The sequence below is a fragment of the Pelobates fuscus genome, chromosome 9 (assembly GCF_036172605.1).
Source record: "Pelobates fuscus isolate aPelFus1 chromosome 9, aPelFus1.pri, whole genome shotgun sequence".
Classification (NCBI taxonomy): Eukaryota; Metazoa; Chordata; class Amphibia; order Anura; family Pelobatidae; genus Pelobates; species Pelobates fuscus.
Window position 1 is genome coordinate 109,265,243 of NC_086325.1, and position 288,358 is coordinate 109,553,600.

The following is a 288,358-nucleotide window of genomic DNA, read 5'->3' on the forward strand; positions in this document are numbered from 1 at the left end:
GTGTCAGTGTGTGTATCTTTGTGTTTGTGTAACTGCATGGGTATCAAGTTGTGTATCTGTGTGTATGTATCTGTGTCAGTGTGTGTCTGTATATCTGCATTTGTATCAGTGTGTGTGTATTACAGTTTATGTGTATACATCTCAGCATTCAAATAACAACACTACACACAAATACACCCCTGCATTCAGACTTCAACACTACATACAAACAGACTCCTGCATTGAAATGTTAACACTGCATACAAACACACAAAATTAAATGTAAACACACCCCTGCATTAACCCCTTAACGACGAGTGACGGACGAGGTCCGTCACTCAGGGGAATGCGTTAATGACGAGTGACGGACCTCGTCCGTCACCCGTTAAAATTAACCCCAGATCGCCGCAATCGCGGCGATCGTGGGGTTAATGGTGCTCCGGTCTGCCTCTGCATTAGAGGCAGACCGGGAGCACCGGATCGGGCTGTCAGAGTACATGTGCCCGCTCTGACAGCATGTCTGAGCGGGCACATGTGCTCTCTATACTCACCTCTGCCTCCCTGCACTTCCTGGTTCTGTGTGAAGTGCAGGGGGACGGATCTTCAGTGATCCTGCCCCCTGGTGGAAAAAAAACATAGTAAAATTAAAATCCCACCCCCCTTTACCCCCCCTTTACCCATTTTAATAAAAAATTAACCCCTTCCCTGCCAATTGATCACTGACTACAGTGATCAATTGGCAGGGATTACATTTTACTAAGATCTGATTTTTTTTTTAACCCCTGAGGGTTAATTCTTTTTTTTTTTAACCCTCAGGGGTTCAATTTATTTTATTAATTAATTTAAATATTCTAAAATTATAAATTTAGCTAGCTGGGGAGGGTGGAAGTTAGTGGGGAATTGGGGGATTTAGTATTACGCTAACTAGGGGTTAACGTTAAAAAAAGTTTAAAAATAAGCTTTAAAAAGTTAAAAAATTAAGTTAAAAAAAAAGTTTTAATAACATTTAAGTAAAAAATTTAAAAAAATAAACCCTTTACCCAGTCCAAATAAAAATTAACCCCTTCCCTGCCAGTCGATCACTGCCTACAGTGATCAAAATACAGATCACAGTATTATACTGTTCTAATTTTTTTTTTTAACCCCTGACGATTAACTTTTATTTATTTTTTAACCCTCAGGGGTTAAATGTATTTAATTAACTAATTTAAATATTGTATAATTAAATATTTTGCTAGCTGGGGTGGGTGGGAGTTATGGGAAAATGGGGAATTTACTGTTAGTGCTGCTTACTGCTAGTTAGGGGTTAACGTAAAAAAAAAAGCTTAGAAAAATGTTAAATCTGTAAAAAAAAGTTTTACGAAAGTTTAGAAAACTTTAAAAAAATGAATAATCAAAACAAAAGTTTAAAAAATAGTTTTAAAAAGTAAAAAAAGGTTTAAAAAGTAAAAAAAGACATTTAATAACGCTCATTACCACTACACCTGGTACAAGCTAGCGGAAAAATGATCCCATGCTAAGGTTCAAAATATGCTTTTTGAAATACCCTGGGATGTCTTCTTTAAGAAATGGTATGGCTTTATGGGGTATTTGGTTTATATAGCCTGGTAAAATACTCTAAAATGGGACATGGGCACAGCGTAAAAATTCAAAATTTGAAAAAAAATGGAATGGCTGTGTCCCAAATGTGCCCCTCCGATGTCCACATATACCTGGCAAAGGTACATACGGGGGTATTTTTGTACTCAGCAGACATAGCTGAGCAACATATGAAGTATTATACAGTGGTAGTACACATAAGGTTTGCAAAATATACTGTGCAAACTCACTTTGTGTGCCAAAAAGGCAGAAAAAACGCTTATTACCACTACACCTGGTACAAGCTAGCAGAAAAATGATCCCACGCTAAGGTTCAAAATATGCCTTTTGAAATACCCTGGGATGTCTTCTTTAAGAAATGGTATGGCTTTATGGGGTATTTGGATTATATAGCCTGGTAAAATACTCTAAAATGGGACATGGGCACAGCGTAAAAATTCAAAATTTGAAAAAAAATGGAATGGCTGTGTCCCAAATGTGCCCCTCCGATGTCCACATATACCTGGCAAAGGTACATACGGGGGTATTTTTGTACTCAGCAGACATAGCTGAGCAAAATATGAAGTATTATACAGTGGTAGTACACATATGGTTTGCAAAATATACTGTGCAAACTCACTTTGTGTGTCAAAAAGGCAGAAAAAAACGCTTATAACCGCTACACCTGGTACACGCTAGCGGAAAAATGATCCCACGCTAAGGTTCAAAATATGCCTTTTGAAATACCCTGGGGTGTCTACTTTAAGAAATGGTAGGCCTTTGTGGGGTAGTTTGAATTTAAAACCTGCAAAGATGCTTGGAAATTGCACATAGGCCCGGCGTCAAAATTCAAAGTTCGGTCAAAACTGATATGGCTTGGTCTCCTATATGGCACTGTAGCTTCACAAAATAGTGCCATAGACATACAATGGGGGTGTCCTTTTACTCAGAAGACTTAGCTGAGCATAATTTGGGGGGTTTGAACTTAGTGGCACACATGAAATATACAAAATGCCCAGCAAAAATGCAATCCGTATGTAAAATATGCACAAAATTATTTTTTACCACATACTTTGGCATGTAATGGTAAAAAAATGGGGGCATGTTAAGGCACAATATGCACCTTATGAGATACCCTGGAGTGTCTACTTTTACAAATGGTAGGCCTTTGTGGTTTTTTTTTGTACAGTCAAACTACTATAATACCCCAAATGGAAGCATAGGCTCATTAAATCCGTCTCTCAGAATTCTACTGTGAATACTGAAAAGGACAGGTCTTCTATATGGCACTGTAGCTTCACAAAATAGGGCCAAAGACATACAATGGGGGTACCGTTGTACTCAGCAGAAGTAAATGAACACATAATAAAACTTTGTACAGGAATAGCACACACCAACTTTACAAAATACACATGAGAAGTTCTTTGTTATAAGTTTGTGTGCGAAAACCACCAAAAAACACAATTTTACTCCAATATTTAGCAGAGGTTGGCGGTAAAATGGCTACGTAGAAAGTGTCAAAACAACCTTAGGTAAATAGCCTGTGGTGTCTACTTTATATAAATATATACTTTTGTGTGGCAATTTTGTTTTCTTTTATGGCTATTAGGCTTACAAGACAAACATACCAAATTCTAAATTCGCTCCACATAAAAAGTTTATTTTACTCCTTGTGCTTTGTGACCTGTAACTACCAAAAAAAACTTAAAATCCCAGACACATTATATATTCTGTAATTCAGAACAACTAAATGAATTTATTTTTAATTACTTTCCTTAACCTGCACTAATTATGTACACATTATTATTGCAAAAACTGTAAAAAAAAACACACAAAAATTTTTTTTTTTTGCATATTTCTGTATTTTTTTTATAATAAATAAGCATTTATATATATATGTGTTACATCAAATTAAAGCCCTTTCTGTCCTTTAAAAAACGGTATATAATATGTGTCGGTGCAATAAATTAGTAAAATGCAAATTGCAGTTGAACGCAAATAGCAAAAAATGCAAAAAATGCCGTTGTCATTAAGTGAAAGACAAGCTTCTGAAGCTCTGTCCTTAAGGGGTTAAAAACTGAACAGTACACATAAATGCATACTTGCATTCAAACGCCAACACCACATACAAACACACCCCTACATTCACACAAACATACTCCATACAAAAACATTCTTACATTCTGTAACGGCCACACTGAGTATCAGAGGGGTGTATGCCGTTGGAGACGTCCTCTTCCCTTGAGAGGAGCTGTGCTGCAGATTCTACAGATGTCAGCTCAGCCGAACCAGCAGTTGAAGGTGTAGTAGAGCTCTTACAAAAGCTAGTGATTAGCTGTGAAGCAGGTTCCCTACAAGCACGAGACAAGGCTACGTGTTGAGGGTTAAGCAGAACTGATTTTTAATGGGGCCAGGCTGGATTTTTATGCAATTATTCCCAAAAGGTTACCACCCAGTTGAGCCTAGTTGGGCACAGGGAAACAGTGTACAACCAATAAACAGTAAGTCACATAATGAAACACTTCCATTCATTACATTTAATTCCTCCCTTCTGCTTAGGAGATAATTGAGTTAATTACTGTAACTCAATTATCTCCAAACGAAAAAATTCAAATTTTTACACATTTTCAGAAATACCTCAAAATCACATCCAAACCCCATATATATATATATATATATATATATATATATATATATATATATGTATATATATATATATATTTCTAGTAGTACATAGTTAGGGGAACATCATATCGAAAAATAATGTGAATCGGTTCAGGGGTTCGGGAGTTAGCTTAAAGTCCCATTTCTGCCTGGCCACACACGAGGCTCCTGCCCAGAATAGTACCATGAACTTAGCTAGTGCGGCCGGTCTCTTTCGTGCATTATAAAATGTCGAACAACAGTTCACATAATCGTTTGTGCGTTTGATGGTCGCGTGCCGCTTCATTCATATATAGTTTCTACTGAATGCCGCCTTCTTTGGATGGATTATCATGAATCTAAGTGGTCCTGGAAGTCTCAGCAGTGTTCAGGAGATCAAGTGTCCGAAATTAGTTCCAGACACTCGACGACCAAATCCCGCTGGACTGTTCGACAAAACAAGATAACTGCCGCCACATGTTCGTGCATACAAATTGACTGCCACCCAGTGAACCACTTAGAATGTTGAAGTTGCGGTTTGGCACAGAGTCAAATAAGTCAATTGACGGCTGTGTGGTCGAACGTTCAGTAAAATGTTCGGTAAACGAACCAATTGAGTACAGTTTGTTCGTTTGAATTTGTATGCCGGTTTAGGTGAAGGGTATTGTAACAAATAGTACAGAGCAGCAACAAAATTGTAAATCCAGCAAACAGGGCATCTGTTACATATTCAAACACACAAACACTGCTCAGTGCTAAATACAACCTTGCAAGCTTGGGGAAATGGTAGAGCCCCTGCTGTCACAGCATTATTGGGATCCATTACCATATGTCACAAAATGGCTGAGCACACATCGCCATACCATTTCCCCATGCTTGCAAGGATGTATTAAGCACTGAGCAGTGTTTGTGTGTTTGAATATGTAACAGATGCCCTGTTTGCTGGATCTCAAAAGGTTGATAATCCTGCATGGCAAGGGCAACTTTTTTCCAGTTTATGGGATATTTTCTAATGGGCTGAGTGTTTAGTTTTTGGTTTTTTTTACACACAATTTGTTTTAGAAATTCCCTGCGAGGGGAAGATCATCACACGTTGTGGTGATTATTCTGTTAGTAAGACAAACAAGTTAACTTATTTTGTTGTTACAACTGTTCTATATTTATTTGTTTATTGCATGTGAATTTTGGAGATGTCTTTGTAAACTGGCAATTTACAATAATTGTTGCACTGTATTTTCTGAGAAATATATATGCATACGAGCATATATTTTTTTTGTGGGGGAGGTGGGATCTTGGGTGAGCTCCTACACTTTTTTCCCCCAGGACTTGACCCTTAGTGTGTCTTCCCTCTACTTTAAACACTTCTTTCTTTCTTCGGCGAAAACAGATCAAAGAAAAAAGAAGTATGATGCAATATTGATAAAGCAAGCAATCGAAAAAGGGTTAAATCTTCACACACATTTGTGTTACGGAACCTTGGCCAACTGGCTCACTTAAATATCCTTGGTGCCCATTTGCTAGGTGGTAACCCCCTTTTCCAACTGTGGTTAAATAAAGCATTGCCAATGCAATGGAACTATATCAAGCATTGCCAATGCAATGGAACTATATCAAGTCTTGATTGCACCAATAATCAAATAAACCTTCACCTTCAACCACACAGTCTCACTATTCTCTCTGTACTCACCTTAAATATACAGCGCTTTCATGTTTGATGCATGGTTCACACCTCAATATCATTCATGGTTTAAATGCCCATGCGTTCCACACTTCTTTGCTGTACGTTATAACATGCTGACGGCTTGTGAACGTCTTCCTTCACCTCCATCATGGCCGTACGTTCCACAGCATCATTCTTACCCTTTATTTCGGGTCCGATTCCCGAATAGTTCAACATACTGTTAATAAAGTCACTTGTTTCAAATTTTTTTACCCAAGCCTCATCGTCTATTCAAACTTATAAAGTATAATATATTAGTCCTTATTAAAACCAATAACATTATAACAAAAAGATTAAAGAAACTAAATATTCCTAAATCATTTAATTTCAACATGTGGTATGGCATATTTATGAAACATGACATTTCTAAATCATTCAGCTGCGATAAGCAATTCAGAGTATTTCTTAAATAAATCAAAAGGGTAAATATAAACAAAAATAACATGTAATTTAAAAAAAAATATTATTTAATATAATATATAAAATAATGTAAAATTGCTTTCATAAAAAGTGGCACAATTTAGCCAATTAATAGATCTAATTCATCGCCTCATTTCATATTTTTTCTCATAAAATCCCCTCCCCTCCAACCTTTAGAAAATATTTTTATTTTTTATTTTTTTGTCAATCTTTCTTTTATTGAGGCAGGAGTTAAATGGGGTACAGAATAAAGAAGAGGGGATGCATGGCATTTGTACAGGATAGGATCACGTTAACACAGTAGTACATCTCCTACGAATGGCGGCCTCGATTTATATTAAGCAAGCTTTCCAGAAAATTAACAAAACGTATAGTGTAGTAGTTATGAAGGTAGCCTTGCAGAAACCATACGATAAATCTTAAAACGTGAGTAACATACAGGTTTAGTTAACAAGTTAATTACAGGTTAGTCTGCAAGTTACTTAGGTGGGTGCTCGAAACTGCAGCTAGGTGTGACCCTAGTCGCGTAAATTAAAAGAGTGGGCACAAGCATATAAAGATGGATATATGTCCACCTAGCCTGCTGGATTTCCTAGCCAGCTTAGTTTCAGCCTGGATGCAGTAGCAATCCAAAATATTTGCCCCCATTAATATGCCTATTGGAGTAAGTCAGAGATGCAACTTATACAATTACGGCGGCAAGACACTTGAAAATGCCACCTGGTGGCTGCATGGTCTAATTACACATCTTAGAGATGGCATGGCTGGCTTAGCTAATGCCCCTAGAGAATACAGAAATAACTAATAAAACTTAAGTGCAGTAATTGGTAACACAAAACATGAGGATAATCATATCTCTTAGGTAGGTTGCTTGGGTAATATTGCGCCAGGTTGTAAGTGTCCGTCAGCTTGTGGTCTGGCCTTTTATGTCTGTGGTCTTGGTTTCAGAGGGATAGTCGGTTGTTCAGCAGCGTAGGTGTCAGGTGGGTCAACGTGGAGGAGGACTGAGTGCGGCGCGAAGCTTCTCCCCAGCTCCAGGCTTTATATTGGGCCCACACCTTGTGTCCACAGACTCGGGTACCTCTCGGGGCCGGGTCTTTCCCGTTGTGGGTGCTGTGGATGGCCCTGATGGTTCTCCGCCGTCGGTGTTTTGGAGAGAGTCTCCTGTTGGGCCCCTGCCTAGAAGGGCACTCCGCCAGTAAGTGTAAGGCGGCTTTGCCCGGGGTCTGCCCTCTCCGTCTCGCGGCCTCCAGCTGCCCCACTACCTCATGTCGGTTGGGGATTCGTTGTGCCTTCCGCTGCTCCAGTTTCTCCCAAAAACTTTGCAACAGAGCATCTAGGCGTTCGTGAAGGGGCTGAGGGGATGCAGGCTCGGCTTTAAGGTTTGTGGTCGCCATTTTGTGATACTCAGCTTGCTGGTTCAGAACATGCTGTGGAGTATCGTCAGCGTTTGCGGGCCGATAATACATGCCGGGATAACCCCCGCCGGTTCTGGGGGGGGGAGGGAGGTCCGATACTGCGGGTGCTTCATGGTTTGGTGAGCGGGGAGAGCGGCCGTCTCTCTCCAGCTCTGTGAGATGTAGGCCTCGGTCCTCCGGTTCAGCATCACAGCAGGCATTTAGGCTTGCAAGGTGTCCCACGGTACCCCTGCCCTTGTGTGACAAGGCAAGGTGAACTGGGGTGCAGGATTTGTCGATTTCGCGCTGATTTCCGCCGAAAACCGGGTTCAGGCTCCGGAGCTCACAGTAAGTGTGTCTGTTTAGCTCTCCAGTCAGGCTCCGCCCCCCTAGAAAATAATTTTAACTGCCAGGAACAGAATACCTATAGAGTCCATGTTATGCTTAATTTTATAATGTAGGGAAATAGTATACTGTACTACGCCTTTTTGGATATTCTGATATGTTCCTCAATCTGTATATGTAATGGTCTTGTGGTTGTCCTAACCTAGAGGAGACCACAAAATCAAATTAATAAATATAACACATTTTCAGTGTGGCATATAGTCAGTGCATTTATTTTACATCTTCTTTTTTCTATCTTTTGATTCAAAATCCCTTACATGTATTCTTTTCTTACCAGTCTTTTTACATCCTAGACACACTGGTTGAATAAATGCTCCCTACATGAATATTTAAGATAACTTTTCACTAAATTCCTTTTAGGTTCCTTGTTCCTCTACATATTCTAGGGCATGGGTCCTCAAACTCCGGCCCCCCAGAAGTTGCTGAACTACAACTCCCATGATTCTTTGAATTACATAAATAGCCAGAGAATCATGCGAGTTGGGGTAAGATTTCATTAAATACAGGATCACCACGTACTATCAACTAATACTTTATATTGATACTCTTTGCTTTATTGTTACTACTATTATAATTGCAAATGAAATGGATTTACATCTTATACCAGTCTCTTTCTTTTTCTATCTCATAAGTTCTTTCTGATATTGAGACAATATCATCTATTGCCAACAAATGATTTTCTTTAAAACCCCCCTTTTTTTTTTTTAAACTTCTGACCCTTAAAAATTTACTCCTTATAACTCCTTTAAGACAAGCTTCAGGATGGCAGCTAGACATGTCAATAAAACTATTTGTGTTCTTTAACAAAAAAAAAAAGTATTTGTCTTAATTGTTATTTTTTCAATATAAACGGTCAGATCCAGAAAATGTGTGCCTCCTCTTTGCTCTAGATTTTAATCAGTGTTACCATCCAAGGTGTTATCAATTAAATATTTTAGAAACTATCCACACTTTTAGCTCCACCCTTACAAACAAAGAAAATACCATCTATAAACTGTTCATAGTGGTTGAATGGAATGATACTACAACTGTTTATTTGTATGCTCCCAATTCAGCTCAAATAAGCTTTTTTTGAAAGTTTTATGAAAAGCTTCTCAAATCCAGTTGGGGCAATTGTTTATGTGTATCTTGATTATGGATATCTTGAGTCCCATTTAGATATCCAGACATCTGCTGAAACATCTCCACGGCACAGTTCTACTGCTCTTTATACCCATAGGAGGATACTCATACTTGTCTGCACATATGACCTACTCTCTCATAGATATGTGTCTGGTAAATACAATTACCTCCGAACACGTCATGGACATTACATAAGAGCTATAAGATGGTCTGACCATCTTATGTACCCTCTGCTCTGTAAGTGGACGAGGAACACTGTTATGAACCACACTATTCCAAACATGCCCGCGACTTGGTTCCGGGGGTTAAAGGATTAAAAATAACTATTTGTTTGCACCAGACCAAAATAATTATTTTAAACAATCTCTCTTAACACAACCCACACTTAATTCTAGTATCAAAAGCTGCCACCAAGGCAATATATAAATGGAGTGCCTTAGGCTGTCCTAAACAAATCAGATTTTAAAAACCCCAAAACATAAGCTAGCAAAATATCTATGCAATCAAAAATACTGTCAGAACTAAATATACTTAATATTTGTCGTGAAAAAAGTCACACTGCATGCATAAAAATAGATGCCAAGAAAAACTGGAGTAATTAACAGAAAACCCAAATGACTCATTTTGATAGTAGAGTGATTATATATTCCCATTAGGGAAAATGGCAACTCACTCAAATTAGATTTGACTCCCAGAAAGCATTTGGCTCATTTATATGTCATATATTTTATACCCATCTTATGTTTCCAAGCCACCCGAAAGGAGGTACAGGGCAAAGAGGTTGACATGACTGAAGGAATTCTAGGTGGTTTCCATGGATTTTTATTGGTCATTGGTGTTTTATTTTATATGTATTCTTTTTCACAAGAGGGGTAACTAGGGACTTGGGGACCCTAGTCAACAGCGAAGTATGACTTGGGGCTTGGGGATGCCTAGTCAAGGGAGGACATTAATTTTATTATTAGCACCCACCCAATGACAACAGTGGGGTCTGGAGAGGACAAAATGTCCCTGCCCACTATGTTCTTTAGGGCCCCAACCTCTTGCCATAGGTTCCTCCTTAGTATTTACTGAGAAAAACATTTCTCTAAAATGTCTGCCATCCTGATTTCAGTGGGAGGGAGGGGGAGTTGTTTTTTCTCTATTTGGGTATCATCTTCTAATTTTCTTGTTTAACCTATCTAATCACTTTTTGTGCAGGTATAATTATGGGTTTCCTTAGATATTATATAGGATGCCTCTTATTTGGCTGATTTTAATGCTTTAAATGCTCTTTTCTTATTTTACATTTGTTTGTTTACCTTCCTACTAAGCCACATTTTCAGTTTGATTTTAATGTGTTTCTTTTATATTTATTACCCTAATATGTGTTTGAAGATATTCCATGTATCTTCCCTTTTTTTTTACTAAAGTATTTATGCCAGTCCACTGGGTATAACACTGCCCATATATTTCCACTGTTTCACTGCAGTCCCCACCAGGTCCTCACAATATTTTATAGTTTTTTTTATCACTTCTTTATGTAACACCTCGTACTGTATAAATATACTGTCTGTTGTCTATAAATATTGGTACACACTTTTAATAGCCAGTAGTTTTCCTGGAAGTGCAAAAAGCAAACATTATTGTCAGCAGCGCAAACTGTATAAACAGTGGTATAGAGAAAGTTTGAAGGGTACACTTACAAACTTGGATGGAATTGTCCCGACATCCATACTAATTATATCCTTGAATATTCTGTTTTTTAAAAAGCATCCTGATCTTTAAAAAAAAAAAAAAAAAAAATATATATATATATATATATATATATATATGGTATCTAAAATTTCCACAGTTTTACTACTATTACTTTAAAGGACCCTTTCCTCTGCTGTCAGCAAAACGCCTTTCTTCCAGTTTGAATGGGTGACCTCTTCTCTGTTGTATATTCCTAATAATGAAGAGGTTAGCACATCGTAGTTTGAACTGATCCTGTATATATTTGTATAGTGCTATCATATCCCGTTTTAGGCACCTTCATTCTAAAGTAAACAATTGCAGTTTTAGTAGCCTTGCTTCATAACTCCACTCCCTTATTACTTTTGTAGCTCACCTCTACACTTTTTCTAGTTTTGCGATCGCATTCTTTAAACCTGGTGTCAAAAATTACACTGTATATTTAAGTGAATCAATATCCCTTCTTATACATGAACGCACCTCACTAGTCTGCAACTGCAGACCATCATTGCATACTATTTTCTGGGTAGTTTCTATAATTCTTCCTGAGTCCTTTTCATTTTATGTTATCCCTAGGGCAACCAAAAAGTGGTGCTGAGATTACTAATAATTTGCAGTGCAAACTAAAACATGCAAACCCTGATGATGTCACTGCACTCGCAGGGAGTGAAGCATGCAAGACCATAAAGACTTTATAGAGGTTTTCACTGACTGGCCCAAGGTGCGTGTATTCGGCTGAAGGATCCTGTCATATACTAAAGGTAGGGATGAGTTTTTCTAATTTTATTTTTACATATACCTCATTTAACACAGAGTCTATTTCCTTTCAAAACGTAATAACAGGGTCATTATACTGGATGGCCGTTAATCTCATAAGCGCACTCATCAGGTTAAGACGTGAAAAAAATGGGGTGCCTATGTACAGGGATACTCAAGGGAAAGGTCAAGCCATGTGTTAAGAGGCTGGGAATTTTATAGCTTGTGAAAAAAACATACATCAGAGCAGATTATGTTGAGTACAGAAGACCCTTTGAGATATGAGTTGTCTAACTGGTTATGATAGCTTGAAATGGTTTCCCGAGGCCTGGATAAATGCTGTCTGTAATCGCTCTGCATTGTGGAGTTACATAATGGATCAGGAAACAGAAAAATAATTGTTTTAGAGGAGTATGTGTTAAGACGACCATATTGTGTGGGCAGACCCACCTGTGAAGAGGATTATAGAAGCAGTAACAAACATATTCAAGCGTCAATTCTTTACTTGACAAATGATTGACAGGGCCGAAGCCACCATTGAATCTGGCCCTACATACAAATTAGTACTGTAAGGCACATTCTGGAGTCCCACTTATTTCCAAAATATGGAACATACAGTTCATACTCTTCTGTCAGACAAATAATCTGTGTATGTACCCTTCAGTGCTTAAGGACCTCTTTGCCCTAGCATGGAAGCATTGCACTTGGTGACTTTGCGACCTTTTAATCCTAATAGGGTGTAAGAAAGGGTTGATTATATTCACCAGGATTCTGCCTGGGTTAGAATATTATCTTCTATTTCTTGAGCATTCCCTCCCTGTTAACGGAGCTCTCTGAGGACCTCCATTAATTATTTTGGGAGTAAAGGCTATTCTTTGCCTGGAATTGGTTACCTTAATTTTTTTCCTAGCTATTATATACACATTTGTAGAGTCAGGAATACAAATATGTATTCCTGATCCTATAGTGTTAAAAACTCATGTTAGGTGCCCAATCCTACTTAGCCCCATTACTCCCCTAAAATAGGGTTAAAAACTCACCTTTATTAGAGTGCCATGTGGGTCTGCCAGCTGTGATCCATCCCCTACTCCACCTCCTTAACTGAGATCATCAGGGAAAGCATTGGAAGGCTAATACACATGCGTGATAAAACTCTGCGTTGCGCCAATCAGCATCTCCTCATAGAGCTGTATTGAATCAATGCATCTCTATGGGGAAATTTCAGCACCTCCATGTAGAGTCCAAAAAAGTAATTATGTTGAATTAAATATTACCCAGATCTGTTTTGAATACGTTTTATATTACTTTCTGTGTTGCTCTTTTGTTTGCATTGCCTGGTGTGTATTCCACTAATACAGTACTATTTAATATCTTCAATTAAATTTAAAAAAATATGCCATATATCACCAAATCCCTTTATTAAAGGGATACTATAAGCACCAAAACATCTTTGGATTAATGAATCAGTTTTGGTGTATAGATTTAATTCCTAAATTGAGTATAATTTAGCAGTAAGAGTATGAGTACAGAGCCATGATCTATACTTCGCTAAGCTAAAGTTGGTTTGCCTATAGTATGCTTTTAAGGCTATTTGCCAAACTCCAAATTGTAGCAAATTAAAATATATATGTCAAAATTGAGGCTAAAATAGCCAAGCTGTGACTATAGCTGATTATGAAAATTTCTCAAAATCAACTTTCTTTGCCTCAGTTTTGCCATTTGGATTTTCCACAATTCAGAGTTAATATAATTAACATTTGTAAGTAAAAAAAAAATATATATATAATTTGTTAAAAATAAATGTAAACACATTTTAATAAGCATACATAAGGTTACAAACAACGATAACGTAAAATGGAAATATAATAATTTAAGTTCTTGTTATTTCAAACAATTGTTATCCAATGTATGTGTTATTTTTGCATTTTGTCAATCATTTTCATAAACCATGACTATGGTTTTTCATCTGAGATCCCACTTCTGGTGGGAGCTGATGACAATGATATATTACATTTGGCTGCAAAGACACAATAAATTCAGTTTACAGGAGGAGAACATTGTAAAATAATGCGTCATCCAAGATATGTTAAAGCCCAAACATTATGCTCTTTCTTCTCCCTTAAAATGTCTATCATTTACTTCTAGCCACAAATTTATTTTAATAAAAAGCTGACAGAATAGAAGTTACATTATAATTTCAGTGCCTTTTTATTACAAATGTATGCTAACAGGGTGGCAATCTGCTGTTATAAATAAAATAAACTTTGGTAGTGAGTGTTGATACAGGATACCCTCAACAAAACTATAATTTATGCTTAGGCCTGTGGTCTATGTCATGCTGCTAAGTGAGGACTAACTAATAGTCCGTTTTATCTATTTATTTTTTAGATTAATTATAAGATTGATATCAATTATGGATAAAAAGGGTGAAATTTACTTCTGTTTGATTATGTTTTTATTTGGATTCGATTATAATTAATTTTATTAGATTCTAAAAAATGAATTGTTCGTTTAAAATTGGAATTAATAATATTTACTGATGTGTTAATATTACGAATTATAATTCATGGGATACAACGTTATAGATCAGAATAAACGATATATCTGCAATGATAAGACAATTGATATTGCCTTTTTTGTTTTATTCTCTCTTTTATATGTGGACATCACCTTACGATAATATATGTGGACATTAAGTAAAAGATTACACTGAACTATAGAACGACGAGCTCCCAACGAATTCGCTGCTGAATTGGATTTTATACACATGCAGCCCACTACACGGAGGAATGAACATAGCCGAAAAAGACAAGGAAGGACTTAACCATCTCGGCTCCTCTGCGATACCCGACATGGAAAAGAGGCATGGACCGCACACGTCGTACTTGTGGGTGGTACCGACGTGTGTGACGATTAGTGTGCACGAACTGTTTGCCCGCCGTTTTTGGCTATTTAAACTTGTACAGGGAACTTCAGGACATTCATCAATTATACCCGGTTTGAAGAAGCCACGCTTGTAGTGGCGAAACGCGTCCCGGCTTTTTTCAGCTCCTTGAAGCTATTTTATTTTATGTATTATATTGTATTATTAAATTAATTAGTTTTTACTGATCCTGGTTCCCAGCATCATTATATCCAACAGGGACTGCAGTCCCAAATCTGCACAACGCTGCAAAAGTGAGTCAGTATACCCTGACTCCACACTTGTGAGTACCCACTTGGGATAAGTGCATTATATGTTTAGAAATATTTTCAAACAATACTGCGCAATTGGGTGTATCTTTACTGTTTTACAGACCTCCAAATTACATCACAAATAGGGGTGGGTCGCCTGTACGGACCCAGAAATTATCCACACCAGAGCTGGGTTTATAGCTCTCTGTTTGCTACTACCTGTTGATTTGACAGTGAAATTCTGCTCTTAGCAACTCCAAAAGGTGAATAATTTTTTGACACATAAGCGCTACATTCTTAATTTGTTGTTACTTTGTACATGTATTGAAAGGAAATTATTCGAATGTTTAGCAGCTATACTAATTGATAACAGAGGTATTGTCATTTTGATTTCTTATTATTATATTTCATAAGCACTGGTTCCATCATATACTCTATCTCTAGTGTCAGTTGGCCAGAGCATTTTATTGATGTAAATACTGAAGATGGTTTCAGTGTTGTGAGTGATGTTAAGATAAGCAGCTCTTGGCACAATGAGCTCTCATGGAACTATGACCATTCTCTTACAAACAATGAGGCTGGATAGCGCAAAGAAAGTTAAACTAGAAAAACTAAATTTGATGATGAATGGAGATAAGGTCAGTGATACTGCTAGGGCCTGGAAGAGTAGATCCCGTCCATCCAAGTGATGAGCTGATCCTAAGCTGTGTGCATGAAATCCAAAGCACATTCCAGTGTTCTGGGTCTAGGGATCCATTCCAAGGCTGTTCTCATCTACAATGATCAGCCATAACATTAAAACATAATATCATGTAAGTTCCCCCTTTTGCTGTCAAAACAGCTCTGATGCATCGAGGCATTGACTCCACAAGACCTCTGAATGTGTTCTGTGGTATCTGGCATACTAGCAGCAGATCCTTGAAGTCCTGCAATTTGCGATTTGGTCGTCCATGCATTGGATTTGTTGTTCCAGCACATTCCATAGATGCTCAATCAAATTGAGATGTGAGCAAGTTGGAACCCTAGGTAACCTTGAACCGGTGGCAAGACCACATCTTGAATATGCTGTGCAATTTTGGGCACCTGTTCTAAAGAAGGATATTATGGCACTAGAAAGAGTGCAGAGACAGGCTACAAAATTAATAAAAGGAATGGAACATTTTAGCTATGAAGAAAGGTTAACAAATGTAAACCTCTTTAGTTTAGACAAACATCGCCTCAGATGGGATATGATAACATTATACTAATATATCCAGGGGCAATACAAACCATTGTGTGGAAATCTATTCACAAACTGGACTTTACATAGGACACGAGGTCATGCATTTAGCCTGGAAGATAGAATATTTAGTCTAAGGTAAAGGAAAGGTTTTTTTTACCGTAAGAAGAATAAGCATGTGGAATTCTCTGCCTGAAGAAGTTGTTTTATCAGAGTCCGTACAGATGTTTAAACAGCAACTAGATGCATACTTGCAAAAACAAAATATTCAGTGATATAATTTTTCAACTTGTAATAGCTTCTTGATCCAAGGATAAATCTGACTGCCATCCTGGGGTCAAGAAGGAAGTTTTTTCCTAGTTTGTTGAAAAATTGGCATGCTTCAAACTGTTTTTTTTTTTGCCTTCTTTTGGATCAACAGCAAAAAACAAAAAACAAATGTGATGAGGGCTGAACTTGCAGCATGTCTCTATTCAGCCTATGTAACTATGTCTCTTTTCAGCCTATGTAACTAGTAACCATTTACTTTATTCCATTTCTACCCAAGTGTGCCCAGGGTTATTTTGTTTCCTGATAAAAGGGAATTCATTTGTGAGACTTGGATGTCGATAAATATGGTGACAAAATATAAAATTCAGACAGATATTACATATTTTATAAAAAGTAGAAAAAGTATTTATTGCAAAACCTACAAAAATAAATATGTAAAAAAATAAGTGGACAACATTTCTTTTGGATGAACACACTGAGTGGGCTACTAATACCTGTCTAGCTCTTGGTGTTTTAGAAAATAGAATAATTTGATGCTTGATTTAACCGTGGATATGTGGCAAATAAAATAACTACACTTATCCTGCCTTTTTCATCAAGCCCTAGAAATATTTCAGTTGAGCTCCTGACATTCAATAAGAATTTAACAAGCAAAATTATTGCTCATGTGTCATACATCTCCCTTTCTATTCTATAGGTTCCGAGCACTTCCTCAGAATAATTATAGACATTATTCATGGTGCATCAAAACCCTACCGTTATGCATATTTCTCATATCAAGCTTAATTTGCCATGCCAAAGTTGTACATTTGCCTGTGGACATCTGAATGGCTGAAATGCAATTGAGGGATTTACATAAAACCATTTCTGCTTTTATTTTAGTTTAAGTCTCTAAATCTCTTTTCCTGGAACACCACACAAGGGGACATATTGGACATATTGACCGAAGATGCGGATTTCAGGAAATATGATTTTGTAAAGTTTCACATATAATTGCATTGGCGAGCATTTAGTAATAAGCAAAGTTATGATCATTAATAACTTGACAAATATAAGATATTCAGAATTCCTAGAATTGCTAAAGGAGTATGCTTATTTTATAGCAAATTACCCCCTCCCCGCCACCTGCTACACAGATTTTGTTTCAGACAATGAGATTGGCAATACATTTCTGTTTAATTTATTACTGAATTCACTGGTGTTAAAGACATTTACTTCATCTCTAAGTATTTTAAAATTAATTTCACATCTTCTCTTCATCAGTATCTATCCAAGGAATTGACGGTGGATTATTGCTCCTGGACTGAAAAGGTCATGTTCGGTTTTTCGTTCAAACTTTGGGAGTAGATCTTTCTAAGGCTTGCTATTCCTATTAACTAATGATTGATTTGTTTAATGTCTGTGATGTCCCCTTTTCGAGAAGAAGAAAAATTAGATACATTTTTACAATAGACTATTAATTTGATTTGTTATGTAGCCTGCATCACTGTAAAAAAATGAAACATCGTGGAATATTGGTTTGGTAGGCTCCAAATGCCATCAGGTTCTACCGTTCAGATGAACTACATATAGCAATTCTACAGAAGAATAAAGCATTGTTGGAAGAGGATGTATCTTTTTATAATACATACAATAATATTGTTTAATACATTGCTTTCTTAAATCCATGAGTTTTTTTATTTCTTGTTTTCATGGTTTTGTTTTAACATATAGACTGTTTCACCATAGCTTTGCTTCATGGGTGAAGATGCATTTGGCCGCCCGCCTCCCACCCCACATCCACCCCCCATTTTTTTTCAATGCATCTTCACCTCTGTGTCTAGTAACCCACCTTTTGAATTTCTTATCCCCTTTAGTGTTTCCCCACTCTTGAATAACTTACCATTGTGTCCTCCCTCCCTTTAGTGTATTTAATCCCCCTTTAGTGTTTCTTACAACCACCCTTTGTGTGTCTCTTACTCCCTCTCAGACCTTTTCTTTGTTTCTTCCATTTAGACATAGATGTACAGACAAAAATACATACATGTTCAAAGACACAAACATACAGACACACAATCATACAGGCACACAGACATCGTTATTCAGGTACACAGTTACAAATATAAACAGACACATAGTCATAAAAGGCAAACAATCAAACAAATACAATCATGCAGGCACACAATCACACATGCATGTATACATACATGTACACTGTCATACATGCACAGACATACAGTCATACAGAGACACACATACACAGGCAGAGACATACTATACAGACATACAGTCTTATAGAGATATAAAGACAGTAATGCAGACATACAGACACATACATACAGACACAGACAGTCATACATGCAATCACAATTACATACCTATATCTTAGCACTGTGTAATCAGATCCCTGGGAAGCATGCTATCTGGCTCTGATCTCTGATTGAATGCAGCACCCCAGCCCCATCACTATTTATTATTTGAGCAGAGGAACATGCAAGGGATAAGGATTGCATTGTGGGAGTTATGACTAATGTGGAAAAATTGGGGCTGGGATGGGGTTTGGGACTGTGATTGGATGATAGGGACTGTGATGGGGTATGGGGCAGTAGTGGGGGATAGGAACTGTAGAGGGCGTTACGGGGGAAATAGGGGTTGTGATAGGGGCTATGATAGTGGAGATAGGGGCTGTAATGGGGGTTATGGGGAGATAGAGGCTGTGATAGTAGGGGCCAATATGGGGGATGTAGGCACTGAGATGGGGGAGGTAGGGGTTGCGATAAGAGAGATTTGGGCTGAGATAGGGGAGCTAGGGGCTGATATGGGTGAGATAGGGGCTGAGATGGGGGAGGTGAGGATGTAGGGGCTGAGATTGGGGAGGTAGGGGCTGAGATTGGGGAGGTAGGGGCTGAGATGGGTGAGATAGGGTTTGTAATGTGGGATATATGTGGAGGGAAAAAAATTATTAAAAGTGTAATCCACCCCTCCCTGAGGACTCCATCCTATCTTACCTCAGGCCAGGGACGGGGGAACACTGTTCTCTGGTGGTCCGATGGGAGACGTCCTACAGCTCCTTCCGCCGCCACCAACGGGGATCATATTAGAGAATTGCCATGGTAATGTGCGACAATGCTGTGATGGTAGGAGTGAGAACTCCCTCCTCATCCTCCTTATGGTTGATGTGGATTATCACCCTCCCTTGATCTCCTCTGTACTCGGTCATGCCAGATAAAGTGACCGGCAGGAGAGGAGATCATTGTGCTCCCCTTCTGCTGGTCACCCGGACATTTGCATCCCTGGGCTGATGAGTCCTGAGGCAGCTGTCTGTGCTGTCTTATGGTAGCGCCAGCCCTGAATATAGCTTTTCTTTCCGGTGGCAATCTCTTAGAATATCAAAATGTTTATTATGTACTGTTATTTAATTTATTTAATTCCTCCTATTTTGTTTGTCCAATCTATTGTGTCTGACTTAATTTTGATATTTGTTGATTTAAAAAAATATAAAATCTATTTTATATATATATATATATATATATATATAAAATAGATTTTATATTTTTTCACGATAATAAATAATAAATAAATAAATGTCACCCTATATAATACATTTATTTATCTATTGTTTTTTTTTTTAAAGTTTATCCAAACATATTAAAACATTTGAAACGCTCATCCAAAAATATTGAATCAAGGCCTAAATTAAATTGAGGCCAGAGTCAGATTTGTAGCTGCACAAATAAAAGGTAGACAAAAAGGCATATTACCAGACGATACAACAGCCAGGCCCAACTGAAAAGCAGAACCATTCTAAAAGGTGGTATTTAAATCTGAAAAACAGCAATATCAGAATCTCAGAAACGTAATAGCCAAATGCCAAGGTCTGTTCAGACAGAAAACAAAGGCAAACAGGATAAAGCTGTGAAAAGCACAGAAAACAATGGCAGTAAAAACTGGTGCTATGTATAGCACTTGCACTGGTGCATCAAATGATTGCTGGTAAAAGATCAACAAAGATTGAAGCATGCATTAAAGACTAGGGCTCATGTCAAAGTGGGCAGAATTTAGCACTGCGTCGTCTGAGGTCATATCAATAAAAGATGCAAACGTGAAGCGATAAGCACAAAACTTGCTGGGAGGGTGTGCAGATGATGCATTGATCTGGGGTGCATGTACACAGATGGCCAAAGCCTAACCGTTAAATCATGTATTGAGTTCTATAATACAGGAAATAATTGGAATTCTGAGTGCTGCCATGATGAGAAGTTCATAAGGAAAAGTAGATCCTATATTAAAATTAAAACACCGCAGTTTAGAAGTATTGTATAGGGTGACAGACCCACAGGCAGAGTGGTAGGTAGGTAGAAATGGGAGACGTTTATTGTAGCTACATAAGGCATAGAATTCCAGAAAGATTAATAAAAAATAACAGAGCAAGATTTTCAATGTTCCTAATGAATAGCTCCAGGCAATTTCTATCCAACTAGAAGGGTTTATGAATGCTAAGTTTGAAATTAATATTTTGAATATGTGAATGCTTTTAATATGTTAAAATTATTTAAAAAAAAAATTAACAAAAAATTATTTATTTAAAAAACTTTTATAAAATGATTTATAATTAAATATTGCTATCCGTTGCTAAAATGGTCATATGCTATAATTTCTGAACTCATTACTATTTAATTATTCTAGCATAGTATTTATTGCAGAGTAATTTGTGTGTGGTAAATAAATACTACCAACATATTATATTTTCTACTAAACATTTACACTACTTTTATCAAACTATGGTGTTGTTCTTCCTACTTTCTACTGAACTATTTTAGATATTTTATGAGCTTCTTTTTCTTAACTTGTTTTCTATGCTCTCATCATCCTTATCCTGTATGTTTTCCCAATTAAATGTTTCCTCTTATTTCTCATTGTTTCTCTTTCACTTATTTACTATTACTCCCTTTATGTAATTTCCATGTTCTCACTATCCATCTGCCCTTTTCTGTGCAATCATTTTCAATTACTCTTCTCTTATCTTTTACTGCCTGTATATGTTACCATTATTGTCTAAATGTCTATCTTCATTTTGTTACCACAGTCTTCCTATCCATCTTGCTTACCCTACTTCGATAGTCTCCTTACCTATCTTTTAGATCTCTTTAGTGACTACCATCTTTGTTTCCTTCTATTTCATTATCCTCTTCCTTCTTTTACTTTATTCTCCACAGCTCTATTGCTCTTTGTATATCTACACTATTCATTTGTTTCCACTGTTATCTACTCACTCCACTGTTTACTACTCACTACTCCTTATTTCTATTTGTCTCTTGGTCTCCTTCTCTTTCACAATGCTCTTACCTCCTCTGTTCATTTTCTCTTCAAATATATCCATTATTTGTTTCCCTTATGCATTGTTCTCCATTTTTGTCTCCTCTCCTCGTCTTTCTTTTCTTGTTCCATATTTTCCCTTTCTCTTGTTTTTCTCCATATTTTCTGTCGCCCACTCTTTTTCCATTAGTCTTGGATGTGGGCAAGCTGTAGATCCCCAGATGTTTTAGATCCACAACTTCAATGATATTTTGCCATCCCCAACATTTGTAGTTTTGGAACATGTGAATACCTACCTTTTGCACAGCCTTAGATTGGCAGCTACTTAGGAATGGGGAAACAGATTTCTCATTGTTTGCTCAATTAAACACTCCTTCCAGTACAAACTAGTCCATGCTGCACTACCTCTACTGGAGAGAAAATGATTGTGATCCAAGAGACCTCTCCTGACAACTCTGCTTTGTGTAGGAAGGATTAAATGGTAATGCAGAGGCCTGTCTGCTACTGAGCGGAGAAAAAAGTAGCTGCAGAATCACAGTGCAGAATAAGCCATCAAGAAGGCTGCTTATGAAATTTTATCTTTTGTCAGTGGCATTACGAGGGGGCACAGTGGGAAGTAAACTGCACCGTTTGACACTATCAGAGAGGGTGACACTGGCAGCAGGACTACCAGTATTGCAGCTGGTTTGGCCACACTTGATACCACAAGCTGGAGGATCTTGTAGGGTGGCCTTAAGTGCATATCTGATCAGACATGTCATTTGGCAGTGGTCCTGGTAGGAAGTGTGCACATGTCACGTTCTATCAGATTATCAGAGAGCAGCGTGGGGAGGTAAAGAAGGATGCACAGAGAGAAGGGGAGAGAAAGCCTGAGTCAGCCACAAACTCCCATCAGTCTGACACATCTCCTGCTGCAGGCAGTTGATCCCAACACAGTCACTATCCTGCACAAAAAAAGATATGGAAACAGGAGGGTGACTCAAAATAGGAAAAGGATGATATGTATGTGTGTGTGTGTGCAAGTGTGCATCTGTGTGTGTCTCAGTGTTTATGTGCATCTATGTGTTGTAATAAGATAAAATAATAAAGTATAGCAAAGGGTCATCGGCGTACCTACCTCTTCTCTGTGTCATTTGCTGTCTCATACTGATGGCAGACTTGTATATATAGCCAAAATGACGCAAGTATGGTGTCATTTCAGGTTCAACTACTTATGACATTTTGGCGCTGTTCTGATGAAGCCAGGTGCCAGGCCTATATAAACTCAGATCACTAGGTGACGTGCCCTATTATGGTCTGCTATAGCCCAGGACTGTGTTCCTCATTATTATATAATATTCTGGTATTTGAGGTATGTCTCTTCTTGACTATTGTGAACTTTTCAATCCTAATTTTGGCTTGTCATTCTCTTATTGTCACTTTTCGCTAATCCCTTGACCACAGCATGTGCTTTGACACTCTATTAGAACCTGTACTATCCTGACAAAAGAGTTGGATATGCCTCTGTTTACCCTCAAAGAAAACTACCCAGGGCTCACTCCATAATAATTGCAGGCTGGCTAGGTTTCCCAACCTCATAGTCATCCCCCAACTAAATAAAAATTATTTAAAAATGACAAAAAAAATAAGAAAAGTTTCTCAACAAAAACAAACTCCTCATGTGAGCGCTGTAAGAGCCCCATGGAGACTATGGAGCTAAAAAGCCACAATCCTTGCATGCTCTGTTACCCCCTTCTTTGGCCATATGGGGGTTGGCTGACCAATGGTCCAAATTTCTTCTGAGTTGTTTGTTTGTCTTCACTATAGGACATCTCTGACGGTGGACCAAGCTCTAGCTTCTTCACCTGTAAAGTGAGGTCTTCTAGGGCTGCCTATTTGCCAACTTTTGAGCATGACTAAAATGACTCATTATGTCATAAACAAATTTAGTTCCCATGAGGAGCACATTATAGCAGACAAATCTAAATCACTTAGGCTGGAGATCATGGAGTTTCATACTGTGGCACCACTCTGGAGGAGTGAGGAGATGAAGGAGGTTTAGACAGAGGTCACTTTTGTCCATTTTGTTTTCTTAGTCCTATTTTTTGGCACTCCTTGGTGCTGCACTGCTTGAGGTGTGCACCGTCACCGTCACTTATTGTCATGCACAGCTGCAAAAAATAAACAAACAGAAAATATGATGTTATTCATCACATTCATGACCCACTTAGCCTCAATACAAACGTTTCCACTTTCCTACTGTTACTTATTGGACATAGAGATGATGTGCGAGTCAATGAGGGCTATTAAGGGATAATATTCAGGAATTCATTGGGAAGAACTTTGTTATTAGCAATAATCAGCACGGTTTTATGAAACATAGGTCATGTCAAACTAACCTAATTGCATTCTACGAAGAAGTAAGTAGAAGTATAGATCAGGGTGTTGCAGTGGATGTGATCTACTTAGATTTTGCCAAGGCATTTGATACGGTTCCTCACAATAGGTTACTCTTCAAACTAAAAGAAATTGGTCTAGATGAATATTCTTGTTCTTGGGTAGAACATTGGCTTAAGGATAGAGTACAACGAGTTGTCATTAATGGTAAATTTTCAGGCTGGACAAAAGTGGTGTCCCTCAGGGTTTTGTTTTGGGACCGCTTCTATTTAACATATTTATAAATGATCTTGAAATAGGCATTGAAAGCCATGTATCAGTATTTGCAGATGACACAAAACGTTGTAAAGTAATCAAATATGAGCAGGATATTGCTTTGCTGCAGAGGGATTTGGATAGATTGGGGGACTGGGCACTAAAATGGCAGATGAAATTTGACATAGAGAAATGCAAAGTTATGCACTTCGGGGTTAAGAATGCACAAGCAATCTACACCCTAAATGGTAATGAACTAGGGATAACCACACACGAGAAGGGTTTGGGAATTGTTATAGACAACAAATTAGGCAGCAATATGCAATGTCAATCTGCAGTTGTTAAGGCCAGTAAGGTTTTGTCATGTATAAATAGGGGCATAAATTCTCAGGATGAAAATGTAATTTTGCCTCTTTATAAAGACCACACCTTGAATATGCTGTGCAATTTTGGGCACTTGTTTTAAAGAAAGATATCATGGCACTAGAAAAAATGCAGAGACGAGCTACAAATTGATAAAAGGAATGGAGCATTTTAGTTATGAAGAAAGTTAAAAAATTTAAATCTGAGAGGGGTTATAATAACATTATACAAATACATTCGGGGCCAGTACAAACCTTTATCTGGAACTCTATACATAAAGAGGGCTATACATAGGACACAAGGTCACACATTTAGGCTGGAAGAAAGGAGATTTCATTTAAGGCAAAGAAAAGGTTTTTTTTTACAAGGATATGGAATTCTCTGCCTGAAGAGGTGGTTTTGTCAGAGTCTATACAGATGTTTAAACTGCAATTGGATAAATTCTTGCAAAAACATAGCATTCTAATTAGTGGGGGTAATAGCTGCTTGATCCAAGGAGACATCTGACTGCTATTTTGGGGTCAAGAAGGATTTTTTTCCTAGTCTGTTGCAAAATTGGAAGCGCTTCAGACTGGGTTTTTTGCCTTCTTTTGGATCAACAGCAAAAACATATGTGAGGAAGGCTGAACTTGATGGACGCAGGTCTCTTTTCAGCTATGTTACTATGTAACTATGTATATAATGCACCCCACAACCAGTTGACACCCTGATCATTACCATGGTTATTTATTTGCCTGCTTCACAAACTCATAATTTAGTACATTGTGAGCAATGTACACAATAAAATATTGTGGGTTTCATCCTTTTAAAAAGATAGTGGTTAATTAATGAGGATGAGAAGTTCGTTATATTTTGTTTTCACTGGCAACTTTAATAAAGATGCAATGCAGTCTGTTTGTTTGCTGAAACAATTTAGCCAATTCTCTGCACTTTCAGCAAATATGTGCCAGTTTAGTAAAGATTGTAATATGTACAAATAGTACAGTCAACAGTTAAAGCTTATAACAAGCTTAGTGTATCAAAAATATCCTTTTTAAGCAATGTGTCTCACATCAATTATCTGGCCTTTCAGAATAAGAAAACAATGTCACATTATGGATAAATTGCCTGAGACATTCAATGGCTGGGATAAACTGTGTGAAGTGTAGCTTACATATGAAATAACATTTAAAAGCATTTTAAAGCTGTGCTAATTGTTACACCAAAAATATCTCCTTCGAAGGTTAATGCCTATAAATATAATACCTGCTGACAGGGTTCTCATGGTTATACAGCCTCCTCTTCACTGCTTCTCCAATGACAGACAAATTGCATCTCACTCACTCCCAACCGATTTACTTTTCAACGATCACTCCCTGCCAATTAATGGTCTTAATTTGCTGCGTTACGGCCCCGTAAATTGCTGCCACAGAAATGATAATTGGAAATGACTTAATCTGTTATGTGAGACTAGATAGAAGCCTTGACCTGTATAGGGTTTCATCATAGCTGTCAATAGGTACAGTTTTCTTCTTGCCAACGTACATTACTTTTATGATTCTGGCTAGGTAAAAAGTAAGGTATTCACATATTGATACATGTATAAATCCAGATCTTTACAAATGTCTCCACAAAAACACATGTACTCATGTTTCATAGCTGTCTATCTATCTATCTATCTATCTATCTATCTATCTATCTATCTATCTATCTCAATGGGATTAGGAAATATATTACAAGATCTCTTTGGCTTTGAAAGTGTGAGTGGCCTATTATAATTCACATTGCCATAGTGTTATACAGTTATACACTATGTTTGTTTTGTTTGTTTTTTGTTTAGTTTTTTTCCCTGTATGTATTGTTTATTATTGAGACAGAAGGATAGTCTTGGGGTCTGTATTTCCTTTTTAGGCAATAGAGGCAGGTCTGTATGGGCAAAATACATACATAAAACCTATTGTAAGGACTACTGTTAACTGTTTGCTAGGAAAAACATGTGTCTGGCATGGTTATAGTTGCAGTTTATATTATCTACTTTATTGATGACTGGAGATGCAGCTGGTTTTGAACAAGCCTAGGCATCTCATGAGGTAGAGTGCAACAAGTCGGGGTGGGGAGCAGCACCTAAACACCTTTAAACTTCACCAGATACCAGTGCATTTAAGGAAGTGTATATATTTGCATGTTGCATATATTTTTCATGTTTTTGTAAATATGAATTACTTGAAACATATATTTATTTATTCATTCTGTATCTATTCTTAGAACAAGCGTGTTGTGGTTTTAGATATTTACACTTTATTATACAGGACAGCCTATCAGATAGTAAGGGAGTAGCCAGACAATTATTCTTGAGGATGAAAGAAAGTGACTGATATGTCTCCTTAAAAAGATGGGATTCACAAAGTATTTCTTGTAAAGGTTGGTACAAACACTGGTGAAGACTCTCACAGACAGGATGAAAGATTGGAATTCAGAGTGGTCTAAAGATAATGTTGGTGTATGTGTGTGTGTGAAGGGGGGTGGGGGGTGGGGGTTATGTACCTATCTGTCTTCTTTCATATAGCAAAACACAAAACTGGAAATCAGTCACTGCCTAACACGTCTTAAGGACCATGCTTGACCTCACATTTTACTGACCATTTTGTAAATCTGACATGTGCCACTATGATCAAACCCCCAATTTATGCTCAACTAACTCATCGTACTAAAGCAATACCCCCAATTTATGCTTTTGCCACTATCTTGTAAAGTTACAGTGAAGTTACAGTGTCTTATATGAGTTCTGACTAGTTCTGTTTTTACAGTTAGCATTTTGATAAATGGATTTGATGGTCTTATGTCTCATTTTAGGACATTGTAGCAGTTTGACAATTTAAATTACCCCATAAATAGTTATAGCATCCCCACCCTCCCACTATCAATGCCCTATCCATGTTCCTTACCACCACAACAACAAAGCCAAGACAATAGGGATGCTACTTTGGTACTCTGCTCTACCTCTTCAGCAAAGACTGGCTTTGATGACACATTCAAAGTCTTGGCTCAGCTCTCCCTTAGTTGTTTATTGGGGAGGGAGATGCAGTGACATTGTAAACAGCAGCACAAGTTATTACAACATAAAAAGCCAGAGAGAATCCATTTGCCTCCTGAAAGGTGAATCAGACTTGACCAACATGCTGCTATTCTGACTACCCCTACACTGAATTCTACTCACAGTGGTCGTGGCTTTGGTGGTAGAAGTGGAGGTAGCAGTGGGGAAGGCCTCAGCAGTCCTCATGGACTGGGGAACATGTTCCTTTCCCCTACAATTCACTAAATTATTTTTGGGATTAGGAGACACCATTGATGATTGTGGGATTGTTTTTCTTATTTAAATACATTTGGGATATGATTGATTGTATATTGTGTAAACTAATGCAACTTTATTCATCAAAAACAGTTGTTTGTCTAGCAAATTGGTTGGTGCTTAGTGAACTTACTACTGTGACATTATTGTGTCTGACTTTAAGAAACACTACACTGCACACAATACACAATGCACTGCTTGGTGCTTGCACACACGGGACTGAACAGACTCAGAAAAAAAATATTTATTTTTTACAAACACTTAACAAAAAAAAAACTGTGAAACTATAAATGAATTATTGTAATTAACTGTTAAGTTGAAGTGACTAGCAGCAGCACACAAAGTAGTAACATAAACACCAGTCTCGCAATCAAAGCTTGTGTGAGCGCCACTTGATAGGCAAGAGGAGCTTTCTTTTTTCTTTTTTTTCTTTTCTTTTTTTCCTGAACAATACACACCCCAAAAAAGCATTTCTTTCTACAAACACTGAACAGAAAAAAAATAACCTTTTAAAAACTGTAAATTGGAAGCCTTGTCTCACACTAAGATCAGTGACACAATGGCAATTTCCTATCTCCCACTCAAAGCTGTTTCATTGCCAATGGCAGTAGCTAGCTTGGTAGATACAATAGTAAGCTAAACCTAGTCTCACACTAAAATCAATGCACAGGCTATCTCTACTCCCACATAGGCAGAGTAAAGGTAAAATACACGGTATCACTGCTGGTCTGTATTCCAAAATAGCTGCAGTCAATATGTATGGAAGAATCCTGCTTGGAAGTGTACTGCTCCTCATTTCCCTCTATTGTTTAGTTGTCACTTGATCTGTGTCTACAATCAACATTTACTGGCTGTCCCCTAACCATCAATCATATTTTTTTTCCACTTCTTGATTGGACAGCAGCTACAGCCCACACGCTTGGACAGACCTTTTATCCATCATGGTGAACTAAGCTGCTTATATGTTTAAACCCTAAAGTCGATCCTTCTCTATTCCATCTGCCTTTTTATTTGACCAGGAATGGCACTCCAAATCACAAATCAAAATGAAAATGTTCATGTGCGAGTCGTTAGTGCCGAACTTTTGCTGCAATGTTTTTTAGAAATCAGAATTCCAAAAGATCACCCGATCAACTCAAATTCGGAAGAGTTTCAGTAGAGAGCAAAATGAATCTCAAAAAGTCTACTGACTTTAAACATGTTTTTTTATTATTATTATTATTATTATTATTATTATTATTATTATTATTATTATTATTATTATTATTATTATCAGCATTTATATAGCACCAACATGTTCTAAAGTGCTTTACATTTGTACATTGGGAATATAAAACCACAACTATCAACATACAAAGTATTGTTGACAGAAATGAGAGGTGAAGAAGGCCCTGCTCAAATGAGCTCACATTGCCAGTCATTGTAAGCTCCTATGGCAAGTGGCACTACATAAGAAATACAAATAAATATAAACAAATCTATTATGTCTTGGTAATCATGTTGTAAGAATGAGATACAAAGAGCGCTGAAGCTGACTTATTTGTGACTCGTTTTTTTGTGACAGGGTAGTTTTCTCTCTTAATTAATAGAATAATTTTTTGGGGGGGATATTTACATTGATTAGAAAGGACATAATTGTAAAAGTCAGTAGACAGTATTATAAATTTAGTTAACACTGATATGCTACTCTTTAGTTTAAACAATATACATGCATCTGTAATATAATAGATAACAGGATTTGTTGGTGCATTGTAAATGGATTTTAAACAGCTGACCTATTTAAACTTATGCAATACTGCCACCATATGGTGTAAAATATTAATTCCATATTCTGGGAAGCAAATAAAGCTTTTTAATTATTAGTACAATTGTTTTATGTTAAAATATCGTGCATAGTGTGCTTTGATCATTATTACATATTGTGTACAGCTATTTTATAATATATAAAATGTAAATTAAAATAAATAAATAAAAAAAAAATAGGCATAATGGACAAGAGTAAAATACAAGCTCCCACAAAAAAAAGACAAGCTCCCACAAAATTACAGTGAAATGGCTTACATGCAATGTATTTACTTAGACTTTCCCTAATGGGGGAAAGCCTAAGTAAATGTTAGCATAGGGTTCCAGATGTGAACCCGTGCTCTCTCTGCCTTGAAGGATATTGGCTGATGAGACCCAAAGAAGATTGGAACAATTGTCTGGAGTTGATGTACCTCTCATGCAATGGGAAATAGCCAGCATTTAGGATCTCTACTGCCCTTGTGAGCAGGAACAGTCTGATATGTAAATGTTATAGGTTCTCTGTGTAATGGCACAAGTGAGCAAAAATGTTTTTGAGACCTGAATGGGACTAACCGAAGGGCAAACTATGAAGGTTTTGCTGAGCTTTGCCCATTATCAGAGTTCTCATATTCTCTGTTTTTGATGTAATTTGTTACAGTTTTACATTTAGATACTTCTTCCTTCTAGATTTTTTTGTAAATTAGTTTGTACAACAGTAAAATAATAGCTAGATCTCTATTACCACCTGCTGGCACTTTAAGATATTACAAGTGTGTTGCCAATTCATATATGTTATTACAAATGAAACGTCTTGCACCATTTTCAACATCAAGTTTAAACGTAACAACGGAAATGCAACTAATGAAATTTTACTGAAAGAAGGTCCGTAAGATTATATTACATTTGGCACTGTATAGGTGCTATTTTGTGAGACTGAGTAGCAGCATGCTAGCTGTCAAGATAACTGGGGGAAAGAAAGTTATTTTCTGTAATGATTATATGAGGGTCTAAGGCACATATATCAAGGACTATGTGGATCAGTGGTGGATTATGACAGCCGGTTGTCCTTCTTACGTGGTGCCTACTTGCATGCCTCTTTGGAATAAAATATTTAATCTCTTCCTAATGAACATATGATCATGTAAAACAGTGCTACATCACAGCCTTAATAAACATTCGCATTGTCTTTATAAGCATGGTACATGCTTTATGTTATTTTTTAACATTTGTAACTGCCATTCACTGTCTCCCCCTCTGCATGGAGACACTGAACGTTCCTCATAGAGATGCATTGATTATTGTCCCATTGATTCAATGCATCTCTTTGAGGAGATGCTGATTGGCCAAGGTCTGTGCTGGCTCTGCCTCTGATCTGCCTCCCTGACAATCTCAGTCAATCCTATGGGAAAGCATTGTGATTGGCTCAGAGAATCACGTATGATGATGTCAGCCAAGCAGGCAGATCAGGAGCAGCAGCTGCAGACTTGAATACAAGTAAGATTTTTCAAAATTTAGGGCAGTCAGGGGGGCTAGATGGTGGTTTTAACAGTGTGTGCATACAAGTGGTGTTGTGTGTGTGAGGGTGTTCTTATCTACGGTCACATTCTTTGTTTCTAATTTTCTTTGTCTATTAACTCACTGAGGGTTATTTTATATATTATACATACATGTGTGTGTGTGTGTGTGTGTGTGTGTGTGCTGTATATGTGTGAGAGTGTGTTGTGTGTGTCTGAGGGTGCTGTGTGAGTGAGGGTGCTGTGTGAGTGAGGGTGCTGTGCGGGTGAGGGTGCTGTGTGTGCCTGAGGGTGCTGTCTGAGGGGCTATCTGTGTCTGAGGGTGCTGTGTGTGCGTGAGGGTGCTGTGTGAGTGGGGGTGCTCTGTGTGAGTGGAGGAGCTCTGTGTGAGTGAGGGTGCTGTGTGTGTCTGAAGGTGCTGTGTGAGTGTGAGGGTGCTGTGTGTGTCTGAGGGTGCTGTCTGTGTCTCAGGGTGCTGTGTGTGTCTGAGGGTGCTGTCTGTGTCTGAGGGTACTGTGTGTTTCTGATGCTGCTGTGTAAGTGAAGGTGCTGTGTGTGTCTGAGGGTGTTGTGTGAGTGAGGGTGCTGTGTGTCTCTGAGGGTGCTGTCTGTGTCTGAGGGTGCTATCTGTGTCTGAGGGTGCTGTGTGTGTCTGAGGGTGCGGTGTGAGTGAGGGTGCTGTCTCTGTCTGTGGGTTATGTGTGTGTCTGAGGGTTCTGTGTGAGTGAGGGTGCTGTGTGTGTCTGAGGGTGCTGTGTGAGTGAGGGTGCTGTGTGTGTTTGAGGGTGCTGTCTGTGTCTGAGGGTGCTGTGTGTGTTTGAGGGTGCTGCTTGAATGAAGGTACTGTCTGTGTCTGAGGGTGCTGAGGGTGTCTGAGGGTGCTGTCTGAGGGTGCTGTGTGTGTCTGAGGGTGCTGTGTGAGTGAGGATGCTGTGTGTGTCTGAGGGTGCTGTGTGTGAGTGTGCTGTGTGTGTCTGAGGGTGCTGTTAGTATGAGTGTGTGATTATGCTGTGTGTGGGAGAGTGCTGTGTGTGAGTGCTCTTAGTGTGAGTGTAAATATGTTTATTTAAATATGTATTTTTTGTATTAAATGCTGCTATTTATATTTTTGTTATATATGCTGCTTCCCTGGTGGTCTTAGTGGTGAGATTGAACTCTAGCCTGCAGAGCTAGAGTTCACTCTCACAAGATCTGAGCATTGCTGTGGTAACCGCGGCAACACTCAGAATCCCGCGAGAGGAACCCAGCGGAGCTGCTGGCTAGAGCTTCCCGGATCCTCTCCTCCCTCCAGCCGCATGTCAGTGCCTGTGGGCCAGTGAGGGACATCTTTGATCTCCCCACCTGCCCATGAAGGCACACAGCAGGGCCGGCGCTCTGATAGCGCGGGCCCTGCATAGACCGGCCGGGGAGATCCTGTGTTGATCCCGGTATGCCGATGGCCAATCCGGGCCTGGCCAGGATTGCCACCACAACCACGTACACATCTATAAGGCTCACGGTGCCAGGACTGCCAACACAACTTACACATCTGTAGCGTTCCCAACTACTTACACATCTCTAGGGCTCCCAGTGCCCAGACTGCCACCACAACCGCTTACACATCTATAGGGCTCCCGCCTCCAAGGGCCAGGACTGTCACCACAACCATTTACACCTCTGTAGGGCTCCCAGTGCCCGGACTGCCACTACAACCACTTACACATCTATAGGGCTCCCACCTTCCAGTGCCAGGACTGCCACCACAACCACTTACACATCTATAGGGCTCCTGCCTCCCAGTGCCAGGACTGCCACCACAACCACTTACACATCTGTAGGGCTCCTAGTGCCAGGATTGCCACCACAACCACTTACACATCTATAGGGCTCCAGCCTCTCAGTGCCAGAACTTCCACCACAACCACTTACACATCTGTAGGGCTCCCAGTGCCAGGATTGACCCCACAACCACTTACACATCTATAGGGCTCCAGCCTCCCAGTGCCATAACTGCCACCACAACCACTTACACATCTATAGGGCTCTCTGTGCCAGGATTGCCACCACAACCACTTACATATCTAAAGGGCTTCCAGTGCTCAGACTGCCACCACAACCAAATACTAGACATGTGCAATTCGTTTCATGCAATTCAGACATTCAGATGCTTACGCAGTTCCGAAGTTCCGGATTACCAAAAGTTCTGAATTGCTGAAGTTCGGTAGTTGGGAAATATCAAACCGAACCGAATGCCGAAGCAGACACATTTTTTTACTAACCCGAATTTCCGAACCAAACCAAATTTGCACATCCCTAATAGATTCTATGTCCCAAAAATCACATGTACTGTAAATACAAATAGACTGCATACACAGAATACAATAAAAACTGCACATAGAGAAAATTGCATTGAAAAAGTAACACTGAAGAAAATAACAATGAAAAAAAACAAAAAACAAATAATAAACATAGAGGGAGTAAACAAAACGACAGAATAATGGTACATTAGTGTAATGGTGGCTCTATACTTTGCGTGGCCTTAGGTGAAACTCAAGCATGAGGCCCCTGTCACGAACACACCCTACTTCAAAAGTGTGCGTGACGTAGTTGTAGTGATGGAAGGATAAAAGTTCACTATTTGTCTGCACTAGATAATGACAAAACCCACCTTAACACCAACCACACTTAAACATAATAATATAACTATTACTATTGTAACGCTGCCACCACCAAGACAATTTATAAATGGGGTGCCTTGGTCCCCCAGGTAAATCAATAATAAAAACCCACCAAATACAACTTAGCACAATATTTAAGGAATTGCAAAAATACTAATTAGTCTCTTCAGGTAGCGTGATTCTTTACCAGACAAAAGCAGAACTTAATAAAGGAATATTTAATATGAATAAAACAATAGTCACAGTGTATACAAATATATAAATGACAATCAAAATTATTTACACCAACAACAGATAGAAACAAAAGGAAAAAAAAATAACAGAAGTCCCTACCACTTACTCAGCTTTTCAAAGTTACATTTCTGCCCCAGGGGGTTTTTGGTAGAAAAGATGACGACTCACTTAGTACTTCTAAGACATTTCAGTATCATTGGATATATAGCCTGTGGATTACCCCGCCTGGTCTGGAGGAGGAGTTAAGGCATATCTATAGAGATAATGAGTGACCACCCCCTTGTGTTCCAGACCAACATCAATCCAAATGGAAATATTTGGTTCTATCTTCTCTTATGTACCTGCCACAGAAATAATAATTGCATCTACAAATTTGTTATTATTGTCCCATTCTATACATATGTCGTCTCCCTTACTTGCGACCCAATATGGCGGACATCACAATTCCTTCCCCTATGGTTAAGTTATGCCAATCATCTTTGGGCTTGTTTAGAAGATGGAGCTTGGCACATTCCAAATATAACAAAAATGAGGCTTAATTATTATTCTGTGGGTAAATATCAATGATTGACTCTTTAATTAAGAGGTACAGGACATATGGCTGAAGTCAGACATTCAGGCTTTCCAAGTGTAGAATCTCACACCTTGCAGCTTTCACATTCTTCTGCAATTTATATTACCTCTTCTGTCATCTAACCTCTGTGGGGGTCCCAGCTTCAAAAGGAATTAAGGCCATAAACCTTCCATACAATCAAATTTTATGGCAGGACAGGAGGCTTCATATTTGCTTTACCTTCTTTACTGATACCTCCAGCAGCAAAGAAACAGTTAACAGAACTTTTCAAAACAACCAATCAGAACAAAGCAACAGTAGTATAAAACTACTAAGCAGGCTCTTCCACTTCCTCTTTCTTTGCTGCTGCCTCCAGGTAAGCACTCACCAACTCAGAGTTGTCTCTGCTCTGGGTTGTTTTTTATCCTACATGCTGCTTGTTTATTTAAACAGTCTATTTAACCCCTTAAGGACCAAACCTCTGGAATAAAAGGGAATCATGACATGTCACACATGTCATGTGTCCTTAAGGGGTTAATCAGTCTAATTACTAGGTTTGTTTAGGCAGCTTAATTGCTGGATTTATTTAGGGAGGGTTCTTGCTGGATTTGTTTTAACAGTTTATCTGCTGTGTTTATCTAGGCAGTCTATTGCTGGGTTTAGCTAGGCAGTTTATTCTGTGTTATTTCCTATACCACTTCATGCTATGTACAATTACAAGAAAAAGTATGTGAACCCTTTGGAATGATATGGATTTCTGCACGAATTGGTCATAAAATGTGAACTGATCATCATCTAAGTCACAACAATAGACAATCACAGTCTGCTTAAACTAATAACACACAAAGAATGAAATGTTGCCATGTTTTTATTGAACACACCATGTAAACATTCACAGTGCAGGTGGAAAAAGTATGTGAACCCTTGGATTTAATAACTGGTTGAACCTCCTTTGGCAGCATTAACTTCAACCAAACATTTCCTGTAGTTGCAGATCAGACGTGCACAACGGTCAGGAGTAATTCTTGACCATTCGTCTTGACAGAACTGTTTCAGTTCAGCAATATTCTTGGGATGTCTGGTGTGAATCGCTTTCTTGAGGTCTTGCCACAGCATCTCAATCGGGTTGAGGTCAGGACCCTGACTGGGCCATTTCAGAAGGCGTATTTTCTTCTGTTTAAGCCATTCTGTTGTTGATTTACTTCTATGCTTTGGGTCATTGTCCTGTTGCAACACCCATCTTCTGTTGAGCTTCAGCTGGTAGACATATGGCCTTAAGTTCAAGAAAAAAGTGAGGAGTAGGTTAGCGCTAATAATATACAAAGGAGGCAGCAACCTTACAGAGGGTCACCCTCTAACCCTCTGGGATAAGGATGTACAGGAAAAGGGAGAAAAAGGCTGCGCCAAAAGAGACCTAAAAAATACAATAAAATAAGTCCCAATAAAAATATAAAAATAAATATAAAAATAAAAGAAGGATAAATGTCAATGTTGCACTGGTAGGATGTTCTCTCTTCTTATGATGCTTTAGATCCTCCCGTGATATGTAAAATATAAAAGGGAAAAGGACCAATGGTGCAGGTTGTGGGGTACGTGGCAGATGAAGAATAAAAATGTAATGAACTCACATTTGCATGAGCTATGACCAGCTCAGGGGGAATAGGCGTTCTGCAGTATAATCCCTGCTAGTAGGATATCACGAAATTCTGATCCACTTTGGGTCTGGTGCTGTCCAATTCTCAGGAGAAGGGAGAAAAATATATAGACAACAGATAGTGCTCTCCGAAGATAAGATGTGGTATATATACAAAATAAAATAAATATACTCACAGTATAAAGTGCAGATGACACTGCACTTGAGATATTGCGTGGGCGGTATAATCCCCACCTTAGGATATATAAAATGCCAGGAAAAGATAATATAAAATTGGAGTGATAAAAATATATAATAAAAGTATGAATGGCACAAAGATAAAGCCAAACGTTATTTATTATTAAAAGTATATAATAAAATCCATTAACGCGTTTCACCACTAGGGTTTTATCAAAATGGAATAACATTAAAACCTGGCAAGAATAAAATATATATAGGTGCACTGTTACTTTAAAAACGGCGCCAAACATAGCATCAATTAACATAAGCCAATCACAGTTAGGCATAATACATATGAAAGATAAAACTTATAATACTGTTAGGAATAGGTATATTCTAAAAGTCTGGTGTGTACCAGACATAATAGGCAAAAGAAAAATGAAAAACTAAGCTATATAGCTTGAATAATATTAGATTGTTTTTATATTGTTTTTATACATTAGCGCGTCACGTGACCCGCGCGGGATTGTGGGAAATGTAGTGCGCGGGCCACGTGATCGCACTAGTCCACATCCAATGAGCATCCTGGACGGTGCTTGCGCGCGTCACATGGTCCGCATCACACAAGAGCAGTGTGACACAGGAGTCCTGTGATCGGCGCTCAGGAGCTTGGGAGATGTAGTCAGAAAACCCGAAATGGGTTTTAAATAAAAATAGCTAGCATAGGCATATATAATATCAGTAAAAGAATTAGTATGCATGTTAAAGTGCTGGATAGCAGTAAGTAGCCATATATAAAGTTAGTAAGAGAATAACATATAGAAATTAACTTGTTATTGGCAGGCATAAACAGTATATATAGTGATAATCATATTAATGTTAGATATGTATACTATAGCAGCATAGATAGTATTCATCACATTAGTGCAAAGTGAACTAGCAGCATAATGTTGTTTTTTAGGATATAAGATAGATATAAAATGTCTTAAAGGGCAACACTTGCTTATATAAAACCATATGTAAAAACATATGTAAAAACATATATATATACAGACAAGTATAAGGGTATCAAGATAAAAAATAAAAAATATCACAATAAAGATAAAATATCTTTCTGCTTGGTGGTCATATTGGGGGTATCCTAGACCATAATGCCGTAGGTGACAACTATGCATAGGATAACCCCCAAATGACCACAATAGGAGAATTAAACCACATATTAATTAAAAGTTGTTAAAAATTATAAAAAATTAAATAAATCAAAGTCTGCATTTAAACCTTTGGGGGCTAAGGTCTGTAGGTTGAATACCCATTCCATCTCGTTTCTGCCTAAGATATTTTTAAGATTTCCCCCTCTCCAGGGAACTTTAAATTTTTTTATACCTATGCAATTAAGAAGTTTAGGGTCCCGATTATGTTTTTCAAAATGTTTTGATACGGAATGATTAGCATATCCATTTTTTATATTGCGGCAGTGTTCTGCTAATCTTGTTTTCAGGCATCTGGTTGTCATACCAACGTATTGGAGGCCACATGGGCACTCCAATAGGTAAATAACATTGGTGGTATGACATGTAATAAAATCTTTAATAGTATAACTCTTATTGGTTGTATTTGATTTAAAACTAGTGATTTTGGACTGGATAGTGGGATTAGTACTCTTACATACAACACAGCGTTTGCACTTATAAAAACCCGTCATCCCGTTTAAAAAAGTAGATTGTGTTTCTTTTACTTCTCTGGTGTAATTATTGGTTAAAATTGATCTAAAATTTGGTGCACCTCTAAAAACAATTTTAGGCTGTGTTGGTAATATTTCTTTAAGGAGGTCATCTTGTTTTAAAAGATGCCAGTGTTTCTTAATCGTTTTTTTGATAAAGCCACTTTTATTGTTAAAATTAAAAATTATGGGAAGAATAGGGGCTTCAGAGGAGTCTTTATCTTTATAGGTTAAGAGATTTTCTCTAGGTTTACTTTTTACTGTTGCTATAATGTTCTCCAGTTTTGTGGGTGAGTAGTTTTTCTCAATGAATTGATTTTTTAAAAGCAGTGATTGTTCATTAAAATCATTGATATGAGAGCAATTCCTTCGCATTCTTAAAAATTGGCTTTTAGGGGCGCTCTCAAGCCATGGTTTATAGTGACAGCTCAACTGGTCGATTGCTGTGTTGGTACATACTTTTTTAAAAAATGTTTTCGTATGTACTACCCCTTGTTTAATAAAAATACTTAGGTCTAAAAAATTGATTAAATCTCTACAATATTCGTGTGTTAAAACAATCCCTCTATTATTTGAGTTGAGGTGTGAAATAAAAGCATTGAGTGAGTCCTCTGAACCTCTCCATATAAAAAACAAGTCATCAATATATCTAAAATAGGTGACCAGGTTCTGCTCCCACGCATGCTGCCCCCAAATGGCACTGGATTCCCAGTCCGCCATGAAGAGGTTGGCATAGCTGGGAGCGAACCTGGTCCCCATAGCTGTCCCTCTCTTTTGGAGGTAAAATTAGTTAAAAAACCAGAAATAGTTATTGTTTAAAATGATATCAATGCCTTCTATAATAAAATCAATCTGAGTGTCTGGAACTCTTTTTTCGTTAGAGAGCATGGATCTAACAGCATTACAACCTAATTCATGCGGGATAATAGTGTATAAGGAGGTAACGTCACATGTCACGAGTATAAAATCTTGTTCCCAATAAAATCCATTAAAAAAATTAAGTAATGTCATAGAGTCCTTCAGATAAGACTTCATAAGTTTCACAGTTGGTTGGAGTAAAGTGTCGATGTACTGAGATAAGTTGCATAAGGGGGATCTTATCCCTGACACTATGGGTCTACCTGGGGGGTTTTGGGCATCTTTGTGTATCTTAGGCAGAAAGTAAATTACGGGAATTCGGGGATTTTTGATGGATATATAGTCAAACTCTTTTTTGTTTAGAATGTTTTTATCTAGCCCCTTTTGTAAAAAGGTATTACGTTTTTGTTGTATACAGGGCGTTGGGTCTTCAGATAATTTCTTATATACATCAGTGTCATTTAGTTGCCTATAGGCTTCTTGAATATACATGACACTTGATTGAATGACCAGACCCCCACCCTTATCTGCAGGTTTAATAACAATGTCTAAATCTTCTTGTAGTTCTTTCATAGCTGTTATCTCTACTTTAGTCAAATTTTGGGTATCATATTTGCTGTATTTAATTTTTTCAAAATCTCTTAATACGGATTTTTCAAACATTATAAGAGGAGCTGATTTAAAATTGTAGGGATAAAAAGTAGATTGTGGTTTAAGATCTGTGCTGATAACTGTAGGTTGGTCTGTAGGCAGCGGAAGGGAAGGGGAAGGGGGATTAGTGGTAATATTTTGTGACTTATAAAATCTTTTTAGTGTAGCTTTGCATGTGAATTTGTTTACGTCTAAAAATGCCTGAAATGGCTTAAAAGAATTAGTCGGGCATATTTTAGCCCTTTGCTTAAAACAGAGATTTGTGCTGCACTTAAAATTTTTTGTGATAGATTAAAAATACCAGTATCTGACTCTTTGGGGGTAGTTATTGTCTTTCTAATCTCTCTAGTCTCTCTTTTTTGTTGTCTTCTGCCACTTCGTTTGCCTCTGGACTTAGGGGTCTTTTTTTGGTCCTTGTTGGATACGGTGTGTTGATGAAAGTGTGTGGATGTGTTTGAATCTCTAAAAAATGATCGTCGTTGTCTATTTCGGAATCGATGGATAACAGTTGGTACCTATTGGTGTGTGCAATGGGAGTCTCAGAGTGATTTTTGTAGTAGTGGTTAGGTTTGTGGGTTTTGTGTGAGTGATTGTGGGCATCTGGGCTACGTGCATTGTAGTAGTTGTGACGAGAGGCATAGTGTGTAGAGGTGTTGTTGGTAACTCTACGTGGTTGGTAGGGTGCTGGTTGGTGATATGAGGATGCAGGTGCATAGCCAGAGTTGTAATTTCTATAGTAGGGTCTTGGCTTATTAGGAGAAAAATTTGTAGGTTTGTGTGACACAGAGTAGTGATTTTTTGGGGCATATGGGGACGTATGTCGTGTGTTGGATGTAGTTGGTCTTTTGTACTGGTGTGGTTCTGTCCTCATATTTTTTTTTTGAAACTTGAAGTTTATTGAGTTTTCCACAAGTCATGGTAGCGGGGGAGGGATACAGAAGAGAAGAGGGGGGGGGGGGGGAGGCATACGTTCACTTTACATTGTACATTTTACATTTTACAGTTAGAGGTTACATTCCCAGCATAATATTTCAAACCGTTTGCCCTGGTATGTTGTGGCACCTTGCGGTCGATTACGTACCCATTGGGAGTACGGTGAATCAATTGCTATCTGCTGATTCCGCATTGTCTGTCTCATTGCTACCTGGTGCGTTTAGTTATATAATTATTGGATAGCTTTCTAGTGTCCAACCTATGTCTACTGAACGTCTTTGTCTATTATGTGTCCTTGCAAAAGGAATATTAACTCGAGGTGGATCGTGTGTCCGTCCTCCATGACCTCCACATTTCCCATGCATCTGTGTGTTTATGTTGGTTCATTTGTGTCACAGAGTAGTGGGTTTCATATATGAGTTGCTTGTCTATGTCTTGTATTAGCTGAAGGGTTTTCGGTGTTGCAGGAGATTTCCAGGATCTCGCTATAACCCTCTGTGCTGTCAGTAAGATGTGATATATCAGTTTTTTAACTGCGGTAGGTAGGTCGGTTGGTATGTCTAGTAGCAAAAAGGTCAATGGGTCTAAGGCTAATTCGATCTTGGTGGATTGCTTTATGATTTGTTTTATTTCCGCCCAGTACCTTTCCAGTTTAGGGCATCGCCACCAGATATGAAGGACTGAACCTACGTCTCTGGTGCATCTCCAGCAAGTCGGGGATGTATTGGGGAACAGTCTGTGCAAGCGGGTTGGCACCATATACCACCTATACATTGTTTTTAAATATTGTTCAATCAGTGGGGCTGACTTCACCAGCTTCTTTACCGATGTCACTAAATGTGACCATGTATCTTCTGTAATGTTATTGTTCGTGTCTGCAGCCCATTGTTGTGCCTGAGTGGAGCTATGGAACGGCTGGTAGGGCTGAATACTTCTGTAACATTCAGATAGTGGTTTGAGGTTTTGAGGGAGTACCCCTGTGATTCCCGTGTGTTCCCAGGTCGTTAATTTCCCTTTTGGAGTTTGCTTATGTGGTTGTTCCTTAGTTTGTTTATGGAGAAAGGATTGTAGTTGGATATATGAGTAGTGGGATGTGGGAGGTATCTCGTATTTGCTGCATAGTTTCGAGAATGGCAATAGTTTACCACCTTTGCATAAGTGCGTCAGGTGAGTGGCTCCCCTGTCTCTTCATGGTGTTGCGTGGAATGTAGGGATGCAGTACGGGATTGCATCAATAGGGGTAGCTAACGATAGTGGGTGGTGCGATTCAAAGTGTATTCTATGTTTGTCCCAGGTTTTAAGAGCTAAACTGAGTTGTGTTGGCATGGACGGGATTACTGGTCTGAGAGGCTTTGGTAGCCATAATACTCTAGATACCCGGAAGGGGGTCATGGTTTGGTTCTCCATATGTACCTATTGGGGCTGGTCTGTCCCCTTAAGGTGCGTTAATAGCGATGCCAATATTGCTGCTTGGTAATACGATTTAATGTAGGGGAACGCCATCCCCCCTTTTTTTGCGGGTGCCATTAGTATTTTTTGGGATATTCTCGCCCGTCCCGCTCCCCACACAAATTGTATCAACTTGGTTTGCACATTTTTAAAATATGAGTTTGGCACCTGCCATGGGAGGTTCCTGAACAGGTACTGGAGCTTGGGCAATATCGTCATTTTAATTGCTATGATTCGCTCTGTCCAGGACAGAAAAAGATTTCCCCAGCCCTTCAGTGTTTCGGTGCAGTCCCTCCAGACCCTAATGTAATTTGAGGGGAGCATATCTTGTGGGTTTTTGGTAAATGTCAGGCCCAAATATTTTATGTTGTCTGTCCTCCATTCAAATATGTATTCCCTCTTAAGTCTCGCTTGTACTTTTGGGTCCAGTCTCAAGCCTAGTGCTTGTGTTTTAGCAGTATTGAGGGAGTAGTATGACAGCGCCCCATATTCTGTAATGAGTTGCATAACGTGGGGTAGTGATTTTATTGGATTTGTAATGTACAGCAAGATATCGTCTGCAAATGCACTGATTTTAATCGTCCGTCCGTGCCAGTCCACGCCCTCTATCTCTTGGTGGGTTCTAATTGCAGTAAGTAGTGGCTCTAAGGCGAGCACGTAAAGCAGGGGTGACAGAGGGCACCCCTGTCTCGTGCCGTTGGTAATATCAAATGGTGCGGACATGAAGCCAGCCTGTAGGACTTGGGCTGTGGGGCGGGAGTACAGGGCAAATATTTGCTTGATGAATTGTTGCGGGAACCCAAACCTTTCCAATACCCGGCGGAGGAAGAGCCAGCCCAGGCGGTCAAATGCTTTTTCGGCATCTAGAGCTAGGAGTAGACCGCCGGGACCAGCCCCCCTCATCCTTTCCAGAATTAGGGACAGTTTTCTGTTGTTGTCTGTCCCTTGTCTCCCCAGTACGAACCCAGTTTGGTCGTCATTTAGCAGTGTTGGGAGTAGTTTGTTCATCCTGGTGGCCAGTATCTTAGCATAGATCTTAGCATCAGAATTCAACAGTGATATGGGCCTGAAGTTTTTGCATTGGTCTGGGGGTTTTCCTGGCTTAGGTAGGGTCACTATTGTGGCTAGAAGCATCTCAGGGGGGAGTTGACCCGTGTCCGTTGCTGTCCTAAACGTCCGCTCCAGCCACGGAGCTAGTATGTCTGCGAATGTTTTGTAATACGAATTAGATAGGCCATCCGCCCCGGGGGATTTCCCCACTGGCAGCTGTCGGATTGTGTTTAGTATTTCATTTACGGTGATTGGTTCAAGTAATGTCGAAAGTTGTGAATGGTCTAGCTGTGGTAAAGGGAGTTTTGCCAGGTATGTTTTAATCAAATTATCATCTAAAGGGGCTGTTCCGGGACGGTGTCCTAAGTTATAAAGATCTGCATAGTATTTTGCAAACTCTTGAGAGATATCTAGGGGATTTGGGATCTTTTTATGGTCTGTGGTGTGTAAGTAGGGTATCTTGGAGTGTGCTAGCTTCGCTTTTAGCCGATTGGCTAGGTATTTAGTTGCTTTCCCACTATGGTGGTAAGATGTTGCCCTCAGTTTTTGCAAACAGTATGCAGTTTTCGCTGCATTCAGTTCTATGAGTTGGTTATTTAGTGTTTGTATTTGTTCCAGTAGGGCTGGGGACGGGTTAAGTTTATTTTGGGTCGTCGCTATCGCCAGCAGCTTTTGGCATTCTAGTAGGGTTTTCTGTCTATTCTTTTTGAGGTAAGAGGAGCGCCTAATGAAAAGTCCTCTTACGACAGCTTTGTGTGCTAGCCATACATGTTGGTCCGATACCTCCCCATTAGAGTTCTCTTTAAAGTAATTCGCCAATTCTTTGTGTACTTGCGACGTGAATGTGCGGTCGTGCAAAAGCGACTCATTCATCCGCCAAGTTCCTCTCCCCTTAAATTGGAAAGAGTCGAACAGGGTTAGGTAAACTGGGCTATGGTCCGACCAAGTTATTTCCCCAATGTTACAGCTAGAGACTTGTGCTAATGTTTGTTGGTCCACGTAGAAGGTGTCGATCCTTGTGTAAGTGTTGTGAACTTTCGAGTGAAACGTATAGTCACGCTCCCCTGCATGAAGAACCCTCCAACTGTCGTACATATTGTGTAGTATGATTTTTTTAGAGAGTGTTTTACATATGGAGACCATCTGCCCTCGCCTTACACCTTGTGGGAGCGCTGTCGTGTCTTCCTCTGGCGATGTAATAAAATTGAAGTCGCCGCAGAGGATCAGCCCCCCTAATTTGATCGGTTCAATTTTTTGCATGAGACGGTGAAGGAAGGTCTCTGCCCCTTTATTGGGGAAGTACGCCGAGACCAGGCTGTACTGAATGTTATTGAAGAGTCCCACCAACACGATGAACCTGCCCTGTGGGTCTATTAGTGTCCTTTGCTCAATAAATGCTACATCCTTGTGTATTAAGATGGATGTCCCCTTCGTTTTGTTCGCGGACAGCGCATGGTATTGATTGGGGAAGTATTTGGTGTATAATTCGGGTGTCTTAGTGTTTTGGAGATGCGTCTCCTGGATACAAGCGATGTCTATCTCGCAATAAAAGGCGTCTCTTGCCTGGTGTGTTTAACCCTTTTACGTTATAGGTGACCAGTTTCATGTTGGGGTAGAGGTGTTTCTGTGCTAATTTTGTGCCTCCATGGCTTCTTTAAGTGTACTATGTGTTTTGCGGCATTTTTGAGTGCCCAACTTTGATTTTGGATAGAGGAATGCGTTTTCTTGGGGTGTAACAAGTTACTAGTATGTCGAGAGTGAGGGGTGTAGGGAGGGGTCAGAACAATCAATGGGTGGTGTACCCAGACGGGCTCCCATATTCGGGGCCGCGGTCCGCCACCTAACCAGTAGGTGCGGGTAGTGGGGGGGGGTGCAGGTGATGCCTATTAACATGTCAGTCAATTACCTAGGGGCCTCAGAGCAGTTTTAACAGTAGATTATACAGTTTAACCAAACAGTTATTACTCAAAACAAATACTGAGTTTAAAGGCAAAAGAGCCAACACATTTTGACACCGTTACTGAGATAAGTGACAAGGTCCCTGTGCACAGTTCATGCCCTTATGCGAAATCCATTTTGTGTAGGGCAGAGTCAAAGTCTAACCAGCTGTGTTAGCTGCCAATGTTCCGGGCTTTACGTCTATACGACTATAAACAGTTCGAACTTGTGTTGTGCATTAAGGGTAATAAGTTCTGTTGAAGTTTAGCAGGATCTAAGGGTTGTCATGTTGATTAAGTGTGTGTGTGCTTGTGTAATATATTTACGTATATCTCGAGCTCTTCATTGAGAGGACCATTCTGGCGACATTCTTGGAACTTTCGCCGATTTTTCAGGTCCACCGGGTGGCAGCGGCAGTCCCCAGTCCTTCAGCTTACGGATGCCTTGTGGTAAATCTGCAACCATGTGGACCGCACCTTGGTGCGAGATGAGGAGTTTAGCAGGATATCCCCAGCGATAGCTTACATTTTGTTCTCTCAGGGTCGTGGTGATGGGCGACATCGATTTCCTGAAGTGCAGGGTTTCTGCTGATTAGTCCGCAAAGATTTTAATAAATTTATATTCTTCAGGCATGCCTGCAGTTCTGCTGGCTTTCATGAGTTTGTCTTTGGCGTGAAAGAAGTGAATTCTAGCGACCACATCCCTTGCTGCTGTAGGCGGTAGATGTTTAGGCCTGTGCAGTCTGTGCGCTCTATCGATTATAAGTTGATCAGGGTGGATTTCTGGGGTAAGAGCTTGGAACATGTCGGACAGATAGTTATGGAGGTCAGCCGTCTGGACAGATTCTGGGATGCCCCGGAACCGGAGGTTGTTCCTCCTCGCTCTGTCTTCCATATCTGCTAGTTTGAGTCTGTGTGCTTCCACAATGTTGTCCAGTTCTTGGATTTTGTCCGCCAGGCTGTTATGGGCCACAGCATGTTCGTCCAGTTTTGTTTTGATTAATGCGGTGCGGCTACCTATCTCCTGCACCTCTTTATGTAATTCAGCTTTCAGCTCCTGAAGTTGCTTCTTCATATTCTTTTGTATATTGGCTGTGAACTCTTCCATCATCTCCCTTATGCCTCCCATCGTCAGGGGCTGTTCGTCTGGTGCGCGAGAAGGTGATGCGTGCGGTGAGGGGGAAGTTTCCCGCCTTTCTTGGGCGTCGCCAACTTGTGCAGGCTCCTGATTCTCCCTCAATCTGGAGGCCGCAGTTTTCGTCAAGAAGAATGAAGCTCTGTCGGGTTTTCCCGCTTTGTTTTTCTGTCTGTGCGACATGGTGGTTGCTTCCCCCGGTTAGTATATGTGTTTGTAGCAGGTTTTGCGCTCAGCGTGCCGTTTATTTTTGCTCTTTTGGTCTCTATAAGTCGGAGCTGATCTTACATGCGTCCGCTCAGCTCCAGCAGCAGGCCACGCCCCCCTGTCCTCATATTTGAGGATGGGTTATCTGACGTATATCTTTTCTTTAGGTGATAAGTCCTAACTTGTCTGTTGGCATAATCTTGTTTGTCCCTTATGTATTTTTTGACTTTGATATGTTTAGTATCAATTTTACTTTGGATTAAAACTGAATTTTGTTGATATACATTGCTCTCTGTGAAGGGCAAGAGTTTTTCTTTGAGATCATTAATTTCCCTATCTAGGTTGGACAGTTTTTTGCTCTTTTTCTTAATTAGGGTGTCCATGAGGCCAAATGTGCAAGTTTCCAATTTGCTATTTCATTCCTCCATAAATTCTAGATCATCTTGATCTGAGGTAGGTAGTTTCATAAGTCTTAGGCCTCGGGGTGTAATATGTTCGTCAATATATTTTTTAAACGTAGCAATCTCCCATTTGAGTTTAATTTCTACTGTAAGGGCTCTTTCTAGTTTGATAAAAAGTTCTTGTTGAGAGAAGATAGGGGTCCTAACATAAATAGGACTATTAGGTTGGGTAGAAAATACATGGTCTATATCAATAGTGTGGTTGGTCCTATAATCAAAGATAGACATATTAAATCAGCTAAAACCAGAGGGATATAGGCAAATACAAGAAAAAAGTGAGGAGTAGGTTAGCGCTAATAATATACAAAGGAGGCAGCAACCTTACAGAGGGTCACCCTCTAACCCTCTGGGATAAGGATGTACAGGAAAAGGGAGAAAAAGGCTGCGCCAAAAGAGACCTAAAAATACAATAAAATAAGTCCCAATAAAAATATAAAAATAAATATAAAAATAAAAGAAGGATAAATGTCAATGTTGCACTGGTAGGATGTTCTCTCTTCTTATGATGCTTTAGATCCTCCCGTGATATGTAAAATATAAAAGGGAAAAGGACCAATGGTGCAGGTTGTGGGGTACGTGGCAGATGAAGAATAAAAATGTAATGAACTCACATTTGCATGAGCTATGACCAGCTCAGGGGGAATAGGCGTTCTGCAGTATAATCCCTGCTAGTAGGATATCACGAAATTCTGATCCACTTTGGGTCTGGTGCTGTCCAATTCTCAGGAGAAGGGAGACAAATATATAGACAACAGATAGTGCTCTCCGAAGATAAGATGTGGTATATATACAAAATAAAATAAATATACTCACAGTATAAAGTGCAGATGACACTGCACTTGAGATATTGCGTGGGCGGTATAATCCCCACCTTAGGATATATAAAATGCCAGGAAAAGATAATATAAAATTGGAGTGATAAAAATATATAATAAAAGTATGAATGGCACAAAGATAAAGCCAAACGTTATTTATTATTAAAAGTATATAATAAAATCCATTAACGTGTTTCACCACTAGGGTTTTATCAAATATCTAACATTAATATGACTATCACTATATATACTGTTTATGCCTGCCAATAACAAGTTAATTTCTATATGTTATTCTCTTACTAACTTTATATATGGCTACTTACTGCTATCCAGCACTTTAACATGCATACTAATTCTTTTACTGATATTATATATGCCTATGCTAGCAATTTTTATTTAAAACCCATTTCGGGTTTTCTGACTACATCTCCCAAGCTCCTGAGCGCCGATCACAGGACTCCTGTGTCACACTGCTCTTGTGTGATGCGGACCATGTGACGCGCGCAAGCACCGCCCAGGATGCTCATTGGATGTGGACTAGTGCGATCACGTGGCCCGCGCACTACATTTCCCACAACCCCGCGCGGGTCACGTGACGCCCTAATGTATAAAAACAATATAAAAACAATCTAATATTATTCAAGCTATATAGCTTAGTTTTTCATTTTTCTTTTGCCTATTATGTCTGGTACACACAGGGCCGGTGCAAGGATTTTTGGGTACATAGGCGAAGATGTATTTTTCCGCCCCCCCCCCATTCAAAAATAACATCTTCACCTATGTGCCTCTTAACCAGCCCCTCTCCCCGTCCATTATTGGTCCCCTCCCTTCCCTGCCCTTAGTGTTCTTCTGACAGTCACACACACTCAATGACAAACACAGAGACTCACTGATCTGACACACACACACTGATTGACACTCATTGACAGACACACTGATAGTCACACACAGACTCAATGACAAAGGTACTCTCACTGATTTGACAGACACTCACAAACACACACTGACAGACACACACATACACTGACACACTCACATGCAACACTCATACAATCACTCACAGACACACATACACTCACTCACGCACACACTCACACACACACATACACTCACTCACGCACACACTCACAGTCACTCACAGACACACATACACTCACTCACGCACACACTCACAGTCACTCACAGACACACATACACTCACTCACGCACACACTCACAGTCACTCACAGACACACATACACTCACTCACACACTCACACACAGTCACTCACAGACACACAGTCACTCACTAACGCACACACTCACTCACACAGAGACACATACTCACAGACACTCACACACACTCACTCACACTCACTCACACACACACTCACACAGACACTCACACACAGACACACACTCACAGACACTCACTCACACAGAGACACATACACACTCACAGACACACAGACTCTCACTCACACAGAGACACATACACATTCACAGACACACAGACACTCACTCACACACACTCACACACAGACTCACACACACACACACAAACACACACTCACTCACAGACACACACTCACTCACAGACACACATACACACACTCACACAGACACTCTCACACAGAGACACACAGACACTCTCACACAGAGACACATACTCACTCACAGACACATACACATACACACACACATACACACACACTCACTCACAGACACACACACACTCTAACACAGACACTCACACACACACAGACAGACATTCTCACATACAGACACATCACATACATTCACAAATTATTTTAATACATAAATAATATCCACCCAGCCTCCCTACCTGGAGAGCTGGTGTGGATCATTCCCTGGGGTCCAGTGGGGCTGCTGGGCGGCGTGCGGCAGTGCTGCGATCAGGCGCGGCGAGGGAGCTCTAACCTCTCTGCTCTGCTCCCTCGCGGGCTGTCTGCTGATGCCGCGGGAGCCGGAATATGACGTCATATTCCGGCTCCCGCAGCATCACTAGACAGCGCGCGAGGGAGCAGAGCAGAGAGGTTAGAGCTACCTCGCCGCGCCTGATCGCAGCACTGCCGCGCCGGGGGCGGAGATGGTGGCCGGCAGGAGGGAGAGCTTCCCTCCTGCCGGTCACTGAAATCTTGCGCCCCCGGAGCCGGTGCGCCCTAAGGCGGCCGCCTGTGCCGCCTTATGGACGCGCCGGCCCTGTCTACACGCCAGACTTTTAGAATATACCTATTCCTAACAGTATTATACGTTTTATATTTCATATGTATTATGCCTAACTGTGATTGGCTTATGTTAATTGATGCTATGTTTGGCGCCGTTTTTAAAGTAACAGTGCACCTATATATATTTTATTCTTGCCAGGTTTTAATGTTATTCCATTTTGATAAAACCCTAGTGGTGAAACGCGTTAATGGATTTTATTATATACTTTTAATAATAAATAACGTTTGGCTTTATCTTTGTGCCATTCATACTTTTATTATATATTTTTATCACTCCAATTTTATATTATCTTTTCCTGGCATTTTATATATCCTAAGGTGGGGATTATACCGCCCACGCAATATCTCAAGTGCAGTGTCATCTGCACTTTATACTGTGAGTATATTTATTTTATTTTGTATATATACCACATCTTATCTTCGGAGAGCACTATCTGTTGTCTATATATTTTTCTCCCTACTCCTGAGAATTGGACAGCACCAGACCCAAAGTGGATCAGAATTTTGTGATATCCTACTAGCAGGGATTATACTGCAGAACGCCTATTCCCCCTGAGCTGGTCATAGCTCATGCAAATGTGAGTTCATTAAATTTTTATTCTTCATCTGCCACGTACCCCACAACCTGCACCATTGGTCCTTTTCCCTTTTATATTTTACATATCACGGGAGGATCTAAAGCATCATAAGAAGAGAGAACATCCTACCAGTGCAACATTGACATTTATCCTTCTTTTATTTTTATATTTATTTTTATATTTTTATTGGGACTTATTTTATTGTATTTTTTAGGTCTCTTTTGGCGCAGCCTTTTTCTCCCTTTTCCTGTATGGCCTTAAGTTCGCCTGCAAATTGTCTTGATAAACTTGGGAATTAATTTTTCCTTCGATGATAGCAATCCGTCCAGGCCCTGACGCAGCAAAGCAGCCCCAAACCATGATGCCACCACCACCATACTTCACAGTTGGGATGAGGTTTTGATGTTGGTGTGCTGTGCCTCTTTTTCGCCACACATAGTGTTGTGTGTTTCTTCTAAACAACTCAACTTTGGTTTCATCTGTCCACAGAATATTTTGCCAGTACTGCTGTGGAACATCCATGTGCTCTTGTGCAAACTGTAAACATGCAGCAATGTTTTGTTTGGACAGCAGGTGCTTCCTCTGTGGAATCCTCCCATGAAATCCATTCTTGTTTAGTGTTTTATGTATTGTAGATTCGCTAACAGGGATGTTAGCATTTCCCAGTGACTTTTGTAAGTCTTTAGCTGACCGTCTAGGATTATTCTTCACCTCATTGAGCAGTCTCAGCTGTGCTCTTGCAGGACGGCCACTCCTAGGGAGAGTAGCAGCAGTGCTGAACTTTCTCCATTTATAGACAATTAGTCTTACCATGGACTGATGAACAGCAAGGCTTTTGGAGATACTTTTATAACCCTTTCCAGCTTTATGCAAGTCAACAATTCTCAATCGTAGGTCTTCTGAGAGCTCTTTTGTGTGAGGCATTATTCACATCAGGCAATGCTTCTTGTGAAAAGCAAACCCAGAACTGGTGTGTATTTTTTATAGGGCAGGGCAGCTGTAACCAACACCTCCAATCTCATCTCATTGATTGGACTCCAGTTGGCTGACATCTCACTCCAATTAGCTCTTGGAGATGTCATTAGTCTAGGGGTTCACATACTTTTTCGACCTGCACAGTGAATGTTTATATGGTGTGTTCAATAAAAACATGGCAACATTTAATTCTTTGTGTGTTATTAGTTTAAGCAGACTGTGATTGTCTATTGTTGTGACTTAGATGATGATCAGATCACATTTTATGACCAATTTGTGCAGAAATCCATATCATTCCACAGGGTTCACATCCTTTTTCTTGCAACTGTAGCTGCTGTATCACTTGTTAACATCTGTTGCTGTATTTAGGCTATTTATCTGATAGATTCTGGATACTGCTCATTGATTTATTGTTATTCTGGGTTACTTTATGCAGTTTTTCTCACTCTGCTGTATGGGTCTGGGTGTCCCTGCTATGATACTTTGGCTCTGCCTGTAATCTCTGTCGCCCATACCCGTTCTCCCTTATTCCCCACCTGCTCCCCGCGGCCCCTGGCCGCTTGCTGAGCAGCTTTTTCAACCATGGCAGTGCTGCGCGATCACCACGCGGTAGGCCGCGCTCGTTTTTTGCGGCCGCAGTGGCCATTTTGTTGGAGCCGCGGCTTGCATTTTTGCATGGGCTCTGTGCGTTAGGAACACCCTGGTCTCACCCACTGAGCTGCCATGTGGCCAGCCTCCCCTCTATCAGGGGAGATAGCCCAGTTTTTCAGCTATCCCCCTATTTACTGTGCCTGTCTCACATGCTGCATATATAACAGATCCTGGATAGCAGGATCTGTCCCAGGCACTCTCACAGCTCACAACTGCAGCTTACTATGATGTCTGATGCAATGTGACTATGTTCTCTATCTTAGCAGTAGACTTGTCACGTTTTTTTTTTTTTGCTAATTAAATGTGAATCTCAGATTTAAAGGGGCATGTTACTGCTCAAATAAAAATCATTGTTTAAAAAAATCATTGTTTAACAAGACTATGCCACATGTGATGTATGCTAATCAAGTATTTCTCTTAAGGTTCAGTCTTTTCTCATAAAAATGAAATGGCCTGTTTTTCAGCACCTAGCTCCCCTGCCTAGGATTTGCTGCCCTTCCTGCAAGGGACTTCAGTTTTTCCACTATACATACACTTTGAAAGTGTATCCTAATATAATACCTGAGTGGTCTGTGGATGTGAGTCAGCTTCTAACTATATGGACCCTTCTACCCCTCAGGGGGGCTAACTGGCCCCAAACACAGCCCTGTAATTATGGGGGGTGACCCCCACGTCCATATTTCTGGGGCTCTACACGCTACTGGACCATAATAATGGATGTGTGACACCATTGTGGGCTGGGTGTCCCCCTCCCTCTGGAAACATGGCTACCAATGAGTATCCTGCTGGCTCTACGGTGTCCTGTAGGATTAATGCTGAGGGTGACCCCCTCCTGCTTCCTACACTAATGCTCCGGCAATGTCCTGTTATTATCATACCGAGGGGGAACCCCTACTACAGTCTGCACTGCTGGACCTACAGCGTCCGGGTATACCCCTAAAAGAGGGTACCCCTCCCACTGATTGAGCTACTGTTCTTACGGATACGCAGATACTGAGGGTGACCCCCTCCTCTGGACTATTCTGCTGGACCTACAGGGTCCCGTTATAACCATAATGAGGGTGACCCCCTCTCGCTGACTGCACTACTGGGTATACAGACCTCTATGATACCACACTGAGGGTGACCCCCTCTTACCTACAGCACTGCTGGATCTGCAATGCCCGGTTATGGTTATATGAGGGTGACCCCCTTCTGCCGTCTGCACTGCTGGACCGGCAATGTCTGGTTACTTTATTATACAGCTATCCACTATGGCACTACTGTACCTACAGTGTCCGATTATGTTCAGACTGAGGGCCTTGCTGGCCTATACTGCATGGTATGCTTGTGCTTGTTGGGTGACCCCCTCCTGCACGCTGGGTGACCCCCAGCTGGCCGCACCAGGTATCACTCCGACAGTGTTACCTCTATGGCAGTTATGCAATCACGATCGAAGGACAAATCTCCCGTACCCAGAAAGTCACTTGGCCTGTTCTCATGCCGCCCCGCTGACCTGACTGCCAGAAACCATCGGTACCCTACAGGGGACACTCCACCGGCTATCCTAGACGCTGCACCAAGCACCCCTGGTACGTGTTGGCTAATGGATGGATTCATCAAGAGGATCAGTGTTCATGACGGAGTCCGGAAAGGAACCCGCAAACACCTGTTACAGGGTTTGCACTCTATCTGGGACTAACCACTGGATGTCGATGACACGTGGACACAGATGTTTCCTCGGGACAAACGGCGCCTTGCAGCTTGGAAAGCGGAGAAGACTAAATTCCCTTTGGGAATGGACCGATATGACTTATAGGTATCGCCTAGTTGGTTTCTACCCCTGAGAACCGCAAAACAGCCCCTGTCCAAGCTGGACATCAAACTGACAGATTTGGCATCCAAGTGCTGGGTCTGCTCTCCGGAGTAACCCTCACGTACAAATTGAGCTGACACGTCTCTATTCATAGGGTTCCCCTTAACTAGCCCCAGAGGTCTCTCAGACCGTGCCCGGACTCAGAATCAAGGTTGCGGAACCTTGGACCGTTCCATGAGCGATACGCATGACCAAAGAGGCGTCCATTCCAACTCATTCTGAAGTTGCCATGCTGGGCGAAAGGTGCGGTGGAGTTAATTCCCACCCCATCCCCACGCTACATGCTCCCAATGCACATGTCGCCTGTGGACACTTCAAGACGGAGGACACTCATCCCCTCAGAGAGCTGCTCGGCGTGGACGATTGGTTCACTCCCTCAACTAGACATGAGAGAAACCCGCATGGATTTCGCCATCAACATGGACATATTGAATCTGACTCACTCCCAGGCAACCCAGTTTCTGGTCTTTCATAGAATATTCGGTCCAGGCGGTGCTCCACCTCCCGAGGACCAAGATGTCCGTCTTCAAGGAAAATACCAGGCATATGCTCTGCAACCCGCGCGTCACACATAGGGGCCCAACCCAGTCGATTGATTGGTTGTTATTCGCCATCGAGGCCATACCTCCAGGATCCGGTACTATCAGCCGCTCCAACATGACACTTTCTCGGGTCTTCGGCCTGGTACGACCGAATCATGTGACCTCGGACAAAGCTCATCTAAAACTTAATTGATGACTCCGACATAGGGGGACCTGGCCAACCTAGGAGTTTCGGACCCCAACCAACTTCGGCCTGGACTCTGTAGTCCGGAGGAGGGACCTCTTCGCGCCAACTGCATGGAACTACCTGCAGGTTTGTTCACCATTCACAGCTTTCACAGGGGAAGTAGTACTGCTTGCTACCTTCCGGCGTGGACTTATCACTGGTTGCCCACTATGGACTGCAGTCGGATCTCACGTAGGATCGCTATCTATAGCGTCTGGACAAGTATTCGTCATTTGTGACAGAATGTCTGCGGGACGAGACACTCATGTGGCGGACGGCTTCACCAGACCATGGAGAGACCCCCAATGATTGGTTGCCTCACCCTCCAGGGTCTTGAGTACTGGCATGATTAAATTCGGGGCCAACCACCATACGGAGCGGTTCTCCAGCTTGCTGCCGAACCGGACGCGTTTTCCAAGCTTGGTCTCCTTCAGGGTGTATGCATCCCGTTTACCTCCGGGATACTTCGGGCTTTGCTTCAGACCGAATTCCTGGGAGTGTCGTTTCGCCTGGCCACATCACTTCGGAGGAGTCCTCCGTGCTTTCCCCTTTTTGCTGGAGTTTGCCATGGGAAGGCAATCTACGACTCCCTGTCTCTTAATGTCCTGTGTGGGTTCCACAAGGGTAGCCTGCCACGACTGGTGTCTGGAGAGATGTTTGGGTCCCTATGGCGGTCCTTATCATGGCTGTCCCCATTGTCTGGCTGAGTTGCCCTCTCAGGGTAGGATCGTATGGGGTTATTCACGTCCTATGTCAGCTAGTGGACGACTCATGTGCGTTTTCTCAAGATTCTGGCATTGGTAAGGATCTCTTGGTCTGCAGTCTACCAAGAGGAGTATACCTTACGGGAGCCCTATCTCTCGCTATTCCTCAATTCTAGTGGTATCGTGTGTTCTGCATTTCCTTGAGGAATGACCTGATGACAAGGATTTGCCTTGCGCCAGTTTTTCCGCTTACGGTTTTCCCCAGTACATCTTGTATTTCATGGCGTTCTGACGTCATGGTATCGACGAAGTGTCTGCTTCCTTCTTGCCGTTCAGTACATTGGCTTCTGCTCCACACATATATTATTTCTATTCGTCCTCTGTGTTGTACCCTTATTCTTCGGATAGGCCACGGCTCTGACAGGTTGTACACGACCATGTAGATCCAGGATCTGGTTCTTTCGTCTGTCTACTCACGGACAGCTGTTGATTTCTTCGTACGGCCGTTTTGGACTGTTTCTGCATCTTCGCTCGCCCGTTGGATTTGGTGGATCCTCTCATTGGCTGACCTTGAGAGTTCCTCTGGGACACTTTTAGTTCGGGGTGCTGTCACCTCAACAACTTTGGAAGCCGTTGGGTCCCTTCTGCATTTTTTCTACAACGCTGCTTGGTTTAGGGAATGGGTTTTTCCATTTTCTTTTTATTTCAGTCCTCTATCTCATATTGCTTCTGGTTCTACTATTTGGGCGTTAAAATTGAAAATATGAAGCCTCCTGTCCTGCCATAAAATTAGGGATTATTCTAGCCTCAGTGAGGGAATAATCTAAATTTTATTAAAGACAGGAGGCGATTATTTCCCCCCCCCCCCCGTCCTTTCCGTTCCCTCCCTGGATTTGGGTCTTATTCTATTATAATTAATTGGGGATATTGTTCTGTTTTGTGAATGCATGGTTTTACATAATAAAGGTTATTTCTATTATTCAGTGATGATTGTTCATGTGCATTTTATTCATCATGTTTGTGTTGTAATTATGTTTCGTCAATGCCTTTTAGTTTAGGTACATACTAGATACTAGGTCTTCATAAGATCTGTAGACTTTGTTTATCCATCAGGTATTATGATGTGCAAGTGATATTGTATGGATATGACATCTTGCCTTGACAGTTTACTTTCACGATGTTTTCCTTTTTCTTGCAGTGTAATCTGTTTTCTCTCTGGGCTTGACGATTGTTTCTCTGGATGTGACTGCTACAAGGTGGGTTCATTGGTTTCCTTGCTCTCCTGCTCAACCTCATCAAAGAAAGAGGAAGTGGAAGAGCCTGCTTTGGGGTTTTATACTACTGTTGCTTTGTTCTGATTGGGTGTTTTGAAAAGTTATGTTAACTGTTTCTTTGCTGCTGGAGGTTTCAGTAAAGAAGGTAAAGCAAATATTCGCCTCCTGTCTTTAATAAAATTTAGATTATTCCCTCACCGAGGCTAGAATAATCCCTAATTAACCCCTTTTGACATTGACAATACCACCTCTACCAGGCAAGCGGATTATCTATGCACTACACAAATTACATTGATGGACAATATTCCATAGTGCAGTAATGAATTATGCACCCTTGCCGTGACAGCCCCCACTAACACCATCAGTGAACAAAAAAATAGGGGTTGCCTTGTGTGTGCATAAAGAGCTGTAGATATATTGAAGGGCGGCCTTGCAGCATTGGATACAGAGAGCTAGTTTCTGTATTCATTGTTCAGAGGCTTGCATTTTTTGTGGCTTCCTATGCTGCTGCTGCATTGTAAGCTCTCTGACTGTAGTTATTGCATAACTTGCAATACACAAATGTAATTTGCAGCTATGCCAATTGTTTACACATGATTGCAGGGTATAGTTCTATAGCCTGGCAGTCATTTATACAGAAGTGCCAGTGTGAAGGGGTGATTGAAAACAAAAATGAAAACTTTGGTTGGGCTTTTAAAACAATAATTTACCAAATAATAAAGTTACAGATAAGAAAACAGTGTCATGGAAAATTCCCCCACATATTCTATAATCCTTTACATATCATATCATATCATATTATCAAAATGTGTTTCCTCATGTATTGTATAAGTATGTATATAATATACTGTAACGGATCGAGGGGCACCCCAACTGGGTACCTCCATTGAAGGATGCTCTTAGCGCTTCCTGAGGACTCCAAGCACTGCAGCAGACACCACAACCACCGAACCGGAAAAGCATACGAATGCTCTCAAGCATATGAATGCTGTAAACAGCTGAACAGGAAAAGCATTCAATCAGCTTACACTCCTGGCAATCAGCATACAATCCAATTCCCCCAATAATGAGACGACACTTCGGTTTGAGGGTTAAGCAGAATCTGGCTGTACTGACACATACAGTCTCTTTTATTCACAATCCACAAACATAGTACAGCCCACAGAGTTTTACAGAACAACCAATCAATCTGTACAATACACACAGACACTCCCACACAAATTCCTCCCCTCTGCCTGTGATATGATTACTGAACACAATGGGTAATCTCATTATCACAGGCAGAGGAATACAGTTTTTACACATTATTCATAACTTTGAAAGTATGCATCACATTCACATAAAACATTTTCCGAATCAGCATACTCCAAATACAAACATATGTCAAAATCATCCAAATTGGTTCATTGGTTCAAAAGATAGATCAAAGTCCTTTGTGACCAAATGAAGCATGGCTTTTCTCCCCAAAACCAGTTCCACAGAGTCTTCTATCCTGGAGATAATTGAGAAGTAATCCAATTATCTCCAAAGACAGAGGCAAAACTCCATTAAGCACATGGCTGTAAAAAGACCGTAAAATACAATAAAATACACAAGGTTACATTTATTACATAAAATACAGACATTCTACCTATCCCCGGATAGCTTAGATCTGAGCGCACATTATTACTGGATGGTGCTCAGATCACATACATACAGTTCAATTGCCATGGAGCCAAAGTCTTTCATACAGTCTTTCAGAATACGGCTTGGCTCCATGGCATAGCTATCTGGGGTAGCATTGCTTTAACAGTCCACAGAAAGGTACAAACCAGCCTTTCTGCAGGGAAAAAGAACAGGGGCCATAATCTAAAGGCAAGAGGTGGGCAAGCAGCCCCCTCCAAGGACACGTGGCGAGGTCGGTTTCGCCACATATATCATGTCACTTTCACTTTACCTTTGCATTGCCCATACCATACCACCCTCACATTGCACACATATACACACTGATACATGCACATTCACACACACACACACACACATACACACACACTTACTGATGCACAGAGACACAAATATTGACTAATACCGACACACAGTCACAATATGTATTTATCTGGCTGTGTGTATTTCTGAGTGTACCTTGCATTGTCTACCTGTGTACCAAGTTTGCAACCAGCTATGCCAATATTACTGAAAAGAGGCAAAAATAGGGTGAGTGTGTCAGACTGCTTAAGTAAACTGGGGGGTAACCCCTACTGAATAAAGATTCAAAAAAATGGAATACAAGTGAAACTGGAGAGTGCACTCACAATTGTAATATTGCACCTGCAGGTTCCTAGTATCTAGAGCAGCAGTCCCTAGATTAAAATATAACTTTTAATAATTAATAATAAAATAGTAAAGTGTCAAAAGAAAAAAAGAAAATATAACCAAATCAGGATAGAACTCCCACGTGTATGCAAACAGGTACTAGATTAACTAGGATAATGTAAAGAAGCTAATCACACTATAATAGTGGCATAGTAAACGAGCACAGGAGGGAAGGGGTTAATCAGGAAAATCTATACCCCAAAGAGAAACCCAGCGTTCCCTCAGCCTCCCCAAATATTGTAAATATTGGCACTATCAAAATTGTTAGCTACTGAATACTATGCTATAACAATAGAGAAAGTTCTTATCGTAGAGATCTTTTCCCTGTTCTGAGAGATTCTATGCTGACTAAAATCAAGCGGTCAATCGTCTCTAGGAGGGTGAAAATATATAAAGGCTTTTTAAATCAAAGATAGGAGCGTCCTCCCTGGCTGTCAAAACCACCCTCCCCTCAGTTCTTCCCGATGCGCGTTTCGCCGACTAGCGGCTTATCAAGGCTTATCTCCTTTGATAAGCCGCTAGTCGGCGAAACGCGCGTCGGGAAGAACTGAGGGGAGGGTGGTTTTGACAGCCAGGGAGGACGCTCCTATCTTTGATTTAAAAAGCCTTTATATATTTTCACCCTCCTAGAGACGATTGACCGCTTGATTTTAGTCAGCATAGAATCTCTCAGAACAGGGAAAAGATCTCTACGATAAGAACTTTCTCTATTGTTATAGCATAGTATTCAGTAGCTAACAATTTTGATAGTCCCAATATTTACAATATTTGGGGAGGCTGAGGGAACGCTGGGTTTCTCTTTGGGGTATAGATTTTCCTGATTAACCCCTTCCCTCCTGTGCTTGTTTACTATGCCACTATTATAGTGTGATTAGCTTCTTTACATTATCCTAGTTAATCTAGTACCTGTTTGCATACACGTGGGAGTTCTATCCTGATTTGGTTATATTTTCTTTTTTTCTTTTGACACTTTACTATTTTATTATTAATTATTAAAAGTTATATTTTAATCTAGGGACTGCTGCTCTAGATACTAGGAACCTGCAGGTGCACTATTACAATTGTGAGTGCACTCTCCAGTTTCACTTGTATTCCATTTTTTTGAACAGCTATGCCAATATCTACATGAGGAGATGGGAAGACCTCTGGTCATGGCTGGGAAGCAAGCCTGGTCCTGTGGCAGAGATACATTGATGATTTTTGATTATTTGGGGAGGTTCCAGGGATTAATTTGAAGATTTTGTACACCTTAATTGCAATAATGTTAATCTTAAATTCATTCCAGAATGGGACAAAAAAAAATAATTTCTTTGACCTAACTTTGTTTTATGAAGGAAATAATATAAGATCTAAATGTTTTTTCAAGAAGACCGATGGGAACAGCTATGTTCATAAAGAGAGCTGCGATCATCAGCCATGGTAAGAGGTATAGCAAGAAGTCAATTAACTAGAATTTGTAGAAATTACTCTAATATAAAATACTTTAATACACAAGCTGAATGTATTAAAGAAAAATGCAATAAAAAAGGATATAACAAAAACAGTATTGATAAAGATCAAACTAATTGTCGCAAGATAAATTCCTGATTGACTATCCAAAAAAAACCTACAGTTGAAGGAATCCGATAGTCCTTAATTAAAACGTTTTTGATATTACTTCAAGATCCTGTATTGGGTGGAGTATTACCAAATTATATTCCAATTATTTTTAAAAAGAAACAGAATTTGAAAAGCTTAATGGCTCCTAGTTATCGAAAAATAAATATACCTAGGAATAAAAATAAAAAGAATCTTAAAAATAATCAAATGGATGAAAGCTCTAGTAAAGGTCCAAGAGGATGTCACATGTGTAAGGCTTGTTTTAAGATAGATTTACGCCACAATGTGCACTTTACTAGCACTACTACAGGCGAACGTTTTTCCATTCAGTCGAGTATTGGTTGCCGCACAAACTTTGTAGTTTATTTACTGCAGTGCCTGTGCGGCAAGAAGTATGTGGGTAAGACCAAGAGGTTTTTAAAAGTAAGAATTATAGACATAGGCTTGCGCAGCCTATTGCATTAGGGTGTGCACCCTAAAGCACAAGCACACGCCGCGTGTATATGTATGTATGTATATAAATATATATATATATATATATATATACACATATATATACACACACACACATACATACGCTGCTGTGTGTGTGCGCGCTGTGTGAGGGTGGTGTGAGGGTGCTGGTAGTGTGCTATGTGGGTGAGGGCGTTTGTGTGTGTGTGTTTATGAGGGTGCTGTTAGTGTACTGTGTGTGAGGGTGCTGTTTGTGTGTGATGGTGCTGTTTGTGTGCTGTGTGTGAGGGTACTGGTAGTGTGATGTGTGAAGGTGATGTGTGTGTTCTGTGTGTGGGTGTCGTGTGCTGTGTGAGGGTGCTGTATGTGTGTGAGGGTGCTGTTTGTGTGCTCTGTGTGAGTGTGCTGTTTGTGTGTTTGTGAGGGTGCTGTTAGTGTGCTGTGTGTGTGAGGATGCTGTGTGTGTGAGGGGGCTGTGTGTGTGAGGGTGCTGTATGTGTGTAGGTGCTGTGTGTGGGGGGTGCTGTATATGTGTGGGTGCTGTATGTGTGTGGGTGCTGTGTGTGTGTGCTGTATGTTTGGGTGATTTGTGGGGGTGGAGGTGGGGGCATATTAGTTAATAAATATCCCCCCTCCCTTCTTACCTTTTGTAGGGAGGGGGGACGGTGCTGCTGCCTTCCCTGGTAGTCCAGTGGAGGTGGGGGCAGATTACTTAATATCCCCCCTCCCTTCTTACCTTATGTAGGGAGGGGGGATCCTTGTTGCTGCTGCCATCCCTGGTGGTCCAGTGGAAAGTGAACTCTAACCTGCGGGGCTAGGGTTCACTCTTGCGAGATCTGAGCGTTGCCGCGGCAACCTCAGATCTCGTGAGAGGAACCCTGTGGAGCTGTTGGCTTTAGCTCACCGGGTCCTCTCCTGCCTCCCTCCCTGCATGTGGGCCGGTGAGGTAGATCTTTGATCTCCCCAACGGCCCATGGAGGCTTAGAGCAGAGCCGGCGATCGGATAGCGCCGGCTCTGCAGGAGCCAACAGGGGAGATCCTGAGATCTCCCTTGCCGGTCTCACTCCATAGGCGTGCCGCAGGGATTAGGGTGTGCCCAGGCACACCCGGCACACCCTGTGTGCACGCCTATGATTGTAGAACACATCAATAACATCAGGAGTACAATAACTTCACACTCGGTTCAAGTTAGTTGTAACTCCTGTCCCCATTTTAATTAGAAGAATTTCAAATGTATGGGCATTGAACAAGTAATAACCCATTGGAGGGAACTGAATAGAGATTTAAAATTATCCCAATGTAAGATCTATTGGGTTCACAAACTCGATACACTGTAACCGAGGGGAATGCATGTAGACATAGATCTGGCGTGTTTTCTATAAAACCAGGACCCACTGGGGAGGTGAATGTGGTATTGTGAGAAAAGGTGTGTGTAATAGGATTAGAGGGGTTAATGTACTAGGGTGAGTGTGGCAGAATGAGTGAATGTGAGTGCGGCATTGTTGGAGGGGGTGAGTGTGTGTAGAGGTGGTGACACTGTGTGTGGAGTGGGTGTAGGGCTGACAAAGGTTGCATAGGGTGACTGTGTGGAGGTGGTGACTGTGAGTGTTGGGGGATGACAGTGTGTGCAGAGGGGGTGACGGAGTGTGGGGGGTGATGTAGTGAGGTTGAGTGTGGGGGGGGTGAAATTGTCTGTGTGAGGGTTGCCAGTGTATGTAGGGGATGACCGAGTGTGTGGGGGGAAACTGAGTGTGAGGGGTGACTTAGTGGGGGTTGGTGGCAGCGTGTTTTGTCGGGTGACTGTGTGGAGGGTGTGACAAAGTGTGGAGGTGGTGACAGTATGTGTGGAGAGGGGTGACAGAGTGTATTGAGGGGTAACAGTGTGTGGAGGGGGTGACAGGGTGTTGAGGAGGTAACAATGTGTGTGGAGAGGGGTGAAATAGTGTACTGGGGATACAGTGTGTAGAGGGGGATGACAGTGTGTAGAGGGGGTAACTGTGTGTGGAGGGGTGACAGTGTGCATTAGAGGGTGAAGATGTGTGGAGGGGGGTGACAGTGTGTATTGGGGACATGCTGTGGAGGGAGTTGAACTGTCCAAAATACCTTTTTTTTGTTAATCAATTCCCTTGTGGTCCGGTGGGTTGGCTCTCTGGTCTGCAGCTGTTATTGAACAGGTCCTATCCCAATTTGATGGGGCATTTCTAGAGACTGGGCAGCTTCTGTCTGCTCACTATTTAGCAGATATTGGTGAGGCGTGAGGGTGGTCTACACTCAGGGCCGGTGCAAGGATTTTTGGGTACATAGGCGAAGATGTATTTTTCCGCCCCCCCCCCATTCAAAAATAACATCTTCACCTATGTGCCTCTTAACCAGCCCCTCTCCCCGTCCATTATTGGTCCCCTCCCTTCCCTGCCCTTAGTGTTCTTCTGACAGTCACACACACTCAATGACAAACACAGAGACTCACTGATCTGACACACACACACTGATTGACACTCATTGACAGACACACTGATAGTCACACACAGACTCAATGACAAAGGTACTCTCACTGATTTGACAGACACTCACAAACACACACTGACAGACACACACATACACTGACACACTCACATGCAACACTCATACAATCACTCACAGACACACATACACTCACTCACGCACACACTCATACACACATACACTCACTCACACACTCACAGTCACTCACAGACACACATACACTCACTCACGCACACACTCACAGTCACTCACAGACACACATACACTCACTCACGCACACACTCACAGTCACTCACAGACACACATACACTCACTCACACACACAGTCACTCACAGACACACAGTCACTCACTCACGCACACACTCACTCACACAGAGACACATACTCACAGACACTCACACACACTCACTCACACTCACTCACACACACACTCACACAGACACTCACACACAGACACACACTCACAGACACTCACTCACACAGAGACACATACACACTCACAGACACACAGACACTCACTCACACAGAGACACATACACACTCACAAACACACAGACACTCACTCACACACACTCACACACAGACTCACACACACACACACAAACACACACTCACTCACAGACACACACTCACTCACAGACACACATACACACACTCACACAGACACTCTCACACAGAGACACACAGACACTCTCACACAGAGACACATACTCACTCACAGACACATACACATACACACACACATACACACACACTCACTCACAGACACACACACACTCTAACACAGACACTCACACACACACAGACAGACATTCTCACATACAGACACATCACATACATTCACAAATTATTTTAATACATAAATAATATCCACCCAGCCTCCCTACCTGGAGAGCTGGTGTGGATCATTCCCTGGGGTCCAGTGGGGCTGCTGGGCGGCGTGCGGCAGTGCTGCGATCAGGCGCGGCAAGGGAGCTCTAACCTCTCTGCTCTGCTCCCTCGCGGGCTGTCTGCTGATGCCGCGGGAGCCGGAATATGACGTCATATTCCGGCTCCCGCGGCATCACTAGACAGCGCGCGAGGGAGCAGAGCAGAGAGGTTAGAGCTACCTCGCCGCGCCTGATCGCAGCACTGCCGCGCCGGGGGCGGAGATGGTGGCCGGCAGGAGGGAGAGCTTCCCTCCTGCCGGTCACTGAAATCTTGCGCCCCCGGAGCCGGTGCGCCCTAAGGCGGCCGCCTGTGCCGCCTTATGGACGCGCCGGCCCTGTCTACACGCCTTTATTATCTTCGTGGCAACTGGCTGGCAAGTGCTGGTCAGCTGACACATGGCTAACCCTCACGTCACCTAGAGTTATTTTGGCTGTTAGTGCTAGTATTGGACAAATAATATTTCAAATTATTGTTCACTCACAAAAAACAAATTAACAATAATTTGGGCATCTTGCTGCATGCATTTAATACAATTTTTTGTATTATAAATCAATGCCTTGAGAATGTATGTCCATCTGGTCAAAATCCAGTGTTCAGTGAATAACCCTGTTAATATTTGTATATTTTGCATAATATTTGTATTATGTATATGATCAGTCTATTTTAATGCCTGTTTGGTTTTTTGATTAGTTTTCCAAAATCGTTTTACTTTAATAAAACTTGGATAAGCTGAATCGTCATATAGCTGAAATTCACCATCCCAAATTATTTTTTTATTATTTTCAGATGTACTTTAACTGAACAAAATTTTTCACCATGCACAAGTCTATTATTTAGTGTGTTATTTAAACATCTACACAATAACACATTCTCATGATGCTTAAGTTACATTTTTAATGCTCTACATGGGCATGTCTTTTTTTCAGCAACGGGTTTTTTGTGGTTCTTTTTTCTTTTTCTTTTCAACTGGATACAGATAGCAATTAATAACTAAACCCTTTTGCTGTCCTGAACTTGGTGTGTTGTAAATAATATTAATATAGCTTGGTTGCTTCATATAAGTGTTGCTTCTAAGTGTGTGTGGTTGGAGATATTCTGGAGAGTTTTACAGAAGCTTCAACTGTCCAAGATTTGTGCTAAGAGTTTTCTTTTTTACTGTTACAGGTAAGATTCATCTGTAGGAAAAGGTTACTGATTGCACAAGGTTTGATTTCCTGTTGGTAATTGTAAGGCATTTGATTTGATTAGTTAGCTACTTGCTATTGATTGCTGTTTAAATTAGCTATTGTTTGCAAATATGCAGAGGCCTACCCAGGTGTTAAACATTCCTAGTGGGTGGTGATTTTAGGAGTATATAAGGGTTGTTGTCATTAACTTGGCTAATTTAGCTTGGTTGCTTCATATAAGTGTTGCTTCTAAGTGTGTGTGGTTGGAGATAAACTGGAGGCAATCTGAGGTATTCAGGAGGATAAATAAAAAGTTAAGATCCGTTTGATTTAAATTATTCACCTCATTGGAATGGCAGACTTAGTTCAGTGTAATAGTTGCTATGCATTTGTTTCACGTTCCACTTTTTGGAGGTTTGGTTGTTGTCTAATCTGTAGACAGTTCTCTATCTTGCGGCAGGAGATTGTATTTTTGAAGTCTGAGATTTGTAAATTATCTGGTAAACAAACTCAGGCTGGAACTGCTTCAAAGCCACTGCCGCAGAGACATAATAGGAATGGCAGATGGATCACTGTAGGATCTGGTAGACTTAGAGTTGTGGATAAAAGGCATATTGCACAGTCTGTTGCTCTGCATAATTCATTTTCTGCACTTTCAGAGTGTAATGGTGTTATGGAGACAGGCACTGAGGGTAGTGGTGTTGTGGAGACAGGCACTGAGGGTAGTGGTGTTGTGGAGAGAGGCACTGAGGCTAGTGGTGTTGTGGAGAGAGGCACTGAGGCTAGTGGTGTTGTGGAGAGAGGCACTGAGGCTAGTGGTGTTGTGGAGAGAGGCACTGAGGCTAGTGGTGTTGTGGAGAGAAGCACTGAGGCTAGTGGTGTTGTGGAGAGAGGCTTGGAGACTATGGTGAGGCCTAATAGAAAGCAGTTGTTGTTGGGGGATTCCATCATAAGAGGTGTGGAGATGGACAATGGTGGTCTTGTGAGGTGTCTTCCCTGAGCTACTGCTCACCGAGACAGGAGACGTATCTGTAATATTGTTAAGCGAGCAAAGAAGGAAGGGGAATTGGATGTACTTGTCCATCTAGGGACAAATGACTTGGCTTGCAATGAGGTTTCAGAGGTTAAGGAAGTTTTTAGTGTTTTTTCCAATGATATACGGCAGGTTGCTTCCACACTGTCATTCTCTGAAGTTCTGCCTGTGCATAACACTCAGAACGACAGGCGGATGCGTATTAGGGACTTTAACTTGTGGCTTGGTGAATGGTGTCGGGAGCAAGGATTTGGCTTTATTTCTCATGGTAGCTCTGTTTGGAATGGAAATAAACTGTACAAAAAAGATGGTTTGCATCTTTCTCAAAAGGGAACAAATATTCTCAGTGAGCAGTTCAGAGGTTTTGCTAGGATGTATTTAAAGGGAAACTCCAGTGCCAGGAAAACAATCCGTTTTCCTGGCACTGGAGGGTCCCTCTCCCTCCCACCCCCCAATCCCCGGTTACTGAAGGGGTGAAAACCCCTTCAGTCACTTACCTGAGGCAGCGGCGATGTCCCTCGTCGCTGTCTCCGCCTCCGCGACACTCCTCCTCTTCATTGCGTCGGCCGGTGGGTGAGACTGATCTCGCCCACCGGCCGAGGGGACCTAATGCACATGCGCGGCAATGTCGCGCATGCGCATTACGTCTCCCCATAGGAAAGCATTGAAAAATCATTTCAATGCTTTCCTATGGGGTTTTGAGCGACGCTGGAGGTCCTCACACAGCGTGAGGACAACCAGCGATGCTCTAGCACAGGTTTCCTGTGCTAGAACCCAGGAAGTTCCCTCTAGTGGCTTTCTAATAGACAGCCACTAGAGGTGGAGTTAACCCTGCAAGGTAATTATTGCAGTTTATAAAAAACTGCAATAGTTACACTTGCAGGGTTAAGAGTAGTGGGAGTTGGCACCCAGACCATTCCAATGGGCAGAAGTGGTCTGGGTGCCTAGAGTGTCCCTTTAAACTAGGAGGGGGGGCAAAAGGGTGATAAAACATCAATCCAATTGTCCCCCAAAACAAGGACAGAAGGTGCCTGTAGCAAGTGTGTTAAAAAATGATAAGCTTAGAGTCATGTCTACAAATGATCGCAGTTTAGGGAATAAGATCCATGAACTTGTGGCAATAATGGCAACTGATAGTGTAAATTTAGTCGCTGTTACTGAGACATGGTATAATGAGAAAAATGACTGGGACATAGCAATACCAGGGTACTCTTTATATAGAAAAGACAGGGAAGGCAGGAAAGGGGGAGGGGTGGCCCTATATGTGAAGGATAGCATAAAATCTAGCCTAATAAAAGTTAATGAGGTGAACATAGAGTCCGTTTGGGTTACGTTAGAATTTGGTAATCACACAGTAATTCGTGTAGGTGTGATTTATAGGCCCCCAGGACAAATTGAAGAGTTAGATAATCTACTAGTTGAGGAAATAGCTAAAATGACAATGAAGGGGGAAGTTATCATCATGGGTGACTTTAATCTTCCTGATGTGAATTGGAAAACAAAAATAGCTGCTTGTGCCAGGAGCACACATATTCTAAACTCCCTACTGGGATTGTCTCTAAAACAAGTCGTTGAGGAGCCAACTCGTAAAGAAGCCATACTAGATTTAGTGTTAACAAATGGAGATTTGGTATCCGATATTACTGTAGGTGAAAGTTTAGGATCCAGTGATCATCAATCATTGTGGTTTAATATAAGAACAGTGACTGAGTCACACCACACTAAAACAAAAGTTTTAGACTTTAGAAAAATAGACTTTTCTAAAATTAGAATATGTGTAAAGGAGTCATTATCAGACTGGAGCAATTTAAATGGCATCCAAGAGAAATGGGATTATTTAAAAGTTGCACTAGTGAAGGCAACAGAAAATTGCATTAGGCTTGTCAGTAATAGCAAAAAATTCAAGAAACCACTGTGGTACTCCGCCGATGTGGCCAAAATAGTAAAAAACAAAAAGTTAGCATTTAGTAATTATAAAAAACCCAGAGTGAGGAAGACAGAATGATCTATAAGATTAGGCAGAAAGATGCTAAGCAAGTTATAAGAGCTTCCAAATCACACACAGAAGAGAAAATAGCACAGTCAGTAAAAAAGGGGGACAAAACTTTTTTTAGATACATAAATGAGAAAAGAAAAGTAAAACAAGGATTAGTTAGATTAATAACAAAAGAAGGAAGGTATGTAGAAGAGGATAAAGGTCTAGCTGACTGCCTCAATGAATATTTTTGTTCAGTGTTTACAGATGAAAATGAAGGAGAGGGACCTCAGTTAAGAAAAAGGATAAATTAGTTATTTATTACACGTGAGTTTACAGAGGAAGAGGTTCTATTTCAACTGCCAAAAGTAAAGACAAATAAGTCAATGGGACCTGATGGAATACACCCAAAGCTATTAAAAGAACTTAGTGGTGTACTAGCAAAACCATTAACAGATTTATTTAACCAATCATTGATAGCAGGAGTAGTCCCAGAAGATTGGAAGTTGCCGAATGCTGTGCCCATTCACAAGAAAGGTAATAGGGAGGAGTCGGGCAACTATAGGCCAGTAAGCCTTACTTCAGTAGTGGGGAAAGTGATGGAAACCATGTTAAAGGATAGGATTGTTGAACATCTAACAACACATGGATTTCAAGATCAGAGACAACATGGATTTACTTCAGGGAGATCATGCCAAACTAATCTTATTGATTTTTTTGATTTGGGTAACTAAAATTATAGATCAGGGTGGTGCAGTAGACATTGCTTACCTAGATTTCAGTAAGGCTTTTGACACTGTTGCACATAGAAGGCTTATCAATAAACTGCAATCTTTAAGTTTGGATTCCAATATTGTTGAATGGGTGAGGCAGTGGCTGAGTGAAAGGCAACAGAGGGTTGTAGTCAATGGATTATATTCGAAGCTCGGGCTTGTCACCAGTGGGGTACCTCAGGGATCTGTACTTGGACCCATTCTCTTTAATATTTTTATTAGTGATATTGCAGAAGGTCTTGATGGTAAGGTATGTCTTTTTGATGATGACACTAAGATATGTAACAGGGTTGATGTTCCAGGAGGGATACGCCAAATGGCTAATGATTTAGGTAAACTAGAAAAATGGTCAGAGTTGTGGCAACTGACATTTAATGTGGATAAGTGCAAGATAATGCATCTTGGACGTAAAAACCCAAGGGCAGAGTACAGAATATTTGATAGAGTCCTAACCTCAACATCTGAGGAAAGGGATTTAGGGGTGATTATTTCTGATGACTTAAAGGTAGGCAGACCATGTAATAGAGCAGCAGGAAATGCTAGCAGAATGCTTGGTTGTATAGGGAGAGGTATTAGCAGTAGAAAGAGGGAAGTGCTCATGCCATTGTACAGAACACTGGTGAGACCTCACTTGGAGTATTGTACACAGTACTGGAGGCCGTATCTTCAGAAGGATATTGATACTTTAGAGAGAGTTCAGAGAAGGGCTACTAAACTGGTTCATGGATTGCAGGATAAAACTTACCAGGAAAGGTTAAACGATCTTAACATGTATAGCTTGGAGGAAAGACGAGACAGGGGGGATATGATAGAAACATTTAAATACATAAGGGGAATCAACACAGTAAAGGAGGAGACTATATTTAAAAGAAGAAAAACTACCACAACAAGAGGACATAGTCTTAAATTAGAGGGACAAAGGTTTAAAAATAATATCAGGAAGTATTACTTTACTGAGAGGGTAGTGGATGCATGGAATAGCCTTCCAGCTGAAGTGGTAGAGGTTAACACAGTAAAGGAGTTTAAGTATGCGTGGGATAGGCATAAAGCTATCCTAACTATAAGATAAGGCCAGAGACTAATGAAAGTATTTAGAAAATTGGGCAGACTAGATGGGCCGAATGGTTCGTATCTGCCGTCACATTCTATGTTTCTATGTTTCTATAATATAATACCTTAAAAATAACAATAATTGTTTTGGGTCTATACGTTCCCTTCTAGCAGTATGATCACTGCCCACCCACCTTGCTCTGTAAAAGCAAAGTTAAATTAAATGTATTCACCTCGTTTCAAGCTAATTTCCTCCTCACAGCTGCCCGCTCTGCCTCATGGTGACGTTGGCATGCCTGTTGACGTCTTCTGTGATCTTGTCCAATCCAATGCTTCTCCTAGAGAAACATTAGGGACAAGAACATATATGCAGCAATATGCCATGCTCCTCTAATCAAATGCTGCATTTTATTGTAAACAGAGTTTAACTTGGCTCTTGAGGTGATCTTCCAGACTAGAGGTGTATTTAACCCTTCAATGGTATAATTTACATTAACGGGTTAAAACTACAGGAACACTGAACCGAGATCTCTTCATTGAGATGAAGTGGTCTGGGTTACTTTTTTGGTCCTTTAATCCCTTAAGAACACATGATTCCCTTTTATGCCAGAAGTTTGGTCCTTAAGGTGTTAAGCAAGGCCACACAAAGGTTTGGTTATATATACACATTACTGTTCTTGTTTACTTATGCTACCCTTCATAGTGAGTAGGTGGTAAATCCTGATGTGAAAAGGTATGGCTTGGGACATGATTTGCAACACAAAGGAACTTTCTAATTAAGAAAATCGATAAAAAAAAAAAATTGTTTAACCCCTTAAGGACCAAACTTCTGGAATAAAATGGAATCATGACGTGTCAGACATGTCATGTGTCCTTAAGGGGTTAAAGGGATTCTATAGTGCCAGGAAAACAAACTCATTTTCCTGTCACTATAGATTTTCCTTTTGTCAAGGCCCCCTCCCCCGACACTGAAGGGGTTAATAACCCATTCAGTCACCGTCACTTGGCACTGGCTCAGCTCCGCCCATGCTACTTCCCCGCCAACATCCGCTCTCGGGGGAGACCTAATGCGCTTGCACGGCAGTGGCTGTGCTCGCATTAGGATCTCAATGCTTTCCTATGGGGAAAATATGACGCTGGAAGTCCTCATGCAGAGCGTAAGGACGTCCAGTGTCAGATAACGGACTAAAAGTCCATTTCAATTCCTGAAGTCCCTGGTAGACAGCCACTAGAGGAGGAGTTAACCCTCCGAGGTAATTATTGCAGTTTATAAAAACTGCAATAATTACACTTGCAGGGTTAAGGGTGATTGGAGTTTGCACCCAGACTACTTCAATGAGCTAATGTGGTCTGGGTGCATAAAGTGTCCCTTTAAAGCAAGATTTGTTACAGAGACATATACATATCTCTAGCTGTGGATGGAAAAATGATGCTCCATCTATTTTCTTCTCATCTTTATATTTTCTAAAATTTTAAATGCATGTATTGCATGTAACATGCTTTTGATTTAAACTTTTATATAATGTTCACCTTTTAGTATTATGATTATTTTTATATTATTATTTGTTACAATAGTGTTACATTAAACAATGTTTCATTCAATCTTGCATAGTGATATGTAAAATGTTGACAATAATTAAATGTAGACAGCTGAGCAGTGAGAAAGTCCATATTGCAAATATTCTTTAGTGTTATGATTCAAATGGATACCAGTTATTTCTTGTGATGTCAGACTGCCAAACTGTGATGTCATACTTTTCCTTTTCTTGAGCAGCATGTTTAGTTCAGCTCACTCACTTAAGATGAATTTTAAAGACTGGACTTCTATCACAGAACTGGGATCAACTATGGAGCAATCATATACAAAAATATATTTTTTAACAATTTTTTGAGATTCTTGCATCCTCCTTAGTGGTTTTTCAGTTATCTGTTTTCACTTGACTTGTTTTGTGTTTATTTTCATTTCTAGTAGAAACGACTACCAATTTGACTATGATTGTCTGATTACAATTGCCCTTCCCTGCTCCTCCTTGAATGTGTTCTGGTAAGTCCATGAGAATTTAGGTTTAAATCTTTAAACTTAAAATTAGTCATAACTGTACATTAGTACATTAATGCTGCATTAAATAATATCTCATTCAATTGTATATCATGAACAACATACTCCAAATATTTACAAGTGGTACAGAGTTAGTAACACATTATAAAACACAAGGCAGCAAAACTTAAGGGTTACTCCAACCACCATGGCCACTTCAGTGATGTACAGAGATCGTGGTAGTAGGAGTCTATATGTGCAGTATTTCTGCTTGAAACACTGGACATCCTGAGTGATTTGAAGTGGTCATGGTGGTAGTAGTCTGTTAGTTGAATGTTTCTGCTTGAAACACTGTACACACTTAGAAACTAATCCCAGAACTAATGCCTAATGTCAATTCTGTGCATATTTGATGCCTGTCATCAGCATGCACAGCAGGCTGGCGACAGGTGTAATAATTTTCCCCCTTGCAGGCACAGCGCGTAGAAGTAGAATATAGCATTTTCCTTCCTCTCTCCTGTTGGCACTCCCTCTGCTAACTAAACAGCCATTTAAAAATAAATAAATATATCCCTTCCACTCTCCCCTTGCCAGTTTAGATTGTGCGCGTCTGCTCTGAGCTGGAAAAATGGTCCAATAACAGGTTTATCTATGAGACGCCTATAATTGGACCTCACAAGGCTCCCTGTCGGGAGGGGAGGGGGGGAGTGGAGGGGGGAGGGGCGGAGGGGGGGAGTCAGCACTGAGAGTCTTTTCTGGCACTTGATTCCAGGCAAGTAAGTGTCTTTTTTATGCAGGTTTTATTGCAAATGGATACGGCGGATCCTATTCAGTGCCTTGTAGGGCATATTACACAGAAAAGCCCAACCATGGGCGTAGGAACCGGGGGGGATGGGGGGGACGCATCCCCCCCAGCAAATCATGCGGGGGGGACAGGTAATGGGGAAATCCCCCCCAGCTCCGCCGGCCCCCCTTTTGCTGCAGCCGCCCGAGCGCTCTGCAGAGAGCCTCAGGCGGCTGCAGCTCTGCCCGGGCGCAGCCAGAGGAGAGGGGCTGACAGGAGGGAAGCGCTCAGCGCTCCCTCCTGTCACTCCCTCAATGTAGCGTGGCCGAGCCCTGCATAGTCCGCCGGTACAGGGAGCATCTGTCTCCTGTACCCGGCCGGACTAAAAGGAAGTGAACACTGAGTGTGCACTTCCTGTTAGTCCGCCGGATACAGGAAACAAAAGCTCCCTGTACCCGCGGACAGTACACAACTCGGCCACGCTACAACACAGGTAGGGGAGGGGGGAAGAAAGAAACAGGGAGGGAGGGGGGAAGAAAGAAACAGGGAGGGAGGGGGGAAGAAAGAAACAGGGAGGGAGGGGGGATAAAGAAACAGGGAGGGAGGGGGGATAAAGAAACAGGGAGGGAGGGGGATAAAGAAACAGGGAGGGAGGGGGATAAAGAAACAGGGAGGGAGGGGGGGGATAAAGAAACAGGGAGGGAGGGGGGATAAAGAAACAGGGAGGGGGGGATAAAGAAACAGGGAGGGAGGGGGGATAAAGAAACAGGGAGGGAGGGGGGATAAAGAAACAGGGAGGGGGATAAAGAAACAGGGGGGGATAAAGAAACAGGGAGGGGGGATAAAGAAACAGGGGGGGGATAAAGAAACAGGGAGGGGGGATAAAGAAACAGGGAGGGAGTAGGGGGGATAAAGAAACAGGGAGGGAGTAGGGGGGAGAAAGAAACAGGGAGGGAGTAGGGGGGAGAAAGAAACAGGGAGGGAGGGGGGGAGAAAGAAACAGGGAGGGGGGATAAAGAAACAGGGAGGGAGGGGGATAAAGAAACAGGGAGGGAGGGGGGATAAAGAAACAGGGAGGGGGGATAAAGAAACAGGGAGGGGGGATAAAGAAACAGGGGGGGATAAAGAAACAGGGAGGGGGATAAAGAAACAGGGAGGGAGTAGGGGGGAGAAAGAAACAGGGAGGGAGTAGGGGGGAGAAAGAAACAGGGAGGGAGTAGGGGGGGAGAAAGAAACAGGGAGGGAGTAGGGGGGAGAAAGAAACAGGGAGGGGGGAGACAGAAACAGGGAGGGGGGAGAAAGAAACAAGGAGGGGGGAGAAAGAAACAGGGAGGGGGAGAAAGAAACAGGGAGGGGGAGAAAGAAACAGGGAGGGGGGAGAAAGAAACAGGGAGGGGGGGAAAGAAACAGGGAGGGGGGAAAGAAACAGGGAGGGAGGGGGGAGAAAGAAACAGGGAGGGAGGGGGAGAGAAACAGGGAGGGGGGACAGGGAGGGAGGGGGAAGAAAGAAACGGGGGAGAGAAAGTGAGTGACAAGGGGGGGACAGAGGGAGAGAGGGGGAGAAAGAAACAGGGAGGGAGAGGGGGGAGAAAGAAACAGGGAGGGAGAGGGGGGAGAAAGAAACAGGGAGGGAGAGGAGGGAGAAAGAAACAGGGAGGGAGAGGGGGGAGAAAGAAACAGGGAGGGAGAGGGGGAGAAAGAAACAGGGAGGGAGAGGGGGAGAAAGAAACAGGGAGGGAGAGGGGGAGAAAGAAACAGGGAGGGAGAGGGGGGAGAAAGAAACAGGGAGGGAGAGGGGGGAGAAAGAAACAGGGAGGGAGAGGGGGGAGAAAGAAACGGAGGGAGGGGGGGAAAGAAACAGGGAGGGAGGGGCGGAGAAAGAAACAGGGAGGGAGTAGGGGGGAGAAAGAAACAGGGAGGGAGTAGGGGGAGAAAGAAACAGGGAGGGAGTAAGGGGAGAAAGAAACAGGGAGGGAGTAGGGGGGAGAAAGAAACAGGGAGGGAGTAGGGGGGAGAAAGAAACAGGGGGGAGACAGAAACAGGGAGGGGGGAGAAAGAAACAGGGAGGGGGGGAGAAAGAAACAGGGAGGGGGGAGAAAGAAACAGGGAGGGAGGGGGAGAAAGAAACAGGGAGGGAGGGGGAGAAAGAAACAGGGAGGGAGGGGGGAGACAGAAACAGGGAGGGAGGGGGGAGACAGAAACAGGGAGGGGGAGACAGAAACAGGGAGGGGGAGAAAGAAACAGGGAGGGGGGCAGAAAGAAACAGGGAGGGAGGGGGAGAGAAACAGGGAGGGGGACAGGGAGGGAGGGGGGGAGAAAGAAAGAAACGGGGGGGAGAAAGTGAGTGACAAGGGGGGGACGGAGGGAGAGAGGGGGAGAAAGAGTGACAAGGGAGGGGGAGAGAGAGTGACAAGGGAGGGGGAGAGAGAGTGACAAGGGAGGGGGAGAGAGAGTGACAAGGGAGGGGGTGAGAGAGTGACAAGGGAGGGGGAGAGAGAGTGACAAGGGAGGGGGAGAGAGAGTGACAAGGGAGGGGGAGAGAGAGTGACAAGGGAGGGGGACAGAGAGTGACAAGGGAGGGGGAGAGAGAGTGACAAGGGAGGGGGAGAGAGTGACAAGGGAGGGGGAGAGAGTGACAAGGGAGGGGGAGAGAGAGTGACAAGGGAGGGGGAGAGAGTGACAAGGGAGGGGGAGAGAGAGACAAGGGAGGGGGAGAGAGAGAGAGTGACAAGGGAGGGGGGGGAAGAAAGAGAGTGACGAGGGAGAGAGATTGACATCCATCACACACACACACACACAATCACACAATCATGCCACCCTTACACACACAGAAACACACAATTCATCCTTACACACACTCAATGCACCCCGTGCACACACACACAATCATGCAATCCTTACACACACAGAAACACACAATGCATTCCTTACACACACTCAATGCACCCCGTACACACACTCAATGCACCCCTTACAGACGCACACACTGCATCCCGTACATACACAGAATCACACCTTGCAGCCCTTACACATACAAACACAGATTCACACAATGCATTCCTTACACACATATCAGGACATCCCCTACACACTCCACCCCCTGTGAACAAACTCATTGGTGGAACGTGAAGGTGGACCCTGGGACCCAGACCTTGAGCTGTGTAAAGGGCCCCCAAAAAATTGAGCTGATTCCCGTTCTCACAGAACATTGATTTTTGGGACCACAGTTACAAACAGCCTCCAGAGAGCCTGTTCTACACCAGACCAGTGGAGCCAGACTGCAGCTAGAGCCCATCATCATCCTCATCTGGTTGTAAGTAGGAAATCTAGCATATTATTCGTGGCACTAATCTCTAATTTACCTCACATTAAAGAAACACTATAGTTCCCAGAAGCACTGCAGCTTAATGTAGTGGTTCTGGTGTCTATAGCCTGTCCCTGCAGACCTTTTAATGTAAACACGGCGGCACTCCAGCACTGGCGTTAGTTAACATGGCAGAAAAATAATTGGAAAGGGTTAGGGGGGCTACTAATAAGGATAGGGGGAGAGGGGTAGGTAGAAAAATAATTGGAAGGGTTTAGGGGGGGCTACTAATATGGATGGGAGGAGGGGGGAGGTAGAAAAATTATTGGAAGGGGTTAGGGGAGTACTAATATGAATGGAAGAGGTAGGGTGGGTTATAATATGCATGGAAGGGGTTAGGGGGTACTAATATGCATGGAAGTGGTTAGGGGGTACTAATATGCATGGAAGAGGTAGGGGGTTAAAATGCGTGGAAGGGGTAGGTGGGGTTCTTTTGTGCATGGAAGGGGTATGGGTGGTTCTAATATTCATGGGAAGGGTAGGGGTGGTTCTAATCAGGAGGATCCCGGCGCTGTATACGGGTAAGTAAAACCCCTTCCTTGTAGTGACCCTTTAATGTTATTATTTAATCATTTATATAGCGACTGCAAATTCCGTAGCGCTGTACAATGGGATAAACAACTCCTAGTTTACGGAATAAGAATATACCCGGCGAGTAAAAATGCTATCCCCCCCAGATTTTTTGGGGTTCCTACGCCCATGAGCCCAACCCCTCCAAACGGTTGGAGTAAACCTTTAAGAACTGTGATAACTCTTAAGCACAGCTAAAATAGCAAAAAAAAAAAAAAAAAGTTGAGCCAAATTATGTAAAAAAATGTAAAAAAAAAAAAAAATGGTTATTTGGGGGAAAAATATGTTTTTTGCAGTATATTAAAAAAAAAATTTCAGTATAGATAAGGTGTTAGTAGTAATTTAAATAAAAAAAAAATCAATATTTAATATATGCAAAGTATGTATATTTCAAAAGGGCAATAAATGTAGTCACCACTGGGTGGTGGTATTTTTTACTTAAATAATAGGCAGATTAGTACAGTATTACCTAATGATTTAGGGCAGTAGTAATAAAAATAACTTTATATATAAATGTAGTATATATATTTTCCACAAGATGGCAGTGCATCAGCAGGAGTAAAACAGAAGTCTGGATGTATAATCTTATATTTAAAGCGGCACTGTCATGCCGAATTCCGTTTTTTTTTTTTAACCCCCCTCCCGCCTCAACTACATCCAATCGACCCCCTAGTCACCCCCAAATGCCCCTATGCCCCCCACATTACCTATTTTTTATTCTTTATTTTCTGCCCCGATCTATATTCAGGGCGCCGCCATCTTTGTGTGGGTAGGTGAAGTCCCTGTGGGACACGTCATCTGCCCACACTAGATAGCCCTGAGATTCCCGCACATGCCCAGTGAAACACCTGGACATGCGAACGGGAATTTCACCTATTCATTCATTCATCAGACAGACGAATGAATAGAAAAAATCAGACGAACAAACTAACACTGTGTATCAGTGTTCGTTTGTTTGTTCGGTTTATTACAAGGAGGGAGCTACCGGCTTGCAGCTCCCTCCTTGTAATATGTAACTATAGAAGCGGCAGGGAGCAGTGCTCCCCACCACTTCATAAGCCCCCCAGGTCCCCTCCTCACTCTATGGGGGTCAATATGACCCCCATAATAGCACAAGGGAGATTAACACAAGGGCCTGTGGCTGCTCAGTGTAAAAAAAAAAAAAAAGGGGTAATAAGGGGGGGACGGGGGACCTACTGTCCTCCCCCGCCGGCCCCCACCCCTGGACGGCGGGTGGGGGCCATAATGGGAATGAGGGGGGACCTACTGTCCTCCCCTCAGGCCCCCACCCCTGGGCGGCGGGTGGGGGCCATAATAGTAATAAGGGGGGGGTGGATCTACTGTCCTCCCCCCCTCCCGGCCCCCACCCCTGGGCGGCGGGTGGGGGCCATAACGATAATGGGGGGGGATCTACTGTCCTCCCCCCGCCCCCACCCCTGGACGGCGGGTGGGGGCACTAAGTAAATTCCCCCCCCCCATCAAGGTGACTAGGGGTGCCCAAGCCCCTAGTCACCCACCCCCCACCCAAATAAAAATGCCCCTACCTACCCCCCTCACCCTAAAAAATAGTGAGGGGGGAATAAAATTGCTAACCTGTAAAGTAAAATTAAACTTACCATTCGACGTCTTCTTTTTTCTAAAATCTTCATTTTTCAGCCCCAAAAAAGGCCAAATAAAAAACCATCATAGCCGTCGAACGAAAAATAAAATAAAAAACCCGAGCGCCAAAAAAAAACCCGACGAAAAAGAAAAAACCCGAGCGCACAAAAAAATAATCCATCTTCACCCATGGAGGGCTCCGCGCAGACTGAGCTCTGCAGGGCGGGGCAAGGCTTATAAAGCCTTGCCCCGCCCTGCAATTAGCCTAAGAACACTCTGGTTGGTGGGTTTAAGCCAATCAGAGTGCTCTTTGTCATTTTACAAGCGTGGGAAAGTTCTTTGGAATTTTCCCACGCCTGTAAAATGACACAGAGCACTGTGATTGGATGGATTTCAAGCCATCCAATCACAGTGCTCTGTGTCATTTTACAAGCGTGGGAAAGTTCTTTGGAATTTATGTATTTTTATGGAATTTATGGAATTTATGTACTTTGGAATTGGTATCATGTCACCTGTGGGCTGCGCCTAACAGGTTAAAGTACTGCTAACAGTTAGTACCTTATACTGTAAATATTCTTGCTGCACAGCCTTTTTTTTTTCTTTTTCTCCCTCCCTTTTCCCTCCAGTTAAACAGTGTTCCCCTTTCCCCCCTGCTTTCCTTCCCCCTCTAAATAAAATAAAATTGTTCCCTTGCGTGTGTTCATCTGTCCCTTTGGATGGCGGTCCTTCAGCTGTTCACCTCAGGCTAATACCGGCCCTCCAGTGGGGCATTCCAGTCCAGTCCACCTGACCCCCCACCAAGAGTCCATGCACCACCTGTTTCTTGCACTTCCCCAGCATCACTCACGCTGCCATGAAGCACCGAGCCCATGTTGTACTACACATTTTGGCACAACTTTTTTTTTTTTATATACAACACATATTCTTCGGTTTTACCCAAGAGAGCAAATTATAGTTATCTTTTGTGATAGCATACTGCTAAAATGTTGATGTCATAATATCCCTTTCTTTGTGATATACATTGAGATCACTCACTAGTCACTAGTCTACCAGAAGAATGTCTAAAAACTAGACTCCCCATATTCATAATTTAAGAAAAATAACTCCAAGTTGATAATCTCAGAGATATTACCTGTGCCACGTGTTACAGTGGAAAGGCAGAACAAGTTAGAATGCATGTCTGAAGTCTTGGTGCAGGAAGGAGGGTTTGGGGTTTTTAGAGCACTGATCCAGGTTTGCACTTGGGTACAATCTTTATAGCCGTGATGGATTGCAAACGGGAGAGGGACTGCAGTGCTGGGGAACAAGATGGCTAGAAGGTTAGAGGAGATTTTAAACTAGTGATATGGACATAGTAATCTACAAAATGGAGATAGGAAATGGAAATAGAAAAATATGATGGGCTTTAGCTCAGTTCAAGGGGGGTGGATATAGGGGTAGGGGCAAGATCAGAACAGAGGAGGTACGTAATAGTAATACAATTTCACATAAAGTACAAGTGACTCATGATAATATTACATGTATGATTACTAATGCCTAAATAACAAAAGGAGGGAACTAGGGGCAATACCATACACTAAGCAATATAACATAATAGGCGTAACAGGCACATGGTGGGATGAAACACATGACTTGACAGTTAACTTAAGAGGTACACACTATTTAGGAAGGATAGAAAATACAGGAAAGGTGGTGGGGTATGTTTGCATGTCAACCATTAATTAAAGCCAAATCTCAAGCAAGTGGAATGTGATGAGGAAATTTGGAAGTTTTATGGGTAAATATCTGCTTGAGGCAAAAGAAGGGAAATCAACTATTGGTTGGGATATGTTATAAACCACCTAACATTAATATTGATGAGGAAGAACAGCTGTTTGAGCCAATTGGAAAAGCTACAAATCTGGGTAACACATTAATTATTTTAGATTTGAATTACCCGGACATAAATTAGGACAGAGGGACTAGTAGTTCACCAAAGGGAATTAGGTTTTTGAACTTTCATGTCACAACTTGTGCAAACACCAACTAGAAAGGATGCATGTCTGGACCTGGTTCTAAGAAGCAATCTTGATCTTTTGACCAACATTCAAGTAGGTGAGCACTTGGAAAATAGCGATTACAATATAGTGCCATTTGAAATAAACTCAAAAAAACAAAAGCACGTGAGGTATACTAAAACATATTTTAAAAAGGACAATTTCAATAAGGTAAGGGCAGCTTTACAATATATTTTTTGTAAATCTTTCTTTTATTAAGGCATATATGAGGGATACAAAATAAAGAAAGGGAAATGCATAGGTAGTACATATCTTTGGCGTGAATACATTGAAACTGTAGCGGATTGGTACCGGGCTGTCCCACGACATGTATGAGAATAAGTGTATTTGGTCATATGGCTGGTTTAATGTGTATGTACATGTATAGAAAGCATGGTATCCGGGTATAATCACAGTTAAATGTATGTAAAGAATTGTATTCCTCTAGTTGTTCGGTAGAATCATTCAAATAAAACAAGGGAATGAAACTACCGAACAACCAGACCACCCAGGAATGAGTGTGCCTCCAATTACCGTTTGCAACAATGTTGCAAACAGGTAATTGGCAATCAGTGCAGTGTGGTCTTTGTCCTCTGGGTGGCCGCCATTCGGGAAACAAACACGTGGCGGCGGCCATCTTAAACTACCGAACAGCGGTGTTTTGCCGTCGAGTGTCTGGAACTAAAATCGGACACTTGACTAGGCAAACACCGCTGAGACCTCCATACTTCCAGAAATTCGTATGGAAACTACCGAATGACCCGCCGTTCGGTAGAAAGAGCCCCATAAACAAGGGAATTCATTCAAACCCTCTCCAGGCTCTATAACACAGGCAATTCGCCTGTTTTCATTCCCTTGTTTGTGACCGACCGCAGGGCCAAAATGCATGGAACTGTTTTCGGATACTTTACCCATGCGGTCGGTCAAATCTTTGGAACCCCATATCTCACGAACCATTCATCCGAATGGGCTAATTTTTAAGTATGTTGGTCCCCCAGAATAGAGCTATCTGGGGATGTTGGATTTGTGGATGTACCCCAAGTATTTAGGGTACATCCAAAACTCGGGGAAAACTGTGTACACAATAAGGGGATTATGATGCTAGAGGAGGGGAGGAGATCTGTGGGAGGTTACTACTTAGAGATTGGATAATGTCTTAAGTGATAGAACCTCCTCCCTTGCATGGGAGAGGGCTTTATAAGGAACTGTGGAATAAAGCTTGTCAGTCTACTCCTGAAACTGTGTGTCGTCCAGTTATTGGGATTGCGATGGGGATACTGCTGTATTACTTTACCTGCTGGAAACCTTGCCTATGGACTTAACATCACCTTGTTCCTGAGCCTCACTGGAATCTCTAGTGGAGAATAGCTGTGCAAGATCGGCTCTCCGCTACAGAAACATTGTTAGTTACATTTCTAGGAAGGTAATGCCTTGTTTTTATATTTTGTGAGTCGTTTAGTGGAGACGAGTTTTAAGCAAGCTAGAAAAAGATGCAATACAGCGAGTAAAAGCTTTCCATTAGAGATTATTATCATGTGGGGCATCGTTAGGTTAAGTAATTTGAGCTAAGACTGAGCCAATATAGCAGCGCGTTAAACTGATTCAGCAGTATTAAGACATTTATATTGTTTAGTTATGCTAACAGATGACAGGTAGGTCAGTACAGTGTACAGTACACAACTTAGTGTCTCGTGTAGCTAAGTCATGGTATGTCATTCAACGACAGCCTATGTCAGCCAGACCGGGATTAAAGGCATATATAGGTATCAGCAGTCAATTAACAAGCTGGTTCGCCAGCAAGGGTGCAGCTCGAGTGGCCTATGGTTATGTTAACACATGGTGGTATTTAGCACTAGGATGCATGTGGGCTATGGGCCTAACAAAAAACACAAGTACAGTTGCGCTAGTGAAAACAGTAAGCAACATTAAGATACCGCTGGTCAGGACTGGCTAAGGGGTATTCATGAGTGATTGGACACATTGAGGAGACATATGTTAAGTCGCTGAAGTATAAGACAGTGTGCATGGTAACTACTTAGATTAAAAATGTCCCGTCTGTTACTACATGTTGTCCAGTGGAATATGCCTGCTGTGCTCCGGTGTGTACAGGCTCTGCCCGCTGAACCTTGGATCGAGTGTGGCCAGGCAGTCAGGCAGTCCAAAGCAGCCCACAGACATGTACCTGTAGGCGGTATCAGGGTTGTGTGGCCCAAGACATGGGTAAGCATTTGGGAAGTCCGTTGGTAGTGGTCGGTGTGTCCGGTCATATTCTCATTGCTCGTCCACATCCCCCACCGGGTGTGCTGTAGTGCCTCAGTTGCTTGGTCTTAGGATTTCCCGGCGTTGTGGCAGTACCAACACCATGGGTCACCAGCCTGAGGCCTGAGGCCTTCGCAGGCGCTCGTGCCCTTGCGCCATTGATCTCATCAACAGGATCGTGGGCCCCGGGTTCCGCCGAGCTTTACAATATATTGATTGGCATAAACTATTTAGTGAAAGAAACACTGAGGATAAATGGAATCTCTTCAATGTACCATTGGGTAATAAATATTAAATAAACAAATTGAAACCAATGTGGCTTAGAGGGAAAGTGAATCAAGAAATTAAAAATAAGAAAAGGAAATTCAAAGCCTTTAAATCAGACAAATCAGAGGCATACTATAAAAGATATTATGAAGCCAATAATGAGTGCAAAAAGGCAATGCGATTCTACAAAATGAGAAAGTGATAGCCAAAGAGAGCAACCCCCCCAAAAGCATTTTTTAAGTACATAAGCTCTAGATAACAGAAAATGAAAGTGGAGGTACACTGAAAATCGGGATGGGTGTTAGTTAATGAAGACCAGGAAAAGGCAGAAATGTTAAATCATTATTTATATTTAGTATATATTAAGGAAGAACCCATGGCTATAGATATTTAAATGCCTGTTCCAAAAAATTTGCAGAAAAATTGTCATTAGATGACTTACGACTAGTGATGTCCCGAACGGTTCGCTGGCGAATAGTTCCTGGTGAACATAGCTTGTTCGCGTTCGCCACGGATGGCGAACATATGCGATGTTCGGTCCGCCCCCTATTCGTCATCATTGAGTAAACTTTGACCTTGTACCTCACAGTCAGCAGACACATTCCAGCCAATCAGCAGCAGACCCTCCCTCCCAGACCCTCCCACCTCCTGGACAGCATCCATTTTAGATTTATTCTGAAGCTGCATTCTTAGTGAGAGGAGGGACAGTGTGCTGCTGCTGATTTAATAGGGAAATTGATAGCAAGGCTAGTGTATTCAGTGTCCACTACAGTCCTGAAGGACTCATCTGATCTCTGCTGTAAGGACAGCACCCCAAAAAGCCCTTTTTAGGGCTAGAACATCAGTCTGCTTTTTTTTTTCCTGTGTAATCTAATTGCAGTTGCCTGCCTGCCAATGTTTGTGTCAGGCTCACAGCGTATACTGTGCCCACTTGCCCAGTGACACCATATCTGGTGTCACAATAGCTTGCATTTAAAAAAAACCAAAACTTTTTGGACTGTAATATAATAGCAGTCAGTTTCCTTCACACGTGTGCGTTTCAGGGCCTGCCAGGGCACAGTGTCACACCAGTGAAACTCATATCTGGTGTAACAGTAGTGTACATTTAAAAAAAACAAAACACTTTTTTGACTGTGAAATAATAGCAGTCAGTTTCCTTCACGCGTGTGCGTTTCAAAGCCTGCCAGGGCACAGTGTCACACCAGTGCAACTCATATCTGGTGTAACAATAGTGTACAGTTAAAAAAAAAAAAAAAAAAAAAAACTTTTTTGACTGTGAAATAATAGCAGTCAGTTTCCTTCACGCGTGTGCGTTTCAGGGCCTGCCAGGGCACGGTGTCACACCAGTGCAACTCATATCTGGTGTAACAGTAGTGTACATTTAAAAAATTAATAAAATTTTGACTGTAATAGATTGAATAGCAGTTAGTTGTCTGCAAGCAAGTGTGTGTCAGGCCTACAGCGTCTACTCTGCCAACTTCTGCCAGTGCACAGTGTCACTCATATCTGTTGTCACAGTAGCTTGCATGCATAGTACCAATAATTGAAAAAAAAAATGACAGGCAGAGGCAGGCCACCCCGCAGGAGCCTTCATGGTCGTGATGCTGTGATTACCTTTGGCCCTAGAATAATGCCCAGTGTTCAGTGGCCACGTACCCTGAACTCGAAAAGTTCTGAGGACATAGTTGACTGGCTAACACAGGACACCCAATCTTCTACAGCTTTCGCTCAGAACCTTGACGCACCATCCTCCTCCCACTTAGCTTCGGGCACCTCTCAAGTTACCACTCGCCCGCCTGCCACCACCACCAACACTAGCACCACAGCCGCCTCACTTGATATGTCAGAGGAGCTATTTACACATCAGTTGGTAGAAATGAGTGATGCGCAAGCATTATTGCCAGAGGATGTAGGTAACAGGGATATGTCTCAGTCAGGCAGCATTACACACATGGACGTACGGTGTGATGATGATGATGTTGTACCCACTGCTGCTTCCTTTGCTGAGTTGTCAGATACAAGTGAAGCGGTTGATGATGACGATGCGTCCGTGGATGTCACGTGGGTGCCCGCTAGAAGAGAAGAAGAACAGGGAAAGTTCAGATGGGGAGACAGAGAGGAGGAGGAGACGAGTTGGTAGCAGGGGGAGGTCGTCGTAAGGAGCAAGTGGCACAGTCAGACAGCATGCATCAGCACCCGGGGTCAGCCATACAGCACGCCAATCAACGCATGCTGTTGCCACCACCAGAATGCCGCCATTGCAGAGCTCAGCAGTGTGGCATTTTTTTGTGTGTCTGCCTCTGACAACAGCGATGCCATTTGCAACCTGTACCAAAAGAAACTGAGTCGTGGGAAGTGCAACACCCACCTAGGTACAACTGCTTTGCGAAGGCACATGATCGCACATCACAAACGCCTATGGATCAACACATGAGTACAAGCAGCACACAAACTCAAAGCCGCCATCATCCTCCTGGTCCAAGATCTTCAGCCACATCAACCACTGCTGTCCTTGCCCCCTATCAACCATCCGCCACTCCGTCTCTCAGCTTGAGCAGTTCCTGCTCATCTGCCCACAGTCAGGTGTCTGTCAAGGACATGTTTGAGTGTAAGAAGCCAATGTCACAAAGTCAACCCCTTGCCCAGCATCTGACAGCTGGCTTGTCTGAACTCTTAGCCCGCCAGCTTTTACCATACAAGCTGGTGGAGTCTGAGGCGTTCCAAAAATTTGTAGCTATTGGGACACCGCAGTGGAAGGTACCCAGACAAAATTTATTTGCACAAAAAGCAATCCCCAACCTGTACTCAATTGTGCAAAAGGAAGTAATGGCATGTCTGGCACACAGTGTTGGGGCAAGGGTCCATCTGACCACTGTTACCTTGTCTGCAAAGCATGGTCAGGGCAGGTATATCACCTACACTGCGCATTGGGTAAACCTGCTGATTGCTGCCAAGCATGGAATGCGTGGCTCTGCAGAGGAGTTGGTGACACCGCCACGACTTGCAGGCAGGCCTGCTGCCACCTCCTCTACTCCTCCTACTCCATCCTCTTCCATAACCTCCTTGTCTGAGTCCTCTTCTGCTGCTGCGTCTTGCTCCACATCAACGGCACCCCCCCAGCTCCCCAGGTACTATTCCACATCCCGGACACGGCAGTGTCACGCCGTCTTGGGGTTGACTTGCCTGAAAGCAGAGAGTCACACCGGACCAGCACTCCTGTCCGCCCTGAATGCACAGGTGGATCAGTGGCTGACTCCGCACAAACTGGAGATCGGCAAAGTGGTTTGTGACAACGGAAGAAATTTGTTGGCGGCATTGAATTTGGGCAAGTTGACACGTGCCGTGCATGCACATGTGTGTAATCTGAACGTACAACGCTTTGTGCATAAGTACCCAGGCTTACAGGACGTCCTGAAGCAGGCCAGGAAGGTGTGTGGCCATTTCAGGCGTTCCTACACGGCCATGGCGCACTTTTCAGATATCCAGCGGCGAAAAAACATGCCAGTGAGGCGCTTGATTTGCGACAGCCCGACACGTTGGAATTCAACACTCCTAATGTTCGACCGCCTGCTCCAACAAGAAAAAGCCGTTAACGAGTATTTGTATGACCGGGGTGCTAAGGCAGACTCTGCGGAGCTGGGATTTTTTTTGCCACGTTACTGTACGCTCATGCGCAATGCCTGTAGGCTCATGCGTCCTTTTGAGGAGATGACAAACCTAGTCAGTCGCACCGAAGGCACCATCAGCGACATCAAACCATTTGTTTTCTTCCTGGAGCGAGCCCTGCGAAGAGTACTGGATCAGGCTGTAGATGAGCGTGAATAGGAAGAGTTGTGGTTACCATCACCACCAGAAACAGCCTTATCAGCATCGCTTGCTGGACCTGCGGCAATGCTGGAAGAGGATTGTGAGGAAGAGGAGTCAGAGGAGGAATGTGGCTTTGAGGAGGAGGAGGAAGACCAACCACAACAGGCATCCCAGGGTGCTCGTTGTCACCTATCTGGTACCCGTGGTGTTGTATGTGGCTGGGGGGAAGAACATACCTTCAGTGAGATCACTGAGGACAAGGAATGGGACATGAGTAGCTCGGCATCCAACCTTGTGCAAATGGGGTCTTTCATGCTGCCGTGCCTGTTGAGGGACCCTCGTATAAAAAGGCTGAAGGAGAAAGACCTGTACTGGGTGTCCATGCTACTAGACCCCCGGTATAAGCAGAAAGTGCCTGAAATGTTACCGAATTACCGCAAGTTGGAAAGGATGCAGCAGTTCCAAAATCAATTAAAAAGTATGCTTTACACAGCGTATAAGGGTGATGTCACAGCACAACGGGAATCTAACAGGGGAAGAGGTGAAAGTGTGGCGAAAGTGACCTCGCCACTGTTTTTTGGAGGGGCCTGTTTGCCAGCCTCCTGCCCTGAGACTATGGCCCTGGGATGTATTGCCCTTTTAGGAACTGATTTGGGCATATTGTATTTTATTATGCTGCTGCTGGCCCTTTAAGAACCATCTGGGGACATACTGTGGAGTTACTGGGTGGCCACCATTTCATGTATCAGAGGAACATGGTGAGAACAATGGATGAAGAACATGGTGAGAACAATGGATGGCAGCCATTTTAACTCACAGACACTGTTTGGACTTTTTTACACGGTGCCATCTCGCCGGTATTTGGTGCACAAAGACATCGTGCAGTATTTTTAAACTATACAACAGGGGACACATTATACAGTCATTATTTTTCATATAGCCTGTATATGTTCTGCGGAATCTGCATTAAACTGTATCTTCCAAACTACTGAACGGATCTGGGTGAATTTTGGATATGTGGTTCACCCAGATCCCCCGGTTCCGATGATATACTTTATGGGGTTGTTGCATGTTTTGGGGTCCCTGTGATATGTTTTATAATACTGTATTTCTCTGCCTGTGATAATTATATTAACCATTGTGTTCAGTAATCATATCACAGGCAGAGGGGAGGATTTTGTGTGGGAATGTCTGTGTGTATTGTACGGATTTATCAGTTGTTCTGTAAAACCCTGTGGGCAGTACTATGTGTGTAGATTGTGAATAAAAGAGGCTGTATGTGCCAGTACAGTCAGTTCTGCTTGACCCTCAAACGAAGTGTCGTCTTGTCATTGGGGGAATTGGATTGTAGGCTGATTGCCAGGAGTGTAAGCTGATTGTATGCTTTTCCTGTTCAGCTGTTTACAGCATTCATATGCTTGAGGACATTCGAATGCTTCTCCGGTTCGGTGGTTGTGGTGTCTGCTGCAGTGCTTGGAGTCCTCAGGAAGCGCCAGGAGCATCCTTCAACTGAGGTACCCAGTTGGGGTGCCCGTCGATCCGTTACAGAAAGTAATCCTCCTCCTCCCACGACCACGCCGGCAAGGACAGGACACTTTACAGACGTGTTGTTGATGGAGGACATGCGGAGCTTTTTAAGTCCTACGCATCGCCACAGCCCTTCGGGGTCCACCCTCAGAGAACGACTCGACCGACAGGTAGCAGACTACCTCGCCTTAACTGCAGATATCGACACTCTGAGGAGCGATGAACCCCTTGACTACTGGGTGTGCAGGCTTGACCTGTGGCCTGAGCTATCCCAATTTGCGATAGAACTTCTGGCCTGCCCCGCTTCAAGTGTCCTGTCAGAAAAGACCTTCAGTGCAGCAGGAGGTATTGTCACTAGGTCAAAAGTCGCCTAGGTCAAAAAAGTCTAGATTACCTCACCTTTATTAAGATGAATGAAGGGTGGATCCCGAAGGGACTGACAGTGGGCAATACATTCAACTAAAAAAGGCCTGATGAGGGGGAATACTTAACACACCACTCCTATCTGGTTGCACATTAGATTACACGCGCAGTGCCCCAAATTTGAAGTAGGAGGACCAACCAAGCATCTTTTTCCATCTCCCAGTTCCTAAAATCGATGCCATATACACGTCCTCTGATAGGGAACGTAACAGGGATTAAACTGATAAGAATAGTACTACTTAACACACCACTCCTATCTGGTGGTACATTAGATTGCACGCGCAGTGCCCCAAATTTGAAATAGGAGGACCGACCAAGCATCTTTTTCCATCTCCCGGTTCCTAAAAGCGATGCCATATTTACGTCCCCTGATAGGGGACGTAACAGGGATTAAACTGATAGGAATAGTACTACTTAACACACCTTATAATAACGCAGAGAGAGGCAAGGCAGAGAGATGAGTCTGAAGAAGAGGAGTCAGAGGAGGAAGGTGGCTTTGAGGAGGTGGAAGACCAAACACAGCAGGCATCCCAAGGGGCTTGTTGTCACCTTTCGGGGACCCTTGGTGTTGTACGTGGCTGGGTGGAGGAAGAGACCTTCAATGACATCAGTGAGGACAAGGAACGGGGCATGGCTAGCTTGGTATCCAACCTTGTGCAAATGGACTGTTTGCGGTTGTTTGCGGTGCGTTAAACGGGGAGTTTGGTCTGTCACTGTGAAGCGGGCGTAACCCTTACACTACCTGATCGATACAACATCATACCTGATGTTTTAAAGCACGTTATTCCAAACAATTTAGGAATGTTAGGTGATTTATGCCCTTTATGGATTAAAACCAGACTCTGCATCAACTATGTAATTTTCCATGGGAGTTTTGCCATGGATCCCCCTCCGGCATGCCACAGTCCAGGTGTTAGTCCCCTTGAAAAGACTTTTCCATCACTATTGTGGCCAGAAAGAGTCCCTGTGGGTTTTAAAATTCGCCTGCCCATTGAAGTCTATGGCGGTTCGCCTGGTTCGCCCGTTCGCAAACATGCGCTGGAGAAAGGTAAGTGCTTAAGACACACACACACACTCTCATGTACAGACGCACACATTTACTGACAGACACACACTCAGTGACAGACATACATACACACTCACTAACAGACGCACACAGACATACTCAGTAACAGACACACACACTAACACACTCACACACATTAACATACACACACACACTAAGACTAACACACACACACACACTACACACACTCTAACACTAACACACTCACACACTAACATACACTCACACTCACAAACACACACTAACATGCACTCACACACACTAACACATTTTTTTTAATCCCCCCAGCCTCCTTACCTGTGGGAGAGCTGAGGGGATTCCCTGGGGTACAGTGGTGTTGCTGGCCCAGCTGTCACCCGGCTGGCTGGTCCTGCGGGTGCGCGAGGGAGCACTGTCTCCTGGGTGCTTCCTCTTCAGCTCCCTCGCGCACCGCGTACTGATGCCAGAGCCGGAAGATGACGTAATCTTCTGGCTCCGGTATCAGTGCGGTGCGCGAGGGAGCTGAAGAGGAAGCACCCAGGAGACCGTGCTCCCTCGCGCGCCCGCAGGACCGGTCAGCCGGGTGACAGCAGGGCCAGCCTCGGGGGGCCCTGAGGTGGCCGGCTCCTGGGCCCGGTCGCAGCCGCAACCCTTGCGACCCCGGTATGTACGCCACTGCGTCCATGTGTCTCATTAGCCCCCTTAGCCCCTCCATGAGTCTCATAAGTCCCTCAGCCCTCTATGTGTCTAATTTGCCCGTTATGTGTCTTATTAGCCCCACCAGCACCTCCAAGTGTCTAATTAACCTTAGCCCCTCCATGTGTCTAATGTTTCCCTATATGTTACATTACCTCCCTCCCAGTCCTTCATGTGTCCCTAAAGCCCCTCTCTCAGTTCTTCATGCATCACATTAGCCTTTTCCTTTAAAGTCCTCCATGTGTCCCATTAGCCCCCAACCAGCCCTCCATGTGTCCATATAGCCCCACTCCCAGACCTCAATTGGTCCTATTAGCCCACCCAGCCCTCCATGTGTCCCTATAACCCTACATCCAGCTCTCCACAAGGCTCTATGGCCCCTTATTGAGCCCTCCATGTGTCCCACTAGGACCCCTCCTAGTCCTCCATGTGTCACATTAGCCCTCTCTTACAGTCATCCATGTGTCCCATTAGCCTCCTCCCAGACCTCCATGTGTCCCTAAAGCCCCCTCCCAGCCCTCAATGTGCCCATTTGTCTACTCAGACCTCCATGCGTCCCATTATCACACCCAGTCCTCCATATGTCATCTAGAACAAGCCAAACACAGCACTGGCCAATCAGCATCTCCTCATAGAGATGCATTGAATCAATGCATCTCTATTAGGAAAGTTCAGCGTCTCCATTCAGTGGGTGGAGACACTGAACCTCTAGTCGCCATCTGATGAATGGCCAGCTGCGGTATCCCTAGGCTGTAATGTAAACACTGCATTTTCTATGAAAAGATAGTGCTTACTGCAAAAAGCTTGCAGGGACCTACTATACTCACCAGAACAACTACATTAAGCTGTAGTTGTTCTGGTGACTATAGTTTCCCTTTAAGAAATTTAGCCACTGGAAATCTTCAGCATACTGTCACTATATTCCCCAACCGAAAATATAACTCACAACTACAGCTTAGTGTAGTTGCTCTGGTGAGTATAATCATTCCTTTTAGGCATTTTCATGTCAACACAGTCTTTTCAGGAACACGTGTAATCCTGACCCTGTAGTGCTAAAAACACTATCTAGACACTCTAGCCCTCCTTGCGCCCCTAAATACAGTAAAATATTACATTTATTCCAGTCTGCAGGTGCTGGCTCTGTCCCTGATCTGCCTCCTTGGCTTACATCATCAAAAGTGGTGATGTCAGCCAATCACAATGATTTTTAATAGGAAAAGCACTTCCTATCAGAAAATACAGAAAATCCTCTATTGAGGACCGTTCAGCCATGCTACATGTAGTTACTGTGGCTGTGCACCTCCCTCCTGCTGGTCACCACTAGGGGGCCGTGTACTGCCCTTGAAGATATACCAGCTCACCAGAAAATGTTCTGGTATCCCGGTGGGCCAGTCCAGCCTGACTCTTCATGAAAGCCATGTGTTAGTGTTTGCAGATTAAAGAAACCTTTGTAAAGTAATAAAATGTGAGCAGGATATTGCTTTGCTGCAGAGGGATTTGGATAGATTGGGGGACTGGGCGCTAAAATGGCAGATGAAATTTAACGTAGAGAAATGCAAAGTTAAGCACTTCGGGGTGAAGAATGCACAAGCAACTTACACACTAAAGGGTAGTGAATTAGGGATAACCACACACGGAAGGATTTGGGAATTGTTATAGAAAACAAAATAGGCAGCAATATGCAATGTCAATCTGCAGTTGCTAAGGCCAGTAAGGTTTTGGCATGTATAAATAGGGGCATAAATTCCCGGGATGAAAATATAATTTTGCTGCTGTGCAATTTTATGCGCCTGTTCTAAAGAAAGATATCATGGCACTAGAAAAAGTCCAGAGACGAGCTACAAAATTGATAAAAGGAATGGAGCATTTTAGTTATGAAGAAAGTTTAATGTTTGGAAAAAACTGCGTCTGAGAGGGGATATGATAACTTTAAACAAATATATTCGGGGCCAGTACAAACCTTTATCTGGAAATCTATTTATAAACAGGGCTATATATAGGACACAAGGTCACACATTTAGGCTGGAAGAAAGGAGATTTCATCTAAGGCAAAGAAAAGTTTTTTTATAGTAAGAGCAATAAGGATACGAAATTCTCTGCCTGAAGATGTGGTTTTGTCAGAGTCACTACAGATGTTTAAACTGCAATTGGATACATACTTACAAAAACATAACATACAGGGATATAATTTCTAATTAGTGGGGTAATACAGGGTTCAAGTCCTGGGGAATAAAGTGTGGGAACTCACTCGAGTTCCACCCTCACCCCACCACCAGAAAAAAAAAAACTTGCATGCATATATAAACACGTACACACACTCACAGACACACACACAGACTCACAGACAGACACACATACTCACAGACACACACGTACACACACACAAACATACATACACTCACACACACTCCCAGACACATATACACACACACACTCCCAGACACATACACTCACACACACACACACACACACACTCCCAGACACATACACACACACACTCCCAGTCACACACATTCCCAGACACACACACACACACACATCCACTCACAGACACACACACTCCCAGACACATACACACTCACACACACACATCCACTCACAGACGCACACACACATACACACATACACTCACAGACACATACACACACACTTCCAGACATACACACATACAAACATGCACAGACACACACACAGACACATACACACACTCACGACACACACACTCCCAGACACATACACACTCCCAGACACACACACATAAACTCACAGACACACACATACTCACAGACACATACACACACACACACACTCACAGACACAAACACTCACAGACATACACACACACATACACACACACTCACGACACACACATACACTCACAGACACACACATACACTCACAGACACACACACACTCTCACAGACACACACACACTCAAAAATTATTTGTATATATTTTTTTTAATTAAAAAATGTCCACCCAGCCTCCCTACCTGGAGAGCTGGCGTGGACCTGTCCCAGTGGGGCTTCAGTGCGGCCGGCTCTTGTCTTGCTGTCAGACGCGGCGAGGGAGCTGTGTTCTCTCTGCTCCCTCTCGCCGCGCGGGCTGTCTGCTGATGCCGGGAGCAGGAAATGACGTCATATTCCGGCTCCCAGCATCAGCAAACGGCGCGCGGCGAGAGGGAGCAGAGAGAACACAGCTCCCTCGCCGCGTCTGACAGCAAGACAAGAGCCGGCCGGGGTGGGTCCTTCAGGTGGCCATTAGGCCACCTCTTGGGCCCCCCATGACAGGGGGAACACGGGGACATTTGGGGGCGGCATTTTTTGCCGCCCCCCCGAGTGCCTGCAGGACCATAAACGGGAACGGCGTTCCTGCACTAAAAAAAAGTGCAGGGACGCCGTTCCCACGCGTTCCTGCAGGACTCGAGCCCTGGGGTATAGCTGCTTGATCCAAGGAGACATCTGACTGCTATTTTGGGGTCAAGAAGGATTTTTTTCCTAGTTTGTGGCAAAATTGGAAGCGATTCAGACTAGGTTTTTTGCCTTCTTTTGGATCAATAGCAACAACATATGTGAGGAAGGCTGAACTTGATGGACGCAAGTCTCTATTCAGCTATGTAACTATGTAACTATGATCTTAGGTAGTTGAGGCCTATGCAGAACAGTATTGACGATGGCGCATCACCTAGGTATATGCCACATTTGATGTTTACTTGTGTGATTCTACTAGAATTTACTAGTATTGTTCTCCACTTGCCTATTTCTTGCTGAAGGCTTTTAGTAGCTTCTTGACCTTGTATAGAGCCAAGCTTTCCAGTATCCATGCATTGCATCATAGCCTTTCTTGTAGTCAATCCAGACTGTGCAGAGATTGATCTGTCTGGTCCTGAAATCTTGTGTGAATGCTTGGTCTACCAGCAACTGTATCTGGCTGACTTTAGATTATAACTACCCTGACTCTTTTGTCAGTGGTTTTAATTACACAAATTATAAAATCATGTTTAAGAAACACTGCAAGCTCCATGATCACTGTAGTGTTTATGGTGTTTGGAGTGTTTCATTCATTTTATAGTTAAATGTAATGCATGCCTTGATTTTCTTTTCATGAATACAGACCGCAAAATGCACTAATCTGGCTAGCAACATGTAAAAATGCTTGAAAGAAAGTCTGACAAAGCATCAAGTCAGTGTGCTCATAGAGATCAAGAACTGTAATAGTAAATGCCATTTCTTGCTTGGAGCAATATGAAAGCATCCGTTGCATTTCTGTTATGGGCAGCTGTCCAAAATCCCAAAACAAAAAGGCCAATTTTGTTTTTGAACTTGTTAAGGGAAGATTTGTCTCAGACTCAGCCCTGCTCTAAGAATATGTGCATACTTATTCAGTTTCTATTCTATCTTCCTATTACCAGTATTATTTCCCATCATTTATAGTGTGGGCACAAAATGTATTGAGTACATATTCTTGAAAATTATCATTTGCTTTGATATTAGCTCAGAGTAATATGGAGCAAATGTATCTAAATTGCAAAACAATGTTTGTGGCTAATCAATTAATGTCATCTATACACTGTGACTTTTAAAATGACTCGTTACGCAGCTTGCAAAGTTTAGACAAAAATAATGAAAAATATGCAAATTATTAATCTAATGACACGTGATTCTTTTGTAGTGGAGATTATTGCCAATTCAGCTATTTTGGTCAACGTCTTAAAGGTCAGTGTTCAGCTGGATAAAACTCGGGGTTTAGTGTATACATCTCTGTTATAGTCTTTCACTAGATAGCATGTAACTGCTCAGAACCATTAACCCCTTAAGGACACATGACATGTGTGACATGTCATGATTCCCTTTTATTCCAGAAGTTTGGTCCTTAAGGGGTTAAGGGCTCATTTTCAAAGTTGTTGCTACTTTTCACTTGTTAGCAAATACATTTGCTAATATTTCACTAGTAGGGCAATGGATATCAGAAGCTGCTATTTTAAACCAGTCACTAACTAACAATTCATGGATCTCGTATTCTCCATGGAAGCCATCAACTTTTTCAGACTTCTTGTCAACCATGTGGCTTCTGTTTAATTTTTAAGCCTGCCTGGTGCAATGAAGCTTGATATAAAGATTTCAACTTACCAAACAATAATTTTCTATGTAAGTATTATTATTATTATTGCCATTCATATAGTGCCAACTTATTCTGCAGCACTTTAAAATATTTTACAAAGGGGGACATTTAACAATACATGAGACAATTACAAATTGTTACAGGAACAATAGATTGATGACGACCCTGCTCAAGTGAGCTTACATTCTACAGGAGGTGGGATATACAAACACAAACTGAAAAAAAGTGTTCATAACTAATGAAGTTACAGATAGACACTGTTGTAAATGTATATATGATCACTGCTGGTCTGTCAGCACACTCACTACTCTTTCCTGCTAACTCCCCATCAGCCACTCTCAAATTATCTTACCCTGTGGGGAAGAGGGTGATAGTTTCTCTAACCAGCAGGTCCAGCAAGCTCCCACACAGTCTTTTTACTGAGAGCATGGGAGGATCATGTCACATCCTCTCAGTGCTCTCAGTAAATACAGGATAAAGGAGCCATACTCCCCCTCCCCATTCCTCCCTTCCTCTCCCCTAAACTACTCGGCACAAGGACATAGGGAGCACTGAATACAAAGAGTTAGTACCTCTGTATCCAGCACTCAGATGCTCACATTGTCACATCTCCTGGTGCTACCGTGTCAAGCAACTGCACTGTATTTGTGGCATAATTTGCAAATTAAATGTTTTGCAATAAACAAATTTTATATGCAGTTATGGAAACCCTATATACATGTTTTTTTTAATAATATGAGATTCAGAAAACATGCAGTTATCAACTCAAAGATGGATAAGGGCGCATAGGAACAGCCTTGTAGAAAGAGCATTGGGACAGACAAGATAATAACCATGAAAGAACAGAATTCTGTAGACTAGGGTTTAAAATAATCATTGCATATGATTCTGTATAAGGCTTTGTAGGTCATACTTTATATGCAGCAGTGAAATAAAAACTGGTAGCTTTGTAGATGTATTTACATTGATGCTCTTAATTTGCAGTATTCCTGTTTCTATCTTTCACATCGACAGGTGACAGGTGATGTGTTTGGAACTCTTGGTTCTTCCTTGCTCAATGATAGTGCCTTGACCTTCAGTCCATGTTCTGATATTTCTGATGCATTGTCTGTGTAATAAGCTCCTAACCTGTATCCAACATTACAAGTTGCTCTTTGGATATATTTATTACAGCTTGTGTTATTGATGGTTATAGTATTTTCCTTCTTGTTTTTGTTATCAAGCAGTGGACACACATTTGTTTGCCGTGCAATCACCCATTTCCTTTCTCCTCTATAATGCTCAGAGGTGTTAAATGTGGTCATTGCTGCCTTTTGTCTTGTTTGCCTTGATTGGTTTTGTGATGGCAACTTTGGAAGGTTTACATTAAATATTTCAAAGATGTCTTCTACATTAGTATCTGTTATAATATGTTCTGCATTACTTTCTTCATTCCTAAAGAAAAGTCAAAGAAGAGAAAGATATTCAAATATGGAGCTTAATTTACTAATCGACACTGAGGAGCACTTATTAACCCCTTAAGGACTGGACTGTTTTTGCGATGTTGTACATTTGCGACCAGGCATCTTTTTACACTTTTGTGATGTTTGTGTTTAGCTGTAATTTTCTGCCTTCTCGTTTGCTGTTCCCATACAAATTATATATTGTTTTTTCAGGACAAAAAGGACTTTCATTACATACCATTATTTATATAATCTCATGTAATTTAATGTTAAAAAAATTTAAAAATATGATGAAAAATGTAAAATACATGTTTTGTGACTTTTACTTTAAAAATCTTTTACTAATCTACAAAAGCGAATGAAAAAACCTGCTAAATAGATTAAAAATGTTGTACCGAGTTTAAAAATACCCAGTGTTTACATGCTTTTCTGCAATTTTCTTGCTTGTTATAGGGCTATAAGTACAAGTAGGACATACATTTTTAAAATGTATCAATAGTGACATTGTAACACTATTATCTGTCATAAATCTCTGAATAACACCCCACATGTACATCTTTCTTTTTTTTTTTTTTAAGTAGACAACCCAGGGTATTCAATATGGGGTATGTCCAGACTTTTTTAGTAGCCACTTAGTCGCAAACACTGGCCAAAGTTAGCGTTCATATTTGTTTGTGTGTGAAAAAAGTAAAAAACTAAATTGAACGCTAATTTTGGCCAGTGTTTGTGACTAAGTGGTTACTAAAAAAGACTGGACATACCCCATTTGCAATACCTTGGGTTGTCTTCTTTTGCAAATGGTATGCCATCATGTGGTAATACTTATTCCTGGGCTACCATACGCCCTCAAAGGCAATGTAACCAACCTGTCCATTTTCAATGTAAAAATATTTGACCCATATATTTGACCCTGTAACTTTCAAAAACGCCATAAAACCTGTACATGGGTGGTACTGTTATACTCAGTAAACTTTGCTGAACACAAATATTAGTGTTTCAAAACAGGAACACGTATCACAACAACTATATCATCAGTAAAAGAGCTGTTTGTGTGTGAAAAATTCAAAAAAGTCACTTTCACTGACAATATCATCGCTGTGCTATGTTTTACTGTTTTGAATCACTAATATTTGTGTTCAGCGAAGTCTCCCGAGTAAAACAGTACCCCCATGTACAGGCTTTAGGGTGTCATAGAACGTTAAAGGGTAAAATACAGTGCTAACAAATTAAATTCTCTGGACTTTTGGCCTGGGTTGGCAGGCAGGTCCCTCAAATTGCAATCAATAAAATTACTTAATTATGTAAAAATATTACAGTCTACGTGTATATTTATATAATTATTTATGTAATTTTGTATATGGACATATGTATATTTCGTATTATTTTATTTATTTATATATACAATTTCATTTTAAGTGTATTTTGATCTTAATATATATATATATATATATATATATATACATATATATATATATATATATATATTTCAAAATACAGTTAAAATAACATTTCATATAGATATATAATTTAAAAAAAAGATACCGTATATACTCGAGTATAAGCCGACCCGAATATAAGCCGAGGCCCCTAATTTTACCCCCAAAAAGTGGGAAAACTTATTGACTCGAGTATAAGACTAGGGCGATAAATGCAGCAGCTACTGGTAAATTTCTAAATAAAATTAGATCCTAAAAAAAATATATTAATTGAATATTTATTTACAGTGTGTGTGTATGAGTGCAGTGTGTGTGTATGAGTGCAGTGTGTGTGTGTGTGTGTGTGTGTGTGTGTGTTGCAGAGCCTTGGTGGGGGTGGGCAATTTTTTTAAATTTTTTTATTATTTTACATTTTGTTTTTTATTATTATTTATTATTTTTTATTTAATTTCATTATTATTATTTTTGTATTATTATTTCTTATTTAATTTTTTTTTTTTATTATTAATTATTTTTTATTTTTTCGTCCCCCCTCCCTGCTTGATACATAGCAGGGAGGGGGGCTCCTTCCCTGGTGGTCCAGCATTGGCAGTTCAGTGGGGGGAGAGGGGGGCTGGCAGAGCTGTAGCTTACCTGTCCTGCAGCTCCTGTCAGCTCTCTCCTCCTCCGCGCCGTCCGTGCAGCTCCCTCTGTCAGCTCACACTGTAAGTCTTGCGAGAGCCGCGGCTCTCGCGAGACTTGCACTGGGAGCTGACCGAACGGCGCGGAGGAGGAGAGAGCTGACAGGAGCTGCAGGAGAGGTAAGTAAGATCTCTGCAGCCCCCACAGCCCCAGTCTGTATTATGGCAATGCAAATTGCCATAATACAGACTATTGACTCGAGTATAAGCCGAGTTGGGGTTTTTTAGCACAAAAAATGTGCTGAAAAACTCGGCTTATACTCGAGTATATACGGTACATCATACCGTTAGGACGGTTCAGGACCGTCAGCGGTCGGCAACGCAAAAATGCCGATGACGGTACTGAACCGTCCTCGGTGCTTAAGGGGTTAAACAGTGAGTTGTTGACAATTTATAAACAGCTTCAAAATTTAGGACACAATATGCAAAAAAAAAAAAAAGCTGAGACGGGCGGTGCCACCAGCCGCATCTGGCCATCCGGCCCCCGCACAACCAGGGCACAACTATTCTACCTGGATTTACCTACCCGACATCGATTCCACCGGTTCAGGGGATCGGGTCGTGGCCGTGGCGGCCGAGGATGCTCCCGGGAGAGATTCTCCAACGGTAAGTCACCATTCTACCCTACCTCTAACCTCTTGCCATATCGCAGGTCGTGTTTCCCTCTTTTTCCAGAATTGGGCAGACCTATCCTCAGACACATGGATACTCCTGATGGTGCGGGGCTATCAAATAGAATTCGACAGGCTCCACCACGCCCGATCCAACTTACACAGGCGGACGCCTGTTCAATAGACTCGGAACTGCAAGACTTACATTCCAAGGGTGCCATCCAACCAGCTCCGGACTCAGCCGGGTTCTACAGCAATATCTTCCTGGTCAGGAAGAAAACCGCAGAATTCCGCCCCGTCATCAACTTCAGGGAGCACAATTCCCACGTGGTGCACCGCCATTTCAAAATGGAGGGTATCCACCTTCTCCGGGACCTGCTTCGAGACAACGACTGGTTCACACGTCTAGACCTCATGGACCGGTGCACGAAAGGAGCCGCTCCTATCTCCATTTCCTATCTCCATTTCTACTGGCACGGGACACCCTGGCAATCCTATCTCCATTTCTACTGGCACGGGACACCCTGGCAATTCACCTGCCTCCCGTTTGGCCTCAGTTTGGCCCCGTGGTGTTTCACCAAGATGATGAAGTCAGTAATGGCGAAACTCAGGGCCCACTGCATAAGATGCATCATTTACCTCAACGACATTTTGATCTTCGACGAGGATGCAAGGACCCTAAGGAGTAACACAGACTACATGGTACACCTACTCGAGTCACTGGGCTTCGTTATCAACTGCCCCAAGTCTTCAATGATCCCGGCTCAATCGGTCCAATTTCTTGGATTCGAGATAGACTCCACATCGTGCACTCTACGCCTCCCGGCTGCAAAGACTGCCGCCATCTGCAGAGAAATTCGGAAAGTCCTTTGACTGACATCCATACCCCTACGACTACTGGCACGGAGCGTGGGCCTTCTCTCATCATCCATCCAGGCCATTTTTCCCGGACTCTGCATTACAGAGCCATGAAACACCTCAAGGCCAAATTCCTTCGCAGAAACCCAACCTATGTCGGCCGAGGTTCGGGAGAAACTGCACTGGTGGCTGAACTGCATGCAGGCCTGGAACGGCCGCGCCATAGTCGTAAACCAGCCAGACTTCGTGCTGGAATCAGACACCCGACGCTCAGGCTGGGGAGCAACAGATGGAACCTTCTCTACGGGAGGAGTATGGACCCCCTAAGAACTTTTGATGCACATCAACTGTCTGGAGCTCCTGGCAGGACCGTTCGCCATACGCAGCCTGGCGAAGGAACGATCCAACTGCTGCATCTTGCTCCGGAATGGACAATGTCTCGACGGTAAGATACATCAACCGCCTTGGGGGCACGCGTTCCCAAGCACTAGTAGAACTCACGAAGGAAATCTTCGATTATTGCCTACCACGCAACATCACGCTGTTAGCGGAACATCTACCGGGAGAATCCAACATGACAGCAGATTGGTACTCACGTCACTGGCGAGATGCCAGCGACTGGCAAATAGATCCTCATATTTTCGCAATACTGGATGCACAGAGGGGTCCCTTCTCCCTAGACTTATTCGCTTCCTGCAACAACCGACAGACAAAGGACTTCTTCAGCTGGCTCCCAGACCCGGAGAGCCTAGCAACGGACGCCTTTCTGCAACAATGGCCACAATACGGAGCTTACGCATTCCCACCGTTCTCAATGATTACGAGAGTCCTTCACCGGATGCGCATACAGAGGGTGATGCTGACCCTCATCACGCCACTATGGCAGAGCCAACCATGGTTCACGGACCTTCTGGAACTGTCGAACAGAGATCCCCTCCTCCTACCAGATACTCCGACCATCCTCAGGAACCCGATGGGACTACCCCACCTGCTCGTCAGGGAGGAACGGCTTCCTCTGGTGGCCTGGACTCTTTCCGGGGTTCCTGGCGAACCAAGGACTTATCGCAGGAAACTAGGGATCTCCTATGGGATTCATGGGTGCCAGGAACAAGGAGGTGCTACTTATCAGCATGGCACTGCTGGACCACTTGGTGTCTGGGACGGGATCTCAATCCCTTTACTGCACCCTTTCCCTCCATCATGAATTTCCTCACCTCCCTATTCACAGACGGAAAATCATACCGATCTATCAACGTGATACATTCAGCCATTTCAGCGGCCCATACGCCGACTCAAGGGACACCTGTTGGTCAGGACCCACTCATCTGTAGACTCCTCTGTGGCATGCGCCTTCGGCGCCCCCGGAACCCAAATACTCAAGACTTTGGGACGTTGGCATTGTCTTACAGTTTTTACGGGACTGGCCTCCTAACGAGAAATTATCACTCCGCAGGCTTACGGCGAAATTCACCTTCCTGCTCTGCCTGGTCTCCTTTCGTCGGGTGTCCGATGTACGCGCTTTTGACGCCGACGCATTTACCTTTTGCCCAGCGGGTGTAACCTTCCAGGTCTCTAGACGCACAAAGTCCGACTCTTCCTCTGTCTTTTACCCCTTTTTTCCCCTCAGACCATCAGCTCTGCGTGGTCTCTAATCTCCGTCAATATGTGGAAGCTACCGCGACGTTTCGGCCTACTTCCAATCGTCAACTTCTCATCTCTTACGTCCACACCTACGGTCCAGTCTTGATCACTACCTTGGCCAGATGGGTTAGATGGCTCTTAGCCCTTGCCGGTATTGACCAAGCTTTGGGAGCACACTCCGTTTGCAGGGCCGCGGCCTCTTCCGCTTACGCGGCAGGTGCCTCCCTTCCAGATATCTTGCGAGCGGCGAACTGGACTAGAGAATCCACCTTTAGGACATTCTACTTCTGTCCTCCATCTAATCCAGCTTTTGCTCTACTTTCTCAGCACTGAAATTGCAAAATACGAAGCCTCCTGTCATGTGGTAAAATTGAAGATTAACCCCTTAAGGACCAAACTTCTGGAATAAAAGGGAATCATGATATGTCACACATGTCATGTGTCCTTAAGGGGTTAAAGGGACTCTATAGTCTACATATAAAAGCAAGAAAGACAGGTCCCCCAGCCTTCCTTCTTGCTTTTATATGAACTTACATTTAATAAAAAAAAAATTTGAGGTGTTTTTATATTAAAAACTTACCTCCGTTCCAGCGCCGAGCTCCCAGCCATGCCGCGCCCCCTTTTTCGTCAAAATGACGAAATCGCGGGGCCCAATAGGACGCTTCTCTGAGAGAAGCGTCAGGGCGACGTGGTGCGCATGCGCGGCTTCGCGCTGCACCAATCGCGTTCTTCATAGAGCGGCATTGACAGCCGCCCTATGAAGAACCTGAGCGCTTTACCGCGCATGTGCGCGGAATGCGCGTTCGCGAGCTGAGCTGTCTGACTGACAGCTCAGCTCGCTTTCTAAAACTATATCAATAAGGGGGGACCTACTGTCCCCCCCCCCCCGGCCCCCACCCCTGAGCGGCGGGTGGGGGCCCTAAAATTATCCAAAAAAAATTGTCCCCCCCCGGCCCCCACCCCTGAGCGGTGGGTGGGGGCCCTAAAATTCACAATAGGGGGGGACCTACTGTCCCCCCCCCGGCCCCCACCCCTGTGCGGCAGGTGGGGGCCCTAAAATAAAAAATAAGGGGGGGACCTACTGTCCCCCCCGGCCCCCACCCCTGTGCGGCGGGTGGGGGCCCTAAAATTCACAATAAGGGGGGACCTACTGCCCCCCCCCCCGGCCCCCACCCCTGAGCGGTGGGTGGGGGCCCTAAAATTATCAATAGGGGGGGGACCTATTGTCCCCCCCGGCCCCCACCCCTGTGCGGCGGGTGGGGGCCCTAAAATTCACAATAAGGGGGGGGACCTACTGCCCCCCCCCCGGCCCCCACCCCTGAGCGGTGGGTGGGGGCCCTAAAATTATCAATAGGGGGGGGACCTATTGTCCCCCCCCGGCCCCCACCCCTGAGCGGTGGGTGGGGGCCCTAAATACAAAGGGGGTGGGGACCCTAGTTAACCCTCCCCCCCCCAAAAAAAAATATCTCCCTACCTACCCCCCTCACCCTAAAAATAATGAGTGGGGACCCTTTAACTAAAAACCTGTAAAGAAAAAAAATAAGATAAAAACAACTTACCATTCGACGTTTTCTTTCTTCTAAAATCTTCTTTCTGGAGCCCCAAAAAAGGCCAAATAAAAAGCCATAATAACCGACGCAATAAAAAAAAAAAAAAAACCCGAGCGCAAAAAAAATAATCCATCTTCACCCATGGAGGGCTCCGCGCAGACTGAGCTCCGCAGGGCGGGGGAAGGCTTATAAAGCCTTGCCCCGCCCTGCAATTAGGCTAAGAACACTCTGATTGGTGGGTTTAAGCCAATCAGAGTGCTCTTTGTCATTTTACAAGCGTGGGAAAATTCCAAAGAACTTTCCCACGCTTGTAAAATGACAAAGAGCAATGTGATTGGATGGCTTGAAATCCATCCAATCACAGTGCTCTTTGTCATTTTACAAGCGTGGGAAAGTTCTTTGGAATTTTCCCACGCTTGTAAAATGACACAGCGCACTGTGATTGGATGGATTTCAAGCCATCCAATCACATTGCTCTGTGTCATTTTACAAGCGTGGGAAAATTCCAAAGAACTTTCCCACGCTTGTAAAATGACAAAGAGCACTGTGATTGGATGGCTTGAAATCCATCCAATCACAGTGCTCTGTGTCATTTTACAAGCGTGGGAAAATTCCAAAGAACTTTCCCACGCTTGTAAAATGACAAAGAGCACTCTGATTGGCTTAAACCCACCAATCAGAGTGTTCTTAGCCTAATTGCAGGGCGGGGCAAGGCTTTATAAGCCTTCCCCCGCCCTGCGGAGCTCAGTCTGCGCGGAGCCCTCCATGGGTGAAGATGGATTATTTTTTTTGCGCTCGGGTTTTTTTTTTTTTTTTTTTTTATTGCGTCGGTTATTATGGCTTTTTATTTGGCCTTTTTTGGGGCTGAAGAAAGAAGATTTTATTATTTTTAGGGTGAGGGGGGTAGGTAGGGAGATAAGTTTTTTTTGGGGGGGGAGGGTTAACAAGGGTCCCCCCACCCACCGCTCAGGGGTGGGGGCCGGGGGGGACAATAGGTCCCCCCCTTATTGATAATTTTAGGGCCCCCACCCGCCGCTCAGGGGTGGGGACCGGGGGGGACAATAGGTCCCCCCTTATTGATAATTTTAGGGCCCCCACCCGCCGCACAGGGGTGGGGGCCGGGGGGGGGGGGGCAGTATGTCCGTCCCTCCCTTATTTATTATTTTAGGGCCCCCACCCGCCACACAGGGGTGGGGGCCCTAAATTGATAATTTTAGGGCCCCCACCCGCCGCACAGGGGTGGGGGCCGGGGGGGCAGTATGTGCCCCCCTTATTTTTAATTTTAGGGCCCCCACCCACCGCTCAGGGGTGGGGGCCGGTGGGGGGAGGAGAGTAGGTGTCCCCCCCCCCCCTTCAACCACTATTGTGGCCAGACAGCATCCCTGTGGGTTCGGGCTTCAGCTGTCAGCTGAAGCCACGCCCACAGCAGTGCTGACAGGCTGTCAGCACACAAAGCGCGTTCACAGTGCTTTGTGTGCTGATAGCCCGTCTGATGCATTCACCCAGAATGCATCGGACGAGAGGCCTTTTTAGGGCCTCTGAACTCGGAAGTCCCTCTGGTGGCCGTCTGATTGACTGCAACAAGAGGTGTTCCAAGCTTCCAATGTAAACACTGCATTTTCTCAGAAAATACAGTGCTTACAAGAAAAAGGCTCCGGGTAGCTGTAGCACTCACCTAAACAACCTCATTAAGCTGAAGTTGTTCAGGTGACTATAGTGTCCCTTTAAGTTAGCTTTAGTGTACTAATAATCTTAATTTTAATAATGACAGGAGGCGAGTATTTTCCCTCCCTACTCTCTTTCGTTCTTCCCTCCCTCTGTTTTTCTTATATACCTATAGCATTTGTTTCTTCTTTTACTGTATTAGTGTCTAACTTTTGCCCATCAAGGACTTAATGCATATATTCATTTATGTGGGTGGGCTATTTAATTAGTACTGTTAGACGGGAGGACGTTATTGTTTTATTCATTAATCTTAAGGGATAGATATTCATTGCTTTTACACAACCATTTTTGGAATCTAATACCTTTTATATTCTCTTTTCAGTTTAATAGGAAATGCCACGTTCACATATAGTAAGATGGAGCTCAACTGCAGATTTCAGACTGAATAGATGTGAATGTAATATATTGAGGAAATAAAGAGATGACAGTTCACCAGAGAATTCACTTATACTGTGTCTTTAATATTTTGATTGGAGGAACATAGGTGCTGTATCTTTAAATATTTCAGAATTGGTAAGCAATCCTTAAATTGTCTTATACAATTGAATTGCAGCAATAATTCAATGAAGGAAGGTAGTTGATATTAACTTGCAGAGAATTGATTTAGATTAATTGGTAGAAAACATATCAGCTGGAGACTGAGGGGTTAATGAATAGGAATTACTCCTATAACGATAGGAGAACGTGCGAGCAGGCTAAAGCTTGAGTGCTCAGAAGTCAGAGGAAAAGTTTGTATAAACAAGTGAGGTAACTTAGCTTCCAGAGGCTTTAAGTTGGTCCCAGAGTCCCCTCCGGGGAGGTTCCGTTGGAGAGAGGTCGAGAGGAGTCAAAGTGTTAGCCGTGATCGAGGGAAGGAGAAGGAGGTCAGTCGAGTGCGAGTCCGGTTCGGTACACAGGAAAATTGTAGAGAGGAGTTGCAGCCGGTTTAAGTCCGCGGTACGCTTTTCATTAATCCAGCGTCTGTTGTCTGGCGCGGTCGCATTATGTAGCGCAGCGAGACCGCGTCAGAGAGGGGGAGTGGCAACAGTCCGTCAACCCGGAAGAGACAGGAATTACTGGTAACGGCCATGACAGTACCCCCCTGTAAGGAGCACTCACCGGGTGCTATCCACGTGGTTTGGATGGATAACGTTTGTGGAACGCTGTAAGCAATTTGTCGGCATGAATCTCAGAGGAATCTTCCCATGAATCTTCATCAACTCCATAACCCTTCCATCTAATGAGGTACTGTAAAGAGCCACGATGGATCCTTGAATCAAGAATCTTTTGGACCTCGTATTCTTCACTACCATGTACCAAGATAGGATCAGGAGAAGTGATTACATCTCTTTGGAAAGGGTCAGGATGATGGGGCTTGAGCAAGGATACATGAAAGACGGGGTGGAGTTTAAAAGTAGGTGGAAGCTTCAATTTCACAACGTTAGGGTTTATGATAGACAATATTTGAAAAGGACCAAGAAACAGGGAAATCAGTTTCTTTGAAGGACAGTTGGTGGAGATGTTTTTTGAGGAGAGCCAGACAAAATCGCCAACTTTATAAGTGGGGGAAGGTTGTCTCTTAGCATCAAAAAACTTCTTCTGGTTAGAGGATGCCACCTCAAGATTTTCATGTAACTGTCGAAATAAGGAGGACATATGAGAAATTTGATCCGAGACAGCGGGGTTAGATGAAGGAATTATTTGAGAAGGAAATGAGGAGGGATGAAATCCATAATTGGAGAAGAAAGGAGTCATCTTGCTACTTGTATGAACTGAGTTGTTATAAGCAAATTCGGCCATGGGTAACCACGTCATCCAATCATCCTGTAAGTGGGAACAATAGCAACGTAATTATTGTTCTAGGCATTGGTTAACTCTTTCTGTTTGCCCGTTGGTTTGAGGATGATAAGCGGAAGATAGTTTACGTTGAATACGAAGAGAAGTACATAATGCATTCCAGAATTTAGAGGTAAACTGGGTTCCGCGGTCTGATATGATTTCATTTGGGAGTCCATGAAGTTTCATAATATTATCGAGAAATGTTTTCGAAAGTTCTGATGATGAAGGTAATTTCTTCAAAGGAATGAAATGGGACATCTTTGTGAATCGGTCCACTACTACTAAAATGGTAGAATGGTGTTGAGAAGGGGGAAGTTCTACCAGGAAGTCCATGGAAATGGATTGCCAAGGTCTTTCTGGAACCGGTAGATTCATCAACTGACCAAAGGGTTGATGATGGTCAGATTTGGATCTTTGGCAGGTTGAACAGTTTTTCACGTAGTATTCGATGGTGATGTCCTGGCGCGGCCACCAATAATATCTTTTGGATAATTCGAGGGTCTTTTTTATACCTGGATGACTTGCCAGAGGAGAGTCATGAATGAATTCAAGTATTTTATTTCTAAATGGAGGAGGAATGTAAATTCTATCATGAAAATAATAGAGACCGTCCTTCAGCGATAATTTAGTTGATTTAGGAAGTTCAAGAGCATATGGATGAAGGCCTTTTATGTCATCTATAAGGGATGTGGCAATTCCGATGACTGCATGTGGGGATTCTGATTCAGGTTCTTGGTGAATTCTGGAAAGGGCATCCGCCTTTTTGTTCCTAGCCCCAGGTCTAAAAACGATTTGAAAATTAAACCGGGAGAAGAAGAGGTTCCATCTTACTTGCCTTGCAGAGAGAGTTTTATTGGAGTGAAGATATTCAAGGTTTTTATGGTCAGTATAAATTATTATAGGAGTTTGTGTTCCTTCTAGAAGATGTCGCCAGGTTTCTAAGGCTGATTTTATGCTTAATAATTATTTTTCTCCTATAAGGTAATTATTTTCAGCCGGAGACATGGAACGGGAAAAAAAAGCAACAGGATGAAGAGGATCTTGAGGAGTTTTGTGTTGGGAGAGAACAGCTCCGATGGCAGTTTCGGAAGCATCTGTTTCAAGGACATATAGACATGTGGGATCAGGGAGTTGAAGGATAGGAGCAGTTGTAAATCTTCTTTTTAACTCAAAGGCCTTTTGGGCCTTTTCATTCCATTTGAAAACATGTTTTTTGCTGTTAAGTGAATTAAGGGAATGAGCTACATCAGAGTAATTTTTAATACATTTTCTGTAGACGTTAGCAAACCCCAGGAACTGTTATAATTCTTTTACGTTAGAAGGAATGGGGCAGTTGAGGATACAACTGATTTTTGAGCTATCCATTCCAATCGAATGAGGAGTGATAACGTAACCCAAGAAGGTTATTTCATTGACGTTAAAGAGACATTTTTCTGGTTTAGGTGTATAATTTATGAGTTCTAAGTCGGGATAACACCCATCTCACATGTTTTTTGTGTTCCTCAGGTGTATTAGAATATATAAGAATGTCATCTAAGTAAATGATGACACAGACGTCCAGAAGATCCCTGAAGATGTCATTTATGAAATGTTGAAAGGTGGCAGGGGCGTTGCAGAGGCCAAAAGGCATCACAAGATACTCGTATAGACCATATCTAGTTCTGAAGGCAGTTTTCCATTCATCGTTAGCTTTGATTCTAACGAGATTGTATGCCCCACGGAGGTCAAGTTTAGTATAGATAGTGGCAGTTTTCAACCTTTCAATCAGCTCGTTTATCAGGGGAAGAGGATAGCGATTTTTCACTGTTATCTTATGTAAAGCTCTGTAATCTATGATGGGACGGATGGTCTGGTCCTTATTCCTCACAAAAAACATACTGGAGGCAGCAGGTGAGCTGGAGGGTCTAATGAACCCTTTACGGAGGTTTTCATCCAAGTACTCCTTGAGGAATTTTAATTCAGATTCAGAGAGAGGGTAGATGTGCCCAAAAGGTATGGGGGCACCAGGTATGAGGTCGATAGGGCAGTCGTAGGGACGATGAGGTGGGAGTGTTTCAGCTTCCTTTTTACTGAATACATCAGAGAACTCAGAATAGCAGGAAGGTATAGTTGGTTCTTCAATAGTTTGGAGGAGTGGAATATGTTGTAAGCATGTTTCCTTACAGTACTCAGAGTTAAAAGCGAGAGAAAAGGGAGACCAGGTAATTTGAGGGTTGTGGTCCCTTAGCCAATTGATTCCTAGGATGACCGGATAAAGGGGAGAAGAGATAACATCGAATATAAGATATTCGATATGAGTGTTATGGGTGGTTGTTTGTACAGGAATAGTTTCTTTTGTGATAGGACCCAAGGCTATGAGGGAGCCATCAATTACTCTGACAGAAACAGAAGTGCTTTTACGGACACAAGGAATTTTATTTTTGGTTACAAAGGATGAATCGATGAACACCCCGTTAGCCCCAGAGTCAATGATGGCATCAGTCGTTATTCTTTCTTTGTCCCACTGTAATATGAGAGAAATGGAGAAAAATTGAGTGGTTGATTTAGAAGGGAGTGCACTCAGTATAGAAGTGGTATGAGCATGCTTACCACTCCGTGGTCTTTTCAATAGAGGGCAGTCCGGCATTAAATGATCTTGGGAGGCACAGAACATACAAAGGTTAAGTAGTCGTCTTCTAGTTTTTTCTTCTAGTGAGTGAGGACTTCTTATAGTGCCAATTTCCATAGGTTCGTTAGGTGATGAAGGTTTTCCAGCTGGTTTTGGAGGAGCAGCTGGTTTTCTAATTGATGAACTTGAGAGAGCTTTTTCGGCCTCTCTTTCCCTAAGCCTTCTGTCAATACTGATTGATAGTTGAATAAGAGCGTTTAGAGTCGTAGGAAGTTCAGTTCTAGAAAGTTCATCCTTTACTCCTTCGGATAACCCAATACGAAATTGGTTGCGCAGGGTTATATCGTTCCATTGAGTTTCTATTGCCCATCTCTTAAACTCAGCTATGTAATCTTCGACAGGTCTCTGTTTTTGCTGGAGAGTTCGGATGGTTAGATCAGCTGTAGACTGTTTATTAGGATCTTCGTAAAGGAGAGACATAGCTTCAAAGAACTCGTCCAATGAGTCTAAGATGGGATCATCATTTTCCAAGAAGGAGTGGGCCCAGGCCATAGGTTCACCTCTTAGGAAGGAGATAACTGAACAAACCTTGGATCTTTCAGTGGGATAAGATCGAGGTTTTAGAGCAATCAATAGTTTGCAGGAATTAAGGAACTCCCTGTATTTTGATCTATCTCCAGAAAACTTCTCGGGATTACAGACAGCAGGGTCACTGGCAGAGTGCATAACGGTATGAGGAGTGTGGGTTTGTAAGTCTCTGACATAAGTAAGAATCCGTTCATTTGTAACCTGGAGATCTTGCATGCCTTGAGCAAGTGTATCGACTCTTTGATTCAGCATAGTGAGTTTTGAATCGAAATCTGCTGGATCCATTACAAAAGGCTGGATTAATCTGTCACGTTCACATATAGTAAGATGGAGCTCAACTGCAGATTTCAGACTGAATAGATGTGAATGTAATATATTGAGGAAATAAAGAGATGACAGTTCACCAGAGAATTCACTTATACTGTGTCTTTAATATTTTGATTGGAGGAACATAGGTGCTGTATCTTTAAATATTTCAGAATTGGTAAGTGATTCTTAGATTGTCTTATACAATTGAATTGCAGCAATAATTCAATGAAGGAAGGTAGTTGATATTAACTTGCAGAGAATTGATTTAGATTAATTGGTAGAAAACATATCAGCTGGAGACTGAGGGGTTAATGAATAGGAATTACTCCTATAACGATAGGAGAACGTGCGAGCAGGCTAAAGCTTGAGTGCTCAGAAGTCAGAGGAAAAGTTTGTATAAACAAGTGAGGTAACTTAGCTTCCAGAGGCTTTAAGTTGGTCCCAGAGTCCCCTCCGGGGAGGTTCCGTTGGAGAGAGGTCGAGAGGAGTCAAAGTGTTAGCCGTGATCGAGGGAAGGAGAAGGAGGTCAGTCGAGTACGAGTCCGGTTCGGTACACAGGAAAATTGTAGAGAGGAGTTGCAGCCGGTTTAAGTCCGCGGTACGCTTTTCATTAATCCAGCGTCTGTTGTCTGGCGCGGTCGCATTATGTAGCGCAGCGAGACCGTGTCAGAGAGGGGGAGTGGCAACAGTCCGTCAACCCGGAAGAGACAGGAATTACTGGTAACGGCCATGACAGGAAACCACAAGGGACTATTAAAGACTCTGTTCAAGGTTTCATCATCATTACGTCATTGAAGATCATCGTTTGAACTCAAGACGTCCTAGTTTGGATCTCTACCTGTTTCCTGTTCAAGTTATTCATGTTTATTCTATGGTTATCCTGTATTATGGACTTGTGATGTTGCATTAGTTAAGAGGAAATGATGTAATATGACACGCCTCTTATACCTTATACTGCATTGTGATTTGGTGCTGTATGGTGCCATTTGTATTGCAAATTTCCAACGTTTGTCACTCTATTTTGCAGTGTTGAGATTTTGCACACAAGGCTCCAAACGAGCCTGAATTAGATCCTCATTTCAGTCAGACCCAATGCTGCCGGATTTCATCTGCACATAAATGTTTTAAATTCGAGTCCTGGGCTGGATTTTAAAAACTCAAACTATTTGCCTGCTGGCAGTGCTAACAACCAGTGGGAAGATAATTAGACACCCTCGGCGAGAGCTTTGAATTAAAAAAAATAAATAAAAATAAGGTGGACATACTAATGTCCCCATGCCACACCTATACTCAGTTTTACACCTGGACACATAGCAATTGAAAAGATTATTCACTTACAACAAGCAAATGATAGATAATTTGCAAATGTGCAATTGAGTGATAATGTGCTGCCAGATGCATTGGGTCCGAATTTAGTTAAAACCAGTACTTTGTGAATCTTCGAATCCTATAAGGTTCAGATGCAAAAGCACTGATTTTAATCCAGACAAGAAATGCATCCAGGTAATTGTTGCAAATCGAGTCGGACCAACTGAATTCCAACCAGATTTATCTTTAGTAAATATGGAAATTGCCATTGTGGTTGCAATTTAGCAGTGTTCAGGGAATAACCTTGTAAACGAAATCTAGAAATTAATAGTGTGTCTTATTCAAAAAGTCACAATGTACATAGTGCATTGAATCAGCATACCTAGCTGTGTCTGCTTCTGATTCAACTTTTGGAAGGTAAAGGTGCAGTGTGGTGGTCTGAATTTTTTCTCCACGAGTATCATTCGGGAAGTCTTCAAGTGATTTGATATTGCCTATGTACAAACTATTATTTCCAAAAGTGATACCACCAAGTGGACCTGAAAGAAGACAATGAGAAAGGTAACAGTGATTGTAAAGGATTTTTATGTAATTACCTGTGTACCTTTGGTTATGCCTTCTCCCTGCAGTGTAAATTTGTGTAATAAGTTAATTTCTTGTTGAGCAATGTATTCGTCTACCGAACAGAGACCACCCTGGGTAGCAATCAGAACTTAGAACGTTGAGAAAACCGCAACTTAATTGCTCCTAGGTGACCGCCATTCGGTATACGAACACGTGTCGAGAACAAAGGATGGCGGCCATCTTAAATCTCACGAATGCAGTCAGCGGGACTTACGCATGAATTGCCTGGAACTGTTTTCGGCATGGCAATTCCGCGAACACCCGGTCACCATGGAAGTCCCGGCTGACTACCTTCCACTTCACGAATCAAACCGGCATTCGGGAGGTGGAATCTACCGAACAAGGGGAGCATTTCTATATAACCAACTGCAACGTTCGTATGGTAGTTTTCGTGTAATTGGGCACGAACGGAGACCGGCTCTTGCTACTGATTTCATGGAACTGTAAAGCGGATACCACCACATGGCGAGCCGGTCAAACTTCCACACGATGCGACACGGAAACTACCGAACGGATATTCGTGAGATTTGGATATGTGACTCCCAGTATCCTCAGCTACCCATGGATGTATTATATAATATTATATAATATAATATTATAACTGTATGTGTTATGGAAAGTACTTTTCTGAAAATTGTAATGTTTCTGGCCAGCAGATAATTGAGTTTAGTATGTTGCTGAAACTCAATTATCTAGCCTGGCCCAGAGGAGGAGTATGTTACTGTTTAAATTGAATGCCTGTTGCTTCCTGTAAATCAGTCTTGTTCCAGCATTAAGCTTTGGCTCATGTGTGGATTATTTGGCAATACCAGCGATATTCCTTCCTGTGGATTATTGGGAATATTATTTTATGGGGAAAAAGGGAATATTGGACGGTGATACAAACTACTACCGTCACAGTGATTATTTGGTTAAGTGGCACAGACATTGGTTTGCTACACCATCATATAACATTTACAGTTTACACATCCATGAAAGATGTGTCAATCCTGGATCTGGTCTGGTTACACAAGACACAGTATAAACACAGTATTACATTTCTAATATCAACAGAAATCTCACTGATCATAGAGAGGAATATAGTTTACAAAAATATATTGTATAACATTGTGTAATGCCAACTTGTAGCAGCTGTTCTCAAATGCATTTTGTGAAGTGTTTTATTCATGGAAGGTTGCTTCAATGCATGACAATAATGATATTGTCAGTATATCTAACAGAAATGTATGCATGCCTCTGAGATCATAGAAGTGGAGATTTGTTTTAGAATTTTAGATATAATTGTTTATGTTTAACCATGTGCCAACTAATAAATGTAACCTGGAGGTCTCTTTCTTGTGTAAAGGCTGCCACTAGTGATGTCCCGAACGGTTCGCTGGGGAATAGTTCCTGGTGAACGGATGGCGAACATATGCGATGTTCGGTCCGCCCCCTATTCATCATCATTGAGTAAACTTTGACCATGTACCTCACAGCCAGCAGACACATTCCAGCCAATCAGCAGCAGACCCTCCCTCCCAGACCCTCCCACCTGCTAGACAGCATACAATTTAGATTAATTCTGAAGCTGCATTCTTTTTTTTTTTTTGTATTATTATTATTATTATTTATTTTTTTAGACAGAAGTGTGTTATATTTGAGCATGCTAGGCTGAACGTGTGTATATCATGGCTAGTTGCACTGAGGGTATGAGTATATAGCAGTACATTGTTGTGAAAGATGGCTGTCATGTTTAGGGTGTAGCTTGCACGTTATCAACTGTGTATTTATATCAGCAGCTCCACCACTAGTTATAAATCAAGTGTGAGTCGCCCCATGAGATGAGACTAGTGATTAACATAATACATGAACGGTTAAGGTAAAGGCATGTAAGGAACTACGACAATAAACTCTTTAGGAGGTGAAATAATGACATGTTTAAACGCTTGCTACTTTATGATTAGTTAATGTGCAGAGAGCAGTTCATGTGATCAAAGGCATGGTGTGGAAGATCGGCTATAGTGGGACATGCTTGGCAGGCTGCTGTTTACTGCTTGTGCTCATCCGATCCCTTCTGGGCGCCAGGTGCAGACCCTGGGAGTCCCCGATATCTGAAACATCAAAGGCAAGTCTCTGGCTGAGTGCCGGGTTCGCGGCTTGAGGTGGTGGAAGCTTGTTTTGTCAGGTGGTTGGATCTGTCCCGGTGGTGCTTCACGTCCGGTGCGGGATTGTGGTGGCTTAAGGTGGAGGCGAGTGCTTGACGTGGGGCAGGCTCTGCATTTCTGTTTGTGCCTACGGTCCCGTCTTCGACGCCTTTTGCGTTGGTGGATTTTAATGGGGACTGCTTCGCTTAGCTGTGGTGGAGCTTGTTGGGGCTGTGCTGGAGCTTGTTGGGGCTTCCTGCTTGTTATTTACTTCCAAAATAACTGCACCCGAATACACACACTGCACCCCCAATACACACACACACATTGCCCCATACACACACATTGCCCCATACACACATTATACCCCTCCTGCCCCGTACACATAATGCACCCCTATACACACACACACACACTGCACCCCTCACACACACAGGACAGTTCCTATTCCCTACTACTGTCCCTAATCACTGGAAGGGCACCATGGCACTCCTGGCACCATAACCACTACAGAGAGCTGTAGTGGTTATTATGCCTGGATTGTTTCTTTAAATAATCTACCAGTGCCCCATCCCGAGGTTAGGTTCTAGATCGACCCTGGAATCAAAGTCCACTATAATATTCCTGGGCTGTGCTCCTATCTGGAGTTTATATAACTCTTGAACCTTGGGTGTGAATCCTTTAATAGCTAAAAGTTTACTGTGTTACTTCTGGAATACGTGGTGGAGATTATAGATATTGTCTCTACTGCTTTTCTGATCAATTCTGCTTATTTTCGTTTATATTACTCTGTTAACATGTAACATTTTACATAAACACTGGAAGTAAAGTAGCCAGGAATATAGCGTAAATAAATGTAAGTGACTTGCTTGATCCAAGGAGACATCTGACTGCTATTTTCGGGTCAAGAAGGAATTTTTTTACTAGTTTGTGGCAAAATTGGAAGCGATTCAGACTAGGTTTTTTGCCTTCTTTTGGATCAACAGCAAAAACATATGTGAGGAAGGCTAAACTTGATGCACAGTCTCTTTTCAGCTATGTAACTATGCAACTATGTAACTATGATAGTGCTTTTTCTGTAAATAACATGCTGCTCCAAAATATTAACTTAATGTTGTCTTAAGTAGCATGAACAATATTTTGTTACCTTTGGTCCCATGTTGAGCATTCTTGTGATATCCAGGTTGGAAGTGTCCAGTCTGTGCTCTCCCCAAAGCCTGGCTCTTTTTTGTGTATGATTCCCTCTCTTGACTCTTGGGCCTCTCCTGAAGATTTAAGCTTGCACCACAAACTGCTTGAAACAGCAAATCAATCGTTAAGAAAATCAACTGAATTTCAGCAAGTGAATTGCCAATAATTAACTTGTACTTTGCTAAACAGTCTAGTTGAGCTTTTTATGTCTCACGGTCTTAATACATTTCTATGCTTAGGTATGCTGTACTTATGTTAATCTGTGTTTTCAATTCTGACGATCCATGGCCTACACAATAGAAATCATATAAAAAACACCAGTGATTATTTAAGGTAGGAAGTCATAACAAAAAAACATGTTATATGGTGTACTTCTGATTAGTGTTTTTATTTTCTTATAGATCATAATTAAGGGTCAGCAGTATTCATACAATTGTAATCAAAATGATTCTCCCCTATTGAAAATCAGGTTTATTGTCAAGTTTTACAGACTTTCAGCTGTTTGCAATGAGCAATTCAAACAAAAGCCATTGAAATAGTTTAACACAACAAACTCTTCAAATGCTTTCCCCAAATTCATCTGAAAGTGCAACTTATAATGACTTCTCCAGTCTAAAAAACACTCAACCCCGTGAATAGAATCGTTCACAACAGCACAGATATGCAAAACAGATGTTGTCTCGGGCAACCCCGATGCAACTATTTAAGAGCAAGGTGTGCTTGAACTGGTGCAATACCTGGATACCTGAACTGGCTAGGGGTTTGCTGAGTGTCACGTTTGCATGTTAGAAATATGGCTAAGTCAAAAGAATGGTCCACAAAGTTAAGAGACTATATCATCTCCCTTCACAAACAAGAAACAGGATATAAAAAGATAGCGAAGGCACTTAATGTTCCTAGAGACACCATTGGAAGCATAGTTCACAAGTTTAAAGTTGAAGGGACAGTGGCTACACTACCAGGACAGGGAAGAAATAGGAAGCTATCAATGGCTGCAACCAGATTTATGAGAAGGAAAGTTGTGGAAAAACCTTTGAGTGACTGCAAAAGACCTGCAGCAAGACTTGGTGGCAACAGGGACTGAGGACACTCAGGTGCATACTAGTGATGTCGCGAACATAACATTTTCCGTTCGCGAATGGCGAACGCGAACTTCCGCAAATGTTCGCGAACGGGCGAACCCGGCGAACTGCCATAGACTTCAATAGGCAGGCGAATTTTAAAACCCACAGGGACTCTTTCTGGCCACAATAGTGATGGAAAAGTTGTTTCAAGGGGATTAACACCTGGACTGTGGCATGCCGGAGGGACATGGCAAAACTCCCATAGAAAATTACACAGTTGATGCAGAGTCTGGTTTTAATCCATAAAGGGCATAAATCACGTAACATTCCTAAATTGTTTGGAATAATGTGCTTTAAAACATCAGGTATGATGTTGTATCGATCAGGTAGTGTAAGGGTTACGCCCGCTTCACAGTGACAGACCAAACTCCCCGTTTAACGCACCGCAAACAACCGCAAACAGTCCATTTGCACAAGGTTGGATACCAAGCTAGCCATGTCCCGTTCCTTGTCCTCACTGATGTCATTGAAGGTCTCTTCCTCCACCCAGCCACGTACAACACCAAGGGCCCCCGAAAGGTGACAAAAAAAAAAATATATACAGGGGGCTTGTTAAGTGTACACTACTGTTACACCAGGTATGAGTTGCACTGGTGTGACACTGTGCCCTGGCAGGCCCTGAAATGCACACGTGTGAAGGAAACTGACTGCTATTATTTCACAGTCAAATTTCTAGTTTTTTTTTTTTTAATGTACACTACTGTTACACCAGATATGAGTTGCACTGGTGTGACACTGTGCCCTGGCTGGCCCTGAAACGCACACTTGTGAAGGAAACTGACTGCTATTATATTACAGTCAAAAAAGATTTTTTTTTTTTTAATTCAAGCTATTGTGCCCCAAAAACGTTAGTGTGTGGGGGTGCTGGAATTACGTGGGCCAATGGGAGCCTGAATCAACTTTTGGCTCCCACTGCCCCTTTAAGAGCGAGCTCGTGACTCGAGCCGTGCTCCTAGTGCCAGGCGGGCCACGTGACCGATCACTGCGGTCAGTGCACGCGGCTAAGTCAGAAGAGGAGATCAAGCCGCATGCGGCTCGTGTGGAGGCAGGAGTGATCCAGCCACGCGCGGCTCAAGCTTAGGAGCCAGGTCGGTCCCAGGATAAGGTAAATACAGACACAACCACTTATCCCAATCACACACCTTTCCTAACGTCCTATCCCATTAAAAGCATATTAACGCGTATTTAATAAAACAGATAGACCCCCTACTTCATCCAGGTTACCGATCGATGGTTCGATATTCTAAGCCCTCTCTGATTTACTGTACACGACTATTCGATATTCCCACAAATTTTATATAGCATTTTATGTTTGTTTGAGACCACCTTAAAAATATTGGATATCGCTAAAAATCATGATCACTATATACTTTCTCTAAAACGAACCAAACTACTCATCCATCCGCTATACCACTTTATCCCACCTAGAACTAGTGCCCAGTTAAAATACTTGACTCTTACTTACCCACACTCAGTCATGCCACACACATTTCACCACTACTCTCATTGAATCCCTCTGACTACGGCTAAATTCATCTTCTACATCAGAACACTACTCCTAAGATTGGGTTGTATTCATATCTCGGGTCTTTCATTTAGAATAGGAGCAGCTTCGGTCTCCTTCAACACTGACACTCCAGTGCATATTATTACAAGATTGGGCAGATGGAAATCCTCAGTCTACAACCGATATATTCCTCATCCTGAGAAAGAAATGAGGAAAGCTTTTATGTATAATGTATGTATAATGTATAATAAACACAGGTTACTGGCTATGGGAGGATAATGTATAATAAACACAGGTTACTGGCTATGGGGGATAATGTATAATAAACACAGGTTACTGGCTTTGGGGGATAATGTATAATAAACACAGGTTACTGGCTATGGGGGGATAATGTATAATAAACACAGGTTACTGGCTATGGAGGATAATGTATAATAAACACAAACACACAAAAAAAAAGTGCAGCTTCAGAATTAATCTAAATTGTATGCTGTCTAGGAGGTGGGAGGGTGTGGGAGGGAGGGTCTGCTGCTGATTGGCTGGAATGTGTCTGCTGACTGTGAGGTACAGGGTCAATGTTTACTCAATGATGACGAATAGGGGGCGGACCGAACATCGCATATGTTCGCCATCCGTGGCGAACAAGCTATGTTCGCCAGCGAACCGTTTGGGACATCACTAGTGCATACTAAAATGCCAGAGCTCCAGCACTACTGATCCAAAAACACCAAAAAAGTCGACTCCAATATGCTCTTCTGTGAATGCAACAAAACTGGAACTTTTTGGCGTAATGGATCAGCGGTATGTATGGAGGACAAAGAATGAAGCATACACTGAAAAGAACATTCTGCCTACAGTTAAAGGGACACTGTAGTCACCCAGACCACTTCAGCTCAATGGAATGGTCTGGGTGCCAGGTCACTCAGGTTTTAACCCTTCAGATGTAAATATAGCAGTTTCAGAGAAACTGCTATGTTTACATTAGTGTTTAAGCCAACCTCTAGTGGATGTTTCCCTGACAGCCGCTAGAGGCGCATCTGCTACGCTGGACGCGAATTTCGCATCCATCGCGCAGAGTGTCCATAGGAAAGCATTGAAAAATGCTTTCCTATGGACTGTTTGAATGCCCGCGTGGCCCTTGCTGCGCATGCGCATTCGCTCCACTACGGAGCTGACGTTGGCGGGGGAGGAGAGGTCACCTGCGATGATGGAGCCCGGCGCTGGAATAAGGTAAGCTGCTGAAGGGATTTTAACCCCTTCAGCATCAAGGGAGGAGGACCCTGAGGGTGTGGGCACCCTCAGGGCACTATAGTGTTAGGAAAACCGCTTTGTTTTCCTGACACTATAGTGATCCTTTAAGCATGGTGAATGCTTGATGATGCTCTAGGGCTGCTTTGCATCCTCAGGCATTGGAAACCTGCAGCATGTGGAAGGCAAGATATAGGCAAGGCAAGTATACCTCAAATTGAATCAAGGCTTGGTTGCAGAAAAGTCCTGGAAAATTCTACAGTGGCCATCAGTCACCTGGCTTAAACTACATAGAAAATCTTTGGTGGGATTTGAAGAAGCGGTTGCAGCCCACAAACCTAAGAATATTGCAGAACTGGGGGCAGGCCCGGACTGGCCATCAGGCATACCGGGCAAATGCCCGGTGGGCCGCGATGGCCGTGGGGCCGAGGCCGGCAGGGGAGATCTCAGGATCTCCCCGGCCGGCCCATGCAGGGCCAGCGCTATCCGAGCGCCGGCCCTGCTGTGTGTCTCCATGGGCCGGTGGAGAGATCAAAGATCTCCCTCACCGGCCCAGAGGCACTGTAACATGCGGCCGCCGGCTGTGGGGTGTGAGGGAGGGAGGAGAGGACCGGCGGAGCTCTACCCAGCAGCTCCGCCGGGTCCTCTCGCGAGGTCTGAGCGTTGCCGCGGTTACCACGGCAACGCTCAGATCTCGCGAGAGTGAACTCTAGCCGGCAGGGGCTAGAGTTCACTCTCACCACTGGACCACCAGGGAAGGATGGCAGCATGGCACCCCTCCTCCACCCAGGCAGAACGGATCTCCCCCCTCCCAGGATAAAGGTAAGAAGGGAGGGGGGGATATAACTTTTTTTTTTTTTAATTATTAATAAAAAAAAATACATTTAAATTAAAAAAAATCACACTAACAGCCCCCTCACACACACATCACCCCCAGCCACACACAGCACCCCCAGACACACACACAGCACCCCCAGACACACACACAGCACCCCCAGACACACACACAGCACCCCCAGACACACACACAGCACCCCCAGACACACACACAGCACCCCGACACAAACACAGCACCCCGACACAAACACAGCACCCCGACACAAACACAGCACCACATGTGTGTCGGGGTGCTGTGTGTGTGTGTCTGGGGGTGCTGTGTGTGTGTCTGGGGGTGCTGTGTGTGTGTCTGGGGGTGATGTGTGTGTGGCTGGGGGTGATGTGTGTGTGAGTGGGCTGTTAGTGTGATTTTTTATCTAATAAAAAAAAAACTTACATTTAAATAAAAAAATCACACTAACAGCCCCCTCACACACACATCACCCCCAGCCACAGACACATCACCCCCAGCCACAGACACATCACCCCCAGCCACAGAAACATCACCCCCAGCCACACACACATCACCCCAGACACACACACAGCACCCCCAGACACACACACAGCACCCCAGACACACACACAGCACCCCCAGACACACACACAGCACCCCCAGACACACACAGCACCCCCAGCACCCCCAGACACACACAGCACCCCCCGACACACACAGCACCCAGACACAGACACACACAGCACCCCCAGACACACACACACACAGCACCCCCAGACACACACACACAGCACCCCCAGACACACACACACACAGCACCCCCAGACACACACACACACAGCACCCCCAGACACACACACACACAGCACCCCCAGACACACACACACAGCACCCCCATACACACACACACACACAGCACCCCCAGACACACACACACACACACACACAGCACCCCCAGACACACACACACAAACACAGCACCCCCAGACACACACACACAGCACAGCACCCAAACACACACAGCACCCAAACACACACAGCACCCTCAGACACACAGCACACATCACCTTCAGACACACACATCACCTTCACTCACACACAGCACCCTCACTCACACACAGCACCCTCAGACAGACAGCACCCTCGCTCACACACACACATATATATATATATATATATATATATATATATATATTATATAAAATAACCCTCAGTGAGTTAACAGACAAAGAAAATTAGAAACCTAGAATGTGATGGCAGATAAAAACACCCTCACACACAGCACCCCTCTTACATACACACACACTGCGCCCCTCACACATACAATACGTCCAAATATATATATATATATATATATATATACACACACACACACTACAGCACCCCTCACACTGCACCACTACACACATTACGCTCCAGATACACGCTAGATCCCTTACCCTATATGCACTCTTAATCCTCTATATATATATATATACACACACACACACACACACAAACAGAATCTCCTATACACACTCTTGGTCCTTTACACAGTAGATCTCCTACACACACACACACTGCACCACCTACACACACACTACATTCCTTGTCAGCAAACACATACAACATTCTCTAAACACACCCTCTCTACAACCCCTACGTTACCTATACACACACACTACAGCCCGTATGCACACACTCGCTACAGCCCCTAGCCACACATATTACACCACAAACACAAATTAAATTGACCTATTTACACAATACCACACCACACTCTACACACACGCAATCCCACATGCACCATACACTTTCCTGGCCCTTTTGTCCTCTGGTATCTCACCTGTGGAGACACCAGAGACAATTTAAAAGCAAACACAGCGCAAGCATGTTATTAAATTTGCTTGCGCTGCGCAGAACAAATACAGGGCCTTTTTCTAATGCCAGAGCTCTTCAGCGGGGCTCTGTGTATTGAACCAACATGCTCACTTTGAGAGGGGGCGTGATTGGCATTAGTGATGACAAAACACACCTTCTCTAGCCCCGCCCCCTTCTTAGGGGGCCGCTCTGATTGAAAAATGCCCGGGCCTAATTTTTTTCCCAGTCCGGCCCTGACTGGGGGCCATTGCTGATGAGCAATGGGCTAAGATTCCCCAGGAAAACTACCAAAAGCTGGTGTCTGGCTATGCACCTCGTTTGCAGCAGGTCATAAAAGCAAATGGGGGCTCTAAGTACTAAACATGCTTGCCATGAAGGGGTTGAATAATTTTAAACTGGAAGTTTGCATTTCAGTTGTATTTGGGGAAACCACTTGAAGCATTTGTTGTGTTGAGCTATTTCAATTGCTTTTGTTTGACTTTGCAAACAGCTTAAAGTCTGTACATTTTGACAATAAGCCTGATTTTAAATGACTGAATAATTTTGATTACAACTGTAGTTGACAATATTTGAAAAAAAGAGTGGGATTTTAAGGCACATTAGGCCTCTGTCTTTTCCTCACCCTTTTTGCAATTTTAGCCACTCTAGTTGTCAACAATAAGAAATAGAACATATGTTTTAAAATATTGAATGTAGATATACAACTGCTCTACAGTTAGAGAGTATCTTGTTGTTGTTTTTTTTAAATACAGACTAAGAAATAGCCCAGACATAAAAATAAATTTTATAAGGCTACTTAAAATTACCTATCTTAGCAAACAAAGATGGGAATTCAGTTCCACCGTATGGCCATATTGTGTTAAGCCCATTAATTTAGCTCATTTAGTAATAACACTATATAATTAAACTCCCGCGTGGAAATGAGTGTAGGACCCACCAATATTGGGGTACTGTGAAGCTGTGGTGGGCTTAAAACATTATAGCCATATGGTGGAACTAAATCCCCATATTTGTTTGCTGAGATAGGTGAGATAGGTGAGATATGTGATTTCAATATCCTTATAACATTTAAAACTGTATTTTTACGTTTGTGCTGTTCCCTAACCTGTATATTTTGGCCTCTATGGCAGCACCATTGCTGAGAAATGCATGTTCCGGGTGTGCTCCAGATACCCCCTTTTTTTTCCAGAAAGAACAAAAGACTGTCCCTCCATTGACACTAATACGTTTATACTTCTATTTACTTATCCTGTTTCAGATAAGCTGCTGGTCATTAATAGAAGGCTAGTCATTTAACCATTTTATATTTATTTATTTGTTTTATATTTAAAGCAATTGAGTATCCACATTTATTACTTTAAAACATAACTTATTTTTAAATACTAGATTGTCCAAAATTGCCAAAGAGTGAGGAAAATAAACTGTCTTAATGTGCCTTGGAACCAAATATTCTAAGACAAAATTAAACACAGAGTTTAACTGGCTGTACAGTATATGGAACAAGAAGGTGTTCGAAAACAAAAACAGAAAAAATACAAAAGCGTATTCAAATTTATTGTAAAGAGTTCACACAAAGTATAAAAAGATAGGATGCGTAATTTCATAATCCAGTCACTAGAGTGTGCTATTGGCATACACATATTTTACATGTTGGACACTGTTCATATTAGCAGATAACAAAAATGCTAAATAGTGCTGTATGTAGCAGACAATAATGTTAGACTGCTTTGCAATGCCCTTACTAAACAAGATCACAAAATAATTATTGGTACTACCTGTTTTAAAAAAAAAAAATAATAATAATAATAATTTAGTAGATTTACCCCTTAAGAAGACATGCATGCAATTTGCATGTTTTCTTTGAGGGTATGTGAAACATTTTCTTGAAATAGCTGCAGATCTGGTATCTGCAACTACTGCAAGCCTTCTCCTTCTTTCCCATTACAGACTTTCTGTGGCTGTCAAATCACAGACATTTCCATGAGCTGTATTATAGACCATTGAGAAATCTTTGCAAAGCAGGTGCTATGGGCAGTTGTTGGCCTCTTGAGTTTAGCTGCCCGGAGTTAACCAACGAGGAAGTAGATTACATATTTATTCCATTACGAGTTACAAATTATTAAGCAGGTGCACTAAAACAAATCTATTCTTCCAAGCAGGTTCTTACAGGCACTTTGACTTCAGCTACCTAGGAGACACACCAGCAGTGATACAGTGTTTTACCCATGCAGTGACGGTGTGAGAGTGGGATGTATACTTGGTCATTAATTCTAGAATGAGTCTAGGCTTAACTTGCAGTTGTATCTAACTATTGGCTAACACAGGGGACTTGAAACACGTTTGATTTTGAGATGTGAGATTGACATTTTGTTATTGTTCTTAGTGTTAGAATAGGTTCCCAATATACAATTGCTATTTATTTTTAACTATTTGGAGAAAAAAAAAATCCTATTTATTATTTGTTTCCAGAGGGTGTTTAGTCCATTGTGTGAGTAATGGGCAGTGTTTCTGGTTACAGTGGTAAATCCAACAAGGACCAACACATTTCGCAAGACAAGCAACTATTTTTGCTGAATAAAGTTGTGTTAGTTTACATTACACACAATCATTAGAAAAAAGTTCCCAAATGAGTATTGTGTCCAGACTGGCACCTATTGTCCGTGTCTCACTCTATGTTATATGAACTATCAAATTCACTAGGTTTAAGGGGAGAACTAGATAGATCGCTCAAAACTTTACTAATACTCAAAATTCTCCCCCTTGAAATAAAGATGTGCCTTTTATGTCTAAAAGTGCCAACACTATGTAATTAAATAAAAAAGTACTCTATATACTAAAGAAACAAAAACAATATGTATATACAGTAAAAATCACCAACACCTAATAGTGAATATGATGACTTTACAGTATAAAGGGGAGAGAGAGACAATAATGTGTATAATAATTCCATGATAAACATACATTTTTGTCGACAAGATTAGAGGCAATTAATAGTGCATTACTTCATACACTTGTGCAATAGAAAAACCTGAATTCTTATTATGTACAAAATTAAAGGCATCCTCTATTATACACAATCAAAAAAGCAATTCATAATGCATCCCTCCACACCAGAAGGATTAGACTAAATGGACAAACAATATCCTGAATCCTGACCATATCAAATGTAGATACTATAATATGTATTACGAGGTACCTCCTACAACAGTATATACTTCTCATAAATTGTTTTATACTATGGGTATAACTTTCCTAGGCAACTCCAAGGCCTACTAAAAAAAGAAAAAAAAAAAGATACATTTTTTATTTTTTTTCTGTTTTTAATATCTAGACACTTATTTCTGGTGGTCTCTTAATTCACAGTAAGTTTGATTCCAATGCTGTCATAAAATTGATATATAATAAAGATTTTAGATCATTTCCTACAAACCTAATTATATTATAAAATATGTTTGAATATAGGAGGTATTATAGTTTAATCTCTATAGTAGATGTGCATTAGTTATTTTTTACTATTAAAAAAAAGAAAAAAAACACACTGGTAGACAACATATATGTATGCAAACGTTACTCTTTATTGCACTTTAGATTGCAAGTTGTTATTAAAGAAGGCAGTATTCATTTGTATACCAGTATAAATAGATGCCCTCTATTCGCGTAATGTGACGACTTTTTACCAATTGATTTTTCAACTGCTTCTGCCTTGTCTTGAAACTGACATGAAATCTTGGCACACTCACCACTTTTCCTTGCTCATGCGCATTGATCCCATAAAACTGAATATATTACCCAGGATACTCTATTCCAGACAATCACAATATAGCTTCTATGAACATTTTTATTATAGCTAAATTCCACTATGGTGTCCCATGTCTCGAAGGGACGCAGACCCAGACTTCAGATTGCTCAGCTGATGAGACATAAACAGGATAGTGGCTTGGGTCTGCCATCATTTCTGGGTTAATGTAGGTTAACTCACTTGTCAAGACAAGTTGAACAGCACAGCTTTGATTCCCAGAAGATCTAAACTCCCTACTGGAATTGTCTCTAAAACAAGTCGTTGAGGAGCCAACTCGTAAAGAGGCCATACTAGATTTAGTGTTAACAAATGGAGATTTGGTATCAGATATTACTGTAGGTGAAAGTTTAGGATCCAGTGATCATCAGTCAGTGTGGCTTAATATAAGAACAGTGACTGAGTCACACCACACAAAAACAAAAGTTTTAGACTTTAGAAAAACAGACTTTTCTAAAATTAGAATATGTGTAAAGGAGTCATTATCAGACTGGAGCAATTTAAATGGAGTCCAAAAGAAATGGGATTATTTAAAAGTTGCACTACTGAAGGCAACAGAAAATTGCATTAGGCTTGTCAGTAAAAGCAAAAAATTCAAGAAACCACTGTGGTACTCCGCAGATGTGGCCAAAATAGTAAAAAACAAAAAGTTAGCATTTAGTAATTATAAAAAAACCCAGAGTGAGGAAGACAGAATGACCTATAAGATTAGGCAGAAAGAGGCTAAGCAAGTTATAAGAGCTTCCAAATCACACACAGAAGAGAAAATAGCACAGTCAGTAAAAAAGGGGGACAAAACTTTTTTTAGATACATAAATGAGAAAAGAAAAGTAAAACAAGGATTAGTTAGATTAAAAACGAAAGAAGGAAGGTATGTAGATGAGGATAAAGGTCTAGCTGACTGCCTCAATTAATATTTTTGTTTGGTATTTACAGATGAAAATGAAGGAAAGGGACCTCAGTTAAGAAAAAGGATCAATGAGTAATTTATTGCACGTGAGTTTACAGAGGAAGAGGTTCTATTTCAACTGTCAAAAGTAAAGACAAATAAGTCAATGGGACCTGATGGAATACGCCCAAAGCTATTAAAAGAGCTTAGTGGTGTACTAGCAAAACCATTAACAGATTTATTTAACCAATCATTGATAACAGGAGTAGTCCCAGAAGATTGGAAGATAGCGAATGTTGTGCCCATTCACAGGAAAGGTAATAGGGAGGAGTCGGGCAACTATAGGCCAGAAAGCCTTACTTCAGTAGTGGGGAAAGTGATGGAAACCATGTTAAAGGATAGGATTGTTGAACATCTAAAAACACATGGATTTCAAGATCAGAGACAACATGGGTTTACTTCAGGGAGATCATGCCAAACTAATCTTATTGATTTTTTGATTGGGTAACTAAAATTATAGATCAGGGTGGTGCAGTAGACATTGCTTACCTAGATTTCAGTAAGGCTTTTGACACTGTTGCACATAGAAGGCTTATCAATAAACTACAATCTTTGAGTTTGGATTCCAATATTGTTGAATGGGTAAGGCAGTGGCTGAGTGACAGGCAACAGAGGGTTGTAGTCAATGGAGTATATTCGAAGCTTGGGCTTGTCACCAGTGGGGTACCTCAGGGATCTGTACTTGGACCCATTCTCTTTAATATTTTTATTAGTGATATTGCAGAAGGTCTTGATGGTAAGGTGTGTCTGTTTGCGGATGATACTAAGATATGTAACAGGGTTGATATTCCAGGAGGGATAAGCCAAATGGAAAATGATTTAGGTAAACTAGAAAAATGGTCAGAGTTGTGGCAGCTGACATTTAATGTGGATAAGTGCAAGATAATGCATCTTGGACGTAAAAACCCAAGGGCAGAGTACAGAATATTTGATAGAGTCCTAACCTCAACATCTGAGGAAAGGGATTTAGGGGTGATTATTTCTGATTACTTAAAGGTAGGCAGACAATGTAATAGAGCAGCAGGAAATGCTAGCAGAATGCTTTGTTGTATAGGGAGAGGTATTAGCAGTAGAAAGAGGGAAGTGCTCATGCCATTGTACCGAACACTGGTGAGACCTCACTTGGAGTACTGTACACAGTACTGGAGACCCTATCGTCAGAAGGATATTGATACCTTAGAGAGAGTTCAAAGAAGGGCTACTAAACTGGTTCATGGATTGCAGGATAAAACTTACCAGGAAAGGTTAAAGGATCTTAACATGTATAGCTTGGAGGAAAGACGAGACAGGGGGGATATGATAGAAACATTTAAATACATAAAGGGAATCAACACAGTAAAGGAGGAGACTATATTTAAAAGAAGAAAAACTACCACAACAAGAGGACATAGTCTTAAATTAGAGGGACAAAGGTTTAAAAATAATATCAGGAAGTATTACTTTACTGAGAGGGTAGTGGATGCATGGAATAGCCTTCCAGCTGAAGTGGTAGAGGTTAATACAGTAAAGGAGTTTAAGCATGCGTGGGATAGGCATAAGGCTATCCTAACTATAAGATAAGGCCAGGGACTAATGAAAGTATTTAGAAAACTGGGCAGACTAGATGGGCCGAATGGTTCTTATCTGCCGTCACATTCTATGTTTCTATGTTTCTATCTGGACTTGGCTAGAAAGTGAGATGCCAGGCGGTAACGTCCCAAGGGTTGTATGGTTGTCAGAAGAAGCCTCGAGAGAGGTTGTTCGTGATCATATATTCATTGGAGCCTTGCTGAAGATGAGGACTTTAATCCACTTTACATTGTCTCTTACAACCCCGGGTGGCCGATGTACACTGTTTCAGGAACTCTCTGTTCGCGGCGGGTATATACAGACGTTCACTGGAGAAGGGGTTCGTACACACGCCTCTCAGAACCTCTCAGGGATGGTAGATTATTGCCCTCCAGGATCTAATGCCAGACGAGACACCTAAAGTCATGGACTCATTCCAATACCATCAGCGTTGCAATTTTATTCACCTCTCTGGCCCACCAGCTACTATGTAGAACGCTACTGCCCATAGAGGATTTTTGCTCAAAGGCGGTTTCATTGTACTGTGGTATCTCTACCTTATATCAGCTGTTGTTGTGGGGGGAACAGGTCTCACCTAACCTGTACCAGTCTCAATGTCTTGTATAGAATTAGAATGGAGAAAAATGGCGACCTACACGCACCTTAGCTCCATATGTGCAAACCAATTAGAGAATGTACACCCACCTGATACAGCACTACTGTGTAGCTTAGATGTGAAGGCAATCTAAAGCTGTATTCCCCATACCCCATACAGGTCGAGAAGAACAGAGAAAAACAACACCATATTTATAAACCACAATAAATTCACCTTGGGACTTCTCTTTTTTGAACTGACTCACAAGTATTTTTTATAACAGCACAAACTACCACATGGTGTGGGGCACTATGATGGGGATGGCTTGTGCTCCATCATATGCCAAACTACACCTGCATTGGTGCAAAGTGATGGTAGTATTCAATTCCAGTATGAGGAGCTTCATGACATTTTTGTGGAAATGTCACATAGATAAGTGTCGGTTATCTGGTAAACTGTTCTCTGACAATGTGACTACACTTAACAATAACAGCTTGAACTTCACATCTGAAGCCCTAACCAAAAAGTTTAATTGCATGGATATTACAATATATAAAGTATCACAGGGAAATTTAAATGCCATACTATATAGATAAAAGACCACCATAATTAGTCTCTTGAGCTGGACCAGCTATCATCCACCGCCTCTTAAGAGAGGCATACCAAATAGACAGTATAGAAGATTGTGAAGGAACTGTTCAACCCCTAAATACTTAAAGGAAAAAACAAAACTATTGCGGAACCTTTTCAGTTGGCGTGGATTCCCTTATAAGACACCTCAAAGAGGCATATAGGAGAGCATTATCATTGAACTGATTAGATCTTCTACAAGATTTTCATAAAGGTTCAGGCTCTCAAATCAACAGAAAGATAGCCACCTTTGACTCTAGCTAAATCACATGCTTAAAATATTCAATTGCTGGCTTCACAAATAATTATTATAAAGTTTTTTCGAACATCCTGAGCCCCCATCTAGTACACACACTGAATCACATAGTACATACAGGGGAGATGCCATCTGAGATGCTATTAGCACATATTGCCACGCTACCAAAACCAGGGAAGCCACCTAATCAACCAAAAAATCTAAGACCCATCTCGCTGTTAAACACAGACACAAAAATCCTAGCCAAAATCTATGCTAATCGAGTAGCAGCCCTCATCCCCTCCATTACACATCCGGACCAAGTGGGGTTTGTGAGGGGGCGACAAGGAGCTGACGGGACTGGAAAACTTCACGGCCTTCTCTATAGTTGGACGCCTCCCGGAGAGCCCAGGGTCTTTATGTCCCTGGACGCCGAGAAGGCATTCGACAGATTGCACTGGAACTTCTTAAGGAATGTTCTGCAAAAATTTGAATTCCCACAACAATTCCTGTCCCTAATCTCAGCACTGTACTTCAAACCTTCGGCACAAGTTGCGAACGGAGGTTTTGTATCCAAGCCGTTCAATATTACAAACGGAACGAGGCAAGGATGTCCCTCCCCAGCCCTATATATCCTTGCGCTAGAACCATTAGCCCAGGCCATAAGGGATAACGACCAAATCCGGGGAGTGAAAATCAAACATAAAACACACAAAATAACAATGTTTGCGGACAATGTTATGCTCTCTTTATCTAATCCACTTACTTCCATCCCAGAACTCCAGAATCTCTTACAACAGTATAGCAATTGCTCTTACTACAAATTAAATAGCTCAAAAACACAGGCAATGTGTCTACATACACCCACAACGTTGCATACGACCTTACAACAAACATATACTTATGAATGGAGACAGGATAACTTAACCTTTTTAGGCATAAAATTCACAAAATTAGAGAGGAATTTACCCTGGGAGAATTACGGCAAAATTCTTACATCCATAAAACAGCAATTGATGAATTGGAAGGGGAAATACATATCTTGGATCGGTAGGATAGTGGCAGTCAAATTGAAGATTATCCCGAGGCTGCAATACCTATTCCGCACATAACAAATTGGGTTATCTAAAAAATTCCTTCAAGATGCACAACAATTGATTAATACCTTTTGTTTGGTCCAATAGGAGACCCAGAATAGCAGCAAAAACCATGTACCTCACATACAAAGGAGGTGGAATGGGATTACCAAACATAATTACATACTACAGGTCAGCTATTCTTGCGCCACTGGTCACTGAGTTACATCAGCATGACAAACCATCCCCTTGGGTAACCATCGAAGCAGAATACACTGGGGGACAACAAATTACGCACCTAGCCTGGACCCCTCCACAACTTAGGAAAAAATACAAAGACATGTCACCACTCACAACCACAACTCTACGTGAATGGGACAGATTTCACAAGGAGAGGGGACTAGGTGAGAGGCTCTCTCCAACCTTACTCCTAGATTCCTTCTATGGACTAATACCTTCAGTGAACATGGTGTCCTGGAACAGTAAGGGACTAAAATACTTACACCAGCTGTTTAATCGGGGAGAAATAATCCCATTCAAACTGCTTCAAAACACTTACCAATTACCTAGCGCAGCGGAATTTGCACATAGACAGATATGCTCCTGGTTACAAAAAAATAAAAGCATACTACCTACGGTTGACAGATGGGAAAATTTAACTACATTGGAAAGCCTTTGCACACAAGGGAAAAGACCACATAAGCTAATATCCACACTGTACAATCACCATCACCGACCGCTAGATCCACATACATTACAATTTGTAAAAGCATGGGAATCAGAATTAGGGAGACAGTTAACAAACGAACAGTGGTCGTTTATATTGTATGCGAATAAGAAACTTACGCTCAATACAGCCCATTTGGAACTAGCAAGGAAAATGTTATACCGCTGGTACTTAGTTCCAACATGCCTAAAACACATGAAACCCACGTACACAGGGCTTTGCTGGAGATGCAATAAAGCTCAGGGCACCATGTTGCACATATGGTGGGAGTGCCTGGTCCTGACGCCACTATGGACGGACACACAGACCCTAATTAAGGACATAACAGGAGTCGCTCTCGCAAACACTCCAGAGCATTACCTTTTACAGTATATGCCACCTAGTCTTGCAAAATCATCAAGATACCTAATCTATCACATTATCCTAGCAGTGCTGCTACATATCAGCAGACACTGGCAAAAACAGACAACCCCTCATATACAGAGTTGCATAACACATATTGAAAACACGAAAGGATATGAGATAATGGCCAGATCTAATAACCCACCACAAAGATTTTGGACAGAGGCGTGGGACAAATGGGACATATACCAGAGTAAACAGAGACAATCCCAATCACCCCCTACGATGAGGCCCATAGAACAAACATTTTAGGAAAAGCAAGCGCTCGCTTTTCCCATATCCACATCTCTGACCTCCTTAAAGCTGGACGTGATCTAAACGGGCAAGCTATTGAGGAAGTGGTGCAGGCCTACATACTGAACAGAACCAAGGGACCAACCCCCCCTCACCTCTCCCCACCTTTCCCGTGTTACACCCAGGTTGTTATACCCCCCAAGTTCGTAACTCTTCACAGAAAAGTAGCTAAACATTAGGGAGCTTCGGGTTACTTACAGCTAAGTACTTATCAATACCAGCAGGGAGAAAGGAGAATTTATTTTAGCACGTCACACTGGACATGCAAAGAATAGAGCAAACACGAGTACACTTATAGCATAGTGTATGGCTGTGTCATTTTAATCTATTTATTGTTATTCTATGTATTATTACGTCATGTTCTTTGCCATTGGACAGATATGATTGTAAAATGTCATTGTACACCACACTGATGTCTCTTTGCTGTAACTATGTTTGTAACCCGCATATCCTGTAATAAGAATGTGAATTTTTATAAATTGTCAATAAAAAAAAAAATAATAATTCAATTGCTGCTGGACAATGTTAGCTCAGGACCCATACTTATAAGTGCCTTTTATGGCCGTGGGAGGCAATCTTCGGCACTAAAGATGCTGTGGACTACATCTCTCATAATATTTTTAAAGTCATAATGCTAGCAAAGCATCAAGGGAGATGTAGTCCATAGTCCACATGTTCCTGGAGGTTGCCTACCACTTCCCTAGAAGTCAGGAAGCAGAACTTATTGGTCCCTAGTTAAAATGTACAGGGAATGCCAAAGGTTGCCTAACCCTGTTGACTCGCTTGGCCAAATATAACAGCAAAAAGAAGGTAAAGCAAACACAATAATGTGGTGACTAAGCCAGCCAATTAGATAGCTCAAATTGCACACCGAGGGAACATCTTTAAAAAAAACTTCCCCCGCCCTGCGAGTTCAGTCTGTGCAGAGAGTCATGGGGTGAAGTTGGATTTTTTTTTTTTCCATTGGGTATTTTTTTCCTGCATTTTCTTCTGTGCGAGTGGGTCTTTTTTTCATTTTATTAGTTCGAGCAACTTTATTGATTTTTATTTGAACTTTTTTTTGCACTTAAAAAAAAAGTAAATATAAGTAATCTAATGGTAAAGTAGATTAAAATGTTAAAGTACATTTTTATTATACAGGTATTTAGTAATACAGGTAAAAACACTCTAAAAGATAGTGTGCGAAATCCAGGAATTGACTTGTGACTGATGGCTAAATTATAGTGAGTGTGAAATTGTAGACGAAAAAATACAATACAATAAAGTAGAAGGATCAATATTTAGTAATACCTTAGTAATAATAATCACTATTATTAGGGTGAAGGATAGGTTCGCCCCCTTTTGTTATTTAGAGTTCCCACCCTCCGCCAGTGAGTGGGGGTCTGGTGAAGGCAATAGGTCCATCCCTCCTTTATAATTTGCAGCCTCTACCAGGAGGGCTGAGGAGACACTATGTCCCCCAGTTCATTTTATTGAATAGCCCCCCCCACTGATGGCCATGGATGTGAGATAGAGGGGGACCCTAGGTGACCTTCCAATTATTTCAATAGCTCCCCTCACATAGACATGTCCCTACTCGGGGTATGGTAGGTAGTGACAGGAGGGAGGATTATTTTACTTAGTATTAATAAGGTGTCTGAAAGGCCAAAATGACAAAAAGGAAAGGCTTTTCAGAATTGTGTTCTTTCAGTTTAATATATAGCTCCTAATCCTTGAGGTATTGCCATAAGGATACCAAAATGAGCTATCTACTATACAGCCCCTTAATTTGGTACCTTTAAATATGGCAATCTCACAAGGATACCAATTTAGGGAGTTATCTACTGAGCCGTGGCACGATTAAGAATATTGGAATCTCATTTGTCCTAAGAAATTCTGCAACAAACATAATGGCCAGATTTAGTCAGAAAGCAAATGCACAAACAGACGAAATTTGGTTCAGACGATCCATGATTTACTGTCCAGCCGCTATTTGCCTGTCACTACTGGCCACACAGGATGAAGTGCACATGATCAGGTACGTGTTCCTGTGCTTTACCAGGTATTGGCTATTATGTGAGTGTTTTTTAGGGGTTGCAGTTACTAACAATATGCTAGGTAGGGGCATAAGTAGGGGCAATAGGCTACAAAAGTTTATCAGCAAGGTTGTAAACCTCGTGGTAAATTGTAATTGGTATAAGCTACCTGCTATTGTTAATAGTGACAGATTAGCAGATCTGTTTAACCAAGGTTGTAAACAAGCCTGTATAGTCTTAATATGCACTGATCAAGATTATTAATGCAACACTTTTGTTTCTAACCCCATTTTTCATGAGCTGAACTCAAAGACCCAAGACTTTTTTTGGAGAAGGAGAAGTGCCCACTAACACAGATTTAGACCGATTTGTGAACATTTGAGAGAAATAGGCCTTTTGTGTACATAGAAAAAGTCAGATCTTTGAGTTCAGCTCATGAAAAATAAGGGCAAAAACAAAAGTGTTGCGTTTTGAATTTTGTTCAGTGTATTTTGAATGCATTGTAATTTTAATGAAATGACAACCCATGTCGAAAAGGAGTTTATCATACAAGGCTGCTTTAACTATTATTCACTTTGTTTACTAAGAAATACCTATCTGGCTATATTTGCATTCACATTTTGTTAATTTCTCTATTCAAATGGTTCAACATTCTGGGGTTTATTTGCTACAGTGGGAATTCAAAGCAGATTTCAAATTTAAGCCACAGTAGCTGAACTGGAAGCATAACTGGCTTACAGAATGTTTCCAGTTGGGCTATTTTGACATGAAATGTTAAATTAAATCTTCACTTAAGTAAATAAGTTTACAATCTAAAAAGAAAATCTATTTTTGACCACTAGGTGTCACCATATTGCATATTTTGTCCTTGACTATTTCAGCATTCAAGAAGTAGTCAATTACTAGATAATCATTGCCCTGCCAAGTTTCTCAGTGCCTTTTCCTCAAGTCTTAATGAAACAGTCATTAAGAGAGTTTAGTAGATATTAGTTTACAAAATGTTCAAACTTTCCAATCAATTCATTTACTAGGATGACTAATTTTAAAGAACGAATGAGTCATTGCTCATTAAACTAAATAGCTAAATCTGATATTTGCCTTTAATTTACAAAGATTTTTTTTTTACCCGAAATGCCTTACAGTACTCACAAGCAGCTCTATAAAATTGTCCACATCTGCAACAACTTGTTGCCGAATAGTTTTTTGAAAACCTCAGTTCCATAATTACTTGTAAAAGATTTTAATTTAACAAGGCCCTCTTGTTCCTGCTATCCTTCTTCCTATAGATATATACATGACCCTTATCATTAATAAGATGGTCATGCGATGATTTTTATTTTGTTGTGTTAGTCATTTTCACACAGCTGTTGTTCATTCGGTATAGCTCACTAAACCATTACTTGTTTTAACAGGTTACTTCCACAATAATGACTCATTCTTGAAATATGTTGTAGAATGTTTTTAGCAGACCTATATGATGTAAGCTAATGTAGCATCAGTCGTTAATTCACAAGGCATGGATGTCATGTCATACATTTTTTTCCTAAATGTAGAAATTGCTTTAAATACAGAAATTGCAATATAATACTATGTATAAATATTCCTGCATATGCATATGCTATTTTTAAGTGTATTATTCGTTTGGAAATAAATTGTATACTTTGACACTGAATTTATTTGCTTACCCTTTTTTTCTAATTTTTTTGTTTTCTATGCACTCTAGTGTATATTTAAAAGTACAAGGTACCAGTAAATATTTTTGCATGTCAGGTGTATTGCGCCCTCTAGTGTATCTTTGGTATATTATTCCATTGCGCACCCCCCTTTTGTTACATTTGCTCATAGGCCTTTTGGGAGTGGGTCATTGAGTGGCAGCATTTACCTAGGCATCAGCACAAGTTATTTCAACATTTCTCTATTTGACAACAGCAGATAGGACAGACCCTTGTAATGTGAGGGTTTTCTTGTCTGATGAAGGGTGACGTATGTGTGTTTCTTTGCAGTCCAAGTTTATGCTCACCAGGCCATTTCTGAAAAGGTTGCGCCAGGAAAGTTCAACCGTTTTTCAGGTTTATACCCTTTTTTAGTGACTAGGAGTTTGACATATTCTTCTTATAAGGAAGGTTATAATGGTTATAGTTGCTACTTGCCTAGCTCGGCAGGATTTTTAAGTTTAGTGAAAACATTTTTATCAAAATTTTAATTGATTTTGTTACTAGCACACTGGCATCTGAAAATAAGCAGCAATTTTATCTTAACCAAGTAGCACCTGCTGCATTTTCAGCAATACTAATGTATCTTTCCCTTTTGCCATTTTGAGCTAAAGGGACACTCCACTGCCAGGAAAACAAACCGTTTTCCTGGCACTGCAGTTACCCTCTCCCTCCCACCACCCATCCCATGTTGCTGAAGGGGTGAAAACCCCTTCAGTGACTTACTTGAGACCTCCGCCGATGTCCCTTGGAGGTGGTTTCGGGTCCGCCCACGCTCCTTCCCCGCTGACGTCATCCGGCGAAGGAGATCGATCACGCATGTGCGGCCGCCGGCAGGGGGGACCTAATGCGCATGTGCGGCAATGCCGCACGCGCGCATTAGACCTCTCTATAGGAAAGCATTGAAAATGCTTTCAATGCTTTCCTATGGGGAATTGAGCGACGCTGGAAGTCCTCACACAGCATGAGGATGTCCAGCGACGCTCTAGCACAGAAAACCTGTGCTAGAAACCAGGAAGTGGTTTCACATAGTTTTTACACATGGCCTTTCTGTCAGGGTGGCGGTCCGGTGCCCGGGACCCAGACACTGTCCGGGCGGCGGTGCAGGACCGGGACCCAGTATGCCTGATGTTCAGAGTAGGAGTCACAGTGTGGAGGTGGATTAGCAGGGTCTGGTGCAGGGTAACCGCACACCCCCTGGTGTTGAGCACCAGCGTGTGTGCAGCCACATACCAAGAACCTGAATCAGCTTCAGCGGATACCAGGAACTAGGAGCGTGGAAATTAAGCAGACCTCCCAGGAGCTGAATAGGGAGGCTCTGCAGCAAGATTGTATCCAGTACTAGAAACAAGGCAAGACTAGAGATAGGCACCAAACATGAAAACAAGACAGAACTAGCAGAACCCAGAACCAGAGAAGGATAGGAAGCTAAACCCAGAATATGTACACAATACATAAGGGAACATTAACTAAACATGGGCATGACTGGACAGGACTGAACATGGACTGGGCACACAAACTAAAACAAGACAAGATAACATAGGCAAAACAAGAGGAGAAATAACTAAGTACTAAATATGAAAATCATGGGGATTTAGTCACACTATATGATCATACATTGCATAAGCCTGCCAACAACGCGAATGTACCCCATATCGGGCAGGTCCTACACTGCCTAATGTATGCTAAAACAACCAAAGAATACATATATAGCACTTACCTGCAAGAAAGGGCAGAAGCCTTGAGGAGCTGCCTGCAGGAACTCTGAAACAAAGGGAATGATGGAAAACAAACGGGTGTGGCAACATAAAACAAACATTTAAATGAATCCAAGAGACTGGGAAATCCAGGGACGGACTATAGGAATGAACCCAGAAATCCCAGCATAAAGAAAACCAGACATAGAACAGAAAACCAAAAAACCAAGAAAAACTAAACAAGAATTGCAACAAGAGTACTGGATACCAGAAGCCATTGCCAGACATATCCACAGAACAGAGCAGGACGTGACACTTTCTTTTCTTTACATAGTTCATATATACTTGTACAGTTGTCATCCTCTATTGTGTATTAGGGTATCCTGTAGCCTTGGGATGATTACTTCCCACTATATTACTGCTCCTGTGTTAGATTGGTTTGCATGTTATGGATGCACTTTTCTCCTCCATGAAGTACGAGTAGCACTGGTACACGGTGGGGTCACTATAGTTACGGTTTATTTACACGCGATGACGTCACGTCATCACGTGTCCGTGCACGTCATTACGCACGCATGTATGAACGTCATCACGCACGCGCCCACGTCACCATGCACGTATGTAGGCTTTTTTTTCACTTGATGATGAACGGGAATCACTTTACACAGATGGGGTAAGTTTGCTATTTAATATTTTGTATATATTTGTACATTTTGTGCACTGTCATTATCTTGATAAAGACCCTGAAGGGTCGAAACGTTGATGTAGATTTATGAAGATGTTTTAATACACTATTGGAAAATCCAAGCGAGTGCTCCTGTCTTAACCTATGTATCTATTGGCCTGGAGGCACCCGGGTAGGCATCTTAGTAAGACCATTGCAGGTGGGTGGAAGAAATAAAAAAAAAAAAAAAAAAAATTGGGGCTGAAACAGTGGCACTATCCCTGTAGCTGTTCTGATGCTCTTGGCCACCTAATATCAAAAGGATCAGACTGATCGACAAGATCAAACAATGTGTAACATTGTAATCACAATCTAGTTCTTAAAGACCTTTTTTGTATCAACACAAATGCAAATAGGTGTGATAATTGTCACTTCATTTGAATATTATATATTTATAAATAGCAACTGTAACACTAGTGGATACTCCTTATATCACAAAAAAAAAATCTCAATTATAAAAAATTCAGTGTTTCGATGGTATACCCCACTAAAAACACAAAGGGCATGTGCAGCGCTAAAATTTGTGTAGGATAGAACTTACCCCTTAAAGCATATACAGGGGCAGCAAGTAGACATATAAAAGGAAATACAAAACAAACAAAACATTGTGCATCATGTGTGATAAGTACAAATTAGTATCAAAAGTGAGTGAATAAAAACTCACATTGAAAGAAGCTTTTTAAAGAGATAAAGGCTCCAAATGTTCAGATTTCTGTGTCCTTGAGGTGGCAGCAAAACCTTCTTTAATGATAATGGGTTGTAAAAGACTTCCAGAAGTTGATATAAAATAAAATACAAAAGAGCCAAAATGGAGCAATATTGTTTGGTTTAAAAACACTTAAAACAAATATTCCCCCTAAAAATCCTGCTCACCTTATTTAGGAGCCCGTAGATAGCTGGCTCCAAGTTTGTAGACGTATTGTCAGATATAGGGTGACAATGCCCTCTTAGAAACTCAGGGTGCAGTTTCCAGGAAGGAATTAGAAGTAGGTGTTGATTTCTGATTAATTGCATCCCTGCTTACATTCCAGCTCAGCCTCTAACTGAGCCGATGGCCTGTTACCCAAACACCCCTTTAATCGATGGGTACATTTTATTCATCTGATTCCCTTACTTCCATTTACATATTTTTAGATTGTGAGCTTGTTTGAGCACTATTAAGGTTCTACACAGACACACCAGTAAAAAGCACCAGTATTCATTTACTAAGACTGCACGTATTAACGGACATTAGAGTGGCCGGGCTTAATGTAAGAAGTAAGAAGATACGCAACAAGCTAAGGTCAAAGAAAGTAGGATAAGCGAGTACACTATACCAGGGTCATCGATTCCAGAGAAAAGAATAGTCAAAATGCAGAGTCAAGTCAAAACCAGAAAACACACTAAACATTAGAATGCACTCTTAGTCAACTGAGATCATGACAGGGCAAGGAAGTGTGGTCAGAGAAGGATTAATATAGCCTCAGGTAAGTACTGATTGGCTAGGGAACAATCTTGCATTACTTGTGCCATAATGAGGTATACATGTATTGCCATTAATGCTTAGGCTTCACTGTAGGCATAAATAAAGTGGAAGGGCAGCGATCCACATCAGCACTGGTGTCAGAGTAAAATCCAACGTCAGATTCCACCACTACTAGTGTGCATGAAAAGAGGAGCAGTGCATGAGCATCAGCTGAATTTATCACGTATTGTAGCATGTAGACATATAAAAGGTAAGCTGCATGCGAACATTTGGTGTCAACCAAATGCCGGGGATTGGTGCAGAGACTACTGGTTTGAGGTATAACAGTACCCAACCGCACCCACCAGGTGGACACCAGAAGGGCAAATGGACATCTGGCATGAAAAGCACCGACAAACCTAGCAGCATGAACAGCAGCCTCAAGCAACCATTTGCGCTCTTCAGGACCATATACTTTCCAGCTGACAGATACTGAAGGAAAGCACAAGATACATGGGAATCCAAATTGATTTTGTGCAGAATCCCTTAACCCCTTAAGGACCAAACTTCTGGAATAAAAGGGAATCATGACATGTCACACACGTCATGTGTCCTTAAGGGGTTAAGGACCAATTCATTTCCAGGCTAGTTTAATTGATGGGACACAGATGCATATATTAAGAGTGGACATCACCCACTTGAGAGAAAGAGCAACTCTGAGATGGTCAGCCAATGCCTTTTGGGTAAGTTTGGACCTTCTTCCAAGTATCGTGCACTGTTGTCAGATGCTCATGCAGTTCTTGCATGTCCTTACTTCTAGCTATAAGCAAGTTGGGATGCTGTCCATAAAATGGAGTATGACCAAAAGCCACATGTTTGACATTATTTTGAGTGAATTCATTACAAGGAAGTAAATACACTAAGTTGTCTTGTAGATGAGGGCTGAAACACCAAATATATTGTTCATGGTTTTGGTTAGTATGTTCAGCAGCCCCATTAGTTTGTGGGTGGTATGTGGAGGAAATGGAGAGATCGATACCCATCTCTTTGCAAAGACCCCTCCAGAACATGGAGATAAACTGTGAGCCCCTATCAGAAACGACAACATCACAAATGCAGTACAGTCAAAGGTTTTTTTTGTGTGAAAATGTGAGCCAGTTGAGCAGAGGATGCCAGTTTCTTCAAATGATGAAGTGCATCATTTTAGAAAAGTGGTCCATTACAACTAAAATTACAGTAAAGCATCATTCATGAGATCAAAAGAAGTCTTAACTTTAACAAACCAGTAAGTCTCATTTTTTGGTCATAGCTGTGATAGGGGTGATCATCTGAGAATCATCTGGTGTATACATTTTAATGGTAATTTTTTTCAACCCACTGTGTAGCCTATACAACCAAATAGCTGACTAATTATATCAGTTTTATGTGTCAATATCTAAATTATTATGGCATGAAAAAAGTTACAGCTGTGCCTCTTTCATTCATATTAACACAAATCACTGAAAATAGAGGGAGATGATGTCACTTACAGCTGGAGAACAACTTTATATTTTTTAATATGTTTTAATGGTTGCACCAGCAATTTAAACAATTCAACTTGCCATAATTAGAGTTTCCAGTGTAATGCATTTCTGGAGTGTAGTGCATGTTTAAATGAGCCAGCTTGGGTGTGTTAATGGCAGGGTTATGTTACTTAAAGCTGTGTCTCAGTTTTGTTAGAAAAATCAATGCTTGTTGTTTTGCAAGCTCATTATAAAATGTATATTATATCGTATGGCCAAAGGGAAACCTGTGCTTTAGCTTTTGCAAAGTGCTAATACAATTTGGCAGCTCAGCAAACTAAAAAAAACATTTACTAAATGGTGAACTAAAGACCAAAAACAAAAAAAACTATTTAAGATACTGTTAAGATTGTCAACAGGTGTAGCAGGCAGCATGGCCAAGGGCACTGAGAGGGTTAAGAATACAAAATTCAGAAAACTCTAAAGAAAATTAAAGGGATAGAATGGAGTATTGCCAGTCCTTGGGATGACCGGGCATAATGAAACAGACTACTCCTATCTGGAAGGTGGCAACTGATATCGGGTGACAAGTAACAGTCAAGCTAAAACAAGGACAGGTCAGAAAAAGGATGGTCAAAATACAAACTGGAGTCAGGAAACCAGAATACAAGACAATCCAAACACAAGCCCAAGATAGCAACCCGAAGAACAATAAACACAAGATGGCCCTCATGTTATGTTTCAGGAATAAACAAAATGTTTTTATTTAACAGTTTTTATATAGCAACAAAAACAGAGAGTATGAGAACTCTGAGAATAGGCAAAAGCGTAGAGAAACTCAGTAGCTTACCTTTTGGTTAGTCTCAGGTCTCACAAATATTTTTGCTCCTATTCCAAAGGGAACCTTTACAATTTGCATATCAGATTGATCCCAACCATCATGGAAGTTCTGAACCTAAAGGCCTGAACCAGAATACAGCAACCCTGGACCATCTTTGAGCCTTGTCTGCTCGGTGTAGCTGATACCCCTCTAGGCACAGTGAGCACGGGGTCCATGTCTGAATTACTCTTGGTTGTCTCCTCTAAACCAAATGAAAATTAAAGTGACATTGCTATCCAATACCTCATAAAATGTATACTGTGATCACTTTTATCAACCCTGACAGTAGGTTTAAAGTCACCAGACACACTTCTCCACAGTTAAAAGATAGCTAAATCATCTACGGGAAAGCTGTATCCCTCAACAGCTCTGAGTTGTGCCCTTCCGTGTCTTTCCTTTGTCAGTGTCATAGATAGACTGTCAGGGACCTCAGCTGTGTTGACTATAGATAGGTTAGCATAGTGACATCACAAGGATAATGTGACATTACTGAAGCTGATGGAACACTGAGGATGTCATCAAGGCACGGCAAGTAATGAGGAAAAGCATGCTTTTTTTTAAATTTCCAACATAGCAAGGCAAAGCTTTCACAAACAGGGAAAAAACAAATACTTTAACAACCGGAGCCAAGGTGAATGAAAAAGGAAAGGGTGATTTTTAGCTCTGTGGGAACTGTCCCTTGATAACTGGGCTTTATAATTTAGGGAACTTTGAGCTTTTCTTTAGCTGCCTTCTATCTAAACAACTTGGCACAACCTGCCTAAACTTAAGCTCTGTCCTCAATCAGACCAGGCAATCATTTCCTGTCTTCTAGCACACTAAAATTAATCCAAGATTTAAATCTAGTACTTCTGACCATAACATTGAAAAGTTAAAATAATTTAATAGATCGCTGTGAAAGCAAATACAGGAATTACATTTTCCTGGTTGCCTCCATGCCTGGGGGTCACTAAGCTTTCTTCACTGGATTATTTTTAAAAGTAAACCTAACCTCACCATTAACCCTAAAGTTACCAGTCACTTTTTTTTCTCACCTAAACATTACAAAAGCCCTACCTCTCACACTAGCCTGATTATAGTTACTAGAACCTGAAAGTAGGCAAGTACTATAAAAGCAATGATGTTTCCTCTATACCTCAATGTTCTTCCAACTAGGATATTCCCTTTTATTCCCTTATACATATACAGTTGTGCTCAAAAGTTTGAATACCCTGGTAGAAATTTTAAAATGTTGGCATTGATTTTGAAAATATGATTGATCATGCAAATTGTTTTATTTTATTGAAGAATATTGGTCATATAAAGCCATTTATTATCACATAGTTGTTTCTCCCCTTTTTAAATCATAATGAAAACAGAAATCACCCAAACGGCCCTGATCAAAAGTTTACAAACTCTTGAATGTTTGGCTTTGTTACAGACACACAAGGTGACACACACAGATTAAATGGCAATTAAAGGTTCCTTTCCCACAACTGTGGCTTTTTAAATTGCAATTAGTGTCTGTGTTTGAAAAGTCTATGAATTTATTAGCTCTAACGTGGATGCACTGAGCAGGCTAGATACTGAGCCATGAGGAGCAAAAAAGAACTGTCAAAATATGGAAAAGGATATAAAAAGATATCCAAAGCCTTGAAAATGCCAGTCAGTACTGTTCAATCACTTATTAGGAAGAGGAAAATTCAGGGATCTCTTGATACCAAGCCAAAGTCAGGTAGACCAAGAAAGATTTCAGCCACAAATGCCAGAATAATTTTTCTAGATACAAAGAAAAACCCATACAAACCCACACATAACCTCAGGAGAAATACAGGCTCTTGTGGAAAATTACATGGTGGTTGTTTCAAGGAGCACAATTTAAACAAAAATAAGCTGCATGGTCGAGTTGACCGAAAGAAGCCTTTATTGTGGCAATGGCCGAAAACACCTTGACACGCCTCACAGCTTCTGGCAAACTAATTTAGAGCGATGACACCAAAATAGATCTTTTTGGTCACAACCATAAGTGCTATGTTTGTAGAGGGGTCAACAAGGCCTATAGTGAAATGAATACCATCCCCACTGTGAAGCATGGTGGTAGCTCACTGATGTTTTGGGTGGGGGGAGGGGGGGGGGGGTGAGCTCTAAAAGCACTGGGAATCTTGTGAACATTGATGGCAAGATGAATACAACATGTTATCAGAAAATACTGGCAGACAATTTGCATACTTAAGCACAAAGGCTGTGCATGGGATGCTCTTGGACTTTCCAGTATGACAATGACCCTAAGCACAAGGCCAAGTTGACCCTCTAGTGATCACAGCGGAGAAAGATAAAGGTTCTGGACTGCCCACCACAGCCTCCTGACCTTATATCATCGAGCCACTCTGGGGAGATCTCAAACATGCGGTTCATGCAAGACAACCAAAGACTTTGTATGACCTGGATGCATTTTGCCAAGCCAAATCTGCATCTATACCAGCTGCAAGAATTAGGGGCCTCATAGACAACTATTACAAAAGACTGCATGCTGTCATTGATGCTAAAGGGGGCAATACACAGTATTAAGAACTAAGGGTATGCAGACTTTTGAACAGGGGTCATTCAATTTTTCTTTGTTGCCATGCTTTGTTTTATGATTGTGCCATTCATTTATAGCCTACAGTTGAATGTGGATCCCATAAGAAATAGAAGAAATGTGTTTTGCCTCACTCATGTTTTCTTTAAAAAAAATGGTACATATATTACCAATTCTCCAAGGGTATGCAAAGTTTTGAGCACAACTTTACATTCTATCTGTAGTGAAATTTATAGTGCCCTGAATTTTTTTCTATTCTTAATACACGTTTAAAAGAGATGTCCCAAACATCATAAACATATCCTTCTAAACTCATACCCTTATCATGTATTCATTTTGCTCTCTTCTCTGTTCACATATTGTGATCAATAGTATATTTTAGGAACTCAAATACTTTACTCTGCTGAGAATGATTGATTTCTCGTTTACACCAAGATGAAAATGGCTTTTCTTTCTCATTCCTGCTACATATGTAGTCAATGCATCATTATGATGTCATGTACTGACTGTCTTTGACATGTGCATATTGTCAACACCATGGAAGGTGGACATGACAACAGTATCTGAATAATTAAAAACTACACCTTTACCCTGCAATGTGACATCTTGAAAAGTCTGCAAAAAGGTAAATAAAATTGTGAAATATAAAAGAATAAAACAGTATATCTGTCTACCTCTCTATCAATCCTGTTGTATTTTTGAACTATCTATACCCTGTCACTTACATTCATACCCAAATTTACCAAAATAGAAGCATAACACTTCTATCCACAGTGATATTACAATATGTGTGCAACCTTTTCATTGTCCGCTCTTATCCTAATTCTAGCTTTGACTCTAACCCTAAACATAGCTTTAAACAAAGCTCTTCTTCTGACCAAATTATTGGGAGGTGACAAGAATTTTAGACATTGTTGTAAAAGCCAATACAGGGATCACATTTTTCTGGAAGTCTCATTGAGGGTGCACACTTCAAGGCAAATATAAAACCTTTCTCTGGTAAATTTGCCTATTTGAAGCACAAATCCTTGGCACAGTCAGGGAACTTCGCAAAAGCTATATCCCTCCACGAACATTGCATGCCAACCTCACACTGAACGATTTCACATTTTTTTATTTTTCCTGTGTAACATTCCTCCACAATAAGTACACATTATATACTAAACTCAATGTCTTAAAATACCTTAATCTGAAACTCCCAACCCAAATTAATTACTTGCGTGAATGATAATGCAACTCTTATACAAATTGCAGCCTCTACCTCAAACTCATTGCTAACATAGCAAATGTGTATATCACAGGCCCTACTTAAAACCCATTAGATAAGTTACATAAGCAATTTATAAGACAATTCACTTTGCATTATATATATTCACAATGCTCTTATAAAAGATCATTAAAACATACTTTAGCTTATTTAGCAATATTTAATTTGTCCCCCAGTCCCCCAGTGTATAACCCACCGATATTGGGTTACTGTGAAGTAGTGGTGGGCTTAACACAATATGGCCATATGGTGGAACTGAATCATCAGATTTGTTTGCTGAGATAGGTGATTTTAAGTAGTCTTATAAAATGTAAAACTGTTTTTATGTGTTCGCTATTCCTTAATCAGTATTAACCACCTAGATTGTCACACATCCTAGAACATTCCAGAATTTAGTGGGACCGTGGGCCAGTCTCAGTTTTGGTTTTCTCTCCCTCATCCAATGAAACCAGCCTGAGTTAGAGCAGTGGAAATAAATCACTAACCCCGAGTGTCTTCCCTGAGTGACTGCCAGTTAATCCGGTACAAATGCATGCCAAGTAACCTTTTCAGGATGTTCCACCCCTTTTTCGGGCAGGCATGCTTCTTGTCCCTTGATAGTACCCTCTCCCATCTTACCCTCTATGTTGCATTCATTGCTCCCGATGAAAGAGAGTATGTTGTTAAGTTATGCTTATTCTGCCACTTAATTTGATTAACGTAATGAATTACTTTCTCAGGAGAGTAATCAGTAGAAATATAGAATTTCCTTCAGGCTGATAATTAAATTTAATTATGCTAAAAACTAAGAGGCTTAAATGTTACACACAAATCCTTAAACATTTTTAACGATGCCAAGAACCAAGGAGATGACCTGGTCTCTTTAAATAATTAATTCTAATTCTGCATTTTAATAACTTTTTTTGTTGACTTCTGACGCAGAAACTGCATGCTCTGTGGAACAGGTTAAATCAATAGAAGTAATAAGTGACGTGATGAGAGCAGAAACCGTGAGAGCTAGAATGATGACAACATTTAACCGTGCAATAAAAACACACTTTGTCTTGTAATGCAACACTAAGGCTAACAGCACAGGTCATAGGGGATTAAAAGAATGCATCTTTGTATTACACATATCATTCATCCAGGAGAGAACTTCAAACAATTTGACATTGTAGTTTTCAGTTTTTCTACCAATCTGCTGTGGACATGGGGATTTTTTAAATTTGTAACAAAAGCTGTCAGACTGTCAGAGCTGAAACCGTGCAGAACCCGAGGAGAAAATACTTCTGAAGTGTGGGAAAATTAGCACTTAAGGAGTTTAAAGGGTGAGCAATGATTGCTGGGATATATAAATAAACCTTTGGTGGTTTATGGAAACTCTGGTGTCTTTTCTGGGCTCTAAATCAAAAAAAGGTTTGATGTTTCTCTCAATGCTAAGAATAAATGGATCTAATTTGCGGTGGTGCAGATTCGGCAGTGAAGACAGTTAATTATTAGAATAAGATAATTATGTGAACAAAAATACATAATTAACCCAAAATACAAAACCATAAACCATTATTATTAATGTACTTTGTTTAAAGGGATACTCCGAGCACCATATAATAGGTTTAAATTTCATTTTTTTTATCTGACTGAGAGCAGCCATTTTGAATCAGATTTTACCATTATGCTCAACTGAACTTTCCTACAGACTCCAACAGAGCTATCACAGTTGTAGGCAAATTATCTTGAGCAGCAGTTAGTCAGATAACAATAGAGTCTAACCCAGCATGGCTGCTCAGACAGATATATAAAAAGAAAAAGTGGAATTTTCACACAATTTTCGGTAAAACTTAATATAAGCAATTCCTTGCAAGAACAACCTGTTTGTATTTGTAACAAGTGGTAAGGATAGGGGTAGGAAAGAAAAAGCAGTACAGGAGAGATAAGGGAGCGTGATGTGGAGTGTGACCCTGGAGTCCCCCATTTGTTGAAGTAGTGAGTGATCAATATAGAACGTCATACTGAAAACCAGTCACCCGAGAACTCTGAGAAGTGTCTCAAGTTACCCGAGAGCCTAAATAACCTAAATATCCTCATATCTCCTGGTTGTCCAAAGTCTAGCATATACTGCTTGAGTGGTAGGTGCTGGTCCATGCTCTTGTTTTCTCTCGCCTTGACTACTGCAATACCCTTCTCAGTGGTCTTACGTGTTCCCAGATTGCACCGCTGCAATCTATAATAAATTTGGCGGCAGGGCTCATTTTCCTGTCCGATCGCACCTCCCACGCCTCTCTGCTCTGTCAGACCCTGCTTTGGCTTCCAGTTAGATATAGGGCTCAATTTTAATTTCTGGTGCTTGCTTACAAGTCCCTACATAATGCTGCTCCAACCTACCTGTTCTCCCTAATACACAAGTATGTCCCGTCGAGGCCTCTACGCTCTGCCAAAGACCTATGTATATCCTCTGTCCGTACTCCCACCTCTAATGCTCGCCTCCAAGATTTCTCCAGGGCTGCACCTCTTCTGTGGAACTCTCTTTCCTTCTCTGTAAGACTTTCACCCAGTCTCCAAATCAGTGAAAGCTCACTTCTTCAAGAAAGCGTATCAATTAAACTGTTAGCAGATTTTTATCCCCCACTCCCCATGACTCCTCTCCTGCAAATGTCAAAAATTACCTACTAAGCCCTCTCTGAATACTTTTCAAACAACCTACTTCACACCCCTACATACCCCTATACCCCACTCCCTCTAGAATGTAAGCTCATTCGTCCAGTTGTCTGGTTACAATTACATGTCTGTTAGTCCACCCATTGTACAGCGCTACAGAATCTGATGGTGCTATACAAATATTAAAATAAAGTAATAATAATCAAGTGGAGGGAATACGTAGTTGCCCCTCTAATTATGTGTTGTATTCCTTTCTTTCAAAAGTTGATAAAGGAGGGGTCAGTCCCAGAACACGTGAGTAATTTTGCCATTGCCAGTAGATGGGCCACATCGCCAACTGAGCAGGTCCGCAGAAGGGTATATACAAGGTAAGTTATGCAATACCAAATACCAATGTATGATCAAGTTTCTATATTTAGAAAAGTATAAAAATAGATTCCAACACTTCTTTTTGAAAGTAGCTTTATTCAGGTGCCCAACGTATACAACAGCAATGTTTTGACTACTGCAATGGACAATCTTTGATAAAGACCGTTGCAGTGGTCAACATTTTGTTGTTGCACAATCTGGGCACTACTTTTAAAAGGAAATGCTGGAATCTATTTTTGTACTTTAACAATTTTCTCAAGTATTGTTCTGTTATCAACAATTGAGCCATGTGAATGTCTGTCTTTACTCGTGCAATAAATATAGCTGTTTGGATGGTGTTGTTTTTTTTTTCTGTTTCTAAAATTTTAAATGATAATATAATTTGTGCAACTTACTACCCATGAAATGTTTTTGGATTCCCTCTTGTTGTATTATCAGGCCTCTCATTACTGCTTTATGTGCAAGACAAAATTATGTGATTAAGGCGGTAGTCCTAGTGGAGGAGTGTCCTCCAAGGGCAACAGGGAAAAAAATCTCTACTAATTCCCCTTTCCAGATTTTCCCTAATTTCCAGCTTCAGATGCAAACCTGGGAGGCCAGACCATCACATATACGCAGCCTCTTTCACCACGTCCGCAACACCGTAAGGCCCTCCAAATCCACAGGGGTTTCAGGGCACTGCTGAGGGAGCCGCTAACCAACCCCCAACCGCCGTGCTTGGAACAGAGCTCACCACCCCACCCACCAGCGAACCCGCCACTGGGACGGAAGGGGACCACATAGAGCGCAGCTGACTATCTAACCCATGGAGACCCTGTGCAGCGCACCCTGCTCCCACTGGGAAAGAAGACCCCGCAACCCAGACATAAACCCGTCCAGTGCAGACACCCTGGACAACAAATAAAAAGTGGGCTCATCTGACGGCGCCCCAGGACCAGCCAGCAGCAGTCGAAGCAGGAACCTGGGAAACTGAATCCGAGATGTCCCTGAAGCTCCAGACGCCACCTGCTGGACAGATCCGGTAACCGCACCCAAAGACTGAGAATGCAGTGGAGAGTCAGTGAGCCCACACCTCATGTATGTACGTAGTGGGGAATTACGATGAAGCATAAACATAATTAACCCCATTCAACCTTCCCCCCAATAACGTCAGACAACGTGGTATGGATGAACAGGCCACAGCATTTATTATAACATAAATCAGCACGGTTTTATGAAGCACAGGTCATGTCAAACTAACTTGATTGCGTTCTACGAAGAAGTAAGTAGAAGTATAGATCAGGGTGTTGCAGTGGATGTGATCTATTTGGATTTTGCCAAGGCATTTGATACAGTTCCACACAAAAGATTAGTGTTCAAACTCAAGGAAATCGGTCTCGATGAAAATGCTTGTTCTTGGGTAGAACATTGGCTTAAAAACAGAATACAAAGAGTTGTCGTTAATGGTAAATTTCCAAGCTGGACAGAGGTGGCAAGTGGTGTCCCTCAGGGGTCTGTTCTGGGACCCCTTCTATTTAACATTTTTATAAATGATCTTGAAGACGGCATTGAAAGTCATGTTTCAGTGTTTGCAGATGACACAAAACTTTGTAAAATAATACAATGTGAGCAAGATATTACTTTGCTGCAGAAGGATTTAGATAGACTGGAGGACTGGGCACTCAAATGGCAGATGAAATTTAATGTTGAAAAATGCAAAGTTATGCACTTCGGCGTAAAGAATACACAAGCAACGTATACCCTTAATGGAAGTGAGTTAGGGATAACAACACACGAAAAGGACTTGGGAATTGTTATAGACAACAAACTATGCAACAATGTGCAATGTCAATCAGCAGTGGCCAAGGCCAGTAAGGTATTGTCATGCATGAAAAAGGGCATTCATTCTCGGGACGAGAATATCATTTTGCCTCTCTATAAATCACTGGTAAGACCACATATTGAATATGCTGTGCAATTTTGGGCACCTATTCTAAAGAAGGATATCATGGCACTAGAAAAAGTGCAGAGGCGGGCTACAAAATTAATAAAAGGAATGGAACATATCAGCTATGAAGAAAGGTTAACAAATTTAAACCTATTTAGTTTAGAAAAACGTCGCCTGAGAGGGGATATGATAACATTATACAAATATATTCGGGGCCAATACAAACCATTGTGTGGAAATCTATTCACAAACCGGACTTTACATAGGACACGAGGCCATGCGTTTAGACTGGAAGAAAGAAGATTTCGTCTAAGGCAAAGGAAAGGTTTTTTTACTGTAAGAACAATCAGGATGTGGAATTCTCTGCCTGAAGAAGTGGTTTTATCAGAGTCCATACAGATGTTCAAACAGCTACTAGATGCATACTTGCAAAGACAGAATATTCAAGGATATAATCTTTCAATGTAGGGTAATAACTGCTTGATTCAAGGATAAATTTGACTGCCATTCTGGGGTCAAGAAGGAATTTTTTGTCCTAGCTTGTTGCAAAATTGTGCTTCAAACTGGGTTTGTTTTTTTTTTTGCCTTTGGATCAACAGCAAAAAACAGGTGTGAGGAAGGCTGAACTTGATGGACGCAAGTCTCTTTTCAGCTATCTAACTATGTAAATATGTAACTATAAATAAATTACTGTATAACACACCCATAACTCCATATATTAAACTCTTCTTTCTGTAACGAAATTGTTAGAAACAAATAATCATAAATAACATATATATATCTACAACTCAACATACAGTGCTATACAGAGAACCCCCCGTCCTTGCCAATGAAAACCTGCAGTGGCTCCTAAACACCACTGCCTCTCACCTCCCCCCCGTCATAAAAAACATATTCCAATGCCTGCCATCAGCCGACCTTATCCACGCTCGATGGGCACGAGACCTCAGGCAACCTAAAGTTAAACCTTTTGAAGCAGGGGAGGCTGAGACCTGTAAACATGAGGAACTTATTCCATCCTTAACATAACCAAACTTAATTGGCAAGGACATACCCCCGACTCGCTGTGACTAACGAAACCTACGCGGGGTGGGCGGGCGGGAAGCTGTTTACTGGCCCGAATCCCAAGTGGCACTGAGGTAAGACCTCCCCCCTACTAGCTCACATAGCCCTAACCCCACCCACACAATACACCCACTATCAAAGACCCTCCCCTGCATCTATCCCCACACTCCTACATGTGCCCTTGTCCGCTTAGCTGCGCTATCTCCCCAGGGCCTGACCAGGAGGCTGCCGAGACAGGCAAGGAGGATAGAGAGGGAGGGGCTCCAGGGACAGCCCAGACAGGTGGAGAGGAGCAGGTGAGGAAGAGAAGAGAGGAGGGGGGTGCAGGAGAAAAGAGGGGGGGGGGAGAGGGACAGGGACCAGATGGGGAAGGCCCTGTAGGGGGGAAAGGGGTTGGACGGGCGATATAGGTAGAGCCTCCCTGGGTAGAGGGGAGGCAGCCCAGTCCGCCACCCCCACCAGCAAAGGGATGGCAGAGACCGGAGGAGGGGGAGAACAGGTGGAGGAGAACCCACCCCCTTCGCCGGTCCTACTCACCACTGCCAGACGCGCCACCAGGGTCGACCACCAGGAAGACATCCGGCCACCGGAACATAATGGTGCGCTCGAAGCCGCTACCCTGACACCTGGGGTAGCGGGAGGGGAGGGGGGGGCAGGCAAGGATGCAGGCCGCGCACCACGGGCTCCTATACCGGGGTCTCCGCTGAGCCACGCTGGTGCGGCCACCCAGGGAGGGTGCCGTGGAAGGGGGAACAGGGGGAATCACACTACGGGAAGGGGAGACCGCACCGCAAACAGCTAGGGGTGAAGGAGGCAAGCAAATTGCTCACAGAGCAGCCATCCCCCGTCCACTGCTGCTTCCACTCTGAGCACTGACAGGATCCATGCCACAGGCCGAAATCACCAACAGGCCCAAACAACAGGAGGATTTTTGCAGAAACTGTTGCTTGCCCGGATCCTAAGTGGCACTGAGGTCAGCTTAATTTGTCACCACCCACTTCCTCACATCCAACCCATAACAAACAGCCAATTTCATCCATTCCAACACTCATACATGTGCCCCTGTCCGCTAAGCTGCGCAGTCTCCCTTCAAGGGAGAACACCCAATCTTTATGGAATAAGGTGAATTTAACCTGTAACTGTTTCGACTCTGTCTGCTTACATACATTTCACCTACCTTGCCTGTGGTAGCCCAGCCATTCTACGTACTGTCCTATGTTTTATGTTGTTTTTACCTAGGCTTTTGTGCTACATTTAGCATAGCCTGCACATCTACTCTGTCCATTCAAGGACACCATTTTGGAGGAGGTGGATACCCACTTTTGATAGCCCATTACATACATTAAAACATGTTTCTATCTGAATATAAACATGTGGATAATTGATTCACCTTAAATCAAGCTGGTGTTATATACAAACATAAAGAGAAATTAGTGTCCTTTATGTTGTAATTTAAGTTTCTTTAGTGCTAGTTTGATGAGCGTCTTATATATAATTATATAGTTAGAAAACAGTGATGCTAATGAAATGCAGTTAAAAACCCACCTCTAAACTGTGACTGTGTCTGTTTCTCTTTCTTGTTCATATGTTTGAATTCCTTTCTTATCCATTGTGGGTACTTCTCACCCTGCACATACTGGAAATGAACACCATTCTCCATAACATACCTTTGGGAGAATAAAAATACACCTATTGTAGATGTTGGACTTTCTAAAAAACTGCTTTGGCGCATATATATATATTTCGCAGGAAATGCAATGGAGTTTACTTTATAAGTCTATGGGAATGATGTATAAAATATACTTTAATTGTACATACCTTTGTGGCTCTTTTTGCCTAGAGAACAAGCGTGATGGGACACATACAGGTGACGGTCTCTGAATTAGTGAGCTTCCAATGCAGAACATCTTCTCTTTCTTTGGAAATTGTATAGAGCCATAGTATTTCATCCACTCCTGTAAGAGGATGCACTAAGTGAGACTGAATGTATTGTACATGGAATGCAACTTGTGTTGTGCTGTCAAAAATAATACTAATTAAACAATATGTAATTTTATAAAAAGTAATGACTAGAATATGTTTTTTTATGTGTTTACCCAGTCTTTCTACGCTATGTGGGTCAAAGATACTACAATTTTCATTATACATCTCTCCTTTGGTGATGTTAATTGGCCATGGGTTCAATGACTGAAACAAATGTTTCACTACACATAACGTTTACTATTTTTCAACATATGCATTGCTGTGTTCTCCTCCTGCACATCTATTAAAGAAAGCTTCTTATTTTCACATGAAATCAGTGGAAGAAGAGGACTCATTTTGCGGACATTCCCATTGGCTAGGAAAATAAAAAAAAGAGTTAAAAAGGAGCATTCTACACCTGCTAATTAAGTATTGGAAGTTTACTTGTATATCTATCGACAGACAATTTGGGCTCATAGCTAGAACCTAGAGTGTAGATGGATTTAATATCCAGATATTATTCTCAAGGTGATGGCTGAATATCTCAGAAGTAACCTTATGCATGTAATCAAATATGTTTATTTTTTTGTTTTAAAGTAACACAATATTTATTAAGATTGATAGGCTATAACAGTTGTGTCCAAGTATTTTTTGCAGTGGGCGACTTCACCATAAATCTTTGTGTGTGTGGGCTGCACTCGCTTTTCACTGAGAGAAGATAGGGCTTTTTAGCTGTGCAATTCATGTTAATACCGGGTTAATCCTGGTGCGCTTTTGTCTTCCTTCCCTCTGACCTTTGCACATGACTTCACGCACAGGGTAGAGGAGGGATTATGCACGCTACACTGAGGCACTCTGTTTCCCCGATGCTGCTTCAAGTTTAAATGACACATGCAGAGTCGGTGCCAGGAATTTTGGGTATACAGCCGAAGATGCCCCGCCATTTCACCCCAAAAAATGCATCTTCACCTGTGTGTCCCGCTTGCGTTTCTTACCCACTTTTGTGTTTCTTATCTTCTCTTTAGTATGTCATACCCACTTTAGCATATCTTATCCCCCCATGTTTTCCATTGTGTGTCTCTTAAACCACCTCCTTGTATGTATTACTCCTCTCAGCCCCTTTGTGTGTCTCTACTTCAGCTCTTTTGTATGACTCTTAATTCACTCAGCCCCTTTGTGTGCATCTTTCTCTCCCAGCTTATTTGTGTGTATGTTTCTCCCCTTCCTCAGCCTCTATGTGTGTCTCTACTCCAGCCTCTGTGTGTCTCTTCCCCACTCCCAGCCCCTTTTGTGTATCTCTTTCTTCCCTTCCTCACCACCTCTAGGCCCCTTTCACCTCCCAGCCCCATGTGTATGTGTAAGTGTGTCTCTTTTCCTCCTTCACACCCTTCTGTGTTTGCCCCCCCCCCCCCCCCCAGCATCTTGACTCTTTTTCCACCTAGCCTCTCTGTATCTCTTTTTGTCACCCAGCCCCTCTGGATCTCTCACCCCAGTCCTGTCTGTTTCTTTTGCCCTTCCCTATGCCCCATTTGTCTCTTTTGCCCTTTCTCCAGTCCCTCTGTATGTTTCTTTCTCTCCCAGGCCCACTGTGTGTCTTTGTCTCCTCCACCCCAGCCTCCCTTTGTATTTCCTTCTCAGCCCTGTCTGTTTCTCTTGACCCTTCCACAACCCCATCGGTGTCTCTGTCTCCACAGCCCCTCAGTATGTCTCCTCCCTGCCCCCTTGTGTGTCCCTTTCTCCCCTTCCCATCATTTCTGTGTGTCTCTTCCCACCAGCATCTTGTATCTTTCTCCCCACAGCCTCACAGTGTCTTTGTGTCCCCCAAGACCATGTCTGTTTTTATGCCCCTTCCCAGTCCCTCTGTGTGTCTTTGTCTCCCCCCAGTCTGTTTCTTTTGCCCCCTCCCCAGCCTCTGTGTCTCTTTCTCAGTTCAGCCTCTCTGTGTCTCTTTGTGTGTGTGTCCCAGTCCCTGTTTGTTTCTTTTGTCCCAGTGTTATGCTTAACTGTAGTGTTGTCGCGAACCCAAAATTTTCGGTTCGCAAACGGCGAACGCGAACTTCCGCAAATGTTCGCGAACCGGCGAACCGCGCAAACCGCCATTGACTTCAATGGGCAGGCGAATTTTAAAACCAACAGGGACTCTTTCTGGCCACAAAAGTGATGGAAAAGTTGTTTCAAGGGGACTAACACCTGGACTGTGGCATGCCGGAGGGGGATCCATGGCAAAACTCCCATGGAAAATTACACAGTTGATGCAGAGTCTGCTTTTAATCCATAAAGGGCAGAAATCACCTAACATTGACACCTGTCCTCAAAGCCCCTGATACACACTGACACAGAGCAGAATAGAGACTGTTCCCCGTCCTCAGAGACCATGATACACACTGACACAGAGCAGAATAGAGACCGGGGGTCTAGTAACGTGGACACCCAGCACAGGTTGTTCTCCTTCAGCCTTTTTATATGAGGGTCCCTCAACAGGCACGACAGCATGAAAGACCCCATTTGCACAAGGTTGGATGCCGAGCTACTCATTTCCCGTTCCTCCTCCTCACACAGAGCAGAATAGGGACTGTTCCCCCTACATAGGGTCACTTGGCAGAAATGGATTGACACCTGTCCTCAAAACCCCTGATACACACTGACACAGAGCAGAATAGAGACCGGGGGTCTAGTAGCGTGGACACCCAGCACAGGTTGTTCTCCTTCAGCCTTTTTATACGAGGGTCCCTCAACAGGCACGACAGCATGAAAGACCCCATTTGCACAAGGTTGGATGCCGAGCTACTCATTTCCCGTTCCTCCTCCTCACACAGAGCAGAATAGGGACTGTTCCCCCTACATAGGGTCACTTGGCAGATATGGATTGCCACCTATCCTAATGATCCCTGATACACACTGACACAGAGCATAATAGGGACTGTTCCCCCTACATACGGTCACTTGGCAGATATGGATTGACACCTGTCCTCAAAACCCCTGATACACACTGACACACAGCGGAATAGGGACTGTTCCTCCTACATAGGGTCACTTGGCAGATATGGATTGACACCTGTCCTCAAAACCCCTGATAAACACTGACAAAGAGCATAATAGAGACTGTTCCCCCTACATAGGGTCATTTGGCAGGTATGGATTGACACCTGTCCTCAAAGCCCATGATACACACTGACACAGAGCATAATAGAGACTGTTCCCTGTCCTCAGAGACCATGATACACACTGACACAGAGCAGAATAGAGACTGTTCCCCGTCCTCAGAGACCATGATACACACTGACACAGAGCAGAATAGAGACTGTTCCCCCTACATAGGGTCACTTGGCAGATATGGATTGACACCTGTCCTCAAAGCCCATGATACACACTGACACAGAGCAGAATAGAGACTGTTCCCCGTCCTCAGAGACCATGATACACACTGACACAGAGCAGAATAGAGACTGTTCCCCGTCCTCAGAGACCATGATACACACTGACACAGAGCAGAATAGAGACCGGGGGTCTAGTTGCGTGGACACCCAGCACAGGTCGTTCTCCTTCAGCCTTTTTATACGAGGGTCCCTCAAAAGGCACGACAGCATGAAAGACCCCATTTGCACAAGGTTGGATGCCGAGCTACTCATTTCCCGTTCCTCCTCCTCACACAGAGCAGAATAGGGACTGTTCCCCCTACATAGGGTCACGTGGCAGGTATGGATTGACACCTGTCCTCAAAGCCCCTGATACACACTGACACAGAGCAGAATAGAGACTGTTCCCTGTCCACAGAGACCATGATACACACTGACACAGAGCAGAATAGAGACTGTTCTCCGTCCACAGAGACCATGATACACACTGACACAGAGCAGAATAGAGAGTGTTCCCCCTACATAGGGTCACTTGGCAGGTATGGATTGACACCTGTCCTCAAAGCCCATGATACACACTGGGGGGAGCTACTGTCCTCCCCAACCCCTGCGCGGTGGGTGGGGGCCATAAATCACAATGGGGGGACCTACTGTCCTCCCCCCTCGGCCCCCACCCCTGCGCGGTGGGTGGGGGCCATAAATCACAATGGGGGGGGCCGACTTTCCTCCCCCCCGGCCCCCATCCCTGCGCGGTGGGTGGGGGGCATAAATCACAATGGGACGGACCTACTGATAGGAGTGGAGTATTGTTCATATCAGTTTAATACCTTCCGCGTCTCCTATCAGTGGACGTGTATATGGCAGCCATTTTAGGAACCGCACACCTGGGACCCGAGCAAGGTCACCTCGTTCAAGCTGCTCTGGTTCCTTGATGAGCCAGCTGCCCATGAGTTAACATGTCCCGTGGAGAAGCACTCTGTCCTGTAAAGCCTCACCACAAAAAAATTAAATAAATAACAGCACTCGGAGTGGTGAGTTTAGTAAATGTTCATATCAGTTTAATACCTTCCGCGTCTCCTATCAGTGGACGTGTATATGGGAGCCATTTTAGGAACTGTACACCTGGGACCCGAGCAAGGTCACCTCTTTCAACAGGCGACATGATTTGGCCCTGTAAAACTATCCTGGATATTCTCTACAATTTCTATGGATATGGCATTGATTTATGTAACAGGGAGATGGAAGAAGATGCTTGGTCGGTCCTCTTACTTGAAATTTGGGGCACTGCGCGGGCAAGCTAATGTGCCACCAGATAGGAGTGGTGAGTTTAGTATTGTTCATATCAGTTTAATACCTTCCGCGTCTCCTATCAGAGGACATGTATATGGCAGCCATTTTAGGAACCGCACACCTGGGACCCGAGCAAGGTCACCTCTTTCAACAGGCAACATGATTTGGCCCTGTAAAACTATCCTGGATATTCTCTACAATTTCTATGGATATGGCATTGATTTATGTAACAGGGAGATGGAAGAAGATGCTTGGTCGGTCCTCTTACTTGAAATTTGGGGCACTGCGCGGGCAAGCTAATGTGCCACCAGATAGGAGTGGTGAGTTTAGTATTGTTCTGATCAGTTTAATACCTTCCGCGTCTCCTATCAGTGGATGTGTAAATGGCAGAGATTTTTAATTGTTGAATCACCTCCCCTTTTTAGGCCAAGGTGGGAAGATGCTTAGACCACTGGTATATTGGTGCCATCTTGGATGATTTTTTTTTGGTTTGGTTTTTGAAGCCACAGTGCTGCACCAGTGGGCCTAAAAATTAGGTATGTACACATGCCAGAAAAATTTATGTTTGTTTCACAGGCAGAAAGTGCCCTAAAACATGGCGGCTTGAACCCTAGTTGGTGGCGGATAAGTCACGCAAGTCAAACGTCATTCAGAGCTAAAATACAGCAGCGTGTGGACCATTTTTAGCCCAAGGCAGCTCATCTCATCAGGCCTTTTTTAATCGAATGTATCGCCCAGTGTCAGTCCCTTCGGGATCCATCCCTCATTCATCTTAATAAAGGTGAGGTAATCTAGACTTTTTTGACCTAGGCGACTTCTCTTCTCAGTGACAATACCTCCTGCTGCACTGAAGGTCCTTTCTGACAGGACACTTGAAGCGGGGCAGGCCAGAAGTTCTATCGCAAATTGGGATAGCTCAGGCCACAGGTCAAGCCTGCACACCCAGTAGTCAAGGGGTTCATCGCTCCTCAGAGTGTCGATATCTGCAGTTAAGGCGAGGTAGTCTGCTACCTGTCGGTCGAGTCGCTCTCTGAGGGTGGATCCCGAAGGGCTGTGGCGATGCATAGGACTTAAAAAGGTCCGCATGTCCTCCATCAACAACACGTCTTTAAAGCGTCCTGTCCTTGCCGGCGTGGTCGTGGGAGGAGGAGGAGGAGGATGACTTCCACCTCTCCCCCTGTTAGAATCCCGTTGTGCTGTGACATCACCCTTATACGCTGTGTAAAGCATACTTTTTTATTTATTTTGCAAATGCTGCATCCTTTCCGACTTGTTGTAATTCGGTAACATTTCCGCCACTTTCTGCTTATACCGGGGGTCTAGTAGCGTGGACACCCAGTACAGGTCGTTCTCCTGCAGCCTTTTTATACGAGGGTCCCTCAACAGGCAGGACAGCATGAAAGACCCCATTTGCACAAGGTTGGATGCCGAGCTACTCATTTCCCGTTCCTCCTCCTCACTGATGTCATTGAAGGTATGTTCTTCCCCCCAGCCACGTACAACACCACGGGTACCAGATAGGTGACAACGAGCACCCTGGGATGCCTGTTGTGTTTGGTATTGCTCCTCCTCCTCCTCCTCAAAGCTACAATCCTCCTCTGACTCCTCTTCCTCACAATCCTCTTCCAGCGTTGCCGCAGGTCCAGCAAGCGATGCTGATAAGGCTGTTTCTGGTGGTGATGGTGACCACAACTCTTCCTCTTCCTCTTCACGCTCATCTACAGCCTGATCCAGCACTCTTCGCAGGGCACGCTCCAGGAAGAAAACAAATGGTATGATGTTGCTAATGGTGCCTTCGTTGCGACTGACTAGGTTTGTCACCTCCTCAAAAGGACGCATGAGCCTTCAGGCATTGCGCATGAGCGTCCAGTAACGTGGCAAAAAAATTCCCAGCTCCCCAGAGGCTGCCCTAGCACCCCGGTCATACAAATATTCATTAACAGCTTTTTCTTGTTGGAGCAGGCGGTCGAACATTAGGAGTGTTGAATTCCAACGTGTAGGGCTGTCGCAAATCAAGCGCCTCACTGGCATGTTGTTTCGCCGCTGGATATCGGCAAAGTGAGCCATGGCCGTGTAGGAACGCCTGAAATGGCCACACACCTTCCTGGCCTGCTTCAGGACGTCCTGTAAGCCTGTGTACTTATGCACAAAGTGTTGTATGATCAGATTACACACATGTGCCATGCACGGCACATGTGTCAACTTGCCCAACTTCAATGCCGCTATCAAATTTTTTCCGTTGTCACACACCACTTTGCCAATATCCAGTTGCTGCGGAGTCAGCCACTTTTCCACCTGTGCGTTCAGGGCGGACAGGAGTGCTTGTCCGGTGTGACTCTCTGCTTTCAAGCAAGTCAAACCCAAGACGGCGTGACACTGCCGTATCCGGGATGTGGAATAGTACCTGGGGAGCTGGGGGGTTGCCGTTGATGTGGAGCAAGACGCAGCAGCACAAGAGGACTCAGCCGAGGAGGTTATGGAAGAGGATGGAGTAGGAGGAGTAGAGGAGGTGGCAGCAGGACTGCCTGCAATTCGTGGCGGTGTCACCAACTCCTCTGCAATGCCACGCATTCCTTGCTTGTCAGCCGTCAGCAGGTTTACCCAATGCGCAGTGTAGGTGATATACCTGCCCTGACCATGCTTTGCAGATCAGGTATCAGTGGTCAGATGGACCCTTGCCCCAACACTGTGTGCCAGACATGCCATGACTTCCTTTTGCACAATTGAGTACAAGTTGGGGATTGCCTTTTGTGAAAAGAAATTCCGGCCGGGTACCTTCCACTGCGGTGTCCCAATAGCTACAAATTTTTTGAACGCCTCAGACTCAACCAGATTGTATGGTAAAAGCTGGCGGGCTAATAGTTCGGACAAGCCAGCTGTCAGACGCTGGGCAAGGGGGTGACTTGGTGACATTGGCTTCTTACGCTCAAACATGTCCTTGACAGACACATGACTGTGGGCAGATGAGCGGGAACTGCTCAAGGCGGGAGACGGAGTGGCGGATGGTTGAGAGGGGGCAAGAAGGACAGCAGTGGTTGACGTGGCTGAAGATGCTAGACCAGGAGGAGGATGGCGACTTAGAGTAAGCGTGCTGCTTGTACTCATGTGTTGATCCCATAGGCGTTTGTGATGTGAGATCATGTGCCTACGCAAAGCAGTTGTACCTAGGTGGGTGTTGGACCTCCCACGACTCAGTTTCCTTTGGCACAGGTTGCAAATGGCATCGCTGTTGTCCGAGGCAGACACACAAAAAAAATGCCACACTGCTGAGCTCTGCAATGACGGCATTCTGGTGGTGGACACAGCATGCGTTGATTGGCGTGCTGTCGGGCTGACCCCGGGTGCCGATGCATGCTGTCTGACTATGCCACTAGCTCCTTGCGACGACCCCCCCCTGCTTCCAACTCGTCTCCTCCTCCTCTCTGTCTCCCCATCTGAACTTTCGCCCTGTTCTTCTTCTTGCCGAGCGGGCACCCACGTGACATCCATGGACGCATCGTCATCATCAACCGCTTCGCTTGTATCTGACAACTCAGATAAGGAAGCAGCAGCGGGTACAACATCATCATCACACCGTACCTCCATGTGTTTAATGCTGCCTGCCTGAGACATATCCCTGTTATCTACATCCTCTAGCAATAATGGTTGCGCATCACTCATTTCTTCAAACGGGTGTGTGAATAACTCCTCTGACATACCAAGTAAAGCGGCTGTGGTGCTAGTTTTGGTGGTGGCGGCAGGCGGGTGAGTGGTATCTTGAGAGATGCCTGAAGCTAAGCTGGAGGAGGATGGTGCGTCAAGGTTCCGAGCTGAGGCTGTACAAGATTGGGTGTCCTGTGTTAGCCAGTCAACTATGTCCTCAGAACTTTTCAAGTTCAGGGTACGTGGCTTCTGAAAACTGGGCATTTTTCTAGGGCAAAAGGGAATCACAGCACCACGACCACGACGGCCCCTGCGGGGTGGCCTGCCTCTGCCTGTCATTTTTTTTGGGGATTAGTGGTACTATGCGTGCAAGCTACTGTGAGACCAGATATGATTGGCAATGTGAACTGTAACAGTTCTGCAGAGCACACACTGTAGGCCTGACACACCCGCTTGAACACAAGTAACTGCTATTCAATCTATAACAGTGAAAAACAAATTTTCTTTGTAAAAGCACGCTATAGAGACCCCAGATATGATTGGCAATGTGCACTTGAACAGTTCTGCAGAGCACACACTGTAGGCCTGACACACCCGCTTGAAGACAAGTAACTGCTATTCAATCTATAACAGTGAAAAAAAAATTTGTTTTTAAAAGCACGCTATAGAGACACCAGATATGATTGGCAACTGTCAAAGCACGCTGGCACAGGTCTGCAGAGCACACGCTGAAGGAAGGACTGACAGAGCCGCTTGAAGGACACTGACTGGCTGCTATTAGCTTACACTAGAAACCTTTTTTCTTTGTAAAAGCACGCTATAGAGACACCAGATATGATTGGCAATGTGCACTTGAACAGTTCTGCAGAGCACACACTGTAGGCCTGACACACCCGCTTGAAGATAAGTAACTGCTATTCAATCTATAAGAGTGAAAAATAAATTTTGGTTTTAAAAGCACGCAATAGAGACACCAGATATGATTGGCAATGTGCACTGGAACAGTTCTGCAGAGCACACGCTGAAGGAAGGACTGACAGAGCCGCTTGAAGGACACTGACTGGCTGCTATTAGCTTACACTAGAAACCTTTTTTCTTTGTAAAAGCACGCTATAGAGACACCAGATATGATTGGCAATGTGCACTTGAACAGTTCTGCAGAGCACACGCTGAAGGAAGGACTGACAGAGCCGCTTGAAGGACACTGACTGGCTGCTATTAGCTTACACTAGAAACCTTTTTTCTTTGTAAATGCACGCTATAGAGACACCAGATATGATTGGCAACTGTCAAAGCACGCTGGCACAGGTCTGCAGAGCACACGCTGGAGGAAGGACTGACAGAGCCGCTTGAAGGACACTGACTGCCTGCTATTAGCTTACACTAGAAACCTTTTTTCTTTGTAAAAGCACGCTATAGAGACACCAGATATGATTGGCAATGTGCACTTGAACAGTTCTGCAGAGCACACACTGTAGGCCTGACACACCCGCTTAAAGACAAGTAACTGCTATTCAATCTATAACAGTGAAAAAAAATGTTTGGTTTTAAAAGCACGCTATAGAGACACCAGATATGATTGGCAATGTGCACTGGAACAGTTCTGGAGAGCACACGCTGAAGGAAGGACTGACAGAGCCGCTTGAAGGACACTGACTGGCTGCTATTAGCTTACACTAGAAACCTTTTTTCTTTGTAAATGCACGCTATAGAGACACCAGATATGATTGGCAACTGTCAAAGCACGCTGGCACAGGTCTGCAGAGCAGACGCTGAAGGAAGGACTGACAGAGCCGCTTGAAGGACACTGACTGGCTGCTGTTAGCTTACACTAGAAACCTTTTTTCTTTGTAAAAGCATGCTATAGAGACACCAGATATGATTGGCAATGTGCACTTGAACAGTTCTGCAGAGCACACACTGTAGGCCTGACACACCCGCTTGAAGACAAGTAACTGCTATTCAATCTATAACAGTGAAAAATAAATTTTGGTTTTAAAAGCACGCTATAGAGACACCAGATATGATTGGCAATGTGCACTGGAACAGTTCTGCAGAGCACACGCTGAAGGAAGGACTGACAGAGCCGCTTGAAGGACACTGACTGGCTGCTATTAGCTTACACTAGAAACCTTTTTTCTTTGTAAAAGCACGCTATAGAGACACCAGATATGATTGGCAATGTGCACTGGAACAGTTCTGGAGAGCACACGCTGAAGGAAGGACTGACAGAACCGCTTGAAGCACACTGACTGGCTGCTATTAGCTTACACTAGAAACCTTTTTTCTTTGTAAATGCACGCTATAGCGACACCAGATATGATTGGCAACTGTCAAAGCACGCTGGCACAGGTCTGCAGAGCACACGCTGAAGGAAGGACTGACAGAGCCGCTTGAAGGACACTGACTGGCTGCTGTTAGCTTACACTAGAAACCTTTTTTCTTTGTAAAAGCACGCTATAGAGACACCAGATATGATTGGCAATGTGCACTTGAACAGTTCTGCAGAGCACACACTGTAGGCCTGACACACCCGCTTGAAGACAAGTAACTGCTATTCAATCTATAACAGTGAAAAAAAAATTTGTTTTTAAAAGCATGCTATAGAGACACCAGATATGATTGGCAATGTGCACTGGAACAGTTCTGGAGAGCACACGCTGAAGGAAGGACTGACAGAGCCGCTTGAAGGACACTGACTGGCTGCTATTAGCTTACACTAGAAACCTTTTTTCTTTGTAAAAGCACGCTATAGAGACACCAGATATGATTGGCAACTGTCAAAGCACGCTGGCACAGGTCTGCAGAGCACACGCTGAAGGAAGGACTGACAGAGCCGCTTGAAGGACACTGACTGGCTGCTATTAGCTTACACTAGAAACCTTTTTTCTTTGTAAAAGCACGCTATAGAGACACCAGATATGATTGGCAATGTGCACTTGAACAGTTCTGCAATGCACACACTGTAGGCCTGACACACCCGCTTGAAGACAAGTAACTGCTATTCAATCTATAACAGTGAAAAATAAATTTTGGTTTTAAAAGCACGCTATAGAGACACCAGATATGATTGGCAATGTGCACTGGAACAGTTCTGCAGAGCACACGCTGAAGGAAGGACTGACAGAGCCGCTTGAAGGACACTGACTGGCTGCTATTAGCTTACACTAGAAACCTTTTTTCTTTGTAAAAGCACGCTATAGAGACACCAGATATGATTGGCAACTGTCAAAGCACGCTGGCACAGGTCTGCAGAGCACACACTGAAGGAAGGACTGACAGAGCCGCTTGAAGGACACTGACTGGCTGCTATTAGCTTACACTAGAAACCTTTTTTCTTTGTAAAAGCACGCTATAGAGACACCAGATATGATTGGCAATGTGCACTTGAACAGTTCTGCAGAGCACACACTGTAGGCCTGACACACCCGCTTGAAGACAAGTAACTGCTATTCAATCTATAACAGTGAAAAATAAATTTTGGTTTTAAAAGCACGCTATAGAGACACCAGATTTGATTGGCAATGTGCACTGGAACAGTTCTGCAGAGCACACGCTGAAGGAAGGACTGACAGAGCCGCTTGAAGGACACTGACTGGCTGCTATTAGCTTACACTAGAAACCTTTTTTCTTTGTAAAAGCACGCTATAGAGATACCAGATATGATTGGCAATGTGCACTGAAACAGTTCTGGAGAGCACACGCTGAAGGAAGGACTGACAGAGCCGCTTGAAGCACACTGACTGGCTGCTATTAGCTTACACTAGAAACCTTTTTTCTTTGTAAATGCACGCTATAGAGACACCAGATATGATTGGCAACTGTCAAAGCACGCTGGCACAGGTCTGCAGAGCACACGCTGAAGGAAGGACTGACAGAGCCGCTTGAAGGACACTGACTGGCTGCTGTTAGCTTACACTAGAAACCTTTTTTCTTTGTAAAAGCACGCTATAGAGACACCAGATATGATTGGCAATGTGCACTTGAACAGTTCTGCAGAGCACACACTGTAGGCCTGACACACCCGCTTGAAGACAAGTAACTGCTATTCAATCTATAACAGTGAAAAAAAAAATTGTTTTTAAAAGCATGCTATAGAGACACCAGATATGATTGGCAATGTGCACTGGAACAGTTCTGGAGAGCACACGCTGAAGGAAGGACTGACAGAGACGCTTGAAGGACACTGACTGGCTGCTATTAGCTTACACTAGAAACCTTTTTTCTTTGTAAAAGCACGCTATAGAGACACCAGATATGATTGGCAACTGTCAAAGCACGCTGGCACAGGTCTGCAGAGCACACACTGAAGGAAGGACTGACAGAGCCGCTTGAAGGACACTGACTGGCTGCTATTAGCTTACACTAGAAACCTTTTTTCTTTGTAAAAGCACGCTATAGAGACACCAGATATGATTGGCAATGTGCACTTGAACAGTTCTGCAGAGCACACACTGTAGGCCTGACACACCCGCTTGAAGACAAGTAACTGCTATTCAATCTATAACAGTGAAAAATAAATTTTTGTTTTAAAAGCACGCTATAGAGACACCAGATATGATTGGCAATGTGCACTGGAACAGTTCTGCAGAGCACACGCTGAAGGAAGGACTGATAGAGCCGCTTGAAGGACACTGACTGGCTGCTATTAGCTTACACTAGAAACCTTTTTTCTTTGTAAAAGCACGCTATAGAGACACCAGATATGATTGGCAATGTGCACTTGAACAGTTCTGCAGAGCACACACTGTAGGCCTGACACACCCGCTTGAAGACAAGTAACTGCTATTCAATCTATAACAGTGAAAAAAAAATTTAGGTTTTAAAAGCACGCTATAGAGACACCAGATATGATTGGCAATGTGCACTGGAACAGTTCTGGAGAGCACAGGCTGAAGGAAGGACTGACAGAGCCGCTTGAAGGACACTGACTGGCTGCTATTAGCTTACACTAGAAACCTTTTTTCTTTGTAAATGCACGCTATAGAGACACCAGATATGATTGGCAACTGTCAAAGCACGCTGGCACAGGTCTGCAGAGCACACGCTGAAGGAAGGCCTGACAGAGCCGCTTGAAGGACACTGACTGGCTGCTATTAGCTTACACTGGAAACTTTTTTTCTTTGTAAAAGCACGCTATAGAGACACCAGATATGAGTGGCAACTGTCAAAGTACACTGGCAGGGTTGTGCAGGGCACACGCTGAAGGAAGGCCTGACAGAGCCGCTTGAAGGACACTGACTGGCTGCTATTAGCTTACACTGGAAACCTTTTTTCTTTGTAAAAGCACGCTATAGAGACACCAGATATGATTGGCAATGTGCACTTGAACAGTTCTGCAGAGCACACACTGTAGGCCTGACACACCCGCTTGAAGACAAGTAACTGCTATTCAATCTATAACAGTGAAAAATTAATTTTGGTTTTAAAAGCACGCTATAGAGACACCAGATATGATTGGCAATGTGCACTGGAACAGTTCTGCAGAGCACACGCTGAAGGAAGGACTGACAGAGCCGCTTGAAGGACACTGACTGGCTGCTATTAGCTTACACTAGAAACCTTTTTTCTTTGTAAAAGCACGCTATAGAGACACCAGATATGATTGGCAATGTGCACTTGAAAAGTTCTGTAGAGCACACACTGTAGGCCTGACACACCCGCTTGAAGACAAGTAACTGCTATTCAATCTATAACAGTGAAAAAAAAATTTAGGTTTTAAAAGCACGCTATAGAGACACCAGATATGATTGGCAATGTGCACTGGAACAGTTCTGGAGAGCACAGGCTGAAGGAAGGACTGACAGAGCCGCTTGAAGGACACTGACTGGCTGCTATTAGCTTACACTAGAAACCTTTTTTCTTTGTAAATGCACGCTATAGAGACACCAGATATGATTGGCAACTGTCAAAGCACGCTGGCACAGGTCTGCAGAGCACACGCTGAAGGAAGGCCTGACAGAGCCGCTTGAAGGACACTGACTGGCTGCTATTAGCTTACACTGGAAACTTTTTTTCTTTGTAAAAGCACGCTATAGAGACACCAGATATGATTGGCAATGTGCACTGGAACAGTTCTGGAGAGCACACGCTGAAGGAAGGACTGACAGAACCGCTTGAAGCACACTGACTGGCTGCTATTAGCTTACACTAGAAACCTTTTTTCTTTGTAAATGCACGCTATAGAGACACCAGATATGATTGGCAACTGTCAAAGCACGCTGGCACAGGTCTGCAGAGCACACGCTGAAGGAAGGACTGACAGAGCCGCTTGAAGGACACTGACTGGCTGCTGTTAGCTTACACTAGAAACCTTTTTTCTTTGTAAAAGCACGCTATAGAGACACCAGATATGATTGGCAATGTGCACTTGAACAGTTCTGCAGAGCACACACTGTAGGCCTGACACACCCGCTTGAAGACAAGTAACTGCTATTCAATCTATAACAGTGAAAAAAAAATTTGTTTTTAAAAGCATGCTATAGAGACACCAGATATGATTGGCAATGTGCACTGGAACAGTTCTGGAGAGCACACGCTGAAGGAAGGACTGACAGAGCCGCTTGAAGGACACTGACTGGCTGCTATTAGCTTACACTAGAAACCTTTTTTCTTTGTAAAAGCACGCTATAGAGACACCAGATATGATTGGCAACTGTCAAAGCACGCTGGCACAGGTCTGCAGAGCACACGCTGAAGGAAGGACTGACAGAGCCGCTTGAAGGACACTGACTGGCTGCTATTAGCTTACACTAGAAACCTTTTTTCTTTGTAAAAGCACGCTATAGAGACACCAGATATGATTGGCAATGTGCACTTGAACAGTTCTGCAGAGCACACACTGTAGGCCTGACACACCCGCTTGAAGACAAGTAACTGCTATTCAATCTATAACAGTGAAAAATAAATTTTGGTTTTAAAAGCACGCTATAGAGACACCAGATATGATTGGCAATGTGCACTGGAACAGTTCTGCAGAGCACACGCTGAAGGAAGGACTGACAGAGCCGCTTGAAGGACACTGACTGGCTGCTATTAGCTTACACTAGAAACCTTTTTTCTTTGTAAAAGCACGCTATAGAGACACCAGATATGATTGGCAACTGTCAAAGCACGCTGGCACAGGTCTGCAGAGCACACACTGAAGGAAGGACTGACAGAGCCGCTTGAAGGACACTGACTGGCTGCTATTAGCTTACACTAGAAACCTTTTTTCTTTGTAAAAGCACGCTATAGAGACACCAGATATGATTGGCAATGTGCACTTGAACAGTTCTGCAGAGCACACACTGTAGGCCTGACACACCCGCTTGAAGACAAGTAACTGCTATTCAATCTATAACAGTGAAAAATTAATTTTGGTTTTAAAAGCACGCTATAGAGACACCAGATTTGATTGGCAATGTGCACTGGAACAGTTCTGCAGAGCACACGCTGAAGGAAGGACTGACAGAGCCGCTTGAAGGACACTGACTGGCTGCTATTAGCTTACACTAGAAACCTTTTTTCTTTGTAAAAGCACGCTATAGAGATACCAGATATGATTGGCAATGTGCACTGAAACAGTTCTGGAGAGCACACGCTGAAGGAAGGACTGACAGAGCCGCTTGAAGCACACTGACTGGCTGCTATTAGCTTACACTAGAAACCTTTTTTCTTTGTAAATGCACGCTATAGAGACACCAGATATGATTGGCAACTGTCAAAGCACGCTGGCACAGGTCTGCAGAGCACACGCTGAAGGAAGGACTGACAGAGCCGCTTGAAGGACACTGACTGGCTGCTGTTAGCTTACACTAGAAACCTTTTTTCTTTGTAAAAGCACGCTATAGAGACACCAGATATGATTGGCAATGTGCACTTGAACAGTTCTGCAGAGCACACACTGTAGGCCTGACACACCCGCTTGAAGACAAGTAACTGCTATTCAATCTATAACAGTGAAAAAAAAAAATTGTTTTTAAAAGCATGCTATAGAGACACCAGATATGATTGGCAATGTGCACTGGAACAGTTCTGGAGAGCACACGCTGAAGGAAGGACTGACAGAGACGCTTGAAGGACACTGACTGGCTGCTATTAGCTTACACTAGAAACCTTTTTTCTTTGTAAAAGCACGCTATAGAGACACCAGATATGATTGGCAACTGTCAAAGCACGCTGGCACAGGTCTGCAGAGCACACACTGAAGGAAGGACTGACAGAGCCGCTTGAAGGACACTGACTGGCTGCTATTAGCTTACACTAGAAACCTTTTTTCTTTGTAAAAGCACGCTATAGAGACACCAGATATGATTGGCAATGTGCACTTGAACAGTTCTGCAGAGCACACACTGTAGGCCTGACACACCCGCTTGAAGACAAGTAACTGCTATTCAATCTATAACAGTGAAAAATAAATTTTTGTTTTAAAAGCACGCTATAGAGACACCAGATATGATTGGCAATGTGCACTGGAACAGTTCTGCAGAGCACACGCTGAAGGAAGGACTGATAGAGCCGCTTGAAGGACACTGACTGGCTGCTATTAGCTTACACTAGAAACCTTTTTTCTTTGTAAAAGCACGCTATAGAGACACCAGATATGATTGGCAATGTGCACTTGAACAGTTCTGCAGAGCACACACTGTAGGCCTGACACACCCGCTTGAAGACAAGTAACTGCTATTCAATCTATAACAGTGAAAAAAAAATTTAGGTTTTAAAAGCACGCTATAGAGACACCAGATATGATTGGCAATGTGCACTGGAACAGTTCTGGAGAGCACAGGCTGAAGGAAGGACTGACAGAGCCGCTTGAAGGACACTGACTGGCTGCTATTAGCTTACACTAGAAACCTTTTTTCTTTGTAAATGCACGCTATAGAGACACCAGATATGATTGGCAACTGTCAAAGCACGCTGGCACAGGTCTGCAGAGCACACGCTGAAGGAAGGCCTGACAGAGCCGCTTGAAGGACACTGACTGGCTGCTATTAGCTTACACTGGAAACTTTTTTTCTTTGTAAAAGCACGCTATAGAGACACCAGATATGAGTGGCAACTGTCAAAGTACACTGGCAGGGTTGTGCAGGGCACACGCTGAAGGAAGGCCTGACAGAGCCGCTTGAAGGACACTGACTGGCTGCTATTAGCTTACACTGGAAACCTTTTTTCTTTGTAAAAGCACGCTATAGAGACACCAGATATGATTGGCAATGTGCACTTGAACAGTTCTGCAGAGCACACACTGTAGGCCTGACACACCCGCTTGAAGACAAGTAACTGCTATTCAATCTATAACAGTGAAAAATTAATTTTGGTTTTAAAAGCACGCTATAGAGACACCAGATATGATTGGCAATGTGCACTGGAACAGTTCTGCAGAGCACACGCTGAAGGAAGGACTGACAGAGCCGCTTGAAGGACACTGACTGGCTGCTATTAGCTTACACTAGAAACCTTTTTTCTTTGTAAAAGCACGCTATAGAGACACCAGATATGATTGGCAATGTGCACTTGAACAGTTCTGTAGAGCACACACTGTAGGCCTGACACACCCGCTTGAAGACAAGTAACTGCTATTCAATCTATAACAGTGAAAAAAAAATTTAGGTTTTAAAAGCACGCTATAGAGACACCAGATATGATTGGCAATGTGCACTGGAACAGTTCTGGAGAGCACAGGCTGAAGGAAGGACTGACAGAGCCGCTTGAAGGACACTGACTGGCTGCTATTAGCTTACACTAGAAACCTTTTTTCTTTGTAAATGCACGCTATAGAGACACCAGATATGATTGGCAACTGTCAAAGCACGCTGGCACAGGTCTGCAGAGCACACGCTGAAGGAAGGCCTGACAGAGCCGCTTGAAGGACACTGACTGGCTGCTATTAGCTTACACTGGAAACTTTTTTTCTTTGTAAAAGCACGCTATAGAGACACCAGATATGAGTGGCAACTGTCAAAGTACACTGGCAGGGTTGTGCAGGGCACACGCTGAAGGAAGGCCTGACAGAGCCGCTTGAAGGACACTGACTGGCTGCTATTAGCTTACACTGGAAACCTTTTTTCTTTGTAAAAGCACGCTAAAGAGACACCAGATATGATTGGCAACTGTCAAAGCACGCTGGCACAGGTCTGCAGAGCACACGCTGAAGTAGGCCTGACACCCAGACGCTTGCAGACAACTAACTGCTCTTCTATTACAGTGAAAATGTTTTTTTTTCTTTTAAATGTAAAGCTTAACCTATTGTTAAAACAGATATGAGTGGTGGTACTGACTGTGCAAATGGGCAAGGCATCCAACCTGACACAGAAGCTGGCAGGCAGGCAACTGCTCTTCTATTACAGTGAAAAAAAATTATTTCTTTTAAATGTAAAGCTTAACCTATTGTTAAAACAGATATGAGTGGTGGCACTGACTGTGCAAATGGGCAAGGCATCCAACCTGACACAGAAGCTGGCAGGCAGGCAACTGCTCTTCTATTACAGTGAAAAAAAAATATTTCTTTTAAATGTAAAGCTTAACCTATTGTTAAAACAGATATGAGTGGTGGCACTGACTGTGCAAATGGGCAAGGCATCCAACCTGACACAGAAACTGGCAGGCAGGCAACTGCTCTTCTATTACAGTGAAATTTTTTTATTTATTTTAAATGTAAAGCTTAACCTATTGTTAAAACAGATATGAGTGGTGGCACTGACTGTGCAAATGGGCAAGGCATCCAACCTGACACAGAAGCTGGCAGGCAGGCAACTGCTCTTCTATTACAGTGAAAAAAAATTATTTCTTTTAAATGTAAAGCTTAACCTATTGTAAAAACAGATATGAGTGGTGGCACTGGGCAAGTAGGCACAGTATCCAATGTGAACCTCACACAGAAGCTGGCAGGCAGGCACCTGCAATTACATTACACAGGAAAAAAAAAAAAAGCAGCCTGATGTTATAGCCCTAAAAAGGGCTTTTTGGGGTGCTGTCCTTACAGCAGAGATGAGATTAGTCCTTCAGTATTGTAGTGGACACTGAATACCCTAGCCTAGCTATCAATTTCCCTATCTAATCAGCAGCAGCTAAACTTTCCCTCCTCTCAATAAGCATGCAGCTTCAGAATGAATCGAAAATGGATGCCTGGAGGGAGGTTGGAGGGTGTGGAAGGGAGGGAGTGCTGCTGATTGGCTGGAATGTGTCTGCTGACCGAGAGGCACAGGGTCAAAGTTTGCGCAATGATGACGAATAGGGGGCGGATCGAACTGCCATGTGTCCGCCCGCCGCGGCGAACGCGAACACGCTAAGTTCGCCGGCGGACAGTTCGGTACATCACTACTTAACTGTTCTGTTGCTCTCTCTCCCAAATCTGACAGCAGGATTCCTTATTGTATATACTTCAGTTATTTATCAGTTTATTTAATTGTATATACTTTAGTTACTTATGAGTACGCATAAGGGCCTGAAGAATCGGAGCCAACTAGGAGCCAAAGGCAACCACGGGTCCATACTGGTGCCCACTGGGACCCCCAACTGATGGGGCACACGGGGATACCTTTCATGACCCTGACTGGCGCCCGAAGTAACCCGACGAGGCCCGAAGCTCGCTGGAGCTTGAGCCGGGCAGAGACGGCCGCTCTTCTGGGTCTCCAGCCGGCGTCTTGCCTCCCCCCCCCCTCTGAACCGGGGGGGTTATCCCAGTCTCCATTGGCCGCTAAGGCTATACTGACGGGGCCTAAACAACCACCCCACCGAAGAGAGCTTGCAGAGCAGGGGTCCTCAAGATGGCCGCCGCGCACCAACCATGTGCGTGACCGAGCGCGAACAAGCGGTACAAGGGAAAGATCACCCAACTTTGTCCGATGCCAAACTGATCTGCAGCCCAAGTGCCGACCCTGAGATGGCGGCGGCGGCGGCTGCGTGACACGGCACATAGAACTGAGAGCATGAACGCCACATTCACTGCAACCTCCGCAGACCAGAAGCACCAACCGAGCTAAATCCCACAAAGAATAGCGGCAAACACACACCCTAGCACCATAACGAAATACCTACCTCTGGAAGCTCAACACAAGCTCTCGGCTCCGTGAGGAAGGAGGGCCAGGAACCGGCGGCAGAGAAAGGGGCACAGTAAGCCAGCGTTCACCTAACAGCAGGATCCAACAGCCCGCACTCCGAGACACACCTATCTCCGAACACACCGGGATCCAGGTCAAGCAAGCCGGTTGCCGCAAATCACTCCCGGACTGCCGTGCAGCACCTGTCAATCAACCCCGCGGGAGTCGCAAGGAGGGCATGGGCTGCACGGTCACGAAGAGACTCTCTGAAAACGAACTTTCTGATCTTGGCTCATGGTAATCTTGTCTAAATCGTAGTAATCTTGTTTAAATCGTGGTAATCTTGTTTAAATCGTGGTAATCTTGAAATCTCACCTACCACACAGCATCGACCTAAATTCAGATGTTTTTTTTTTTTTTTTCTTCTACATCTAAAGCCTGTACACAGCAAATAGTACATAATAATACCTGCATGTAACACTAGCCTGTATCTAATATACCTTAAAAAAAATGTGCACTGCCTAGCAAACCCTACATGTTATCTATGCCAAGCAGCTCCAGGAATGCCGTTGGGGTACCTAGAGCCAGTTTGTAATAATTATCTGCACTGCAAAAATAAAGAATTTAAAAAAAAGAATATGCAATGCTCCAGCCGTCTTCCAGGATCTCATAATTGTTTTCTTGAGAGATTTGTTACCCATCTTGATAATATGCTTATACATTTACCAGATCTTGTGACACATTACAAACATGTCAGAATAGTTTTATCCAAATTATTGGAGAACGGATTCTTGTAAATTGGAGAAATGTCCATTTCACCACTAGAGTGTTCAGTTTCTAGGCTATATCATTTCTGAAGTGGGATTCACTATGGACCCTTTAAAACAGAATGCCATTCAATCATGGCCTTTCCCTCAAGGTTTAAAGGCTATACAACGCTTTGTTTTTTTTAACTATTACAGGAAATGCATACATAATACCTTTAACTAACATGTAAAAAAAGGGTGTCAATCCTTTTGTTTGGTCCCCTGAAGCTTTAGCCGCTATAGAAAAACTCAAAGCAGCTTTTTCAACAGCTCCTGTCTTGACTCATCCAGATGTTTCTAAACCATTTATAATGGAGGTTGATGCCTCAGAAAACGGAATTGGTTTTAAATTGTCCGAAAGAACTAATCAGAATTAACCACTACATCCTTGTTTCATCTCCAAAAAACTATCTGAGGCTGAGAAGAATTATGACATCGGTAACAGGGACTTTTTGGCCATAATCTTTGCTTTTAAGGAATGGAGACATTTTTTAGAGGGTACAAAAGATCCCGTCTTGGTGATAACATACCATAAGAACCTTTCCTACATTGCTGAATTTATAAGGTTGTCCTCTCGTCAAGCTTGCTGGTCTCTTTTTCTGTCATGTTTCAATTATATAATCACTCATAGACCAGGTTACTTTAACAAAAAGTTAGATGCCTTATCCAGACAATATGAAAACCAGGAAGTTAAACCAGAAAGGAACATTCCCATCATATCCTGTAAATGTATCATATCTGCTACTCTATAACTATTTATTTTTCATACCTAGAAAATATACAATCTTATCAGGATCAAGCACCTATAAAGTTACTCCCTTAAAAAGTTTTATGTAGCTGAAGGAGATAGAAAAGAAATACTCACATTGTGTCATACCACTAAAGTTGCAGGCCACATGGGTATAAAAAAAAAAAAAACAGCAGATGGCATAGCTGATCCGGCAGGGGCAAGTCGCTTAATGACACAGGGCAGAGATTATTCCTGAAACAGCACCCCTTGCAGGTTGAGGTGGGAATACACAGAGGATCCGGGGGCTTTGCTAGGGTCAAAAACTATAGAGGGCTTGAGTCTAAGAATAATTTGGTGATCCTTTCCTAAAGCCCCACTCCTGGTCACTTCCCAATCTCAGCCATGTCCTTCCCTTTCCAGCTCTTAATATACCTCTTGGCATACTCACAGTTATTTATAGATACACACAGATATGTATACACACACATAGACACAGATGGGCAGTCACCAACAGACATGCACAAGAACACAAGTGTAGACACACATATATACTCAGACAGGCATATACAAGGACAGATAGGTACAAACAGACAGACACAGACAGGCACATGCAGGTGCAAACAGATGCAGAGATATACATATGGACAGGCATACACTGCACTCCCCTGTTGAAATGGATGAGATCTGTTTTTTTATTGGACATTGAGACATTTTTATTTTGTATTGTAATAATAAATTTTATTTTATTTGAGACACTTTATCCTGGTTCCAGATCTCATCCATTTCAACAGGGGAGTGCAGTCCCTAAACTGCACAGTGCCTATACATAGAGTCATTAGACTCTCTGTTTGTAAGTACCCACTTGGGAATTTTATGTACTTTCTCATATAACTTTAGACAATACTGCGCAATTGTTTGCCTATTTGTGTTTCTCCAGGACAAGATACTCGCCTGGAGAAGGGGGTGGGTCGCCTATACGGACCCAGAGGCGATTTACACCAGAGCTGGGTCTCTGTTTGTGAGTGTGTATATATCTTAGAATTCCATATTATTTAACCATGTAATATCTACACTATATTTGGTTGTCTCTTATAGATATTCACTAAATTGATGATAATAGTTGGAACTTCCTCCTAACTAAACCAAAAAGGTGATCATTTATTTATTATATAAGCACTACATTCTTTTCTATTATCTGTAAAAAGTTTAAGGTGTTGCCTTGGACTCCAAATTCCTTGTATCTTATTGTGCATCCATGGAACAACAAATCCGATCCATTGAGACCCAACCTCATCACTTGCAGGACTTAAACGATTTTGTGGACTCCACAAGGTTTTGTGGAGTCCATGCCTTGATGCATCAGGACTGTTTTGCCTGCACAAGGAGGACCTACATGAAAATTTGTATTTGATTTTAATGTTGTGGCTCATCAGTATAATTATATATATCTCAAACAGAAATTTTGATAAATCTCCCCCTAGAATCCAATGGTTGGTACGGTGGACAATGACAAGTATGAAATGACTGGCATAACAACCTAAGGTAATCAGATATTTATCTATTTTTATGGAAATTATTGTTTATTCCAATCAAATTACAAATATTTATATAGAGCCAACATATTTCACAGCACTGTACAATAGGACACAAGTAAAACAGTTCATTCTAACAAAACACGTATGACATACAGGAACAGTAGGTGAAAAGGGCCCTGCCCAAACAAGCCTTCAATCTATAACATTACATCACAGCATTTAACTGCATCTTCTGGCAAAATAGGTTGTTGAAATAATAAGTTAGCTAGAACAAAAATGTTATATCTCCTTAGTGAACTCCACAACTCTCCCATGCTCATTCTATCCACAAAGATCCATGTTCATGATAAATACTGATGTCATTAAGACAAACATCACCTAACTTCAACAAAAAAATTACCAGTTTCAATGTTTATGCTAGACTAACATACCTCCACTCCAACTCTCAGGAGAAATCTGGAAATTTATTTTTCAAAAAATCCACACTAACACTATTAAGTATGAGGTTGAATTACAACATGTTTGATAATTTGATTTTGCATAGCACTTAGAAACCATAACACCTCTGAAGAAAACTAGCAAACTCTGATATTATTTACATAACCTGTTCTTGAACCATTACTTTAATTATGAAACCATACATTCCTCCTAATCATTATTATAAATGTATAATAATTTAAAAGAAAATCCACAATTAATTTGAACTCAACTTCAGCAATCCACATGGGAGGTTAAGAAGAAAGCATTGAATGGCCAGTAACTCCATTGAACATTAAGAGGAAAGCTGGCCACCAGCACCATGTGAAAATACATGACAACAGGGGATACAATGGATCTGTAGGGTACACAAAGGAGACAAACAGCAATATTGAACAGGTACTTACACCAAGTTAGAGCATGGAATCAGCAGGGTTGCGGGTTATATATATTATACATGGTGGCCAAAATTCAGAGTAGGGTTTGGTAGGTAAAATAACCTATTTATTACTAGTTCCATTTTTATTTGTTGCAGGTACAGATTATAACTGAGTCTTGGGAGATTAATTATGGGTAATTTCACAAATGAACAACAAGTAAAAGAAAAATTGTATGAATTTGATTTTCAAAGCTGAATTTGTCAATTGTTCGGTGAGCGAACTATTTAAAAATATTCCCAGATTAATTGCCCGCCATGATTGCCTAGCCATTCACCTCCAGATTACTTCCTGTGGTGACAACTGAAGAAGTGGATATAAGTGAACAAACTGCATACACTTTAGCAGCTCAAGGAGAATATCTGTGTAGAAATTTGAGCGCTAGAGCCTCAAACATTAACTAATGTTATGAACAATGCAATTGAAAGAACACAACTATGCAAGGTGGCAAATGGAGCTATTCCGTACATAGTCAGACACATCTCCATATGTTTCCATATGTATTTTTGTATGTAATATTATTGATTTTGGTTTATTAATAAAAAAAGCTATTGGTTCCTCAAGCCCTACTCTGAATTCTGGCCCACTCTGTATATATTTATATTATATTGTTATTTTGTGTGTTTGTTTTGCAATTGTACAAAATATTTTAATATTATACAAAATATGCAGTATGCTTATTGGTCTTTTTATTTCCTAAGTTCTTTTTTAAATGATGTACATGAAATTAGATTTTGTTGAAAGATTTTTTCACAAACTTAAAGGGGCACTATAGGTACCCAGCCCAACTTCATCTCGATAAAGTGGTCTGGGTGCCATATCCATGTAATTTTAACTCTGCAAGAACTGCAATATTTTCATTGCAGGATTTAAATACTTCTAGTGACTGTCACTCTGACAGCCACTAGAGGCTCTTCCGTCCAAATAGTCAAGTAAAAGTTGGCTATTTGAAAAAGATGGTCTCATAGAGACTGATTGGTGCTGTACGGTGGGCACCATAAACCTTTAACAGGGCACTTTAGTGTTAGAAATACAAGTTTGTGTTCCTAATGCTATAGCAATCCTTTAAGCCGCAATTGGATTTCAATCAAAATTTTATATATTTAGAGACCTATATTTAAACCACATAATACATTAAGTAATTTTTGCCTGTACATTTACTGATACTGTACATATCACAGTGTCATAAACATAATGTGGACATTTCATTCACATAAGTTGTAAAAGGTGTGTGGGATTTTGTAGTAGATGTTTAGCAATTGGTAAGATATTGTCATTCATTAAAAATCATACACTGGTACAAAAATATAAACTTGCCTCTTTAAATATTTAAAATGCTAAGAACTCACCTTGAATTTGCAGTACAATTTTGGCACCTTTTTAAAAATAAATATGTAATGGAACTAGAAAAAGTATAGTGGTGGGCTTCAAATGTAATTAGGGACATGGAAGATATTAGTTATGATGAAAGGCTAAAAGAACTTGAACTTATTGACTTTAGAAAAAGGTGACTTGGAGGGGGATATGACTACATTATCTGAAAATGTACAGTGCTAGAACAAGCTGCTCTCTGGTAATCTGTTCACTAATAGGATTGTATATCAGGCAAAAGTTCACCCATTTTGACTTCAAGAGAGGAGATTTAATCTACAGTACATGAAAGAATTCTTTACAAAAAGAACAATAAATATGTAGAATTATCTGCTTAAATTGAATGTTTTATCAGATTATGCACATATTTAAAAAAAAAAAAAAAACATCTGGATGATTTTTGGGAAAAACAGATTATTAAAGGATATAATTGTTGATATTTTGAATAACAGCTTGTTGATTGAAGAAGAAATCTGACTGCTACTTTGAAGCCAAGCAAAATTTGTATTTTTCCAATTTGTTGGTATTGAAAAATCACTTACATTTGGTGTTTCTTACTTTTATATCAACAGCATAACTACAGATGCATAAAAGACTGAAATTGGTGGGCTTGAGTCCTTTTTCACCCTATAAAACTATTTAAGTATGTTTGCAGTTGGAATAATAAAAAATTAAAAAATGTATTCCATATAAAGTGCCATCAAAATTGCACCAAATTCATAAAGTTTACCTTTACCAATATGGCAGCAGCAGTATATGTAAATGGATGCGTGTGTATCTGTTGGTCGCCAGAAACGCATCATTGTATAGTGATTGTCTGTATATGACTGCATGAAATACCTGCTTGGGTGATTGCTTTAAAGTTATGGAAGTCAAGTGATATACATACATTCAGAGTATCAGCCAAATTATGAATTGCTTACTCTATCAAGGTATAACTGTGGTGGAAGAATAAAAAAATAAAAATAAAGAAGAAGAAAAATAAAATGCACACATAATTTGGCTAGCACAGTAAATGGATGAAATTGCGTTTGCCAATGCCAAGAGATAGCATGCCAGTTTTGTACAAAGCCTACTATTCAAAAGTAGCAACCTCAAACCTATATATATATATATATATATATATATATATATATATATATATATATATATATATATATATATATATATATTTATATATAATGTTTAGACACCTCAAAACATTATTATAGAAGATGGACAAACATGCACTCATTGTCCTGTTGACATAACTACATTTAACCAGCAAATTAAATTATAATACAGCCAGATGGAAAATAAAATGCTCCTAACAATCCTTTTAAATTACATTATGATACATATTATTTTCCATCTGGCTGTAATATGGAAAGGTATGAACGACTATATAAGATTAAATAGGAGTATATTGTTTACAGTGTGTTTCTTTACCTTACAGCAAAATAGATTATTTCCATCTTACCTGTCCTTGCATGACCTATGCTAATGGGACATTTGTGAAGCCGTTTTCCTATGAATATAGTTCAGCATTATATTTCAGCATTTGTCTGAAATGTTAAATACTGCATTGATCTGCAGGTATATTACTTGCACAAGTTAGTTCCCCATTGGTATGTTTAAGGAGCGTGCTTAGGGAATTTGGTTCTGAAGCATTTGTTGGTTTTGTTGCTTTGGCAATATGCCTGTTGGGGCTGCACCCCATAGGTGCACTATCTGCGAGACTCTGATAATTATTATAAATACAGATCAAATAGTCCACACCGAAAGAAAAATAAATAAAGAGGAAACATTGTAACTGACTGAACAGGTAAATATTGTCACACTTAATATGTGATATACTCAGTATTCTCCTTGTGGGCCTTTTTTTATCCGCTCAGGCCTTGCACCCCAGAGGTGCATATTCTGTGTGACTCAGTAATGATTACAAATACAGATCAAATAGGCCACACCGTAGAAAGATCAATAAAGATGATGCATTGTAACTGATAGAACAGGTAAATATTGTCACATATTATATGTGATAATACTCTCCTTGTAGAACTTTTTCTATGTGCTCAGGCCTTGCACTGTTTTCTGAAATGTTGACCTCTAGATTTCTAAGTTTCTATTTTCCAAGACAACTACTAAAGAAACAGTACTCCTGAAAACATGGCTAATCTTCACATTGAACGTACAGTGACAAAGGAATGATCAGTATATAATTTTACTAGTAGGTGTATTTTAACAGTGAGAGACAGATCAAGAAAAATTCCAGAAAAACACATATCAAAAAAGTTATAAATTGATTTCCATGTTAATGAGTGGAATAAGTATTAGACCCCCTCGACTTAATACTTGGTGGCAAAATCCTTGTTGGCAATCACAGAAGTCAGACGTTTTTTGTAGTTGGCCACCAGATTTGCACACATCTCAGGAGGGATTTTGTCCCACTCCTCTTTGCAGATCCTCTCCAAGTCATTAAGGTTTCGAGGCTGACGTTTGTCAACTCGAACATTCAGCTCCCTCCACAGATTTTCTATGGTATTTAGATCACTCCAGGACCCTAATGTGCTCCTTCTTGAACCACTCCTTTGTTGCCTTGGCTGTGTGTTTTGGGTCATTGTCATGCTGAAATACCCATCCACGACCCATTTTCAATGCCTTGGCTGAGGGAAGGAGGTTCTCACCCAAATTACATAGCCCTGTCCATTGTCCCTTTGATGCAGTGGAGTTGTCTTGTCCCATTAGCAGAAAAACTGCCCTAAAGCATAATGTTTCCACCTCCATGTTTGACTGTGAGGATGGTGTTTTTGGGGTCATAGGCAGTATTCCTCCTCCTGCAAACACAGCGAGTTGAGTTGATGCCAAAGAGCTTGATTTTGATCTCAGCTGACCACAACAATTTCACCCAGTTCTCCTCTGAATCATTGAGATGTTCATTGGCAAACTTCAGATGGGCCTGTACATGTGCTTTCTTCAGCAGGGGGACCTTGCGGGTCTTGCAGAATTTCAGTCCTTCACGGCATAGTGTTTTACAAATTGTTTTCTTGATGACTATGGTCCCAGCTGCCTTGAGATCCCCCCATGTAGTTCTGGGCTGATTCCTCACCATTCCCATGATCATTGAAACTCCACAAGGTGAGATCTTGCATGGAGCATCAGACCGAGGGAGACTGACAGTTATTTTGTGTTTCTTCCATTTGCGAATAATTGCACCAACTGTTGTCACCTTCTCACCAAGCTGCTTGGCGATAGTCTTGTAGCCAATTCCAGCCTATCTTGTCCCTGACATCCTTGGACAGCTCTTTGGTCTTGGCCATGGTGGAGAGTATGGCATCTCATTGATTGCTTCTGTAGACAGGTGTCTTTTATAAAGGTAACAAGCTGAGATTAGGAGCACTCCCTTTAAGAGTTCTCCTAATCTCAGCTTGTTACATGTACAAAAAAAAAGACACCTGGGAGCCAGAAATCTTGCTGAATAATAGGGGATCAAATACATATTTCACTCATTGACATGCAAATCAATGTATAACCTTTTTGACATGCGCTTTTCTGGCATTGTTTTTGTAATTCTGTCTCTCACTGTTAAAATATACCTACTATTAAAATTATAGACTGATCATTTCTTTGTCAGTGGGCAAACCTTCAAAATCAGCAGGGGATCAAATACTTTTTACCCTCACTGTATGCAGTTCTAGACATGAGTGAATGGGATATGCATGATATGCTCAATATATGCTTTGAAAAAAAGCTTGATATTTCATTTTACTGTATTGTTAAAATAGTCTATAGACATATCTTTGAAACTATCAATTTTTTTAATTTTATTTTAATAAACAAGCAGACTAACTAAATTCAACTGTTACTGTCATTAATGATAGGGTTAAAGGAATCTCCTTATATGGTATTCCTGGTCGAGTATGTGTACTTTGAGAAGTGGCATGGGGATATGTAGAAGGTTGTCTGAAGGTCAAGTTAACTTAAATGGGTACATGTTATTTAGGAAGGATAGCAAAACAAGAAAGGTGGTGGGGTATGTTTGTATGTCAACCATGATTTAAAGTCAACTCTTAAGCAAATGGAATGTGATGAGGAAAATGTGGAGGCTTTATGGGTAAATATCTGCTTGGGGGAAAATAAGGGAAACCAACTATTGGTTGGGATATGTTATAAACCACCTAATGTTAATATTGACGAGGAACAACAGCTGTTTGAGCAAATTGAGAAAGCTGCAAATCTGGGTAACACTTTAATTATTGGAGATTTTAATTACCCGGACATAAATTGGGACAGAGGGACTAGTAGCTCAGCAAAGGGAATTAGGTTTTTAAACTTGTTAAATGACACCTTCATGTCACAACTAGTACAAGCAGCAACTAGAATGGACGCTTGTCTGGACCTGGTTTTAACAAACAACATTGATCTTTTGACCAACATTCAAGTAGGTGAGCACTTGGGAAATAGTGATCACAATATAGTGTCCTTTGAAATAAACTCAAAAAAAACAAAAGCACATGGGGTATACTAAAACATATAATTTTAAAAAGGCCAATTTAAATAAAACTCTTTAGTGAAAAGAACACTGAGGATAAATGGATCATCTTCCAACAAATATTAGAAAGGTACATTTCTCAGTATGTACCATTGGGAAATAAATATAAAAGAAACAAATTAAAACCAATGTGGCTTACTAAAAAAGTAAAACAAGAGATTAAAAATAAGAAAAGGGCATTTAAAGCATTTAAATCGGACAAATCAGATGCATCTTATAAAAGATATAAGGAAGCAAATAATGCGTGCAAAAAGGCAATTAGACTTGCTAAACTTCAAAATGAAAAAATTATAGCTAAAGAGAGCAAAACCAACCCTAAAGCATTTTTTAAGTACATAAATTCTAAAAAAAAACAAAAATGAAAGTGTAGCTACACTAAAAACTGAAACGGGGGTGTTAGTCAATGAAGACCAGGAAAAGGCAGGAATTTTAAATAACTATTTCTCCTCTGTATATATTAAGGAAGAACCCATGGCAATAGATGTGCAAATGATTGCTACTAAAAACTTGCAGAATAATTGTAATTGGTTAACTCAAGACAAGGTGCTGCAGCAACTAAAGAAAGTTAATATAAACAAAGCTCCAGGGCCTGACGGTATCCATCCACGTGTACTTAAGGAACTAAGTGTGGAAATAAGTGAACCTCTGTTTTTAATCTTTCAAGATTCTTTTCTTTCAGGAAGTGTTCCGGAGGATTGGAGGAAGGCAGATGTGGTTCCTATATTCAAAAAGGGTTCAAAATCCTTGCCTGGAAATTATAGACCTGTGAGCTTAACTTCTGTGGCTGGTAAAATATTTGAAAGGCTATTAAGGGATTATATTCAACAATTCCTTGAGAAGAACATGGTTATCAGCAAAAATCAGCACGGTTTTATGAAGCACAGGTCGTGTCAAACTAACTTGATTGCATTCTACGAAGAAGTAAGTAGAAGTATAGATCAGGGTGTTGCAGTGGATGTGATCTATTTGGACTTTGCCAATGCATTTGATACAGTTCCACACAGAAGATTAGTGTTCAAACTCAAGGAAATCGGTCTAGATGAAAATGCTTGTTCTTGGGTAGAACATTGGCTTAAAAACAGAGTATAAAGAGTTGTCATTAATGGTAAATTTTCAAGCTGGACAGAGGTGGCAAGTGGCGTCCCTCAGGGGTCTGTTCTTGGACCCCTTCTATTTAACATGTTTATAAATGATCTTGAAGACAGCATTGAAAGTCATGTTTCAGTGTTTGCAGATGACACAAAACTTTGTAAAATAATACAATGTGAGCAAGATATCACTTTGCTGCAGAGGGATTTAGATAGACTGGAGGACTGGGCACTCAAATGGCAGATGAAATTTAATGTTGAAAAATGCAAAGTTATGCACTTTGGCGTAAAGAATACACAAGCAACGTATACCCTTAATGGAAGCGAATTAGGGATAACAACACACGAAAAGGACTTGGGAATTGTTATAACAAACTATGCAACAATGTGCAATGTCAATCAGCAGTGGCCAAGGCCAGTAGGGTATTGTCATGCATGAAAAAGGGCATTCATTCTCGGGACGAGAATATAATTTTGCCTCTTTATAAATCACTGGTAAGACCACACATTGAATATGCTGTGCAATTTTGGGCACCTGTTCTAAAGAAGGATATTATGGCACTAGAAAAAGTGCAGAGGCGGGCTACAAAATTAATAAAAGGAATGGAACATATCAGCTATGAAGAAAGGTTAACAAATTTAAACCTATTTAGTTTAGAAAAACGTCGCCTGAGAGGGGATATGATAACATTATACAAATATATTCGAGGCCAATACAAACCATTGTGTGGAAATCTATTCACAAACCGGACTTTACATAGGACACGAGGTCATGCGTTTAGACTAGAAGAAAGAAGATTTCGTCTAAGGCAAAGGAAAGGTTTTTTTACTGTAAGAACAATCAGGATGTGGAATTCTCTGCCTGAAGAAGTGGTTTTATCAGAGTCCATACAGATGTTCAAACAGCTACTAGATGCATACTTGCAAAAACAGAATATTCAAGGATATAATCTTTCAATGTAGGGTAATAACTGCTTGATCCAAGGATAAATCTGACTGCCATTCTGGGGTCAAGAAGGAATTTTTTTCCTAGCTTGTTGCAAAATTGGAAGTGCTTCAAACTGGGTTTTTTTTGCCTTCTTTTGGATCAACAGCAAAAAACATATGTGAGGAAGGCTGAACTTGATGGACGCAAGTCTCTTTTCAGCTATGTAACTATGTAACTATGTAACTATGTAAGTTCAGGAATCGCATCTTGATTATTAGAAACATATAATAATTGCAGGTGCTTTATCAAAATGGTGGAAATGGATTAAGAGGATATGGATTATTTTAGTACATGTATAGCCCTTTAGAACATATTGTTAATTATCACAGATAATAAAATGTAAATTTTTACTTTCCAAGACAGATCATTTGGAGAGCAGAGGTGTCAGTATTTTGTCTTATCTCAATAATGAGGAGCAACTAGCCCTCAAACCTATCGCTTACCATGTTGAAGCATATAACACATTACATGATAGAAGAAACTATAAAGATTTAAGAAATGATCTACAAAAGGTATCAGATTTATTAATGATTTTTTAAAAACCAACTAAATAAGAATTATATATCCAATCCTCAACAGGCACCATCTTGGTTTTCTACCATACTCTCAAAATTTGTAATTTCATGTATAAACCACTAGACCAGTCCAATATCTCTTCAATGCGATCTTTTGCTTATAATTTGTCTAAATTAGTGGACCTCCATTTGCAAAGGTATGTTGGTAATGTACCTTCTTACACTGGGCACTTGTCATTTCTTACAGTTACTCATACATTTCAGTTAATAGTCTAATTACACTTGACTTACAATAGGTGTGAGTGCACCTATTTCCATACATATTTGGAATTGAAGGACTTATATGTTATATTTTATTTATGTAATCACCCTCTTTTGGCCTTTGGACATTAAATAGCATTACACTGCAATTGCTTTTATTTTGCAGTAAGTTCTTTCACCAAATTGGGCAATGGTGCTGGAGCCTATTTGTGGGTGATTACTTTGGTGATATTGTCACACATTTTTCAAAGTATCATGGGGCTAACCTCTTCAGGGTGGACTAGTCCAGCTGGAGAGTGTGTGATTCAAGTAGCTATTATCTTAATGGATAAATACATATCTGTGTTAAGGAAGGAGGTATGTAGCTACAGTACTTCTCAGGTCCCTTGCCAGGTTTCAAAGTGAAAAAATATGCAAACTGTAAGTGCTTATTATGGGTGGAGAAAAAGATCAGAGGAAAGACAGTTAAAGAAAATTAGAAAGTATTGTGATAGGAGAGATAGTTTGTGATATTTAGCTGTTTAACTGTCTGTGCTGGGATGTTTACTCAGAGGAGTAGTTTTTGCTCTAATTTTTTTCCTATGTGATTAGAGCACCTAGATATGTGTTTTGACTTTTTCCAAAGACTGATTCATGTATCACTCTAAATAGTAATTAAGAGAGTTTTTGATCTGTTGGCATTGTAGTGGGGATGTACAGTAGGGATGGTTATAAGGAGTGATAAGCCTCTTCTATTACAGGTTGGCTTTAACAAAAAAAAGTTATTTATATCACAAAGTGATTTGTGATTTGTCGTGCATGATCATTCCCGCTGAGTCTGTTCACAATTTGTTTCCTTAGTCTCTATTTTGTTATTAAAGGAACACTATAGCCACCTAAATTACTTTAGCTAAATAAAGCAGTTAGTGTTAGCAGGAAGTGTTTATTGAAGGCTGTACAAGTCACATGCAGGGAGGTGTGACTATGGTTCATAAACAAAGGGATTTAACTCCTAAATAGCAGAGGATTGAGCAGTGAGGCTGCAGGGGCATGTTCTATACACCAAAACTGCTTCATTAAGCTAAAGTTGTTCAGGTGACTATAGTGTCCCCTTAAATCACCTGTATAGCAGCCTATAAGGGGGGACCTATTGTCCCCCCCGGCCCCCACCCCTGAGCGGTGGGTGGGGGCCCTAAATACAAAGAGGGGGGACCCTAGTTAACCCTCCCCCCCCAAAAACAAATATCTCCCTACCTAGCCCCCTCACCCTAAAAATAATGAGGGGGGGACCTTTAACTAAAAACCTGTACAAAAAAAAAATGAGATAAAAACAACTTACCATTCAATGTTTTCTTTCTTCTAAAATCTTCTTTCTTCAGCCCCAAAAAAGGCCAAATAAAAAGCCATAATAACCGACGCAATAAAAAAAAAAAAAACGAGCGCCAAAAAAAAATCCATGTTCACCCATGGAGGGCCCCGCGCAGACTGAGCTTTTTTTTTTTTTTTTACAGGTTTTTAGTTAAAGGTCCCCCCCTCATTATATTTAGGGTGAGGGGGGTAGGTAGGGAGATAATTTTTTTTTTGGGGGGGGGGGGAGGGTTAGCTAGGGTCCCCCGCCCCCTTTGTTTTTAGGGCCCCCACCCACCGCTCAGGGGTGGGGGGGGGAAATAAGTCCCCCCCTTATTGTTAGTTTTAGGGCCCCCACCCACCGCTCAGGGGTGGGGGCCGGGGGGGACAGTAGGTCCCCCCCTTATTGTTAATTTTAGGGCCCCCACCCACCGCTCAGGGGTGGGGGCCGGGGGGGAAAATAGGTCCCCCCCTTATTTTTAGTTTTAGGGCCCCCACCCACCGCTCAGCGGTGGGGTCCGGGGGGGACAGTAGGTGCCCCCTTATTGTTAGTTTTAGGGCCCCCACCCACCGCTCAGGGGTGGGGGCCGGGGGGGACAGTAGGTCCCCCCTTATTTGTAGTTTTAGGGCCCCCACCCACCGCTCAGGGGTGGGGGCCTGGGGGGACAGTAGGTCCCCCCCTTATTTTTAGTTTTAGGGCCCCCACCCACCGCTCAGCGGTGGGGTCCGGGGGGGACAGTAGGTGTCCCCTTATTGTTAGTTTTAGGGCCCCCACCCACCGCTCAGGGGTGGGGGCCGTGGGGGACAGTAGGTGGGGGCCGGGGTGGGGGCCGGGGGGGGGGACAGTATGTCCCCCCTTATTGTTAGTTTTAGAAAGCGAGCTGAGCTGTCAGTCAGACAGCTCAGCTCACGAACGCGCATTCCACGCACATGCGCGGTAAAGCGCTGAGTTTCTTCATAGGGCGGCTGTCAATGCCGCTCTATGAAGAACGCGATTGGTGCAGCGCGAAGCCGCGCATGCGCACCACATCGCGATGACGCTTCTCTGTGAGAAGCGTCCTATTGGGCCCCGCGATTTCGTCATTTTGACGAAAAAGGGGGCGCGGCATGGCTGGGAGCTCGGCGCTGGAACGGAGGTAAGTTTTCAATATAAAATCGCTCCGAAAATTATTTTTAATCAATGAAAGTTCATATAAAAGCAAGAAGGAAGGCTGGGGGACCTGTCTTTCTTGCTTTTATATGTTGACTATAGAGTCCCTTTAAACAACACAATGTAACTCCAAGTCAATCACACTTCTGTGAAATCAAACTGTCCACTTAGGAAGCAACACTGAGTGACAATCAATTTCACATGCTGTTGTGCAAATGGGATAGACAACAGGTGGAAATTATAGGCAATTAGCAAGACACCCCAAATAAAGGAGTGGTTCTGCAGGTGGTGACCACAGACCACTTCTCAGTTCCTATGCTTCCTGGCTGATGTTTTGGTCACTTTTGAATGCTGGCGGTGCTTTCACTCTAGTGGTAGCATGAGACAACCCACGCAAGTGGCTCAGGTAGTGCAGCTCATCCAGGATGGCACATCAATGCTGTTTCAAGAAGGTTTGCTGTGTCTGTCAGCGTAGTGTCCAGAGCATGGAGGTGCTACCAGGAGACAGGCCAGTACATAAGGAGACGTGGAGGAGGCCATAGGAAGGCAACAACCCAGCAGCAGGACCGCTACCTCCAACATTGTGCAAGGAGGAACAGGAGGAGCACTGCCAGAGCCCTGCAAAAGGCCCTTCAGCAGGCCACAAATGTGCATGTGTCTGCTCAAACGGTCAGAAACAGACTCCATGAGGGTGGTATGAGGGCCCGACGTCCACAGGTGGGGGTTGTGCTTACAGCCCAACACCATGCAGGATGTTTGGCATTTGCCAGAGAAAACCAAGATTGGCAAATTCGTTACTGGCGCCCTGTGCTCTTCACAGATGAAAGCAGGTTCACACTGAGCACATGTGACAGACGTGACAGAGTCTGGAGACTCTGTGGAGAACATTCTGCTGCCTGCAACATCCTCCAGCATGACCGGTTTGGCAGTGGGTCAGTAATGGTGTGGGGTGGCATTTCTTTTGGGGGCCACACAGCCCTCCATGTGCTCGCCAGAGGTAGCCTGACTGCCATTAGGTACCGGGATGAGATCCTCAGACCCCTTCTGAGACCATATGCTGGTGTGGTTAGCCCTGGGTTCCTCCTAATGCAAGACAATGCTAGACCCCATGTGGCTGGAGTGTGTCAGCCGTTCCTGCAAGATGAAGGCATTGATGCTATGGACTGGCCCGCCCGTTCCCCAGACCTGAATCCAATTGAGCACATCTGGGACATCATGTCTCGCTCCATCCACCAACGTCATGTTGCACCACTGACTGTCCAGGAGTTGGCAGATGCTTTAGTCCAGGTCTGGGAGGAGATCCCTCAGGAGACCATCCGCCACCTCATCAGGAGCATGCACAGGCATTGTAGGGAGGTCATACAGACACGTGGAGGCCACAAACACTACTGAGACTCATTTTGACTTGTTTTAAGGACATTACATCAAAGTTAAATCAGCCTGTAGTGTGTTTTTACACTTGAATTTTGAGTGTGACTCCAAATCCAGACCTCCTTTGGGTTGAAAAATTTGATTTCCATTTTTTATTTTTTGTGTGATTTTGCTGTCAGCACATTCAACTATGTAAAGAACAAAGTATTTCAGAAGAATATTTAATTCATTCAGATCTAGGATGTGTTATTTTTGTGTTCCCTTTATTTTTTTGAGCAGTGTATAATTAGGGTATTTCTTAAATGGTTACTCCAAGCACTAGTAATGTCCCGAACGGTTCGCTGGCGAATAGTTCCCAGTGAACATAGTGTGTTCGCTACGGACGGCGAACATATGTGATGTTCGGTCCGCCCCCTATTTTTTTTATTTTTTGGGGTCTTTCAGCCAAATTTACTAATACGAAGTAAAAATTACTTAGTATTAGTAAATTGTGCCCCTACTTGATATACCGCGAGTAGGGGCATGTCTATTAAACACTTTCAATCCACCAATCAGAGTGGCTGCTCACTGTTAAAAAAAAAAAGGGGGAGCACTATGATTGGATGGATTTCAAGCCATCCAATCACAGTGCTCTGTGTCATTTTACACAGCGTGGGGAAGTTCTTTGGAATTTTCCCACGCTGTGTAAAATGACAAAGAGCACTCTGATTGGCTTAAACCAGCTAATCAGAGTGTTCTTAGCCTAATTGCAGGGCGTGGCAAGGCTTTATAAGCCTTCCCCCACCCTGCAGAGCTCAGCCCTCCATGGGTGAAGATGGATAATTGTTTTTTGCGCTCGTTTTTTTTAATTTTTTTTTAATTGCGTCGGTCATTATGGTTTTTTATTTGCCCTTTTTTGGGGCTTAAAAAAGAAGATTTTAGAAGAAAGAAAACATCAAATGGTAAGTTGTTTTTATCTAATTTTTTTTTACAGGTTTTTAGTTAAAGGTCCCCCCCTCATTATTTTTAGGGTGAGGGGGGTAGGTAGGGGGATAATTTTTTTTTGGGTGAGGGGGTGACTAGGGTCCCCCCCATTTGTATTTAGGGCCCCCACCCTCCACTCAGTGGTGGGGGCCAGGGGGGGAACAGTAGGTCCCCCCTTATTGTTTTTCTTAGGGCCCCCAACAATCGCTCAGGGGTGGGGGCCGGGGGGGCAGTAGGTCCTCCCCTTATTGTTACTTTTAGGGCCCCCACCCACTGCTCAGGGGTGGGGGCTGGGGGGGGACAATAGGTCCCCCCTTATTGTTATTTTTAGGGCCCCCACCCACCGCTCAGGGATGGGGGCTGGGGGGGACAGTAGGTCCCCCCTTATTATTTTTCTTAGGGCCCCCAACAATCGCTCAGGGGTGGGGGCCGGGGGGCAGTAGGTCCTCCCCTTATTGTTACTTTTAGGGCCCCCACCCACTGCTCAGGGGTGGGGGCTGGGGGGGGGACAATAGGTCCCCCCTTATTGTTATTTTTAGGGCCCCCACCCACCGCTCAGGGGTGGGGGCTGGGGGGGACAGTAGGTCCCCCCTTATTATTTTTAGGGCCCCCACCCACCGCTCAGGGGCCGGGGGGGACAATAGGTCCCCCTCTTATTGTTATTTTTAGGGCCCCCACCCACCGCTCAGGGGCCGGGGGGACAATAGGTCCCCCTCTTATTGTTATTTTTAGGTCCCCCACCCACCGCTCAGGGGTGGGGGCCGGGGGGGACAGTAGGTCCCCCCCTTATTATTTTTAGGGCCCCCACCCACCGCTCAGGGGCCGGGGGGGGACAATAGGTCCCCCCTTATTGTTATTTTTAGGGCCCACACCCACCGCTCAGGGGTGGGGGCCGGGGGGGACAATAGGTCCCCCCCTTATTGTTATTTTTAGGGCCCCCAACCACCGCTCAGAGGTGGGAGCTGGGCGGGGACAATAGGCCCCCCCTTATTGTTATTTTTAGGGCCCCCACCCACCGCTCAGGGGTGGGGGCCGGGGGGGGACAGTAGATCCCCCACTTATTGTTATTTTTAGGGCCCCCACCCGCCGCTCAGGGGTGGGGGCCGGAGAGGGGGAGGACAGTAGGTCCCCCCTCATTATCTTTTTGGCCCCACCCACCGCCCAGGGGTGGGGGCCGGGGGCTGAGGACAGTAGATCCCCCCTCATTATCATTATGGCCCCCACCCGCCGCCCAGGGGTGGGGGCCGGAGAGGGGGAGGACAGTAGGTCCCCCTCTCATTATCTTTATGGCCCCCACCCGCCGCCCAGGGCTGGGGGTCGGGGAGGGGAGAACAGTAGGTCCCCCCCCTCATTATCATTGTGGCCCCCACCCGCCGCCCAGGGGTGGGGGCCGGAGAAGGGGAGGACAGTAGGTCCCCCCCTCATTATCTTTATGGCCCCCACCCGCTTTCCAGGGGTAGAGGCCGGAGAGGGGGAGGACAGTAGGTCTCCCCCTCATCATCTTTATGGCCCCCACCAGCCGCCCAGGGGTGGGGGCCGGGGGGGAAGGAGAGTAGGTCTCCCCCGCCCCCCCCTTCAATCACTATTGTGGACAGAAAGAGTCCCTGTGGGTTTTAAAATTCGCCTGCCAATTAAAGTCTATGGCGGTTCGGCCGGTTCGCGAACATTTGCGGAAGTTCGAGTTCGCGGTTCGCGAACCGAAAATTTTATGTTCGCAACATCACTACCAAGCACAAGTTCCAATTCAGTGTTTTGAAGTAGTTAGTGATTGAAGTCTATATGTGCAGCATTTCAGTTTGAAATTTTGCACATAAAGAGATATTTGAGCTCCACTTCCGGAAAGGCCATTAACCAGTGCCATTATTCTGTCCACAGATGCTCATTCAATTGCTGATTCCCTCAGCTGATGCTCTCAGTCAATGAATGAATGGCAGAATTGGCATCTGACTTCTGTAACTCTGCAGAAGCTAGATCTTGTTTAGCCTGTGCCAGAGAAGACTTGGCACTGCTGGGACCCAGGTAAGAAGGCAAACGGGTTTCCCCATTCCACCAGGGTACACCTAGCATTTTAACCACTACAATGGGTTATGATGCTTGGAGTAACCATTTAACCCCGTAACCCCTTAGTGACCAGGTCATTTTTCAATTTTATTACCGTTAAGGACCAGGGCTCTTTTTACATATCTGCAGTGGTTGTGTTTAGATGTAATTTGCCTCTTACACATTTACTGTACCCATACATATTATATACCATTTTTCTCGCTATTAAATGTTCATTCTAAAGATACCATTATTTTCATCATATCATATAATTTACTAGAATAAAAAAAAGTAAAATATAATAAAAAAACAAACAAAATAAAACCACAGCTGGCCATCATGCACCCATGTCCCAGTTGAAACATGTCTGAAGCCGGCCAATGTAATTCACCTCCGTCAAACTGTATGTTTTTGAAAAGTACACACCCTAGGGCATTTCACATGGTGGCATTTCAACACTTTACATGCACTTATTCTACCACCAGTCTCTGTCAAACGTTTTTGTGGTGTTATTTTTCACTCACACATTCTACTTTGTGCATAGATTCTAAGCTCCTGTTAGGTGTTACTGCCAAAGGACACCCCAATATGTAATTGGCATCATCTCCCGAGTACAGCGATAACACTCATGCATACGTTTGTCGGGTTCACTGGTGGGGTGCAAAGCAAAATGTCTGATATGCGTTTTTCAAATTTTACATATCTTGTTTGCCTATCTTGCTTTTGAGGGCCTTATCAGATATCCCAATGTATTCTTGCCATGAGCGTGCATATATTTGAAAAGTTTACACCCCACAGTAGTTGAAGAACGTGTGTGGAGGTAACTGTTCAATCCTCAATTTTACACACACACACCGCTTTTTGACTGTGATTTAGGAGAGCCCGTTGTTGGTTATTGCAAGAAAACACCCCGGGTTGTTTTCTGCGAGGCCTCCTAAGGACACCCATGCCCCCCATGCATAGGTCTGCCAGGATTTTGGGAAGGTACGGTTACAATTGTATGACTTGCCATTTGAGTTGAAGTTGAGAGTATGTTTTCTGATAGGCCTATCTTTAGCTTGGGGCTTATCACATACACCAGTTTTATATATCGCCACAAAAGGATACATACTTGAAACGTAGACACCCCGAGGTATTGCATGTATGTGGAGTGCTTTGATGCAACTTTTGTTTAGCCAGACAAAAGATAAAAAAGTTGAAGAACGTGTGTGGAGGTAACTGTTCAATCCTCAATTTTACACACGCACACCGCTTTGTGACTGTGATTTAGGAGAGCCCGTTGTTGGTTATTGCAAGAAAACACCCCGGGTTGTTTTCTGCGAGGCCTCCTAAGGACACCCATGTTCCCATGCCCCCCATGCATAGGTCTGCCAGGATTTTGGGAAGGTACGGTTACAATTGTATGACTTGCCGTTTGAGTTGAAATTGAGAGTATGTCTTCTGATAGGCCTATCTTTAGCTTGGGGCTTATCACATACCCCAGTTTTATATATCGCCACAAAAGGGTACATACTTGAAACGTAGACACCCCGAGGTATTGCATGTATGTGGAGTGCTTTGATGCAACTTTTGTTTAGCCAGACAAAAGATAAAAAAAAGTTGAAGAAGAGAGAAGACGTGTTTATACAGAGCTCCATCCCAGATAGCAGAAAAAGACGATTTAAACACAGAAACTAAAAACCTAAACAAGCTGAGAGCCAACCGCCCTCGCACGGAAGGTAATATGGGGCGAAAAAACAAAAAACCTCGCCATCCAGAGGCTCCAAAATTGCAAGACATAAGATTATCCTTTGAGAGGCCTACACCGCGGGCCCAAGCCAAAATGGCGCCCGACCCGCCTAGCGAGGATGAGGCCTTGGAGAATTACCAAGAGGAGGAAGACGCCCAGACCACACAGTCAGAGGAGACCCCTATAATGAGTCGGAATCGGAGGAAGTCTCCTCACCGGCTACAAAGAGAGACATTAAAAACCTCCTGCTGGATATGCGGCGGGTGTGGAAGGCTGACCTCCTAGACACTCGCACGGAAATAGGGACCCTCAAACAGCGGGTCGCAGCGCTCGAAACTAAAGAAGCAACTACAGCCCAGAGTATGCAAGAGTCTCACAACAATCTGCAAGCACTAACAGACCAAGTACAGAAACTTACCAAGTCGATGTTAGTGATGGAGTCCAGACACAGGAGGAGGAACATCCGCCTCCGCGGCATTCCGGAGCATATTGAGGGGGACGCTGTACTGCCCTTCCTTTGACGCTTCATGGCCTCGCTAGGCATAGGAGGCAATACGAGCTCAGAAACACTGACATCAGCGTTCCGGGTCCGTAAAGCGGCAGCTGCCCCTGCGGATGCCCCAAGAGACGTGATAGCCGCGACCAGAGACGTCACAACCTGATCCGCAATCATGGCCAAGTCGAGAGAGCTGGGCACCATTCACTTTGAAGGCTGTGAGATAGCCATATACGGAGACCTCCCTTTTGCCGTCCTTGCAGTCAAGAGACAGCTGATACCGGTGGCCAGACAGCTGAGAGAAGCGCGGATTAGATACCGGTGGGGAGCGGACGGCTCTCTACTAGTAGCACAGGGTAACGACATACTTACCCTCTCATCCCCTGAGAACAAAGAAACTTTCCTCCAAAAACTGACAGCTACCTCAATACTACCTGCGAAAGTCCAGAAGCCAGGGATAGGTGCACAGGGACTCACCAGAATCCACCTGTTAAACCCACAAGCTCGACCCCTGGCTAAACCACGTCTCCTGTAGCTACACATCGCTCATAGCGGTCCTCTAAGACCGCCAGCTACTTGACAACTGGACATAATACCTGCCCAACATTCCACAGTCCATAATTATGAACCCATAACAAAATTAACGGCAAATGCAGCCACACAATCATATTGACCACCTGTTAGCCCCCAGCCAGAGAATATCCACTTAGCTTTAAGTTACAGAATACCCTTCAATGTTTTATATTACATGCTAGTACTGGGAGTATCACACACCTCACCTAAGAGACTGCCTTTTGTAGAGACTACACACACCGGGAGCAATCCTACTTGTTGGCTCTTAAGCATTTAGTTTACCAGCCTATATTCCTTAATGCACAGGTACTACAGAGTTAATGGTGTTCACCACACGTACATGCCTGCTACTGAGCAGAGTCCTAGAAGCTAACATGTATAAACCACATTGCACACTGATATGTCGCTACCTACCTATGTATTGATATACGTGTTGGCTATACTATATGTTGTTTATGGTACATATCTAATCTTATCACCTTATACCTTGACATATGTTTTATCATACTCCACCACACACCACACCTAATGAGACTTCACAGAGACCACACATAAAGGCAACAGATCTCCTTCTTAGATCTTAAGTATTTTTGTAAATCTTTCTTTTATTATGGCATATGCGAAATGGGATACAGAATAGAAAGAGGAGGCATTGTGGGGTAACACGAGTTGATGATAACAAGATGGTGAGCAATACACCTCTAAGAAGGACTGCCATATTTTTTGTTTTTTTTTTAGAAACGTCATGTAAACAGATTAATACAGGCTTGGTTACTAAAATAAAAATAAAATAATAATAAGAGTAGTCGTTGCTTAACAGTGCTAGATCAGCTACACATATAGTGCCATGACAGATGAAACAGTTGCACTTTTTCCATTTAAAGATTTAAAGAGACAGGCAAAACCATAAATTGGTTATTAAGACTTAAAACATTACAGGCTAGCGATCATACGTTTCACATATACTAACAAGTCTAACAATGGCACGAGCGTCTGCACAATTTTAACTTTTAACAGGTTAGTAGTCACAGACTTAACTGAACAGTCAGGTGCTGCCAGATAATTAAGTGTGTGTGCAGGTAAGTCATGCACAGTTTTGTCATTATTAGGTCACGTGGTGTGTTACAACTGCGCGACCACCTATACTAACAATTCTAACAATGGCACGAGTATCTGCACAAGGTTAACTTTTAGCAGGTTAGTAGTCACAGGCTTAGCGGAACAGTCAGGTGTTGCCAGGTAGTTAAGTATGTATGCAGGTAAGGTTGCGTCGTCTCAAGCTAGTAGCGGCTAAAGCATTTGTATAAGTGTTTCAATCATGAAAGTTACACCTGGCTGCCCTGAAATCCCTGGCTAGGAGTCCAGTTCGTGTCATCCAATGCCCAATCTTGGCAGAGTGGCTGAGGGATCTGTCCGGCCCCAGGAGGCGGTAGAATGCTGCTCCCGTGTCAGAGCCTTCTTCCGGCCCCAGGCCTTTGTGGAGGGCTGCATCTGTGAACCACAGGCTTGGTGGCTTCGTGAGTCCGAGGCTTTCCCGTATCGGGAGCAGTGAGAGACCCGAGTGGGCATCCGCCGCCAGCAGCGGGCGGTCTTCCTGTGAGGTGGGCGATGCTGTGGAGGTTTCCTCCTTTGGGCCCTCAGCCTGGGAAGGTAAGTAGGAGTGGTATGAGTAGCAGTTGTGCCCGGGAGCAGTCGCTCCGTCTCCAGCCCAGCTTCCGTCTTCTCCCTCTCTGATTGTACCGGTTTCATGGTCATGCGTCTTTCCAGTGATGCCCAGAAGCGTTGGAAACTTATGTCGATTTGGGTGAGTATGCCTTCAACCGCAGTGTCGTTGTCTCCACCATGTGGCACAGATGTAGGGGGCGACGTATGCCCCACCGCCATCTTGTTAGTGACTTCGCTTGAAGTGGAGGCGCTGCGTTGAGCTACCGGAGGCCTCGTTGTTTTGGGCCTACTCAAAGGTGCCAGTTGTCGCTGTGGGTCGGGCGGTAGATGGCATGAAGGATGGTTAGGGGTTAGTGGTAGCGGTGTCCCCTGTCTCATTCTGTGCTCAAGCTTGAGCCAGAAGTTTGCAAATATGAGTTCCAACACTGTAACACTGTGTTAACGACGGTCTCTCCTAGTCTATGCAAACTACTGAGCAAGGTCCAAGAGTCTATCACACATAGCCCACAATGCACACTAAGACGTCGTGACCTAAATATGCTTTGATAAATATGCTTGATAAACATGCTTTGATATAAATGTTAAATATGCTATATGTTGTATATGTTCTGTACATATGTTTTATTCTTACCTTTTGTAACCTCATACCTTGACGCAGATATTTTTTTGGAATTGGAAACTCCAATAAAATACAAATGCAAAAAAAAAAAAAGTTGAAGAACGTGTGTGGAGGTAACTGTTCAATCCTCAATTTTACACACGCACACCGCTTTTTGACTGTGATTTAGGAGAGCCCGTTGTTGGTTATTGCAAGAAAACACCCCAGGTTGTTTTCTGCGAGGCCTCCTAAGGACACCCATGCCCCCCATGCACGGGGTTAATGTAACAAACCCCCCCCCCACCTTCCCCCCCAAAAAAGACACCCAAAAAAAAAAAACTGAACGGCAAATGTTACAAAATAAATTACAAATGGGCCAGCGTGTGGTATCATTTGAAACAGTCGCCAATGCAGAGTCCATGCTGCCCAGGGCAATCAGGACAGTAATATACACTGTCTTTTCTCTGCCCCCTCTTAGAACAGACCCTGCATCTTTTTGGGGGATTCTGCTTTGCCGCAGTAGGGGGAATTTTAAAAATAAAATGTGTAGCCCCAACTCTGCTCTCTCCCATCACCGCCCGGGGAGCAGGTGCATCACGGTACAAAATCCCCGAAATGATCTGGAGCTGAAACTGTAAAAATCTCAGTTGCGTCCCGGGGTTTGCTTTTTTGAACAACAAGAAAGTGTTGTGGGTTGCAATCTGCATTATATATTTCGTATAACTAGGTAGGGCTGCAGCAGCTGATCTGCCAGATCAACCCCACCCATATGACGGTTATAGGCCTTGATGCACACTGGCTTCCTCGTTCTCTCAGCTCTGCCACGTACAGGGACAACCACAGTCCCCTCAGTGTGGATGGTGGTAAGAAGGTACACATCCTTCTTGTCTCTGTACTTAACTGCCAACAGCTCCTCTTGGCACAGAGCTGAGGTCTCCCCCCTCCGTAGCCGGGTGCGTGCAAGTTGTCCTGGGAAACCTGTGCTGTTCTTTTTAATTGTGCCGCAAGCTACTGTATCAAAACAGTACAGTAGCTTGAACAAAGGGACACTTGGATAAAAATTGTCAGTATACAAGTGGTACCCTTTGTTCATCAGGGGGAATATCAGGTCCCAGACAATCTTGCCACTGGTTCCCATATGTTCTGGGCAACCTGGAGGGTCAAGGTGGCTATCCTTTCCCTCGTACACCCGGAAGGCCTGAGTATACCCAGTCTCGCTATCTCAGAGCTTATACATCTTTACACCATACCTAGAGCGCTTGGAAGGAACATACTGCTTGAATCCCAGCCTTCCCTTATACTTCATCAGGGATTCATCCACGCATATATTCCTTCCAGGTGTATAAGCCTCTGCAAACCTGGCAGCAAAGTGGGTAATCAGGGGGCGGATTTTATACAGCCTGTCAAACTGGGGATGCTCCCTAGGGGACCACAGGCTGTTGTCGCTGAAGTGCATGAAATGCAGAATCATTTCATACCTCTTCCTCGACATACATTGGGAGTAAATGGGGGTAGAGCAGATGGGGCTACTGCTCCAGTAGGAGCGGATGGAGGGCTTCTTTATGATGCCCATCAGCATAGTCAATGCCCAGAATCTTTTAAATTCTGGCACATCGATGGGGGCCCATTGCTGCTTTGCCAAAAAAGAGTCCGGATTTGTAGCTCGGAATTTATGGGCATATAAATTAGTTTGGGCGACAATGTTCCCCAATACATCATCGCCCAGAAACACCTCCATAAACTGCTGAGGGCTAAATCGTGTGACATCCAAATTAATGCCAGGATTTGTAGTAAAGGATGGGATGTCTGGCCTCTGGCGATGAGGCACTACCCACTCCTCAGCAGTTCTGCCAGCTGGAGCAGCACGTCTCCTTCTGGCAGGGAGACTAGCAGGCACAGATACAACATCACCAGATACATCACTAGCAGTAGACACTGTATCTAGTGATGATGTATCTGAGCACCTGGCAGGGTCAAAATCAGGGTCAGAGTCTGACATAGACGCGTCAGACTCTAGCGCAAGGGTGGCATATGACTGCTCAGCGTGGGTTGGCTTTCGTGACCCATGTGCCATGATCACAATTACTTTACTTAGTGACCTGTCACAAAAAAATAAATAAAAAAATAACCCCTGAAAACATGAACAGACAGCAAAATAAGTGATGCTGTGCAAGAGCTTGTGATCTGACACAACTTCTGGAATAAAAGGGAATCAAGACGGAATATATCCGTCATCTGTCCTTAAGGGGTTAAGAGATTTATAAAAAGTGACATCTCTTGCATCTCTCACATGGTTCTTCCTGGAAATGTAGTCCAATGGCTCTGGCGATTGTCTAGAAAACCAAAAGTGTGCTGAGGAGCCTTCTGAGTTAACCAACTCCAGGAAGCCTATCCCACAGAATTCCTGCCTATAGGCTATTTTTACTGGAATCTATTGGGCAACTGTTGCACTGGTCTACACTGGTCTCTTTGGACCCTTTTGGAGGCCCTCACAGTGAGCTCTCCCAGAAGCCACTATCTTTAGTCCTCACTAGAATCCCTCACATTAACCTTGTCTGGTTCCACCCCAAAACCTGAAACTGGGCCATGGTAGAAGGCTATATTCCAACATCTGCCTCAAATCCATCTTACTGGGCCCCAGCAGAAAGCACTGTCCTTGGGCCTCGATGGCCTTACAGTGAGTAAAGGAGAGCACTTTGGAGTGTTTAAGATACAATTTTACACAATATACATGTCCTTCATTTTAACGACAGTCAAAACAGAAAGCTTTGCTTTTTTCCAGTATTAAAGCTTGGAAGCAGATTGCAGAAAATATTTGTTTTTTTACTGCTATATTTCAAAAGAGGTTTGTTTTGTGTGCAATACCAAGTTTAGTGCACACAATGTGATTTAAGACATTGCTCAACCCACATCTGTAATATCCATGGGCACACGTAAAAGGAGATATGCTACATGCAACCTGTGCAGTAAGAAGGAAATCTGCTATCCACATGTGCATGGAGAATGTCTTCTGAAATTACATCACAAGTGTCAGCCCACGTGGTTCAAATAAAAACTTTGTTTTCTTAAAAGCCCAGGAGAAGATAAAAGCTGAGAAGGAAAATATGATGGCAGTTTTTCAAGGATCCACTGATGGAAAAACAGAATATTGCGGTTAAGGTTTTCTGCTATTAGTGATATGTTCTTGTGTTCACTTCTAAAACTGCATACATAAATAGAATTGTATAAGGGACATCTGTCTAAACTGTTTTATGAATCTCTGTGTCCTGAATTCAAAAGGACAGTCTCAATTTTAAGGTCCTATCCCAACATCCAGACTTGGTTCCATGGTGCCCCACTTTTAGGGACACCAGGGAACTGTCCCCATTATTCATAGCATGAGCGCATCATTAGAAGCATTGTTGAATCATGTTTAAGACCACGACTGCCATCAGGGCATGACAACCGTGATGGTTGTCAGGTGCCTGGTGGTCCTGGGGGGGGCCCACGTTCACACCGTCGGAACTACCAAGAGTGCTGGTGGTGCGGCAGCACCAGGGCTAGCACGCTGGGGAGCCCATATGGTGGCCCGTGTACGGGCCTCTCAATGGGTATTGCATAACAGGGATAAACAGCAATTAAACAAATAATTAAGTGTCTAACCTAAAAAAAGAATAAAAGGGAGTAAAAGATGAAAAAAAGATACCACAACAATAAAGAAAGAATACAAAACAATAATAAATATAAATCACAAAACGTAGCTCAAAACTTAAAAAAAAAAACAGGGGTCACCAGTCCCTATATACTAAAATAGAAATTAAATCCACTAGAGGACTATAGTGGTAAAACCAGGATCTACACTAAAATAAAATAACAATAATATCAATGTAAACAATATAAGCTGTGTGTAGAAGAAGTAAAAAGATACATATGAATTCTCATGAGTCACAATCAGATAATGTATTACAAAAGAGTCAATATATGTAGCAAGTGGGTTAGTGTATTCTCACCATTTGTATAGAAAACATAGAGTGGTGTACACTATCCACGCTGAATGAATCTGATTACTGAAATTAGATCCAATGAAAAACCGAAAGGCAAATCAGTATAGAACAAAAACTGGTTGCCTACACTGATAATCGTGCCTAAAAGTAAAAAGCAAAATAGAAAATAGTGCTCACTGTAATCCAAACAAAATTATAATAAGGATTAAAAACACTCACAAGCAAACATAAAACATACAGAATTGACTAAAATAGCCTACAACAGAAAATGTAGTGCTTTTACTCCAGTAAGATGGGATTTGTAGGAGTGGTAATCCCACTGCCGGGTGCTGCTTGGAAAGGTCTGCGTGCGTTCCACCCTGCGTTCCAGCACTTTTTTAAATAAAAATCTATTTTCTTCTTCAGAATAAAAACTTACCTGGAGTCCAAAGTGGGATTATTAGTTTTCCTGGCACTGCAGGAACCTGGAGTGCCCCTCTCCCTCCCACCCCCTATTCCAAGTTGCTGAAGGGGTTAAAACCCCTTCAGTGACTTACCGGAGTCCAGCTCTGATGTCCCGTGGCACTGGTCAGGCTCCACCTACTTTCCTCCCCCGCCGGCGGGGGAGACCTAATGCGCATGCGCGGCAATGGCCGAGCATGCGCATTAGACCTCCCTATAGGAAAGCATTATTCAATGCTTTCCTATGGGGATTTCGGCGACGCTGGAGGTCCTCACATAGTGTGAGGACGTCTAACGTAGCTTAAAACACTTTTCGAGTTCTAAGAACACGGAAGTCCCTCTAGTGGCTGTCTGATAGTTCAGCAGTTCAGCAGTTCTGGAGCATTTCTCAAAACCCATCTTTTTAGGGATGCTTATGGCCTCCAATAGTAACTTCTATCTGTTAATTTTTACTCTTGCTCTCTCCTAAATAGTGATGTCGCGAACATAAAATTTTCGGTTCGCGAACGGCGAACGCGAACTTCCGCAAATGTTCGCGAACCGGGCGAACCGCCATAGACTTCAATGGGCAGGCGAATTTTAAAACCCACAGGGACTCTTTCTGGCCACAATAGTGATGGAAAAGTTGTTTCAAGGGGACTAACACCTGGACTGTGGCATGCCGGAGGAGGATCCATGGCAAAACTCCCATGGAAAATTACACAGTTGATGCAGAGTCTGGTTTTAATCCATAAAGGGCATAAATCACCTAACATTCCTAAATCACAATGGATATGGATTGACACTTGACATATGACATATTGACACCTTGACATATGGATTGACACCTGTCCTCAGAGAATCTGATACACACTGACACAGAGCAGAATAGGGACTGTTCCCCCTACATAGGGTCACTTGGCAGATATGGATTGCCACCTGTCCTCAGGGACCCTGATACACACTGACACAGAGCAGAATAGGGACTGTTCCCCCTACATAGGGTCACTTGGCAGATATGTATTGACACCTGTCCTCAGAGACCCTGATGCACACTGACACAGAGCAGAATAGGGACTGTTCCCCCTACATAGGGTCACTTGGCAGATATGGATTGCCACCTGTCCTCAGGGACCCTGATACACACTGACACAGAGCAGAATAGGGACTGTTCCCCCTACATAGGGTCACTTGGCAGATATGTATTGACACCTGTCCTCAGAGACCCTGATGCACACTGACACAGAGCAGAATAGGGAATGTTCCCCCTACATAGGGTCACTTGGCAGATATGGATTGACACCTGTCCTCAGGAACCCTGCCGTATCCGGGATGTGGAATAGTACCTGGGGATCATGTGCCTACGCAAAGCAGTTGTACCTAGGTGGGTGTTGGACTTCCCACGACTCAGTTTCTTTTGGCACAGGTTGCAAATGGCATCGCTGTTGTCAGAGGCAGACACACAAAAAAAATTCCACACTGCTGAGCTCTGCAATGACGGCATTCTGGTGGTGGACACAGCATGCGTTGATTGGCGTGCTGTCGGGCTAACCTCGGGTGCCGATGCATGCTGTCTGACTGTGCCACTAGCTCCTTGCGACGACCTCCCCCTGCTTCCAACTCGTCTCCTCCCGTGGCAGGCGGGTGAGTGGTATCTTGAGAGGTGCCCGAAGCTAAGCTGGAGGAGAATGGTGCATCAAGGTTCCTAGCGGAAGCTGTAGAAGATTGGATGTCCTGTGTTAGCCAGTCAACTATGTCCTCAGAACTTTTCAAGTTCAGGGTACGTGGCCTCTGAAAACTGGGCATTATTCTAGGGCAAAAGGGAATCACAGCACCACGACCACGACAGCCCCTGTGGGTTGACCTGCTTCTACCTGTAATTTTTGGGGGGATTAATGGTACTATGCATGCAAGCTACTGTGAGACCAGATATGAGTGGCAATGTGAAGTGGCAGAGGTTGGCAGAGTACACACTGTAGGCCTCACACACCTGCTTGAAGACAACTAACTGCTATTCAATCTATAACAGTGGAAAAAAAATCTTTTCCACGCTAAAATGCACGCTATTGTGACAACAGATATGAGTGGCAATTTGCACTGGCAGAGGTGGGCAGACTACACGCTGTAGGCCTGACACCCGCTTGCAGACAACTAACTGCTATTCAATCTATAACAGTGAAAAAAGTTTTTTGGTTTTTAAATGCAATCTATTGCGACACCAGATAAGAGTGACAATGTGCACTGGCAGAGGTTGGCAGAGTACACGCTGTAGGCCTGACACACCCGCTTGAAGACAACTAACTGCTATTCAATCTATAACAGTGAAAAAAGTGTTTGGGTTTTTAAATGCACGCTATTGTGACACCAGATATGAGTGGCACTGTGCAGTGGCAGAGGTTGGCAGAGTAGACGCTGTAGGCCTGACACACCAGCTTGAAAACAACTAACTGCTATTCAATCTATAACAGTGAAAAAGTTTTTTTTGTTTTTAAATGCACGCTATTGTAACACCAGATATGAGTGGCACTGTGCACTGGCAGAGGTTGGCAGAGTAGACGCTGTAGGCCTGACACACCAGCTTGAAAACAACTAACTGCTATTCAATCTATAACAGTGAAAACAGTTTTTTTGTTTTTAAATGCATGCTATTGTGAGACCAGATATGAGTGGCACTGTGCAGTGGCAGAGGTTGGCAGAGTACACGCTGTAGGCCTGACACCTGCTTGCAGACAACTAACTGCTTTTAGTTTTTTGTTTTTTACATGCAATCTATTGCGACACCAGAAGGGAGGGTCTGCTGCTGATTGGCTGGAATGTGTCTGCTGACTGTGAGGCACAGGGTCAAAGTTTACTGAATGATGACGAATAGGGGGCGGATCGAACCGCGCATGTGTTCACCTGCCGTGGCGAACGCGAACACGCTATGTTTGCCGGGAACTATTCGCCAGCGAACCGTTCGGTACATCACTACTCCTATAGTGCCACATTCCACTCTACCTCCAGTTCTGCTACTTTCCTACCACGTCTATTTGCTGTCTCCCTCAATACCCTTCCTGTTTTTTTACATTGCAGAGTTAAGAGGACTAGAAAATTGCAACCAGACTACTTAAATAAGATGAAGTGGTGTGGGTGCCTATAGAGTCCTTTTATGTAATAAATGTTGAGTGATTAGTGTAATAAACTCTTTCACATACCTCTGTGTTAATATATGAGATAACTCGGAAATCTGAGGTTGCACATACTTACCAGTGACTTAGCATTCTAAGAGATGGATGTTCTGAGTTTTGCAATCTGTGTGATTAGTATTATTAGCTTATTAGCTCACTAGAGGTCACTATAATCCAAACATTTTAAGAACAACAATTCAACACAGATCCATTTAGTTCACATGATTTTGTTGTTTTTCTTTTTGAAAGATAGTTTATAGACATTACTATTATGAAGACATGTGAAATATGCAGGGAGATGGTAGACAGCAATGAACAAGAACATGCATTAAAATCCTGGTTAGATATACAAGAATAACATTATCAAAGCATATGAAGAAGAAAAACATTATACAAATATAAGGTCTCTCTGGAGCCAACAAGGGATGGGAATAAGATCATGCTAAGAGGGGTTAATGTAGTACAATAAGCAGTGGTGGAACTACCACCAGTTCAGCCAGTGCAGTTAGTGCATGGCCCACCCAATGGGAATTATTGCTAAACAGGGGCCCGGTCAGGCACCACAACCCTTTAAGAGCCTGACCGGGCCCCTGCAGTATTGGCAATGCCGAGAGGAATCCATACACATCTCCCCTCTCCCCCCCCCCGCCCCCACCAGGCAGGCAGTCAGCTTCAAACTCCCATCAGCGGCAGCCAGCCCCAGGAAGTCACCTACCTGCAACCAATAGATATGGAAGCAGGTGGGTGATTAACAACATGTAAATTACAGTTTGTGTGTGTGTGCCAGTGTGTATGTTTAGGTATGCATATCTGTGTGTATCTGTGTGTATGTATCTGTGAGTGTCAGTATGTATCTCTGTATGTGTCTTTGTGTGTATGTGCATTAATCTGTTTGTTTGTGTGTGTGTGTGTGTGTATGTTTTTATGTGTGACAGTGTGTGTATGGGTGTATCTGATCTGTGTGTGTGCCAGTGTATGTGTTTGTGAAGGTATATGTTTGTATCTGTGTGTATGTGTCTGTGTAGATATATGTTTGTATAAGTGGGTCAGTGTGCGTACAAGTGTGTATCTGTGTGCTCGTGTGTCTGCTGTTATTGAGTGTGCCCACATATGTGTATTAGTGATGTACCGAACTGTTCGCTGGCGAAAAGTTCCTGGTGAACATAGCGTGTTCGCGTTCGCCACGGCGGGCGAACACATGCGCGGTTCGATCTGCCCCCTATTCGTCATCATTCAGTAAACTTTGACCCTGTGCCTCACAGTCAGCAGACACATTCCAGCCAATAAGCAGCAGACCCTCCCTTCCAGACCCTCCCACCTCCTGTACAGCATCCATTTTAGATTCATTCTGAAGCTGCATTCTTAGATAGAGGAGGGAAAGTGTAGCTGCTGCTCATTTGATAGGGAAATGTATAGCTAGGCTAGTGTATTCAGTGTCCACTACAGTTCTGAAGGACTCATCTGATCTCTGCTGTAAGGACAGCATCCCCAAAAGCCCTTTTTAGGGCTAGAACATCAGTCTGCTTTTTTTTCCCTGTGTAATCTAATTGCAGTTGCCTGCCTGCCAGCTTCTGTGTCAGGCTCACAGTGAATACTGTGCCCACTTGCCCAGTGCCACCACTCATATCTGGTGTCACAATAGCTTGCATTTAAAAACAAAAAAATTTTTTTCACTGTAATAGATTGAATAGCAGTTAGTTGTCTGCAAGCGTCTGTGTGTCAGGCCTACAGCGTGTACTCTGCCAACCTCTGCCAGTGCACAGTGCCACTCATATCTGGTGTCACAATAGCGTGTATTTAAAAACAAAACTTTTTTTCACTGTTATAGATTGAATAGCAGTTAGTTGTCTTCAAGCGGGTGTGTCAGGCCTACAGCGTGTACTCTGCCAACCTCTGCCAGTGCACATTGCCACTCTTATCTGGTGTCGCAATAGATTGCATTTAAAAACCAAAAAACTTTTTTCACTGTTATAGATTGAATAGCAGTTAGTTGTCTGCAAGCGGGTGTCAGGCCTACAGCGTGTACTCTGCCAACCTCTGCCAGTGCACATTGCCACTCATATCTGGTGTCACAATAGCGTGCATTTAAAACCAAAAAAACTTTTTCACTGTTATAGGTTGAATAGCAGTTAGTTGTTTTCAAGCGGGTGTGTCAGGCCTACAGCGTGTACTCTGCCAACCTCTGCCAGTGCACATTGCCACTCATATCTGGTGTCACAATAGCGTGCATTTAAAACCAAAAAAACTTTTTTCACTGTTATAGATTGAATAGCAGTTAGTTGTCTTCAAGCGGGTGTCAGGCCAACAGCGTGTACTCTGCCAACCTCTGCCAGTGCACATTGGCACTCATATCTGGTGTCACAATAGCGTGCATTTAAAACCAAAAAAACTTTTTTCACTGTTATAGATTGAATAGCAGTTAGTTGTCTTCAAGCGGGTGTGTCAGGCCTACAGCGTGTACTCTGACAACCTCTGCCAGTGCACATTGCCACTATTATCTGGTGTCGCAATAGATTGCATTTAAAAAACAAAAGACAGTTTTCACTGTTATAGATTAGTGATGTACCGAACTGTCCGCCGGCGAACAGTTCCCGGCGAACTTAGCGTGTTCGCGTTCGCCGCGGCGGGCGGACACATGCGCAGTTCGATCTGCCCCCTATTCGTCATCATTGGGCAAACTTTGACCCTGTGCCTCTCGGTCAGCAGACACATTCCAACCAATCAGCAGCACTCCCTCCCTTCCACACCCTCCAACCTCCCTCCCAGCATCCATTTTCGATTCATTCTGAAGCTGCATGCTTAGTGAGAGGAGGGAAAGTTTAGCTGCTGCTGATTAGATAGGGAAATTGATAGCTATGCTAGGGTATTCAGTGTCCACTACAATCCTGAAGGACTCATCTGATCTCTGCTGTAAGGACAGCACCCCAAAAAGCCCTTTTTAGGGCTATAACATCAGGCTGCTTTTTTTTTTTTTTTTTTTTTCCTGTGTAATGTAATTGCAGGTGCCTGCCTGCCAGCTTCTGTGTGAGGTTCACATTGGATACTGTGCCTACTTGCCCAGTGCCACCACTCATATCTGTTTTTACAATAGGTTAAGCTTTACATTTAAAAGAAATAATTTTTTTTCACTGTAATAGAAGAGCAGTTGCCTGCCTGCCAGCTTCTGTGTCAGGTTGGATGCCTTGCCCATTTGCACAGTCAGTGCCACCACTCATATCTGTTTTAACAATAGGTTAAGCTTTACATTTAAAAGAAATAATTTTTTTTCACTGTAATAGAAGAGCAGTTGCCTGCCTGCCAGCTTCTGTGTCAGGTTGGATGCCTTGCCCATTTGCACAGTCAGTGCCACCACTCATATGTGTTTTAACAATAGGTTAAGCTTTACATTTAAAAGAAATAATTTTTTTTTCACTGTAATAGAAGAGCAGTTGCCTGCCTGCCAGCTTCTGTGTCAGGTTGGATGCCTTGCCCATTTGCACAGTCAGTGCCACCACTCATATCTGTTTTAACAATAGCTTAAGCTTTACATTTAAAAGAAATAACACATTTTCACTGTAATAGAAGAGCAGTTGCCTGCCTGCCAGCTTCTGTGTCAGGTTGGATGCCTTGCCCATTTGCACAGTCAGTGCCACCACTCATATCTGTTTTTACAATAGGTTAAGCTTTAGATTTAAAATAAATAATTTTTTTTCACTGTAATAGAAGAGCAGTTAGTTGTCTGCAAGCGTCTGGGTGTCAGGCCTACTTCAGCGTGTGCTCTGCAGACCTGTGCCAGCGTGCTTTGACAGTTGCCAATCATATCTGGTGTCTCTATAGCGTGCTTTTACAAAGAAAAAAGGTTTCCAGTGTAAGCTAATAGCAGCCAGTCAGTGTCCTTCAAGCGGCTCTGTCAGTCCTTCCTTCAGCGTGTGCTCTGCAGACCTGTGCCAGCGTGCTTTGACAGTTGCCAATCATATCTGGTGTCTCTATAGCGTGCTTTTACAAAGAAAAAAGGTTTCTAGTGTAAGCTAATAGCAGCCAGTCAGTGTCCTTCAAGCGGCTCTGTCAGTCCTTCCTTCAGCGTGTGCTCTCCAGAACTGTTCCAGTGCACATTGCCAATCATATCTGGTGTCTCTATAGCGTGCTTTTAAAAACAAATTTTTTTTTCACTGTTATAGATTGAATAGCAGTTACTTGTCTTCAAGCGGGTGTGTCAGGCCTACAGTGTGTGCTCTGCAGAACTGTTCAAGTGCACATTGCCAATCATATCTGGTGTCTCTATAGCGTGCTTTTACAAAGAAAAAAGGTTTCTAGTGTAAGCTAACAGCAGCCAGTCAGTGTCCTTCAAGCGGCTCTGTCAGTCCTTCCTTCAGCGTGTGCTCTGCAGACCTGTGCCAGCGTGCTTTGACAGTTGCCAATCATATCTGGTGTCTCTATAGCGTGCTTTTACAAAGAAAAAAGGTTTCTAGTGTAAGCTAACAGCAGCCAGTCAGTGTCCTTCAAGCGGCTCTGTCAGTCCTTCCTTCAGCGTGTGCTCTGCAGACCTGTGCCAGCGTGCTTTGACAGTTGCCAATCATATCTGGTGTCTGGCTTTGAGGACAGGTGTCAATCCATACCTGCCAAGTGACCCTATGTAGGGGGAACAGTCCCTATTCTGCTCTGTGTCAGTGTGTATCAGGGATTTGACTATCTTTATTCAGATTCAAAAATTACAATTCCAGGAAAAATTTAACAAACATTTACAAGAACATGTTATGCACATCATAGAAACAACGTAAACCTCTTTAAAGCCACAAACCTAAGACAAAAAATACGTACACACAATGTGTAAGGGTTTGAAAGAATATTCTGAATCCTTACATGTTTACTTTATCGTTTGTTTAATTTTTGTGAACCATATATAAACTACAAGCAGCGTGAAAACTATAAAAACTCAAGTGGCCATGCTGATCAAATTAAATAGTATGCTTTACACAGCGTATAAGGGTGATGTCACAGCACAACGGGAATGTAACAGGGGAAGAGGTGAAAGTCATCCTCCCCCTCCCACGACCCCGCCATATCTGCCAAGTGACCCTATGTAGGGGTAACAGTCTCTATTCTGCTCTGTGTCAGTGTGTATCATGGTCTCTGAGGACGGGGAACAGTCTCTATTCTGCTCTGTGTCAGTGTGTATCAGGGGCTTTGAGGACAGGTGTCAATGTTAGGTGATTTCTGCCCTTTATGGATTAAAAGCAGACTCTGCATCAACTGTGCAATTTTCCATGGGAGTTTTGCCATGGATCCCCCACCGGCATGCCACAGTCCAGGTGTTAGTCCCCTTGAAACAACTTTTCCATCACTTTTGTGGCCAGAAAGAGTCCCTGTTGGTTTTAAAATTCGCCTGCCCATTGAAGTCAATGGCGGTTAGCGCGGTTCGCCGGTTCGCGAACATTTGCGGAAGTTCGCGTTCGCCGTTCGCGAACCGAAAATTTCGGGTTCGCGACAACACTATTATAGATTCAATAGCAGTTAGTTGTCTGCAAGTGGGTGTCAGGCCTACAGCGTGTACTCTGCCAACCTATGCCAGTGCACATTGCCACTCATATCTGGTGTCACAATAGCGTGCTTTTAAAACTCAAAAACGTTTTTCACGGTTATAGATTGAATAGCAGTTAGTTGTCTTCAAGCGGGTGTGTCAGGCCTACAGCGTGTACTCTGCCAACCTCTGCCAGTTCACATTGCCACTCTTATCTGGTGTTGCAATAGATTGCATTTAAAAACCCCAAAACTTTTTTCACTGTTATAGATTGAATAGCAATTAGTTGTCTTCAAGCGGGTGTCAGGCCTACAGCGTGTACTCTGCCAACCTCTGCCACTGCACAGTGCCCCTCATATCTGGTCTCACAGTAGCTTGCACACATAGTACCACTAATCCCAAAAAAAATGACAGGCAGAGGCAGGCCACTCCACAGGGGCCGTCGTAGTCGTGGTGCTGTGATTCCCTTTTGCCCTAGAATAATGCCCAATTTTCAGAGGCTACGTACCCTGAACTTGAAAAGTTATGAGGACATAGTTGACTGGCTAACAGAGGACACCCAATCTTCTACAGCTTCCGCTAGGAACCTTGACGCACCATCCTCCCCCAGCTTAGCTTCGGGTACCTCTCAAGATACCACTCACCCGCCTACCGCCACCACCAACACTAGCACCACAGCAGCTTCACTTTATCTGTCAGAGGAGTTATTTACACATCCGTTTGAAGAAATGAGTGATGGGCAACCATTATTGCCAGAGGATGTAGATAACAGGGATATGTCTCAGTCAGGCAGCATTACACACATGGACCTACGGTGTGATGATGATGATGTTGTACCCGCTGCTGCTTCCTTTGCTGAGTTGTCAGATACAAGTGAATATCACAGCACAACTGTGATGTCACAGCACAACGGGAATCTAACAGGGGAAGAGGTGAAAGTAATACTCCTCCTCCCATGACCACGCCGGCAAGGACATGACGCTTTAAAGACGTGTTGTTGATGGAGGACATGCAGATCTTTTTAAGTCCTACGCATCGCCATAGCCCTTCGGGTTCCACCCTCAGAGAACGACTCGACAGACAGGTAGCAGACTACCTCGCCTTAACTGCAGATATCGACACTCTGAGGAGCGATTAACCCCTTGACTACTGGGTGTGCAGGCTTGACCTGTGGCCTGAGCTATTCCAATTTGCGATAGAACTTCTGGCCTGCCCCGCTTCAAGTGTCCTGTCAGAAAGGACCTTCAGTGCAGCAGGAGGTATTGTCACTGAGAAGAGAAGTCGCCTAGGTCAAAAAAGTCTAGATTACCTCACCTTTATTAAGATGAATGAGGGATGGATCCCGAAGGGACTGACAGTGGGCGATACATTCAACTAAAAAAGGCCTGATGAGATGAGCTGCCTTGGGCTAAAAATGGTGACCCTATGTAAGAGGAACAGTCCCTATTCTGCTCTGTGTCAGTGTGTATCAGGGTCCCTAAGGACAGTCTATGCTGACTTCCAGGTGCAAAAGACAGAGCTTAGAATAAATTATTGACAGGCAGTACTATTGTCTCCATGCATGACAAATATATACGTTTCCAAGTGACCCTATGTATGGGAAGAGTCCCTATTCTGCTCTGTGTCAGTGTGTATCAGGGTCTCTGAGGACAGGTGTCAATCCATATCTGCCAAGTGACCCTATGTAGGGGGAAGAGTCCCTATTCTGCTCTGTGTCAGTGTGTATCAGGGTCTCTGAGGACAGGTGTCAATCCATATCTGCCAAGTGACCCTATGTAGGGGGAAGAGTCCCTATTCTGCTCTGTGTCAGTGTGTATCAGGGATCCTTAGGATAGGTGTCAATCCATATCTGCCAAGTGACCCTATGTAGGAGGAACAGTCCCTATTCTGCTCTGTGTCAGTGTGTATCAGGGTCCCTGAGGACAGGTGTCAATCCATATCTGCCAAGTGACCCTATGTAGGGGGAAGAGTCCCTATTCTGCTCTGTGTCAGTGTGTATCAGGGTCTCTGAGGACAGGTGTCAATCCATATGTCAAGGTGTCAATCCATATGTCAAGGTGTCAATATGTCATATGTCAGGTGTCAATCCATATCCATTGTGATTTAGGAATGTTAGGTGATTAATGCCCTTTATGGATTAAAACCAGACTCTGCATCAACTGTGTAATTATCCATGGGAGTTTTGCCATGGATCCCCCTCCGGCATGCCACAGTCCAGTTGTTAGTTACCTTGAAACAACTTTTCCATCACTATTGTGGCCAGAAAGTCTATGGCGGTTTGCCCGGTTTGCACGGTTCGCCGGTTCGCGAACGTTTGCGGAAGTTCGCGTTCGCCGCTCGCGAACCGAAAATTTTATGTTTGCGACATCACTAATGTGTATATGTGAATACATCTCAGCATTCACACATCAAAGCTACATACAAACACCCTCCTACTATTAATTGCCAACACTACATACAAACAACACTACATACAAACACACTCCTGTAATAAAACACCATCAATATATACAAACACTAAAACTACACACAAATACACCCCTGCATTCAAGCACACTATACATGTACACCAATGCTTTTAACCCCTTAAGGACACATGACATGTGTGACATGTCATGATTCCCTTTTATTCCAGAAGTTTTGTCCTTAAGGGGTTAAGTAGCACATATGAACACTACACAGAAAATAGACCCCTCTATTTCACACACACATACTCTATAAATAAACATGCTTATATCACCGAAGAATATGTTGGCACTTTATAAATGTAAAGTACCAAGATAAAACAGTAATGATAAATACATTCAAACCCACAAAAACTGCTCACAAGTAAACCTGCAAGGATTGGCAAATGCAATTATCATGGGGTGTGTGCAACAGACAAGATCTATCTTACGCCCACCCTTGTGCTGGGGGGCGACGACAAATAATTATTTGCTCCGGGGTACTTTCTGCATTAGTTCTGCCACTGAATGAATATGACCAACAACAGAAAGAGTCTGGGAAAGTAATGGTCAATTTTGTTGGAGTATGCAAAGAGGTATATTCAAAAGCCAACTTACTTTTCTGTTTGGTACTGTGTTCTAATTTCTTCATACATGGTTCTCAAATTCTCAAAAAAAATGCCCTGTATTGATAGTAGGTGCTCAAATTTTGAAAATTGTTTCTTAAAACCTAACTATCTCTAGCCAGTCCATGCAGAAAAACAGGAGCTAATCTGAAATTAAAAAGTTGTATGAATGGGGTGCTGAGTTGGATCCAAGTATGTAGAAGGAAAGCGTCTTCGATGTGTAAAGATTTAAGGCAAAACTGCTACAGTGGTGAAGAGCTCAATAGTTTGAAGAATATTAGGTATATTCATAGAAGGTTTGGTAATGTATAATAAAAGGTGATCAACTCATTCATAGGTCTTCAGGACTGCAGAGCCAATTTGTATGCAAAGTGAAGGAAAGAAGCCTTTCTATGTTTCATATAAGAGGGTCAAGGGTGATGTTAAACAGCAGAGGCCAAATTACAGCTCTGTCTTGCACCTTTGCCGAGGACCAAAGGCAGGAAGTTATAGGCATTACTGGTGATACAGATACTAGGGTGGGTTTATAGTTGGGATATAAAGATAAAGGGGAACTGTCACTTTTCTGGAAAATACATCACTTAATAAAACAATGAAACTCACCCTAAACTTGCATTAACCTTTTTTCATGAGATGCTCAGCTTTCTTTTACATTTTTGTTGATGATTTAGCAAATGACACCAGGCAAGGCAATGTCAAGGCAAGCAGTGCAAACAAGGAGCGAATTGGAAATATATGTTTTCATTTATCTTTTTCCCTTTCTGTTTTCTCTATGCTGACTTCCAGGTGCAAAAGACAGAGCTTAGAATAAATTATTGACAGGCAGTACTATTGTCTCCATGCATGACAAATATATATGTTTCATAAAAGAAGGGAGTCCATATGTTCCATGTTATAGCTGATGAAATTTGCCCAGTAACTTTTTGTGTAGTGTTTGAAATCATAATTTTGCTCCAAATAGGTAGGGAATCTACAGTCCAGAGTCCTAGGATAACAAGATTAGTATAAAACTGTAGTGGTACTTACCCTTTCCAGGTGCCGGCCAAGGTCCTCTTTTCAAGCCGCGCGCGGCTCTGCTGCTGCACGAGCCGCGCGCGGCTCATCCGACGGCTGGAACTGGAAGGCGGGCAGTGACCGCGAGAAGCGGTCACGTGTTCCGCCTGACTCTAAGAGCGCGCCACGAGTCTCGGGCGCGCTCTTAAAGGGACAGTGGGAGCCTAAATTAGAAAAGGCCTCCCATTGGTCCCTGTCATGCCACACTCCCCATACAATTACCTTCTGGGGGCGTGGATATGAGAGGGACCAATCAAAATAGATGTTTAGTTATATATACTTACCTCTTTCCCTTAGTTCCTTGCCCTATCGTGGTTTCTGTTACAGTTCCCTTAAGCGCTTGTTGTGTTCAGTTGTGTTCCTTCGTATTTGACCTTGGCTTTGTATTCTGACTTTGTTTACTCTTTATCCTTATCTGTTCTGTTTGCCGGCTTGCTGTTTACTGTGTACCAGACCCCGGCTAGTCCTAGTTTATGCTGTCTCTTTGTGCCCTTGACCTCGGATCGTTCCTGACTCTGTACTTCTCCTATATACGTCGAGTCCGGCCACTCTAAGGACCGGTAGACGTATCTCCCCTCTGTGTTGTCTTCTGTTTAGCTGGATCCTGCGTGTTGGGGTATATTCTCGTTACAAAAACAACAAGTTCCATCACCAAGTTAAAAGTGTCTGTGATACTTAACTTATTAATGAAGTGGAAAAACTTGTCTATTTCCAGAGACTTTTCCCTCTAGTCTCCTGCACAGAAATATTTTTTTCCATATGCCTTTAATTGTGTGTTTACACTTTTGTTGTCCTGAGGTAGTCCACACTAATTGACAAAACACGTAGGACCTTTTTTAAAACGAGGTGAATTTTGTCTGCCTCGTTTACACACTGCATTGATTCATATTCATGTTTAAGCTGATGTCCTTCTGCTGAGTCCTTCAAGGAGTCCAGTAACAAATGGAAGCAGGCGTTTTGACACCCTACATTATCAGGGAAGGCCCTATATACATACAATACACATATGCAAAAGTAGCTTAGTCAGCAGCTTTAACCCCTTAAGGACACATGACGTGTGTGAAACGTCATGATTCCCTTTTATTCCAGAAGTTTGGTCCTTAAGGGGTTAAAGGGATACCGCATTCTTAGAGTGTTTGTAGTGCCTTGATTCCCCTGCTCTGTCCTTCTACAGAGCCTGATTACATATTAGGTGGCTGCTTATGGCCTTGGTTCAGAAAGGGGCCCACCAGCTCACGGAGGTAGATATTGGTGCAGACCACAATGCTCATCCACCAGACCTCCAGGAAGACTCTCCACTAGACCACCATGGAAAAATAAGCAGGAGGGGGACAAACAGACACACTCAGACAATATACACTCAGTCTCACCCGCCATTCAGCTTTCAGCCTTCTCCACACACACTCAGCCACTACATACACTCTCACACATATACAGTACATACAGTCACACACACAACACACACAGAAACAATGTTGAAGGCTCTTAGAGGGGGCCGATATATGGCACCCTGCCTAGGCTCCTTGGCAACCTTAATCTGACCCATCCTTATATTGAGCTTCAAGCTGTTTTTAATGTTTTAATGCTGAACAAGAGTACTTAGCAGCCTATCCCCTCTACGCTGATTTGACTAATGTGGAAGCATTAGCCTGAGCAGCAATGATGGGCTCTTATTGTCCGAGAGAGTCAGCTGACACCTATCAGCCTATCACAGTCACCCATCGCTGTTATGAATTGGTATGACTAAGGAAGTCATGGTAATGCGGCAATGCGTGTGGCATATACAATATAAATGGTGAAAAATAAAAGTTTCTTGTCACTTGCACTGTGGAATGAAAGTTACACGTGATTTAAAGCAGATATTATTCTTCCTTATGTTCTTTGTCATTTTTTCAAGCTTGAGGCAAGGACTATGAGTGTAAAAATTTTTAAGAAATTGTATCAAGTACATGTTCCACTGAGCAGTGTAAAGAACTACTAACTGTAGCTAAAAAATAGTCATTTTTATGCCAGGCTTGAGGACATAATCAAATTAATCTCATTATAATCCTGGCATGCTCTTCAGGGCACAAAGATCAGCTGGTGTGGGCACACATTCCCTAATTTTCTTCATAAACTCATCTGACTCTGCTATAACGGAAAAATTAAATGCCGAAGGGCAGAGGAGATGGTTAAGTCTCCTTGAGAGTATAATTTCTATTAAAAGGCTCATAAACAGGATCTGATTAGATGAAAAGATAAGGAATGTTTTAGTATGAGACGCGGGAGGGAATAAATGCCCTTTTTAAATCCTTTTGCAGTCGGACAACAAAAAAGCAGACATAAAAAAGCAAATGAGTTTATTTTTCAGTATTGTTCAGTAAAGTGCAAAATCTAGTTAAAAATTAAGAAAAATTGTACATTCCATGCTATTTATTGACAGGAAACGTGATCGTATGATAAGAGGGAATAGAAAGTGAAGTGTGTGTTGTTGTGCAGTATCCAACATTCTGAGCAGATTTTCTCCTGACAGTTGTTTGCTGCATACACCTGATGTATTAAAGGAAATGTTAAAAAGTCAAAATAACTGTCATCATACTTAAATAAATTTGGAAATGCCATCTTTGTGAGATCATGTGAAAATAAATTATGTCTACAAATATTTTTGCAATTATTGTTCAATGTGTATCTAAGGGGTGTCCAAAAGACTGATCACCAGATGTTGTAGGACTAAATCTCTTATGACGCTTTGCCAGCTTAAAGCCTGACCTTTTGGTCAATAATCTTAATGATTTCCTTGCCTGAGACTAGTAAAGAAATCTAGGGTTGTTTTTTATTATTTTTTTTCATTTAATTATTAATATACGCAGATACAAAAAAACATGTCCTTCATAATAACATACATCTAGTAAGCTGCACATTATTAAAGTACGAGATAAGTACTTAAAGTAAATAAGATCTTAAATGCAGCAATATAATCACATGGATTATAGCAAAGACAAACATGCTGTTCATGAGAATTATATAAACCACTGGGAGTGATAGCATTAACAGTGTGGTACATTTGAGACACCAGTGAGGACACAGAAATATAAAGCACAGTAATAAAAAAAATCTAATTGCATTTTATCACAACTCTAGAAAAAGTGGACATAATCAGGTAGTGTAGGCTCTTGGATGTTACAGGCCTAAGACTTAGCACAATCAGTCTATTCTCAAGTAAGGAAAAGAGCTAGAACATAGAGACCAGGTGCCAGCGGTCCAAGTATGGCCAATTTAAATAGAGAAAATGTTATTCCACTGGCCCCATGCAAGAAACGTAGCCTGCACTCAGCACCCTCGGATCCGGCATATTCCAACGCCAGAATTGGAATCTTGGAAGAATCTTACAAGGTGCACACAGCAGCAGAAAATGCAAGCCCTTCAAGGTTGTGGCCTGTGCACCCCCTTAATACTTGCAGCCTGGGAAATATAAATCAAGTAAGAGCAACTAGGGAAGTAATTGGGGACAGGAGGACACAATCTGATCATTGGGACTACCCTGCTGAAATCAGGATGGTTGGGAGGCACGATAATGGGTAGAATTTAGTTTTTTTGCATAAATAATTTTATCACATGTTTAAAGGGAAACTGATACTTTTCCGGCTTTTTTTTGTTGTTATATTATGTTTATCCCTATTTTAACAAATATATTTGTGATGTGTGTAAAATAATATTAAGTGTAGAAATCCAGACTTCTTTATCCTGCATCTGGGCACCTCCATCTTAGCCCCCTTTTAATCATTGTTAGAAGTTACATAGTTACATAGGCTGTAAAGAGACATGTGTCCATCAAGTTCAGCCTTCCATATATTTGTTTTTTGCTGCTAATCCAAAAGAAGGCAAACAAAAAAAATACAGTTTGAAGCACTTCCAATTTTGCAAATTCCCTCTTTTAAAAAAAATATATTTATTTTTCTTTGTGCAAAGATTGACAGAACATTTGACTATGCCACAACGGCAGAATTAGGAGATATACACGCAGTATTTGTACATTAGTGACTTTGAGATATCGGCACATTTTTTAAAATGTTGCGTTATAGACAAGCTATTCGTATGTTTCCATTGATAATATTCAGCTGACTACGATCGATTAGAAAACATTAGGTAAGTGAACACAGTACTGAGTGCTACTCTCAAGGGCGTTGCTTATAAGTAGTTTGTTTGCTGAGTTATGCTTTTCTGAGCTTTAGTCTTATGTGTCAGGGAAGGTTACAAATGCAGGTGTAAATACAGATTGGCAAACTGACATATGATAAAATAATAAGGTAACAAGCTTAACTTAATCAAGTGTTTAAGTAAAGTAATATACCACCAGGCAAAGCAGAGCATGCAATGTATCGACAGCATCAGGCATAAATACCAACCAGCATTTCCTATAACAGTGATTATGACATGGATGGCTTTACAGTCTGTTTAATTATAAAATGCAGCCACAGTAACCGAGGCTGTCAGAAGGTTCTGGGATGTGTGCCTTAGGTGTCAGTCATCGTGGGATGTCAGGGTCTGGTTATACGGGTGATGTTGGAAGCATTTTATTCCCATGCGTGGGGATAGTGCCTATGAGAAGGTCCTCTGAGTTCCAAAGTCCTGCCAGAGGGCTCCATGGTTGCGGATTGTGGGGTCTCCCGGTCATCTGGTGTGTGAGCGCGGTGCCATTCAAGCCGCAATGTTCGGGTGCGGGCTGCGTTATATTATGGTCGATGCTTGGGTATGCCGTCTCTGTGTACTCCCCCTTGGTTGATCTCTGGCCCCGGTTATAGGGAGTGCTGGTTAGGCGTGCTGTGGTGGAGCAGTCATTGAGCCCTTATCTGGGGGTTGCCTCTGCTGTGTGAGTGGAGAGAAGTAGTGCAGGTAACGTTTTTCTGTCCTGTCTGCGGTCATTGATCAGGATTGTGCAAATTCCCTCTTGACCCCAGAATGGCAGTCAGATGTATCCTTGGATCAAGAAGCAATAGCCTACAGTTGAAAAATTATATCATTGAATATTCTGTTTTTGCAAGTATGCCTTTAATTGCTGTTTAAACATCTGTACGGACTCTGACAAAACCACTTCTTCAGGCAGAGAATTCCATATCCTTATTGTTCTTATGGAAAAATACCATTTCCTTTGCCCTAGACTAAATCTTCTTTCGTCCAGACTAAATGCATGACCACGTGTCCTATGTAGAGTCCTGTTTCTGTTTGTGAATAGGTTTCCACACAATGGTCATGAATATATTTGTATAATATTATCATATCCCCTCTGAGGGGTTTAGTTTTAAACCTCTAAACTAAAGAGGTTTAACCCCTTAAGGACACATGACATGTGTGACATGTCATGAATCCCTTTTATTCCAGAAGTTTGGTCCTTAAGGGGTTAAATGTGTTAACCTTTCTTTATAGCTAACATTTTCCATTCCTTTTATTTTATTGTAGCCCTCCTCTGCACTCTTTCTAGTGCTATAATCTCCTTGTTTAGAACAGATGCCCAAAATTGCACAGCATATTCAAGTTGTGGTCTTACCGGCGATTTATAAAGAGGCAAAATGATATTCTCATCCCGAGTATGAATGCCCTTTTCCATGCATGACAATACTTTACTGGCCTTAGCCACTGCTGATTGACATTTCACATTGTTGCATAGTTTGTTGTCTACAACGATTCCCAAGTCCTTCTCATGTGTTGTTATCCCAAATTCGCTTCCATTAAGATCTGTCTTTTGCACATGGCAGTCAGCGTATGAAAGACTAGAAATCCATGCTTGTATTTCCATTCCTTATCTACAACATTTGCTATGGCTTTGCCCTGTCTGAACTGAACTATGGTGTAATTTGCTTAATCTTTATTGCAAGTATACAAGAAAATGGAAGATCTCATATATTCAGTGGAATAATTTCCAGATGAGTGGCAGTTCCATTTAGGAGTGGGTCACTAAACCAATATTTCCACTAATTAATGTATCACTAGTCTATTGCCATGTTCTTAATTTTGGTCCTTGGCAAAATATATTAAGAACCACTTTGCTAAATGAATACTTTTGTTACTGTAACATAATTCTTAAAGCTATAAACCTTTATAGTTTCATAGGTTATGTGACTAAAATGTTCAGTAATATTTTAGCAGTCTGTGTCTGTTTATCAAGTTCATAGAGTACAATCCCAAAATACGAACAATATCAATCTCAGGAACCACAAAAGGGATAAATAACCACATTTTTAATTCATCCTTAGTGTTGCTCCAGGACTGACATCCAGTGTTGTCAACGTGGAATACTGTGAAATCTTATAGCCACTTTATTGCCAGTTCATATAGCATTTTGGTCCTGACATTCTATGGATGTTAGCATTTAATATCAGGATGACATTTCTACAGTATCAGACAAGATCTACTGTCCAGCCAAACCACCACTTACCATCCCTTGGTTTGGCTGGATTACATTATCTCTTGGAGAAAATTTGTGCATTTTCTGCCAATCATAGATATTAGTTACACATGGAGCTCAAAATAGTTGGAAATATTGAGTCTCTTTATGGGTTTACTTTGCCTAAAACAAATAAACCTCGTACTAATTATAGGCACAATCCGGCATGGGAATTATCAGTGAGTGTGTGTGTGTCAGGGCTGGCATTACCATAAGGCGGCATAGGCAGCCACCTTAGGGCGCATCGGCCCAGTGGCAAAAAAGTCCGGGTGAATTGCAGGAGGGAAGCGCACTTTTTGTTGTGTGGCCGAACTCCAGCAGCTCCCTCCAAACCAGCCTTCCACTCTCTGCATACCGCAGACTGTGTGGAAAGGAAAGGGGATATGAACCTGTGTAGAATACAGCGTAGAATACAGCGTAGAACACAGCGTGGCTAACGCCAGCAGGAACTACCGCTGCTCCCTTCTAATCGGCAAGGAAGGAAATGACAGGCACTCCCTTCCTCCTAACTACACTGGAGCCGGGCAGGAGAGTAGAGAAAGCAGAATGGAGAGGGCTGGGTCAGGAGAAGAGAGCCAGATCCTAACTCCCAACTACCTCAGCCAGATCCTCACACTGAATCCCAGGGAAGCCACCCTTCTTCACCCAAAAGGTAGGAAACAGAAGGGTGGCTATAAAAGTATATATATTGATCAGCATGTGTATCTGTAAGTCTGTCAGTGTGTCTGTGTGTATATTTTTATGTCTGTCAGTGTGTCTGTGTGTATCTGTATGTCTGTCAGTGTGTGTGTCTGTGTTTGTATCTGTATGCTGCCAGTGTGTATGTGCTTGTATATATGTGTCTGTATGTCACTGTATGTGTGCATTGGTATGTGTGTATCTGTGTGTCTGTGTGTGTATTTGTGTGTCTGTATGTCAGTGTGTGTGTTTATCTGTATGTCTGTCAATGTGTCTATGTGTATATCAGTGTTTGTGTATTTATCTGTGTTTATCAGTATGTTGTCAGTGTGTGTATGTGTATCACAGTGTGTGTGGCAGTGTATGTGTATATATGCATACATCTCAGCAGTCAAACGCCAACACTACACACAAATACACCCCTGCATTCAAATGTCAACACTACATACAAACACTTCCCTACATTCACACAAACATATGTCAAACACATGTGAAAAAATAGATAGTGTAGCGCTTCTATAAATATAAAATAAAAGTAGTTACCTAAAAAGTAGATAGTAGTCTACACCCAAAATGCAGATTTATACATGTAATGGGTCAAATAAGATCGGATTCTGTAACACAGTAAAGAAATATCCACATAGTGTAAAATCTTACAAATATAAAAGAGGTATAAAAGTAGACATAGGAACACTCACAAACGTAGAGCTATAAACCTAGCTCTGGTGTGGATGGCTTCGGGTCCGTTTAGGCGACCCACCCCTATATTTGAATGTTGTGTATGGTCCTAAGAGAATGGAAACAAAAAGGAAACCACAATAGGGTAGCACTGTATGTATCCAAAGTATGCTGGAGCGGTGTGTAAGGATTATACTTACAAACCTAGAGCCCCTATGGCTCTGCAGTCTTGTAGTGTGTAGTAAGGGACTACACTCCCTAGGATGTAGAGAATCACCGGTCACCAGGATGGAAAAAAGATTGCTTTTATTTGATACACTTTAAATAAGTAAAAACAATAAAAACGGAAACAGTGTCCACAATAAAATCCCAGGACGCGTTTCACTACGACGTGTAGTTTCCTCAGCTGGGTTGAAGAGCGAATGCTTCCTCCTGGTTTGCCGGTCTGTATTTAAATACCTTCTTTGATGAGCCGATGAAAGTTAGGTGTGCCTCATACCTCTACGTGATTACCACAATCAGGTAAACCGTATGAGGTGCAAGCCTCTAACTTCTGACGTCGTGTGCGGGTCAAGCCTCTTTCCTATAGATGTGTGGTCACGAAAGAAAAAGTGCGTAAAGAAGGGAATGGGAACCAATCTTAATAAAATTAGTTCCTGCTCGTCCGGAGATTCATCATGTCCCATAATTGATATTGTGGTAGACCAAATTAAAACAAAGGGGAAAATAATAGAAGGATGTGTATTATTATTTAAACGCTCTACTCGTATGAATAATTAAAAAATGCAGACAGACGTGCAAAAAATATTATCACATTATTTCCCCAGTAATACTTTGATATATATCGCCCATTATCCACATACGGATTGAGGCACTAGGGATTACATATTATTGTGCCACCATTTACTATTTATGGAGAAGCCATGTTTTACATTATTCTGGATAGTATCCGTTATTTTAGAATATTAATACTGACTATTTAGTCATACTCCCATCTTTTAGGTATCTAATTATTCTTCTATTGTCACGTTTTCATAATTACGTATTTTGCGACCCATTCTTTCTTGCATATTATACATTGCTGACAGAAAGATCATAATGTGAATAACATAATGTGATAATATTTTTTGCACGTCTGTCTGCATTTTTTAATTATTCATACGAGTAGAGCGTTTAAATAATAATACACATCCTTCTCTTATTTTCCCCTTTGTTTTAATTTGGTCTACCACAATATCAATTATGGGACATGATGAATCTCCGGACGAGCAGGAACTAATTTTATTAAGATTGGTTCCCATTCCCTTCTTTACGAACTTTTTCACTAAGGACTTTCGTGACCACACATCTATAGGAAAGAGGCTTGACCCGCACACGACGTCAGAAGTTAGAGGCTTGCACCTCATACGGTTTACCTGATTGTGGTAATCACGAAGAGGTATGAGGCACACCTAACTTTCATCGGCTCATCAAAGAAGGTATTTAAATACAGACCGGCAAACCAGGAGGAAGCATTCGCTCTTCAACCCAGCTGAGGAAACTACACGTCGTAGTGAAACGCGTCCTGGGATTTTATTGTGGACACTGTTTCCGTTTTTATTGTTTTTACTTATTTAAAGTGTATCAAATAAAAGCAATCTTTTTTCCATCCTGGTGACCGGTGATTCTCTACATCCTAGGGAGTGTAGTCCCTTACTACACACTACAAGACTGCAGAGCCATAGGGGCTCTAGGTTTGTAAGTATAATCCTTACACACCGCTCCAGCATACTTTGGATACATACATTGCTACCCTATTGTGGTTTCCTTTTTGTTTCCATTCTCTTAGGACCATACACAACATTCAAATATAGGGGTGGGTCGCCTAAACGGACCCGAAGCCATCCACACCAGAGCTAGGTTTATAGCTCTACGTTTGTGAGTGTTCCTATGTCTACTTTTATACCTCTTTTATATTTGTAAGATTTTACACTATGTGGATATTTCTTTACTGTGTTACAGAACCCGATCTTATTTGACCCATTACATGTATAAATCTGCATTTTGGGTGTAGACTACTATCTACTTTTTAGGTAACTACTTTTATTTTATATTTATAGAAGCGCTACACTATCTATTTTTTCACTGTTCTTATTGTATTGTATGGGAAGTTACTTTACTTAGTGTTTAGCAGCTCATTTTTATATCACCATTGTATATACACCCCACATATATCTGTTGCATATATTAGCGCTGGTACCTGTCCTTCCCTTTTTTACATCATATGTCAAACACATGCTTACATTCAAATACACAAACACTGCTCAGTGCTAAATACAACCTTGCAAACATGGGTAATTTGTAGAGCCTCAGCTGTCGAAACATTGTTATAGTTGACCAACAAATGGGGATCTACCTTTTAGCCACCCTTCCTTTGGCCACACTTCCTGCACTAGGGCCCTCTCTACGTCAGTGATGGGCCTGGGCTGCTGAATTAGATCCACAGATTAGAGCCAGACAGCATGCTTCCCAGGGACCTGACTGCACAGACCTGAGATGTAAATATGTACTTGCGACTGCATGTGTGACTGTCTGTTTTTTATGTCTCTGTATGACTGTGTCTCTACGTCTCTGTTTGACTGTATGTCTCTTTATGACTGTGTCTGCATGTCTCTGTCTCTGTATGTCTCTGCATGACTGTCTGCGTATGTATGTCTCTGTATGACCGTGTTTGTATCTGTACATCTATCTGTATGTCGCTGCATGCCTGTGTCTCGATGTCTCTGCATAACTATGCCCGTGCATGCATGTCTCTGTTTGCCTGTGTATGCATATCTCTTTATGTCTGTATGTCTGTATGTCTCTGTATGAGTGTGTCTGTATGTCTCTGTATGACAATATGTATGTGTTTCTATGACAGCTTACTTGTATGTGTAGATTGTATGACAATGTGCCTGTATGTCTCTGTGTGCCTGTTTGATTGTGTGTCTGTATGTTTGTGTCTTTGTGCATATATGTATTTTTGCCTGTATACCTATGTCTATATGAGAGAAAGACACACAGAAATTATCTGCGCGGGGAGAAAGAGACAGAAAGGGGCTGGTGGGAAGAAAGAGACACAGAAAGGAGCTTGTGTGGAAGTAAGAAATACACAAGAGGGGTTGTAAGAGACACACCAGAGAGGGATGAAAGACACAAAGGGGCAAAAAGGGGTAAGACATTCAAGAGAGGAAATATGAAGCAATAAAGGTTGGCAAGAATTTCTAAAGGGGTGCTACGAGACACAGAGATGAAGATGCATTTTTTTTGGTGGGTGGTGGCAAAATACATATTTTTCTGTGTACCCAAAATCCTTGAACTGGCCCTGGTGTGTTTCTGTCAGTTTATGTATATCTGAGAAGAGTCTGTCAGTGAATGTGTGTGTCAGGGAGTGTATGTCAGTGTAGGTATATCAAAAAGAGCATGTGTCTTTCAGCAGAGCTGTGTTTACTCATGGGCGTCCGCAGGAATTTTTCCAGGGGGGGGGCATAATTGTAATGACATCCAAGCTTGGCCCGTTTTTGACAGTGTCATGAAAGGGAAGGAGCATAGTCATTTTCACATAAAGCCAGGGTGAATAGCTTTTTTACAACTATGATGTCAGGAATATATGTTTGTATTCCTGACACTATAGTGTTCCTTTAATCAAATTAAAGGAACATTCTGGTCACCATAACAACTAAATGAAAATGCTATGATGCAAGGAGGCCTCTGGGCGCTCTCTTTCCTTTAAGGGGTGAAACCACTCTCAAATGGTTTACCCCCAAAGGCTTCCTCCAGCTCTAGATCTCCAGGTTGCTCAGTGGTATTCAGCTTCTTAAACGGAGTGTCAGGAAGTGCAGATCGACGTCAGGCATGGGTTCAGCTGAATGGTCAGCTGACGCTCTAAGCCAACTGCTAGTTCCTGATTCATAAACATGTTTATGTTTTCATGAATGGGGAGCTACTGATTGGCTTAGAGTGCCAGCTGACCCTCTAGCCAATCAGCGGCACCCCTGCCCAGCGGCCCTCTGTGTTTCTTGAAACTCAGTAAATTAAAGTGAACACATTAACACTGATATTAAAAAAAAAAAAAAAAAAAAAAACCTGGGGAGATGAGAAGGTCCAAAGTTTCCCTGCCAGGCCCAGGTACCAAAGCCTTATGATGTGGTGTCCAGAATGAAGTGCTCCAATCTAATTTTCTTCTCCTTCATTTCACACAGTCTTCTTTTTCTTCTTAGGCTCCTTCTGCAGAGGCGGCTCTAGACTTTATGAGGCCTTAGGTGAAACTCAAACATTAGGCCCCACTAACAAAAACAGTGAAAAAAATAGAGTTGCAATACATGCACAATGTCACATTGATGCACAGTTTACCTGTGTATGTGCAGAGAGTATCCTTGTGTGTGTGTGTGTGTGAATGTATGTCTCTGTGAGCATGTTTGCGTTTTTGTCTGGTACCCTATGTGTATGGGGTAGCTGCTTGAACTGTGTTGGGTGATGGTGAGAGGGAGAGGGGGGTGATGGTGAGAGGGAGAGGCGGCTGATGGTGAGAGGGGGTGTTGGTGGGGGAGGTGATGCTGAGGGGGGAGTGATGGTGAGGTGACGTCATGCTGTGGGAATGGGTGATGGTGACGGAGGGGGTAATGCTGCTGAGGGAAGGGGTGATGGAGTAATGCTGAGGGGGGGGTAATGCTGATGGTGGTGATGCTGAGGGAGGGAGGTAATGCTGAGGGTGGTCAGGGGGGTGATAGTGAGGGGGTGATGCTGAGCAAGGGGGTGATGGTGAGGGGGGTAATGCTGAGTGTGGTGGTGGGGTAATGCTGAGGGTGGTGAGGGGGTGGTGCTGAGGGTGGTGAGGGGGGTGATGCTGAGGGAGGGGGATGCTGAGGGTGGTGAGGGTGTAATTGTGAGGGGGGTGATGCTGAGGGTGGTGAGGGGAGGTGATAGGGAGGGGGAGTGATGCTGAGGGAGGGGGTAATGCTGAGGGTGTGAGAGGGGGTGATAGTGAGGGGGTGATGCTGAGGGAGGGGGTAATGCTAAGGGTGTGAGAGGGGGTAATGCTGAGGGTGGTGATAGTGAAGGGGGGGTGATGCTGAGGGTGTGAGGGGGTAATAGTGAGGGGGGTGATTATGAGTGAGGGGGTACTGCTGAGGGTGTGAGGGTGGATGATAGTGAAGGGGGTGATGCTGAGGGTGGTGAGGGGGGGTAATAGTGAGGGGGTAATGCTGAGGGTGGTGAGGAGGGGTGATAGTGAAGGGGGGTGATGCTGAGGGTGGTGAGGGGGTAATGCTGAGGGTGGTGATAGTGAGGGGGTGATAATGAGTGAGGGGGTAATGCTGAGGTTGTGAGGGGGGTGATAGTGAAGGTGGGGTGATGCTGAGGGTGTGAGGGGGGTAATAGTGAGGGGGGTTATAGTGAGGGGGTGATGCTGAGTGAGGGGGTAATGCTGAGGGTGTGAGGGGGTGATAGTGAAGGGGGTGATGCTGAGGGGGGGTTATAGTGAGGGGTGATGCTGAGTGAGGGGGTAATGCTGAGTGTGTGGGGGGTGATAGTGAAGGGGGGTGATGCTGAGGGTGTGAGGGGGTAATAGTGAGGGGGTAATGCTGAGGGTGATGATAGTGAGGGGGATGATAGTGAAGGGGGGTGATGCTGAGGGGGGTTATAGTGAAGGGGGGTGATGCTGAGGGGAGTGATAGTGAAAGGGGGTGATGCTGAGGGGGGTGATGCTGAGGGTGGTAATAGTGAGGGGGTAATGCTGAGGGTGGTGATAGTGAGGGGGGGTGATGCTGAGTGAGGGGGTAATGCTGAGGGTGTGAGGGGGGATGATAGTGAAGGGGGGTTATAGTGAGGGGGTAATGCTGAGGGTGTGAGGGGGGATGATAGTGAAGGGGGTTATAGTGAGGGGGGTAATGCTGAGGGGGGTGATAGTGAGGGAGGGTGATGCTGAGTGAGGGGGTAATGCTGAGGGTGTGAGGGGGGATGATAGTGAAGGGGGGTTATAGTGAGGGGGTAATACTGAGGGTGTGAGGGGGGATGATAGTGAAGGGGGGTTATAGTGAGGGGGGTAATGCTGAGGGGGGTGATAGTGAAGGGGGGGTGGTGCTGAGGGGGGGTAATAGTGAAGGGGGGTGATAGTGAGGGGGGTAATGCTGGGGGGTGATAATGAAGAGGGGGTGATGGTGAGGGGGGGTAATAGTGCCCCCCCATCCCTCACTTACCTGCTCTGTAGGCTGCCTCTGTGCTGCTCCCCTGCGGTTTCAGCCATGAGCGAGAGGCAGGGATAAGCTGTAGCTTCCTGCCTTTCAACATTCACAGCGCCACCTACCTGCCGGCGCCGGTATTGCAGTGTATTCTCACACAAACCAAAAATAGCAGCACAAGCTTAAAAATCCAGGGGGGGCAAGTGCCCCCTCTTGCCCCCCCCCCTGCGGACGCCCATGTGTTTACTGTAAGGCTAGTAAGGCATTCACCTCGGGTGGCACTTTCCAAGGGAGAGGCAAAAAATGGCACTCCCAAATGCCCTGGCAGATGCTCTGCTAGCCTCATGTCCCGAGGTGTTCAGCTGCTCATATTGTAGACGGGTGGCAAAGGAGCGCTTTCCTCTGTGCTCTGATTGCTATGCTCCCTCGCTTGCCCTGCTGTGATGCTGGGAGCCAGAATATGATGTAATTCCAGTCCCGGCAACACTAAGCATCGTGTGAGGGAGCAGATCGAGATCAAGAAGAGCCTTTATGCGCCCTGTGCGAAAAATCTTCACAGCGACCCCCCTTCCCGTCCCCCCACTCCCCCACTCCTTCCCGTCCCCCCCTCCCCAACTCCTTCTGGCCCCCCCTCCCCCACTCCTTCCCCCACTCACACACCCTGACACACGCACATACACGAACACATGCAGGCAGTCACACACAGACAGTCACACACAAACAAACAGACATAGAATGTGATGGCAGATAAGAACCATTCGGTCCATCTAGTCTGCCCAGTCAGTCACATACACAGGCAGACAACCACACACACACACACACACACAGGTAGGCAGCCACACACACAGGCAGGCAGTCACACACAGACAGCCACACACAAACACACATGCAGACAGCCAAACACATAGAGGCAGACAGCCACACACACACACACAGGCAGACAGACAGTCACACACACACACCGTCACACACACAGACCATCAGCCACACACAGACCGTCACACACACAGACCGTCACACACACAGACGTCACACTCACAGGCAGACAGTCACACACACACACACACACACACACAGTCACACACACACACACAGTCAGTCACACACACAGTCACACACACAGGCAGACAGTCACACACACAGGCAGACAGTCACACACACAGGCAGTCACACACACAGACCGTCACACACACAGGCAGACAGTCACACACACACAGGCAGACAGCCACACACACACACACAGTCAGTCACACACACAGTCACACACACAGGCAGACAGTCACACACACACACACACACACAGACAGTCACACACACAGGCAGACAGTCACACACACAGGCAGACAGTCACACACACAGGCAGTCACACACACAGGCAGTCACACACACAGACCGTCACACACACAGACCGTCACACACACAGGCAGACAGTCACACACACACACACACAGGCAGACAGCCACACACACACAGTCAGTCACACACACAGTCACACACACAGGCAGACAGTCACACACACACACAGACAGTCACACACACAGGCAGACAGTCACACACACAGACAGTCACACACACACAGACAGTCACACACACAGGCAGTCACACACACAGGCAGTCACACACACACACAGTCACACAGGCAGACAGTCACACACACACAGTCACACACACATACACACAGTCACAGTCACACACACAGACAGTCACACACAGGCAGACAGTCACACACACACAGTCACACACACAGTCACAAACACAGGCAGACAGTCACACACACAGGCAGACAGTCAAACACACAGACACACACAAGCAGACAATCACATAGTTACCACTGTTCCTTGTGGAGGCAGGCAGACAGGCAGTGCAGCTCCTGGATTCTGGTTGTGGGGGGAAGCAGGGACTCCTTCCTGCTACGCCTGCAGCAATAAGATGGCATTTTAGCTCCGCCCCCGCCGCACGCTAAGCCCCGCCCCCACCACATGCTAAGCTCCGCCCCCATTTTTTTCTGCCATGTGTGAGCTGTGCGGCCGCAGGGCGCCCCCTGCTCCATGGCGCCCTGTGCGGTCGCACAGCTCGCACACCCCTAAGGCCGGCCCTGTGCCCAAGCAGCACACCAGCAGCCACTGGATCTTAGCAGCCAGACTAAAGAGAAAAAATACACACAAGCTCTCCCGAAGGTACTTTAAGAGTGTGCGTTATGTAGTTGTGGTGGTGAAAGGGTTAAAGTTCACTATTTGTCTGCACTAGACCGGAAATAATGATACAATTCCACTTACCACCACCCACACTTAAACATAATAATATAAATATTACTATTTTAACTCTGCCACCACCAAGACAATTTATAAATGGAATGCCTTGGTCCCCCAGGAATCTTAATAATAAAAACCCACGAAACACAACATAGCACAATATCTACGTAATTGCAAAACACTAATTAGTCTCTTCAGGTAATGTGATTCTTTACCAGACAAAGGCAGAACTTAATAAAGGAATATTTATTATGAGCAAAAAATTGTCACAGTGCATACAAATATATATATGACAATCAAATTATTTACACCAGCAACAGATAAAAACAAAAGGGATAAAATAACAGAAGTCCTAATCTTACTCAGGTTTTCAAAGTAAAACTTTTGCCTGAGGGGGTCTCTGGTAAGAAAGATGGTGACTTACTTAGAATTAGATTTTGGACCCTCAAAAAAGTACAAATACACATATCAGTATCATTGGATATATACCCTGTGGATAACCAAGCCTCACCCAGAGGTGGAGATAAGGCGTACCTTTAGTAACTATAAGTGACCATCCCCTTGTGTTCAAGACCAACATCAGTCCAAATTATTATCATTATTATTATTTTATTATTTATATAGCGCCAGCAAATTCCGTAGCGCTGTAGAATCCAAATGGAAACATTTGGTTCTATCTCCTCTTATGTACTTGCCACATAAATAATAATTGCATCTATGAGTCCATAGATATGTCACACTTCTTATTCTTACTTTTGACCCAATATAGCAGACATCCCAATCCCTTCCCATATGGTTAAGTTATGCCAATCTGTATGGACTTGTTTACAAGATGGTGCTTGTCCCTTTCAAAATATAATAAAAATTAGGCTTAATTATTATTCTGTCGGTACATATTAATGTTTCTTTTGGATATGATATTTGAACACAAGGCTAGTGATCATTAACATAGCAAAGAAATGAACACATCAATTAAGAGGCAGAGGCCATATGGCTGAAGGCAGTTAGTGTACATTGGAACTAGACTTCCAGGCCACGTATGTGTGACTTCTCACACCTTACAGAGCTGTTGATTAAGCAAACGATCAATCCATGTTGTAAACCATCTGCCTCCTTTCGCATTCCTATGCAATTTACATTATCCCTTCTGTCATCTGACCTTGCAACCAGGTGGCCAATTCATATATGCACTTCACAAATTACATTAAATGCAAAATTCTATTGTGCAACAATGAACAATGCCAAACCAGTTATATAATAATTGGTCTAAATTAATCTCTTATTGTGGTAGCTCAGCCTCAATATATTGATCCCGAACAGGATCTAGCTGGAGGGTCTTTGAAAGAGGGTCTATCACAGAGCTATCCATACTTCCAATAAGGGATGTCTTTTTTATATTTGTTGTTGTTATTTGTAATTATTGTCTGTTTTTTGTATATCTTAAGTTGACACAGTCAGATATGAGATATAATATTCAATTATTTATGCCAGAATTTAGGAAAGATAAAGATATCTACACTGCTGGGGGTTTGGGCTTAAGCAGGCAATGTCAAATAAATAAAGATAATAGGAAGCCAAAAGAAGAAGGAGAAAGAAAAGAAAAAAAAGATAGATAAAGTGAAAGCAAGAAAAGAGTTATATGGTCAATGTTGTTTCAATTAACGCGCAAGGCCTAAATTCCCCACAGAAAAGGAAGTTGCAATTTGAACAAGCAAAATTGGAAAATGCTCAAGTTGTTGGTATTCAAGAGACCCATTGGTGCAGGGACGGTGAGGGAAAATTTAGTTTGAAAGATTTTCCTATTTCAGTCTGTTCCTCCTTTAACCCCTTAAGGACCAAACTTCTGGAATAAAAGGGAATCATGACATGTCATACATGTCATGTGTCCTTAAGGGGTTAATGGAAAAAAATAGAGGGCAGTAGCTATTTTTTTTCAGCTTAGTTAAATGTCTCTATAAAACATACAAAAACTGGCATGATGGGCAGATGGATTATTCTTATATGTACGATAGAAGACAAATTATATACATTAGCCAATATCTATGCCCCGAATACTTCTCAGATCCAGTTTTTACATAAATCTTTTGTGCAATTACATAAAATTAAGTAAGGCTTAATTATAGTCTTGGGTGACTTTAATTTGGTAACTGATCCTAATTTAGATAGAAGGTCTGAAGTGGGTAAAATTCCTTTGAGGAATGTTTTTAATCAAGCTAAAAATTCTGCAATATAATACAAAATGTACCCCTTTTCGACTGCTGGAGGATATTCCACCCTACAGAGAAAGATTTCACATGTTTTAGTAAGACACTGTTCGTATTCAAGAATAGACTTTATATTTGGGGACTGTAAAATGGTGTGCATTTAAAAGTGTTAGGGGACACATAATTAGTATAGAAGCCCAGGCCAAGAAAAACAGGCAGAAATCACTGTCAAGTTTATATATCAAATTAAGTGAATGCTATAAAAAATATATAGCTGCACCCACAAGAGCCTTATCGAATCAAATTGAGATTATTGAAAATAAAATAAATGAAATTCTAATCTCTAAAATAAATGGAAATTTACAGTATATAAAAATGAATAACTACTACAGGGGAGAATAAGACAGATAAACAAATAAAGTTAAAAACCAACAAAAAGCCAAATTAATTACAAAAAAAAAAAGACATGGAACTGAAACAATACTGGATCCCAACAAAATTGGGGTGACATTTAGAGATTATTATCATAAATTATATAATCTTCTGGTCACAGCATCTCAAGAAGATATAAATAATTATTATTAAGGCTTATATTTTTCCTTAATTTATTTATTTACAGTTGCAAGAAAAAGTATGTGAACCCTTTGGAATGATATGGATTTCTGCACAAATTGGTCATAAAATGTGATCTGATCATCATCTAAGTCACAACAATAGACAATCACAGTCTGCTTAAACTAATAACACACAAATAATGAAATGTTGCCATGTTTTTATTGAACACACAATATAAACATTCACAGTGCAGGTGGGAAAAGTATGTGAACCCCTAGACTAATGACATCTCCAAGAGCTAATTGGAGTGAGATTTCAGCAAACTGGAGTCCAATCAATGAGATGAGATTGGAGGTGTTGGTTACAGCTGCCCTGCCCTATAAAAAAAACACACACCAGTTCTGGGTTTGCTTTTCACAAGAAGCATTGCCTGATGTGAATGATGCCTCGCACAAAAGAGCTCTCAGAAGACCTACGATTAAGAATTGTTGACTTGCATAAAGCTGGAAAGGGTTATAAAAGTATCTCCAAAAACCTTGCTGTTCATCAGTCCACGGTAAGACAAATTGTCTATAAATGGAGAAAGTTCAGCACTGCTGCTACTCTCCCTAGGAGTGGCCGTCCTGTAAAGATGACTGCAAGAGCACAGCGCAGACTGCTCAATGAGGTGAAGAAGAATCCTAGAGTGTCAGCTAAAGACTTACAAAAGTCACTTGCAAATGCTAACATCACTGTTAGCGAATCTACAATACGTAAAACACTAAACAAGAATGGATTTCATGGGAGGATACCACAGAGGAAGCCACTGCTGTCCAAATAAAACATTGCTGCACATTTACAGTTTGCACAAGAGCACCTGGATGCTCCACAGCAGTACTGGCAAAATATTCTGTGGACAGATGAAACCAAAGTTGAGTTGTTTGGAAGAAACACACAACACTATGTGAGGCGAAAAAGAGGCACAGCACACCAACATTGAAACCTCATCCCAACTGTGAAGTATGGTGGTGGGTGCATCATTGTTTGGGGCTGCTTTGATGCGTCAGGACCTGGACGGATTGCTATCATCGAAGGAAAAATTAATTCCCAAGTTTATCAAGACATTTTGCAGGAGAACTTAAGGCCATCTGTCTACCAGCTGAAGCTCAACAGAAGATGGGTGTTTCAACAGGACAATGACCCAAAGCATAGAAGTAAATCAACAACAGAATGGCTTAAACAGAAGAAAATACGCCTTCTGAAGTGGCCCAGTCAGAGTCCTGACCTCAACCCAATTGAGATGCTGTGGCATGACCTCAAGAAAGCGATTCACACCAAACATCCCAAGAATATTGCTGAACTGAAACAGTTCTGTAAAGAGGAATGGTAAAGAATTACTCCTGACCGTTGTGCACGTCTGATCTGCAACTACAGGAAACGTTTGGTTGAAGTTATTGCTGCCAAAGGAGGTTCAACCAGTTATTAAATCCAAGGGTTCACATATTTTTTCCACCTGCACTGTGAATGTTTACATGGTGTGTTCAATAAAAACATGGCAGCATTTCATTCTTTGTGTGTTATTAGTTTAAGCAGACTGTGATTGCCTATTGTTGTGACTTAGATGATGATCAGATCACATTTTATAACCAATTTATGCAGAAATCCATATCATTCCAAAGGGTTCACATACTTTTTCTTGCAACTGTATTGAGGATGATTCCGTTACAGATACAACCTCAACGACTTAAACGTATAAATAAAATCTTCAGAGACTATATTTGGCTTAATAAGACGCCCAGGATAGGGCAGGAACTCCTATATTTGAAGCACAAACAAGGAGGTATTGGTTTTCCAAATATTTTCCTATATCACCAAGCGGCTCAGCTGCTGCACACCCTACCCTTAATTAAGCAGGACAGATACCCACAAAATTGGTTTGAAATAGAGGGGGAAGATATTACAGTTCCATATAATACTGTTAGATTATTGTGGCCTATAAGAAATAGTACTCGAAATAAAGATATAAGGTGCTCAACCGATAATCCAATAACTAGACCTCTTGTAAAGTTTTGGTCTTATTTTAAAAATCAGTTAGAATTAAGGAATAAAATATTACCTGCACTGCCTTTTAAAAAGTTGGAGAAATGGATGGATAATTTAGACACGGTAGAATGGACTAGGCATGGGATTCATAAAATCACAGATGTATTAGAAGATAAGGAGATTATTTCCTTCTCCGAGCTACGGAAAGTCTTTGGCATTCCAGTCACACAGACTTTTAATTTTATCAGGATAAAAAGTTTTTTACGCAGTTCTTTGGGCGGTATGATGGAGTCATCTTCAGCCTCTAAATTAAATGATTTAATAGATTCAGAGAAAAATCTAAAAATATTAACTAGATGTGTTGAGATTATGAAAAAGTGTAAAAGGACCTATGCAGCCTCTTGCTAAAATCAAATGGGAAAGAGACTTATCAATAAAAATCAATATAGAGGTTTGGAGCAGAGCTCTTCAAACAGTTTACTCCATGGCCCATTGCTTAAACATTATGGAAGCACATTATAAGCTTCTAAATAGATGGTATTTGACACCCAATAAGATTCAGAAATGTTCAAAGGAAGAAACCTCTAGATGCTGGAGATGTGGAAATGAGGGAGCAAATGAATTACATATATGGTGGGACTGTGCTCTGATCAGGGAACCATGGGATCAATTCTTGGCTCAAATAAATAACCTTTTGGGTATTACGCATATGTAGACTCCAGATACTTTATTTTACATTTAAATTTACCACAATTATCTAAAGAGAAGAAATGTTTGCTGATCCATGCTTTGATGGCTATCAAGATGCCCATTACTAAAAATTGGAAAAAGACATCAACTGCTTCATGGCAGCATATTAAATAAATTATTATAACCCAATGCAAAATGGAAAGGGGTATAGCCTCCAATTTATGCATCAATACACGTCAATATGAGATCTGGGATAATTGGATAAAGGTTCTTGAAAGGCCAACATTGGTAAGAGCACCTTGAGAATTATTAGATGAGAAACTCAGGGTGGAATCTATTATGATTTAACATGGGCATAAATTATAATTTGTGTAATAAAGGAAACACGGTAACTTCTATGTTTGTAGGTTTGTATTCTTATGTTTGTCTATGAGTAGAGATGGGAGTGTGGGGCATATGGTTCTCTGCACGTTCACCTCTACCAATGTGTTTATGTTTGGAGTATAACTCTTTGACAGTAGTATCACTGCACAACAATATTGATGATTTGTGATGGAACAATCTATGTGTACTCCGTTGTATCTATGTTTTTTTTTTAATCTTTTGTACTAAATTAAAAAAGAATAAAAAAAAAAAGAATTACGTACCCTTGGTGTGACACCAGACATCCAGGCATCTTAAGTGTAGAATATCACACCCTTCAGAGCCTTTGATTAATCAAAGGATCAATCCATGTTGCAAACATTCTGCATCCTTGGAGTGAAAGTGTCTGTCAGTGAATGTGTGCCTATCATTGACTGTGTGTGTCTGTCAGTATGAGTGTGTGTGTGTGTCAGTGAATGTGTGTGTCTGTCAGTGTATGTATGTTAGTGAATGTGTCTGGTAGTGAGTGTGTGTGCGCGCTAGAAAGAGACCGGTCTCATTAAGCTGCACGCTGAGCAGGGGAGCAGAGACAAAACAGCCAGCTCCCCCAGCGGCAGCCAAAAGAGCTTCCCCTGCGGCCGCAGGTCAGCCAGCTGCCTGCCCGGCCCCAGGGGACGACGGCAATTTCCCGGTATCCCGGTGGGCCAGTCCGGCCCTGGTAACTTCTATCTTTCAAACCTTCCTATTGCTCTCTCCTATAGGGCCACACTCCACTCTCACCTCCAGTTCGGCTACTTTCGCGCCATGTCTATTTGCTGTCTCTCTCAATACCCTTCCTATTGTGTTTTTATACCCCACCTCCTCTAGACTGTACGCTCGTTTGAGCAGGGTCCTCAACTACCTATTGTTCCTGTTACATTATGTTATTGTTTCATTTGGTAAATTCCCCTTTTATTGTAAAGCGCTGCAGAATACGCTGGCACTATATAAATACCAATAATAATAATGATAATAATAATTTAACCCCTTAAGGACATAGCTTCAGAAGCTTGTCTTACGCTTAATGACACAAGCAATTTTTGCATTTTCTTGCTGTATGCGTTCAACTGCAATTTGCATCTCTCTCGTTTATTGCACCGACACATATTATATACTGTTTTTTAAAGGACAGAAAGGGCTTTAATTTGATTTAACATATATATATATATATATATATATATATATATATATATATATATATATATATATATATGCTTATTTATTATTAAAAAAATACAGAAAAATGCAAAAAAAAAAGAAAAAAATTGTGTTTTTTGTACAGTTTTTGCAATAATAATGTGTGCCTAATTAGTGCAGGTTAAAGAAAGTAATTAAAAATAAATTAATTTAGTTGTTCTGATTTACAGAATATATATTGTGTCTGGGATTTTAAGTTTTTTTTTGGTAGTTACAAGTCACAAAGCACAAGGAGTAAAATTAACTTTTAATGTGGAGCGATTTTAGAATTTGGTATGTTTGTCTTGTAAGCTTAATAGCCATAAAAGAAAATAAAATTGCCACACAAAAGTATATATTTATATAAAGTAGACATCACAGGCTATTGTCCTAAGGTTGTTTTGACACTTTCTAAGTAGCCATTTCACCGCCAATCTCTGCTAAATATTGGAGTAAAATTAGTTTTTTGGTGTTTTTGGCACAGAAACTTATAACAAAGAACTTCTCATGTGTATTTTGTAAAGTTGGTGTTTGCTATTCCTGTATTTTGTGTTCAGTTTCTTCTGCTGAGTACAACGATACCCCCATTGTATGTCTTTGGCACTATTTGTGAAACTACAGTGCCATATAGGAGACCTGTTCGTTTCAAGGTTTACAGTAGAAATTTGAGAGGCAGATTTAATGGGCCTATGTTTCAATTTGGGGTATTATAGCAGGTTGACTGTTTAAAAAAAACCCACAAAGGCCTACCATTTGTAAAAGTAGACACTCCAGGGTATCTCATATGGTGCATATTGTGCCTTAACATGCCCCCCCATTTTTTCACCAATAGATGCCAAAGTATGTAGTAAAAAATCATTTGGGGCATTTTTTACATATGGATTACATTTTTGCTGGTCATTTTGTATATTTCATATGTGCCACTAAGTTCAAACCCCCCAAATTATGCTCAGCTAAGTCTTCTGAGTAAAACAATATGCCCAATGTATGACCTAGACACTATTTTGTGAAGTTACACTGCTGTAAAAGAGACGTGACAAGTTAAGGTTTTTAAGTGTAAATTTTCATGGAGGGTTTTGATGCGTCCGTGTCCCACTTTGGAGCACTTGAGCAGGCTACATATTACAACTACACCATAAAGGCATACCCTTTCTTAAAGAACACATCCCAGGGTATTCCAAAAGGCATATTTTGAACCTTAGCGTGGGATAATTTTTCTGCTAGCTTGTACCAAGTGTAGTGGTAATAAGTGAGTTTGCACAGTATATTTTGCAAATTGTATGTGTGCTACGACTGTATAATACTTCATATGTTGCTCAGCTATGTCGGCTGAGTACAGAAATACCCCCGTATGTACCTTTGCCTGGTATATGTGGACATCGGAGGGGCACATTTGGGACACAACCATTCCAGTTCTTTTCAAACTTTAAATTTTTACACTGTGCCCATGTCCCATTTTAGAGTATTTTAACAGGCTATATTATCCAAATACCCCATAAAGCCATACCATTTCTTAAAGAAGACATCCCAGGGTATTTCAAAAGGCATATTTTGAAACTTAGCGTGGGATCATTTTTCCACTAGCTTGTACCAAGTGTAGTGGTAATAAGCATTATTTTCTGCCTTTTTGACACACAAAGTGAGTTTGCGCAGTATATTTTGCAAACCTTATGTTTACTACGACTATATACTACTTCATATGTTGCTCATCTATGTCGGCTGAGTACAGCAATACCCCCGTATGTACCTTTTCCAGGTATATGTGGACATTGAAGGGGCACATTTGTGAAACAGCCATTCCAGTTTTTTTTCAACTTTGAATTTTTACGCTGTGTCCATGTCCCATTTTAGAGTATTTTACAAGGCTATATAATCCAATTACACCATAAAGGCATACCATTTCTTAAAGAAGACATCCCAGGGCAATTGAAAAGGCATATTTTGAACCTTAGCGTGGGATCATTTTTCCGCTAGCTTGTACCAAGTGTAGTGGTAATAAGCATTTTTTTCTGCCTTTTTGACACACAAAGTGAGTTTGCACAGTATATTTTGCAAACCTTATGTGTACTATGACTGTATACTACTTCATATGTTGCTCAGCTATGTCGGCTGAGTACAGCAATACCCCCTTATGTACCTTTGCCAGGTATATGTGGACATTGAAGGGGCACATTTGAGACACAGCCATTCCAGTTTTTTTCAAACTTTGAATTTTTACGCTGTGTCCATGTCCCATTTTAGAGTATTTTACAAGGCTATATAATCCAATTACACCATAAAGGCATACCATTTCTTAAAGAAGACATCCCAGGGTAATTCAAAAGGCATATTTTGAACCTTAGCGTGGGATCATTTTTCTGCTAGCGTAGGGGTAATGAGCATTTTTCAATGTATTTTTTTACTTTGTAAAACTTTTTTTACTTTGTAAAACCCGTTTTTAAACTTTTTTTTTTACTTATTAAATGTTTTACACTTTCTTAACTTTTTTACACTTTTAAATTTTTACCGTTCACCCCTAACTAGCAGTAAGCAGCACTAACAGTAAATTCCCAATTTTCCCATAACTCCCACCCACCCCAGCTAGCAAAATATATAATTATAAAATATTTAAATTAATTAATTAAATAAATTGAACCCCTGAGGGTTAAAAAAATAAATAAAAGTTAATCCTCAGGGGTTAAAAAAATTAGATAAAAGTTAATCCTCGGGGGTTAAAAAAATAGATTTGATCACTGTAGGCAGTGATCAACTGGCAGGGAAGGGGTTCATTTTTATTTAGTATGGGTAAAGGGGGGTGGTATATTTTTTTTTACTTAAACGTTTAGCTTATATTAAAACTTTTTTTAACGCTAACCCATCCCAGCTGGCTAAATATATATTTTTTAAATATTTAAATTAATTAATAAAATAAATGTAACCCCTGAATTTAAAAAAAAAAAAATAATTAACCCTCAGGGGTTAAAAAAAAAATAAGCTGACATTAAAATGTATACCCTGCCAATTCATCACTGTAGTCAGTGATCAATTGGCAGGGAAGGGGTTCATTTTATTAAAGCAGGGGAAAGGGGGGGTGGGATTAAACTTTATTTTTATTTTTTTCACTGTAGGCAGTGATCAACTGGCAGGGAAGGGGTTAATTTTTATTTAGTATGGGTAAAGAGGGGTGGTATTTTTTTTTTTTTACTTAAATGTTACTAAAACATTTCTTGTTAATATTTTTTTTTACCTTTTTAAAGCTTATTTTAAAACTTTTTTTTAACGCTAACCCCTAGTTAGCCTAACACCAAATTCCCCAATTCCCCACTAACTTCCACCCATCCCAGCTGGCTAAATATATATATTTTAAATATTTAAATTAATTAATAAAATAAATTAAACCCCTGAATTTGAAAAAAATTATAATTAACCCTCAGGGGTTAAAAAAAAAAAAATCAACTGACATTAAAATGTATTCCCTGCCAATTCATCACTGTAGTCAGTGATCAATTGGAAGGGAAGGGGTTCATTTTATTAAAGCAGGGGAAATGGGGGGTGGGATTAAACTTTATTTTATTTTTTTTACACAGGGAGAAGATCAGCAGCACTGATCCGTCTCCAAGCACTTCACACAGAACCCGGAAGTGCAGGGAGGCGGAAGGTAAGTATATACAGCACATGTGCTCGCTCTGACAGGCTGTCAGAGTGAGCAGCAGTGCGGGGCAGCCCGATCGGGTGCTCCTGGTCTGCCTCTAATACAGAGGCAGACCGGAGCACCGTTAGCCCCGCGATCGCCGCGATCTGGGGTTAACTTTAGTAAATGACGGAAATTTTCCGTCAACGGTCCTAAACTGAAGGACAAGGAAGGGGTTAACTCCTAAATAGCAGAGAATTAAGAAGCGAGAATGTAAGGGCATAATCTATACATCAAAACTGCTTCATTAAGTAAAAGTTGTTTTGGTGCCTATAGTGTTCCTTTAAAGAACCACTATAGGGACCCAGACCACTTCTGCTCAATGAAGTGCTCGGGGTGCCAGGTCCCCCTTGTTTTAACCCTGCGGCTGTAAACATAGCAGTTTCAAAGAAACTGCTATGTTTACATTGAGGGTTAATCCAGCCTCTAGTAGCTGTCCCCCTGACAGCCACTAGAGGCCGCTTCCGCAATCCTCAATGCGGAAATCGCATTGAGGACACGCTGGACATTCATAGGAAATGCTTTCCTATGGGCAGTTTGAATGCGCGCGCGGCTCTGGCCACGCATGCGCATTTAGCTCCACTCGGAAGCTGACGTCGGCAGGGGGAGGAGAGGTCACCAGCGCCCAGGGAGCCCGGTGCTGGATTAAGGTAAGTGGCTGAAGGGATTTTAACACCTTCAGCCCAACGGGAGGGGAGCCCTGAGGGACAAGGGGGGGGGGGGGGGGAGGGAGGGCTAATAACCCTATAGTGCCAGGAAAAAGAGTTTGTTTATAGTGCTCCTTTAAGCATTAGTCTGACTGCTATTTAGGGTTCCAGCCACTGGGTTAGATTAGTATTGAACACTTCTTACATTGTACATTTTCGATTTGATTCATTAGTCTATATAAAATGTATCGATTTTTGTTGTCAGTATCAAGCAACACTAAGTACTCAGTGCTAAATTACTTCATATATGTGTTTTCAGAATAACATTTTTTTAATAGCTTCACAAAGCTTTCCCACATTTAAAATTTGTTGAATAAAAGAGAAGGATTTTGTTTGGATAAAAAGTCCTGATTTGAACTTTCCCTGTAAATCTTTACACACAATCATTTACTGATCTAGGCTCAACTATATGTACAAAGATAAAGAATAAAGGATTCTAAACACAATAACTTAAGAGGCCTTTTATCACAGCAGGATTTTGTTTTCAAACACAGTTAACTGAATCCAAAAGGGAAGCTGAATTGATAAAGAATTATAAAGTCAGTCGCATAGGAAAATTTAACCCAAGCATACATACATACATATAATTTTTTTCAGTTTATCTCTGAATGGAATAAAATGTAAGTTTTGTAAGGATGTATTTAAACATAAATATTATTACAGAAAATGTTGTTGATTGATTCCCTTTTAGAAAAGCCAACTTTAATAGCCAGGAAGAATTGGCGTTTGGTATCTTACAGACATCAGACATAGGAAGCACAGACCGGAATGGCTTCCTGACCCTGTTTCTATGGCATATCCTCATTTATCTGCTGTATTCCAAATGTCCATAGCCAGAGCAACTATTATGTAACAATAAATATATTGGCATTACAGTAGATCTTTTGACATTAAAGCTTTAAAAGGGACTAATATTTTTCTAGGATTTTTAAAATTACGTTTACATGTCTTCTACATTTAACAAATTAGTATTGGTGTGGTCTACAAATAAAAGTAACTGTAAAAATCCTCAACTCTTTATCCTTCAACTGAGAATTTCCATCTTGTACAGTACAATCATTAGCATTATTAGCTTGGTCTTTGTCACCTGGGAGCAGTATAGAGAAAGCGTACAGATTACTAGTGAAATAAACAATGTATCTATTTTCTCTTCTCAGTTGTAGTGTGTGCCCTGACCCTGCCTGGATTAAACTGGATGTTGATGTAAATATTTAACACGGAACACTATTGGATCAGGATATGCAAATGTGTATTCTTGATAATATTGTGTTAAAAACAGCATCTAGCCACCCCTGCTGCCCCCCCCCCCCCCCCCTCCCTCCTTCACGTGTTTCCCCCCTTAATGGGACTCCAAGCGGATTGGCCAAGAGCGATCCGTAGGAGGTGCCAAACAGGATATTTAAACTCGAGCGGGCAATATGAGTTTTCTAGGCTGCAGATTTATAACAATACCCATGAGGAAGTCCACGCACTAGTGGATGAAACGTGTAAGATTTATATTGAACTTTGTTATATTTTTTCTGTATGCTGGGAATCCGAAAGTGTTTGTTGCATGCCGTTCTGGAGAAGTTCCTTTTTGCTGTTGACCTTTTAACAATTATATCTTGTTGATGTGCCTTAAACCATTTGGAAATATGTGAGTGCAATATTATTAAAATTATTGTTTTTTTTTTATCAAAACACAATTTTGCACTATATTTGTAATTTTATTCCAATTTATGTACTACTGTGAATATGGGGATTTGGATCACTGACGGATCCTGGATACAGTGATTATTTTTTCCTACCCGCTAACCACCTACATTTGTGAGAGCAATAGTTCTCCTTTTTATATGGTGTTTTACATTTTATTACACTATATGTGATATTTATGTTGTAGATTTTGTGGTTTATATAGCCAAGGCTGTATTTGACTTGTGCTGGCTCTGCCCCTGACAAGCTCAGCGAATCCAATGTGAAATCATTGTGATTGGCTCAGAACATCACTTCTGATGATGTCAACCAAGCAGGCAAATCAGGGGCTGAGTTGCCAGCAGCAGCAGACTGCAATAAGGTAAGATTTTGCTATATTTAGGGGGCAAGTGGGTAGCCAGGGGGGCTAGATGCTGTTTTTAATACTCTAGGGTCAGGAATACATGTTTGTGTTTCTGACTCTAAAGTGTTTCTTTAACCCCTTAAGGACTGAGCCAAATGTCAGGTTGGGGAGTGGCAGCAGGGACAGCCGCAAGCTGTGGACAGGAACCGGAAGACGCCACTCGCAGTGATGGGGTAAGCAAGGACTCCACGAGCGGCGCAGGGGCAGGGGACCTGAAAGCTGTAATGTAAACACTGCATTTTCTCTGAAACAAGCAGTGTTTACAGCAAAAAGCCTGAAGGTAATGATTCTACTCACCAGAACAAATTCAATAAGCAGTAGTTGTTCTAGTGACTATAGCGTCCCTTTCAGCGCAAACAATTTTTTTAGTAAGTAGTCAGTGGCAAAACTGTAATACTTTTGGGACTAAAAAAACTGATGTTCTTGTAAGTTCAAGTTAAAGTAGGAAGACCAAATGAGTGGGTCTTATAATGTTTTCTGGACTAAAATGTAATTTGCATTGCCAGCTATTTATAAGGATAAATAATTGTGTCTCTTGTTAAAAATACTGTATTGAATCTATTTTTTTCCTGTGTAGCCCACACAAATACTTTGTAACAAAACAGAGGGTCTGCGGGGGAATCTTCACTGATCTTTGCTTACTGTTTTAGTCTTGTAAAAAAAAACTTGGAAGAGAATTAACTGCTGGATCTGGAGATATTTCACTCATCTAATTTGCTCTCTCTGTAGGACATGAAATAAAGTCATTCCATATGGGACAGCTTTTCTAGTGATCACAAGATTTATTTAGGTTTTTGCTGCTATAATCCTAGTAAAGTTTACGCTCCCCCTTATCCTTAATTTTTTTTAAATGTTTTTATGTCTTATTACACCTTTACTCTCACCCCTTACAGAAGTTAATAGTAATATATGATGCAGTATGTGATTTGCCTATGTGAGGTGTGTTATGTAGTGCAATGTGTTATACATATACTGTATAGTGATGTACCGAACTGTTCGCCAGCGAATAGTTCCCAGCGAACATAGCGTGTTCGCGTTCGCCACGGCGGGCGAACACATGCGCGGTTCCATCCGCCCCCTATTCGTCATCATTGAGTAAACTTTGACCTTGTGCCTCACAGTCAGCAGACACATTCCAGCCAATCAGCAGCAGACCCTCCCTTCCAGAACCTCCCACCTCCTGTACAGCATCCCTTTTAGATTCATTATGAAGCTGCATTCTTAGATAGAGGAGGGAAAGTGTAGCTGTTGCTCATTTGATAGGGAAATGTATAGCTAGACTAGTGTATTCAGTGTCCACTACAGTCCTGAAGGACTCATCTGATCTCTGCTGTAAGGACAGCACCCCAAAAAAACATTTTTAGGGCTAGAACATCAGTCTGCTTTTTTTCTCTGTGTAATCTAATTGCAGTTGCCTGCCTGCCAGCTTCTGTGTCAGGCTCACAGAGGAAACTGTGCCCACTTGCCCAGTGCCACCACTCATATCTGGTGTCACAATAGCTTGCATTTAAAAATTTTTTTAGATTGAATAGCAGTTAGTTGTCTGCAAGCGTCTGTGTGTCAGGCCTACAGCGTGTACTCTGCCAACCTCTGCCAGTACACAGTGCCACTCATATCTGGTGTCACAATAGCGTGCATTTAAAAACAAAAGGTTTTTTTTCACTGTTATAGATTGAATAGCAGTTAGTTGTCTGCAAGCGTCTGTGTCTCAGGCCAACAGCGTGTACTCTGCAAACCGCTGCCAGTGCACATTGCCACTCATATCTGGTGTCACAATAGCGTGCATTTAAAACCCAAAAACTTTTTTTACTGTTATAGATTAAATAGCAGTTAGTTGTCTTCAAGCGGGTGTGTCAGGCCTACAGCGTGTACTCTGCCAACCTCTGGCAGTGCACATTGCCACTCATATCTGGTGTCACAATAGCGTGCATTTAAAACCAAAACTTTTTTCACTGTTATAGATTGAATAGCAGTTAGTTGTCTGCAAGCGGGTGTCAGGCCTACAGCGTGTACTCTGCCAACCTCTGCCAGTGCACATTGCCACTCATATCTGGTGTCACAATAGCGTGCATTTAAAACCCCAAAACTTTTTTTACTGTTATAGATTAAATAGCAGTTAGTTGTCTTCAAGCGGGTGTGTCAGGCCTACAGCGTGTACTCTGCCAACCTCTGGCAGTGCACATTGCCACTCATATCTGGTGTCACAATAGCGTGCATTTAAAACCAAAACTTTTTTTACTGTTATAGATTAAATAGCAGTTAGTTGTCTTCAAGCGGGTGTGTCAGGCCTACAGCGTGTACTCTGCCAACCTCTGGCAGTGCACATTGCCACTCATATCTGGTGTCACAATAGCGTGCATTTAAAACCAAAACTTTTTTCACTGTTATAGATTGAATAGCAGTTAGTTGTCTGCAAGCGGGTGTCAGGCCTACAGCGTGTACTATGCCAACCTCTGCCAGTGCACATTGCCACTCATATCTGGTGTCACAATAGCTTGCATTTAAAAAATTTTTTAGATTGAATAGCAGTTAGTTGTCTGCAAGCGTCTGTGTGTCAGGCCTACAGCGTGTACTCTGCCAACCTCTGCCAGTACACAGTGCCACTCATATCTGGTGTCACAATAGCGTGCATTTAAAAACAAAAGGTTTTTTTTCACTGTTATAGATTGAATAGCAGTTAGTTGTCTGCAAGCGTCTGTGTCTCAGGCCAACAGCGTGTACTCTGCAAACCGCTGCCAGTGCACATTGCCACTCATATCTGGTGTCACAATAGCGTGCATTTAAAACCCAAAAACTTTTTTTACTGTTATAGATTAAATAGCAGTTAGTTGTCTTCAAGCGGGTGTGTCAGGCCTACAGCGTGTACTCTGCCAACCTCTGGCAGTGCACATTGCCACTCATATCTGGTGTCACAATAGCGTGCATTTAAAACCAAAACTTTTTTCACTGTTATAGATTGAATAGCAGTTAGTTGTCTGCAAGCGGGTGTCAGGCCTACAGCGTGTACTCTGCCAACCTCTGCCAGTGCACATTGCCACTCATATCTGGTGTCACAATAGCGTGCATTTAAAACCTAAAAACTTTTTTCACTGTTATAGATTGAATAGCTGTTAGTTGTCTTCAAGCGGGTGTCAGGCCTACAGCGTGTACTCTGCCAACCTCTGCCAGTGCACATTGCCACTCATATCTGGTGTCACAATAGCGTGCATTTAAAACCCAAAAACTTTTTTCACTGTTATAGATTGAATAGCAGTTAGTTGTCTTCAAGCGGGTGTGTCAGGCCTACAGCGTGTGCTCTGCCAACCTCTGCCAGTGCACATTGCCACTCATATCTGGTGTCACAATAGCGTGCATTTAAAGCCAAAACTTTTTTCACTGTTATAGATTGAATAGCAGTTAGTTGTCTGCAAGCGGGTGTCAGGCCTACAGCGTGTACCTGCCAACCTCTGCCAGTGCACATTGCCACTCATATCTGGTGTCACAATAGGGTGCATTTAAAACCAAAACATTTTTTTACACTGTTATAGATTGAATAGCAGTTAGTTGTCTGCAAGTGGGTGTCAGGCCTACAGCGTGTACTCTGCCAACCTCTGCCAATGCACATTGCCACTCATATCTGGTGTCACAATAGGGTGCATTTAAAACCAAAACATTTTTTTACACTGTTATAGATTGAATAGCAGTTAGTTGTCTGCAAGTGGGTGTCAGGCCTACAGCTGCCACCTCCTCTACTCCTCCTACTCCATCCTCTTCCATAACCTCCTCGGCTGAGTCCTCTTCTGCTGCTGCGTCTTGCTCCACATCAACGGCACCCCCCCAGCTCCCCAGGTACTATTCCACATCCCTATTCTGCTCTGTGTCAGTGTGTATCAGGGATCCTTAGGATAGGTGCCAATCCACATCTGCCAAGTGACCCTATGTAGGGGGAACAGTCCCTATTCTGCTCTGTGTCAGTGTGTATCAGGGTCCCTGAGGACAGGTGTCAATCCATATCGGCCAAGTGACCCTATGTAGGGGGAACAGTCCCTATTCTGCTCTGTGTCAGTGTGTTTCAGGGATCCTTAGGATAGGTGTCACTCCATATCTGCCAAGTGACCCTATGTAGGGGGAAGAGTCCCTATTCTGCTCTGTGTCAGTGTGTATCAGGGTCTCTGAGGACAGGTGTCAATCCATATCTGCCAAGTGACCCTATGTAGGGGGAACAGTCCCTATTCTGCTCTGTGTCAGTGTGTATCAGGGTCTCTGAGGACAAGTGTCAATCCATATCTGCCAAGTGACCCTATGTAGGAGGAACAGTCCCTATTCTGCTCTGTGTCAGTGTGTATCAGGGTCCCTGAGGACAGGTGTCAATCCATATCTGCCAAGTGACCCTATGTAGGGGGAAGAGTCCCTATTCTGCTCTGTGTCAGTGTGTATCAGGGTCTCTGAGGACAGGTGTCATTCCATATGTCAAGGTGTCAATCCATATGTCAAGGTGTCAATATGTCATATGTCAGGTGTCAATCCATATCCATTGTGATTTAGGAATGTTAGGTGATTTATGCCCTTTATGGATTAAAACCAGACTCTGCATCAACTGTGTAATTTTCCATGGGAGTTTTGCCATGGATCCCCCTCCGGCATGCCACAGTCCAGTTGTTAGTCCCATTGAAACAACTTTTCCATCACTATTGTGGCCAGAAAGAGTCCCTGTGGGTTTTAAAATTTGCCTGCCCATTGAAGTCTATGGCGGTTCGCCCGGTTCGCCGGTTCGCGAACGTTTGCGGAAGTTCGCGTTCGCCGTTCGCGAACTGAAAATTCTATGTTCGCGACATCACTAATACTGTATGTTTAATGTGTGTTATGCATTAGTGATATATGAAAAATCTGCTTAGTGTACTGTTCATATATAGAGTTTAAAATATAGTTGGTATGTGTAATGTGTAATGTGTAGTGTATCAATTTAATACATATAATGCATGTCTCTAGTGCAATGTTTTAATTTATTTTCTTGACAGGACTTCAGAAGCATCGTGTAGAAAAAGGGACCTATTGTACAGTAATCTACTGTGTTTTATTAGAAGAAAGAAAAAAGAGATAAAAACCACATGTACTTAAGAAGTGGCCTTACTAATGATCATGTGTTTGCTATGCAGGAGTGGTGCTCCCTTTTATTTAGTGTTCACTGTGAGTGGATTACGACTCAGATATTACATGCCCAAAGTAGGCAACAGTGAGACTGATGTAAATGGTATGGTCCACAACTAAAATCTGTTGAACATTTTGCCACAGGCTAATTAAAGTTAATCAAAGTTTTCATGGGTTTTAACGTCAATACTTTGCATTATTTGTATGAACTTTCTCAGCTTTAATTCCAGTTTCAATGCAGACAATATGGAGATTTCTTTCTCTTTTCAAGCTTTGTATTTCTTTCTCTTTTCAAGCCTTGTCTGTAAGTGTGTGTCTGAGTGTTTGTATGTGTCTGTAAGTGTATGTGTGTCTCAGTTTGAGTGTGTGTGTGTGTGTGTCTGTGAGTGTGTATGCATTTATCTGTGAGTGTATCTGTGTGGCTGTAAGTGTATGTGTGTGGCTGTAAGTATGTGTCTGTAAGTGTATGTGTGTCTGTGTCTGTGTGTATGTGTTTGTCTGTGAGTGTGTGTTTCTGAGTGTATGTGTGTGTGTTGTGGCGGATCCAGCCTCGCCACTGGGCATTGGAGAAGACTGATTGCCAGCCTCCTGCCATGTGACTATGGCCCCTGGGATGTATTGCCTGCTCTCCTGTACTGCTGAGGTTTGCTACCAACTAGGTGGATTTGGCTATGGAGCTTGTCTAGTGCCCTCTGTTGGTAGCAACAGCAATATGCACTACCTGAATAGCAAGACTGGTTCATTTGCATATTCGGGTAGATTTGCATATTGCTTATTCTACAGGCACGTGAGATATTTTCTGTTAATTATTGTCTCCCCCACCTCTTATATATGCCATTGTGTTATAATACGTCACTGTATGTTGCCTGCTATGATTTGACTGTTTGTAATTTTATTGAGTTTTTACAGCAATGTTAATGTAATGACCATAGTCTCAATTAAAATAACGTTTTAGACAGTGATTCTTTACCTTCAATCTAGAGTCCTGTCTCTTATTGGGGGAATTGCTATATCACTACAAGGGATTGCTATGCTCTGCATGCACCCTTGGATAATCACTACTAAGCTCTTTTAAGAGCTTGTTCCTGCTTCACTCACCTACAGGTCTTGGAAAATTTGACAAATGTGCATGAGCACACCCCACTCTGGCCTCCGGTGGCTATTTATTTTTTATAAACTATTTTACCACGAATGATACATTGAGATTTCTCTCGTTTTTCAAGTATGTCCTGGGCCTACAAACACTGCACTGTTACAATGGGATACAATATAATATTACATAAAATAATACAATATATATATATATATATATATATATATATATATATTCAAGTAGAGATTGTAGCTGTATTAGTCCAGTGATGTAGATGTAAAAAACAGATACAATTTGTACCTTGTAATACCTTTTTTTTTGGACTAACAGATTTTTTTAGTGACAAGCTTTCGGGAGAACCTCCCTTTCTCAAGTCAGAAGCATTTCTCAGCAAGACGACACATAGAATTCAAAGTTGAGTTGTGATAGAGGGATTAAGAGTGACATGAGTGCAGATAAGACACATATTTGATAGAAAATAGACAACATTCTTGCAGAGGGTCATAGATATCTTTCTGAAGATCAGAGTGAGGGGGTAGAGGGGAAAAAAATATGTGAGGAAGGCTGAACTTGATGGACGCAAGTCTCTTTTCAGCTATGTGACTATGTAACATACACATAAACACATATACATATACATACACATACACATAAACACATATACATACATGCACATGAACTAATATACACAAATATAAGTGCACAGTCACATATATAAGCATACATGCATAAGAGTATGGGAAAGCATAGGTCTACACATAGTACTTATATATTGATAGAATAAACATATTGGAATGTGTTTTAACGTGTTGATCCATATGACAGAACAGTAAGATAATGTAGGGGAGTGTTCAAGTGTAAAGTGTTGGTAGTGGGACAGGAAACCTAAATCAATATTTAGTCCTCTTTTCTTGCCGTTAAAGAATGTAATCATTCTGGTTTCAAACGTTTTTCTGTCTTGGGTATTTTTAAAACCCCCTTTCAGTACTTTGATTTTTAGGTCCTTCATTGAGTGGCCATGCTGGGTAAAGTGGTGTCCGCCAGGAGTGTAGTACGATTCTTCTTTGTAGTGTTTAATGGAGTATCTGTGCATATTCATTCAGCCATTTAATTGCTGGGTGGTTTCCCCAATATAGCATCCTAGGTGGCATTTGGTACATTAAACAATACACAAGATCCAGCGCACTCTCCTATCTACTAAACAGCAACTTCAATGTTGACAGATATTAGTTTTTAAAAGTTTTTTTAAAAACACCTAATCTAGGCAAAAAAAATAATGGGGATTTAGTTACATTATATGATCATACATTGCATAAGCCTGCCACAACGTCAATGTACCCCATCTTTGGCAGGTCCTACTCTCACAGTCTAATGTCTGCTCTTATGAGATTAACCCACTTACTTGGGGGAAAAATCCATCTGAGGCTCTCTGCAGTACAAGGCTAAATAGGGACCTGAGATGAGGCACCTGTAACAGGGAGGGGTGCAAAACCAAGGAGTTGGCTAGACTCCCAAATATATATATATATATATATATAAAACACGGGGAATGGTTGCACTCACCTGAACATGCACAATGGGGTGCTGCTGGGGGCCATATTATACAATAAACAATATACAAGATCCAGCGCACTCTCCTATCTACTAAACAGCAACTTCAATGGTACATTGAATCATGTATACCACATTGCTGGATGTGCAGGAGTATGATCCTTTAATGCTGTAGGTTTTATTGTTGTGTGTGGCTGTGTTGTCTGTGCGTATGTGCTGACACAGTTTGCAGCAAGGTTTTTTGTATTGACTGGTCCTGTTTTCTTTATTCTTCCCATCAGTGGGCAGCTTCCTGTTGATTTATTTTTTGTTGGAGGTTTGGTGGTTGTCTGAAGTCCGAAAATGTTTTTCAGAATCTCATCCCCGTATCACAACTTAACTTTGAATTCTATATGTCATCTTGCTCAGATATGCGCTAGACTTGAGAAAAGGAAGTCATCCCCAAAGCTTGTCATTAAAAAATTCAGTTAGTCCAATAAAAAATGTATTACAAGATATCAATTGTATGATTAATATATATATATATATATAACAAAAATCTACACACCAGTCAAGCCATAAGACTTGCTTTACCCACAGAAATCACAATCACTTTTACTACCGCAAAATGATTCTGGGTGGGCATATGCAAATTAGTTCAACAAGAATTACATTTTTGCCTTATTCCATTTTAAACATGGATTCCTTTGAGTCTGTGTTTGCTGTATACAACTGCTTTGAAAAACAACTTAGGAAAAGATGCAAAGCCAGTGAACCGCTTACGCATATATAAATGTAACACATAACAGGTAATTAATATAGTCATCCATGACAGGTGCATTCTGTATTGAGGTATGTTGCCATAGATCTCTTAGAGGATTTAAAATTGAATAAAGATTTGACTGTGTCCATAAGGTTATTCCATAATTGCGGTGCTCTGTAGGAATATGAGGATCATTTTATTTTTGTATAGCGGTATGCTAAATAAAGTGCTGATATGTTGATTGTCTACTAGATGTGCAGTTTTAGTGTGGGCTTTACAATTAACAGTTTGTCCTCCAGCTTTCTGCCGGTTATTACCTTAAAGCGGTAAATATTTGCCATATACTCTCTATCCGCATCAGAACCCGGGTATACTGCATTGCTCAGCAACCTGTATCACTTTTAACATGTGTTTTTACAATCAAACATGAGTCATATTATATTACTGCAGCTAATATAAAATATCTGGTGAGTATGAGATTAAATGTATTATTACATGTTAGATATTATCATAACCATTCTTTGACATATATTATTGCTAGCTAACCCTTCCTCTGAGTTTGACCTTGGGAAGTAAATGTGTATTTATATCAGGTTACATAACCAGCTGGATTTTGGCATTTTACACTAAAAACATCACACTGACATCCAGGAAAAGGGAAACAGACAGGGCTAAACTAACCCCAAGAGGCCATGATACAGGGAGAGAATTTGACCTATGAAATCAGCATAATTTCAATGAGCCCAGGGGTACAGGGCGTATGGAGAAGAGAAATCATTAGACCTCTGATTTCTCAAATAAACTTTATGCATTAATGTGCTATAACAATGTCATCAATAGTATGTGAAATTGTTACAGTTTAAAATCAGTTTCCTGTTTTTTACTGAAATCCAATGTTAAAGAGCTATGTATTGGAAGATGATAAAAATTCACTGCGTCAGTGTTACATTTATGTAACAAATATTCTCTTACTCTTAACTGCTTCTTTTCATGCAGTGCATGCATGTCCCTTTCTTTATCTGCTATCAAATGGACACTATAGATCATGCCCCTGCAGTCTCTATCTCTATTTTTATCTCTACTTCTATCTCTATCTCTATCTCTATCCAGACTCTGGCACTCAACCCCAAAAAAGAGAAAACTAGTCAATTTACCAGGGTGATTCCTCAGCAAATAGTATAAAAAAAGTCAAAACAGGAGTGGGTAATCTATGATTGAATTCCAGAAAATGTTTTTCCACCGGTTTTTCCGTCTTCCCATTTCTAAAGGCTGTCATGATGACTGATCTGTGACCCCTGATTCTGTTTCTGAGAGTCAAGTCCGTTTTTCCAACATAAAATAGACCACAAGGGCAAGAAATTAAATATACAACGTAATCTGTTAAGCATGAGATGTAGTGTGCAATCTTATATCGTTTGCCAGAGTATGGATGTACAAAGGAGGAACCAGTTAACATATGTCCGCATGTTACACACCCTGTACAGCGAAAACATCCCTTCCTCTCTGATAATTTGGGAATCAGCCTGTCCCGTGGTAGATTCGTCTAGACGAAGACGGAAAAAACGGTGGCAAAGCATTTTTGGGAATTTAATCATAGATTACCCACTCTTAAATTTATTGCTGTTGATGTGATACCCATTCTAACCAGAGGTGGAGATTGTTCTAGACTATTATTTAAAAAAGAGACCGTTTGGATTAAACAACTGGGCATTATACATCCCAAAGGACCTAGCGAATATATATTGTTTAGTTCGTTTTTGGATATTCGTTAACTTGTTCCATTTTTAATCAGCATTGTGTATATCGTTGTTAAGAAGTAGGGAGCCTAGTAATACGTCAGCCCATGCAATATGTATGTAGAGATGCATTCTATATAGTTTATGTTTGTTGTCCACGGTTAGTAGGTATCTAATTAGGATAGACTAGGAATTTAACATGCAATATGAGGTTTTTTGTTTACTATTTATTATTTTTTACATTTAGATTATATGTCTGAATCATTGTTATTGGTTATTAGTGAGTGATTTATTAATAGGCTACCATGGAGGGTAATCTATTTATGCACACATTTTACTTTGCTTATTATATGTATTAGTGTAATATACGGTTGGTATGTACCACTTGGGGATAGATGCCCACATGCACTCATTTAGTACACTCATGCATTTCTGGGCTGGTGTTTACATATATTTTTTTCACTAGCAGGCTCTTAGCTGTTTTATTTTTGTTTCATTTTTATATTCACATTTTTTTGGCACTTAGGGAGCACATACACTGGTCTATTTAGACATTTGCTTTGCTATTCTTCATATACTTGAACTGTCTTTTTTTTGTTGCCACTGCACATTCTTTACCTTTCATTTCTGATCTTCAGTTACTCCTCTCACACCCACACTCTACTGATAGTTTTCACAGCACTTCACACTTTCACACAGATCTACCCCACAGCACACACTGTCAGCTCTCGGTTTCTGTGGTAACACCTTTTATCTGTTTTATGTACTCGCTTTTTTTGTAACCCTTAGAATCAGTTGCATGTTGATTCATTAATCCTAGTAGCATTTACTTTATTATTATATCCTCCTTGCAGCACACATGTCACTGATACCGTATGGTGTTTTTATGGAAACTTTTTCTTTATGCACGTCACTCTCGTCGTTCACGCACGTATTACGTCATCACGTCCGAATACACACACCCACGCATTCGCATGGGTAGCAGGCACTACATGGCGAACGGGAATCACTTCACACAGATGGGGTAAGTTAGTAATTTAATATTTTATATATATTTGCACTGTTTAACACTGTCATTATCTTGATAAAGACCCTGAAGGGCCGAAATGTTGATGTAGAGGTGGTGAATACTTTTTGAAAATATATTTGTAAAACCAAGAGAGTGCTCCTGTTTTGACTTTGTTTATATATATATATATATATATATATATATATATATATATATATGTAACACAAGCCGACTAGTGATGTCGCGAACATAACATTTTCGGTTCGCGAACGGCGAACGCAAACCGCCATAGACTTCAATGGGCAGGCGAATTTTAAAACCCACAGGGACTCTTTCTGGCCACAATAGTGATGGAAAAGTTGTTTCAAGGGGACTAACACCTGGACTGTGGCATGCCGGAGGGGGATCCATGGCAAAACTCCCATGGAAAAATACATAGTTGAAGCAGAGTCTGGTTTTAATCCATAAAGGGCATAAATCACCTAACATTCCTAAATTGTTTGGAATAACCTGCTTTAAAACATCAGGTATGATGTTGTATCGATCAGGTAGTGTAAGGATTACGCCCGCTTCACAGTGACAGATCAAACTCCCCGTTTAACGCACCGCAAACAACCGCAAACAGTCCATTTGCACAACCGCAAACTCCCCATTTGCACAAGGTTGGATACCAAGCTAGCCATGTCCCGTTCCTTGTCCTCACTGATGTCATTGAAGGTCTCTTCCTCCACCCAGCCACGTACAACACCAAGGGTCCCCGAAAGGTGACAACAAGCCCCCTGGGACGCCTGCTGTGTTTGGTCTTCCACCTCCTCAAAGCCACCTTCCTCCTCTGACTCCTCTTCTTCAGACTCCTCTCTCTGTGTTATTATAAGGTGTGTTAAGTAGTACTATTCCTATCAGTTTAATCCCTGTTACATCCCCTATCAGGGGACGTGTATATAAGGCATCGATTTTAGGAAGCGGGAGATGGAAAAAGATGCTTGGTCGGTCCTCCTACTTCAAATTTGGGGCACTGCGCGTGCAATCTAATGTGCCACCAGATAGGAGTGGTGTGTTAAGTAGTACTATTCCTATCAGTTTAATCCCTGTTACGTCCCCTATCAGGGGACGTGTATATAAGGCATCGATTTTAGGAAGCGGGAGATGGAAAAAGATGCTTGGTCCGTCATCCTACTTCAAATTTGGGGCACTGCGCGTGCCATCTAATGTGCCACCAGATAGGAGTGGTGTGTTAAGTAGTACTATTCTTATCCGTTTAATCCCTGTTACATCCCCTATCAGGGGACGTGTATATAAGGCATAGATTTTAGGAAGCGGGAGATGGAAAAAGATGCTTGGTCGGTCCTCCTACTTCAAATTTGGGGCACTGCGCGTGCCATCTAATGTGCCACCAGATAGGAGTGGTGTGTTAAGTAGTACTATTCTTATCAGTTTAATCCCTGTTACGTCCCCTATCAGGGGATGTGTATATAAGGCATCGATTTTAGGAACCGGGAGATGGAAAAAGATGCTTGGTCGGTCCTCCTACTTCAAATTTGGGGCACTGCGCGTGCCATCTAATGTGCCACCAGATAGGAGTGGTGTGTTAAGTAGTACTATTCCTATCAGTTTAATCCCTGTTACGTCCCCTATCAGGGGACGTGTATATAAGGCATCGATTTTAGGAAGCGGGAGATGGAAAAAGATGCTTGGTCGGTCATCCTACTTCAAATTTGGGGCACTGCGCGTGCCATCTAATGTGCCAACAGATAGGAGTGGTGTGTTAAGTAGTACTATTCTTATCAGTTTAATCCCTGTTACGCCCCCTATCAGGGGATGTGTATATAAGGCATAGATTTTAGGAAGCGGGAGATGGAAAAAGATGCTTGGTCGGTCCTTCTACTTCATATTTGGGGCACTGCGCGTGCCATCTAATGTGCCACCAGATAGGAGTGGTGTGTTAAGTAGTACTATTCTTATCAGTTTAATCCCTGTTACGTCCCCTATCGGGGGACGTGTATATAAGGCATCGATTTTAGGAACCGGGAGATGGAAAAAGATGCTTGGTCGGTCCTCCTACTTCAAATTTGGGGCACTGCGCGTGCAATCTAATGTGCCAACAGATAGGAGTGGTGTGTTAAGTAGTACTATTCTTATCAGTTTAATCCCTGTTATGTCCCCTATCAGGGGATGTGTATATAAGGCATCGATTTTAGGAAGCGGGAGATGGAAAAACATGCTTGGCCGGTCCTCCTACTTCAAATTTGTGGCACTGCGCGTGCAATCTAATGTGCCACCAGTGAGGAGTGGTGTGTTAAGTAGTCCCCCTCATCAGGCCTTTTTTAGTCGAATGTATCGCCCACTGTCAGTCCCTTCGGGATCCATCCCTCATTCATCTTAATAAAGGTGAGGTAATCTAGACTTTTTTGACCTAGGCGACTTCTCTTCTCAGTGACAATACCTCCTGCTGCACTGAAGGTCCTTTCTGACAGGACACTTGAAGAGGGGCAGGCCAGAAGTTCTATCGCAAATTGTGATAGCTCAGGCCACAGGTCAAGCCTGCACACCCAGTAGTCAAGAGGTTCATCGCTCCTCCGCTTACACATACACATTTCGGGGATAAACTCCCCAAAAGAAAAGCGCACCTACTCCCTGGAGTGGAGCTATGATGGCAGGGACACCGGGGGGAATACTTAGATACCCAGAACGAGCATGTGACCCCCGGGGAACCCCACATCACATCCTGAGTCCTAACGGGAGTCGAGTGACGGGGAGACGGCCGCTCCCCATGCTAACGATCCTGCACATGGATCCTTCGGGGCTCTCATCTCCTATCCCCCCCCCTCTGGACCGATGGGGGTCATCTCGGTCTAAAACAAGCATCTGGAGTAACGGATACGAGCGGACCTTACAGCCTGATGACTGGCAACACCGAGGCAGCAGGGCACATGGAGCGTCCAAAATGGCGGCAATAGAGGCAACAAACGACTTAAGACTCCTACCTGAGCTGGAGGGTTCCTGCAACATCCAGCAACGTCTGGACGCCACCTTTGCCCGATTCTGGCGCAAGTTATGGAGAAGGTTGCGGGCACCTAAAGCAAACCTGCAGACCCAGCCATATCAGGGTAAGCCGACCGGAGAACAAAGAAAGCAAAGTGGGACTCCACCGCTAGCACACAAATCTGGGGCTGTGGTCGGGGGATGAGGCGCCCTATTCCGGGCAATACGACATACCCCAAGCTAACCGCACACACATGTGGCCCGCCCAGGCTGAGGGCCATACGGAGAGAGCCTCCGCAGCATCAGCCACCTTGCAAGAAGACTGCCCGCCGCTGGCGGCGACGGAATACCGGCAGCATCCGCTACACCCACAAACGGTCTGCCTCGAACTCACCGAGCTCTCGAGCCAGTGGTAAGAAGATGCCACCCTCCACACAGGCCTGGGGCTGGAGGGGATCCTCGCCCCAAGATTGACGCTCCGACATAACCACCCACCCACGATCGGGTAAGCTTACCCTGAAGTCACCAGACAAAGACCCTTAAAGGCACCAGCAGCAAAAACTCCATTCATGCGGCGACCCATACATCGCACACCCCACAAGCTCAAGACCGCGCAGAAACACACGCTCACGGTGAAGACCTCACCAGAGAAGACGCAGAAGCAATCAACGACATTGCCAGCAACACGGTGCAAGCTCAAGACTGACAAGCCAGGACAGGATTCAACCCTGATTGCCGAAACATACTGCCTCTCTTCTGAACCTCAAAGCTTGACACAGAGACTTACATGGCAGGAAAATGGGGCACCTCAGAGAGGCATTGGCTAACCTCAGCACTGAGCACAAGAACTCAGTACCAACTGTTTAATTTTACTTTACTAGCATGTTTCCTTTATTTTGTTCTCATAGAGAGATTTTAGCCTGGTTTACCTGGGGAGCCTCCCTCGGAGAATTTTTATTGGATACAGAGCCTAAACTAATCAATAGTCTAAGCCTAACTAGATCTATATAAGCCACGTTTGCAACCAGCCTTAATGTTATTACATCAAAGGCGCATAGTGTTTCCGAAATTGAGATATTGTTTTCTGTTTTCTGTAGAAGATGAAACTGTACTGGATAATTCAGACCTATGCACTACCACACTGTTATACCTGATGTACTTTGCCTGTTGCATAATTTAATCCTGAGTAGTCGCACTGTGACCCTAACGGGTTAACCTGTACTTAGGCAACCATCTACTAGCTCATTTGATCGGTGTGCCGCCTAGCACAAGCCTGTTTAACTCTCAATATCTCACCGATTGTATCAGCCTGTTTGCCTCTTAATATGGCATACATAGCATGAGCCTGCTCAACCCTCAATATGTTCTCGACTCGTATAAGCCTGTTTTATTATTAGCAATCTTATAGTTTAAACTTGTATACCTAGCCTTGTAGTAATCGTTTTAGAGCTAACCTGATGTCAACTAGATTGCTAATGTTTAAACAAAACCACTTAGCTCTAACTTAATTACACTTTCAATCTCTGTTTAACTACGATTGTTTAAGCCTGATAAATACATAAAAAATTGTGCTTGTTATCCATGTGCCCCACATGTTCCACGTGGGAAAAGCCAGAGGACTGCTTTTGGGGCACCTCTTGCCAGCTTGTACTATGTATCTGCACAGCAAAAATAAAGATTAAAAAAAAAAAAAAAAAGCTCTGCATGTCCTCCATCAACAACACGTCTGTAAAGCGCCCTGTCCTTTCCGGCGTGGCCGTGGGAGAAGGAGGATTACTTTCACCTCTTCCCCTGTTAGATTCCCGTTGTGCTGTGACATCACCCTTATACGCTGTGTAAAGCATATTTTTGATTGATTTTGGAACTGCTGCATCCTTTCCGACTTGACTTACTTTGGTAACATTTCAGGCAATTTCTGCTTACACCGGGGGTCTAGTAGTGTGGACACCCAGTACAGGTCGTTCTCCTTCAGCCTTTTTATACGAGGGTCCCTCAACAGGCACGACAGCATGAAAGACCCCATCTGCACAAGGTCGGATGCCGAGCTACTTATGTCCTGTTCCTCATCCTCAGTGATCTCAATAAAGGTATGTTCTTCCCCCCAGCCACGTACAACACCACGGGTACCAGATAGGTGACAACGAGCACCCTGGGATGCCTGTTGTGGTTGGTCTATCTCCTCCTCCTCAAAGCCAAATTCCTCCTCTGACTCCTCTTCCTCACAATCCTCTTCCAGCGTTGCCGCAGGTCCAGTAAGCGATGCTGATAAGGCTGTTTCTGGTGGTGATGGTGACCACAACTCTTCCTCTTCACGCTCATCTACGGCCTGATCCAGCACTCTTCGCAGGGCACGCTCCAGGAAGAAAACACATAGTATGATGTCACTAATGGTGTCTTCGGTGCGACTGACTAGGTTTGTCACCTCCTCAAAAGGACGCATGAGCCTACAGGCATTGCACATGAGGGTCCAGTAACGTGGCAAAAAAATTCCCAGCTCCACAGAGGCTGTCCTAGCACCCCGGTCATACAAATACTCGTTAACGGCTTTTTCTTGTTGGAGCAGACGGTCGAGCATTAGGAGTGTTGAATTCCAACGTGTCAGGCTGTCGCAAATCAAACGCCTCACTGGCATGTTGTTTCGCCGCTGGATATCGGAAAAGTGCACCATGGCCGTGTAGGAATGCCTGAAATGGCCACACACCTTCCTGGCCTGCTTAAGGACGTCCTGAAAGCCTGGGTACTTATGCACAAAGCGTTGTACGATCAGATTACACACATGTGCCATGCATGTGTCAACTTGCCCAAATGCAATGCCGCCAACAAATTTCTTCCGTTGTCACAAACCATTTTGCCGATCTCCAGTTGGGGCGGAGTCAGCCACTGATCCCCCTGTGCGTTCAGGGCGGACAGGAGTGCTGGTCCGGTGTGACTCTCTGCTTTCAGGCAAGTCAACCCCAAGATGGCGTGACACTGCCGTATCCGGGTTGTGGAACAGTACCTGGGGAGCTGGGGGGTTGCCGTTGATGTGGAGCAAGACGCAGCAGCAGAAGAGGACTCAGCCGAGGAGGTTATGGAAGAGGATGGAGTAGGAGGAGTAGAGGAGATGGCAGCAGACCTGCCTGCAAGTCGTGGTGGTGTCACCAACTTCTCTGCAGAGCCACGCATTCCATGCTTGGCAGCCGTCAGCAGGTTTACCCAATGCGCAGTGTAGGTGATATACCTGCCCTGACCATGCTTTGCAGACCAGGTATCAGTGGTCAGATGGACCCTTGCCCCAACACTGTGTGCCAGACATGCCATTACTTCCTTTTGCACAATCGAGTACAGGTTGGGGATTGCCTTTTGTGCAAAGAAATTTCGGCCGGGTACCTTCCACTGCGGTGTCCCAATAGCTACACATTTTTTGAACGCCTCAGACTCCACCAGCTTGTATGGTAAAAGCTGGCGGGCTAAGAATTCAGTCAAGCCAGCTGTCAGACGCTGGGCAAGGAGGTGACTTTGTGACATTGGCTTCTTACGCTCAAACATGTCCTTGACAGACACCTGACTGTGGGCAGATGAGCAGGAACTGCTCAAGGCGAGAGACGGAGGGGCGGATGGTTGAGAAGGGGCAAGGAGGACAGCAGTGGTTAATGTGGCTGAAGATGCTGGACCAGGAGGAGGATGGCGGCTTTGAGTTTGTGTGCTGCTTGTACTCATGTTTTGATCCCATAGGCGTTTGTGATGTGCGTGCATTGAGTGTGTGTAAGTGTGTGCATTGAGTGTGTGTAAGAAATGCAATGTTTCTGTGTGTATGTAAGAGAAGCAGTGTGTGTGTGTGTGTGTGTGTGTGTTTGCATGTGTGTGTAAGGGATGCATTGTGTGTTTCTGTGTATGTATAGGGATGCATTGTGTGTGTGTGCGTGTAGTTTGAAAGAGCTCTCCCTTCTGTCCCTTAGAGCTCTCCTCTGCCCCTTAGTGGTCTCTCCTCTCCCCCACCCTCCCTTGGGGGTCTCTTCTCACACCCACCCACCCTCCCTGTGTTTTCCTCACCTCCCCTTCTCCTCATCTCCACTTCTCCTCACCCCCTCTCCTGTGTTCTTCTCACCTCCCCCCCGTGTCTTCTCACCTCCCCCCGTGTTCTCCTCACCTCCCCTTCTCCTCACCCCCCTTCTCCCTGTGTTCTTCTCACTCCCACCTCCCTGTGTTCTTCTTACCTCCCCCCCGTGTTCTTCTCACCTCACCCCCTCCCTGTGTTCTTCTCACTCCCCCTCCCTGTGTTCTTCTTGCCTCCCCCTCTCCTCACCCCCTCCCTGTGTTCTTCTTCCTCCCCCCTCCCTGTGTTCTTCTTCCTCCCCCTCCCCTCTTCTTCTTACCCCCCTCCCCCCTTCTTCTTACTCCCCCCTCCCCCTTTCTTCTTACTCCCCCCCTCTTCTTCTTACTCCCCCCTCTTCTTCTTACTCCCCCCTCCCCTCTTCTTCTTACTCCTCCCCTCCACTTGTCTTCTTCTTACTCCCCTTCCCCCCTTTCTTCTTACTCCCCCCTCCCCTCTTCTTCTTACTCCCCCCTCCCCTCTTCTTCTTACTCCCCCCCTCCACTTGTCTTCTTCTTACTTCCCCCTTTCTTCTTACTCCCACAACCCCTCTTCTTCTTACTTCCCCTACCCCTATTCATACTCCCCCTCCCCCTTCTTAGCCACCTCCACTTGTCTTCTTCTTACTCCCCCCTCCACTTGTCTTCTTCTTCCTCCCACATCCCTTGTATTCTTCTTAATCCCCCCTCCCTTGTATTATTCTTACTCCCCCCCTCCCTTGTTTCCTTCTTACTCCCCCACCTTCCCTCTTCTTCTTACCCCCTCCCCTCATTCTTCTTACCCCCCTATTCTTCTTACCCCCCCGATCTTCTTATCTCCCTCCCCCGTTCTTCTTATCTCCCTCCCCTCCCCTCCCCTCCCCCAGTTCTACTACCCCCCCCACCCCAGTTCTCCTCCTAACCTCACCTCCCCTTCCTGTAGTGTGGTCGAGCTCCTCTCCGGTCCGCGGTACAGGAGTTTCTGTTTCCTGTACCCGGCCGGACTGATAGGAAGTGCACACTAAGTGTGCACTTCCTGTCAGTCCAGCCGGGTCGCGGAACGGAGAGGAGCTCGGCCACGCTACAGGGGAAGTGAGGCAGTGCGGCAGCCGTCTGAGCGCTCTCTATAGAGCGCTCAGGCGGCTGCAACATTTAAAGGGCCGGCGATGGGGGCGCAGGGTGCCCCCTCCTATATGGCGCCCTAGGCGGCTGCCTAGTTCACCTTATAGGAAGCGCCGGCCCTGGCTGGCAGAAAACTAACTGCTATTCAATCTATTTGTTTTTTTTAAATGTACACCAGATATGAGTTGCACTGGTGTGACACTGTGCCCTGGCAGGCCCTGAAACGCACACTCGTGAAGGAAACTGACTGCTATTATATTACAGTCCAAAAAGGTTTTTTTTTGTTAAATGCAAGCTATTGTGACACCAGATATGAGTGGTGGCACTGGGCAAGTGGGCACAGTATACGCTGCAAGCCTGACACACACGCTGGCAGACAACTAACTGCTATTCAATCTATTACAGTCAAAATTGTATTTTTTTTTTAAATGTACACTACTGTTACACCAGTTATGAGTTGCACTGGTGTGACACTGTGCCCTGGCAGGCCCTGAAACGCACACTAGTGAAGTAAACTGACTGCTATTATATTACAGTCCAAAAAGTTTTTTTTTTTGTTAAATGCAAGCTATTGGGACACCAGATATGAGTGGGTGGTGGCACTGGGCAGGCCCTGAAACGCACACTCGTGAAGGAAACTGACTGCTAAATGCAAACTGGAAGAGTGGCTTAATTATCTTCCTGCTTTGAAAGGTATTACACAATGTACCAATCATCTAGAAAACCATTTTAAAATCATATACAGATGACATTTATTCCCTTCCAGATTGCATAAAATGAATCCCAGTGTGTATCTAATAAATGTTGGCGTAACCGTGACAAAGTTGGATCCTTGTATCATATTATGTTATTGCCCTAAACTAACAAAATATTGGAGTGATATACATTTGTTGAGTAAAAAAATGGATCCATCTGTGTCAGTATTGACCTCTGCGTTATCGTTATTAAAACAATTCCTGGAATGCACTACTCTAGTAGATAAAATTTTTATAGGTCACATCTTGATAGATGCTACATTGGTTATACCTAGGCATTGGAGGGCACCTAATATCCCATATATTAAAGACATGTTATAGTCAAGATTGGGAAAAATAAGCTATGTATTACTTCTTAGACAACCATCACCTATACTAGATAGTCTCAGATATTATTGGGATTCCCGAGAAAATGATGTTAGGACAAGTTATTCACTATTATTTAATCATGCTAATAACTACTAGCAATGTCTTGTCTGTAATACTTGATACACACATTATTGATTATATAGTGTTGTGCCTGGACTAGATTTAGATAGATATGCAAATGTTAACTAAGTTGTTGGATCCAGTAACTTATGATTGATAACCCCCTTACCTACCCTTTTTTTTTTTTTTTCTTTTAACATTTTTTGTTTATAATGCATAGTAATTTAAAACAGGGCATTAACCAAAACTATTTGGGAAGAGGTACATTTTTGTGTGGATAGATAATTATTATTAAAAATAATAATTGTTTTAAGACTGTATTAAATATGAAATGACTTATAAACTGTTGACCTCTTTTTTTGAACATCTGAAGAGGTATTGTCAGAGAATTACAATATTGTTGTATTACCTCTGGACTATTTACAGTATGGACTTAAGCAATACTTAAAACTCCAAGTGTAATTCTCAAGGACTTTTTACATCCAACCTCTGTCAATTGTTGCATTTTTGCAAAGAGTGGACTTATTATTATGGACAATAACCAAAAAGTGAGCGCTAGAATCCCATACAGATAATATGGCAGCGTTTGAAAATACAATGCACAAGAAATGTGAAAAGCACAATAATAATTACCAAGAAAACGCGCTAAATCGATCTGTAAACATAAAAAACACACATAATAGTGCAGACCATCTGGTAATAATAATATATCAAAGATACGAGTGATAGGAGAAAAACTCACATGTCCCAGAGCCCTATCACCCCTGGCTCTGGGTTTGTAAGGCTCTTTGGAAGAGGGGATATCCCCACACTGCAGGATCTTCCACAGAATGTATCAGCTCATGATTCCGTTTTACTGTGTGTAGGAAAAAGAAGGGCAGGACCTCCAATTGAATAATATCACAATTCGGTTTATTTGTACAAAAAAAGGTTAAAAACCCTTACTTGGGATGTGGTGGGTATAAACTCGCAGAGTCACCCACATAAAAGCATAAGACAAGTTTGTCCGAAAACACTTCCTGGTTACAGTCCGGTCACGTGATCGCTTCCGGGTCCGCCCTCCAATGACGTCCGTGTGACGCGTTTCGCCCGCCTCCACAGGCTTCTTCCGACGACGTCAGGGGGTTCCAGTCTTCCTTTTGAGTTCACAGTGCCGCCCTTCTCTTGCTCCATTGGCCAGGGGGCGTGGTTTCGCACGATCTATTTCTGTCATTGTTCACTCCGTATTCGATTGCACACATATGGATTTCATTATATTAAGTTAGACTTAACCCCTTGCAACAGCCAGATTCCAATGACTGTATCCTAACACACATTAAAAGCAAAATCCCCAAAGTGCTATTCATCACAATTACTACTCTGAGCAGTTGGTGTTTCAAATGTATATGTGGGACATATCCAAATTATTCAGATTAGTGGTTCTAAAGTTTTTTTAAAGTTTTTTTCAAAGAGACATATTCTGATTATATTACATTCTATATTTATAATCTATAGATATATACAATAGATATTACATGAAGTTAATAAAAAGTTAATACAAAATTCATAAAAATTAATAAAGGGAGAGGACATAAACTTTTACAATATCATCTATACCAGATAGAATCAATGCTCATCTTAAAGACACTCTATCCATGTATTTAATACAGAGTGGAAAATATAGTTATGAACATAATAAAAGTGCCTGTCGAGTGAAGGACGAGAAAAAACATAGATAATTATTTACAAAAAATGACAAACTTCAAATTCTCCGTTTAGACCTCTAGGGAACAACGATTTTAATTTAAACACCCACCTCATTTCTTGTTTTGACAATTTATTGTCTAGATTCTCACCCCTCCAATTTCTACTGACTCTTTCTATCCCAATAAATTGTAATTTAGTGACATCTCCCTGATGTTTGTGAATAAAGTGGGAGGACAGGGGATGTTCCTTAAAACCTCTTCTTATATTGCGCACATGCTCTTCAATGCGAATATGCACTTGTCGAGTAGTTTTACCGACATAGTGCATACTGCACGGGCATGTGAGGACATAGATACAGTTAGTGGTGTGACAAGTTATCAATTGTTTCACACTATACGTTTGTTGTGTATTCCCTCCTACCAATTCTCTTTTGACACACTTAGGGGCTCCCGTGGTCCTGCACGCCAGGCAGTATACACATTGGAAAAAACCAGCCTCTTGGTTTAAAAAATTCTTATTTGGGTTTTCTTGTTTAAAGCTACTCTTCACTAGGTGGCTCTTAATACTGGGCACCCCCCTATAGATGATCCTTGTTTTTTTTGGAACTATTCTTTCCAACAGGGGGTCTTCCTTTAAAATAAACCAGTATTTTTGGATTATGTTATTCAGATCCCTATTCTTCCCTGAATAATCAAAGATCAAAGGGACTTCGTCACTCTTAGTGTTCCTTTTGTTTTTGATCCTCTTGCTTGACTTTTCCAGTAGCTTTTTCCTCTCTATTTTCCCCACCTCCTTATGGGCCTTATCCAATAAAGTCCTGGGGTACTGTTTAACTGCAAATTGTTCTACCAGCTTATTGATTTGGATCTCGCAGGTTTCCTCATTGGTGCAGTTCCTTTTTAACCTTAACATCTGCACTTTGGGAATGTTATCCAACCACGGGCCGTAGTGGCAGCTGTCATAGAAAATAAAGCTGTTCACGTCCACCTTCTTGAAGAAGGTTTCTGTCTGTATTTGATGATTGGAAACAAAAATATGCAGGTCCAAAAAATTAACCTGGCTATCGCTATAATCCATAGTGAGCTGAATTCCCCATGAATTAGAATTTAGATGTATCAAGAATGCAGTCAGTTCCTCTACAGAGCCTCTCCATATCCAAAGCAGATCGTCAATGTAACGGCGATAGGTGACCAGGTTCTGCACCCAGCCATGGTCACTATAAATATAGGACTCCTCCCAATACGACATAAAAAGGTTCGCATAGCTCGGTGCGAACCTAGTCCCCATCGCCGTCCCAAGGATCTGTACATAAAAAGAGTCTAGAAAGTGGAAATAATTGTTGGTCAGTATGAGGTGGATGCCTTCTAGAATGAATGCTTGTTGGTCCACAGATAAACTTGAGGTGGACAAGAAAAATTTAACAGCCTCTATGCCCTTAGAATGTGGAATGGTCGAGTAGAGTGATGACACATCCGCCGTTACGAGGATGTCTCCATCCTTCCACTCGTGGACGTGAACAGCTTTATTTTCTATGACAGCTTTGATCTTTGATTATTCAGGGAAGAATAGGGATCTGAATAACATAATCCAAAAATACTGGTTTATTTTAAAGGAAGACCCCCTGTTGGAAAGAATAGTTCCAAAAAAAACAAGGATCATCTATAGGGGGGTGCCCAGTATTAAGAGCCACCTAGTGAAGAGTAGCTTTAAACAAGAAAACCCAAATAAGAATTTTTTAAACCAAGAGGCTGTTTTTTTCCAATGTGGATACTGCCTGGCGTGCAGGACCACGGGAGCCCCTAAGTGTGTCAAAAGAGAATTGGTAGGAGGGAATACACAACAAACGTATAGTGTGAAACAATTGATAACTTGTCACACCACTAACTGTATCTATGTCCTCACATGCCCGTGCAGTATGCACTATGTCGGTAAAACTACTCGACAAGTGCATATTCGCATTGAAGAGCATGTGCGCAATATAAGAAGAGGTTTTAAGGAACATCCCCTGTCCTCCCACTTTATTCACAAACATCAGGGAGATGTCACTAAATTACAATTTATTGGGATAGAAAGAGTCAGTAGAAATTGGAGGGGTGAGAATCTAGACAATAAATTGTCAAAACAAGAAATGAGGTGGGTGTTTAAATTAAAATCGTTGTTCCCTAGAGGTCTAAACGGAGAATTTGAAGTTTGTCATTTTTTGTAAACAATTCTCTTTTTTTTTCTCGTCCTTCACTCGACAGGCACTTTTATTATGTTCATAACTATATTTTCCACTCTGTATTAAATACATGGATAGAGTGTCTTTAAGATGAGCATTGATTCTATCTGGTATAGATGATATTGTAAAAGTTTATGTCCTCTCCCTTTATTAATTTTTATGAATTTTTTATTAACTTTTTATTAACTTCATGTAATATCTATTGTATATATCTATAGATTATAAATATAGAATGTAATATAATCAGAATATGTCTCTTTGAAAAAAACTTCTTTAGAACCACTAATCTGAATAATTTGGATATGTCCCACATATACATTTGAAACACCAACTGCTCATAGTAGTAATTGTGATGAATAGCACTTTGGGGATTTTGCTTTTAATGTGTGTTAGGATACAGTCATTGGAATCTGGCTGTTGCAAGGGGTTAAGTCTAACTTAATATAATGAAATCCATATGTGTGCAATCGAATACGGAGTGAACAATGACAGAAATAGATCGTGCGAAACCACGCCCCCTGGCCAATGGAGCAAGAGAAGGGCGGCACTGTGAACTCAAAAGGAAGACTGGAACCCCCTGACGTCGTCGGAAGAAGCCTGTGGAGGCGGGCGAAACGCGTCACACGGACGTCATTGGAGGGCGGACCCGGAAGCGATCACGTGACCGGACTGTAACCAGGAAGTGTTTTCGGACAAACTTGTCTTATGCTTTTATGTGGGTGACTCTGCGAGTTTATACCCACCACATCCCAAGTAAGGGTTTTTAACCTTTTTTTGTACAAATAAACCGAATTGTGATATTATTCAATTGGAGGTCCTGCCCTTCTTTTTCCTACACACAGTAAAACGGAATCATGAGCTGATACATTCTGTGGAAGATCCTGCAGTGTGGGGATATCCCCTCTTCCAAAGAGCCTTACAAACCCAGAGCCAGGGGTGATAGGGCTCTGGGACATGTGAGTTTTTCTCCTATCACTCGTATCTTTGATATATTATTATTACCAGATGGTCTGCACTATTATGTGTGTTTTTTATGTTTACAGATCGATTTAGCGCGTTTTCTTGGTTATTATTATGGACTCTTGGAGATTTACATGTTCATAACCTCATCTTGAGTTATATATTCTGGTTTTAAAATTGTTAGTGTTATGTTAATATTTGTTCATAGTATGTTATTTGTTAAAAGTTTGTATTTTCTTTTTTGAAACACTTTTTTTGCCATTAAAAACATTTGACAAGAATTTAATTGAAAATATCTAGTATATACCAACTATGTATATACTGTAAAAAAAAATGCCTAAATCTATGAATGATCCACCGATTCAGGCAGTTATGGATTCTATCCTCAGACCAGTTTCGATATTCCTGGACCAGTTTTTTCAACTATATCTAAATAATATTAAATCTCTTCATTTGAAAACAGAAAGACTGTAGAGATCTCTAAAGAAACAATGTTGTCTCTTTCAATGTTTTAAGTCTATACACCTCTCTATGTAATGAAGATTGGATGGCAACGATGGAGGAGGCCTTGCCATTGATGGATGTGAATGATTTTGAATATGGTCCTGAGTAAACATTATTTCAAATTTGGTGACAGATTTTATATGAAAATATGAGGTACTATGAGTTCAAATATGGTGCTAAGTTATGCATACATTCTAATATTTGTGATGGAAGTGTAATATTTATATATATATATATATATATATATATATATATATATATGTTTCTGTGAGAGATATATTACACACTGGACCTGAAGAGGATCATGTGGAAAAAGATTACCACGAGGAACATCTTCAGAAAAGTAAAGCTCTCCTTTCTCTGCACCTCTTGGGTAGCTCACTGCCAACATCAAAGTTACCATCTAGGGTGTTCTGAAAATATGCATCACTAGCAAGGGCTGTGGGAAGTCACAAAACAGAGGAAGCGCTACCTTTCCTCAAGTTTTGTCAACAATGTTTTTTCTCATAAGTCGTCCCTACTTTGTCGTATGATATCTTTTGATTTGACTAGAATCCCAAAGAAATTCAAACCCAGTCAAAATGAGCATTTCATAATGTCAGAGACATGGGCACAGACAAAATTCTGAATAACATCATTAATTAGTAACTCTAATTGCAGCTTCTGGGCAGACACATTATTTATACAGGTAATGCAAAAAAAAGAGGTGACAAATAGAAGGCAAAGCCAAGGTTAGTGTGGAAGCACTTCTTTTTGCAGTTGCACAGATGTCTGCTACTTTACAGAGGATACAGGACAGCTTTACATCCCTCATTATATGGAAATCCACTTCTTCATGATGTGGGCGACAGCAAACATGTGCAGCAGTATAAGCAATTACTTATTTAAAAAGTTTTGTTTTAAATGCTAAGAGAAGTGCCTCACTGGGAAAGGTGCCTCTTAGTAGATGTCTGCTTTGCCTATTGAGAATCCAGCTTTGATTGAGAGAACCCTTCCTATGAAGTGGACATCTTGAGCAAAGTCCTCAATTCAAAGTAATGAAAACCAAACTCATGTGACAAACAAGCTGTTTGTCCAATGATTACTGTTCGAAATAATAACCTAAATGTGAGGTAAGTACATTAAATGTTTACTGAAATGTACTATCTTTGGTCCCAAAACTGGATGTTAATGAATGCCAAACTTGATAATTTACAGATGTTTGCAGATGTTGCTCCTGTGGGATTTCATGGAATAATTCAATCTAAATCCATGCTAGTAGAAGGGACTTACCTGCAGTTGTTGGTGTAAGTTGCAACTTATATTCTATGTTAACTCTTTGAATGTATCGGTGTCTATTCAGTCATAAGTTAGTAATTAGCAAATAGATACATAAAATAGTTATGGTGCGCAACAATAAATACAACACTCACTATGGGTGTCTTTTTAAAAACTAGAGCCTCTACAGAGTAACAATCAGAGTAATTACTCTGTATAGGTTCTATTTCTTAAAGAGACACCCGTAGTGAGTGTTGTATTTATTGTTGCGCACCATCACTATTTTATGAATCATTGTGTTCATATCTTATTACCAGGATTTGTTTTGTTGGTTGCTGCATTTTATCAGATCTACCGTTCTTTTTGCGCCATTCTATTTACAGATGTTTCAATTAGCAAATAGAGTTCAAATAAGCAATTATAAATCCTGGGTCCTAGAAAGGTAATGGTAATGGTAAATAAACAAAATATGCATTTTCACCAGAGCTCCAGGCATCCAATATCATGTCTTGTGATAATATCTGCACCAAAAGTATATATTGTCATTTTGCTATAGGTCCAGGGAGATTCAAAGGACTAGGTCTGTGAGGTGAACCACTAGTCTGCGAGAGCCTTTTAGATAATAAATTCTACAATTAACCTGGCATCAGAATCAGGGGACTGTCCAAAGGGTCTCAGGTGTAAAATATCCTAAATAATGATATTGTGCATGTTTTAAATTTGCCACATGTTCTAAGCATACACCTCTATGTATATGGTTAAGATAAGGTACATTTTAATGTTTCTTATTTATTGTGTATATATGTGTTGATGTTTGCTCTTCCATGTTTGTGGAGCTTTGGGTTTACTTTTTAGACTTTATGTTCCAAAATCCAATAGGTAAAGTGACACCTACTACTTAGGATGCACCTGAATTTGTTGTCTGCAAAATGTGGATACGTATGATATGTTTGTGACTATGTTTAAATACTGCCCAATTTTGTGTATGTATGTATATACAGAAGTTTGACAAAATAAACACCTGGGAAATAGTATTTCTAATAAGGTGTTGGAGCACCATTTGCCTTTAATACAGCTTTCAACCTTCTTGAAATAGATTCATACAACTTTTGTATAGACTCCAGTGGAATGTTTTACCATTTGTCTGAATGTCTGCCCATTGTTTCAGAAATGTTGGTAGAGTAAAACTGTGTTTTCTGTAAACCTGCCATAATAGTTCAATATATTAAAATCAGGCGATTAAGGCTGTCCAGAGGAGATATCCTCAAAACAATAGTAAACTGTTCTGGTTGTCAGTATGGCTCCATTATCATCTTGCAAAATGGCCTCATTGTTGAGAAACAATACTTGGATACATCTAATCACCTAGAATGCCCAAATACTTGCTGGCAGTAACTCACCACCCATCACCCCTTTATTTGACAGTTAGGAATGACACAGTGTTGTATGTTTCCGTGGTGGTCCTCCATATGTAAACCTAACCTGCTGTTGGAAATAATGGAAATAATAGCTCCTTATACCATAGAACTCATTCTCAATCTTCAGATGTCCAGGTTCTATCTGCATTTTAGCTTTGCTGTTTGTGATTAAATGTTTAGTAATTGCAGCTTTGCCGTGGATCTTCTCTAAAGACGTTTTTTTATGGAAACAGGATCTTCCTATTAGTTCTTTGTTCACTTGTTGCAGTAGTTGACACAATCCTTGTTAGTGGACAACAGTCCCTATAATCGAAGTTCAGCTTTCACCCTCTACTGTTTGCTCATTTAATTGTGCTATGCTTTATGTTCACAGACATAACCATGGAGACTGTTGCTCTTGAAAAACCACACAACTGGGCTGTTATGCTTATATCTGCTTCTGCAAAACAGGCTCCTACAAGTCACTAATTTCACCAACCGCTTATATCAATAGCTGCTGAACACAACTTGATCTACACTGGTATACAACCTAAAACATATAGACAAAAAAACCAAAACATATTAATCATGTTTTGTTTTTTTCACTGTAATCTACACAGTAATATTAACTCCAATATTATTATTATACTCATTATTTTGTCTCGTCCATGTATATATGTACATATAAATGAATGTTGTAAACATAGAAGTATAACAGCAAATGTTTAAGCTCCTGTGTATAAAATGACTTAATCCTCTTTGTGCAGAAACAGATGTTGACTATTGTTTCTTTCATGACCATCCCAAAATGTGATCAAGGAGTTAGAATAGATATATTTATTGGAATGACTCTTAGACATTAATCGAAGGTCAAAAGGAGTCTATATAAAAACGCAGCTGTTTCATACTTAACACAAATGGAAACCATGTATAATCTTCATGGATAACATGAAAACCTATGAGAATCCACTCCTTGATTTTAGAAATCTCCAAACTTAGCAATAAAAACAGTTAGGTAATGAAGTAAGATGAATCTAACAGCACTTGGCAAGCACTGATAGGTATGCTTTATTACTGTCTTAACAAGTTTTTTTCTAGTGCCATATGTCTATCTGCATTGATAAGTCTACAGAAAAGAGATGCAGGTGAATGTATGATGGCAGTTTCCAGAAATCTTTGGTTGTGAGAACCTACCATGTTCATTAATCATGTATAAATATGTTGAGGAATGAAAATAAAAAGATATTGAGGCCACCTTGAGTTCTGAAATCTTTTTAGCTCTATAGTCTATGTTGCAAACACTTTAGATTGTAAGAATTGTTATTCTTATCTAGTAAATGTTATGTTTTACTCTATTATGTTTGTTTATTCTTTTGTTGCTGCAATGTAAATGAATGCATTTAGAGACATTTGAGGAATTTCCTGTGGACCAGATTGAATTTATCTTGGAGGGAATCCTTTGGATCCTTACCCATAAAGTTTAAAACTTTTGTTTTTGTGTGGTGTGACTCAGTCACTGTTCTTATATTAAACCACACTGACTGATGATTACTGGATCCTAAGCTTTCACCTACAGTAATATCAGATACCAAATCTCCCAATCACACACTCTGATTGGCTGGCTCAGGGGTGGGGGCCAAGGGGGAGACAATAGGTCCCCCCCTTATTCTAAATTTAGGGCCCCCACCCACCGCTCAGGGGTGGGAGCTGGGAGTAGGACAATAGGTCCCCCCCTTATTCTAAATTTAGTGCCCCCACCCGCCGCTCAGGGGTGGGGCCCGGGGGGGAGGACAGTAGGTCCCCCCTCTCATTGTTATGTAGGGCCCCCACCCGCCGCGCAGGGGTGGGGGCCGGGGGGAAGGACAGTAGGTCCCCCCTCATTGTTTTATTATAGGGCCCCCACCCACCGCGCAGGGGTGGGGGCCGGGGGGGAGGACAGTAGGTCCCCCCTCATTGTTATGTAGGGCCCCCACCTGCCGCTCAGGGGTGGGGGCCGGGGGGGAGGACAGTAGGTCCCCCCTCATTGTTATGTAGGGCCCCCACCTGCCGCTCAGGGGTGGGGACCAGGGGGGAGGACAGTAGGTCCCCCCCCTCAGTGTTACGTAGGGCCCCCACCCGCCACGCAGGGGTGAAGGCCGGTGGGGAGGACAGTAGGTACCCCCTCTCATTGTTATGTAGGGCCCCCACCCGCCACTGGCTGCTCACTGTTTACTAGACACGCCCTACTCGCGGTATAGCGAGTATGGGCTGAATTTACTAATACTAAGTAATCTTTACTTAGTATTAGTAAATGTGGCTGAAAGACCAATTTAGATCTTTCAGCCTTTTAGTAGATAGCGCCCTAATTATTAATTAGGGAGTTATCTACTAAGCGGCTGCTTAATTTATGTTATTTTAAGTTATTTTAAGTGATTTCCCTATCCACATTTGTTTGCAGGGCACTTGTCTTACTCATACCCACATTTTACTTCCTGTTGCAGCCCTCTAGCCCTTTCCAGGACTTTTTTAGAGCCTTTTTTGTGCCCAAAAGTTTGGGTCCCCATTGACTTCAATGGGGTTCGGGTTCGGGGTCAAGTTCGGGATCAAGTTCGATCCCAAACCAAGACTTTTTTTCGAAGTTCGGCCGAACCCGCCGGACCCAAACATCCAGGTGTCCGCTCAACTCTACTGTTTATCTGTTTCCCCACTTCTTTTTCGTTTCATATACCATATTTGAGTGGACATTTGAGGGGATTATGTCACCTAGTACACTTCTGCCTATATGATCTGAGCCGGTCCTGGAAGGCTCATTCTCATGAGAGTTGGACCATTGGACACCTACAGTCCACTTATACCCCTGACGTTATTACACTATTAGTGCCTTTTTTTTTCTTCTCCATTTTACAGCTTAATCCCTACATCCCAACAAAGGGTAGTTGTATCCTATAGTACACCTTACATACTCCACTTCTCTGGTTGGTGTATTGTACACCTTCCTGTTTTTGATTGTTTGCTCTCACGTGTGGGGTTTAATAGGGGGATATGTTTATATATATTTTATATATTTTTATAACTGTACCCAAGTGCCTATATATTAACAGAGCACTTTGTGTTTTTTTAAATGAATGCATTTGTTGATTCTATATATATATATATATATATATATATATATATATATATATATATATAAAATACAAAATAACACAAAACAGAAAAGGGTGCGCCTTAGAAAAGTCCAAATGACTTATCATAAATCCAGTATGGTGCAATCCACGCTCATAGGAAGGACTCTTGAAATACAGTAAAATGGAATCAGTCTTCACGGGTATGTACTTGAGATTCAGTGAAGCATATGAGGGAAGAAAACACAAAAACAGGACTCCAATGGTACAGTATGTAGACAAAATAAGATAATAAAATAGTGGTAATCAGTACTAAATATATATATATAGTCAAGTCCATAATATTGGGACATCGACACAATTCTAATATTTTTGGCTCTATACACCAACACAATGGGTTTTAATTGAAACAAACAAGATGTGATTTAACTGCAGACTTTCAGCTTTAATTTGAGGGTATCAAATCAGGTGAATGGTGTAGGAATTACAACAGTTTGTATATGTGCCTCCCACTTTTTAAGGGACCAAAAGTAATGGGACAGATTAACAGTCATAAATCAAACTTTCACTTTTTAATACATGGTTGCAAATCCTTTGCAGTCAATTACAGCCTGAAGTCTGGAACGCATAGACATCACCAGACGCTGGGTTTCATCACTGGGGATGCTCTGCCAGGCCTCTACTGCAACTGTCTTCAGTTCCTGCTTGTTCTTGGGGCATTTTCCCTTCAGTTTTGTCTTCATCAAGTGAAATGCATGCTCAATCGGATTCAGGTCAGGTGATTGACTTGGCCATTGCATAACATTCCACTTCCTTCCCTTAAAAAACTCTTTGGTTGCTTTTGCAGTATGCTTCCGGTCATTGTCAATCTGCACTGTGAAGCGCCGTCCAATGAGTTTTGAAGCATTTGTCTGAATATGAGCAGATAATATTGCCCAAAACACTTCCGAAACACTTCACTTTTGTCAGCAGTCACATCATCAATAAATACAAGAGAACCAGTTCCATTGGCAGCCATACATGCCCACGCCATGACACTACCACCACCATGTGCATTCTTTCTCTTTAAGGATGTTCCAAACAGTTGATTTGGCCACACCTAATGTTTTTGCTATCTTTCTGATGTGTGTGTTTTTTTTTTCAGCCTAATGATGGCTTGCTTCACTGATAGTGACAGCTCTTTGGATCTCATATTGAGAGTTAACAGCAACAGATTCCAAATGCAAATAGCACACTTGAAATGAACTCTGGACCTTTTATCTGCTCCTTGTAAATGGGATAATGAGGGAATAACACACACCTGGCCATGGAACAGCTGAGCAGCCAATTGTCCCATTACTTTTGGTCTTTTTATTTCAAATCCATTGTGTTGGTGTATAGAGCCAAAAAGATTAGAATTGTGTCGATGTCCCAATATTTATGGACGTGACATTATATATATATATATATATATATATATATATATATATATATATATAGAACATGGGGGGGGTGGCTGCACTCACCTGAACATGCTTAAATGGGGTGCTGCTGGGGGCCATATTATACAATAAACAATACACAAGATCCAGCGCACTCTCCTATCTACTAAACAGCAACTTCAATGTTGACAGATTTTATTAGTTTTTAAAAGGTTTTTTTTTAAAAAACACCTTATCTAGGCAAAAAATAATGGGGATTTAGTTACATTATATGATCATACATTGCATAAGCCTGCCACAACGTCAATGTACCCCATCTTTGGCAGGTCCTACTCTCACAGTCTAATGTCTGCTCTTATGAGATTAACCCACTTACTTGGGAAAAAAAATTCCATCTGAGGCTCTCTGCAGTACAAGGCTAAATAGGGACCTGAGATGAGGCACCTGTGACAGGGAGGGGTGCAAAACCAAGGAGTTGGCTAGACTCCCAAATATATACATATGGAACATGGGGGGGGTGGCTGCACTTTTAAGCATGTTCAGGTGAGTGCAGCCACCCCCCCCTCAGGTCCCTATTTAGCCTTGTACTGCAGAGAGCCTCAGATGGAATTTTTTTCCCCCAAGTAAGTGGGTTAATCTCATAAGAGCAGACATTAGACTGTGAGAGTAGGACCTGCCAAAGATGGGGTACATTGACGTTGTGGCAGGCTTATGCAATGTATGATCATATAATGTAACTAAATCCCCATTATTTTTTGCCTAGATAAGGTGTTTTAAAAAAAAAAAAAAAAAAAAAACCTTTTAAAAACTAATAAAATCTGTCAACATTGAAGTTGCTGTTTAGTAGATAGGAGAGTGCGCTGGATCTTGTGTATTGTTTATTGTATAATATGGCCCCCAGCAGCACCCCATTTAAGCATGTTCAGGTGAGTGCAGCCACCCCCCCCATGTTCCATATGTATATATTTGGGAGTCTAGCCAACTCCTTGGTTTTGCACCCCTCCCTGTCACAGGTGCCTCATCTCAGGTCCCTATTTAGCCTTGTACTGCAGAGAGCCTCAGATGGAATTTTTTTTCCCAAGTAAGTGGGTTAATCTCATAAGAGCAGACATTAGACTGTGAGAGTAGGACCTGCCAAAGATGGGGTACATTGACGTTGTGGCAGGCTTATGCAATGTATGATCATATAATGTAACTAAATCCCCATTATTTTTTGCCTAGATAAGGTGTTTTTTAAAAAAAAAAACCTTTTAAAAACTAATAAAATCTGTCAACATTGAAGTTGCTGTTTAGTAGATAGGAGAGTGCGCTGGATCTTGTGTATTGTTTATTGTGTATATATATATATATATATGTATATATACCGTATTTTTCGCTCCATAAGACGCACTTTTTTTCCCCTCAAAAGTGAGGGGAAATGTCTGTGCGTCTTATGGAGCGAATATGATGCTTTACTTACCTGTCTTGCAGCGTTGGCCGGCAGCACAGGGCGCACCGCGGTAGTGGAACTTGAATTTCATGTTCCGGTTTCCGGCGGGACTGAAAGGAAGTGCGCACAAGCTGAGTGCGCACTTCCTTTCAGTCCCGCCGGAAACCGGAACATGAAATTCAAGTTCCACTACCGCGGTGCGCCCTGTGCTGCCGGCCAACGCTGCAAGACAGGTAAGTAATTATAGGACAAGAGGAGGGGGACAGTATGGGAGGGGGATGAAGTCTATGGGGAGGGAGGGGGATGGAACTCTATGGGGAGGGAGGGGGATGGAAGTCTATGGGGAGGGAGGGGGATGGAAGTCTATGGGGAGGGAGGGGGATGGAAGTCTATGGGGAGGGAGGGGGATGGAAGTCTATGGGGAGGGAGGGGGATGGAAGTCTATGGGGAGGGGGGGGATGGAAGTCTATGGGGAGGGGGGGGTGGAAGTCTATGGGGAGGGGGGGGTGGAAGTCTATGGGGAGGGGGGGGTGGAAGTCTATGGGGAGGGGGGGATGGAAGTCTATGGGGAGGGGGGGATGGAAGTCTATGGGGAGGGGGGGATGGAAGTCTATGGGGAGGGGGGGATGAAAGTCTATGGGGAGGGGGGGGATGAAAGTCTATGGGGAGGGAGGGGATGAAAGTCTATGGGGAGGGGGGGGATAAAAGTCTATGGGGAGGGAGGGGGATAAAAGTCTATGGGGAGGGAGGGGGATGAAAGTCTATGGGGAGGGGGGGGATGAAAGTCTATGGGGAGGGGGGGGATGAAAGTCTATGGGGAGGGGGTGGGGATGAAAGTCTATGGGGAGGGGGGGGGTGAAGTCTATGGGGAGGGGGGATGAAGTCTATGGGGAGGGGGGATGAAGTCTATGGGGAGGGGGGATGAAGTCTATGGGGAGGGGGGATGAAGTCTATGGGGAGGGGGGGGATGAAGTCTATGGGGAGGGGGTGGGTGAAGTCTATGGGGAGGGGGTGGGTGAAGTCTATGGGGAGGGGGTGGGTGAAGTCTATGGGGAGGGGGTGGGTGAAGTCTATGGGGAGGGGGTGGGTGAAGACTATGGGGAGGGGGTGGGTGAAGACTATGGGGAGGGGGTGGGTGAAGACTATGGGGAGGGGGTGGATGAAGTCTATGGGGAGGGGGTGGGTGAAGACTATGGGGAGGGGGTGGGTGAAGACTATGGGAGAGAGGAGAAGACTATGGAAGGGGGGGACACTATGGGACAGGGGAGAAAAAAAATATTCTGTACAAACTGTCCCATAGTAAGAAACACTATGGGACAGTTTGTTCAGAATATTTTTTTTCTGGGTTTCTTCCTCTAAAAACTAGGTGCGTCTTATGGTGAGGTGCGTCTTATGGAGCGAAAAATACGGTATGTATATATATGTATATATATGTATATATATATGTATGTATATATATATATATATATGTATGTATATATATATATGTATATATCTTGCACTGAGCAACATAATTTTTTTTTGTACTTTACCCGGTGCTTGACCAAACAGCATGTCAATAATAAGCCAGCACTCCAGAGTATTCAATAAAAAAACTGTCCTTAATTATTATTTCAAAAAAGTTACATGTAGATAGTCAAAAAAGTTAATGTTTCAGTTCTTTATAAGAACTTTCATCAGGACATAATATTTTTTTTTATTATGTCCTGATAATAATTCGTATAAAGAACTGAAACGTTTACTTTTTGGGTGGACTATCCACTATAACCTCCTGGCCTGTCTTGATCCTCATTCTCCTCTGGAAAGCCCAACTCTAGAAGTAGAGGACTGCCTGTTTTTCCATGTTGGGAGCTATGTAACTCGCTCTACCCAGGCAATACTGTCTTGAATTCCCAAAAGGATGTCTCTCTTGACCTGCATATATTTATTGCCTTCTCTCAGCTGCAGGAAGAAAAACTTTCTGACCTTCAGCAGCTCTTTTATTATAGTTATTCAACTTATTTCATTAAACGTTTAGGGAGCATAAGCTGTTATTGAAGAAGTGAGTTAAGGACATTTGAACAAAAGCATTTGGAAAATTAGTAATATCTGCATCTGAACCAATATAAAGCACAGCAATTTGACATTTAGCAATGACCGTATGGCGACCAAATATAGACTAAATGCATCTAGTAGGATGTACAATTGCAAATTATCATACATTTGCTTTTTGAAAGGTTAGAGTTAGGACCCACCTAGGGGGGTCTGCCTTGACATTGGCAGGTGGGCTCATCCTCTCATGGCCATTGGAGGTAACTAAAAACTAAATTTGTTTAAAAATACATAGGGATTAAGGAGAGAGCGCAGGCAACTTGTTTTTCTTTGGTTTTTACTATATATTGGGGCTCATGTGTACTGTAGTCATTGCAGTCGCCCAGTGATGGGAGTGAGCGCAGGACTTATCTTTCTGCATTTGTATCCATTTTTTGTATCACTCAGCCTTGTTACAATGCAGCCGCCCATCCCATGTGTTCCCTATCAAGGGTTAATAATATATAGGGGTGTATATGAAAAATACTCCTTTCTGTCTCAGTAGAGATTTTTGCCAGAGGCTCAAGGAAGCAAGGTGAATGGTTAGAGTTAGGACCCACCTAGGGGGGGTCTGCCTTGACGTTGGCAGGTGGGCTCATCCTCTCATGGCCATTGGAGGTAACTTAAAGACCTCCATTTGTTTAAAAATACATAGGGATTAAGGAGAGAGCGCAGGTAACTTGTTTTTCTTTGGTTTTTACTATTTATTGGCGCTGATATGTACTGTAGTCATTGCAGCCGCCCAGTGATGGGAGTGAGCGCAGGACTTATCTGTCTGCATTTGTATCCATTTTTTGTATCACTCAGCCTTGTTACAATGCAGCCGCCCATCCCATGTGTTCCCTATTAAGGGTTAATAATATATAGGGGTGTATATAAAAAATACCCCTTTCTGTCTCAGTAGAGATTTTTGCCAGAGGCTCAAAGAAGCAAGGTGAATGGATAGAGTTAGGACCCACCTAGGGGGGTCTGCCTTGACGTTGGCAGGTGGGCACATCCTCTCATGGCCATTGGAGGTAACTAAAAGACTTCAAATTGTTTAAAAATACATAGGGATTAAGGAGAGAGCACAGGTAACTTGTTTTTCTTTGGTTTTTACTATATATTGGGGCTGATGTGCACTGTAAACATTGCAGCTGCCCAGTGATGGGAGTGAGCGCAGGACTTATCTTTCTGCATTTGTATCCATTTTTTGTATCACTCAGCCTTGTTACAATGCAGCCGCCCATCCCATGTGTTCCCTATTAAGGGTTAATACTATATAGGGGTGTATATGAAAAATACTCCTTTCTGTCTCAGTAGAGAGTTTTGCCAGAGGCTCAAGGAAGCAAGGTGAATGGTTAGAGTTAGGACCCACCTAGGGGGGTCTGCCTTGACGTTGGCAGGTGGGCTCATCCTCTCATGGCCATTGGAGGTAACTTAAAGACCTCCATTTGTTTAAAAATACATAGGGATTAAGGAGAGAGCGCAGGTAACTTGATTTTCTTTGGTTTTTACTATTTATTGGCGCTGATATGTACTGTAGTCATTGCAGCCGCCCAGTGATGGGAGTGAGTGCAGGACTTATCTTTCTGCATTTGTATCCGCTTTTTGAAAGGGAATGATAATTTGAAGTACTATTTGCCCACTGGCAAATAGCTAAAAAAAAACTCTCGGCAGTGTGAGTGTTAATTGTAGATTATGTGCATCTTTTTTTATTAGTATCATGCTTTTGCTTTGGTGCCAATCCTTCTGGGTATTTATTATTATTATTATTATTATTATTATTATTATTATTATTATTATTATGTGTTACTGTGGTTATTTTAGGCCTTTTCTTTTTACCTTTTTTTCAGGTTTTTTTTCATAGTGTTACGACACTCACCGCCAGGGGAACGGAGCCGCCGTTTAGTAGATAACCCCCTTTCTCCAGAAATGCAGTTTTAGTCCAACCGATCGTAAAACTCCCGAACGGAGCATACGAATGCGGCACCTCCCGATCAGCAACCCATCCGAAATCCTTCCACAGCTAGAAAACGAAACCGCTGTCCCAATAGTAAATCCCTCCACACACGAGACAGAGCTCCGTCTTGAAGGTCAAACAGGAATGTGTTTAATGGGGGCTACCTGCCCGGTATTTATGCGGGTTTCCACAAGGTGGACACTCCCCTAGGGGACCTTGTGGAAGACTGTAAAATATATTATACAGTAGCCAATCGCAGTGGCTTCAATGCAAGCCCTTCCCATTTTACCCATAAATCATTATTTTCTATCCCGGAGATAATTAGGGAGAAACCTAATTATCTCCCAGGATAGAGACCATCGCCATTTTAAAATATATTAAGAAAAATACAATAAAATACATAAAGTCAGAAATACCGATTGCATATGGCTCGTGTAACGTATCCCAAGATAGCCTGGATCTGAGGGCATATTCCTACCGAATAGCGCTCAGGTCCGATGTGCATAGTTCAATCGCCATGGAGTCAAAGTCTCTCACAAGTTCTTCTGTATACGAATTACTCCATGGGACGGCTACCTGGGTAAAGTCCATACGAATTATAGAAACTCCCGAACTGACCGGTGTTCGTACGCCTCAATGAAATAGAAGGTGGGCGGCAGCCTCCAGCGGTGTTCGGCAGATAAAGTATCCGTTTTTAGTTCCATAGGTTTTGCACCGAACACCGCTGATTATCCTTGTGTCCAAAATGGCCGCCGCCTCATGGTCGGCATACGAACGACGACCACCCGTACGAATGGAATGGAGAGGTGTCTGCGGTTAACCGCAACGTTCTAATTGTGGTCAAGGTGTTAACAAGCAGCACACTCCTCTCCTGGGTGGCCGTTTGTTCGGTAGTTTCAATCGGTACTAGGGAAAACAGACGAACAAGGGCATACGGACAGGAAATCCATGAAATCAAGGCAAACAGACGAACCAGCAATATAAGTCTATAAGTATAGAGATGGGTTCGTCACACGGCTCCCCCCTTGTGGGACACTCCGGCAGACCCGGCTTGGCCCTTTAGCGGGTCAACTTGGGGATGACCGGACTAGGAGGTAGCAAGAACATCGGTTTGCCGCGACAACCCATCTGCATTCCCATTCTGCTTACCGGGTCGGTAGCTGATGGTGAAGTTATACGGTTGTAGGGCTAAACTCCACCGCAGCAGTCTACCATTGTCTCCTGAGACCCGGTTAAGCCAGACCAGGGGATTGTGGTCCATCACAAGGGAAAATTCCTGTCCATACAAATAAGGGCTTAACTTTTTCAATGCCCAGACCAGGGCTAAGCATTCTTTCTCCACTGCCGCATAACTCACTTCTCGGGGTAACAGCTTTCTACTGAGATATGTGACAGGGTGCTCTCCTCCATCTTCCCCGACCTGGCTCAGCACAGCCCCCAGTCCATACATGGAAGCATCTGTATGGACGAGAAAACGTTTGTTAGGAACTGGGGCAGCCAGGACAGGGGCATTCACGAGAGCCTGCTTAAGTGCTCGAAACGCAGCTTCACAAGCTGGAGACCACAGGACCTGCTTAGGGAGATTTTTCTTAGTCAGGTCAGTCAGGGGCTTAGCGATAGAGCTGTAGTCGGGGACAAAGCGTCTGTAGTACCCTGCTGTCCCTAGGAAGGCTAATACTTGGGTCTTAGTGATAGGTGTGGGCCAGTTAGCTACTGCCTCTATCTTAGCTGGCTCTGGTCTCTGGCTCCCACACCCTACTCTGTGACCCAGGTATTGCACTTCAGCCATGCCTAGATGACACTTCTCTGGCTTCAATGTCAGGCCAGCGGCCCGAATTTTGTCCAGTACTACCCCTACATGCACCAGGTGTTCCTCCCAGGACCCACTGTAGATCGCAATATCATTCAGGTATGCACAAGCAAATTCCTGGAATCCATCGAGGAGCCTATCCACCATACGCTGGAAGGTAGCTGGGGCATTCTTCATCCCAAATGGCATGGCCTTAAATTGGTATAAGCCAAATGGGGTGACGAAGGCCGACTTGGGGATAGCGTCCTTGGCCAGGGGAATCTGCCAGTAGCCCTTACACAGGTCTATGGTGGTCAGATAGCGTCCCCTAGCAATGCGATCTAATAATTCGTCTACCCGGGGCATCGGGTAGGCATCAGTGGTGGTCCGCTCGTTGAGCCTCCTGTAGTCCACACAGAACCGGGTGGTCCCATCCTTCTTAGGCACCAGGACTACAGGGGAGGCCCAAGGGCTATCGGAGTGCTCGATGACCCCAAGCTGGGTCATCTCCTGTATCTCCTTCCGCATTCCTTCTCGGACTGCTTCAGGGATACGGTAAGGGGGCTGTCGCAGGGGGTTCTGTCCAGGGGTCTCTACCTTATGTACAGCTAGGGTAGTGTAGCCGGGCTCTTGGGAGAACGTTGCCTGCTTCTCCCACAGAAGCTGTCTTGCCTGTCCCTTCTCTGTGGGGCTTAACCTGTCCCCTAGCTGTACGAGGCTAGTCAGGTCAGTCTGGGAATCTCTTGCTAACAAGTCGGGTAAGGGTAAACTTTCTGTATCGTCTGCAGCCGGAGCACATACTGCAGCTACAT

General features: G+C 42.4%; 1 protein-coding gene across 1 annotated transcript; it reads right to left on the reverse strand.

Annotated features, from left to right (window-relative positions):
* Positions 1-96,744: 96,744 nt before the first annotated feature.
* On the reverse strand, positions 96,745-197,577 carry LOC134573671 (uncharacterized). Its single transcript, XM_063433453.1, has 6 exons — positions 197,323-197,577; positions 155,135-155,271; positions 154,862-154,983; positions 116,660-116,803; positions 113,148-113,304; positions 96,745-97,625 (listed from the first exon to the last, which is right to left on the reverse strand). The coding sequence occupies exons 1-6, from the start codon at positions 197,575-197,577 to the stop codon at positions 97,187-97,189; spliced, it is 1,254 nt and encodes a 417-aa protein (XP_063289523.1). The 3' UTR covers positions 96,745-97,186.
* Positions 197,578-288,358: the final 90,781 nt, after the last annotated feature.

Coding starts and splice junctions, on each gene's coding strand:
- LOC134573671 (XM_063433453.1), bottom strand. CDS start 197,577: ATGATTGCGGATCAGGTTGTGACGTCTCTGGTCGCGGCTATCACGTCT. Junction 155,272..197,322: donor CCATCACTAACATCGACTTG/GTAAGTTTCTGT, acceptor ATCCTCTTACAG/GAGTGGATGAAATACTATGG. Junction 154,984..155,134: donor AGGCAAAAAGAGCCACAAAG/GTATGTACAATT, acceptor ATTCTCCCAAAG/GTATGTTATGGAGAATGGTG.